General features: G+C 40.9%; 2 protein-coding genes and 2 long non-coding RNA genes across 4 annotated transcripts; 1 reads left to right on the forward strand and 3 right to left on the reverse strand.

Annotated features, from left to right (window-relative positions):
• Positions 1-13005: 13005 nt before the first annotated feature.
• Positions 13006-18908, reverse strand: LOC139041459 (uncharacterized). The gene is made up of 3 exons (XR_011496643.1): positions 18757-18908; positions 15474-15591; positions 13006-13964 (listed from the first exon to the last, which is right to left on the reverse strand). It is a non-coding gene; the product is annotated as an uncharacterized lncRNA (long non-coding RNA).
• Positions 18909-53146: 34238 nt separating this feature from the next.
• SYN2 (synapsin II) lies at positions 53147-227759 on the reverse strand. The gene is made up of 13 exons (XM_044754059.2): positions 227235-227759; positions 101673-101730; positions 100323-100414; positions 97925-98081; positions 92671-92760; positions 82449-82511; positions 81915-82057; positions 77848-77922; positions 77268-77370; positions 75776-75925; positions 60899-60959; positions 56621-56870; positions 53147-54057 (listed from the first exon to the last, which is right to left on the reverse strand). The coding sequence occupies exons 1-13, from the start codon at positions 227615-227617 to the stop codon at positions 53922-53924; spliced, it is 1761 nt and encodes a 586-aa protein (XP_044609994.1). The 5' UTR covers positions 227618-227759; the 3' UTR covers positions 53147-53921.
• On the forward strand, positions 84598-90836 carry TIMP4 (TIMP metallopeptidase inhibitor 4). Its single transcript, XM_014838390.3, has 5 exons — positions 84598-85016; positions 86179-86276; positions 86707-86821; positions 89448-89572; positions 90220-90836. Exons 1-5 carry the CDS (start codon positions 84878-84880, stop codon positions 90415-90417), a joined length of 675 nt encoding a protein of 224 aa, XP_014693876.1. The 5' UTR covers positions 84598-84877; the 3' UTR covers positions 90418-90836.
• Positions 227760-272278: 44519 nt separating the features above from the next.
• LOC139041450 (uncharacterized) lies at positions 272279-277198 on the reverse strand. Its single transcript, XR_011496622.1, has 3 exons — positions 276753-277198; positions 274726-274840; positions 272279-272676 (listed from the first exon to the last, which is right to left on the reverse strand). It is a non-coding gene; the product is annotated as an uncharacterized lncRNA (long non-coding RNA).
• Positions 277199-288358: the final 11160 nt, after the last annotated feature.

The following is a 288358-nucleotide window of genomic DNA, read 5'->3' on the forward strand; positions in this document are numbered from 1 at the left end:
TCTGATTGCTCCCATTTCAAACACAAACTGGATATTACAATCCATATCAGGACCTCCTTTTTTCCTTCAACAATATATCGTGGAGGCTTCCACAATTCCCCTTCCCTCCACCCCTCACCAACAACAAATTCTGTGAAGGAATTGAGTAGGAAAAATATTCCTTTCTTCCTCGATCTTCTTAATTTAACTAAGACTCAGTAACGTTTTAATGGAGCATCAAGTTTAAAATCCTGAACAATATGTGGATTTTCTTTTCCTTGATTTAGTGGACCATCCAATGGATCTTTCTTTTCCAACACTATGTCACTGCTCGAGAAGAGAAGCTTTACCTGAGAACTGGCTGTGGTTTCACACACACAAAAAGTGAAGATTTATAAATAAACTATTGATTCAGCAAAATTGCTTAATTTTCAGTTAGTTGTAGAACCATAAAGTATCGTTTCCTTAGATACCTAAGTACTATTTTATTGGGCAAATCCCTCTGAGATAAGTCAAACTGCACCCTAAGCGGATTATATTTTACAGTCACTCTCCAGTTTTATAACTGTTTGGAGTCACCCACAGTTTCCCTGTTTCATCATTGTAATTTGGGTTTGTCTGCATTTCTGTCAAAACACATTTTCTCCTGCTGAGGATATTAATGATAACCTAGCAAGGAAAACTAGGAAATAAGCACCTAGTATGATGACTGGCACCATAATAGGTATTGAACAGTGAAAATTAAGTTCTGTTTTCTGATTGAATTTCCTATTATGTCCATCCCTTTATCCTATGTTGTATTTGAATTGTCATTTAAAATGGTGACGTGTATTTGTATCATATCCATATGATGATCTCCGTTACTGGGTCTTCTTAAAGTTGTTCCATTTTTCTAGATCCATCTTGCAAAAAGATATGTGCGTCAGTGCAGATGAGATACAATTTTGCATATTATATAAAGAAATCTGATGTGGATAGTTTCTTCTAATAGCCTTTCCTGAGCAGCTACATCACATTTCCCCCTACGCTAATCCTTTAGGATCGTGTCTTTCCCCTTGATCACAAAACAAACTTATGTGCACAGAACTCACACCCAGGAGCCATTTCCACTTGAATTGGAAAGGATTAAGTACAGGTGGCTAGAATACTAATTCTAATCTTGGATTTTGCTTCTCTCATTCCAATTTGAATTTTTGTTTACATTCTAGTTAACAAGGTGGATTAAATTCATGGCTTTACCTTTGTTCTCCCTTGAAACATCATCAAAATGACAGAATAGGAATTTAAAATGGCATCAACACACTAGTACAAAGGGAATGGGAGAGGAGACAACAATGGCTGGAAGATTTCACAAATTTCTAAAAAATGGAAAGTAGAAGGACCAGTCATCACTGACTTAGTAGAGTGGAGAAAGCTAAAACCTAAGTCTACAGATAGCAGAAAGCAATGAGAAGAGAGTTAATTCATTCTTTAGAATCCTGGAAATTTCAGGAATTGGAGGCAACAGGTGAACCTTCAGATGGGGAGGACTGAAGACTGGTTGAAAGTCTGTATCAAGAACATTTAGTTCCCCATATGTACTCTATTACTCCTCCCAGCTAAGTGACTACTCCTGTCTTACCCTATACAGGGATGGAGATTTAGTCTTTGAAGAAATCAAGAGAGAGAGGGAGGCTCTGGGTGCAAGGACTATAGGTCTGATGGAGGATGTGGGTGAGCAGTGCGTGAAAGGACCTCCTTTGCTCTCCGGCATCTAAGCTTATATCTTCCTCTTCCCCCAACCAGCCCTTCAACTCCCTGCCCTTCCACCCACCCTCCAGCCCCCAATTTCCCCCAGGCAGAAGATTGGATAATTCTCCCTTGGAGAAACTACCTCAAGAGAAAAAAAAATCTATAGACACTGACAGCTAGGGGCATCTGAATGAAACAAATGGGCCCTAGTGAATCAAATCACAGTGAAGCCAACAGTCAATCAACCCTGCCCATGCTTCACTCTTAAATATAATCTGTCAAAGATCACTAAACATTTGAGGAGCACCTCCAACATGAAAGGCACACAAATATTCAAAAAGACAAAAACAAATAATCTGGGGGGAAAAATAACTCAGAGAAAAGAAACAGAAACAATGTAGGGAGTAGAAAACAGATTCAATAATATTCTGAGAGACAAAAGAGTATTTACTGCATCTTTGAAATAACAATCAGAAACAAGAAAGAGCTCTTGAAAATTTAAAACATGATAGCTAAAATTAAAAACAGTCGATATAAGAATTAGGAGATTCTAGGACAGAAGTAGAATTAAAAGACCAAGAGGTGAAAAACAAGAGAGAAAAGATAAGAAAATTAGAGGATCATGCCAGAGTTTGAAAAATAGGAATTCTAGAAAGAGAGAGTAGGAACAATAATGAATTATAAACCATTGGGAAAAAATAAAAAGAAAAATCCATGAGTGGTTCATACCAAGAATAGACAGATGATAGATTAGACAGAAAGATAGATAGATAAATGATAGACAGATAGAGGGTGGGTGTGTAGACAGAAGAACGGATGAATGGATGGATGGATAGATGGGAAGAGAGAGGAGGGCTCTTACCCTTCTTGAGTAGAATGCTGTGTGCTTACCGGTAAATACAAAGGAAGTGCAGGAATTATATCACCATTTGCAACCATCAAAGTAAAGATTGGTTCAGGCAAGAATCATCAATGGATGCAAAATCTAGGGGGAAATTTCAGCGATGAAGAGGATAGTAGCGTGGTCTTAAAGTGTCTTCCCATAGATTGCTTATTGCAAAGGAAAAAATAACTACCCAGTGGAGAAAAAATTGAATAACTCTTTGACTGGTTGACCTAAATTAACATCACAGTGAGGTGTGGATGGACAGTACGTGTCTCCAGAGGTGATGCCCTAAAAAGCACACAACATCACTTATGTTGTCTTCTGACCAGGAATGTATAACTTGCATCTAACTGCGATGAAACATCAGGAAACAAAATAAGGAGTATTCTATTTGAAATCAAAGGGAGACGGGCTTTATCTGGGGGGGGGGAAAAAAGCATCATAAAAGACAAAGATAGGCTGTGGAAATGTTCCAGATTAAAGGAGACTGAAGAGACATGACCACTAAATGTAATGCCTTATTCTAGACTGGATCCTGTACTGGAGGGAAAAAAATAATATAAAAAACATTTTTGGATCAACGGGCAAAATTGATCCATTGGAATATGGACAGTAGATTAAGGTATTGTATCAATGTTAAATTTATCAAAGTTGATAATGTATCTATAAATATAAGATAATATCTTTATTCTTATGAAATAGATATTCAAATATTTAAGGATAGAGGGCCATTATGTATAGAAATTAGTTTTAATGGTACAGAAAAAAATATTTTTAGTCATGTGTGTGTATGTGTGTGTGTGTGTAAAGGGGCAAAAGGTTAAGAATAGGAGAATCTTGGGGAAATTATATGATTACACTCATATAATCTGTTACAAATAAAAAGTTGTTAAAAATTGCCTCTCACTCACTTTTTCTCAGGAAGCTACTAGACGATGTATTCTAACAGAGAGGTGGAGTAAACCAATTATAAAGAAGACAGAAATCCAGGAAACTGGGGAACCAACATTGGAGAAAGGGAGGCCAACTCTCAGGATAGTGGGAAAGGCAAGGCTGGCAACTTTGCAGGAGGCCGAAAAGAAGAACGAACCCTAGCTGGAGTGGGAGGATGCAGCGATTCCAGAAAGATGTCTCCTCAAAACCCCAAAATGATAGCAGTAGATTACCTGATATGGCTGACTCTGTTGAAAGGCGTTTCACAGTTCCTGTGGAGAGGTTAGGGAGAATTAGTTGCAGTAAAAAAAAAAAAAAAAAAAAAAAGGCAATTATTGAGGGAAAAACAAACTTGTATAAGAAACGGAATCTAATGTAATATACTACTTGGCTCACTCATGAATAATATTTACACGGTAATAATAATGTAAACACAGAATGTTCATTTGTCCAAAAATTGTGATAGAACTATATTGAGAGAAAGGAGTGAAGGGAAGGAATGAAAGGGGGTGTGTAGGGGTGTCAGAGTGCTAAATTCACAGCTTCCACATTGCAAGTTAGATAATGCTCAAGGTGACTAACAAAGAGAAAGTAGCATAAGCAAATCATTCAGAAACGAGGAGGGAAATATTAGAAGGAACAGAGAAACAGCAGAAGAAAGAAGTGAAAGAGTCTGAGAAGTGACCGAGAAGAACTCATAGATGGTATGGTGTAGGGAAGTGAATTGTAGTTTTTCGTTTGTTTGTTTGTAATAAGCTTTTGAATTCTATTTGACTTATATACATGTATTGTTTGGATAAAGAAAAACATTTTAAAACTCAAAATTTCTGCTTACTATGATGATTAACAAAGTATTTATTTTGTATTTCCTTTTTTGATAGTACTAGGATATAGGTAAAGCAAAAGGGAACTGCCAATTAGAAAGGTTTACTCATTATATTCATGATAAAATTTAGTTTCTTATATTATTTTCTTAAAGCTGTGAGTGTGTGGGGGTATGTGTGTGATATGTGTTGGTTTTGAAAGGGAGAGGAAAAGGAAGAGTGAGTTTTGAATAATTCAGGTATTTGCAGAACTAAAGAAGGAAACTATCTTCATTACTTGCTTTATAATATGCTTATGCTCAAGAAAGTAATTATGACCCAAGTGGAATCTGATGCCTAAAAATAAGAAAAGGAGGCACGAAGAAAGGTGTTCTCATCAAATAGGTTGTTGTCTATAATTTTGGATACAGAACAGGATGGAAAGGGGGGCTATAGAAAAGATGTTTTACTTGATTTTTACAAATGTGGTAGAGTGCTAGACCTTATAATGTGGTACAGCTGGGGAATTAGTTCACGTGCAGGACAGGTGTAACAGAACAAGGCACGAGAGGAGTTCATACATGTTACATCCGTTTCAAGCTGAGAGTTCCCTGGGGAAGTGGGGACGCCAAGGAGAAGAGTGTGGGTGGTACACAATCGCTCAGTCTGGTTGGTGGAAATTTCAAGGCTAAGCAGAAATATGCTGAATTTTCTTTGGCAAAAAATATGTGTAAGAATACCAGTGATTTCTTAATCCAATTTTGCAAGTACAAACAATGCTGTGTATTATAAAAAGGGCTATTCAGATTTAGATTTCTTCATAGTTCCAATAAGGCAAAGATCAAATTTTTAATGTAAAAAAGAAAAAGACAGGCAGACAATGAGTGAGGAGGTTCTAAAAACTTTAGAGGCATTTTGATTGCTCTATATTTTATGGCATTTCAAACCATAATTCTTGCAAATGGAAGTCAATGTATAAAACTGAATTAAAATGTTATGGTTTTGGAGTTTTTTTACTCTCTCTGGTCAATCTCAAATAAAACGAAGCATATGCCTTTTCAAAGGCTGATGATGTCAACATTATTGATTGGAAATGCTTCTTGGTTATAATGCCAAATATCCCATCAAAACAAAAATTCTTAAGTCCATCATCTGGATGTTTCCAAATGTCTAGATATTCAGTGCTGTGTAGACAAAACATATAAATGGCATAACCCAAAACACACAGACAGCTCACGGAACTTTGCAGGTTGTGTCCAAATATTTGGGATGATGTGGCTAGATGTTCATTGCTCTTATCTCGGGCCTGAGGAAATGGGCTGTGCAAAGTGCGTGGCTTTGTTTCAATATGCCTTAAGCCAGCTTGCTGAAATGAGTTATGACTGCAACTTTTTGCTTTAATAATCACATGCATAAGTTTGAGTTTTGTTTAACATGTCAAGGAAAAAAAGATTTGTATCCTGGGATTTCCAAACTGAGATCAGGAATTCGTTAATTTGATTTTAGTGATCAACTTGGTCTCGAGTGGACAATCTGGTAGCTGCATTTTTAAACATAACAGAAAGCAGCCAATCAAGTGTGACCTAGTTGTCTTTTTTTAAAATTAAGGACAGTGCAAGAACGATACCCTGTAACACAGCGTTCTCCTGGAAAGATTCAAGAGTGAGGCGCATTCCCTCCACCAGAGGAACCTGCCCCTGAACTTACCGACTCCCCCACGTTTGGAACTTAGGAGAGGGGAGAGAATTTAACCAAATAAATTGTATTGTAAAAAGTAAGTAAAAAAGAAAGAAAGAAAGAAATGCTTCCCTTACCAATAAGTCCTAAAATTATTAATATCTATGTTTATATACATATATGAACCTAGAGCCAACAATAAAAAATCTGGTTCTCACAGTTCTAACACAAAAGTGAATAAACACCAAAACCAAATCCTCCTAAATGGTAAAGATGTAACTGAGATTCCTGCTTTTCTGAGTTTCTGAGGTCTTTAGCGAAAGAGATCCTTCTTCTTGGCTCAGTACTACCACCTTATCACACACGACCCTGCGGGAAGCTTACACATTCTCCCGTAACAGTATAGGATTCTCTTTCCAGAACTACCTATGTTTTGGTGCCATCAAATAATAGAATTGTAACATGGGAGGGCAGGTAACCCTCAGAGCGAATTCAGTTCAACTCTTTTGCCTTAGCCACGAAGGAACGAAGATATTAAGTAACTGATCCACGGCTCCAGAGCTAATGAGACAGAGCCCGGGAGTCCTGTCAACCGGTGCCGTGTTCTCGCATGTTTTCGCTCATTTGTGAGAGAGACTTGCAGTTCCTCCCTCATTTTCACTTGCCTCTCGAACTTTTCTTTCTCCTAGACATGCTCCAGTCTTGCTCTGATCTTTTCCTTGTTCTCCTCTTAAACTAATCCTCTAACTTCTAACTTTAAAATTTTTGAATCTTTGCTGGGATAGCATCTATAAACAACTTATTAACACATTTTCAAAAACATTGTGGCAAAACAATGCAAAGGAAAGAATACTAAATTTGGACTTAGGAAACCTGGGTTATAATCCTGAGTATGTCTTGAATTTTCTGTAACTTTGGGCAAGTCGCTTTGCCTCTCTCCTATGCAGTATTCTGATCTATAAAATAAAAGGGTTGGCCTGGATGATCTATAAGTTTTCTTTTATAGTTGTATGATTATTTTGCTTTTTAACAAATTGAACTGTGAAAACAAAAGGGAAAAACCCCTATTTTTCTTGATCTCTATAATTCCCTACCCACTGGAACAAATTGATATTCTTCACGTTGTGCCTCAGTCTTAGCTTCCCTTTTCCACCCAGCGAAATGGGAATTGTTTTTATGTAGTTCTCTTTATACACTGCTTACCACAGCACCATACAGACTTAAGGGCTTAATAAGTATTTTTCAATGTGATGATGACAACAACTGTAAAATATAATGCAAACGTAGACATTCCAATGCTTGACATTTAAGAAATCTTGATAGAAATCTCTGTTATTTCTATTTTACTCTTCCTTTCAAAGACGAAGAATAAAACATTGGTTTTGGCAGAAGAAAATTAATTAAATTCCTTTAGGGTCCATCCCTAGCAAAGTGTTAGTTAATGAAGTTTAGAGGGATCCTAGGAGAGGCATTTTCTTTCCTGGCCCCCAATAGCCAGGCTTTACTTAGTCCACTAAAAGTTGATTAAAAAAATAGTTGAAATACAGGATAAATAAGATTTTAGCCCTTGGGAAGACTGTGGTATTTCTTTTTTGTTAAAGTGTATTTAAAGGAAAAAAAAATCTTTTGGGGAGATGAAAGGAGGTAACTTGTTTATAAATAAGACTTACTTAGGTTTATGTTCTCTAGGATTTGCCATAATATGTGCCTGAGAAAAAGAATCTTCTACTATTGGAAAGGGTGCAGCGGGCCTTAAGTCTAAAATGAAAGTTGCGTAGTCAAAGGAAACTGCCCAATAGCAAATATGAGTCATCATTCCAAATGATAAGCAAAGGACAAAAATAAAATGGCTGAAAGCAGAAAAAAAGCAGAATTACTGGAAGCGGTATTGGATTACCCAGAATGTTAACTCAACTCCTCTTCTTAGAGAACTGGATTTGCCTTTTGGAGACATTCTGGTTATCAGGCACCTTAATAGCTAGCATGGCTGTGTGGCTTCAGTGGTTTATTAGCAAACACATCTTTTTTTACATGTTTGATTGCAGCCTGTGTTAGAGAGATGGTTTATTTGAACTCTTCTTCCTTAGAAAACAAATGCTTATTTTAAACTTTCTGCAGCTTTATACTGGTGCTAGGAACATGGGGTGGCTTTAAATATGCTATAGAAGAGATTCTTGCTTTATTTTGGCACGACACTTCCGGGAAAGAGCAATACAAGGAAAAATGGAGGGTGGGATCCCCTAAGCCAAGTGCAGTTAAAAATAGTAAACATTATCTGATCTTTGATTGTCACAACTCAAGGTGAGTGAGAAGGGAAAGTTCATTCATTAGGACAAAGACTTGACGCTGAGATATTTGGGTGTCTCACCGGAGAATAGAAGATGAGCTATCATTAAAAAGGCATAGAGGGAGCCCCACATCTTTATATTCCTGCCTTCAGGATGACTAGCGAAGCTCCTCATCAAGCGTGAGGCCAACTACGAATTAACGCCAGTGCTTGAGCTTCTTTTGGTAATTTAGAAGGATATATGTGACGTTCGTTGAAATGCTTTCAGTGAGGAGTTTACTTTCGGGGGTTCACCTCCACAATCCACGTGTACTCAGTCATACTAGAAACGCATAGTTCAAAAAAATTACTTCTGCCAAGTTGGCCTTCAGTAAAATAATGAGCTGATAATTCCATATTACTTCTACTCTTCATTTCTCTTCCACCTTCCCTAGCAATTTTTTTTTTTTTTTTTACCATATATCACTACTCACTAGCTTCTCCAACAGAACATAGAGGAAATTTTAAAAGACAGCACTCAAACAAGAATTTGAATCTTATGCAAAAGCAGTCGGTTTGGGAAAGTTTCCGTGAGGAAGAGGCTGAAACTTTATTTACCAGGAATTTAAGAATTATGTTTTAACTGGCCATTCTTTTGAAGTCTCCCAATGAGAATTTTTCAGAATTGACCACCTGAACAAACATCTAGGCAAGTCAGTAAATATGGATTATAAACTACTCAAAAGTAGGAAGTTTGTCATTTTAACTCTCTGACTATGGAGCCAAGCACCAAAACATTGCAAGTGCTTCCATCTAAGGAGACACTATCAAGGGACAAGGGCAGCTGTCTCAGGAGCGGGAAAGCAGGAAAGAAGAGGCAGAGCTCACTGTCCTTTCAGGGTCTATCTCAAAGGCCTTGCTACCCTAACGTCACCTTCCCAAAGACCTGTGTCTGATAGCTAAAATTTCACCATTAAACAGATGGCCGTGTGCATTGTAACCCACTACAAAGCAAATATTCCCCAAGAGATTAACACATATTAATAAACTGTTATCTTTCCATACTGCTACAGTATGGATTCTGTAGTCTGATTCTATTTTTAGCATGATAGCTGCCTGAAAGCAAATTTGAAGAGTGTGTAGGAGTGATGATGACACTAGTGGGGAGTGGGGTGTGGCGTGGTGTAGAGACAGAAGGAGGGACATAGTGCATGAACCAAGTAGAGAAAGTTATGCAAAGCAAGGGCACTGATGCAGGAATCGCTGGGTTAAGTACAATGGATGTCTCTTGTCTGCCTGGGAGCTGCATGAGGGTGCTGAGCAGCCAAAGCAAGGAGAAGGCGAGTGAGGCTCCTGAAATAAGTTTTATGTTCACAAATTGGTTTAGTTCTGGCCCTTGGCCACCTAGAGAGTAAAAGAGATGACAAAGGTTCTGGCTTGGGTCAACCCTGGAGAGAAGAGGACTGCAGAACTGGAGGAGGATTTTGGCCTACCATGGTGCGTGTGTGTGTGTGTGTGTGTGTGTGTGTGTGTTTCGAAATTGGGATGAGGAATTTGACAGCAGAGCAGAGACTTCTGGTATGAACATCACAGTGATTTTGGTAAGCAGATGGAAAAGTACAGTAAATGGAACTAAGAATCAGAACAGAAGGCTTGATTTGGGGGGTGGAGAGGTTTGGGTGGTGGGGATCTCCATGGCTGGTAAAACCATACTGATGTTTGCTCTTTCCTCTTGCTCTTTCTCTGGTGTTGTGCCTTCTTTGTCTTTTTCTCTCTTGTCATTTTGTGTTTGTCTCTCCTTTTTATTTGTTTGTTTCTTTTAATTGTGGTAAAACGATAAAACATGAAAGTTACCCTCTTTTAACCATTTCCACGTGCACAGTTCAGCAGTGTTAGGTATATTCACACTGATGTGCAGCCAATCTCCAGAATGTTTCCATCTTGCGAAACCGAAATTGCACCCATTCTTCTCAGCCCCTGGCAACCACCATTCTACTTTCTGTTTCTACAGATTTGACTACTCTAGGAACCTCATATAAATGGAATTTTAAGGTATTTGTTGTTTTGTAACTGGCTCATTTCATTTAACATAATGTCCATGTTACAGCATGTGTCAAAGATCTCATGCCTTTTTCAGGTTGAATAATATTCCACTGTATTGTGTAGACCACATTTGGCCTCTCCATTCACCCGTCGATCAACACCGGGGCGCTTCTACCTCTTAGTCACCGTGCATGCTTTCCACTTCTAGCAGTTCTTTCCCTCTTGCTTCATTGTATACATCAGGAAACTGAAGTATATTTTAAATTATTTATTTACTAAATAAATCAGGAGAAAGAGAGGAAGCATAGAACATGGAAATCAGGTTAACGGCTTGGTATACAGTTATTTGTGTGATCTGGGACAAGTTAATACTTCTGAGCCTCCGTTTGTACATCTGTGAAATGAGGGCTTTTGTCTAGGTGAATGTCCCTCTAAGCTCTGTGGTTTCTTGTTCTCTCTTCTTATGTCTAAATCAGGAAGGTTAAACTATCATCTCAAATCAAGTAGATTGTTGCTCACTTATATGAGACTATTTTGGATGTTTTTCCCTTTGAGTAAACGATACTTTAAGAGACAAGCCTCTACTTCTGAGCTTATTTTGTGAGTCTATTTATATTTTCAACTTGTACTGCCTTTGATGGAGACATCAAATATTTTTAATGCACCAGTATTCATTGAGCACTAATGGATGTCCAGAGTTATGTTAGTTATCACAGAGGATTTTAAAAAGAGCAGTCTAAGACAACGGTACTGCTCTTAAGAAGCTCAAAACCTAATCAGCTGTGTCCCAGGTTTACTGACTTTTAAAATTTCCTTTCAATTCATCCTAACTTATACTTGGATCTTATGTTTCTTACTACTTCTAAAATTGCTTAATCCTGTGATGTTTCTCTGGTTTTCCTTCCCCATTCGGAACATTACATCTTTTTTGTCTGGGTGACACTAACATGTCAGTCATACATAAGCTGAAGCCTTTGCAAGTACGGCACGGTACAGAGTGTTCTGTATTTCACCCATGAAGACGTGTCATGAAGAACTAGAAACAAAAGTGTTAAATTATTCAAAAAACTTGTTGAGTGTATGCAAGCAATCTTAAAGATTAAGACTCCTACTCTGGAAAGATGAAGGATTATAAGCAACACCATCGAAATCTAATAAACATTGATAGATTTTAGTGAACGGACACTGGAACTAGGGAGAATTCAATAAACTAAAAAGTGAACTCTGGACGAATTAAATAAGCCAAACTTGACACTTAAGAAATGTGCTGCTCTGAAGAAATAGTCTGGGCTCCTTGAACTCATCAAGCTCCCAGGAGAAGCACAGGCTGTAAGTATAGTTTTAAATAAGAGTTTCATAGATGAATATATTTGGCTTAAAGCAGAAACATGCAGCGAAAAGAGCCGCCTTCCGTGTGGTTTGGTAGCTGCTGTTACATGTGGCTACTTCAACTCCATGCAGTCCCTCTGGAGACAGAGGAGGCCATGTTAAAATTGTTCTTAGGGGCTGAACTGCGTGACCCTAAAAATTCATATGTTGAAGTCCTGACCCCCCAGTACCTTAGAATGTGACTATATTTGATGATAGAATCTTTACAGAAGTGATTAAGTTAAAATGAAGTCATCAGGGTGGTCCCTAATCCAATGCTACTGGCGTCCTTATCAGAAGGGGAAATTTGGACACAGATACGTACAGAAAGAAGATGGTGTGAAAACACAGGGAGAAGATGATCATTTGTAAGCCAAGGACAGAGCCTGGAACAGATCATTCTCTCATGGCGCTCAGAAGGAACCAATCCTGAGGACACTTGCATCTCAGACGTGCAGCCTCCACAACTCTGAGATGATCCATTTCTGTTTTGAAGCCACCTAGTCTGTGGTATTGTTAGAGCAGCCCCAGCAAACTAAGACAGTTGTAACATACATGTTTATTTTTTAACAAACATCTATACAGAGCTTACAATGTGCCAGGCACACTTCTAAGCACTTTACAAAGATTAATTTAATCCTCCTAGCAACCTTATGAGGTGGGGATTACTATTGCCCCCATTTTACAGATGGAGTAACTGAAGCACAAAGAGATCGCTAATCTGCCCACCGTCTCACGCTCGGTAAGTGAAGGAGCTGGGATCTGAACCCAGGCAGCCTGCCTCGGGTGCACGTGCTGAAACCCCACTCTGTGTGGCCTCTCTTCCTTTGTCTCCTGGGATTTAACCAGGGGTTCCAAGATAGAGGTTACGACTTGTCTCCACAGAGTTGTGTTTGTGTGCGTGCGTTTTAATCTAATACCACACCATCCCTCACTGCCAACTAGACAGAAATCACATTTCATAATGTTTTTCCAGATTTTTTAGCCTCACATCAAGGAAAACAATCCAGAGTTTCTAAAAAATATTTGCTGGTCCTTCATGAGAGGCAGACGACTAGACTCCCCAGGCTTGGGATGAACAATCCTTATTTCTTACCTAGCAACATTCCACAGACGTATGAGAGGAGTGATGTCTTCTCTGTTAGCAGGCAGATAACTTCTTCCAGTTATGGAAGAATTGCATGAAAGGTAGGGCTGTGCACTACGCAGCATGGAGGCAAAGGGCTTTTCTGTCTGTGTCTTTGGCTGTCAACGGACTGTCAACCAATGTGTGTGCAGATGCTTGGCTTCAATGTGTGAAAAAATTTTTTCTACAAAATCAACCTGAGAAGGCAAATTTAATTAATAAACATTCTAGAACGTGAGCTACTAAGGGAAAAAAAATCACCGTAGGGGAAGAGGGAACTCTTTATCCTTAGCCAGAAAACACAAGGGTTTTGAAGCTTGGTGTTGTCTTAGTGGCATTTTCCACAAGGAGCATCAGAAGCTGGACTGCAGTTCAGTGGGGAGAGTTCATTCTTTTCTGATTATTAAATGAAAGGAAAGTACACATGTCCGACCTGCTGAACACGCACTGTGCTGCACACCTTCCCACACCCTGCCCTTGAGAGTTTCGGGTTGAAAGACTTTGTTTGCAGTTGTTCATTGCTCAGAGTCTTGAGTGGAGGAGCCAGAAACACACCTCTGTACTCTTTCTCATTTCAGCTGACTCATACATAGCTTTTGTGGAGGTGACCATGAGAGGCCGAGGCAGGGCATGAGCCGCCAAGATGGTGCCAGCAAAAGTTTGGACTTTAATGAATCAACATACTTAGTGATTGAAACGATAAAGAGAGGGAAGGAGTTCTTATTCTACACAGATTTGGTAGCTTTTTCACTTCCCTCAAGAGTTGATCCTGGACCCCAAGTTATTATCAATGAACATCTTCATGGAAGATCCCTTTCCAATCATGACCAAGAAAACAAAGCCAAAGTACACTCGACAAAAAGGGGGCAGTGACCTATAACCTCTTCTAAACTGTTTCCTGTCACATCTAGTCAAAAGCTTGGCTTCTTGAAAATGATCTGTGTGGTTTTCTGTCTTGTTCTAATAGGAAACATTGACTTTTTTTTTTTCAAGTTATCTCTGGTATTTCCAAACAGGCCCCAGTCCCCAAATTTCCACTGCAAAGAAATCCTAAGCAAGCTTGTTGGCAAGTCTCCCCTGTTGTTCTGGGAGCCAGCTCTGCCCCAGGTGTTCCAATGTTGACACGCACTGCAGGCAGCTCACTTAGAACATCTGAGAACAAAAGGAGAAAAACATTATGAAATGTGATTTCTACCTGGGGTATGCCAGATAGGAAGGAAATCAATCCTTTGTAAGGAAGCAGGTCTCAGCCTGAATCTCAGTGCCCCAGTAAAGAATGCCAGGAGGTTGTTGCTGTTGGTGGTGGTGGGGTTAGTACGGAAGGAGGATCAAGAATTTCTAAATGAGATGGGCTGCCTCCAGAGAGGCAGTATGATGACAAAACAAATGCCCACGGTGCCACTGGTATCAGCACCTACCAAACCCGTGGTAGGGACGTGGTTCATCCTGGTGTGGTCCATTCACTTTAGGCAAACATAAGAAGCAAGGCCACATTCACCTACACCAAGCATGTGAGAACACTTTCATGAGAAGCCAGGGAACTGGGAAACATTTCTATAACTGAAACTTTTGTAGATCTGTGATACCTTTGAAGATGTTGCTAGAGAATGGAGTGATAGGTCACGTCAAGACTGGGTTTGGTTTCCTTTCTGGGTAGTCTTACCCAAATGGAAGGCTTTGGAGAACTCTAGTTCTTCATGTCATGCTGAAGGCCAGATGAAACATTGCAGCCCCCTGCTTCCCCAAACTGAAGTTCTTTATCACTCTCTTAAGGAGATACCATGACAACGTGGCAGGTAGCTTTATGCTCCTTCAGGTCCTTTTAACTTGAATAACAACATTGCTAGTTTATCATTTCCAGCTAAGTCAGGCCATACCTGCTATGCAAGATTTCTAAGCAAAATAATTTACTGCAAGAAACTGTCGATTGCCTGTCTGCTTTGCTAACTTTAAAGAGATTGACAAAGACCAGAGATATGAAAGGAAAATACTTGTGAAATAGAATCAGAGTCCCTGCTCCCACTACTTGGCACCACTCTTATCTTTCTAGAATAATTCTAAGACTCTTATTCAAGTTGAAAGCTCACCCTGATGACTTTCCATGATGAATATTTGTATAATTGGATGTTCATTTGTTACTCATTTAGTTAACCAATTTATTTTAGACAGAGCCTAAGTATATAGAAGTGAACCTATTTGCACATACTTTTTGATCAGAATGAGAGTTTCGTCCTACCACAAGGGAAGCTAAAATCCACACAAAGAAGCATATTTTGTGATGCACTTTACAAAAGGAATGTGCACATTTTCTTATAATTATTTTAGCACACTGAGTTAAAGCAGACCTTATGAAAAGGTCTTATCAGGTTATTCTTTTAAAAAAAATTAATATTGATGAGAGTGCCTAAATATTTTCTCACCCAAGCTAACTTGTGCTGGTTAAATTATGCTGATGGATTGCATAAACTAATTAGGAAGTGGGAATGCCAAAAACCCACTTGAGGTTGAAAGAGCAATGAAGTTAAAATAACTGTGGTCTCCAAAGTATTGAGTCAAGAAAATGCTCTGGATTCATGGGGGGATTTGGAGAGAAAGCAAAAGGAATTCAGTGGTTATGTGGTAAAGTAGCAAGATTTCTGAATCAATAGTCAAGAGACCTACCTTCAGATGTCAGCTTTTGTCACCATACTCTGGGGAATTCACTTCTCTGGGCTTCATCTGTAGAACGAGGTGTTTGAATTGGATGATCTCTAAAGTCCCTTCCAAGTCTACGATTAGTCTGTGAAATAGGTAACATTAGTTTAAAGTATGCTGGTTTTGATTAGTGATACAGTTTTTGTTTAAACATGATTTAATTAAATTAAAATTTGTGCTACATTAGCATGCTTGGGATTTTTTCTATGGTTGTTCTAATCCCTGCATTCAACTTGGTTAACCAGGCTATTGAAATAGTTTAAGACTTGGAGCCGGCCCGTGGCTGAGTGGTTAAGTTTGAGCGCTCTGCTGTGGCAGCCCAGGGTTTCGCCGGTTCAGATCCTGGGCACGGACATGGCACTGCTCGTCAGGCCATGCTGAGGCGGCATCCCACATGCCACAACTAGAAGGACCCGCAACTAAAAATATACAACTATGTACCAGGGGCTTTGGGGAGAAAAAGTAAAAATAAAATCTTTAAAATAAATAAATAAATAGTTTTAAGACTAGAAACTTCCAGGTAGAATTAATAGGGTAGGACTGTTAACTATGTCTCAATAAAATAAAATAATTAATGGGGTAGGGAGATTATCAGAGCAAGCTGTCAAAATAGTAGGATGGAGACATTAAATAAAAAAAAGTAGATGAAGATATATAATACTTGTCTCAGTTTTAGCAGCAAAAAATGAGAGCTAGGGAATTTGAAGAAGGCCACAGTAGAAAAATATATTATTATGAATATTCTTTTCTTTTGGAGCATAAACTTTGGTTTAAAAGAATATTGAAAACAAAAAGGAGGATCAAAGAGAATGTTTCTAATGTTGAAGAAATAAAATTTAAAAATCCTTGATACTTCATAGGCTGTAAACAAAACGTAAAACCTCTTCAATAAAGATGGATATCTGAGTCAATGTCATCCTATAACGTATCTTTAGAAGCCTAATTTGTATGACTCAAGTAGTAAACTTCAAAATCTGCCCTCAAAGAAGGAATGCTATAGAAAACAAGGAAATCAAGAAGTTGGAGCAGAACGGGGGCAAGATAGAGGTACTATGCTAACACACAAATGTGCACGTCATGGAACCATGAAGGACAAAACTAGCCGGGCTGCAGTCGGTCTAGAAACTCATTACTGCCTCACTGAAGGTGGGTTCCCTGGGAAATAGACTCCAAGAGAGAGTGTGCCTGGAGGAGGTTCGAAGGGAATTCTCTCAGGAGCAACACCTGCAAGGGGGTGAGGGAAGCAGGATGGGGCAGGAGGAGAAGTTGAGCTGTGATGCAATTGTAACAAAGGCTTCAGCCAATCCCATAGAATGTTCTGGACTGGGATGGCCTTTCAAAGTTGTCTCAAGTCCAGGCAAGAAGCCTAGGCCTTTGTACACTCACAGAAACTGGTCATTGGATGTGGGCTGCACCTGGGGAGGGAGCATAACCTTGGACGAAGCAGCTCCCTTTGGCTAGAGCAACGCCCAGAGGGAAACTCAGCTGTGAGCTTTAAGCAGCCAATACTGTCAGCTGCTGGCGGAAAGAGTAGCTTAGTCCTGACAGGGGGCGTTTGAGGTCTTGCACCACAGCAACCACTACTCTGCTTGATAGTATGAGAATTAACTATTCACTCTGTAAACAACTATAAAATAGTAACAAAATCTCAATAAACAAGAGCTCAGCTCCCAAGCAATCTCAGCTATTTGGAACATATCTGTGAGTAAAAAATGCCTTTGAGCAGGCAAAATAGATGTCCCCAAGTCTATGCAGCAAAGCTCGTGAACTTGATTCATAGGAGAGTCTCTGCACAAGAAACTTGGCAATATATCATCTATGCCCATGTCCAATGAGAAATAGCGAATTAAGAGAAGTATTAAAAAATTTCTTAATAATAGGAAATTGTGGCCACTAACAATGTATCTGTGAGGGAGGAGCCAAAGAAATTGACATGAGAGAGAGAAAAAAACTTAAAAGGGCACAGGAGTCTGGAACCATTTAACGTCATAGGGAAAATGTGTCCTAGCCTCTCACTGGGCCTCAGGGCATCATCACAGCCGACCACTGTGACCGATATTTGCAATGATTAGGTCTTCATGAAAATCGTATTCTATACATTTGTATATAAAGGAAAAACAAATTTCAGAATGATTTCCTTCCAGAATAGTTAATTGTTTAAAAGCTTCACTGTTTATTCATAGCTCTCCAGACTCCACCCCATTCTCTGAAGGATCTGCATAGCCAAGTTTTTACTATATGCAGGGACATGGAAATTAAAGGTTAATAGGCATGGCTTCAACAAAGGCTTTATTAGGCAGATGTTCACACCTCACGGTGTGTGGATCTATATCCTATTTCTTTCCTTCCTTAATCAGCTCCCCTAGGGAGTACACTTGATAAGCAAGAGGCTAGGTGCAGATTCTTTCAGGTGATTTAGACAATTCAATTGCAAGCAGTTTGGAGCATGCTCTTTGCCTCACCAGCCATGTCCCCCTTGCTAACGTAGCTTAGAAAACCTTTCTGCCAGCAGGTACAGTTCTGCTGCAAGTCATGCCTCCAGTCTCTTTCCTCCTGCTCTCAGAGGGAAAAGTGGATATAAAGAAGGCAAAGTCAAAGCAGATTCCTTACCAGCTTTCAGAAGCTGTGACTTCTATGGGAGTGAACAGTTGTTACCTTTCAACTGACTCAGCTAAGTATGAGAAAGTATTCCTGAAAATTTACCTAACTGCAAAGTCAATGGAAGTAAATTTTTTGTGAAACGCTGAATCATTCTGATGCATGTAGCCAGAAGATTATGCAATTTCTTTTTTATCACCGGAAGATGTTTAGTAATTGTGGGCACTCCTCCTATTTCAATAGCTTCAGAGAAGGATGTTGACACCTTAGATTAAGCCAGTGGATACATGCCACTTTTTTCCATTCATAAAGTCCAAGAACTAGGGATGTGCTGAAAACCTAAAAGTCATTAAAGGACTGGACTTCAATTTTTTTTTTTACCTTGAAATCTTTTTAACATTCCTTTAAGATCTTTATACCATGAAAACAATTAGGAATCCTCTAATTTTTTTTGTTGTATTAAAAACACAACATGAGATCTACCCTCTTGACAAATTTTTAAGTGTACATACAATACAGTATTGTTGACTATAGGTACAATGTGGCACAGCAGATCTCTGGAACTTTTTGCCCATTGATTAGTTCCCCTCCTCCAGCCCCCGGCAACCACAATTCCACTCTCTGATTCTATGAATCTGACTACTTTAGATACCTCATATCAGTGGAATCATGCAGTATTTGTCTTTCTGTGTCTGGCTTCTTTCACTTAGCATAATGTCCTCAAGTTTCATCCATGCTGTCGCATATTGCAGAATTTCTTTCATTTCTGAGACAGAATGATATTCCATTATATGTATATGCCACATTTTCTTTGTCCATTATTCATCTGTTGAAGAACATGTAGGTTGTTTCCATATCATGGCTATTATGAAGAGTGCAGCAATGAGCATGGAAGTGCTAATATCTCCAGGGAATCAATCTTCTAATCTTAAATGCATAAAAATTGTATTCATTCTCTGCCTGTCTCCTCCCCTCATGATTCTTTGTCCTCAGTAAAGTCCCCTGGCTTACATGGCATTTCTGACATACACATAGATTGCTGTGTTTTCATTGTGTGAAAAGCATAACACGTTACTCTACATCCTGGCATCTTCTCTGCTAACTAAATCCACCCCAGTTTTAAAAGAAACAGCTTTGCTTACATTGTATCTTCAACAACTAGGAGTGCTGTGGACACTTGAATAAACATTCACTAGCAAAAATAACGTCTCCTTTGCATACCTATTTGCTTTAAATTGCTTAACATCTCCTGTAGTGCTCTCACCAGGTACAACACAAGCCAATTCAAATCATAGGTTTTCATACCTAAGAAAGAGTTTCAGCTTCACATTTATCCTAATTGTTAATTTTTCACTCAGATAGAATATGCGGTATGTCATAAGCCTCGAAGCATAGGTCATCTATTAGAAAGTATACATGAAAATATGTAAGACCCACTCAGACTATTAATCATGTCCCTATGGTTAACAAAATCCAAACACACAACACAAACTGAGTGAGAAAATTGGCCATAATCTCAAAAGCAGACTCTTACACTTTTATAAAGAAAGACTTTCTTTCTTTTCTTTAAGAAATCATAAACAAAAATTAGTGTACCTGACCTTGAAAAGACGGTTGGGTGACTTAATTCCAACATCACCCAAGCAAACCGGAGCTTGTGATCTGCACGTCAGTGAGATAAGGCACTTTCGGAAAACACTTAGTGTTTCTGTGTTTACGTGGAAGGGAATCACAAAAGACAGCTATCACTAGAGGTAGCACTCCATTAGTGTTAATGATCAATTAAAGGCCCATTGTCAAGGGGTAATTTCTAGAATATGCATGGCCTGGAAGGAAGAATTGACCTTAAATTAAATTGGCAACATGACAAAGTATGTTTATTAAAGTGAGAAGTTAAAGTTTCTCCAAGCTATAGGTGATCTGATTCCGCCACTGGCAATTTCACTCATTCATTCATTCATTCATCCCTGCTTTGAGTGGGAAACAGCCATAAACTCCCATTGTTCCATGAGACTGAAAAACAGATTACAGTTCTGCTTCCAGCCATGTTGGAATAACTGGCACCCATCTTGCCCTCCCACTAAACAACTAGAAAACTGAACAAAATTTATGAAGCAACTGTTTTCAAACATTAGACAACAGAGAGCACAGGACTGAGATCTAAGAGAAGAGATGCAAAAGATGTAAGTCCTATGATTACCCAAGCTTTCTGCCAAGGCACTTTCTGGACTACAGTGTAGGGAAGGGGACCCCACGCAGAACATGTAGGTCTTGCTAAGTGAGGAGACACAGATAAGAGTTCTGGGAGGCTGAGGGGGCTGGAGTTTATGGGGTAGAGTAACAGTGAAAAAGGGACCCACATAGAGAAAAAACTGGAGGAGTTTACATGAATTCTCCTTTAATCTGTGCCTGAATACTAAGGTGAGCATGCAAAGAATGAGACTATACAAGGCAGGGCTAATAACAACTCTAACAATTGCTGGGGAAAACATAACTACCAAGGAGCTATAAGCTACACAATTTATAGAGCTCACACAATGCTAGGAGACATTAAAATATAGACCCTTTCAAACACCTGAGGCATTCAGCAGAGACTCTGGAAAGACCATGCCTGAGAAGTAGGGCTAAACTAGCCGTAGACTAAGGCTATTCTACAACTACATAACAAAGCCTAAAAACCAAGCCTTGAAAGGACCAAGCTCATCTCTAAGTATTTTAACTGTCTGCCAATAGCCCACAATACTCTTTGAAAGAAGATAAAATCCAAACAATCAACATGAAACATCACAATATCCAGTATTCAATGAAACAAAAATTGTTAGATTTGTGAAGAAGCAGGAAATGTGATCCATAGCCATAATAAAAATTAGCCAATAAAGACAGTCTTAAAATTATAGAGATGATGGAATTATCAGATAAGAACTCTAAAAGCTATCGTAAATATATTCAAGGGTTTGAAAAAAAACATGAACACGATGAGGAGTGAAATTAAAGATATGCAAAAGGACTGAAGGGACATTCTAGAGCTGAAGAATACAATATCTGAAATGAAAAATTCACTGGATGAGATAACAGAACTTTAGGAAATGCAAAAGAAGACCAGGAAAGTTGAAGCCATAGCTATAGAAACTATGTAGACTAAACATAGAAGAAAAAGATTGGGGAAAAAAATGGACAGAGACTTGACTTGTATGACAAGGTTAAGTGGCCTAACATGAATGTAATTAAAGTCCAAGAAGGAGGAGAGACAAAAAAAAAAAAAGAGTAAATAAAGGCCAAATTTCCCCCCAATAGAGAAAAATGAACAAACCTATGAACCCACAAATCGAAGAAGCTCAATGAATCCCAAGTAAAATAAATACAAAGGATTGCTGAAAACAAGTTGTAATGAGAAAATCTTAAAAGCAGCCGGAGAAAAAAAGACACATTATAATCCAGAGGAAATGAAGAATGACTTCTGACTTCTCTTCAGAAATTATGCAAGCCAGATAATTTCTAAATGATGAAAGAAAAAATATGTAATGAAAATATCCCTAAAAAATAAAGGTGAAATAATGACATTATCAGACAAACAAATCCGGGGAGAATTCACCAGCAGCAGACCAGCATTGCAAGAAATGCTAAAGGAAGTTACTTAAGATGCAGAAGAATGATATCAGAGGGAAATCTGGACCTACATAAAGAAATGATGAGTCTCAGACTTTATAAATGTGTGGATAAATATAAAAGATTTTTCCCTTTTTATTTCTTTAAAAGACAATTTACTGTTGAGAGCAAAAATAATAGCAATGTATTAAGTGTTTATAAAATGTATAGAATTTTAAAAGTTTACAGTAATAACACAAAAGCAGGAGAAAGGAATGGAATATCTTTTTTGCATTTTTTATTGTGGTAAAATATACATAACATAAAACTTACCTTTTGAACCATTTTAAGTGTACAATTCAATGGCATTTATTATATTCACAATGTCGTGCAATGATTACCACTATCTATTTCCAAAATATTTTCATCATCCCAAGCAGAAACTTCATACTCATTAAATAATAACTCCCCATCACCCAGCCCGTGGTTATCGCTATCCTACTTTAGGTCTCTTTGAATTAGCCTATTCCAGTTATTTCATATAAGTGGGATCATAAAATATTTGTCCTTTGGCTTAGTTCACAATGTTTTCAAGGTTTATCCATGTTGTAGCCTGTATCAGAGCTCCATTTCTTTCTATGGCTGAATGCTACTCCATTGTATGTATATACCACATTTTGTTTATCCATCCATCTGTTGATAGACACTTAAGTTGTTCCACCTTTTGGCTATTGTGAGTAATGCTGCTATGAACATTAGTGTTCAACTATCTGTTTGAGTTCCTGTTTTCAATCCTTTTGGGTATATATCTAGGAGCGGAATTGCTAGGTCATATGGTAATTCCAAGTTTAACTTTTTAAGGAACTACCAAACTGTTTCTGCAATGGCTGCACAATTCTACATTCCCACCAACTATATATGAGAGTTCCAATGTCTCTACATCCTCTCCAACATTTATTATTTTCTTATTTTTTTGTTGGATAATAGCCATCCTATTAGATGTGATTGGGGTTTTGTTTGCATTTCCTTAGTGACTAATGATGTTGAGCATCTTTTCATGTGTTTATTTGCCATTTGAATATTTTCTTTGGAGAAATGTCTATTCAAGTCCTTTGCTCATTTTTAAATTGTTTGTCTTAGTGTTGTTGGTCTTTTTGTTGTTGAGTTGTAGTTTTCTTTATATATTCTGAATATTAAACTCTTATCATATACATGATTTGCAAATATTTTCTCCCATTCTGTGTGTTGTTTTTCATCCTCTTGATAGTTTTCTTTGATGTACAAAAGTTTTTAATTTTACTGAAGTCCAGTTTATCTATTTTTTCTTTTGTTGCCTGTGCTTTTGGAGTGATATTTATGAAATCACTGCCAAATCAAAGTCATGAAGATTTGCTCTATATTTTCTTCTAAAATTTTCAAGAGTTTTAGCTCTTAAATTTAGATATGTTAAGGGTCCAACTTCATTTCTGTATGTGGATATCCAGTTTCGCCAGCACTATTTATTGAAAAGACTGTCCTTTTCCCATTGAACAGTCTTGGCACTCTTGTCAAAAATCAATTGACCATAGATGTGAGGGTTTATTTCTGGACTCTCAATTCTATTCCATTGGTCTACATGTCTATCCTTATGCCAGTATCACACCGTTTTGATTACTGAAGCTCTATAGTAAATTTTGGAATTGAGAAGTATGAATTCTCCAACTTAGTTCTTTTTCAAGATTGTTTTTGCTATTTGGGGTCCCTTGAAATTCTATATGAATTTTAGGATAAATTTTTCTGTTTCTGCAGAAAACACAGTTGGGATTTTGATAGAGAATACATTGAAACTATATATCACTTTGGGTAGTATTATCATCTTAACAAAATTAAGTCTTCTGATCCTCAAATATCAGATGTTCTTTTGTTTATTTAGAGCTTTAATTTCTTTAAGCAATATTTTGTAGTTTTAGTATACAAATTTTGTACTTGCTTTGTCAAATTTATGCCTAAGTATTTCATTATGTTTGATGTTATTAAAAATGGAATTGTCGGGGCTGGCCCGGTGGTGCAGTGGTTAAATTTGCACATTCTGCTGTGGCGGTCTGGGGTTCGCCGGGTCAGATCCCAGGTGCAGACATGGCACCACTTGACAGGCCATGCTGTGGCAGGCGTCCCACATATAAAGTAGAGGAAGATAGGCATGGATGTTAGCTCAGGGCCAGTCTTCCTCAGCAAAAAGAGGAGGATTGGCAGCAGTTAGCTCAGGGCTAATCTTCCTCAAAAACAAACAAAAAACAAACAAAAAGACTGCAAAAAAAAAAAAGGAATTGTTTTCTTAATTACCTTTTTGAATTGTTCATTGCTAGTATATAGAAATGCAATTGATTTTTGCATGTTGGTTTTTTTATCTTGCAACTTTGTTAAATTCATTTATTAGCTATAACAAGTTTTGGGGATTTTTGGGGAGGAGAAGATTCTTTAGGGTTTTCTACATATAAGATCATGTCATCTGCAAAAAAGAGTTCATTTTACTTCTTCCTTTCCAATTTATCTGTTTCATTCTTTCACTATTAAGTGTGATGTTAGCTGTGGGTTTTTCACATATGACCTTTATCATGTTGGGGGAGATACTTTATACCACTAGTTTTTTGAGTGTTTTTATCATAAAAGGGTGTTGGATTTTGTCAAATGCTTTTTCTTTGTCAATTGCAATAATCATATGGTCGTCCTTCCTTTCATTTTATTAACATGGTGTATTAGTATGTTGAAACTATTGAATACTTTTTTCCTCCTCTGAATGAGCCATATTTCTCTGTTTCTTTGTATGCTGTGTACTTTGTTGTTATTGCTGTTGAGACCTGGACATTCTGAATATTATAATGTAGTAACTCTGGAAATCAGATTCTTCCCTTTCTCAAGGATTGCTATTGATGGCTGGACTTGTCCATTTGTATGGTGACTTTGCCAAACTCTTTTTGCAAAGCCTGTATTCCTTGTTGTGTGTGGTCAATGAAGTTTCTGTTACCTCTGAAGTCAGCCTATGACCTGACAGAGTCTGATCCCCTCATAAAAGTGTTCTATCTCTTTAAATATTCTGATGGATGTGCTAGAAAAGCTACCACAGCCCAAGGGGACCAAAACAGAGGTGAGTGTCTGTGCTAGTCCCCCAGAGAAACACCAGACTGACCAAAATGCACAACCCAAATTTCAAACGTCAAGATCCTTACTGCCCACCCTGGCTCTAGCCAACCTCTGTAGGAATGCAGGCATCACCCCCACAGCAGCAGAGGAACTGAGGAACGGGACATGGTAACTGATTCGTGCATGCTGCTCTTTTACTAAGGTTCAGGAGTCTCTCCCCTCATCAAGTGCTATCCTGATTGCTATTAATGTCTGACTAGGTTGCAGAGCTCTGAAGTAGTTGATTCTGATATTTTTTTCCAGCTCAATGTTTGTTTCAGTGGAAGGACTGACTCCTGAAGCTTTCTACCACACCATTTTCCACAACCAGGAAGCATCTTGTCTTAAAATGCTTTCATTTTATGTGAAAAGCTATAATATTCTTTAGCTGTATATAAAGCTAGAAAATGATATAAAGACACATATTGTAAACCCAGAGTAAATGCAAAAAATAACACAGGGAGGATAACTAATATGCCAATCAATGATATAAAATAGCATTCTGAAAAATATTAAATTAATCCAAAGGAGGCAGGGAAAGAGCAATAATAATAATAATAATAATAAAGAACAGAGGGAACAAATAAAAAACAAGTAGCAAGACAATAGATCTGAATTCAACCATATCTACAATTACATTAAATGTAAATGATCTAAACACTCCAATTAAAGTGCAGAGATTTTTTAGCCTGGATTTAAAAAAAAGTCCCAGTTCTATGCTGTTTACAAAAAGTGAATTTTACATATAAAGAAACAGATTAGTTAAAAGTAAAAGGATAGTATCAAAATATATAAAGGACTCTTGCAACTCAGCATTAAAAAGATAAATAACCTAATTTAAAAATAGGCCAAGTATTTGAATAGACATTTCTCCAAAGAAGATATATAAATGATCAACAGGGACATGAAAAGATGTTTAGAATCATTAGGCATCATGGAAATGCAAGTAAAAACCACAATGAGATACCACTTCACACACACTAGGGTGGCTATAACCAAAATAATAGATAATAACAAGTGCTGACAGAAATGTGGGAAAAGTAAAACACTCATACACTGCTAAGTGAAATTAGCAGGGTCTCAGGTTAGACGATTGATATACAAAAATCATTTGTATTTCTATATACCAGCAAGGAGCAACTGGAAAGTAGAATTAAAGTACATTTATAATAACATCCCAAAACATAAATTACTCAGGGAAAAATTTGACAAAATATGTGCAAGACGTATACACTGAAAACTATAAAACATGGTTAAAATAAACAAAGAGAGAAACCATGTTCAGGGATTAAAAGACTCAATGCTTCTCAAATTGATCTATAGATTCAACATAATCCAAATCAAAGTCCTAGCAGGCTTTCTAAAGAAAGAGATTGACAAACTGAATCTAAAAATTATATGGAAACATAAAATACCTGCATTAACAAAAACAAATTCGAAAATCATATTACCTGACTTCAAGACTTAGTATAAAGCTATAATAATCAAGACAGTATGGTATTGGCATATGGACTGACCTATATATCAATGAAACAAAAGAGACTACTACTATATATATACAATTTTATGTATAACTGATTCTATATATTGAATTATATATATAATCGATTATATACAATATAATTATAATTAATATAATTTTACATATATAATTGACCTTCAACAAAAAAAATCCAAGGTAATTCAATGAAGATAGAAAAGTCTTCAACAAATGGTGTTAGCACAACTGAATATCTATATATAAAAAAAAATGAGCCTCAACCTTCATCTCACAAAGCTAGCTCAAAATGGATCATATATCTATATATAAAATAAAAAATTGTAAAGTCTAGAAAAAAACCCTTGGGAGAAAAATTTTCACAACCTTAGGATAAGCAAAGATTTCTTACATAAAATACAAAAAGAACTAACCGTAAAAGAAAAATAAAGATAACTTTGACTTTATCAAAATCATGATCTTCTCCTCTTAGAAGGATACCACTAAGAAAATGAAAAGACAAGCCACAGGCAGAAAATATTCATAATACATACATCTGACAAGAGAATTGCATCCAGAAAATATAAAGAACTCTTACATATTAATAAGAAGAAGACAAACAAACCAGTTAATTATTAAATGGACAAAAGGTTTGAATAGATACTTCACAAAAGAGGATGTACAAATGAGCAATAAGCACAGGAAAAGATGCTTAACATCATTAGTCATCGGGGAAACGCAACTTAAAACCACAATGAGATAACACTATACACCCTCTAGAATGGCTAAAATTAAAAAGACATACTATCAGGTTTCAGCAAGGAGAGGAACACCCTGGACTGCTCTCCATTGCTGGTGGAAGTCTAATAAGATTCCACCACTTTGGAAACTATTCGGCAGTCTCCTATAAACTTAATGGATTCTTGTCATCTGTTCCAGAAGTCCAGATACTCCTCAAGATTAAAACATATGCCCACACAAAGACTTGTAAATGGATGCTTACGGCCCTTTTATTTATAATAGCCCAAAACTGTAAACAATTCAAATGTCCATCAATAGATGAACGGAGAAACCAATTGTGGTATATTGGATTGCCAGGCAGCAACAGAAAGGAATGAAATACTGATATATGCAACATGGATGATTCTCAAAAACATTACGCTGAGCAAAAGAAGACAGACATAAAAGAGTACCTTCTTCCTGATTCCATTTAAATGAAATTCTAGAACAAGTAAAATTAATTTTTAGTGATAGAAATCAGATCAGTGGTTGCCTATAGCCCAGGTGTGGGTTGGTGATGAAGCACAGGAATTGACTGCAAAGGGCACAAGGGAACTTTTTGGGGTGGAAGAAATGTTCTGTACACTGATGGGTGGGTAGTTACATGGGTATATACATTTGTCAAAACTCATCAAACTATCACCTTTAAAAAATGAGTATATTTTACTGTGTGTAAATTGTACCTTAAGAAAGTTTATTTTTAAAAGTTTTTAAAAAGCAGATTATAGTAACATTCAGTTAACATTCAGATTGATTTAATGCAATACAACTTTCTACTAAAGGCCAAGGAGGGAATACAAAGTTGAATCAGACATGGCCTTGCCCCATATATCGTTCTTCAGACAGATAGGCATGTAAATAATTATGATACAAAACAAATTGTGATCACATCCTTTTATAATTTCATAGTACAGTACTTGAAAGGGACAAAAGCTTGCAGGAATAAGGTGAATTCAGCTGGTGGGGGCATGGATGCGGGCAGGACATTTACCTGCATAAAACCCTGTACAACAAAGCACTAAATATGTTAGCGTAGACCTTATTAATTGTAAATTTGTAACAATATGCAAAGTATATTTAATAAATTCTTGTTGAATAGGAAATTATGTAATTTAGGACTTTAGAGGCAAAGTATAACTAGTAAATAATGAAGAACCAATGGGCTTTGTATACTTTTTTCTTTATCACATTCTTTCATGGGGAGAAATTGGCATGATGGAACAAGAGCGGGCTTTGGAATCAAATCTAATAATAATAATAATGAACATTTATGAAGGTTTACCAGGTGCCTGGCCGTGTGCTAAGTTCTTTGCATGCCTGACTTTATTGAATCCCCACAATGAATCAACCTGTGAAGTAGGTACTATTATTATTATTACCCATATACAGATGAGGAAACTGAAGATTGGAAAGGTTAAGTAACTTTGCCCAAGTTTACAAGCTTATAATTGACAGAACCAGGAATTGAACCTGAGTCTATTGATCCTGGAGCTCTAACTCCCAACCACGATACGTTACTGCCTCAAATTCCAGTTTGGTACTTAGCTGTGTCTCCTTGGCAAGTGACATAAGATCTTTGAGCCTAAAATGTCTTGTCAATAGAATAAGAATAATTTATGGAGGGCTGTTGTAAAGATTAAATGAGATGATTTAAATTAAGTCACTTAGCACAGTATTTGGAAGGGATACAATAACTATTATCTTTTCTTTCCTGTTTACTTTAGACTTAATTTATAACATACATAATATAGGACTTTGTGAGGGTCAAATTAGAGAATTATGTAAAATAATAGAACGGTATATAAATTCTGACTATTACTATAAATGTACAGAGACATAAGTAGAAACTTAGCTGTGGCTTTTTAAAATTCAGCACGTAAAATTCAAACTCCTAACATTGCCCTAAAACGGCAGTTTCCAAACCTGGTCGCCCAGCAGGTCATTTCGAGAGTAGTTGTGCAAACCAGATTCCTTGATCACAGTCTATCTACAGAGACCTGCTGAATTTAAAGTCTCTGTGTCCCTGGAATCCAGATGATTCTAATGCACCACTAACTTTAGGGATGGCTGTCCTTATGAAAACCACTTCATGTTTATCATTCATTCAGTAAATAATGTATTTCAATTATGTCAAAGCACTGCGTGGGTCCTATGATCAACGATTTGTAGTTAGTTCTACCAATTATTCATAATTGAATGTCTCTGAAGTGTCTGATAGCATTTTCTTTAATGTCTTAAATGTTTTCTCTAAGATCTACTTTATATTTTTAATTTACCTAAAAAAGCAATTCTTAAATAAAATCCTTGTTTAAACTGAAATACATAGATTGAATTAAGGTAGTGAAATATACGTGAAACAAATCCATAAATTCCTCCCATGAAAAATTCTATGTAATGACAAAAATATATGTTTATAAAGAATAAATAGTAAGAAAACAAGAAAAAAGAGGGGCCGGCCCTGTGGCCCAGTGTTTAAGTTTGTGCACTTGGCTGCGGCAGCCCAGGATTTTGCTAGTTTGGGTCCTGGGCGTGGACATGGCACCACTCGTCAGGCCATGTTGAGGCAGCATCCCACATGCCACAACTAGAAGGACCCACAACTAAAAATACACAACTATGTACCGGGCGGGGGGGGGCTTTGGGAGAAAAAGGAAAAATAAAATCTTTAAAAAAAAGAAAAAGAAAAAAGAAACACTGGCAGACTAGACCCTTGTTGAATAAGTGAAAGATAGAAGATTTGACCAAATCTATGGAGAAAAAAATTCAGAGGACACTATAATCAAAGCATGTATAAGAGAAAATTGCTGAAAAACATAAGCAGTTCAGAGTGCTTCCAAGTACTGAATCAGGATTTTCAAGTTGCTGGAGAGGACCCTGGAGCACTCATCAGGGTTATTAATTGGGGAGGTGCATTTGGAGTCATTAGGCCAGTTGAACACTCCCCATTCCCACTTGTTCTCAGCAACGATCAGCAACAACTACATTCAGATCAAAGTGCTGAATGTGAGCACTGGAGTCATAAAAGCAGGCCAGTGTACCAGCAAAAGGCAGCCAAAAGAAGAGACAGGGAGGGGAGGCTCCACAGCCAAAAAGCAGAACAGGGTCACATCACATTTGGAAGAATGTCTGTCCTCCCTGATTTAGCATGTGAATTAGACAATGGCAAACAGAAAAGCATCCAAATAAAGAATTTCAAACACACGGTAAGCTTACAAAAAAGAATCACCAAATATTTGAAGAAAATCAACAGCATGATAATGGAAGCATCAAACTCAATAAAGACATAATTCCTGAGCTAACAGAAGGGCGGGAAAGAAATATAGTGACTTTCCATGGACCCTCTCTGCTTCAAACATGGAGAAATAACTGGAAAATATAAAACGCAAAACCCAAAAAAGGTCAATTGATTTTCAAAAAGGGTGCCAAAACAATTCGATGGAAGAAAGAACAGTCTTTTCAACAAATGTTGCTGGGACAGTTGGATATATAAATGCAAAAGAATGAAGGTGGACCTTTACCTCACACCATATACAAAATTAATTAAAAACAGATCAAAGCCCTAATTGTAAGAACTAAAACTATAAAAACTCTTAGAAAAAAAGTAGGCATAAATCTTTGTGGCACCTAAAGCACAAGCAATCATAGAAAAAAATAGATAAATTGGACTTCATAAAAATGAAAAACTTCTGTGCATCAAAGGACACTATCAAGAAAGTGAAAAGATAACCCACACACAGAATGGGAGAAAATTTTTGCATATCATATATCTGATAATGGTCTAGTGTCCAGAATATATAAAGAAGTCTTACGATTCAACAATAAAAAGACAAATAATCCAATTTAAAAATGGGCAAAGATCCTGAATAACATTTCTCCAAAGAAGACATAAAAATGGCCAAAAAGTATATGAAAAGATGCTGAACATCATTAGCCATCAGAGAAACAGAAATTTAAAACACAGTGAAATACTACCTCTCACTCACTAGAATGGCTATAGTCAAAAAGACAGATTGTTACAAGTGTTGACAAATATGTGAAGAAAGTGGAACCTTCATACACCACTGGTGGGAATGTAAAATGGTGCAACTTTTTTGGAAACAGTCTGGCAGTTCTTCAAAAGGTTAAACAAAGTTACCATATGACTCAGCAATTTGACTCATAAGTACACACCCAAGAGAATTTAAAACATATGCCCACACAAAAACTGGTACACAAATATTCATAATAACATTATTTATAATAGCCTAAAGGCAGAAACACTCAAATGTCCATCACTGAGGAATGGTGAAATAAAATGTGGTATATCCATGCAATGGAATATTATTCAGCAATTAAAAGGAATGAAGTTCTGACACATGCTTACAGGATGGATGAACCTTGGGGCTGGCCCTGTGGCCGAGTGGTTAAGTTCACGCGCTCTGTTTTGGCGGCCCAGGGTTTCACCAGTTCGAATCATGGGCGCGGGCACGGCACCACTCATCAAGCCATGCTGAGGTGGCATCCCACATGCCACGACTAGAAGGACTCACAACTAAAAATACACAGCTATGTACCAGGGGACTTGGGGACAAAAAGGAACAATAAAATCTTTAAAAATTTTTTTTTAAAAAGATGGATGAACCTTAAAAACATTATGCTAAGTGAAAGAAGTCAGTCACAAAAGACCACATCTTGTATGATTCCATTTATATGAAATGGCCAGCATAGGCAAATCTAGAGAGACAGACAGTAGGTTAGTGGTTGCCCAGGGCTGAGGGAGTAGTGGGGAGTGACTGCTAATGGCACATGGTTTCTTTTGGGGATGATGAGAATGTTTCAAACTTAGATGGCAGTGATGGTTGCACAAACTTGTAAATCTACTAAATAACACTGATTGGGCATCTCAAGTGCATGAATTGCATGATATGTGAATTACAGCTCTTATAATAAAGCTGTTAAAAAATTCATGTTGTAATCTCTAGAGTAACAATAAAGAAAGATCAAAATTGAATAAGTACAAGCTAAGAGAAGGGGTAAAATGAAATAATAAAAATTTCTTAATCGATCCGAAAGAAAACATAAAAGGAGTTATAAAAGGACAAGGGACATAATGGACAAACAGAAAAAAAAATAATTAGATAGTACATTTGAACCTAAATATACTGCAATTATGTTAACTGTAAATAGACTAACAACTCCATTTAAAAGACAGAAATTGTTTAAGTAAATTAAAAATAATCTAATCATAAGATGCCTATAAGATATCCACCTTCATTATAAGGACGTAGAAAGGTTGCAAGTAAGAGGGAAAAGAGAGGCCATGCTAACTGTTATGAGCTGAATTGTGTCCCCTCAAATTCATATGCTGAAGTCCTAACCCCTAGTACCTCAGAACATGATGTATTTGGAGATAGGACCTTATAAGAGATAATTAACTTAAAAATAAGGCTATTAGGCTGTAGGCCCTAATCTAATCTGGCTGGTGTCTTTATAAGGAAAGGAGATTAGGATTACAAGAGACACCAGGGATGTGCGTGAACAGAGAAAAGGTCACGTGAGGATACAGGAAGAAGGCAGTCATCTTCAAGCCAAGGAGAGAGGCCTCAGGAGAAACCAAACACAGCCACCTTGACCTTGGACTTCCAGCCTCCAGAACTGTGAGAAAATAAATTTCTGTTCTTTAAGTCCCTCAGTCTGTGGGACTTTGTTATGGCAGCCTTATCAAACTAATATGCTAACAATAACCAAAAATAGCTGTTGTAGCTATGATACTGCTAGACAAAGTAGAATTACCAATATTTGGAATGAAAAGAGACATAACTATAAGGTACTGCAGATATTAAAAAGATAAGATATCATGAAAAACTTTATGCCAACAAATTTGAAATTTTAAACAAAATGGACAAATTTCTAGAAAAACACATTCTACCAAAACTGACACAAGAAGACATAGAAAATGTGAATTGTCCTACATCTACTAAACTGAACTGTAATTTAAAACTTTCTCATGAAGAAAATTCCAGGCCCAAATGGCTTTATCAGTGAATTTTCAAATGTTTAAGGAAGAAATAACATTACTCTAATGAAAATCTTTTTCAGAGAAAAGTAAAAGAGGGATTATTTTACAACTCATTTTATGAGGCCATTATAATTGTGACACCAAAACTTGGTAAGGACATCATGAATAAGGAAAATTACAGATCAATCTCTCTTACTGATATAGAAAAAAAATCTAAACAAAATATTAGCAAGTCAAATACACTGATATACAGAAAGGACACATTATAACCAAGTCTGGTTTTTCCAGGAATACAAGGTTGATTTAAAATTTGAAAGTCAAAAGATGTAATTCACAAATTAACAGAATAAAGAAGAAACCATATATGATCTTTTTTCTTTTTTTCTCTTTCTTTCTTTTTTCTTTTTTTGGTGAGGAAGATTGGCCTTGAGCTAACATCTGTGCCAATATTCTTCTTTTTTATGTGAGATGCCACCACAGTGTGGCTTGACAAGTGGTGCTAGGGCCGCGCCCAGGATCCAAACCTGCAAACCCCAGGCCGCTGACACAGAGCATGCAAACTTAATCACTATGCCACTGGGCCCACATATGATCATCTTAATAGATAGAGAATAAGTATTTGATAAAATTCAACATGTGCTCTTGATTAAAAAAATTTTTTTAATAAACTAGGAATATAAGGGAACTTCTTTAATCTGATAAAGGGTATATTAAAAATTAACCAAATAACCAAAGAACAGGAAAAAACTCAGCAAATATATTTGATGGAGAAATATGGAAAGCTTTCCTCCTGAAATCAGGAACAAGACAAGAATATCTGCTATCATCACTTCAGTCAACATTATACAAGAGTCCTAGCCACGACAGTAAGGCCAGAAATAAAAAACATACAAAGATTGGAAAAGAAGAAGTAAAACTATCGTCATTCACAGATGGCACGATTGCATATATAGAATCCAAAAGAATCTACAAACCATTACAAATAATATGTGAATTTAGCCAGATTGCTAGACATTAGATCAATAGTCAAAAATATCAGTTATATTTCCATACACCAGAAATAAACAATTAGACAACACAAATTTTTAAATATTTTACATATGTTTATAAATATAATATATATTATATATATCTATAATAGAAAAAAATCAAATATCCAGGAAAAAAATCTAGCAAAACATGTGGAAGACTCTACACAGAAAACTATAAAACATTACAGGAATTAAAGAAGATCGAAACAGAAGGATATACTGTATTAGTGGATTGGTAGTCTCAACATGGTAAACACATTGGTTCTTCCCAAATTGATACAATGTTAATAAAAATTGCAGAAGCCTCTTTGTGGAAATTGACAAGCTGAAGAACAGTAAAGGTAAATTTGATGAAGACAAATCCTGGAAGGTAAAGCTACTTGATAACAAGGCTTACAATAAAGCTACAGTAATTCAGATAGTGTGCTATTTACAAAATAGCAAAAGGATTTTACAAAAGCATAGACCAATAAAACACAATAGAGAGTTCAGAAACAGACCTCCAGTGATGTACGACAAAGCTGTCACTGTAATTTAGTGGGTAATAGGTGGTCTTTTCAGTCAATGGTGCTGAATCAATTTGATATCTATATTTAATTTCAATTTAATATCAATTTGATATACTATATTTAAAAATAAATAAATCTTGACTTCTCTCTCCCACCATATACACTAATCAACTCCAGATGATTTGTAGATCTAAATACGAAAGGAAAAACAATAAAGCTTTTAAAAGATAACATAGGAGAATACATAACAATTTGTTAAACAGGAATGGAAAGCAATAACCACGAAGGAAAATATTGATAATTAGGACTTAATTGAAGTTAAGAACTCCTGTTCATCAAGCGGTAAGGAAAGTAAATTAGAGGCTAAAGAATTATAAAGGAAGATAGAAAATAGTCCTTCTTGACAGACAATATGAATGTCTACATACAAATTCTAAAACTTTCTAAACAGACAGCTAATGAGAGAATTCAGCAAAGTTCCTGAAGAAATCAACATTAAAAAAACACGCACACACAATAGCATTCTTTTCTTTTTGGTGAGGAAGATTGGCCCCGAGCTAACATCTGTGCCAATCTTTCTCTATTTTGTACGTGGGACTCCGCCACAGCATGGCTTGATGAGCGGTGTGTACGTCTGCACCTGGGACAGAGCCCACAAACCCCAGGCCGCCAAAGCAGAGAGTTCGAACTTAACCACTACGCCACCTGGCCAGCCCCCACAATAGCATTTTTATGCATCAGTAATAAATCAATTAGAAAATAGAATAAAGGATCACTATCATAATAGCAAAAGCTATAAGCTATCCAGGAATAAATCTAAGCAAGCTTATGCAAGATAATTATGTGAAAGTAACTTAAAAACGTTATTGAAGAACATGCAAGAAGTCCTAAATAAATGGAGAGATATATCACATTCATGGACTAAAAGACTCAGTTTATAAAAATGGCAATTCTCCTCCAAATTAATCTATATATTTAATACAATTTCAATCAAAACGTCAACAGGGTCAATTTGTCAACTTGATAAATTGTTGCTAAAATTTTATGGAAGGACAGAAGGTCAAAAATTACAGAGTCAATTTTGAAGAATGTGGTGAGGGGTTTTTCCTATTGGATATAAAGATTTATTAATTATGGGAAAATAGTGCAGTATTTGTGCAATGATAAATGAATAAATTAATTGAACAAATCAGAGAAACCAGAAACAGACCCAAGGATTGATGTATGATAGAAATGTCACTGCAAGTGGATGAGGACTCTTCAAGAAGTGATGCTGGGATCATTAGTTATCCATATGAAAAAAATGAAACTGTATTCCTACCTCACAAATACCAAAAACATCAATTTCAGGAACATCAAAGACCTAAATAAGAGTGGCAGATTTATAGGAGGAGATGCAGGAAAGTATCTTTATGACCTTGAGGTAAGGAAGGATTTTTCAATCAAGACACAAAAAGTACAAACCATAGAGAAAAATATTAATAATTTGAGTACATTAAAATGTAAAACTTTTGTGCTTCCTGTTTTCTAGGAATAAAAGGAAACTTCCTTAACTGATAAAGGATATTTACTATATTTAATCGTATTTAATAATTTACTATGACAAGCATTTCGTAAAAGTCAGAAACAAAACAAGGATGCTCCTTACTCATAATTGTCAACATTTTATTGGCGGTCCCAGTCAATGAAAACACAAAGCAGAGAAAGGTTTCAGCTATAAATATTAGAAAGGAATAGACAATATTTGCAAATTATGTGGCTGTTTACCTAGGAATTCCAAGACAATCAAGTAAGAAATTATTAGAATTTTCTAATTTCCAATCAATTAGAAAGTTAAATGGAAAAAATTTCCCTTCATAATAGCAACAACAACAAACATAACTGGAACAAATTGTCAAGAAATTAGCAAACTGTATGTGAAGAAAACTACAAAATGTTATTTAAGGAAGAAAAGAAGACCCAATTGTACTAATTAATTCATCAGCAAATATTTGTTGAACACTTGTTAAGTGTCAGGCACTTTCCTAGGTTTTGGGGCCATTTATAGCAGTAAAGAAAACAGACAAATGTACTTGTCCTCATTGCGTTCCATTCTAGCAAGGGGAGACGGACAATAAACAAAATAAATGAAATATAAAGTATGTTAGTGGAGACAAGTGCTATGGAGAAAAATAACGCAGGGGAGAAGAATAGGGAGCATTGGAGGGGATGCTATTTAAAATAGGGAGGTCAGTGTATGCTACAACAATGGGAAGTCATATTGTAGAGATGTCAATTCTCCTGGCAAATATATATGCAAATTCAATGCCTTTCCAATCACATATCAAAAGACTTTTTAATGGAACTTGACAATTTGGTCCTAAGTTTCATATGGAAGAGAAAAAGTGCAAGACAAAATAATCAAGATGACTTTGAAAAGAAAGAAAAGGCTTGGATTTTCCTAACACAATCAAAACATATTGTAAAGTTATAGTAATTAAAATTGTGTGATACTGGCTTACAAAAAGAAAAATAGACTAATGGAATAAAACAAAGAGTAAACAGAAATGTGGCATGTTAAATAAGGGGTGGAGTGGAGGGGAGACCCAATTTCCTGCCTTTTTTTTTTTTTTTTTGAGGAAGATTAGCCCTGAGCTAACTACTGCCAATCCTCCTCTTTTTGCTGAGGAAGACTGGCCCTGAGCTAACATCCATGCCCATCTTCCTCTACTTTATACATGGGATGCCTACCACAGCATGGCTTTTGCCAAGCAGTGCCATGTCCGCACCTGGGATCCAAACCGGGGAACCCCGGGCCGCCGAGAAGCAGAACATGCAAACTTAACCCCTGCGCCACTGGACCAGTCCCTGATTTCCTGCTTCTTAACTAAAGTCTCTAATATATGTAGTTTTCCATTAATTCTCTTGGATTTTCCCAAAAAGAGATAATTTTATCCCTCTTTTCCGATTCTTATGCTTCTAGTTGCTTTCCCTTATCTAACAGCATTGACTAACACCTCTAATATCAGGTTAAATAATAATGGTGATTGTGGTCACTCTTCTTAAATCTGACAGTGTTTCCCAATAAACAAGGCGCTGGTCTGGGGGCTAAGATATCTCTGTCTCTATTTGTATCTCTGTCTATCTCCATCTCCATCTCTATACCATATATAAAATTAAAAGCATAAAAGCAGATGTATGTAAATTCATGTTAAAGGAATATGATAATTTTTCTATTTTATGATTGTAGGAAAGTATCCATTGGTTCCTATTTTACTGTTTCTATCAGAAATGGGTTTTTAATCTTGTCAAATGCTTTGATCTATTAATATGATGACTTATTTATTTGACTCACTTATGATGAATTATGATTTCCTAATATTTAAACATTCTTGCATTCTGGAATGAGTCCTGCTTGATCATGATGTTTGTTCAATATGCTGTTGGGTCCTATTCCAAATATTCTATTTAACATTTTTGCATCAATGTTCATTAGTGAGATTGGTCCCCAGTTTTTTGTTGGTAAATTACGCTTTTTTGGTAAATCATATTTTTCTAGAACACCAAATCTCAAGTTCTTTCACTCTCATTCTCTCACAAATATACAGTGGAGCTGTCCAGAGGCTACAGTGTATGACATCACAACAAGTTGAATGCAGAAGTGGGTGAGAATCCACCTGTCTTCTATTGAGCCAGATATTAAAGAGGTCTGCAGAAATGTAAACAAGCCACTCTTCTCAGTAATTTTTTAAGGAAAATATAATTATTTTTCATAAAATTGTTATTTATGGTAACATGTAATAGGTTTATTATTATTTAAAAATTAATACATAAATATTGTTTAAATTCTCAAATTTAATATGTAACATAGTAAATATTAACAGATAGAACTCATGTAAGTGAAAGTTCTTTTGGGTCTTCAGTCATTTTCAGGAGCCCAAAATGTTTGAGAACTGCTATCCTACCAAATTATGTATTTCACTTAGGTTTTCCAATGTATTTGCATAGGGTTGTGGCTTTTTTTTTTTTTTTTAAAGATTTTATTTTTTTCCTTTTTTTCCCCAAAGCCCCCCAGTACATAGTTGTATATTCTTCGTTGTGGGTCCTTCTAGTTGTGGCATGTGGGACGCTGCCTCAGCGTGGTTTGATGAGCAGTGCCATGTCCGCGCCCAGGATTCGAACCAACGAAACACTGGACCGCCTGCAGCGGAGCGCGCGAACTTAACCACTCGGCCACGGGGCCAGCCCCTAGGGTTGTGGCTTTTAAAACAGTTACTTTCCCCCTGCCATTTCTCATTTTGTGTCTTTGGGCTTTCCCGCTCTTTTAAAAAATTGGGTTGGCTATTGGGTTTTTTTTTGTTCTTGTTAATTTTTTCAATGAAACAGCTTTTTGATTTATTAGTTTCAGTTTTAAATCTCATTAATTTCTGCTTTTATCCTTATCAATTTTTTCTTTTGCTTTCTTTCCATTTGTTATTTTTCTACTTTTTAGTTGCACATTTAATTAATTTTAATATTTATTAACATAGGTATTTAATACTATTAATTTTCTTTGAATGCTGCTAAGCTATATACCTGAGATTCTGACATGTCTGTTTTAAATATCAGAATTTTCTAGAAATTCTGTAATGTCATTGTGCACTTCCCCTTTGATCCTGGAGCGCTTTGATTATATATTTTAAACATCATAAATAACATGGGCTTTTATTTTTGTTTTTACTCTTCTGTGCCTCTTATGAAATATTGCAAAATTTGAAATAATAGAATTTGAAAGCATGAAGTTTTACCGTTTACCTGTTTGTACTTTGCAGCTTCGTGCACAGCTCCCTACCAGGTTTGTGACAGGCGAGTCTGGGGTGGATGCCCTCTGAAATTCCTTCCAATTCTAAGATTCAATTATTCTAAATGTGCATGTAAATTAGATTTAAAAATTATTTTTTTAATGGATGCTTCTCTTCTCAGAAAGATTTTACGACTCTCAGAAAGCAAGCCAATGTCCTCATTCTGTGCCGCACACCTAGACTGACTGCAGCCGAGGGGAAAACGTCGTAAAAAGAAGGAGGTGAATTCAGAATAAAGTGGAGGAGGCTAAATATAATCCCGGCCATTACCAACCAGGGGCCCTGCTTTCAGAGCCACCGCCCAGTGTCACTTCATCCCACTAAAGGCACTTCACACTGTGTTCTGTTAGGGGCAAAGATCCCACACACTGTTCATCTGCAGCAAGGGGAATTATGCAGCAAGGAGCCCAAGTGAGTCCTATTCATACACTGACGACACGAAACTACTTACGCGAGCACCTTGTTGCTACCCATTAAATAACAAACCATCTGTATTTGGAAGAATGCTACCACTGTCAGCATAATTCAGAAGCAGCAAAGTGGTTAACTAGTAGGTTTCATGTTGATGTATTTGTTTCATGATTCTGTTTGATTGCCTGAATTCTACGTTCTGAGACTTCGCCAGGTGTTTTCTCAGAAACACCATTGTCTCTGGCGCTGTCTGATTTACATGCTTCCAGCTGGCACCTTGCTGGCATTTAACCCATGGGCTGGTACACATCTACCAAAATTCAACTTTGGTTGTTTTGTTTTTTCCCAATTTGTCTTCCAGAAGCCACATTCTTACTCACAGTAGAGTGTAGAGTCTTATACTCACTTTAATACTGTATTTGAATACAGTATATTTTTAAATGAATCACTTTCTTGCAGATAGAGTTGTGCCTTCCTCTCCACCCTTGTACCTCACAGCTCTCAGGCCTTTGAGCGTTTGTTGGAAGGCAATAACACCTAACTCAGGAGTGAGAGTGGGAACTCTGGCTCAGCCCTGCCTGTGGTTCCACCAGAGGCTCTGGACAAGAAGTAGAAAGTTAAGCTTTCCAGTTGTGTTTATCTATGATTTAAAAAGATCTGTCACGTAGTACTTTTCATCAGTTCTTTTGGATGTGGAACCTGGCATGAAGAATTCCTCTTCCCACAATGTCATCTAAATGCTTATTGGTTTTTAAGAAGCTCCTTTTTCATGCAGGGAAAAATACATATGTTTTGTGATCCTAGAAGACCCTATCTATTAAAGTCTTAAATTTCATTATAAAAGAGAGAGACGTAGGAGTGATAGTGGCAAAATATGAAACACATCTTTTTAATATTCTCTCCCCTTAGTCTCTGTAATCTTTCATTAGATTGATCCTGTCACTTACGGTAATGTTTTAATTAAGATGATACTTCAAACAACCAGCGGCCCTGAGGCTTGAAGCAAATGTAAGGAATAAGATACTGCCGGAGAGCCCAATCTCATTCTCCGAGGTACACTCTGCAGAACTCCTGCACTCAGCTGGGGCCGTCAGCTCTCAACCAGAGCTTGACACGGAGCCTCTCCACTTGTTGCTCTCTGAGTACTTTGGCATACACGGCACATGTTACTATCTATGGAAGGTTCCTGATCTGTGCATCCCAGGTGGATGTCGATTTGAGCAGCTTGAGCACCCAGGATCTGAACTGGCGAACGCTGGGCCGCCGAGAAGCGGAATGTGCGAACTTAACCACTGCACCACCGGGCTGGCCCTAGAAACAATATTCACGGTTTATAGATTTTCTAGAGAATGCATAGATCTCCCTGCCTTTCAAGACTTACTCTCCATGTGTCCTAAAAACTCACAATCTTTAAATGGTCTCTAGGTTCTGCAAGGATTGCTTGAGCAGTACTCATTACTTTAAAAAACTGATTTTGGCGTTTGTATTTTGTCCTTAAATTCTAACTAAATTGCCGACAGCAGAATCCGACATTATAGAATAGGTTTGTATCTGATGTTCAACTTTCGCCTTCTGGTCAAGCTACTCGGCCCCTAAGAAGTTACAATAATAAATTATTCTCCTTTGAGTTCAAGTCAGGCAATATTGGGTTCCAAAAAGCCTGTGTCATTCCATGTTCCTTGTGGTAGTAATGGTACCCAAACCTCTTGCAATCGCGTTGTCAGAGATGGCTTCACGGATGAAATGTGAGCAGGGCTTGAAGAGTGAGAGTGTTTGGACACACAAAAGAGAAAGAGAGAGCAGAGGTGCCTAGGCAGGAAAGCACAAGTTCTATTTAGGGAACAGAGAGTGGATCCTTAGTCTGGAGTAGAGGACTTATGCTGTAGGAAGCTAAGGCCATGTACTGGGTTTTGTTTGACAGCCCTGATGATAAGCTGTAGTTTGGCCTTTCTGCTGTAGGCAGTTGGGAGCTATCCCGGCTGTGTGAGTCAGGGCTGTGCTTTGATGAAAGTGACTTTGGGCTTTATCTGGTCTACTTTTTCAGAGTAGATGAGGGAAGCAAGTCTGGGAGCAGTCAGAACATTACAAGGATACAAAATTAAGGGACTTGAATAAGGGTAATATTTGTTTTTGAAAATGATATTAAAGGGTCCAAAATGGCGATGTGGTTAATAAGAAGTTAGAAATCCAGGACTTTCTAGAATGCTCTCATTTCCATTCCTGTTACATTTTAGATGGTGCCCACAAGTTTCAGTAGATCTTGTAGAAGGCTTTGCTGCATTACACTATCACTCCACAGGAAGAGGATCTATAACCAAATTTTCAGATAAAAATCTAGAAAGTCTGTTGATTTCTATGTCAGTAGACAGCTACTTGAAAGAAAGGTTTATTTTCAAGTAGAGTGCTTGAAAGAATTTTATCAAATATTAAAAGCAACCTCATTTTTCAATAATAAGGTCAGACATTTCATAGTCCATGGCTTTTCTTGGAGAAACCAAACTCCAAGGTTTAAAAAGGAGGGAGGCCAAGAAGAATGCAACAAACTAACGGAAAGATTTTAAAGGAAACACCATTTCCTCTTCCCAGTTCAGACTTGCACCTCTTTCCATACTACCCTCACTCACTTGAATTAGTCTCCTGCAATGTTGCAATAGTTAGTTCAAAGACTAGCTTTTCCAGGAATCTTATCCACTGTAGGCAAAACTCTAGGGAAGGCCTAGTCTTGATACATTTTTGTCAATGTATATCAATCAGCTTTGCTGTAGAAACAAACAACTCCAAAACACCAATTGCTTATAACACAAACATGCCTTTATCATTCACATTAGATGCTGGCAGCTGCACACTGGCTGTGGGTCTGTTCCATGGGTCTTTCCATTCTGAGACCCAGTCTGGCTATTTTTGTGGCAGTGGAAGAACCAAATGAGTTGGCATTCACGGAGTAAATTCTGTTGGTTTCCATGCCATTGGCCAAAGCAGGTCACATAACCAAACCCCACGTCAGTGAGACAGAGAGACAAATCACTCGGCAACAAGTGGGGATGTATCATCAGCTTACAAGAAACGAGGAGAGTGAACAATTGGGAATAATACAAATGACTCACAAGCCTCCCTGTTGATGACATCCATTTATTCAGCAAGCTTTTAGAGTTATCTACAAATGGTCTACTTACCAAATGTAAAATTAATAAAAACCCCAAAATTTATATGGAACCACAAAGACTCTGAATAGTCAAAGCAATCTTGAGAGAGAAGAACAAAGCTGGAGGCATCATGCTCCTTGATTTTAAACTATATTATGAAGCTATAGTAATCAAAACAGTATAGTATTAGCATAAAAACAGACACATATATCAATGGAACAGAACAGACAGCCCAGGAAGAAACCCATGCATATATATGGTCACTTTACAACAAAGGAGCCAAGAATATACAATGGGGAAAGGACAGTCTTTTCAATAAATGATGTTGGGAAAACTGGACAGCCACATGCAAAAAGAGTTAACCCGGACCACTATCTTACATCATGCACAAAAACTACCTCAAAATGGATTAAAGACTTAAATGTAAGACCTGAAACCATAAAATTCCTAGAAGAAAACATAGGTGGTAAACTCCTGGACATTGATCTTGGTGATAATTTTTTGAATTTGACACCAAAAACCAAGGCAACAAAAGCAAAAATAAACAAGTGGGACTACATCAAATTAAAAAGCTTCTGCACAGGGGCTGACCTGGTGGCACAGTGGTTTTAAGTTCGCATGCTCCGCTTTGATGGAGCAGGTTCAGACCCTGGGTGTGGACCTACACACTGCTCTTCAGGCCATGCTTTGGTGGCGTCCCAACATACAAAATAGAGGAAGATTGGCACAGATGTTAGCTCAGGGAAAATCTTCCTCATCAAAAAAAAAAAAAAAAAAAAAAACATAAAAAAAACAACTTCTGCACAGCAAAGGAAACCGTCAACAAAATGAAAAGGCAACCTACTGAATGGGAGAAAATACTTGAAAAATCATATATCTGATAAGGAGTTAATAGCCAAAATATATAAAGAACTCATACAGCTCAAGAGTAAAAACCAAACAATCCAATTTAAAAATGGACAGAGAGGCCAGCCCCATGGCCGAGTGGTTAAGTTCGTGTGCTGCGCTTTGGCGGCCTGGGGTTTTGCCGGTTGGATCCTGGGTGCGGACAGGGCACCACTCATCAGGCCATGCTGAGATGGCGTACCACATGGCACAACCAGAGGCACTCACAGCTAGAATATACAACTATGTACTGGGGGGACTTTGGGGAGAAGAAGAAGAAGAAAAAAAAAAAAGAAGAAGAAGATTGGCAACAGATGCTAGCTCAGGTGCCAATCTTTAAAAAACAAAATAAAATAAAAATAAAAATGGGCAGAGGAGCTGAAAAGACATTTTTGCAAAGAAGACACACGGATGGCCAACAGATACATGAAAAGGTGCTTAACATCACTAATCATCAGGGAAATACAAATCAAAACCACAATGAGCTATCATCTCACACCTGTTAGAATGACTATTATCAAAAAGACAAGAAATTATAAGTGTTGGCGAGGAGGCGAAGCAAAGGGGAGCCTTGTGTGCCGTTGGTGGGAATGTAAATTGGTGCAGCCACTATGGAAAACAGTATGGAGGGTCATAAAAAACTAAAAATAGAGCTACCATATGATCCAGCAATTCCACTTCTGGGTATTTATCTGAAGAAAATGAAAACACTAACTCAAAAAGGTATATGCACCCTATGTTCATTGCAGCATTATTTACAATAGCTAAGATGTAGAAACAACCTAAGTGTCCATTGATAGATGAATGGATAAAGAAAATGTGGTATATATACACAATGGAATATTATTCAGCCATAAAAAAGAATGAAATTTTGCCATTTGTGGCAACATGAATGGACCTTAACAGCATTATACTAAGTGAACTAAGTCAGACAGAGAAAGACAAATACTATATGATCTCACTTATATGTGGAATCTAAAAAAACCCAAAAAACAAAAACCAAGCCCACAGATACAGAGAACAGATTGGTGGTTGCCAAAGGCAGGGGTGGGGTGAGGGGTAGACAAAATGGATGAAGGGGGTCAAAAGGTATAAACTTCTAGTTATAGAATAAATAAGTCATGGGGATGTAATGTACAGCATGGTGACTATAGTTAATAATACTGTATTGCATATCTGAAGGTTTCTAAGAGAGTAGATCTTAAGACTTCTCATCACAAGAAAAAAAATATGTAACTATGTGTGGTGAAGGATGCTAATGAGACATCGTGGTGATCATTTCACAATACATACAAATATTGAATCATTATGTTGTACACTTGAAACTAATACAATGTTATGTCAATTCACCTCAATAAAAAAATGCATTTTAAAAATGTAAAAAAAAAAAAGAAAGAAAAGAGACAAGAAAGCTAGTCTCTCCAGATATAATGATGTCCTTTGAAATGGCAGTCTTAGGGAAAAGAATCCTGTCAGGAATGTGCTCAGGCAATCCATGGACTTAGCTTAGTGGCCAAACTCTGGCTTCAGAAGTCTAAACATCAGACCTAAAGCCTTGATAAATCTCTGACCTACTCCTTTGAGACCAGTCATGGACCCATTTCTTTACCTTAGAACAGTAAAATAGATCCCAACAGAGTGAACTTGGAAGAGAAACTGAAATCTTTAAACCATTCAATAGGAGAGCTACTTCTAGAAATTTCCTAAGGAAAAGTCATGTTTCATTCAAACATACTCAGCCTACTAGGAAATTACAACCCTAAAAATAGGTACAAAGTTCAGTTCATGAGCCACTCTTAATGAAATCCTTATATCTGTAATTCTTTGGTCCCACTCTCAGTTGAGCTTTCTGCAAATCTAGGGTCCCTTTTGTCTGAGTTCATATGCTTCCTGTAGTCTGACCTGAGCATCTCTGTCCTAGCTCCTGAGAGACCAGTGTTTCTAGTTCACCGCCTTAACTACTGGTCTCAGGCTGACATCTCCATATACCTGAGAATCTTTTCTTTCACAGAGGCTTCACCTTCAACTCTGCCTTGCAGCATTTAGTCTCTTCTGGAGGAATTTGTGAGGTATCTCTTATTTTTACAACAATAATATTCTACACTAGAGTCACTCATGTAAAAAAAAGAGAGATGATTATTATACATGAAAGCCTAGGGAAATCAGCAACAGAAAGTGTCTAGAGATCAGAACAGTAGGTAATGATTACTCTCAGTATCCTTTTTCTAGCCCACCACTTGGTTGGACCCCCATATACTTTATTATTTAACTATTTGTAATGATGTGCTCACTATCTATGCTCCCCATCAAGCTGTAAGCTCCATGATGGCACAGCCTTTATCTGTTTTGTTCATTACTGTGCGCCCAGGACCTAGCAGAATACTAGGCACAGAGCAGGTGATCAGCATATATTTGTTGATTGATTGACCAATGTTAGACGGATTGCTTAATATCTTAGAGCTTTAGTTTTTTCATCGCTAAAACCAGCGGATAAACTAGATCATCCTCAAAGTCCTTACCAGATTAACTAGTTTGTATCATGATTTGTGAAGTATACTGATGTTTGCAAATTACTACGAAAGGCATTAAAAACATACGACAGATTTTCGGATGCACAGAGGGATGTATAGATAGGGGATAAAGCAAGTGTAATAAAATGTTAATTGTAGAATATAGATAGTATAAGGATATTCACTGTATACCTACTTCAACTTTCTGTGTATTTGAAAATTTTCATAACAAAATGTCGGGAAAAAATGTGGGGTTCAGAATAACCTAAAACATGGACTTTGCTAGAAAAAAAGCTGCAGAAAATAATTCAACATAAAAATCATTAACAAGAGTTTAAGATTATGAATAAAGAGACAAATTAGACATATTTTAATAAAGTTGTGTGAACTTGCAACAAATCTATGTAAGTAGTAGAGGCAATAACTGTACGATGAGAGTCCAGAGGAGAGAGGACAATCAGGGGGCCACTAAGGTGGGGAGAAAGTGCTTCATGGAGGAGCTGATATTTCAGCTGGGCCTTGAAGAATACATGCATGATTTGGACGAGTAATGAGGATAAGAAAAACAATTCTTTTTTTTTTTTATTGAGGTCATATTGGCTTATAAAGGAAAAGGAATTTTTAAGGAAAACTGAGGATAGCTGATAATGATAAAGTGAGCACATGTGCGGAGCAAGAATGAAAAAGCAAGGACGGTGAATTTTACATCAGCTTAGCTGCAACTAAATAGAGGGAAATATGGTTGAAAAGCAATAATGAGGATAAATAAGATTTATTGGGATTTTCCTTATATGTGTGAGGTACCTGCACACAGCACTTTCCATGCATTATCTCATTTAATCCTAACAACTGTATGGGGTTTTACTACTGCAACTGTTACTGGTGAGGAAACTGAGGTTTTAGAGAGGTTTAGTCATTTGCCCAAGGTCACTCAGCTAGCAAGTGGTAGACCAGAACTGAAACCAGGTTTGTCTGACCCCAAAGCCCAAATACCTAATCACTAGACATACTGCCTCCCTGGTAAATCGAGGCTAGACTCTAGGGGGCCTTAAATACCAAGATAAGGAGTTAGGACTCCATTCTCTGAGCCTGGAGATCCACTGAAAGATTTTGATGATGAGATATTTTAAAAGAAGTGTACCTCGCAGAAACAGGCAAGACATTGAAGCCAGGAAGCCCAATTAGAGGCTGTCACAATAAGAAGCGTTAATAAAGGCCCTAATCCACAATAATAGCTATGGGGACAAAATAAAGGAATAGCCTTTAAGAAGAAATAATCTAGTGACCTCTTCCTACCAATATTATAGTGAAATATATTGAAAAATTCACTGTTTAGGTTTTAGATATTCAAACCCAAAGTGTCTTTAGATCCCGAGTTATATTGTGTTAGCCCAGTGAAACTCCAAAGACAAATGAGCAGCCCAAATGTCATTTCAGTCCACTCGCCAAGCCCCTCAGGTCTCAAGGCTGGTTTGAGGGTCTTCAGAGTGTTGCTAGGTCAGGTTTGGCTGAACCACCTATGGGGCTCCTTGAGTTGAGTCTTGCAATTCTCTATCACTACCCATGAGCTCCAGAGTGGATCTAAGAAGTCCAAAGCTGTGTCATCCCATCAATAATCAGATACAGCTAATCTCCCTGCCCCAAGAACTGGATCTAGAACAACTAGGGTTTGTTAGGCGGTCACTGAACTTAACCTGATCTACTGGGATGGCTGTGGCTTTCTGCTGTAAATGCCTGGAGGAGTCAGCTGAAAAGCGGAGATTCTCATCAAAAGGGATGTATGTGGATATGGAGGTGGATGAAAATGACCAGAGGGGCAGTGTTCCCCGGGGGAGCATTCATTTACATGTAGGGTGGAGTCCCTGAAACAGGTCTCTGGTGTTCCCTCCTCCTCGCTCTCTCAGAATATTTCCCTAATAAAGGCTGGAGGGTATGGACCCGAAACAAGACAAGAAAAGACTCCTGAAAATATAGACTAGTGGACAAGCACAAATGTGTGTGTGTAACTATATCAATATCCAAGCAAGATAGAAAGCAAGTTCTCAAAGAGTGACAGGGTGTTTAATAAGAGGAGAGTACATGAGAGGAAATGAATAATTGCCATTATTTTCCCCACGTTAACAAGCAACAGGCTTTGAAGTCCAAGGAGATTTGTAGGAGGAAGAGTACCATTCAAGGGTGAGCCCAAAGCTCACACACTCAGAAGTCACCTGTAATGAGGGATAGCCTCATGGGGCTATTGTGAGAGTCTAACAAAATGATACATGAATCAGTGCTTTACAAACAGTGAAGTGCCTTTAAATTGCAAGGTGCTATATAAACTGTAAAATGCCATACAAATGTAAGGGATAATTATTATGATTATTTGAGGAGGAAAACATTATTCTGAATGTAGTCTGGGACTTGAGAATTAGACAGTAACAAGGTTATTTTTAACAAACAACAGAATTTGCCTGTTAACATGCATCTTCTCTCTTTCAAAATCAATAAACATTCATTTCAAAGAGAAACTATTCAAAACATATGAGACTCCTTTTCTGAGATTAATTTCCTTCAGAACCAGTTTATAAAACACATGAAATTATCTCATTTACAGTCACATTGTGTTTTGAACCTTACATATTATCTAGCTTCATCTTTAGGGTTGACTCCAAAAGAATTTTAAGTGGTTTTTAAAAAAAAATCTAAATTCACTCCCTAAAGCACTGATTCTTAATCTTTTTTGTTGTTGTTGAGGACCTGCCAAAATGCACAATACACAGAGCAGTTTGCATGGGAATTCCTAGATTCCCAGGTAAAAAAACTCCTGATCTTCCAAGAGTTACAAAAATTCAAATTTGAGGGCTACAGATCTGAGGCCAATTATTTTCTGAGCATAAGCAGCAGGCTTGTTGGAATAAATGTTTAGCTTCCCAAAGGAATTGTTTGAAGGAAACCTCACCACTGTAGGAATGATAATATGGTATGAGAGTTTAAAAATTGGTTCATTAGAGTTACATGGGGTTTGTGTTGTCATTTCTATAGCTGCAGTGGTTTTTGCTGTGTGTGTGTGTTCACTGCTAGTGGCATGCTTAGGTAGCAGCATTTGCCTCCCCAGGTATCTACCCTCAACTCAATTTAACCAACTCAACCTAAAAAGAGTCATAGTCCTAGGAAAAGGCATCAGTTGGGCTGAAATCGCCCTAGAGGCCCACCTGGTTACAAGAGATGAAGAAATGTATGATTGGCATTTGTTTAGTTGCTCCTGGAGGAGTCCTGGCCAAGGAGGGTTTGGGGCTTCCACTGGTTCTCTTTATGAGACAAAGAAAATTTCCTGTGATCCTCTCAGATGCCAATCACTGTTAGGAACAGACTTTAGATGAATTAGCTCATTTAATTCTTAAAACAACCTCCTCAAAAAGGTCGTATTGTTCTCATTTTATAGATGAGAAAATTGAGATACAGAAAAGCTAAACAACTTATAATCCAAGTCAATAAGCTAATAATTAACAAAGCAAAAATTTAAATGCCGATTTGACTTCAGAGCTCAGGTTCTTTCTGCTGCCCAACTCTCTCTTCCCATTGCTTCCCTAGCCTCTGTCAAATGCTCCCGTAAGCCTCTCCCTCCCTGGAGTGTCCCTGGAAATGAAACCCATTCACTTATCTCATGAAGGACAGTGTCCCAAATGGCCCATCAGACACCTAGGACTGAGACCCATTTGCTTCTATTACTAACTTCCTTCACGACCTCATCAAGCTCCTTAAGTCGGCTGGGGCTTGGTTTTCTCATCTGTAAAATGGGGGCTAGATGAGACTTCCAGCTGAAAAGTTCAGTGACTGAGTACCGTGAGCTCACACCATTCGTCCCAGCTGGAATGTCTCTCGATCTTGTGGGCTGCTCACAGCTCATCACTAGGGGCCGCCTTCTCTGACCATCCCAGCTAGAAGTATGGTCCACTCCAACACATACTGCTTTTTGTCCATTTTACACTTACTTGTTTCATCTTTTTCATTCTCCTTCCATATCTTATCTGAACTTATCTGAATTCCTCAAATACTTTTTAAAATCCTACACAGTATTCCAACGTATCAATAAACCAGAATTTATGTTTTAATTCCGATGTGAGACGATTGTTTCTATTTTTCAGTGCTGAGACCAATATTCTTTTACTTGCCGCCTTGTGTACACGTGCAAGAGATTGTCTAAAGCGAATGTTTAGAAATGGAATTGCTGAGTCATAGGGTTTGTGCATTGGATGTTGCCAAATTGTTCCCTGAAGTGGTAGTACCAACATGTGTTCCCACTTGCAGTGTGTAAGAGTTCCATTTCCCATATCCTCACCAATACTTATCAAACTTCATTTTTTGTCCAAACTAACATTTTGACTGCATTTATCTAATGGCACTTTCCTCTTTATATTTGTATATGTGCTACCTCCCCTATTGGGCTGTAAACTTTATGAGGGCAGAATCCTTGCTTAACTCACTTTTATATTCTTCCCACAAAATTTACTGAGCTTAGTAAGTGCACAATAAAGAGTTGTGAACAAATAAATGATGAGCAGAATTAATTCATCTTGACCCAAGGAGGTGGGAAGTTCCGTGAGGGCAGGGATGAGGCATTCTATCTCTATTAATCTAGAAAGAAGATTTGGGTAGGGAATCCCTATCAGCTGCAGAGATGATTGCACAGTGGTCACAACTCGCCTATTGACCAAGATCTATAGTGGACTGTCACCAACCTTTGAAGATCCCACCTTTAGATCATTTTTTATCACGGTAGTCATCAAATATTTACTGATTGTTGTGAGCGGCAAATTTCCCTGTCTCTGGGGCCATCTTTATTATCTACCAAGAGGGCTGTTTCTGAATGGAACTCCCCCATCTCCCACCCGACCCCATTACTAAAGGCTGGGTAGAATCTATGTGTCCTTTGGACTAGGGTGCTACATGACCTATGGTAAATGCCTCCCCTTTTTGTCACCCCAGCAGTTCCAGGCTGACTCATTTTCTAAATAAGCCACTTGTGGTTTTTGATCTGACATCACATGTGGAAGAATGAGTAATTTTTTAGAATCAGAATTATGTTTGATCAGAATAAGATACATTGTGTATGTTACTCATGGCTCTAGGACAAGGAGTCAACCCTGGTAACGAGTACTCTAACCTTCTCCCATCCCTCCTTTTGCTTGGGCCAAGGGATAGAGAGAAAGTGAAGGAAGGAGGTAAATAGAGGTGTGAAGCATTTTTGTGTACATCTCTTATGTTGTTATCACATTATGTACAATTTAATAAAATTATATCTTGTTGACTCTGCTAGACTAAATAAAAGTACTATAGCAAAGTAGTTAAGGCCTTGAGTTGTGCTGCAACACTGATTGTGTTCAAATCCCAGCTCGACTGCATGCCAGTGGGTGACTCTGAGAAAGTTACTGAATCTTGATGTGCTTCTACTTCCTCATTTGTAAAATAATAATAGTGCCTATAATATAGGGTTGTAAGGAACAAATGAATTAATATATGTTAAGTGCTTTGAATTGTCCGGGGAACTTAGTAAGCACTATGGAAGTGTTAATAAATATTTCTTTGAATCCATCATGTTTATGCTCATAGTAAATACTCAGTAAATGCTTTCTGATGAAATGAATGCAATCCATTAAATATACTTGGAATCAGGAGATGGAAGTGACTACAAGTGGTGGACTCTTGGTTGGAAATGGAAGAACCCTAAAGAGCTATTCCCTTGAGCATAAGTATCCCCGCCTCCCCTTTTGTTTGGTTTGTTAGTAGTTAGTTCCCTAGTTATGTGTGTTGTGGTGGGAGGAGGGCTGCCTGCCCCCCTCCCACCACCTCCCCCTCCCCCAGCCCCCAGTGTCACTCAATGGGAGGTTCAACTTCCTGTTTTTTAAGTCTAAGAAGTACAGTTCTAGATCCTTGAACCCTGAAAGCACGGAGAATTAGAAAGGAGACCCTGGTACCAGACAAATTCATTCTATGATCTCTCAGCATCTACTCCTTGTGAGGAGGGTTAGCAAGATAGTAGCATTTGGACGAGTGTTATTTTGTTGAATTAGTAGGAGAGGCATCATGTATAGGAAATTATTTAGATAAAATGTTAATATACTGATTTATTTTTATTAGTGCAGATGTATTTATCCTCACAGCATTTGTGGTCTTTGGAAATGTATTCTTCAGTACCACAGAGTCATGAAGAAACCAGAAGAAAATCCCTCGGAGCCCACCCTCAATCGCAGGCCTCTTCAGGATGCCTAAGGCCAAGCTCGAGAGACTCCACTCATCAGAACAGGTCGGTCTAGCCTCGTGCAGGCTTTAACTGAGGAGCCTGATGGATCAGACAAGTAGGTCTAACTTGGCTGCTACAGGAGCAAAGGTGCTATACTTATTAGAAAGGCTACAAATTCAGTAAAATTGTTAGAAATGCTGCATTACTGAAGGAAGTCCAGCTGTCCTGGAGGAAACAGATTTACCAGGGAGGCGTCAGGAGGCCCAGTATAAGTGGAATCTAAAGAAAAGCCATACTCTCAACCACTTGCAAACACAGCCATACATTCACAGTCTCACTTAACACACAAATACGTTCACATACACACTGACACAAACAGCTTCACCCTACTAGACTCTTCACTACCCTACACTCGCAAACACACACATATGCCTCACATACGCGTTCTCAGTCAAAAGAGTGGCCTCGGGGAGACCTCATGGCTGAATCAAATGCTGGTTAATGCTGCTGCTTTTATTACACCAAAGGTCTTATTTATTGGAAGATGAACACAAACTTGGCATACTGCTGTTACAGTGGCATGCATTCTCTACAGTGTGGCTTCAGAGCTCAAGATCACTGCAGCACGCACACAAGAACTGCTCCCGAGAGGAGGGAAAAGAGGGAAACTGCAGATCCTTGTTTTCTCCAGTATCAGCAGACTAAAGGTACTTCACCACGACAGCAGTTGAGGAAGCTCATGTGCTGGGCAGGTGTGTTTTAAACAGCTAAACAGGTGTGACAAGGGATCTAGCTGTGGGTAAGTTCCTAACACTTGGAGCCAAGAGTACTTCCGGGTAAGTATATGCTCCCTAAACAGGCAGCACTGACTAAGGGTGTGAGGGAGGGCGGCATGCTTAGGACTGCAGCTGAGATAGGTTAAGCTACCAGGAGTCCTCAATGAGGGGAATCCTGGCTTCACGAGGAAGAATAAGACATGATGGCTCTGTCACAATAAGGCCACTAAACTCACAGCGAACGAAGACCTCAGAGGAAGCTCTCATGACTACAGGAAAGCAGCTCTATCCTCTCTGATGTCAGGTGCCCCTTGCTGGTTGGGCACATGCCCTGAGACCTTCACATGGTCCTTTCTGAGCTGCAAAACATCACTTAGCACAACGGAGCAGAGGAAGGGGCCACACACGTCAAGGTCATGGGACATCACCACTAAGCGTGGCTGTCTGTTGCTGGCAAGTGTCTCAGCTCCCTTTCCTGGTTGGGCCGGGTGCCCTGGTGTATCTGGAGAGCTAATCTGAAAAGAGGCTGGCAAAGGACTTCCTCAAGCTCCGGATGGTCTCCGCTTTGGCTTCATCCTCATTGGCTGAAGACCGGAAGAAGGAGGACTCAGAGAAGCTGAAGGCATTTGTCAGGGACTGCGACTTGCTTCAAGATAAAAACCAGAGAGAACATGAGAGGGTGGTGTTCCCAGTGAGGCAGGGAAGGAGGGTGACATGAGAATACACAATCAGAATCCCCACTCCCACCCCAGGGAGACCAAGGTGACAGAGGAGAAAGCCAGCAGTGATGTCCTACCAGGACCTTGGGAGGTCCCTGTGCTATCTTTCCTCACCTTCAGTGCTGCTAAAAGAAGAAAGGATGGGGGCAGCGTGGGAGAGAGGGAGAAAGGAAAAAAGAGAGAAGAGAAAGAGGGAGAAGGGAAAGAGGAAGAAGGGGTGACTCAAAGGCTGTTTCTTTTATTTCATACTAAAGGGCCAGCAGGCTAAAGTTCAGAGAGCCCAACTTGGTAAGTACTAATCTAGGAATTTCACACTGTTCTCCTTTGATGAAATGTAGCAACCAGGGGCCCATGGGCTCTTGTACTCTCCTTTCCATCAACTGTCAAGTGGTGAAGCCAGCATCAGAAGACCTGGGTCAGTCTTGGTTCTGCCACTCACTCACTTTGACCTTTGGCAAGCCATGTGCCTCTCTGGGAATCAGTTTCTCACTGGTGATATGTAGATGTTTAGTAAAATGATCTCTAAGCCTTTTCAGTTCTTTCTATTCTCCTTTTTTTCCTGATTCCAAAGGAACCTTTTAGCTTGGCACAAGCTCTAGGGCTTCAATTTACCTGTTCTTAAAATGGGCACAATCACCATTGCCGTCTTCCTCAGAGGAGCCCTAATATGTCTGTGGGGTTCAGGATGTCCATGGGCAACAGAGATACCTATCAGGCCTACACAAGGTTATTAGGCAGTTTTCTAATCAAACAACCCAAATCACACACATTTTAGGGATCAATTTTTCCCATGAGAGACTAGTGATTCAGAGAGAAAAACTGTGAAGGCAAGAAGGTCAAGGGGAGGCCAAGCCCAGCACTCTAGAAGAGGATGGGAGGTCTGGCATCTCCAGTGGCCTGTCTTGTCTCCTTCTTGACTTCCACACTGTGTCTCTTTCCTGCTGGTTTCTGGCTCGAGACTCTTCTCCTGGTGTCTTAGAACTCCCAATCCTCCCTGAAAATCGGGGTGCAGCCCTGGAAACTCCCTTCTACAGGAACGTGAGCGGTTTCTCTCCTCCTGCAGTGACTGTGAACAGATGCCTTGCCTTTCATTAGGGCTGGGGATGAGACCCAACACGCTGGCCTCTGGGATGGGGGGAGTCCTCTGCATGTGCAAGCCAAGGGCATCAGGTACAAGCCTCCAGCTTGTCGTCAGGGGCTGGCTCTATTCAACAACTTCATCCCAGAGCAGTGACAACCCAAAGATCTGCCCTGAAACTGGGGTGAGAGTTGGCTAATGAGAAGGTAGGAGAGATTAAAAAGTCAGCACGCAGAAAACTGGGCTAAGTGGAGTTCATGGGCCAAGCGAGATGTGAAATGTGCCACTGAGCAGAGCTGGGGAGCAGGAGTGTGTGATGCCTCTCTTATGACCCAGGACTGGAGACCTAGGGAAAGTGATCATCTGGACCACCTGAACCTTAATCCTGGCTCTGCCACTAACTGGCAGAGTGGCTTTGAAAAAGAAAACTAATCGAATCTCTTTAAACAATGTTTTATCATCTATACAATGACTAGATCATCTCTAAGGGCTCATTTAAGCTCCAAAATACTACAGCCCCCTTTTCTTCCTCCCTGAAGATTCTCATCACATTACTCTGAGAAGCCCTGATGGGTCACTCCCATTCCCCCAAGGCTACAGCTGTCTTTGCTGACAGGGATGACAGAGGTCTGTCTGGGGACACTGAAGGCAATCAGAGGCACTCTGTTTCTGGGGGAGAGGGTGGAACTGACCACCATCCATACCAGGTGCTGTCCCCCCCCAAGTACAGCAACACTATTTTCTAGGGGCCCTCAGTTCTTTCCTCCGAAGCAGGATAGTGTGATGGGGGCTTCCAGAGTTACTGCTGGGAACGAGGGAACCCAAGAAGATGGAGTTCCTCAGCATCTCTATCTTGCCACTCCTCTGACGCCCACACCAGAAATGGACCTCCTTCTGACAAAGCTGAAGGTAAAAATGTTGAAATGGATTTAACTGCTTCCCCCTTTTCCTTCTGGGTAGGCTTGCTGATTGCACACTCTAAACCCTGAGTCAGAGGCAGGAAGAGGATTTAAAAAATAAAATTTTTTTAGAGAGAGAGACACACACAGAGAAAAGGAATGGAAAAAAGAGTAGGAGACAGGATTAAAAAAAACAACCTTAAGCTAGTACAAGAATAGGAGAAGGGGTAGTAACTCCGCCTTACCGCCACTCCCCAGGAAGAAAGGGGAGGGTTTGAGCTTCTAGCTAGACCTTAGACTTTCACTTCCCTCTTTCCTACCCTCTCCAATCAACCCCAACCATGCCCCCAACCAAAAAAAACCCACCAAAAATCAACCCTCCCCCAGAAAAACCCCACAAAAATATCTGTAGGAGGCGGCCAGATTGAAGGTGCTTTCTAGCAGCTCTGGAACTAAGGCCTGCGAGGAGGGGCAGGAAGAGGGGGGGGAAGGAGCTGCTGAGTTGTCTCTTACTTGAGCTGTGGGTGAGGCTGGGGCTTCTGTGGTGGAGCAGCCGGGGGTGGCTGGGCCTCTGCCAGGGAGCTGCTGCTGGAGGGTGCATCTCCGTGGGTGGTGGGGCCGCCCGGCCGCTCAGGAGCCGAGGAGGAGGAGGAAGAAGAGGAGGAGGAAGAGGAGGAAGGTGGCAGTGATGGTCCAGGGGGGAGCCGGCGTGGAGGCAGCACCTTGCCTGGGGGTTGCACTCCTTGGGGTTGCCCAGGGCCCCCTAGGTTCAGTACAAGAAAAACTTCATAATTTAACCATATCAAAGGGTTTCCTTATTAGAATCTACATCTCAAAGGGTGTGGTTAGTTAATTACTGAAATGATAAGCTCTATTACAAGCCACCGGAGGCTCTGAAGGGCTCCAGAGCAAGTCCTTGATTACCCTCATACAATGCCACTACTTGTTCCTCCTCAGAGACACAGCACCTCAGTCACAGCAGAAGTTAGGAGGACAGGAAAGAAAATATGGGATGAGTGGCTGTGATCATAGGCGAGCTCTCTTACAGAAGGCCCCCCAGACTAGAGGGACCTCCTCCCTCTTCCCCAGAGGTTCCTCAGGTACAGACCAATCTGCCCCATGGTTTACTAGGAAGTCTCAAGTTCCACACAACAGATGCAGTGCTGGGTGGTGGAAAGAGCACCGGTCTGGGAATCAGAAAACCCAAGACATAGTCTATCAGTGACTCCCTGAGCAAGTAAGCAAACTTTTCCAGGCCTTGGTCTTTCCAACTATAAAACTGTTAAAAAGTAAGTCCTAATCTTGTTATCTTTCAAGACAGTAGTATTTCAAAGAGGATAATGGATGAGAAAGTTACTCAAAAAGTATTCTGTGCTTTATGATCACTGATCATCACTGACTTAGACAGTTTTTATGGAGCTGGCCTTCATCCTGCTCCCAGCCTGCAGTGTCTGATTGCCAAACCCCAGGCCCCACCAGGGCTTCATTTTAGCATTAACTTAAGCCCATGACCAGGATGAATCTTTTGTTTCCAGGTACTCTTTTACCTCTGAGTATCATCCTCAGGGGCTTCAGTCCCTCTCAGGTGTGTGTGGTGAAATTCTCCAGAAATCTAAGCCCCATTCTCCCCTGGGGGTGTTGTGGGCACCATCTGGCAAACAGCCCCCTAAAAAGGACCAGGATACCCCTCTCCCAGCATAAGACAGAAAACCATCTGGTGGCCTGAAGAGAAAAAAGGGCATTCTTCCTCTGGTGGTTGATAGGCAGTAAGTGAGGTACCAGATTGCTCAGATTTTGCTGAGGGGGTTTCCTACACTCAGAAGTCAAAAAATGAGCCCATCAGCACATACTGACTAGTGGAAGTGAGGCATAATTGGCTTGGGAGATCCAATTTCTCAGTCTCAATCCCAGAGTCCACATCCATGGGCCTGCTGGAAGGAATGGGCTTATAGAAACTCAAGAGCAGTTAAGAGTTGTGTTGTAATTTAGTTATCTAAAAACACTAAAACATCTGTATCCTCTGGAGAGGCAGAATTGTAGTACGTACCACTGTGCCTCCATGACAGTCAGCCCATTTCCTCATTACATGGCAGGGGCTCCACTTTATCCTCAATTACCAATTAATACCAGGGTTAGTTACCCATAAATAAATACATAAATGAATAAATAAGTGGAATTTTGCACGTTTAAGAAGTTCCAAGTTCAAATCAGATAACTAGTGAAGACAATAGATTAGCAGATTATTTCATGTTAACCAGTTTTTGCCTTTTCCAAAGTTTGGCATCATTTATATTAGCATTTTCTTGTAAAGTACTGCAGGTTGATAGCTCAGCCTCTTGGACCAGAAACCTGAGTGCTTTCCCACCTGTACAGAGATGCTTGAATAGCCAGAAACTTTACAACTTAACACTGAAGACAGATATAACTTTTCCTTTATTGCACATTAAGCTGTACAAGAGAGTCACAAAAGAGAGGTACTTCAATCACACTTCCAGCATTGGCTGAGGTTCTCCCAGCTGGATTGGTACAAAAAAAGGGGACAACATCAGAAAAGAAATGGGTACAAAACACCTAAATGGCAATCCTATACTGTGACACAGATGTCCCTCAGGCCACAGAGTTGTCCCTTAGCATGCTGCCTGAGGGCACATGACAGTCAGGTTACGCTGTCTGCTTGCATTTGGCAGTGGGAGCCCTAATCAGTTTCTCTCCGACCTGAGAGACCTTGGCTGACACCATCCTGGAGCCTGACTGAATTCAAATGGCATCTTTGTTTTCGTGGCTCACAAATGTCACATGAAAAGCACCTGGATATTCACACTGATAACATGCAGAGAAGCAACACCACCATCAGCTCACCACTTGGACAAAAAAATTTTAAAAATAAATAAATAAAATGTATTCCTCCATTCTGGGAAATGTTGCTTTATTCCTTTCTATCATTTCATCAGATTGGGAGGTATTTAAGGACTTGATTCTTATGAAACCCATCTGGAAGTGCGTAAATGCATATATGTATATATTTACAACAGATTAACTACCATCATCCTCTAAGGGAGGGATTACAGACGAGAACACTCATACTCAATGCATTTCCCTGTAGCCTCAGACTTTGCCAGCAACCAACGGAGAAACCAGGACATGTAACCCTTGACATACATATCACATAACATACTACCAATACTTTATTCCTCAGACCTGGTAATCCAGAACAGTGACATGTAAGTATAGAAGTGAGAAGGAATGTAAAAGTAGAGCTAGAAGCATTTCTTCTAAAAGGCAAACTGCTGGCATGAACTCCCATGGACCACGGTGCTAGAGGAGGCCACTTGGTGCCCATTCCCAGCCTGGCCAGGAGATGGCAAGATGAGGCACCGGACCTGAGGCCTGGTTTAATTAACTGCCTCATCACCTGCCCAGAGCTGCTTGTCGGAGGAAAGAGGACAAACTGGTGAAGGTTCTTCAAGAGCCATGGCTGTGGAGCCTCTGCCCACAACTCACACAAGCTAAAATCTGAGACCGTTCCTCTCAGGAAAGATAAAGCTCTTCATTCTCAGGCTCTGGAGGGTCTAGTGACAGCTGAGAACTAAAACGGGAGTTCACCTCAGGGTTCTGTAGGCAGTGCACTCACTCCAGTGAAATGGGACATTTCTCATTTGGTCTCATGTTATGATGCCTCAGGAGAGGCCAAGAGCAGAATGGTCGACTCCTTCCCAGACTTTCAGTAGCTCCCTGCATTCTATGACCAAAATTGCTACAGAATCATCTCCGTACATAGGTCAAGCTTTGGGGAATACGAAGCAGCCTCAGTTCCACAGAAGCACACAGATGGCCAATTCAGAAACAGCAACGAAGGAGAAACAACTCAGGGGGACAGATCAGCACACAGGAAACACTCACAAGTTCACTTTGATATTGCACATCAGCGGCCCCATTATTTTGTCTAATCTCATAGCTAATTAGTTAATAATAAAAACAAGGGTGCACCGAGATGTAAAATACAGAACACATTCCTGGAAATAGATTGTTCTTTATATTTCATGTCATCACTAAAGACACAAGAGCTCTACAGGCACAGCCAGCCTATTCACATAAACTCAAACTGTACCAAATTTTAGCAAATGGAGAAAAAAGTGGATGCCTTCAGATTCAATGGATGAAGCTATGGAAATTAGACCTTGAAAATCTCTTAAACTTCTATCTATTTACCCTAGTCATGCAGAAAGGAAGCAGAAAGCACAGTTCATTGAAGATCCCAAGCACACTCATGGAGGTAAGCAGGGGGTGGGGGGCGGTTCAATCTGAGGAGGAGGAAGACAGGAGTTGGGTTGTGGTCTTTGTTTCTCCCCTGTCCACCCCCACCCCAGTCCTATTTCACCCCATATTATGTAATACTTTAAAAAATACTATCAAACCACCCAGAAGATAGAGTCACACTGGACTTGGGAGAGGCACAATTCTTTTGTACACTATTGACAAACAGCCCTGGAATCACAAGTTATACAGAGAAACATAAGTGAGCATTACAAGCACGAACAGGAACAGGTACACAACCACACAGAGGAGCTGACACTGCATAGGAAAAACACAGTCCAGTCAGCACTGAAAGAATGCAGAAACGGCACCAATGGGAGGGTCTGTTGCTCCCCTCCCCACTTTCCTTTCTTTCCTTGTTTATTTTTGGCTTAAAATTTCCGCTTTGAAAAATTAACTACCAATCACTTTAAGAAGCTGGGACTTGTTTTGGCCCTACTGCAATGCCATTACAGTCGAGAATATACTGTAAACAACCTTGGGGGGCTGGCCGCTGAGGTGGGGTCTTGCTGGAGTCCGGATCCTTAAGTGTTCCACTCTGGAAGACAAAAATGCAAAAGAGATAAAAACAAAACTCGGAGCAGATTCCAAAGAGAAACCCTGTGCCTCTGTGGCATGGCTGTAGTGGGATTCGGTGGGATCCGGTGGGATCTGGCCCAGAGGCTTCTACTATTCCCAGAAATGCCTCAAAGGGATTCTCAGCCTCTGGGGTGTTGCTAGGGCACAGGTGTAGGCAGCCTGGGGCTTAGAACCACTACCCTGATAGGCAGTGTCTCAGACCTCCTCAACCCCTTTTTTCATTTCACTCTCTTTTAGACTTACTCTTTCTAGAAGTTTTGAGTCTTCTAACAGCATCTGGTTTCTTCTCTGGGGGCCTGATGTCCAGCTCCCCCTTGTACTCACAGGCCTGGCTTCCTGAAGGAAGGATCAACACTAAACCCCAGAGAGCTGATTGGGCGTTAGGTGACTCCAGGGGCCATAAAGCCAGGGCGGCTGGACCAGGTGACTAGCCTAGACTTGGCTCACTTCTTGTGTGGAGGTAACTCTGAGGCTGACTCAAGGGTCAGATCCACTCTGGGCTGGGCGGGAACTCCCACAGGCAGGAACTTGAAGGAGGGGCAGTCGTTTGTTTCCCAGAATCCTCCTTACCCACAGGGAAGGAGTAAGATGTTAATGTTTGTAAAAGCACTCAAGGCCAAGCTGTTCTCCCCTCTCAAAGGGCATAATTACATTTTGCCCAACAACATGGCTCCACTCCCATGCTGCTTCTCCTCCCAGCTGTGATTCTGGTTATGCCCTGACAGGATCAAAGATCATGTGACTTCAGTTTGTCTAACATTTGTATTAAAGGCAGTGAGCATTTGGAGCTTGAATTCAGCACAGGGGAAATGCTCTATAAAGCCTAAGAGCTGCCAAGTGTGCCGATGGTGATGTCAAAGAGGGAGCTTCTGAAGGCAGGCTTCGAAATGGGCTAAGTACGTCTTCAGCATTCTCCCACTTCCTCTTTTAGTGCTCCTCTTCCCTTGTGACATGCCCCGCAGCCCTACTCCCACAATAAAACTGTTTCTCCTCCTGTTCCCCATTTCCCATGGGCCTCTGATTCTGGTCATCTGTCTCCTTTCCTGCCTCCTAAGGCTTGTTTTCAGCTCCACTACCAGGACAGCAGAAGTGTTACCCTTTCCAGGATCATGGCTTTTTTATAATGCAGAGCCTAAAAGTGTTCTAAGAGGGTTTCAGATAATAGGAGGCAGGGGGCCTCTGAAATGTCCTTAGTGCCACTACATCAGAGGTTGCCCATTCAATCTATAATCCCCAACCTCTCACAGATCACAGCAAGAACACCAACACTTCCTTTCCCCTTCTTCCAAGCACTCTCATGGGATACATGAGGCTTGGTCTGAGCCCTGGCACTGAAATATCCACACCCAATAAGGCAGCTAGAGGCCTTGCCATCCAGTCAGCCATCAAGACCTATCAGTTTTTCCCTCTTGGCATCTAAGATTCACCATCTTCTCTTGACCAACTCTGGTCAGGCCTATATCATTTCTTGCTTAGACTACTAGAATAGTCTCCCAGTTCTTTTTTTTTTCTTATTTTTTATTGAAGTATAGTTGCCATACAATGTAATGTTAGTTTCAGGTTAGAATCGTCCGACAATTCTTTAGTTTCTTCTCTTTCTAATCAATCTTCTCCATGGCTACCTATTATCCTCCTAAACTCCTTCCCTAATTGCTCTAAATAATTTATAACTAACACTATATGTGCCAGATAACACGATGGACACTTTTACGTAGTATTTCCCTTAAACTTCACAACAGCTCTATGAGGTAGATACTATTGTCAACATCTCTAATTTTTAGATAAGGAAACTAAGGCCCAACTAAGTCTGGTGATTTGCCCAAGGTCACATGGCAGCAGCTAACGCAGCTGGGATGTGAGCCCAGGTAGTATGATGCTCACCTTCTCTTCCTGTTGCCTACAGGATGACATCCACATTCTTCAGGCTGACATCAGAGACTTGCTTCAGCATGGCTGGGAATTGACCCTTCTAGCCTTATCTCCCCCTCATGTCCTATACACATCTGCTCCTTCCAGGCCTGACTCCTCACTGTTTCTTCTCTAGTCTAGGCCACTCCATTGTTTATGCTGAGTACCCTCCAGGAACACCTTCTCTCCTTTTTTACCAATCCAATCCAACACATCCTGGAGAGCAAGATCAAGTTCTAACCTATCCATGAAATCTCCTCTTCTGAGTGCTCCTTTTGATTGTGATCTCCTCTCTGAAATCATATAATAGCACTTAGCAGACTCATACTATTGAAGGGGAGCATTTGCAGCACTGTCTTGTTATCCCGAAGACTAGGATGACGCCTCTAAGAAGACTGCCAGATCCTTGAGGGCATGAACTATGTGTCTTCATCTTCTCATGAATTCCTAACAAATACAGTGCCCATTTTTTTCAAAGAAAAATTGGGATATATGGCCTGGTATAGGAACTATTTATTAAAAAGTTAAAATAGAATGAAGAATATTTTGGAAAATTCAAGACTTGTCATTTTACTAATATCATCAAGCACAGGGCTGAGCACCTAAGAGGTCCTTAATAAATGCTTGTTAAATAAATGAACATGCAACAACAATGAAAACTCAAAATGGAGTAGAGTATAAGTCTTTTGAGAGAAAAATGTCGTTAAACCATAGATGTTAAACCATGTTGTATTTGGTATCAACTCTGGTGAGCAGCACATGCCTGTATATCAGATGGAGAAGGTAAAGTCAAAATAAGCCTCAAAGAAGCCAAAATTGCTTCCATCAAGAATGACTAATCCCACCAAGTTAGGGGTACTGCCGGCTCAAGGGTTCTTTCCCATTGTCATTTTGTTCTTTCTCTTGATCTGACTGCCAACTGGAAAAGAAGTCTGAGGCCAGGATATAGCATTTAGTAATGGGCACACAGGACACACAGGGTGTCAGTTTGTAATGCTGCAGACAAACATTTGATGCAGCCGGAGGTACATCAGTGTCTCAACAAGAGGCAGTCATAGGTCCATTGCTCTTTTGGCTGATAAGCCTCAGGAGAGAGCACTGTGACCAGTTCTGGGCACCTCTTTTTTTCTTTCTTTTTTTTTTTTTTTGAGGAAGAACAGCCCTGAGCTAACTGCTGCCAATTCTACTTGAGTTCCTGACATGCTCAGACTGGGCTGGGCATTAACTCCAGCCCCCAACACACACGCATGCATGCAAACACACACACACAGCAACTTAGGTCTCCAATAGTGTCTTTAAGATTGGGCAGCAGAGTGACTGAGGAATCTGGGCTTTTGTGTTAGGAAGACTTCGGGTTAAATCTAAATCTGCCACTTACTAACTCTGTGACCTTGGGCAAGTTATTCACCCCTCTGCACCTGCCTTTCTTCAAAAGTTTTCCATGATATAAAGTAAGATTACCTATCTATCAATCAATCAATCAATCAAGTGGCTCCAGTAGGTGCTAAATAAGATACACCAGATGATGGTAATGGTGATATTCATAAGACCTTTTCCTAGGTCTCACTCCCCTGATAGAATGCGCCCTGCAATGTGTTCCCATTCCTGGGCTTCAGAGACCTTTATTCACTTGTGATGGCACAGCCTCCTCCGGGTTCCCTGACAAGCCATCAGTGTCATGGCCTCACAGCCTGAGAGGGACACTCAGAGGAAATTCATGTAGTTTGTGGAGCCAGGCTCTTGCCAGCCCCCTCCCCCAGGGCCTCACCCTATACCACTGACAGCTGCCAATGAATCACCTCAGACCCTGGTCTAAAACTAATGGCCAAGATGTCCTCCTCCCAGAAAATTGTTATTTTCAGAGACGGTTATAGAAGACCATAGAGCATAAGGGCTGAACCGGGGCCAATGGGCAAAAGCTCCAGAAAGGTAGACTTTCACTTATAGGAAAAACTTTCTATAGTACAAACAGTGGAAGAGGCTGTCTTGGGAGGTAAGTGTGTTCACGCAGAGGCTAGAGAATTACCTAACAAAGATACTATAGAGAATATTCTTTCACTAAACATGAGATAGATTAGATGAACACTCCAATTCCTTCCAACCCTGAGAATTTATGATTCCAGGAACAATTTTAAAAATCCCACAGATTAAGCTCTAACGATAGAACTCTAATGCAACATTCACAGCAGGAGCTGAGGGGTAATTATACCATGAAGGTTGGCCCTGGCTCTCCTCAGCCTCAGAAATATCCACGAGACACCCAAAGATGCACTGAGCCCAACGGTTCCCTTCCAAAAGCTTCAGGGGAAAGCTCTCAGAGGCAGCTGTTTAGGCTGGAGCCTGGGAACGTGCTTTGGCCACCCTTGTCTGGCGCCTAGAGAGCTTCTCCTGTCCTCGACTCCACCAAGGTTGTGGACTGAAGAATTCCCAGGGGCTAGGGGAGGCGGGAGGAGAGTCCCCTAGGACTGTCCCTTGCCAGGCTGAGACTCTCTGGCTCTGCCCACAAGTCTTCCGTCTGCTGGGGCTAAAGGCCTATTCCCTGTGGGGTCTGGCTATCATGGGATCTGTCTCCAGTCACCAAGAACCGCCTGGGATGCCGAATTCCACAGAAGTCTGGCCACTCTGGCGTCACTGCCAAAGTCTGGCTTGCAGCCAGCCCGCAGCAGGAACTCATGGCCAGACTGAGTTACAGAGTTTCCCTCAGAAAGCTAGGTTGACTCAAACAGGTAAGAATGTGCAGTCTAATGCTTGTGCCCAATTGCAAACAAAAAAGAAAGAGAATACACTGCCTTACAGCAGCACAAGAAAAATACCCCAAACAACTCTGGGCTTATAGAATGATAGCAAGCTCAGAGGGTGTCAGTTTGTAATGCTGCAGAGAAACATTTGATGCAGCCGGAGGTACATCAGTGTCTCAACAAGAGGCAGTCATAGGTCCACTGCTCTTTTGGCTGATAAGCCTCAGGAGAGAGCACTGTGACCAGTTCTGGGCACCTCTTTTTTTCTTTCTTTTTTTTTTTTTGAGGAAGATTAGCCCTGAGCTAACTGCTGCCAATCCTCCTCTTTTTGCTGAGGAAGACTGGCCCTCAGCTAATATCCATGCCCATCTTCCTCTACTTTATATGTGGGACACCTACCACAGCATGGCTTTTGCCAAGAGGTGCCATGTCTGCACCTGGGATCTGAACCAGTGAACCCTGGGCCGCCGAGAAGTGGAACGTGTGAACTTAACCGCTGCGCCACTGGGCCTGCCCCAACGTGGGCACCTCTTTTAAGAGGGACACTAGTGGGGCTGGCCCGGTGGCGCAGCGGTTAAGTTTGCACTTTCTACTTCCCCAGGGTTCGCCGATTCGGATCCTGGGTGCGGACACGACACCGCTTGGCAAGCCATGCTGTGGTAGGCGTCCCACATATAAAGTAGAGGAAGATGGGCATGGATGTTAGCTCAGGGCCAGTCTTCCTCAGCAACAAGAGGAGGATTGGCGGCAGATGTTAGCTCAGGGCAATTCTTCCTCAAAAAAAAAAAAAAAAAGGAGGGACACCAGTGAAATAAAATGGGCACATGTGGCAGATAGGATGGTGAGAAGTGTGGAAATGACATCTTTCCTCATGTGACTTTAGGCAAGTTACTTAATCTCTGAGTCTCAGTTTCCCTGAATGAGCCAATTGTAAGGATTAAATGAGGTAACTGTGGAAGCACCCAGGACAGAGTAGAAGATCAAAATTAGTCAAATGTAAATCTGATCAAGATCAAGGGCTAGCTTGGGTAGTAGTGAGCCTCCTGGCATTAGAAGTGTGTAAGCAGGGCCTGGACAAACTCTTGTCAGATACGCTATAGAGGGGGTTCAGGTAGTTGCAGGCATATGACTTCTACAGGCTCTTCTGGCTCTGGGTTTCCATTAATTCTTTCATGCATTTTTTTCAGTTCTTTATGTGTCTGAGAGATAAGACAAGCCCTTCTTAGCTGCAGAGTCTTGAGCCCAGCAAGACCTCAGGGCTCCTGGGCCTAAGGAGAGGTGTCCTGCAGGCACAGGCTTTGAGGAGCTTGGCAAGAACAATGTGCTGCTGCCCTTCATCAAAGCTGATTGGGCTGATATCCTGCTATGCTGAATCCACTGGGCTTTAGTGATCAGAGAAGGCAAAGGGGCAGGAGAGAGCTGGTGAAGCTCAGAGACTCCTCCAGGTTGGTAAGTTCAGCACTCAGTTGTCAGGAGGAGGAGAGCAAGAGCTTCCCTTACACAGGCTCACAGAGGCCCAGGTCTCTCCATTCTTACCATTCCCTATGCTCTGGTGGGAGCATTAAAAGGGCACAGTCCATGGTATTGTAGAGCATTCCCTGAACTGGGGACTAGAAGTTCCAGCTCTCCTGCTTATAAGCTGTGTGACCTTGGACAAGTCATTTGCATTCTCTTTGCTGATATATAAAACAGATAGAAATACCAGCTCAAACCAGCTCACATAAGAGTTGCAAGGCTCTAAATAATGGCTACACTTCGTAAACTATGAAGTGCTAAGCAAAGTAATAAGTGAGTATCATTACTATTATTTAAATAATAATAAATATCAATCCAAAGGAATGAAACTCTAACAGTAGGATTTCATGCATCAATGGAGAAGATATTGGTAGGTGGCTTCCCTGTTACCTGGTACATAGTAGTTCAGTGTGTGTGTGGGGGGGGTGGATTCTAGGTTAGGCTATATCATGCCCTCTGTATATCATTGACTTGTTCCAGGAAGGTCTCTGAAGATGCAGAAAAGTCACTTCAGAAACAGTAAATATTAGCTCTGGAGGTGACTAGAAAGGAAATCACTGATCTGGGAGAGTACCAAGGCCATGGATGAGGTTTGTAGGTTTTTTTCAAAGGCACTTTTAATTTGCCACACTGTGGCTTTCAGCAGACAAGCTAGGAGAGAGGAGCTCCTATCTGAGGTCCCAACAGGATGGAAAGCTGAGGAAGGAAAGACATTGAGTGACCCAATTCTTGAGAGTTGTTGGCCTGAGTCCAGCTACCCACACCAAAGAGGAAAGCCTGTGCTTGCTCAGCATATCTGAGACAGGAAATTAGGAAAGGGTCTCAGGGACTGGCCCCAGGAAAGAGGCCAGGCCCAGCTCCCTGCTGGACATGCCACAGGACTATTCTGATCAGCTCCCCCAGGCCCTGCTCCCCCGGTCTAGGACCCTGGGGGGATGAGGCAGCAGGAAGGAATGCGATCAGGAGGTTGTAGGTTCAGTCAGAGCAAAGGGGACAGCATGCTTTCAGGCACCTTGGGATCTTTCTGGGATCATCCCTGCAGTCACCAGTGCTGACCTTCCTTCCTCTGAAAGGTTATAAAAGGTGCCCCCAAATGAGCTCCTCCTCCTCCTTTCATGAAAGGAATTGCTGCTCTGAGGGCAGAGCTCATCTCCTGGATTGGAGCCCTCCCATAATCAGTGATTTCCTAAGGACAAAAGAAATGTCCCATGGGGGCAGTCCATGAGACCTATGGGGGCACTGAGGGGCAGGTCACACGAGGTCAGAATGTCACTTCAAGTGATTAAAGATGTCCCTTAAAAGTTAAAACAGCCTCAAAATAGTCAGTTTCCCTTAATAGTCTATTGGGGGATCTGGTCACTAGCGACTTTATCTGAACCTGCCTCAAATCTCACATTTTCAGCTTATAGTCACTGGGGAACAAACTCCCTAAAGCCAGTCCTGCTAATGAGAAGCAGGAAGGTCTTTCATTTGTCCTAAATTTACTTCTTCTAAGCTAAGTGAAGCCCTCAAAGTCCCATGTTTGGTGTCTGAGCTGTGTCCCCTCCCTAGCTGCGTGGCCCTTTAAGACTCCAGTGAAACCCCTTCTCAGTCTTGGTCTCCTTGCACTCAAGAGACCTCATCTTTTTCGGGCCTTTGTAGCTGGAAAGACCTGGCTGGAAATGTTTTGAGTATGTCTTTGGACCAGAGAGCCAATAAAAAAAGGACTGGCAGAATGTCCCACCAGAGGCCAGAGGTTATTAGGCCTCAGTCCTTCAGTTCAGAGCTCTCATCACTGCCTTTCCCAGGTCTGTGGCTAGCACACAGCCTGGATCACAACATCTCAGACCTGGAAGGAGATCTGAAGTTACCTGCTCCAACAGCCCTGGCCCCCAGCCCACCCTTTCACAATGTCTCTGACAAGTGGCTCATCCTGCTCCTGCCGGAGCATCAGCAATGATGTGGCAGCCACACACGACTTTCCAGGGCAGCCATTTCCTCTCTCAGCACAGAGAGCTTACTCTTGTCTTCCAGTCAGTTTGCCTTTGGCACCAGTGCTATCCCATGACAGCTTTCAGAGAGCGAAGATATTAAGTCATGGACTCCTTGAGACTATTGCTATTCAACTGCAGCTCCTTTTTTACTTACAGATTTGTCAAATGCCTTAACTTCCTAGTTTCTCTCCCTGAGCACACTCCAGTTAGAGTGAGAGTTTGTCCTTGTTACACTGTAACACTGAGACTGGAAGAAACATTGGAAGTGTGGTCTGAGCAGCTCAGGGAATGGGAAGAGGCTTGTGTTCCTCCTGGACACCATATGCTCTTTAATGTTTCCAAAGGCCAAGTCCTAGAATCACTCCTCATGAGTTAATTCACAAGCCAAATAGAAAGCCCATCATTGTCCAAAACCCCTGCATTAGCAATTCAGCCCTTGGCTCTGGAAGATTTTACAGGAAAATAAAAAGAGTGGAAGTAGCGTAATGGGAAATTAAAAAAAATTAGCTACATGAAGGAGAGCACCAGAATGCCAAATCTACTGGCATGACCTGAAAGCTTTGTCCAACTGAAGTTCTCGTCCTGGTTCCCGGGAGTCTCAGAGCAGCACACACCTCTCCAGCGCCCCAGGATTTAAGGTCCAGCTCAGATCCCAGACCCTAAGGGTCAGTGAATGTGAGGAAGGATGGGAGAGCAGGGCACACAGGGAGGAAGTTCCATAGGTATACAGCCTGGAGGCTTCGGCCATCACTGGCCACCAGGTGTCACTGCCCCCTTGAGAACAGTCTCTAAAGCACTTCAGAGCCCATAGAGTAGAGGGCCACTTGCCCTGGCCAACTGTCAGGGCAGCCCCAAAGCTGGCAGTCCAGCCAGGCAAGGGCCAAGCTGTCATCAGCCAGATAAGGCTTTTCCACTCACCTCCCTGCTATCAGTGACATAATCAGTGCCTCTTACATCCCTGCCCCTATTCCTTTGACCTGGGCATAGCAGCTAGCCTGGGCCCACTCCCACGACTTTGATCTTTGTTTTCTATAATTTAATCCATCTCAGGCTAGGGGGCTGGCTGACAACAAGGTAAGGTGTGCCCTCTGTTCACCTCCTCCCCATTCTCCTTTAGGTGCTCTTCTAGAATCAAAGAAATGAAAGCTCTAATGATGGAGCTGTAGCCAAGGAAAGAGAGGGAGAAGAGGGAAAGGTAGACAATTGGCTAGTCGTAAGTTTGTCCTGGTCTTGACCTAGGATACTGGGCAAGAAGCAGCTCCTAGGGTTTGTGACTCAGGCCAGAAGCTCTTTCAGCCTGAGCTGCCAGAGCCACAGAATAAAGAGGACAGCAAGAGGGGCTTGACTGTGAGGAATGGAACGTGATTGAGTGATGGCACCTAAGGACTCAGTTCACCGTGCCAAGTCCTGGCTAGAACCCACGTAATGTCCCTTAGTTTACATTCATTCCATTCACACACTAACAAAATTGTTCATAGGATCCTGACACCAACTCTGACATGCTGCTAAGGCTAGTAAAGACACTTATTCCAACTGAAAACTCATTCAGCAAATATGCATTGCAATGGCATATCAAGGGGAGGGTTGGGGGGTGGTTTGTCTGAGCAGGACGAGTATTTTATCACTGTCATTTGTATGGAATTGCTATCATATGGTGATAATAAAACGCAGATAGACTTAGTTTTGTTATTACTATTTAATTTTTCTACCAATGACTCACTGCACCTGGGCAGACTACTCCCACCTATCCCTCCCTAGTATACCCATGATGGATTCAATGGCTACTAGGTGCTAGCTACTCTGCGAGACCCTAGAGAGACAGCAGTGAACAAGTCCCTACTCTTGAGGAGCTTACATACTAGTGGAAGAGACAAAGAAATAAACAGGTGAGAATGATCTTAGCTGATAGCAAGTGCTATGCAGAAAATTAAAGAAGGGAGGGGTGACAGCCAGTGACTAGGTGGCAACTTTGGATTGGATGGTTGAGGAAATATCAGTTATACGGTAATGAAGGAGCCAGCCACGCAAAAACAAGGGGAAGAACATTTCAGAGAGAGGACACAGCTAATACAAAGCCCCTCACCAGTCTGGCTAGGGCACAGTGATCAAGAGCGAGGTTGGTACAAGGGCAAAGAGACAGGTAGGGGCCTTTGTGAATTGCTTGGGAAAAAATGGTAGGGGAGACAGATTTAAGGGGAAAAAACAAGAGTTCTGCTTTGGCCTTTTACATTAAGGTCACCTTTTAGACATGCGAATAAAGACAGCAAACAGGAGTTAGAAATGTGAATCTGGAGTTCAAGGAGTGGTGATGGCATGAGATAGATACAGGCTGGCAAGATCACCAAGGAATGTAAACACAGACCAAGTTCTGGGCACTGACATTTAGAGGTTTAGCAGAAGTGCAAGAGCCAGCAAAGGAGCTGAGAAAGAGAAGCCAATGATGTAGAATGAAAACTAGGCAAGGGTAGGGTCCCAGAGGCCTAGAAAAGAAAGTGTTTCGAGAAGGAGGGAGTCATCAACTGTGTCAAGGCTACTGAGAAGTCATGCAAGATAAAAAGAAAAGTCACTGGGCCTGGAGACATGGAGGCAACTTTAACAAAAGCAATTTCAGTGGGATGGTGGGGGTGGAATGTTGACAGGAGAGGGTAGGAAAAATATGATGTGATGAAGGGGAGATAGTAGATGAAACAACTCAAGAAGATTTACTGTGAAGGAGAGCAGAGAAATGGAGTAGTAGCTGGAAGAGAATACGGGGTTGAGGGAGATCTTTGTTTTTTATTTTTTTATCTTTAAGTGTTTTTTTTCCTCTTCTTCTTCTCCCCAAAGCCCCCGATATATAGTAGTATATTCTAGTTGAAGGTCCTTCTTGCTCTGCTATGTGGGATGCCACCTCAGCATGGCCTGATGAGCAGTGCTAGGTCTGCACCCAGGATCCGAACCGGTGAAACCCTGGGCCGCTGAAGTGGAGTGCGCGAACTTAACTGCTCGGTCACAGGGCCGGCCCCTGTTTTTTATTTTGTTTTTGAAATGGGAGATATTTGTGTGTGGATGTGATAATCTTCTGGGAAAGGAGAAATTGAAGATGGAAAAGAGCAGGGGTACGTGAAAGCAAAACGGAGGTGAGATCCAGATCACCAGTGGAGGGCGGGCCTTAGAAGTAGATTCATGTGGGTAAAGATGCAGGTAAGCTGGGAGATGTGACAGCGAGAATATGAAGGCAACCTGGTCTGACATCTCTATGGGCCTGGAGCCACAGGCTGAAATGAAACGACTGAAATGTCTCCTCAATCATAACCAATGGAAATGTGCTATTACCAATGAGAAATGGGAAGTGGAAATATGACCAGTACGGTCATGACTTCAAGCCCAAGTTGCAGTATTTTGCCAAGTGTGACAGAGTGTTGGATGTCTTCTGGTTTTTGGGTGGCCAGGGGTCAAGGCACAAGGCTCAGGAGGAAGCTAACAGAGGATACAGGAAGACACTATCTGACAAATGGTGACGACCTCTGTGAATTCAGTTATGATTTCAATTTGGAACATAAACCAAGTTTGGACAGAAACTATACCTCATTCATCAGTGTGGCCCTAAGTCTATTAACTAATTTTAAGCACATACTTTGGGCTAGAGCTGTACTAGTCAGTGGAAACACAGACGAATAAGGCACAACCCCTGCCCACAAGGGGCTGAAAATATTTGAGAAACATTTGCCAAATTAATTTAATTATAAATATAGTAAAGAATTTGGCCTTGCCCAAAGAGAGATCTGGCCTTTGCCCCTGCTCCTGGGTGGTAACCTCTAAACTCTTGGAATTTCCTGAGTGATAGGACTGTCTTTGTTATTCACGGTGGGGGCCCCTCAGACTACATCTGATAGTGTATGATAACCAGAAGACTTATGATGGGCCCCTCAGGCCACAAGGTATTAGCCTGATCTCCAGGGAGTGGGGAGTTGGAGACTGAGTTTAACCAGGTGATCAATCAATCAAGCATGCCTACTGTTAAAAAGGAACAGGGGCCGGCCTGGTGGCACAGCAGTTAAGTGCACACGTTCCACTTCAATGGCCCGGGGTTCACCGGTTCGATCCTGGGTGTGGACATGGCACTGTATGGCAAGCCATATAAAGTAGAGGAATATGGGCACGGGGTTAGCTCAGGGTCAGTCTTCCTCAGAAAAAAAGAGGACGATTGGCAGATGTTAGCTTAGGGCTAATCTTCCTCGGAAAAAAACAGAAAAGAAACAACAGACCCAAAATGGAGTCCCCTGTGCTAAGGCCCACATCAGCAAACCATGACTTACTACCTAACCTAACTCCAGTTTCAGCCTCTGCCAGGAATATAACCTTAACTGGTCAGTCTGGAATATCCTGGTCAGCAGCAGTGAGGCAATCTGTCTGACAGACCCTCCTTCACTGCCCAAAGAAAGATGAGGTAATTTGCGTTTCCCTTGTCCCTGTCCCCTTCTGTCTATAAAGCCTTTCATTCTGTGCAGCTCTTTGGAGCTCCTTTCTATTTGCTAGACAGGATGCTGCTAGATTCATAAATCATTGAATAAAGTCAATTAGATCTTTAAATTTACTCAGCTGAATTTTGTTTTTTAACACTATGCAATGAAACCTCAATAAGAACCCTGAACATCGAAGCTTGGGTGTGCTTCACTGACTGGCAATATTTCATTGTCACATACAGATGCCAAGAGGGTAACAGGTACTAAGGACAACAGACGCTTTATGTTTGGAACCCTTCCGGACTCTGCCTTACACATCTTCCTCCGGCTTACTTTTGCCCTGTATCCTTTCCTGAAATACATCTGTGAGTACAGCTTTCAGTAAGTTCTACGAGTCCTTTCAGAGAATTATCAAACCTGAGGGTGGTTTTGGGAACTCTGTGAACTTTCTGTTCATGTCAGGAGTGAGGACTGTGCCTTCAGATTTTGTAGTTGGGCTGACTCCAGGTTTCATGTGACCTCAGAATTGAAAGGGATCTAGAGATCATCTAACTCAACTCCATTCCACAGATGAGGAAACAGAAGTCTAGAGAAGGGAGGTGACTTACCCAAGGTCACATAATGTTATGGCAGAGGGGGACTAGCCCCTGAGAGTCCTGACTCCCAGCATGGTGTGCTTTCCACAATATCCTGTTGTAGCTTCAAATGTGAGGCTGAGCAGAGAAAAGCTTACCCTTGAGCCAGAAGGGCTTTGCAACAAGGGATTTTTGCAGGAGCCCTTAAATTTAGGGAAGGTCATTCCTTACTAGGTTTCCTGCCTTGACTCTGATAGACTTCTCTTTAAAATATTTAAGCTGCAATATTCAATGTTTACAAAGTAAAGAGCTTGTACTAAAGAAGAGCTAATGCTTTCTGTGGGGTAGAAATGATTATTTTGTGAATAATTCTTTGTCTTTCTTTGTTACAGAACTTTTTGTTTTGTTTTGTTTTGCTGAGGAAGATTTGCCCTGAGCTAACATCTGTTGCCAAGCCTCCTCTTTTTGCTTGAGGAAGATTGTCCCTGAGCTAACATCTGTGCCAGTCTTCCTCTATTTTGTATGTGGGTCACCTGCCATAGCATGGCCACCAATGAGTGATGTAGGTCTGCGCCTGGGAACCAAATCTGGGCCGCCGAAGCAGAGCATGCCGAACTTAACCACTAGGCCATGGGGCCAGCCCCACTTTTGTTACTGAAATTTCATGCATCAGATTATCATTTTTGTATAATCTAAATTTTATTGCTAGAAGAGATCTTAGTGATTTTTTTGGTTCAACCCTTCATCTTACACATGAAGATGCTGAGGCACAGAAAAAAGGAAGAAATCTACCCAAGGTCACTTGGTGAGTCAGTGGCAAGAACAAGGCTGAACTTGGGTCTCCTGACTCTCAACATAGCCTTCAGTCTCATTCAGAATGACTTTCCTATAGGAGGCCACGAGAGTGTTGCACGTATTTATAAAAGTACTTAAGGGACAGTCATAGAATCCCAGAGCAGCCTATTTTTGCTTATCTTGTCTGGGCAGCATCAGGCTCTCTCACTCTGTGATAAATTCTTTAAGCAGCTACCAGGTGTTCTCTGTATCTCTCAAGGTTAAAGGGAAGAAGGGGACTACTTGTCTCTCTTCCTTTAGAGCAGGAATGAGCAATAATCTGCCATCCCATCACTGAGAGAGACAGTGTGGACTAAAAGGCAAGACTAGGACCTAAACATCTTGATTCCAACCGATTCACAAAATCATAAAATCTACTGCAGGCCTGATATTTTTTTTAACCAGGAAAATCTTTTTATCATGTCTAGTTAAGTTCAATATTTAAATAATGGGCTTGTATCTCTAACAAGCAATTAAATTTTATTCTCATAATTACCCTACTGTAACTCTCTACTGTCTAACGTTCCTGAAGTACAGGAACAGATTCTTGCACTTGGTCAGAGGTCCAACTCAGCCCGAACAAGCTATCAGAGATGTGATACCACCAAAGATCTTGCCACTACATTACACAAAAGTTGAGTGGAGAGAAGAGTTTGGGGTTATTTTTGAAAAATGAAATATCTCCTAGATGGGACTAACCTCTGCTCCCCCCTAGAGCCACCACAGTCTAGAGTGGTGGGCTTGGGAATGGTTCTTGGCTCTCCTGTGTCTCCTCCCAGCTGCTTACCTGTGGCTGTTGGGTGGTTAACGGTCTCTGAGGAGACAGGACAGGGGTCCTAGACAGCAGCTGGTTCATCTTGCTGATGACTAGTTCAGTGATGAGTTGTTTGTCCTCCACCTGGTGTTCCCCAATCAGTGGCATGCTACAGTCCATGACCTGGTGGAAGATGTGGCCCAGGTTAGGAAGGGTCTGAAAACATTAAACGCCTAGCACAGTCTTTCAAAAAGACTTAAGCCAGCAGAGATACATTGGGAATGAAGCTGATGTTCTTATCTTCAGCTGGAAGCATGTTCCTTTGCAGAAATAGGACCTTTGCCCCTTCCTCCTACAAACCTTTGCTTGGGTCCTTCCTCCCAACCTTCACCCAGGCCAAGGCTCAGTGAGACTAAAAGACTGGTGACGGAAAGTAGTTGGGAGGTAGAGAGCAACGAGAGGGTACAGCTCCAGGGCTCAGAGTTTGTAGGTCGGGAAAGCAGGAACACATGAAGGTCATTCCCTTAACTCTCTGGTTAGGAGCAGGTAGTTTTCCTCTCTGTGACTTTTCACACACACAATCTCTATCTCCGCACATACTCTGCCCATTAAACAACTAGATTCCTGCCTTTGCTTATGACCTGGGATGCCTTCCTTTTTTTGCCATCAACCTGATTCTTCCTGTACCTCAAGGTCCAGATCAATGTCTTCCTCCTTTAGGAAGTGTCTGCCTGCCCAGGATCATAGACTCTGTAGTCCAACTCTCTCATTTATGGTTGAGAAAATTGAGGCCCATCCATGGAGAGGAGGTATGACCATTCAGAAGGTTACATGCCAAGCAGACCACAGAGTAGATTCCTAAGCCCACTCTGGGCTCCTGACACTAATCCTCTGAAAATACCAACTCCTGCAAAGAGCCTCTCCTGCTCCCAGGAAGATTGGGCAAGAATATGTGTGAAGAATTCATATTTGATTTTCCTTTTAATACAGGAAAAGGGAGTCACTTAAACTTATGTTAGAGCACCAGGCTGAGTAAAGTGTCTCCAAGGCTCACAGAGATGCTAAGAAGAATCTCCTGCATCCAGGAGACCTGAGTTCTAGCCCAGGTTGAGACACTGATTCACTCTGTGGCCTTGGGCACATGCTCATGGTGTTAGGCCTCCATATTCTCACCTGCAAAATAAGCAGATTGGGCCGAAGGATTCTCAAGGCCAGCTTTCTCAGATCAAGAATGGTAAAATCACTACAGTCTTTCTCGAGGAACAGCATTAGGCTAGGACCCCCAGGAACCCAGATCTGGCATCTTGTACCCTGCTGTGGGTCAGCCTAGCTGGTTGGAAACAACAGCTTCCATTGGCGGAGGTATTTTGCTACCCACTGATTGTGTCATCTGGGAACCTTCCCCTGGCCTGGGAGACTCTAAACTAAACACAGTCTGGTCTGCCCGTATGGTTCTTAAGCCAAGAGCTTGGCCTCTAATCTTGGGGGTTGACTCTTACCGAAATACTCCTTGGGCCAGACTTACCTCAAAAATGTAGTCTTTCCCATCTTTGCCATGTACGGCTTTGACAGCACAGATGTCCAGGCCACCAAATATCTCAGAGCAGGTGTCTACCCACAGCTTGTACCTAGAGGGGATGGGAAGGTGTCATGAGCCTGGGGCACTAGCTCACATCAAACCTGCTTGCTGGCTATGCTCTCTTTGCTGCCTCTACCTCTTCCATTCCCCCTCCCTAGCTCTCCTCCCTCCACTTGCATCAAGCACACCTCCTTATCTACAGTACCCCTCCACTTTGCTCTCCAGATCCTACCCATCTTTCCAGGCTTAGAGCAGGTCTCACCTACTCTAGGTGGCCTCCCTTTGCTATTTCAGCCCACAATAATTACTCCTTTCTTGGAGCTTCTATGGTATATCTAGTCTTTATCTCCATAATTTAGCATATAACCCAGTCCCGCCTGATCTTAACTGGCTGCTTGGGGCTCTGTGTTCTATCTGTCCTGTGTGATTAGAGGCTCCATTTGGGGAGTGCTCATTTTTTACACCTCTTCACCTATAGAAGCCTCTCTCTTGCTGGGCTGGGGACTGGATTCCTTCTCTCACTCACCTGTCTGACATGGCGATCTGCTCCAGCATTGCAGAGCCAGTATTTGTCTTCCAGTTCCCTGAGATTGACGTCCTCCTGCAACAAGGTCCCACCAGGAAAGGACAGGCAATGAGCCATACCAGCAAGAGGCGGGCATGCAACTTTACAGAATTTTAACTCACCTCAGCCCAGGGGCCAGTCTGCTGAGCCTAGAGCCTGGCTGCCTCTGCCAAACCTCCACCTGCAATCCTCTCCTCTTCTCTATAAGAGTTCAGCCCAGACTGCTCTGGCTCCATAGAGCCTTCCCTGATTTTTTCAACTAGATGAACACTTGCTCTCCTTAGAACCCTTATAGGACTTTGCCTGTAACTCACTTCAATCCTGCAACTATTTTTCACTTTAGTTATTTCAGCTAAGTCTTCTGTCTGTAAATCTGTAAAGCACTTGAGGATATATATTGCATCTTGTATTCCCAGAAGCCTACCCACTTAGTATCTGGGCTGACTTGGTATATACAAACTGAATTCTACTGATCCGGGGAACACACTAGGGTTCTTGTGACTATCTCCCAATGGCTTCCTCACTAGCTCACTTATTCATTCAACAGTCAATTTCTGAGGCCTATAGTACTAGCAGTATGACTCTGGACAAGTTAGTTACGCTCTTCAGGCTTAAGCTGCCTCATACATCAAATGGAGCTGATGGAATCAAGTCACCAACCTCTTCTCTGCCATACCCTCTACACCCTCCATCCATGAGCATGTGCTAAAGTCAACTAGTCTTGGACTAAATAGGAGGCAGATGACCTGGTTTCTGGTTCTGGATTTACTCTTGACTGGTTGGGTGAGCTTGGGCAAAACACTTCACTTCTCTGAACCTCTCTTATTCCTGTGTAACCACAGGGTTGTCATGAGGACCAAATTGATACAGTTTTAAATAAACTGTAAAACACCAAAAATATGTCTTTTTAATTATTAGTCTTCACTTAGACACAGTCAAGAGAAAGGGGATAGCCTAGGGGACAGAAAACCCCTGCTCACACCACTGATGAGCCCTTCAGTGCCATCCTTATTAATGACTACTGATTGGAGATTGGATATGCTTGTCTCCACTCAGCAGTTCCCAGGAGTAACCTCCCCAGAGATCTGATTTCAGACACTGAGAAACCTAGACATAAAGCTAGTTTTTCAGAGCCCTAAGGCCAGCCCAGTGAGTCAACAGCTGCGGTAATAACAACTCTGCACACTTGTACAGTACTGACTGCTTTCCAAGGTGCTTCCTCTCGAAAGCCCTCACCATAGCCTCATTGCAAACCCCCCACCATAGCCTTGTTGTAAACCCCCAGTTGTGAGTAGGCTGGGATTCTCGCCTCCGCTTCACAGACAAGGCAATTAAGATTCACAAGTTTAGATGACTTGTCCAAGAGTGTATATCTAGTCAAAGTAAATATGAGATAAAAATCCAGGACTCTTGGTTCCCTCATTGTGCTTATACTTTCTCCTAAACCCCACTACCTAGGTGAGAAAAAACAAACTAATAGCTGAGTGGCTTGCAAAATCCTAATAGAAATACAAAGACAGATCACAATAAAAATAACACCATGTTCCTAACACTGGTGGTTTACAAGTGTGTCCCTGTGACCAGGCTGGGCTCCTCAAGGGCAGGGATAGAGAGTCACTCACTTCCATGTCCCGAGCACAGGGTCATGGTACATAACGGGGTCTCAGAAACTCTGAGTGAGTAGTAATAATGTCCCTTACACTTCACATCTTTCTCTAACAATGGGATGCAGGGCACAGATCCATACAACGGGCTACCTAGGGGCACATGGGAGGAGAAGGGACACTGAGAAGGCACTCGGTGATAGCCTGACTGCCTCTCAGGACTTGTAGGTCATCTGGCCTCCACAGAGGGACACACATTATTCCCTACAGAGAGGGGAGCAGGAATAGCACCTTCTTTCCACCAAAAGTAGCTGTCTCTGGATTTCTAAGGTGAGAGAAGGGAGAGAAGGGAAGAATCTCAAACCTTATCTTGGCTATTGCCAGTTCACTTCCTTCTTCTGAGAGCAAGGGAATGGCCAAAAGTTTGGGGAAAAGGAGCTGGGAGGATTGAAACATTCCCCAAATAACCGACTGTTGCTTGCAAATAAAAAAGTAAGTAAATGTTTTCTAAAGCTGCTCTGGTCGCTCACCTTTCATCAATGCTTGGGGATTCTCTTTTCTGATGCTTTGCTTAAATTGTTTTTGGAAGCCCTAATCATTAAAAATGCGGTGTCGGGGCTGGCCCCGTGGCCGAGTGGTTAAGTTTGCGCGCTCTGCTGCAGGCGGCCCAGTGTTTCGTTGGTTCGAATCCTGGGCCCGGACACGGCACTGCTCATCAAACCACGCTGAGGCAGCGTCCCACATGCCACAACTAGAAGGACCCACAACGAAGAATATACAACTATGTACTGGGGGGCTTTGGGGAGAAAAAGGAAAAATAAAATCTTTAAAAAAAAAAAAAAATGCGGTGTTTCCTTTTAAGTATCAAGACACTCTTGTTTCACTGTCATAAATGTTTTGTGTTTATCTAGGGGATTTTAAAATCAAAGGATAAGAAATCTGTTTCCCTAGGTGCCTGAACATATCGAGTTTTCTGCTTCTTTTAGCTAGGTTTTGTAATGGTCTTTTAAACTATCCTGTCTTACATTGTGCCTAATTTAAAAGCAACTCTGAATTCCTTTCGGAAGCAGAAAGACTATAAATAAAAATATATAAAGTTTTTGAAAGTAGGAATCTAGTCAATAAAGGTAAAAAAGATTCTATGCCTCAATTCTCTACAAGGGCTCTTCCTTGAATACTTATTGGGTGCCTATGACGCGCCTGCTGCTGCACAAGGTAGTGGGGCTACAGAGATGGTTCCATCATTCTTGCCCAGAGAGCTCAAAGGAGAGAGATACGGATTCACATGTGCGAAAAGGGTGTGTGAATTGGAAGTGTGTGAAGGTTTTCAAGAAGGGAGTGTAGGAAGGGGGTCCTAATTAACTCCAGGGGTGGGGAGTATAAGCACTAAAATAGGGATGAGGGAAACAGATGGGTAAGGGAAAGGGCAGCTGCTCATCCCTGAAGTCTGCTGAAGTTATGAGTGGCAAAGGTCAAATTCGTATAATATAATGTCGCTTCTTTGTAAAGAAAGCACTACCTTAAAATTTTTAAGAAGTAGTAGGTTACTATTTCCAAAATTGGAATTGTAAGCCATCTGCATTCTTATGTATATTATGGTAGGTCAGGCAGTCCTGAAATCTTTCCTTTTTCTAAATTCTAATGGAGGAAACCTTTAACTTTCCATTCTGGCAAATGGACCCAGTTATGTGGAGAAGTCAGCTATTCTCATAACCACTAGGCTTTTAATGCTCTGTAGTGTTTTCAGTGCTATCTATTTACATCAGGAGTTTCTTGACTTTTTCTGTGCTCTGGCAGCCTGGTGATGCTTGTGGATTCTTTTTAATGTATAAAATATATAAGATGTGTAAATGTATAAAGTACATAGGACAACAAAGGAACTCAATTTGTTTAAAAGAATTATCAAAATAGTCATCAAAATATTAAACAAATCTGTGATTAGTAAAAAATATGTTTCTTTGTAAATAACAAATGAATTTACAGTTGTAAATGTAGCTGCAGGTCTAACAACTACCATGATTCTTAAGTAATGACAAAAGTAATTGGTATTTAGAGATATCTGTCATAACTGTAGTGTGATAACAAAAATCTCTATGATTACCTTTAGTGACAAGGTCAGATGTGCTTCTGTTAGTATTGTAGACTGTTGTCTCTGTTCATAACTGAGGAGAATGCCAAATTTCACTGAGAGGCTAGTGAAAATAAATATTAATTTTATTTTTCATCATAGTTCATGGACCCCTCCTCTGACTTGAAAGGAATCCAGGCTAATACTTCCTGGCTTGAATGGCACCCTCACTCTGTTCTTTGCCTTGTAGGCCAGATGAAGTTAAACTGAGAGTTGGCTGCTACCCGGAGGCTCCAATTCTCCACTGGGCTGAGGAGAAAGTAAAGAGTATCTGCTGGGACCCCACTCCCACTCACATGTAAGCCTTGTAGTTGTTGCCTATCTTCTGTACCCGGATGTCATACTTGGCGTCGATGAAAGGCTCTGCTGTGGCGTAGGTCTGGGTGAGGGCCACCACACTAGCAATGTCCTGGAAGTCATAGTGGTTTTCCACTTTGACCTAATTGGAACAAGGTAGAGGGAGAAAGGGAGATACACACATACACACACTGAGAGTCACATAAGCAGTGAGCCTCTAAACCCATCAAGGTATTTCCCATCCAGATGTAAACCTAGGTGCCACATCTCCCTAGGAGGCCCCTTCTATCTGGCTCCCTTTCCAGGGCTCAGGAGCCACACTTGCTGCAAAGGCCCAAAGGACCAAGCTGGTGGCCTGCACTCTGCTTTTAGAAAGAGGCCTGTTTAGGAAACACTCATGACTTCAGAGGGGCCAAATCATCTTCTCCTTGGAAAGAATTCATCAGTAACAGAGGGAGAACAGTCCATAAGCAGGCTCTCTGAAAAGTGCCCTTCTTGGCCTCAACCCCAAAGCACAGCAGGCCTGGCCTTACCTTGCCCATGCCGGAGTGAGCATGACCGATCTTCACCACCACAGGGAATGTGGGCAGTGTCAGCTGAAAGGAGAGGAGAAGGGAATGAATCAGTCAGAGTGAGCCTGTTTCCCTGTGAAATCTTACAAAGATTTTCCTTGGGAACACCCTAGAAAGGGCCCTTTAAAGAACTAGTCCCACCTACTGCTTTACAAATTAAAAAAACTGAGGCCCAAAGAATGACAGTGATTTGCCTAAGGTCACTGCATATTAGTGACAGAGCTTAAGAACCCTTCTCTCTTACTTGGTACTCTCTACGTCTTTAAAACTCCTTGCTTCAATCTTCTCTGCATTAGACAAACCCTGGGCAGGAATGGCCCTTGGCCAAAAAGAATTAAAAAAAAAAAAAAAAGCATCTTTGAAAGGGTGAATTTTAGTGTATGTAAATCGTACCTTAGTAAACCTGAATTCAAAAAGAAATGTATTTTTGGAATCCTAATGTCCCTTTTGTCATGTACCTCTTAGTACTCTCCCCTCCCCCTTCAAATGTCCAGCTTTTCTGTACTGAATCTGGCTTTTCTCCCCATCTTTCACACTCTCTTCATTATTTACCAACACCCAAACTCACCACGAAACACAGTTTAGTATGCTAAGGCCTGTTTCTGCCCAGCTTACGGTTTGGAAGAGAGCTGACATAAAAATGTAACATGTTTATCATTTGAAAGAAATCCTTAAGAGAGTAAACTCTACCTTGAAGTAGCCATATTTTAAAAGAGGAATACTAAAAACTTAAAAGAAGAACTACCCTCTAAAGGCAGAATGTCAAACTGTTACAAAGTGGTGACGTAAGAAGCAACACGGTGGAGGGGAAGGAACACTAGACGCGCATCCTAGTCCTCTCGGCCATCCACTTTCTGCAAGTGATTCTACCTCACTGAGCCTCAGTCTCCACATACGCCGAATGAGGAGACTGGACTGCACTGATGCTTTTCAACATTCTGTCCAAGAATACATCAGACTCTATCTTGGTCTGGGTGTTGTATGAACCACCAACCTGGACACCAAATCTCCTATTTCTCAGTCAGGCTCAGCTCTCTTTCAGTTTCCTTCTTTTCAAACATCACTACTACATCAAAATTAAAAGATGTCTTCTGAAGGAAATAATGTTGACTCTGATGAAAAGTCAGATCCCCAGGGGAATCCTAAGTATGACCAGATCCTCAGAGGACCTGACCTAGAATTTTGGCATTCCTGGCTGAGGCCAGTTGAGGCTGGGGCAAAGAGCGTCAAAGGTCCTTGGAAATCATGTAGTTCCACCTTATTTTGTGGAGAAAAAAGTGAGGCCCAGAGAGGAAAAGGTTGCAAAGCTACCTAGTGACAGAATCAGCACTCAGCTTCCTACCTTCGAGTCCAATACTGTGTGGGAACATCCTACAACAATAATTCCATGGATCTCTTTCTATTTGGAGCCTTGGAGTACTGTGCTCTGACAGAGGGGACAAGCTTCCAGCTGCAGTGACCCCATGAGGCTTGTTTCTTTGTTTTCTAAGTTGCCCCACCTTCTATTACAAGACATAGTCTCTCCAGTGAGTATTGACATGAGACAGGAAATCAGTGTTGCCTAAGGTTCTGGAGAGGGCCTTGAAGTCCCAAGTTTGCCCTAAGTGACGGGATACCCTGTGTTTTGAGTCCCCACCAAGAGCACTGTCCTCACCATCTGCAGAGTCCAAGGCTCTGGGTATGGGAAAGGGTTTCTAAAGCACTGGTTGCTTTCTGACATCGCTCCCCACCCCCCAGCTGACAGAGCCAAGACACACACACACACCCCAACTTTCTCTGTCCTATTCCATTACTGTTTGCTGTTGCTTTGGAGCCTCATAAATAGGGCATTGAAAACACTTCCTGAAGCTGAAAGAAGCCCTGAGTAGCTTGTCTCATTCCCAGTGTGCAGCTCAGCAAGGGGTCCGTCCTTCTCTGTCACTGTCTCTTTTGCCTGTTGTAATTCTGTCTGCCTCTCTCTGACTCTCCCTGTCTCACTCTTTGTGTTTGTGCCTCTCCTCACTCTTGTTCCTTCTGAAAAATCACATTCCCTCGGTCTTTCTGCCCTCATGCATTTGTCTTTGCTGTTGTTCTGTCGTGACACTTTCCCCTTTCCCAGTGCCTTCCCTCTACTTCTAGAAGGCTTAATTGCTCAGGCAAGGAAATAGGGGCTAGGGGCTTCTCTCCTGGCTTTCCTCTTCATCTCACTGAGCCTGCCGGCCAGGAGGGTAGCTGCTCGTGCAGCCTCGGGTGGCCTGCAGCCAAAGGAGGGCGGAGCCCATCTGGGCGGGATTGGCCCTAGGTCCACCTCATAAAGCCTGGGGCGAGGGGCGCGACGCGTTCTGAAAGAGCCCTGGAGGGGCTGTTTGGTCCAACAGATCCCATAGGCTCAGTCGGGGCTCTGCAGTGTCATGCCCCGGAGCCCCCGGACAGCGCCGAGCTGGGCGCTGTTGCTGCGGCTGTTGGCACTGCTGCGGCCGCCAGGGCTGGGCGAGGCGTGCAGCTGCGCCCCCGCGCACCCCCAGCGGCACGTCTGCCACTCGGCGCTTGGTGAGTCCGGAGGCCCGTGAGGTCCACAGCAGGGGGTGGCTGTGTAGGATTGGTATGGGGCTGAGCTGTAGACCTGGAGTCTGGAGGGATAGGGAGGAGCTCAAATCCCGCACCAGTTGCCTCCTGCTGGGGCTGATGGGTCGGGCAGGACAGGCGCAATAGCAACCTTGCAAGCGCAGAGCCCGGCTGACTTGGAAGGAAATGAAGACTGCGTAAGGGGCCTCCATAGCGACCCCTTCATCCCTGCCTACTGCAATTATGGAGTGTCACTGAAAAACAAGTCACTGGAACTACCCCGTGATTATTCTGAACTATTGGATGGCTGAAAGGGGGAGTGAGGGGCCAGGAGGTTGGGCTTTCATTACAAACATGCCTCTGTGTCTAAGCTTACAACTGAGGTTGCCACCACGCCCCTAGCCCAACACACGCTTTTTGCCCTTTCTCTTCCTTCTGCCTAGGATGCCCTTCCTCTACACCCTTAAATTCCTATTCATCCTTCAAGGTCTTACTCAGGTATCTCTTCTGAAGGCTCCCTGACTCTTTGGTGCTACCACAGCACCCTAACATCTTTGTGCTCCTACTATACTGTTGCTGTTGTTCTTTGCGTGTTCTCCACTAGATCAAGAATTCTGCAGGATGGGGGATCCTGTCTTAATTATGTTTACGGGCCTAGTACCTGGTATTAGGCCAGGCACAGAGGAAGAACTTCATAAACAGTTTTTGATTAATGCCCAAATGGCGAGAGATGAACTACCTCTGTGCAGGGTCGGGACATTTATTAATTCAACAAACATTTACTAACATCAACTCTGGGTAGGCTCTGTTTGAGGCCTCGGGCTACATCAGATGACCACACACTGACTGCCCTCAAGGGGCTCCTTCTCCCTCCTCTACCCTGATGCCCATCTCCACCCCACTGCACCCTGGGCTACAGAGAACTAGACTCTCAAAATTAGCAGGTAAAGCATAGAGACTATAGGACCTAACAGACGTAAGGAGTTTCCAGGTCTCCACTCTCACATACATCGTCCTCCTCACAACCCAATAAGACCTAAACCCAGAATTCCCCTACAAAATCATCCAGGGGTCCCAGGTCAGCCAGATCGCAGATGGACTGCTCCCACAGGTTGCTGAAAGTTCCCTCTTTTCTCTTCCTATGCAGCAATCCGGGCCAAAATCTCCAGTGAGAAGGTAGTTCCTGCCAGTGCAAATCCTGCTGACACTCAAAAAATGATCCGGTATGAAATCAAACAAATAAAGGTACATGGGGACAGGACAGGGCGTTTACCCCCTTGGGCTGTTGGGAGGAGTGGGGTCTGTGTTCTGGGAGGGGTGGGGCTGATAGGTCAGGCTATCCAGCTTAGTGATTTTGGGATATAGATGCTGAAGTGGAAGTGGATGACATGCTGGGACCACAGAATCCTAGTGACAGTGCAAGACAGGCCCTCAATGTCCATCTAGTCCTACAGCTGCCTGTGCATGGGGCTACAATAGGTACCTCCCCTCTCACTGGAATAAACCAAGGTTTAGATTTTTTTAAAGAGAGAAATGACCTAGTTGGGCCATCTGTGTGCTCCAAATCCTGAACTAGACTTTTACTTAATTTTTTTAGGTTGAGAAATAAGTTTTTCCTCTAAGATATAAAGTACACTCGCTGACCCAGTACTGCTTTTTGGTAATTGCCTTTCAGATGTTTAAAGGGTTTGAGAAAGTCAAGGATGTTCAGTATATCTATACACCTTTTGATTCCTCCCTGTGTGGTGTGAAACTAGAAGCCAACAGCCAGAAGCAGTATCTCTTGACTGGTAAGTTAAAGACCAGCAAGTGGCCCTAATAGTCTCTGTCCTAAGGCAGACAGCCAAGGAGAAGCCAAGGCTGTCCCTAAGTGGTAAGCTGAGCCAGGTGGCATTTTCTTGGGCATAAAGCAGAGCTGTGTGACTAAGAGGCAGCCTCTGATTTGGGAGGAGCCTTGGTAACCTCCCTTTCAATGTGAGTCCTCATTACAGTGATCTTGGCTGCTGCTTCGCTATTTTAAGGACAGGCTGCTCTCCCAGCCTAGGACAGCTGGTTCCATTTGCAAACAGTTTTAATTGGTATAAGATTTTTGGTATCTGGAGCCAAAATCTTCCCCTCTGAAAATGCCCTTTGTGGGTTCACTCCTGCCCTCTGTTCTGTGATGATCCTTCAGAGGCCTGAGGATGACAGATACTTGCACTCTTGCTCCAGGTCTGCTGGTCCTGGGTCCCAGACTCCTTCCTACTCTGGCCACCTTCTCAAATGGGATATAGCCTGTCCCTATCCCTCACCTAGCATAGGACCTTGAACTGGATGCAACACTACAGATGAGGTCTTAGTTTCACAGAGTAAAGGAGGATTGTAGTGTGCAACACCCCCACTCCCAACACACACATTATAGTTACTGTAGCCTATGACAGCATTAGTATTAGACAGCCACATTGGGTCACACTCTTGGCTCATAGTGAACCTGTGTGGCTAATTCTAGGGGGTACAGTAAAGCACAGGCCCTAACAGGAACTTTGAGTCTAACATGGTTCTGTCTCCATGAACTTGGGCCCAGGCAGGTCTCATTGATACTGAATTGATTGGGATAGAATAGCTGAAGAACCACACAAGAATATGACTGCATAGTAAACGAATGTAATACTAAATTATTTTGTAGTTCAGGAAAAGGAGGTATTTGTGTGGTTGTAAACAATTAGGGAAGCTTCATTGTGTAAGTGGGATCTAAATTGGTCCTAAAGGATGAAAAACATTTTTAAAAAAAGGCAAGGAAAAGAAAGACACAGCAGGTGGGGAGAACAGGACAAGGAATTCCACTATCTGTCCATCCACTCAGCGATGAATGACCATCTACTCACTGTGAGGCCCTGGCAGGAGAGTGGAGACTCAGTAAGAAGTCACAGTCCTCAAAGAGCTCACAGTCTAGACTTGGCTCTTGAGAAGTCACAGTCATTGGAAGCCACACTAGTAGAGGCTCCCCAGCTCTAAGGATATAGAATTGTGCTGATCTGGGAGACTCTAGATGGGAGAGGCAGAGGCAGGGCATGCCACTGAGTCCTCCTCATCCCAGGAGCAGCAGACAAGGCCACCTCCTTCCTAAGCACCTACCCTCTGAGTGCCTAGCCTTCTGCTAGGCACTGTGGTGCATCAGGGGAAGCAAGAGGCATGCTCTCTGCCCTCAAGGTCAAGTCTAACCGAGGGTAGGGATAAATGACAAAACACAAGTCTACTGAAAAGTCATCAGTGGCGCCTATGCTCTTTAGGAGAAGGCACAGGTTCTTTTGCCTAATGCTGAAAAGCCCTTTGTGACCAGAACACTGTTGACCTCTCCAGCTTTGTCTCCTGCCATTTGTCAGTGACAGTTCTCAGCCCCTTATTTCCTCCAGAACTGAACTAAACCATTTTCTGTTGCAGAAGGTGTTCTTCTGGGTTGCACCCCTCCACCTTTGCACAGGATAGTCCCACTGTCCAGAAGTCTTTCTCCCAACTTGTCCGGCAGGTGAACTCCTACCCATTCCTTCAAGGCCCAACATAAGCATCAGCTCCTCTTAGACAGCTTCCTTGCCTCCACCCCTTCCACAGACAGAGATAACTGTGCTTTCTTTTGTTCTTATACTGCATCTTGTATATAACCACAACAGTGTGATTTTGCCTACTTATCTGTCTGTCCTACTAGTTTTTAAGCTCCTTGGGGGCAGAGAGCCTGTCATATTTATTTCTGTATTCTGGGTATCAGGTCATAGGAGTTGCTCAGTGAGTAAATGATTAAGCAACTGAAATTCTAAGAGAGGTGTGGGCTAGTGTGGTCAGGGATGGCTTTGAGGATAAGGTGGTACTGAAGAGGGGCTTTGGAAGACAGGAAAGAGTTTATAAGAAAGGGAACTTTCCTGTGGGGAAGGAGAAGGAGTTATCAAGATAGGTATCAATGAGGCAGGAGACTGGCCCATGTAAGATATTGGGAAGGGTTGGGAAGGAAAACGGACCTATTATGTGTTGAACATCTTCTGTGGGCCCACAACTGTGCTGGGAACTTCACAGATATGCTCTCATTTAATCCTGACAAAACTTTATTACTCTCATCTTCCAACTGAGAAGTTACGTGACTCTCTTAAGGTCACACAGCTAGTAAATGATAGAAAAAAAGAGGGTTCCACCAAGAGTCTGATTTTAAAACCTGTGTTCTTCTCTCTGCACCATGCTAAAGGAAAAGGCCTTTACCCCACAACTCTCCCTTGTACTATGATATAAAGATTATAGAGGTTTTTCTGGTCCCTTCATTGAGCCTTATGTCACCACTTCCACCAAAACACCATTGAAGAGGTTGCAATTCTGTGCTATTCAAGGAACTGGGCTCCTGGAGCTCCACAAGTAGATTCTTCATGCTAGGTTCTCTTGCCTCTCCCCTTGAAGGTCAGGTCCTCAATGATGGGAAAGTCTTCATTCATCTGTGCAACTACATTGAGCCCTGGGAGAACTTGTCCTTTTTGCAGAGAGAAAGTCTGAATCATCACTACCTTCTGAACTGTGGCTGCCAAGTAAGAAAATGTCCATTTCCAAGGTCTTTTGGAGGTCAGAGAAGAGTCTTGAGCCTTGCAGCCTCATTGTTCATGTATTCCTTCATTCATGCATGCATTTATTCACTTACTATACAATACTTGAGATCTGCCAAGGATCTGGCACTGTATAAAGTTGAGGATAGGAAAGCAAGATGGTCCATAGTCCTTGATCTCAAAGTACTTACATTTTGGCTGGGAAGGTGGCCATCAAATAAAGCTGACTGAGATAAAATAGCTACCATTTAAGGAGAATCTATTCTTTGCCAAGCCCTGTAATGGTCAATTTATTTAAAATATTTAATTTAGCCTTTATAACAAATTTACGAAGAATTAAGATTTCTATTTTAAGGTGAAGAAATTAACGCTCTAGGAAGTGAAGTGAGTTGCTCAAGGTCAGTGGTGGAGTAAGGACCGGGTCTGTCTGACTCCAGAGATGCCATTAGAGAGGTAATACTGTATGTGGGGAGCACAGGGGAAGGAGAACTCAGGGGGAAGTTTGGAGACTAGGAAAGGCTCCAAAAGGCAGGGGTATTTGAGCTAGGCTGTAAGGATATGTAGGAGTCTGAAATGCAGTAATGGAAAAAGAACACTCTACTCACTTTGATGTTGTGTGGCTCTGACTCTAGATCACCACCTGCTACACACTGCCCTGTACGATCTCGGCCCGCAACGAGTGCCTCTGGACAGACTGGCTGTTGGAACGGAAGCTCTATGGGTACCAGGCCCAGCATTATGTCTGCCTGAAGCATGTTGATGGCACCTGCAGGTGGTACCAGGGCCGCCTGCCCCTCAGGAAGGAGTTTGTTGACATCATCCAGCCCTAGTAGGGACCAGTGACCACCACACTCCTTCAAGAGTCCTGAAGACCAAGCCAGTTCTCCTTCCCTGCAGACCTCTGGCTGTCACCATCTGCCTCATTGCTGCCACCCCATGGGAAGTACCAAGTAGACAGTCTGGCTAGCATTAGGGCAGGGATGGGGCATGTTACAGCTTGTGTCCAAGACCCCAGTCCAGAACCTGTCAAGGGCTAGGGAAAGAAGTATGACTTTTCTACCCTGGCCTCAGTCCTTCTCCCCTGCCTTCCAGATCCTTTAGTCTAGCTGGTACCTGTTACTGAAAGTTTTGATTCTGGCTTGGTTTGTCTTCCAAAGCCAGAACTATTCCCTTTTCTCCCAAGGAAAATTTGTTTTCTCCTACCTTAACTGATCTGCTAGGGGAGAAATGATAAATATTATACATATGAGATAGTATAGCGTTGTGATGTACGATACAGAAGGGGGGTTGACAGTATCATAAACAGGCTGATTGGAGGAATGACAAGAACAACATACTATGGCTGTGTATCCTCTACTCCTGTCTCAACTCATCCTAATCCTCTCAGACACTTTCATCTGTGAGAGTGACTTGGGGGAGTATGGAGTCACTCGGTGTGATACCTACAACGGCCTAAACTTCCTCCGCATGCTGTAATCCCCTCTATACCATTCCTGGAAGAGCATCTGGCCCAGTTAGCACACCTTTTTGGACAAGAACAGACTTAGGTATTGTATCTCCAGGTTAACTGTCCTTAATGCTGATGTCCATAAGACTTCTCTGCTTTTTATTTTAGAAAGTCTTTTTCTACTAGATTACTAATGTCTTCACTCCTACTTCAAAACTTTTTTTTAAGCCAAAAAAGCCTTTCTCTTGTAGAGCTGAAATTCCCCTTTAGCTTTTGACACCTCAGAGAGATCTTAGGATGTCTTCTCTTTAGGGCAAATTTCAGGATACAGGACAGGTGAGAAATAACACAAGGTCCTTTGGGGGAAAAGGATGGTACATGGAGAGAATATATTTTGCAATAGTTGCGGTTTTTTCTGTGGTCAGCCCTGCTAGATATTATAGCAGGAAAAAGCCATCTTTACTCCCTGTCCTCCCTTCAGCTCAGTCCCCTCACCACTGTGTCTTGGACTCCCTGAGAACTCCAAGCACAGACCTCTTAGGGTTCCTCAGCCTCTGCAAGGCTTCCTGGCTTGCCCTGAAAAGGAAAGCCCTGATGTTGGTCTCAAGGATTTATTAAGGACAAGGGCTTAACATTCCAGAGCCTCTCCCTGGGGGAAGCTCTGGCAAAGGTGAGGGAGGTAGTTTTTTTTTCAAGGCCCAAGGTTGTTATTCAGCTTCTATGTATGTTTGCTGAGAAGCAGGGCCATGCACAATATGCCAGAAGAAGTCTCTTGATTCACAGAAATGGTATAAATGGAGATCCCTTTTGGAGAAGGGAGTGGGAGGGGGAACAAACATGATCTCTGTGCCAGAGTACAACAGTTGGAATGCTATGGCAGAGTCTCCATTGGTGGGTCAAGCAGGATCACCAACTGACAACACAGGCCTGGAGCAGAGGATGTGGGGACAGAGAGGAAGAAACAGGTTGAGCTCGAGGTCTCCATGGAGGAAAAACGTTAGCAATAGCCTCAGTACCAACCAACCATGCCATCTCTCTGATCCTTCTGACATCCTAGGATAGCCTCAGAGAAGGCATATTATTAACCCAGTCTTACTGCAATCTTGAGGAAGCCAAGGGAATGGAATGGTCTGGTGACTAATAACAGGAACAACATGTTCCATCTGAGGAGCGCTTCACACTTTTCCAGAAGGCTGTTACTTAAAGAACCTCACTTGAATTTTTTAAGTACCATATTAGATATACTGGTCAGGCATAATTACGTACACCTGACTTTCCAGTTGGGAAACTGACACACAATGAGGGAATATAACTAGTCCAGTGACATGTGGCAGGGCCAGGGCTAGAATCCAAAGTCGTGGAATCTTCTGATTGTTGATCCATAGGTTTGTTACTTTCTCAGCTTGGTAAACTGCTCTTGTTTCTGCTCTTCCCTATTTTGTCTCCAGATTTTGGAGACAAGGGGCTATCAGCTAAAATCCAGCCACTCTGGCCCCACAAAGCAGATTTGCAGGTCAGCCCCAATAGATCTCTGGGGTTGAGATGCTGAGGCCTTCCTCAGAGCCCCATAGTCACCACGTAGCTAAGCTCAGAGTAGAAATAGCAGAGAGACTAAAGTCCACACTACATTACCTACCATCTCTTTGTGGTTGGGGTAGTATGTTTGCTCAATGAGTGGGAACTTTTCTCCTCCCAGTGTCTTGTAGATGGTCACCAGCTGGGCAAACTGCAAAAGAAAAGCAAATGTTTCAGCTTATCTAGACAACTTCTGGAACAAACAGACAAAACATCAAACTATCAAACAAATATTTGTGGAGCATTTGCTCTGTTGAGTGCTTTGTGCAAAGTGCTCTGAGAATATAAAAGAGGTGTACAATTCCTATTCTCAAGGAACATATGCTTTAGTTGGGGAAAGGAGAGAGAGTGAGCTAACATTCATTCAGTACCTACTCAATTTTAATGATATTTCATTCAATCCTCATATCAAATTAGTAATTAGGTACTTTATCATCTTCATTTTACACATGAGGCTTAGAGAGGATAGGAAAGTTGCCTAAAGTTGCAGAGCTGCAAAGAGATGAAGCTGGTATTGAAATTTGGGTCTCTAACCTTAAACACCTGCATCTCTAGAGATGGCAAGTGATGAAACTGAATAGGTACTATGTGCCCAAGTCTTGGAAGTTCAAAAACCAGGCAAAGGAATGGTAGCTTTTTCCTGTAGGCAGTATGGAGTCATCAGTTTGAGCAGGGGGCTCATGAATGAAGCTGTTCTTCAGGAAGATTTTGAAGGTCATGGTATGCAGGCTAGACAGACCCAATCTTTCTGAGACTTACTTCTTATCTAAGAACTGAACTCATCGGACCCTTCACCTATGAGAAACCAGAACAGCTCCATGAGGAAGAAGAGGTAAAGTACACATACTTACAGAGTCAGGGTTGAAAGGCCTTTGGCAAATATCTAGCACCTCCTGCCCCCCTCCTCCTTTTTAACTGAAGAAACTGAGGCCCAGAGAGGTCACACAGTAGTTGAGCCAGATTCATAGTCAAGCCCTTTTATTCCAAATCCATAATTCTTCCTACTCCTTCAAGTAACTGCCTTTCAGGCTCTGCAGAGACCATGCTCTTTCCACGTGAAACAAACAGAACTTTCCAGCTCAATCCATTCATGTACACACCCACACACCCACCTCCAGTGCACTGGCAGCAGGGGTAATCCAGCATCCTCCTGCTATTGCGACTGGGTTAGTTTATACTCTAAGCCACCAATATCTAGAACTGCTAGAAGGAAAAGTTGTCAGATCAAACCTGCCTTCCATTTATCAAAGAAAGGAAAGCTAGAACATTTTTCAAAAGCTCAGGCCCTATTCTCTATAAGGGATGTTGGCACATGAGCCAGTGGGAGGAGAGGGGGGTGTAGCAGTAAAAGCTCAGAACTGGATTGTTAGAAAAGTGGAGTCTTCTGAGGCTTGTTCTGCTTCTAACTTGCTAGGTGTCCTTGAGCAAAAGATTTATCCTCTCCAGGCCTCATTTGCTCCACATATAAAATGAGAGGGTTGAATTTGATTAGTTCCTCAAACTTTTTACCACAAAGAACATTTTTTATTATATTTCCTCCCAAATTCCATTATCAAACTGCAGTTTAAGTGATCATCTGTTGTGGTCCTTTTGTGAATAAAGATAGAATTGTGTTATTTTTGAAATGCTGGAAGACAGTGGAATTTCTGGGTCATTTCCCTTAGTGACACATGGTTGGTGATTGCAGATCTCTAATGCCTCCATCAGGACTGAGAGTATGATTCATGGCCTCCCAAGCCCCTAAGACTTTATTATTGAAAGAGACTTTAGAGAGCTCTAGACCAGACATCTCATGTTACAAATGAGGAGACTGAGGCTGGAGAAAGCGTAGGCTCCCGGATCATGCCTGGCGTTGGGGCTGCACTGGGACAGCACCTAGGTCTCTTCTTGCCCAGTGCATTCTCCGTTGCACCCTGCTGTCCTTACCATTCTCTGGTTCTTCAATTTGCTTTGACTATCAGGACCAACCCCTCAGACCTTCCCTGCCTTCTCTGGTTCTCTCCACCACCTCATCTGACCTTTAAGCCCAGTCTGCCCACCTCGGCCTGGCTGGATTCCTGCTCTGCCTTTGGATACCTGCCTGAGCTCCCAAAGCTCTCCAGCATCCCTGGGGAGCTGATGCCAGCTCTGCCTAACAACCTCTGTCCTGCTGCTGCCCACACCCTGGCATGGCACCAAGGCATGTGGGGCCCTATCTTCCCAGCATGTGGGAGAGTTACACAGACATCACACTGATGCCAAGAAGGCCCACGGCAGGCTCTCAGAGTCCCGGTACTGCCAAGACTAAAATGGCAGCCAGTTCCCAGGCACTAGTTGGGTCCCTGGGAGCTCACCCCACCCTCCTCCACCTTATCTCCAGCAGTCCCTGTCTGCTCAAGGTACTGGGCTTGGCATCTAACACCTGCCTCCTTTGAAACTTACATCAAGTCACAAGCACACAGTTACCAATTAAACAAATGTAATATCTGATAAGGGTTATTTCCTCCATGCATAGACAAAAGAATGGATTTGGGAGCTTGGGGTGGTATTGGCAATGAATAGGAAGATAATGTTCATTATAACCACTTATCCAGTGAATCAGGAAAGACTCGGAAGAAATGGGATTTCAAGATGAGTCTGAATTTAATATGTTATCCTTATCCCTCCTGGAAATAAAATGCTTTAATTCAACCCTAGTACATCTGTCTCTAAAAAACCCACAAAGACTAATAAGAATTTCAGATAAATTTACAGCAATATGGGATGGTGGCATTCTTGCTTTCTCTGGAATGCTGCTTTCATTGATAGGCCCATTTCAGCTTCCAAAATCCCAGTGTGCCTGCCCTGACCAATTTATGAGAGAGCGGACGTGCTCAGAGACACAGTGATATAAGGCAGAGCCTTTTCCAACTCAATTTGAGGCCTCTCCTCACACCAACGGCAGCCACAATAAAGAAATTTAGAAAATATGAACCAAAGTCATCATCTCAGAGGGACCCTCCCCTCAAAGTCACCAAATTTGTCTACTCCCAATAACAGGCAGAAAACAATATATAAAATGCCATGAGTGTGGCAGCTGCTTAGTGAAAATGAAAGGAGAACTTGGTGTCTGGCCAGGGAGCTCTGCTGTTCTCATGTGATGCCAAAGGCAATGTGCTGGGATTGTGAATGGGTGAGAAAGTGAACCCTCACCAGATCCCAGATCCCAGGAGAGGCAAAGACCTAAACACAAGCCCTCTGATTCTTCCCTCCCTGGCCTCCGGTACAGTTTTGAAACATAAAGCAGAGAACTAGTTTCTCTGAGATCTCAAATACTAGGGGAATGTAACAACCAGGCTGACAAACTGGTGGCAGGTACTCTATTATTCCTAGTTTTCAGACAAAGAAACCGGGGCACAGATAGGTTTAGTCAGAAGGCTAATTAGTGAAATCACCCAGAAAAACCTGATACTAGCAGAATCACCCTGTGTGGCCATGAGGGAGCCAAATTCTAACAGATATCGAAGGGGTAGAGGAGAAGGACTGGGGCATATGTACAACAGGGAAGGTCACGTGACTAAGGAGAAAGGGGAGGTCCCCAGAAAAGAAACTTGGTGAGGGCCTCATATACGCTCTTCTGCAATTAGCAACACACTCAAATCACACAAATCTTTTAGCCTTTTTCTGCAAAACCCTAGGATTTCAGATGCCTCAGCCCACACAGAGGGAAAGGCTGGACCAGCGGAGGTCAGGAACCCGGCCCTCCCTCCTTAACCACAGCCTCTCCCAGATTTCTAACTCCTCATTCACTGGTCTTTCTCTTACACTGTTAGGCCTCCCTGGCTTCCAAGGGAACAGGAAAAATTCGAGTTCAGGTGTGAAAAAAAGATCAAGAGCAGAGGCGATGGATCCATTTGGTTAAAAATACCCCCTCCAGCTCCCCGAGTGGTAGAGAAGCTGGGGGTCTGGGAACTTCACAATCAGCCACCAGTGCCATGACCATTGACAAGCCAGTGTATGATAGCTGAAATTTGAGTTTTGGAAAACAAGAAGAGGAGGATGTGATTAGGGGAAGGTGTTTACTTCTGAGAGGGCCAGCCTGGAGCAGCAGAGTTACAGGCACTGGGTCCCCTCAACTGTCAGAGGGGAGGCCAGAGTAGCCATCATAGGTCACTCTCCCTCCCAGCCCCACTCCTTCTCTCTCCTCAAGTTTCCACTGGACAGAAAAAAAGTGGGGGGAGGAGGCAGCCCCATGGCCAATTGGTTAAGTTCGCCCGCTGCACTTCAGCAGCCCAGGGTTTTGCCAGTTCGGATCCTGAGCGTGGACATGGCACTGCTCATTAGGCCACGTTGAGGCGGCATCCCACATACTACAACTAGAAGGACCCACAACTAAAATATACAACTATGTACTGGGGGGATTTGGGGAGAAAAAGCAGAAAAAAAAAAAAAAGAAGAAGAAGATTGGCAACAGTTGTTAGCTCAGGTGCCGATCTTAAAAAAAAAAAAGTTTCCACTGCCTCCCAGATTTCCAGGCTGGCCAAGGAAGAGAACCCAGACCAGCTTCTTCCTCATATAGTAACCCAATTTATGTGATCAGCACTGTGATCTAGAGAAATACTGGCTCTATAACTTAGATAAATTACATAACCCTTTCTGGGTTTCACTTCCCTGTAAAAAGTGATAATAATGATAATATCTTCTTTGTAAGGTTATTGTAAGGATTAAATGAAATAATGCAGCAAAATCTCAGAAGTTGGCACCATACAGTAAGTGGTTTTATACTCCTCACTTTCCTTCTTTAATTTTCACATCTCTACCATGAAGGGGTGAGATTTGACAATCTCTAAGAGCACTTCCAGCTCATGTAAGTTTCTCATTCATATGTTTGTAGATAAATGTCATTTTAAGGTTGTTGAACCACTTGGTACGACTCTGTAACTAACATCCCTCTGAGATAGACCATCCCCTTGGTCTCCACTGGCCTTGGGTCTCCCTCCCCTTAGGGTCTAACTTTCTAATAGTTAGACCCTTCATAGGTAAGAAACAGGTATTTTTCTTGTTGCGTCCTATGGCTGAGGGCAGAGCCTACAGACCAGTAAGGGCTTCTTCACAGAATCTTTGTGTGACTTTGTTGTGAGGCCAAAGGTCTACTCTGCAGCAAAGGTGGTCCAGCCCATGATGATAATGTTCTACTATGAAAGCCTACCCTACCCTATGTCCCAGCTAAAGCTCCTCCCATATCCTCTCAGCTGGTGCCTACTGCATCCTGATTAACAGTGGCCCTTCCCGGGGGAACGGGAGATACAGGATCTGGATCCCACCCTTTTACCTGGGGGGAAGGAGACCTCACTCACCACCCATGGCTTGTCACAGAAGTTGTAAATGGATTCCAGTGAGTTGATGCTGGGGAGGCCTGCGTACTGCATGCCAATAATCAAGTGTCGGAAGTCCTCATTCTCTGCCATGCCGAATGCATGCTGCCGGATGAGCACAAAGTCTGGCCGGAAGGACCTGGTAAGAAGTAGAGGCGAGTTTGCCAGTAACCAGCATCATCATACATCATCTTGTCTCCCATTCCAAAGCCAAAGACAGAGAAGCAGTCTTAGGGGCCACCTGGTCCAAGACCCTCATTTTATTATTATTATTCTTTTATGGACTAAGAAATGAGGCATTATGGCATATCTCAAAGGAGATTTGATGAACAGATTTCTGAAATTCCCTTATTCCTTTGGCTTAAGCACTACCTTTCTCTAAGTTACAAATGCCCTCAGGAGGGAAGAAACACTTTTAGACCCTCACACTGAAGTGAGCAAGAATTTTCCCTGTCCCTATGGGGCAGTACGAGAGCTGAAGCTCCTTGTGGCTCCAGAGTTGGTGCTGGGGTCCCAGTAGATTTAAAGACAATATACTTAGCTGACTTCATCACCTTGCCTTGGAGATGCCTGATTTCAGTGTCCTGTCCTGACTCCTTAAAGCTGCTCCTTAAAATAGGCACTGCCCTTATCAGGCCCCCAGGAGTGCAAGGGTCCAGGCTAGCTGAGAACAGATGCCAGACTTCCCAATGTTATTCTTCCAAAGCAGACGCTAGGGAGGGGTATAAATATTTTTCGCAGAACTGAGGTTGAGCAATGGCTACAGGAAGCACTGGGAGTACAGAATGTTCCTGTGCATGGGAAGGCTCCCCGCGTTTCACCCCTAGCCATCAAAGCTCCTCGCCACAGCTGCTTCATAGGCCCAGGACCTCTGTCTTCATGCCCTGACTCCAGAGGAACCCCACCTTCCCAGAGAATCAGTTCTGTAGCAGCATATTCCCTCAAGGCTCTAAGGCTCAGCAGTTTCACACCATGTGCAATGACCTACCTGGGTCTCTGCCGAGGCACCCATCCAATCCCCACCTATAGCTCCAGCCCCACCCAGGCTCAGAGATCAGTCTTTTAAAGTGGAGGTAAAAGGAGCCTTCCTCAGTCACTCAGGTGACTTAGTATCAAGTCAGTATGGCATGTGCTAGACCTGCTCTGACCTCCTTATGTCCATTCTGGGAAACTGGCTCCAGCTGTATGCCTGAGATCAAACCTTATATCCCAGTTATAGGAGTTGAGCTCTAGACTTGTGGCGAGCTCTTGAGTTCCTACACTGATACCTGGAGAGGCCTGCCTTATTCTTGCCAGATCCCTCCCAGGATCCTGCTGTGGACCTTTCTGTCACCACCTGCTTGTGTGCATGTACCCCTATGACTTACTTTACCTAAAGTTAAAGAAGCCCATAATTCTCTCTTGTAAGATCTCTCTGAGCTTACTCCCCACCTGGACAGACATCTTTTTTTGTCCTCTTCCTTAGTCTCCAGGATGGACAAGTTCAGATATCCTGTTGTTAGGTTTCAGGCACCTGAGTTTTGTCTTTCCTGTCACTGACCCAGTTCTTGTTGGACACTGGAGGTCTCAGTGTCAGGGTACTGCAGATTGAGGTAGGGAAGAGAGTGAAGTGAAGACTCTTCCTGGAGCAAGACTCTGATGTCTGAAAACCTGAAGCCACACTGAGCCCCTGGGAAGAATAACACTGTGGAAACCATTTTCCTCCATCTGGAATTCTCATCACCTCCCTCACAGAATTGTTATATTACATTTGGTCAGGTCTATGAGTCACCCAATACACCAGCTGGCATGTAAGTGCTCTGTAATTGCAAATTTCCTTTCACCCACAATGTCCCCTCCAACCCTAGGCTTTCCTATCAGACTTAGGAGTTTCCAGGAATGAAAAATATAGAAAGAACACAGGGCTGGGAGTTAAGAGAATTCACACAGAACACAGGCTCTGCTACCAACTTGCTGAATGAATCTAAGCAAATCAAGGTAAAATAGGAGGTTGAACTAGATCAGAGGTTTTCAAACTTTTTTCTAAAGCAATGGAATCCGTTTTCCAGGGGAAATATATGCAGAGATAAAGGCACAGAACTGCACTGGTCAAAGTGGGGCTGGAGTACCAGAACCCCTCTGACAGGGACCCAGTTACCTCTAAGTGAGTTCTGAGTCCATAAAGCTTTCTCTACCATTGGACTAAGAGCTCTCTGAGGGCAAGAGCTGATTTTCTCTGCCTTCCTCTACTGCTTCCACACAGCACACATCATTGGGTTCTGCACACTATACATAGCACTGCTATCCTACTCCAACACCTGATTTTGAAACCACCTCTGCAAGCTAGAGATGGTAATTCTGGAGACAGTGACAATGACCCTGAGGACAGAAGGGACCTTACCGGACAACCTTTGTGCCATTCCGGAGAACCTGCATATCCACAGCATAGGTCCCATCTGCATGGGCCACCAGGTTGAGCTCTGAAAATTCCGCCTGGAAAATAACAGTAGGGGATTAAGAGGGTAGATTTCATCTTGTGTTTTCTAGTACAATTAAAAAAATCAATAAAAATAACAGTAGGAGAATAAGCCCCCTGTCCTGACTTGGCCAAGTCCTCCACATAGCAGCAGCAGCAGCAGCAACTGCAGCCCCACCACCAAACATTTATTTACAGTTTTCAAAGCATTTTCACAAACTTATTGAGGCAGGAAGGACAGAGATAATTATCCTCATTTACCAAAGGAGCAATTAAGTGACTTTTCTGAATAAACAAAACTTATTGTTGGCAGAGACAGGAGCAAAACTTGGGTCTTTGGACTCCCAATCCAGCAGCCTTTGTGCTGCCTCTCTACAGGGCAGGAACGTGAACCAGGGCAAACATGATCTTATCAGTTTTAATATAAAAGCACTAGGTTTTAGTTTAGGCAACTGTGTTTTAGTTATGTTCTGCCTCCAACTAGCTGCACAAGACATTAGACAAGTTGCTTGTCCTCTCTGGAAGGACAGATTCTTCCACCTATAAAATGGGAATAATTTTTATCAAGCCTGCCTATCTAACAAGTTATTTTAAGAACTGAATGCAATAATGGATAGGAAAGTACTCTGTAAATCACACCACACTGTGTAAGGAATGGTGAGTAACTTCTATTATTACATAGAAAATACACGCATTGTTTAAAGTGGACATCCCCCTCTCCACCCAAACAGATCTAATCTCTATTTGTCAAGAAGCAAAGGATAAAGGAAAATAAAAAAGGAGTCTTTCAGGATTTGACTGCATTAAAACAAGGAGGTGTTCTTTTCTAAGTTCTCTCCAAAATGTAGCCTCAGGCCCAGAGCAGGCAACACTGGAGGCCACACACCTGAATGGCAGACATGTGCTTACTCAGGAATACCACATGTGACCAATAATACAGAGGTGCAGCCAGTGTCCTAGGAAAACATTCCTCTAAGGTCTTCTTCCTCAGCCTGAGAATCTTGTGCTGCAAGAGGGCACTAAGAGCCATACTGCTTGCCTCTCTACAGACAGCAGAAACATGAAAAGAAGTCAGGGAAATTGAAAGATGCAGCCTTCAGGACCATGTCTCATAGAGAGAAAAGTCCTAGGGAAAGGGGGGAGTTGAGGAGATGGAGAGCCTGGAACCCAGTGATGGATACTGTACTCTACTCAGTTGACCTAGGTGGTTCACACTGGGATGCCAAGAGGGAACAATGATGACGCAGATGCAGTTCTGGGCTTCGGGCTGATTACCTGTTCCACTTTGATATCATAATCTCCAAGGATTTTTTTGCCCCGAAAGCACTTGGTCCTGGAAAAAGGAAAAAACCCATATAAATTAGTTTTGTACTAGTGTTTGACGTCAGAAATTCACTATCACAAAGATGAGGACTGCAGCAGACAGAACCCTGGAATGAGAGTTAAGAGACCTGGGTTAGGGTTAGACCTTACCTCTGCTGTTGGATCACCATGAGACCGAGCCTCGAATAAACCACTTCCTCTCCCTAATGCTCAACTTACCAACCTATAAAACAATCCAAAGCATCTTTTCACTCTCAGGTTTTGTGATTTTATAACACCCCTGGTCTTTTGGCTACAAAAGTCTAGAAGTAGTAATTTCCGTAATGCTATTTCTGGTAAAGACTAGGTCAATCTTATGCATCTCTACAGTTTCCTTACCTTCCACCATCCTATGTTTCACTCTAATTTTCTAGTTGGTTTCCACTGTTGGAATTTTAGTTTTTAAAGAAACTGTTATCATTTCACCTCTTCATACCCATCCATCCAAAAAAGATGTGAGGCAATTAATAATTTAAAAAGCAAATACAACCAACAAAACAAGGATTAAATGACAATCAATGAATGAGAGAGAGAGTTAATTATACTGGGGAATGGGAAAACGTGAGGAAAGCTGCTACAATGGAACACAAAACCTATCCTTTATTTCTTAGCAGTCAAGAAAATGAGTCAAGGTGAGCTATACAGCACTTATTATTTTCCCATTTTGTCACGGATCTGGAGGACCCTCACATTTATGCATTAATGGCTTCACAGCCCCTCATAAGTGGACTTATACTTATATCCATTCCTACTTAACCTACCCTCTCCCCCATAAGATTTTCTTACCTGCCCATTTAGGCTGGTCCTCTATTTGTAAAAAGGGCCTTTCCACACTGTATCTGTTAGTTAGATCAGGCTTGCTTTTCCAGTGCTTGAAATTTCAAATTAGCATGTTTCACTGGAGGTTTTCAAGAAGTCCCTCCCCAAAATAAAGGAATAAACTAGCATTTATTGGGCATCATGTTCTAGGAACTGTGTGTGAATTGCTTTCAAGAACATCTCATTTAACTCTCATAACAACTTATGAGATAGGGAGAAAGGTCTCATTTTCAAGAGGGGGAAACCAATACTCAGAGGAGGAAAATGGCATATACAATCATACAGTAACTTAGTGACAGAGCCAGTATTCACACCCAAGTCTGACTCCAATGCCCTTGGAGTCTGAGGGCATAGCACAGTCTCCCTCTGCTGATTCTCTTCATCCTCACTTCCCCACCATTATAAAAACTGACTTGTCATGTGTGCTGCATTGCATGTTTTTTTCCCCTCATTTTCCTTCCCCTGCTGAAAAGGGACTTGACGCTGTGAGCACTAGTCCCACTACAAATACTTCCTACCCTGCTTCCTGTGAACCACCCAGGATGAGGCCAGGCTATTTCCTTTCCTCTCTAGGTTCTGGAACAGTTTGTTCTAGGAAGCTGTCATTTATCCTACCCAAGTCTCTGGCCACCCTCAAATTGCTCCTCAGAGGCACTCAGCCATCCTAGAGCTGGATCACTGAAGTCCATCCCCCCACCTCTGCCCCAATTCCTTACTAAGCTTCATCAGCTTGGTCCCAGGTTCCTGTTCAACATTCATAGCTCAGCAAGCCCCTCCAGCAAGGAGCCTATAGCATATCCCAACCCTCTGGCTACTGTTCTGTCTTATTTATGGGTTTAAATAATAGTCTATGCATGGCAGTACACTGCTCTGCAGATCTTGGACTCTGTAGGTCTTTGTCCACGACTATAAAAAGGAGGAACTAGAGTAAATGACCAATGAGGTTCCTTTCTTGCATTGGTGAGGTGCATCTACCTTGTTATCAGCAATGCTTTTCCAATGCTTCCTCCCATCTTCCTGTCTCAAAATAGCTCTCCTTCTGTGAGGTAAGTCTCAGAGACATGAAAAACAACCTCTCATTCTGTATGATGCCTGACATTTTCCAAGTACATTCCTTGCCTTATCTGTTCCTTACAACACTGTGAAGCAGCCAGGACAGACAGTGCTGTCCATTTGACTGATGGGGAAATTGATATGTCTAAATCACAGAAAAGTTCAAAAGAGTTAAGCTTAGAACTAAGAGTTTACATCTAGGTGCTTACATAACGTCAAGTTTTAAAATTCACTCATATATTTTGTGGGTTTTGAATACTGATATTAAAGTATATTTATAAATTCTGGCTGGCTTTATCTGCCACTTCCTGTACCTGCCCATTGACCAAGTTGGCTAATGATACTGTTTTCATGCCTTCTCCCCACCCCCACCTCTCCAATTATCTTAATGCCTTTTCCTTAAGGTAATTTGGTCTGTTGGAAATCTTAGTCCATGTTTACTCGCTCTAGGCCACTGACCTCTCTTAGATGAGCCACAATCTCATAGAAAAGGAGCCGAGATGGCAGGCAGGCAGATGGGGCAGAGCATTCTGGAGAATGAACACATTCTCCCAGCTCCTGGCCCTTGGACATTTTGGTTGCAGGTATTTCCATGAAAAATTTTGTAACATACAAGCAAGTGACAGAAACACTCTTTGATAGTAAGAGAGCACTATTAGGAATCAGTGTGCTAGAATCCAGAATATGGGCTCTGGAATCATAGTCTGGGTGTATATCCTAGCTGTACCCTTTCCCGGCTGTATGACCTTATGTAAGTAAGTGGCTTACATTTTAAAAAAATTAGTATGTCCTATGGTTAAATCAATCAATCAATCTACCTTCAAAAGCATATAAAAGGATAAAATGAAAAATAAAAGTTTCTCCTTTCCCATTCCTCTCTCCTTACACATACTCCCCATCATCAGTTACAAGCATCTCTATCCAGTGTGGGGAAAATGTGTGGATGTATCTACATTCATATAAGCTTCAACATATATATACACAGCACCATGCTATATAAACTCTTTTTTTTTCTGTTTATTCTTTTTTTTGGTGGTTTTTTTTTATTGTGGTTATAACAGTTTATAAGATTATGAACTTTCAGTTGTACCTTATTATTTGTCAGACACAATATAAATGTGCCCCTTCACCCCTTGTGCCCACTCCGCACTCCCCTTCCCCCTGGTAATCTAACTAAACTGTTCTCTTTGTCTATAAGTTTGTTTATGTTCCACAAATAAGTGAAATCATATAGTGTTTGTCTTTCTCTGTCTGGCTTATTTCATTTAACATAATACCCTCAAGGTCCATCCATGGGGTTGCAAATGGGACAGTTTTGTCTTTTTTTATGGCTGAGTAGTATTCCATTGTATATACATACCACATCTTCTTTATCTAATCATCAGTCGATGGGCACTTGGGTTGCTTCCACATCTTGGCTATTGTGAATAATGCTGCAATGAACATAGGGGTGCATAAGTCTCTTTGTATTGTTGATTTCAAGTTCTTTGGATAAACACCCAGTAGTGGGATAGCTGGGTCATATGGTATTTCTATTTTCAATTTTTTGAGAAATCTCCATACTGTTTTCCATAGCGGCTGCACCAGTTTGCATTCCCACCAGCTGTGTATGAGGGTCCCCTTTTCTCCATAACCTCTCCAACATTTGCTATTTTTTTGTCTTGGTGATTATAGCCATGCTAACAGGCATGAAGTGATATCTAAGTTTAGTTTTGATTTGCATTTCCCTGATGATTAGTGATCTTGAGCATCTTTTCATGTGCCTATTGGCCCTCTGTATATCTTCTTTGGAAAAAATGTCTGTTCATATTCTCTGCCCATTTTTTGTTTGGGTTGTTTGTTTTTTCGTATTTCAGTTGTATGAGTTCTTTATCTATTATGGAGATTAACCCCTTGTCGGATATATGATTTGCAAATATTTTCTCCCAGTTGGAGAGTTGCTTTTTCATTTTGATCCTGGTTTCCTTTGCCTTCCAGAAGCTCTTTAGTCTGATGAAGTCCCATTTATTTTTTCTTTTGTTTCCCTTGTCCGAGTAGACATGGTATTTGAAAAGATCCTTTTAAGGCTGATGTGAAAGAGTGTACTGCATATATTTTCTTCCAGAAGTTTTATGGTTTCAGGTCTTATCTTCAAGTCTTTGGTCCATTTCGAGTCTATTTTTTTGTATGGAGGAAGATAGTAGTCTACTTTCATTCTTTTGCATGTGGCTGTCTAGTTCTCCCAGGATTATTTACCGAAGAGGCTTTCCTTTCTCCATTGTATGTTCTTGGCTCCTTTGTTGAAGATTAGCTGTCTACAGATGTGTGGTTTTATTTCTGGGCTTTCTATTCTATTCCATTGATCTGTGTGTCTGTTTTTGTACCAGTACCATGCTGTTTTGATTACTACAGCTTTGTAATATATTTTGAAGTCAGGGATTGAGATGCCACCAGCTTTATTCTTGTTTCTCAGGATTGCTTTGACTATTCAGTGTCTTTCGTTACTCCATATGAATTTTAAGATTCTTTATTCTATTTCTGTGAAGAATATCATTGGGATTCTGATTGGGATTGCGATGAATCTGTAGATAGCTTCGGGTAGTATGGACATTTTAACTATGTTTATTCTTCCAATCCATGTTCATGGAATATCTTTCCATTTCTTTATGTCATTATCGATTTCTTTCAGGAACGTCTTATACTTTTCCAAAACTCTTCTTTTTTGCACCTTGATTTTTTTTTTTGCTTTTAAAAACATATCTTAGTGATACCCTGTCAGTAGATACTGATGGACCTCTTCCTTTTTAATAGTTGCATGAAATTCCATTTGATGGTCATTCGGTAATTTAACCAATATTTATTGGTGAGCATTTAGATTTCCAGTTTTGGGGTTGTTTTTGCTATTACAAACAGTGCTATAATGGCTTACACTTAAGACTATATTCATAGGACAAATAATTTTTTTCCAACTTTACTGAGGTATAATTGACAAATAAAGTTGTATACATTTAAAGTGTACAACATGATGATTTGATACACATATACTTTAGGAAATGATTACCACAATCAGATTAACACTTTCGTCACCTCACATAGTTACTATTTTTTGCGTGTGTGGAAAGAATGCTTAAGATCTACTCTCTTTGCAAATTTCAAGTATACAATACAGTATTATTAACTATAGATACCATGTTGTACATTAGAAGGATACATAACTTATCTCAGAATTGCTGGTGCAAGGAATAGACAGAGTTAGTTCTACTGATATTGCCATACTGCCCCCAACCAAGAAAAAGATTATACCATTTTCCCCAGTGTCTGAAAGTTTTGGGAAATTACTTCACCTCCCCTACCATCCCCACCACAGTCCGTTCCATAAGCTGGCCATAGAGAAGGTGCTCCGTAAGGACTTTCTGACGGCAGTCTTGTCAAATCAATCCAAATTCATTCCCTTGTGTTCAATCCTAAACAGAACTCAAAATGTACATCCTTGAAGCACGGACTAAAAATATCTATGGTGCCTGTGTTGTCAATTTCCCCCTATTGTAACATTTTCTTAATAAGCCTAGCAGCTGAGGATCTATGTGAGTTTAATGGCTTGCAGCTTCCTTCATGGACAAGGCAATGAACCATCTTCTGTTATTGCTAAAATGAGTAGAGGCTTCTAGATATATAACTCTTCTTACTCAAGGCAGTGAATACCTCATTAACTCCCATCCACCTGCCAACTAGGGCTTGTGAGGCTGAAGAGCATGATTTCACAGGCTTCTCTAAGGCCCCCTCAAAACTTGGCCCAAGCTAGGCAAGCCCAGCTTAAATATCCCTTCTTTTATGCTTAGGATAATGGAGAAAGGTCTAGAAATAGGAGCCAAGTGAGCTGAATTCAGGCTGAGTTCTACTACTTCTCAGCTGCCTGACTTTGGGTAAGTAACTGCCTCTCTGAGCCTCAGTTTCCTCATGTATAAAATAGGGATAATAATAATTTTAACAATAACAGCAAACATTCACTATGAACTAACCACTATTCTAAGTATTTTATGTACTTTACCTCGTTTAATCATACCTGACTCACAGTTTGTTATGAAGACTTAATGAAACCAGATGAGAATAATTGACATGAAAGCATTTGGAAACCCTGAAATGCTATGCAAATATGAAGTACTATTAGCAAAATGCAACAAACATTTATGTACTGAGTATTATTGCTGTTTTACTATTACCACAGCCAACACGGCTTCTTCCTCTTCTGAACTTTCATCACATTTATTATCTGCTCATGATATTTGGCTCATAGCATCATGATCTGATACCATCTTCCAAACTCAGTTGTCTAACAGTCTGTGATACCCTTCTCCCACCCTCAGCCTCAGACCACTAGATTATATAATAATGCTTCAGAGCAAAGACCATCCCATACGTGAGCCCTGGAGTCTCCAGAACATTTTGGATTTTAAATATTATGTCCTGTTGGCGGGTTATATGCTCTGAGTTGAAGCCTGTGCAAATATAATCATTGTATCTATAAATTTCCAACTCCTTCACCAAGCTGTGTACTTAGGAGGTTCACAATCAGAGCTTGTTTATTGACTGGAGGTGTTAGGAGTGGTGGTTTAGGCTGGACAAATACAGAAAACCAGAAGAAGCCACCCTCAAAACTGAGTGGACTGAGCCTGTCTTTGCTGGCCCAGCCATCTTCTCCTCTCTTCTCACATATGTGCATCCCAGGGTGTCATGTTCTTTCTTCCCTATCCTATACTTCCCCACATGAAAATCTGTTCTCAATCTCCAACCACATTGGAACATATATACAGGACATACAAACAGCCTAAAGTGTCAATCCTCTCTAAGTGACTGAGGTTTGCACAAGGATCAAAACTTCCAGCTAGAAGATGAAAGTACTAGGAATGCCTTCACAGACTCCAGAAGGCATTTAGGGAGGAGGCTTTCTTGGAGCTCTGGAACTAGTCCAACACGGTCTAGACATTTATTGTTAACAAGGTGCTTAGTTTCTGGCTCTCACTGTCTCTAATTCAGGACTTCTTTCAGCCAAGCATCTCAAGCCTTTAAGAAGTTGGAAAATATACTAGAAATAGTAGAGGACTTCTATCTCCCATCCTACACTCAAAAGGTAAAAATCAGGCCTGCTGGTCTTGGAGAGAGTTTGTGAGCGCCTGCCGCCACCCCCTGGCAAGATGTATACTGCACACACGCTGTAGTCCCAGCTCAACCAACAATTTAGCCAGATGAATAGCCACCGACTCCACAGGTCCAGGGATATCCCTTCAGGTGTTTATTTGCTGCTCTGACAATCATGCCCGAAATTAATTGTTTCTTGTAAAAAGTGTACTTCCACACTCCAAGCTAGGCAGTTGGCTTTCTGCAACCTATAGACAGAAAGGCTGTGGTTTTTCAATAAATTCAGCAACAGTTCACTGAGCATGCAGTGGTAGGTGCTGGAAATGTAAAAATGCATTAGCAGTTGCCAAGTAGAGAAAGCACAGTCTAGAAAAGGAGACCAATATCCATATGGATAATTGCTACAGTCCTTTTCCACTCTTAAGATTTATTTATTTATTTATTTATTGCTGAGGAAGATTCACCCTGAGCTAACGTCTGCTGCCAATCCTCTTCTTTTTTTGCTTGAGGAAAGCTAGCCGTGAGCTAATGTCCATGCCAATCCTCCTCTATTTTTTGTATGTGGGACACCTCCACAGTGTGGCTGGTGAATGGAGTAGGTCTACGCCTGGGATCCAAACCTGTGAACCCAGGCCACCAAAGTGGAGTGTGCAGAAATTTAACCACTCAGCCATGGGGCGAGGCCCTCTTAAGATTTCTAACTAGTATTTACATTCCCACCTTTCCATCTTTTCCTTTAAAACATATTCAGAGCACACAACTAAAACAACAACAACACAAGTTTCATACAGCTCGGAAAGACGTGCAGTAAAAAGTAAGTTTCCTCTCCCTTCAAGAAGCTCACAGGTTAGTGGAGAGCAGAAGCATAACTAAAAGATTGCAATACACAGCATAAGCTGTAGCAGGAGTCTGAACAAGACACTGTGGGAATCCAAAGGAGGGAGCAGTTCTCTCTACTTGAAGTCTGGGAAGGCTCCAAAGACAGAGCTGAGTCTTAAAGAATGAGTAGGAATTGCCACGTAAAAAGGAAGCAGAATTGAAAGGTGACTGCAAAGGCACAGAGGCTGTGTGAGCACACAGCACTGCAGCAGGCCAGCTGACTGGAGGGAAGGGCACAGTGGACTGAGCAGTGACAGCTGAGGCTCCCGAGAAAGGGAAAGGACAGACTGGCAAAGAGCTTCAAATGTCAGGCTGAGTAGTTGGGACTTAACGGCTAACCTCCAAAAGATTTTTTAAAACATTTTTTATTATGGAAAATGCTATCCTCAATAGTTAACATTTTGCCAATCTTTTCATCTATCATCCTCACTGTTACTGAGACTACTGTTTGAGTATTTTAAAGCAAATCCCAAACATCATGTCATTTCTTCTGTAAAATTTTAAGTATTATCTCTAACTGGCAATGACTTAAAAAATTTTTTTTATTGTGGCAAAATATATATAACAAAATTTGCCATTTTTACCATTTTTAAGCATACAATACAGTGGCATTAAGTACATTCACAGTGTTATGCAACCATCATCACTATTTTTCATCATCCCAAACAGAAACTCTGTAACCATTAAGCAATCACAGCCCATTCTTCCCTCCTCCTAGTCCCTGGTAATTTCTAATCTACTTTCTCTCTATGAATTGCCTATCGTAGGGTAATAACTCAATTATTACTTAATAATTAATAATAATTTTTAACATCTTTACTGAGTCTATATTCAGGTTTTACCAACTGTCTCCAAAAATACTGTAAAGATTTTAAGCAGAAAGGTGACATGGTCAGATGTGCCTACAATCTGAGAGACCACTTCATCTGGAATGCGAAAGAGACCGGAGGGAGCAAACCAAGGCTAAAGATCATTTGGGAAGCTGGTGCAGTAACTAGACTTCAGGACTTGCTGTTTTACTGGTACATGACAAACCAACAGCTATTGCATAGCACTCACCTGGCAACTCAACTGATGATCTGACTGATTAGGCCTAGCTGGAAAATGACAGTGATATTAAAAAATAGGATTTAATAAAGTGATAAAAAGTGGTATAGGACTCTGACTATAGACGTTCTGGAACAGAGACATAAATGAGACCTAAAATACTCAGGTAGGGCCTATATTGGTAAAAGGGTTCTTAACTCCAGTTGGACTTGTTACCTAATTCATGAACCACAGACTTTCTTTCAGTACATGGAGAAATTTCTGTTATGGATAATTGGTTTAGGAATAAGAAACAAAGAACAGGAAGAAGTGAGCACATTTCTGGATAAAGGCAATGTTCTGTAGCTGGTCCTTGTTATTATTAATTCAGTGATTAAGTTGTTAAATCAAATGCTCTGCAATTAAGGCACTTCTTAGATAGAAAGCAAGCTGCATGGTGTCTTAGTTAACATTCATATAAATGATCTGGAAAAGAGTGCTTGGGGAAACTGCCAAGTTTGCAGATGGCATTCAGCTCTTCCAGGGATTAAAATGCCAAGCTGATTAGGGATAAACTGAAAGAAGATTGGATGTGGGCAGAAAAGTGGCAGAGGAGTTTTAATGTGACTAAATGTAAGAAAACATATTCAGGATAAATAATCTTATCAGAGGATCATGAGTGTTCAACTACCATCCAGTAAAAGGAATCTGAAATGACAGAAAATTATTTCCTTAAGACGTCAGTCCTGTGAGATGTCACAGACAAAACACAAAAAGATCGCGAGAGTGAAAGGTGAAAAAACAGTGGTTATCATCAGAAAGTTTATTGGAAACCCAACATGTAGGGTTTCTTACACTCTGACCTCATCTTGAACAAGCCATTTGCACTTTCATATTTGTGTTACAGCATATAAGGTCCACTTACCTAAACACAAATGACATGATGAAACGGCCTGAGAAAAACAGAATAAAATGGAAAGGCTCTGGTTTTAGGAACAGTTGAAAGAATGTGCCTTCTTCAGTCTGTAAAGGTAAAGATCCAAAGCGGGGGGCCTGCCCAGTGATGCAGCAGTTAAGTGTGCACCTTCTGCCTAGGCGGCCTGGGGTTCGCCAGTTCGGATCCCAGGTGCGGACATGGCACCACTTGGCAAGCCATGCTATGGTAGGCGTCCCACATATAAAAAGTAGAGGAAAATAGGCACGGATGTTAGCTCAGGGCCATTTTCCTCAGCAAAAGAGGAGGATCAGCAGAGATGTTAGCTCAGGCTTAATCTTCCTTAAAAAAAAGATCCAAAGGGGACAGAAGACTGTGAAGGAGAAGGGAAAAAAACACTGAGTGACTAGACACAATGTCATTCATCCCAGATAACCCAAATTAATCACAATATTTCATGCCTTACAGGAATGTCATCTCAATGTTACTGGTTTTGTAGGAAAATGAGGCTCAGATAAATTAAGTGACTTGCTTAAAGGCAGCAGTTAGCAAAATTAAATTTTGGTGCTTCTGATGATCAAGTTTAGAGATTGCACACTTCTTTAGATAAGGACTGTGCTAATTCATTTTTGTACTCTCAATGCCTGTCCTACTGTTTGGCACACAGTAGATGCTAGAGAAATGTTTATGGAGTTATTGAATTGAATATAGCTAGACATTTAGAGGTTAATATCAGAGAGGGCAACCATGCTCAATTTGACACAGAGTCCTGGGCTTGAAGATCTCTGAGGATACCTACTTAGTCTTTCTCTGGAGTTTATAAAATTCCCTCAAGCGGTCTGCAGGAAGGCTTCAATAGCCTTAGGTGGGAGATGAGACCCCTTAAGAAAAACAGCAATCTCAAAGCTCTGAAAATGACTAATTTCTGAGTAAACACCACAGCTGTGACTTCAGTTGGGAACAGCAAATCACTTTTTCTGAGCAGATTTTCTGAAGATCCCTATTTTGGGGAATAATTAAATGATGCAGCATCACAAGACAACAAGATTATCAAATACAGAAAAAAAAAAAAGAATCCTGTAACTCAGGAGAACACACAATGGGAAGATTAGATGCATTTGTCTGTAATTACAGTGGAGCTGCAGAACAGAATGCTTTAGAGTCATGGGACAGATTCTCTTTCCATGACTGGCTTATAAAATTAAATCAGCCTGATCTGATATTGGAGCAAAGTGGGTCAGTTACAAAGTTTGCTTTGGAGAAACATCAAGCAAATACAATTTTCAAAAGATATAGATCTATTTTATGCCAGATAAATAGGGTTCCTGGCATTGACAAATCTCCAGGTTTGACTCCAGTGTAGGGTCACAAATCATACTCACAATCACCACTACCATCAAAGCTGCATGTTTCCATCTGCAGTAGTCTAGATACAAGGAAACATCCTTTATGATCCATCCTTCTACTGCAAACTTATCTCCCACTATTTCCCTCCTGTAAGACTGCTGCAGAGTCTTTGGGTAAATTAGAAAAAGGTACCCCTTGCTCTGGGTGGACACACCCCTGTACCAGGATACTTGGCTTGGTGAGCAGAATGTGGGGCTACATTTCATCCTCTACTTGTCTTGCCCTTGTGCAGTGAACAACCTGCACAAGAAAATACAGGAGCCCCACCCTACTACCAGTCAGACACTGAATGGTACTACTCTATCAATCTACCATTCAGACACTGTTTCCCAAATACCTCTTGTCAAACTATCACTTCTGTGCCTTGGTCCACTTAGAAATCACCTCTTTCTCACAAGAGCCAACATACGGAAGCAACCTAAATGTCTGACAATGGACAAATGGATAAAGAAAATGTGACATATACATACGATGGAATATCAGACACCCTAAAAGAGAAGGAAATCCTGCCATTTGCAACAACATGGATGAACCTGGAGGACATTTTGCTAAGTGAACTAAGCCAGACACAGAAAGACAAATACTGCATGATCTCACTTACAAGTAGAATCTAAAATAGTCAAATTCACAGAAGCAGAGGTAGAATGGTGGTTGCCACGGGTTGTAGGGAGGAAGAAATGAGATGTTGGTCAAAGGGTACAAAGTTTTAGTTATGCAAGATGAATGAGTTCTGGAGATCTAATGCATAGCATAGTGAAGACAGTTAACAATACTGTATTACATACTTGAAATTTGCTAAGTCTTCTTACTACGCACACACACAAAAATGGTAATTTCAAAGGGCTTTCATGCATCTATTGAGAAGATATTGTTTTTCTTGTTACATTTGCTGGTGTGGTGAATTACAGTGACTGATATTCAAATGTTATATGAAACGAGTTCCTGGGATGAACCCCACTGGGTCATAATGCATGATCCTTCTTATATATCATGAGATTCAGTTTTAAAATGCTGTTAAGAATTGGTGCATGTACACTTACTGGGGATTTGGGTTTGTGGTTTTCTTTCCTTGTTGTGACTTTGTCTGGTTTGGTGTCAGAGTAATAATGCTGGCTTTACGTAATGAGTTGGGAAGTAAGAGTTTTTTGTTTGTTTTTTGTTTTTGAGGAAGCTTAGCCCTGAGCTAACATCTGCTGCCAATCCTCCTCTTTTTGCTGAGGAAGACTGGCCCTGAGCTACCATGTATGCCCATTTTCCTCTGCTTTATATGTGGGATGCTACCACACATGGCTTGCCAAGCGGTACCATGTCCACACCCGGGAACCAAACCTGCAAACCCCAGGACGCCAAAGCAGAACGTGCACACTTAACCTCCGTGCCACTGGGCCGGCCCCAGAAGTGAGTTTTTGTGGAAGAGTTTATTTCTACCATAAATGTTTGGGAAAATTCACCTGTGAAGCAATCATAGATTTTCTACTTTTCTTCCAGCCTTTGGATCCAGGAATAAATCTTACTTTATCATATAATGTTTGTTTTAATACTTAATTGGATTCTATTAATTAATGTGTTACACAGAACTATTTCATCTAGATTTGTAAGTGGAATGGGACAAAAATCATTTTCTCATTGGTTTTATCCAAATTATTGTCAAGCCTCAAGAAAACTGGATGGAGAGTCTTCCATTTTCTTTTCTGGTACAAATTTTATGAATTATCTTAGCATGTATCTTAAAGCTTATTAAGACCATGTGAAAAGTAACATTAAGAAAAAAAAGGAAATCCCCCATCTCCTCATTCTTCAAGGTCAATAACAAGTTCTGCCTCCCTTATGAGATCTTCCTTGTCCTCCCCGCCTGCAGTGGTTTCTCCTCCTTCTGAAAGCTTAGTCTGAAACCCATTCACTCATCACTTTAAATGAGAAACAGCTTAGTATCATCCACTTATTTGTTATTTATGTGTGCCTCCTCATTCCTATTGCATCAGAAGCCCCGTGAGGGTGTGTACTGTGTCTTATACTTCCTTCCTATTCCCGACCACTCACACTCATACTCACCACTGCCTTAAACAAACCACACCTGGGACAGTGCTTTTATGTGTCAACTCAGATATTTGGCTAAACATTATTCTGGGTGTGTCTGTGAAGGTGTTTCTGGATGAAATTAACATTTGAATCAGGACTGAGTAAAGCAGATTGCCCTCCCCAGTGTGAGTGGGCTTTATCCAATCCATTGAAGGCGTGAAGAGTACAAAAGGTGGAGTAAGGAAGAATTCACCCTCTCTCTGCCTGACTGTCTTTGAGCTGGGACATCAGTCTTCTGCCTTTGGGCTCAGGCTGAAACTTACACCACCAGCTCTCCTGGTCCTCAGGCCTTCAGAGTTGGACTGAAACTATACCATCAGCTCTCCTGGGCCTCTAGTTTGCCAACAGATCTTGGGACTTGCCAGCCTCCATAGCTGTGTGAGCCAATTCTTTATAATAAATCTCTCTCTCTCTTTATATAGATAGATAGAGAGAGATAGAGAAATAGAGATATAGATATACAGATATAATCATTTCAAGCTGCTATAACAAAATACCATAGATTGGGTGCTTAAACAACAGACATTTATTTCTCATAGTCTTACTGTGTTTTCACATGGTGGGGAGAGAGAGAGCTCTAGTCTCTCTTCCTCTTCTTATAAGGACACTAATCCCATCATGGGAACCCCACTCTCATGACCTTATCAAAATCTAATTACCTCCCAAAGGCCCCACCTCCAAATACCATCACATTGGGTGTTAAAGCTTCAATATATGAATTGGAGGTGGGGGTGCGGCAAACATTCAGCCCATACCACCACCCTTAATAAAGACCTATTGCTTGATTCCTGGCAGAGGACACATACCCACCTGGGACTTGAGGGAATGAGGAACCACAATACATAAAACAGTACCATACAAGACTACACAATACTGTACGTTCATCAAATGCCAAAAACAAATAGCCATTTATACCTTTCAGCTGGAGTATACACTCTGTGAAACAAAAGAAAGAGTTCTTTCCCCACCATGTTACACAGAAACAAGTTATTCAAGCCAACTCAGAATTTTTGCATCTTAATCAATTGCTGAGTGGCATGGTACAGAGGAAAGAGCATGGATTTTAGAACCAGACTAACCTGGGTTTAAATCTCAGGTTTTCAACTTACCACTTGAACTTGGGCTCTTTACTTCTCTGTATCTTCATCTATAAGATAAAGATAATACCTATTTCTAAAGCTTGTTAGATTTAAATGACCCTGCCTTTAACGCATCCTCAAATATGCTAAACTTACCATCTCTTTTGGGCTTTTGCACTTGCTGCCAGATCTATCCTTCCCCCAGATCTTTGCATGTTCTGCTTCTCACCACTTGAGCCTCAGCTCACACATTACCTCCTCAGTGATGTTTTTCTAACTACCTGAGCTAAGGTAGTCCCCTCCCCTCCCAGTCATTCTCTCTATATTATTTTCATAGACATTATTTTAAAATTTCCTTGACTTTTCATTTCTTTTCTATCTCCCCAACCAAAATATAAGTTCCATGAAAGTAGGGACCTTGCTGTCATAACTGCTGTATCAATACCATCCCCAGCTCTACTATAACGCCTAGCACATGTTAGACACCCAATGATATTTGTAGAATGAATAAATGAGTATGTAAACTATGTAGCACAGCACCCATCCACACATTTTAGGACTCGTTCTTCCTCCTTTTTATGTAAAAATCACTGGGCTAAACAATGTGTCTGTGTTGAGTCTTTTGAAATAGCATTTCAACAAGATGGATTTATTGTTTGAATGCTGATCAAGCATTTATATAAACAGAAATATAGTCATTTACTCCAATGTGTGATGAGACCATCCTCCATTTCAATGTTCTATTCTAGGTACAATCAAGATACCAGTTATTGAAGTGTTTATAGACTTCACTCTCACATGAGAGGTTAATAACATAATATTCCCTCAGCCTTCTGAGAGGGAAAATTTTGCTTAGGTACCTTTTATCCACGAGGAAACAGAGATCCAGAGAGAGGAAATACTTGATTAGTTCAAAGTCAAACACCTAGTGAGAGGCAGACCACATTCCCTTTCCATCCCACCTTGCTGCCTTCTTAGAGCAAGAAAGGCAACTCTCCCCAAAATCAAAGAACACTGGAATCCAACAGATAGAGATTCCTAAATGATATTATAGGATGTGGAAACTGAGGACTTGATTTCCATTCAAAGTGCTTGTGAGATCAAGAATGATAAAGAATATAAACAGGGGCTGGCCCCGCGGCGGAGTGGTTAAGTTCGCGCGCTCCGCTGCAAGCAGCCCAGTGTTTCGTTGGTTCAAATCCTGGGCGCGGACATGGCACTGCTCATCAGACCAAGCTGAGACAGCGTCCCACATGCCACAACTAGAAGGACCCACAACGAAGAATATACAACTATGTACCGGCGGGGGGGGGAGGGGGGTGCCTTTGGGGAGAAAAATTAAAAAAATTTTTTTAAAAAAAGAATATAAACAGCTAAACATTATCGAAGCATAAGAAAGCTTTATTTACTTTTATCACTTTACTGATGCATTGATTCTGTTTGTAACACTACATCACCAGGGCACAATTCATACAGCAAATTGCTAGAAGAAAATAAGAAAAGAGCTCTCCCCTCATTCTGCTCTCATTAGAAACAAAGACTTGATCCTCTTTTCCTAGTCCAAGTACAAACTGCTATGGCTGGTATTATCAACCTACTCACCACCATGGCTGAGGAGAAATATCCTTGTACCTCAAGGCAACAACACTTTGGATTTCCAAATCCAAACCCAGGTGGCACATTCCATTCTCAATTTTCCAACTGGCACAAATTCAGGAGGAGAGATTATTCACCAGAATAGGCACCAATGAGTGAATTTTGGCAGGCCAGGAGAAGAACTGGCACTGTTCTGAAGAGACATGCCACCGGCTCCCAGATGCACCTGAGTTTAGCAAGATGTAACCATACATGTTCTGAATGGAGAAATGGATCTTAGATGCTATCTTCTCATTTCTATAGTTGAAGAAACTGAGGCTAAAAAGGGAAAAATGGCCCAAGGTCATGCAGTGGGAACCCTGTGGGAACACTGATCTCTTCTCTTTCCAATGCTCCTTTCATTACATCAAGTTTAGTCCAGAATGGCTCTGGACAGCAGCTCATGCCTTAGTATAGAAGTGCAAAGATATATGGTGCTATTCTGGTTCTCTTCTCTTCAATGAAGTTGTCTATCCTTTTAGGCACCTCTAATGATCCACTGAAATGCCCCTCACATTCAACAAGCCCAAAAGAGTAGTTTTAAAAACCAATCCAGGGGCTGGCCTGGTGGCACAGCAGTTAAGTTCTCACGTTCTGCTTCGGTGGCCCGGGGTTCGCCAGTTCGGATCCTGGGTGCGGACATGGCACTGCTTGGCAAGCCAAGCTGTGGCAGGTGTCCCACATATAAAGTAGAGGAAGATGGGCACGGATGTTAGCTCAGGGCCAGTCTTCCTCAGCAAAAAGAGGAGGACTGGCAGCAGATGTTAGCTCAGGGCTAATCTTCCTCAAAAAACAAAACAAAAAACAATCCAAACTGATCTGCCTGAAAACCCAGTTCATTTTATCCTTAGTGTTTGGGTTTGGATTCCATCCTCTGAAAGGAGTCTGTTACTCAGTGCTGTCATAAAGAAATATATTCCATAAACCTTTAAAAATATTCTCATCATTTACTCATTCAACATAGATTCATTACATGAGGCACCTACTATTCATCCAATAATATGCAAAGCACTGGGTGTAGGGTAGGGAAAGGAAAGACTATAGATCCCTCACAGTTCTGGCACAAAGAAGAATAAAAATAAATCAGTGTTAACAGAAGTACAGTAGATTATTTACGTCAGAGTCCAAGCACCAGAATTATATGAACTATTATAAAATTAATAATAGCTAATATTTATTAAGTATGTAGTAAGCACTAGTTACTGTGCTGACTTTACACACCTTATTCAATTAATTCTCACATCAATCATATAAGGCAGGTAGCATTATCTCTTAATCTTACAGATAAGATAACTAAGGCACAGAGAGATTAACTTGTTCAAGGTGCTACGCTTCTGAGTGGTGGATTCAGGATTTGAGACAATGCAAACTGACTCCAGAGCAGATATTATTAACCACTTCACACTACTTCTAAAATACGGAATTACTGAAAAAGAATTTTTAAAGAAGATTCATTTTTTAAATCTCACAATTTACTAATAACTTTCTAAAATATTCACTTTTATGTGTGCTTTTTTATTTTACTTTTTAGATCAAATAAAATTTCATACTAAAAAACAATTGAGCATAACAATTTCTATTACTACTTTAAAATGGCTTCCTAGGAAGTATGACTTTTGTAATAAAAATATAGCTTTAAAATGAATATTTACACAAGACAGTAAAGACAACCAACATCTTTAGATACAATTTGGTACCTTTCTGACTAATAGTCAACCATTATAAATATTAATCTTTTTTTCCCCATACTGGCTTTCAAAGGAAAAATCTTTTCTTCACCAGGCTCCTAAATAACTCACAAACTCTTGAAATTAAAGCTTTAATTTCTTTTTAGCTAAGACACATATACTTTAAAAAATTCTTTCTTTTATCACACTTTACATGACAAAAGAGCTCTTTGAAGTTCCTTATATTCAACGGGGATTTGTCCCTTGATGGACAGAGATTCAGTTTTGCAAGATGAAAAGAAAGAGTTCTAGAGATTGGCTGTACAACATTGTGAACGTACTTATTAACACTATTGAAGTGTACACTTCAAAATGGATAGATGGTAAATTTTAGCACAATTAAAAATAAAAATTCCTTGTGCTCTTTCAGAGTTAGGATATTTAAACTTCAAAGATATTGCTAACTTAGAACAGATATGGTCCCAGACATTCTACATACATGATTTCTGTTTGTGCTATAGTACAGAGAAAGGAGTGATAAATTCTGATTATAGGGTAAACGGGAGAAATTTTGTGTAGCTTAGGAATCCATCTGAATTGCATTTTATTTATATGTAAATGAGATTTAGCCATAAGGTTTCTAAAGGCATTTTTAGGCTCTGACAGTATGGGACTTAAACAGTAGGATTTCAGTATGAGATGTGGAAAGGGCATTTCAAGTAAAGAAGTGGCTTCAACAAAAGTACTGCAGCATGAAAGTGGAATTCACAAAGCCCTGTTAAGTGATGGTGCGGTTACAGTAGAATATAGGATATGCATATGGCAGAGAGGAAGTGACAGGGCAATGGGGATAAGGCTGACAGGTAGGATGGAGCCAGTTCCTTGCTTCCTGGCTTGCCAATGACTAGAAGAAGGGCCTCTGAGGACCTGTGAAAGTTTCATCCCTTGACAGTAGTCTCTTCAAGGGAGATTTCTACTTGAATGCTGTTTATTTCCCAGGTTCCAGATTCTACACTTTGGGGACTTTCCTAAAATAAAGCTGAGATCCTGAGGTCAAGAGTAGCTTCCCTCTTTGTGTCAATAATTCTGGTATGTGACTATGTTTGCTTGAGTGGTTTAAAAACTTAACAGTCTATCTCTATCATTCACGTGTAGGGAATTTAAAACTAGGTCATGAAATCCCACCTCCCACTCCAATGCAAGAACTTAGAATATTCATAACAAAGGGTCATCAGAAAAATTACTATTTGTCAGGGTTTTTTTGTTTTTTTCATTTTCAGATAGGTGACTCTTAAAATGGGCTGAAAATTGCCATCCCGAAGTTTGCTGTTTGGTTTCGGCTCTGCTCACATAAAACCAGTCTGCTCCTTTCTCGTACATGTCTATCCTGTGGGAGACACTGAACAGGCCCCCTTGAGACCTCACTTCTTCAGGCTACACTGCCTCTGTTCTCTTGAACAGTCTCAGCCTGAAGGCTCCTCTTTGAAAATACTTTGTTTATCTTATTAGGACATGATGACTAGAACTTGATGAAATTCTTCTGGATTGGTCATATCAACCCCGAGTAAAGCAGCAAGAATTGGAAGTTGGACAAACCTGAGATTTTAGTTAGTGTTGCTTTCTCTTGGCAAACTACCACTTAGGGAAAACATGACCTTGGAGAAATGCAAGTCTGTTTATTTCTTTAAAATTATAAATTTTAATCAGACACAGTGGTATCCTTCTAAATTTCTGCCATCACTTTATAGCATGCCTTACTATGGAAAAAATAAACTTAACTAATTAAAATCCTCAAATAGCTATACACATTTCTCCAAATTTAAGCTCATTATTTGTCTAAAATGAAGAAAGATTTCAAGAACTATTTAAAGAATGATATAACAATACCTGTTTATCCACCACCCAGCTTAGTCAAATCTTGATATTTTTGTATATTTTCTTCAGATTAAAAAAATATATAACATCAATATACACTGCTCCCCAACCCCATTCCTCCACCTCTTCTCCCCAGGAATAATTATTCTGAATTAATACTTATTACTTTTATATACATATTTATGTAGTTTTTACTGGTGTATGTATCCATAAACTATATATAGGACTCTTGCTTGTTTGGGGGCTTTATATAAGTGGTATTATTCTATATCTATCTGCCTGTTAGCTGCCTTTTTCCACTCAATGTTTAAATTCTGATGTGTATTCATGGTAATACATAAAACCCTGGCTCATTTATTTTCATTGTTTGAATACATCACAATTTATTTACCTTTTCTCCCAATAATGGATACTTAGGTTATTCTCAATGTTTTTTATTACACAATATGCAGAGTTAATCTTTCTTGCATGGGACCCCTTGAGGAAGTCTTTTCCCTTTAAATTGGCTGGTAATTACACATTTTATTTCTATTCTTTGTGTGGTTACCTTTTTTTAAACATATATGCTTTACTTGTCAAGTATAAATTCAGTCAGTAGCTCTACTGTCCTCCTAAATTTTAGTATGCTTTAAGGCTGGTCACTCCCCTTTTCTCTTTACTCCCCAGCCAGGTCACATATTATTATTGCCCAATATTTTAATTTTGCCTTGTTTTTATCTCCCTAAATTAGTCATTATTTTTATTGTTATTCTGTAGTCAAGTTTTTTGTTTTTATTTTTTAAGATTTACTCATGTTTACCATTCTCTGCTAATGCTTTTTTTCATGTCACTACTTGCTTTTGCATTTAATTTCCTGCTTCCTGAAGAACATCTATTAGCAGTCCTTTCAGAAATAATCTCTGAAATGTAAACTTGATGCCTTACCTGTTTAAAATTGTCTCTATTTTACCCTCACTCTTAAATGAAAGTTTAACTAGGTGGAAAATTCTAGACTGAGTGGGGTTTCCTTTCCTCTCATCTTTTGAGGACATTATTCTTTTGTTTACTTCGCCACTGTTCTCAGTTTGCGATTTCTTGTAGGATATCTCTTTTATATTTGGGTACTCCTAAGATCTACTTTTTGTCTTCACTGGTATGCAGTTTCACTACGATATGTCTACAAGTAGCTTTATTTTAATTTATCCTTTGGAACTCAATGTGCTTCCTAAATGACGTTTTTCATCAATTTTGGAAAAATTTCCATCATTACCTCTGAATACCTCTTTTCCATTCTTTCCATTCCCTCCTTTTAGAACTATTATTGAACATATATTGGATCTTCTCATTCTGTCCTTCTTGTCTCTTAACGCTGCTTTCATACTTTTCTCCTCTTTTTCTCTTTGAGAGGCATCATGGGCAATTTCTGCCTTGCCTTTCAGTTTGCCAATTTTCTCTTCAGAAGTGTCTGTTTAAACAGTCCATTATGATTTTAATTTCAATGACTATGTTTTTTAGTTCTGGAAATTCTATTTGTTATATCTGCCCTACATTATTCATAGTATCTGATTCTATCCTCATGTTTTTAATTCTTTTTTGTCCTTAATCATTTGAAATATATTAATTTTATAGATGTTTTCATCATCCTATAGTTATAGATCTTTTATCATCTTAAGAGGGTTTGTGTTTTCTTCCACTAGGCACCCCAGGGTAGCAGAGGCTGAGCATCCTTTTTATGTTAGCAACTTGTAGGAACTTAGACTATACAGGTAGTATAAATCCAAACTCTACACCCAATTGAAGATAGATGTATGATTTTGAATTCTCAGAGACATTTCTTCTATCCAGAGCATAGGCTGAGATAGACAACTTTCTTGTGTCCATGTATTAATAAGAAGATTTTTTTCTATCTACCATTTTACTTAAGGTCCCAGTCTCACTTGTGGGTATCAGCTTTAATGCCTGTCTTGGGAAGACTCAAGTCTTCATCTCCTGGTCCTGTGTGGGTATTAAAATCCAAGTCCCAAGGTTACAAACACATATCCCAAGAGGCCTGATACAACATCATCTTATAGACTTACTACTCAGTGTGTCTTCATTTTCAGCCTCTGGGAAGTCTCTTACTTTCTTGAAAACTCAGTTATGTATCTTAAAGAATGTTGTTATTTTCTATCAAAGCTGTTAGGAGTTTAGTGGTAGAGGATATTCAGGTTATTGAGTTAAAATCACTGCTGGAAACAAAAGTAAGATTGTTCTTTTTTTTCTGAGCTTCAGATAAGAAGCTAAAGCATACTTCAATTCAGCAAACATTTATTGGTCACTTACTGTGATGATTAAATTTTACGTGTTAACTTGGCTAGGCTATGGTGCCTTGCTATTTGATCAAACATTAGTCTTGATGTTGCTGTGAAGGTATTTTGTAGATGTGATTAATATCCACAATCATTTGACTTTAAGTAAGGGAGATTATCCTTGATAATGTGTGTGGGCCTTATCCAATCAGTTGAAGGCCTTAAAAGCAAAAACTGAGGTCTCCTAGAAAAGAAGGAATCCTCTCTCAAGACTAACGTAGAAATCCTGCCTGAGTTTCAAGCCTACTGCCTACAGATTTCAGACTCAAGGCTATAATATCATCTCTTGCCCAAGTTCCTAGACTGTGGCCTGCCCTAAAGATTTTGTATTTGCCAGCCCCAGAAATCATGTCAGCCAATTCCTTAAAATAAATCTATATATCTCCTATTGGTTCTGTTTCTCTGGAGAACCCTAACTGATATACTTACTATGAATGATGCCCTGTGAGGGACAAAAAGATCAGTAAGATCAGATCCCTTTCCCTGCCCTCACAGAACTTATAGTCTAATGGTAGACAAATAGTTACCAAAGATATAGACTATAACTCAAATCATGATACTAGTATAAAAAGTTATTTATTCATCTATCCCACAAATATTTATTAAGCATCTACTATTAGTAAGATACTGCTAGATGTTAGCAATAGAAAATATAAGGCATAGATAGATTCCTTGGAACACTGTTTAGTGTGGGAGACAGATATAAAGAGATAAAATATAATGTGTAAGTACAAAGACAGAGATAAATATATTCTATCATGGGAGTAGCCTAACTCAGTTCGGAGGGCTCAGGGAAGCCATCCTGGAAGAAGTGATGCCTGAGCTCACCCTAAATTTAAATAAGATTTAGCCAGGCAAAAGTGAAGTAAAAATTAGGACAGGGAATTCTGGGCAAATGGACAGCATAAGCAAAGGCATGGAAGTAAGAAACAACATGGTATGTGCAAAGTTGCTGTGCATAAAGTATGAGACAGGGAATGATGGGTGATGAGGTTAAAAAGTTATAGTACTACAACAGAGGGAGATTGCATAAGGTTGGAAATTAATAAAGGCTTCTTGAAGAAGGTGGCATTTAAGCTTATCTGGAAAGCTGAGTAATATTTTAATAGGTGAAGATGAAGAAGAAGGGGAGAAAACACAGTACTCTGGGAGAAAACAAAGGATGAATAAAAGGGACACTGGGAAATAAGAATACGGAGGCAGGTTATGGCCAGACCACAGAGAGCTTTGAATGATTGATTACTCCCAGAGCAGAGGCTTAGATGTATTCCCTCAGGTAGTGGCTAGAGGCCTGTGAAAAACAGAAGCTAATGAGGAAATTGCAGTTATAAACACCTACCACCTCCAAGGGCTTGGAAGGCCCTGAAAGACACACCTGGTCATGGCATTCGACTGCCTCTGAAAGATGCAGCCAGACTAGCCAAGGGACAGGAAACATCTGTGCCACCATGACCTGCCTGAATCCGCTCTCTCCCTATCCTTCTTGGCACTACAGAAACTCGGAACAGAACAAAGGCTAAGGCAAGCCCCAGCCTGGGTTCTAGAGAAAAACAATAACAAGAGGGGGGGCAACCTGATTTACTAGCAGGAAAGAAAAGGTAGACCCTGTCAGATCTCATCAAGGAGAATAAAAGAGCCATTGTTACTGTTTTCTCCCCTTGGAAAATGAGGCTCTAAACAGTAAACTGTGGTTAAAAGAGCACTGACCTGGAAAGGAAACCTGGGTTCTAGTCCAGATCTTGTCACTAGCTTGCTGTGTGGAGTAGGCAAGTTGTTTCACTTCTCTAGGTCTCTATTTCCTCATTTGCATTATGAGGGAGTTTAACTAGACTAGCGGTTCTCAAACCATGTTCTGTGGAGCCCCAGACTATCTCTGGGAAACCCTAACCTCATTTCAACCAAAGCAGCTCCATTTTTACCAGTTTTACATAGAGAGTTCTGCCTAAAGCTTTGTTTGAAAAAAAATTCAGCTACTTTAAAAAATGTGTAGATTTCTGGTCTTGAATCTCTAAGATCCTTTCTAACTTCAATGGTCTATGACTGTGGTTTCATGATAAGTTGCTGCTAGGGAGCTCCCACCTTAAGGTCAACTGGGGCTGGGACTGCATAAGAAATTCATGGTGAAGGGAAGGCCCAGAGAGAGCGCAAAAAGGCAGGTATGAAGGCGAGACGGAGAGGAAATGAACCTGGGAGAAACATCAGGAATCAAGTAGTAGGCAGTTAAAGAGCCAAGCCTAATCGACTCCACAGGCTTTCCCAACAAAGGTAAAATCAGACAACCTGAAAAGTGATTGAAGAAAGGATTTCTGGAAAGAACTGTGAACTATGGTCTAAAATTCTGGCTACTTGTTTTCCTGCAAATAATTAAAACCACAAATAACAAGGGTTGCCTATATATGCCACAGCATTGCTCTGTAACAAAAACTATCGTTTGAGAGAAAAATCACTGTTGGGGGCGGGGGGAAGCTGGCGAGGTACACAGGAAAAGCTTACCTATTTGTTCCATTATTAAAAATTTATCATATTTCTGCTAGGAGCCAGAAACTGTGCTAGGTTTCTGGGTTTACAGAAATGAATAAAACACTATCTTTGTCCTCAAGCAGTACAAAATTTAGGAGCCAGACACCTAAGTAAAACGGGATGGGAAGCTAAGTTCAAAAGTGCTGACTGTGGTCAAGATAGGAAGACCTGGGAATTCTCGTTTCCAACTTACTCCAGGAAAGCTGACTCCTGCCTGGGGAAGATGCCACTAACTTCCGGGCAGGCAGTTCTTTCCTTTCCCAGAAGGGCAATAAGCAGAAAACATACAGACACAGGGGAGAGGATTTAAAACTTGACAACTCTAACTGCAACCTCAAGGCAAAATTTTTTAGCAGGTTATATAACAGATTCTGGTACTACCCACTCATAACATCCAAAGTGCTACTGGTTCCAGTTTCTGATGTGATTTGGGAGGGTGGGCTGGGAAATAGTCCTCTGTCTCCTAGGGCCTTTATAAACAATGAATGATGAGATCTTATATGAGCCATCACTGAGTGGTACAAAACCCAGAGCAGTATATCTGAAGTAATTTCCAGCATTTCTTTGTAGATTTTGAGACCAAATTTAAACAAAACAGGATATTCCGTTTCCTAATGATTGCACCTTGCTAAGGTATAATTTAGGGACTAAATGTGTCTAACTCAACATTGAATCCAAAGCACCTAGCAGAGTTGTCACTCAATGAATATATACTGAATGACTCAGTAGTCACTACTGGAAGAAACTGCTTTGTACTTTTCTCTTGGAACAAAAACTGGATACAATCATCCTGTGTTTGAAAGTTTTTGTGAGCAAGGAGAAGTCACAGTGATGGTTTATCTTAAGTGAGTCTTTTTACATAGCCATGAAGGTGGGGAAAGGGCAGGTGGTTTTAACTAACTGCACTGATTTTATGTAACTTCCTTCTAATATATTTACTCTATAGAAAATTCCTGGGTGACACTGAAACTGCAATGACCTTTGCTTTCCCCTGAGGTTAAACTCTAATCAAGAATGCCCTAGACTCCAGAGTTTGTAGTAACATTCAAAAGCAAAAGGGGAAATTTCTAAATTGTCAGGAACTCCTCTGAGAATCTTCATTGTGGAGGAGGACAGCTGTCATTTAATGCCTCCTCCCCTCTTTCTCCACAAAACAAGTAAAGCTCACTCTGGATCCCAAGTCCCGCAAGACTAGAAAAGGGTTGTGAGGATGTTGACTACTAAGGTCAAACCTAAGGCAATTCTGGCCACTCTTAGGAAATAGCTCTCTAGCAAAAATTCATTTGCACCAGATCAGTGCCCAATCACAAACCCAAGGTGAAAGCACAGCCACTATCCTTTCAGGTCATCTTTCTCTCCCTCTGCGTTCCTAGCTACCTTTTCCCTTTTCCCTCTCCTAATTGTGTCCCCATTCTTTTCCCCTCTTAACTCAACATGTCTCTGACCATACTCTCCTTTTCCATTCTGGAAATCAAAAATACAGCATCCTCACAAAAATCCCTAGTTTCAAGCTCAGAAATCTGATTTAGGAGGAGTTTTTCATTTCTTTTCCCCAGGAGTTCAGGAAGATTCACAATTTTTGCTGTCGGGGGCTATGAGTTCATTATTGCTAGTCTTTGATTTATCTAGGCTACCTCTCCAAAAAGAGCTGACATGTAGCTCCACAAATCAGCTAATAAGCTAAGTCTATCTCTTCTGGGCTATCATTAACCCTCCGATCCTGACTCAATGACTCACTCAGGGCCCTGACACTCTTGGCTGAGAAATACATAGTTAAAAGCATGCACTCCCCTCAAAGTGAAATAACAATCTCAATTCAATTAATTCTTTAAAAAATTATTGAATATTTATTTTATGTTAGGAGGTACTATACTACGAGATGGTCATACAGAAACGTGCAAGTCCAGACTCTGCTTTGAGGAAGCCAACAAGTACCCAATTCATCAAATGTAGACAGAATGTCTACTATGTACTATTTACTGTATTAAGTGCTAGAGGAAAAACGAGCAGTACACTGGAAAGCAAAATAACACTCCCAAAACATAATCTCTCACCCTAATGTAAAATTAGGGAGACAAACATCAAAGACCCTCGGCCAGAAGCCCTTGGGATTTAAATTCCTATATAAATTGGAACTCTAGGTCCCTTGCACACCTTTTCCTAGGAACTAGTTGTTTAAGAAGGATCTCAGAAGGTTATTAAAAATGCAGAATGAATAAAGGATTAAAGACGTCTTCAACACCGGGGATTCCTGAACCCTGGAAGGTTTCATCTCACATATGGCACAAAAATTCATGTTTTTCACAGCTGATTTTCTTGGAGAGCTTTTTGTAGGTAAAGTAGAAAAACAATCTGAGGATACAAAGGTTGAAACTGTTCTTATGCTGCTCCTGGGAACTGGCTGTGGGGTCTCTTCCCCCCAAAGTTGATTTTACTTCCAGGGCTAGGTTTTAAAGTAGGTAGCTGTCCCTATAGCAGTATTCAAGGGGTGAAATACGTCCTTACCTTCCGAAACTCCATCACACATTCTTTTAAGTCCTAAAGAGCAGCAGTGTGATAAATTGGAACCAGGCATTCCTCGGTCCAAATTCTGGCTGTACCATTTATCAACTGTTTGATCTTGCACAAATCAGTTACCTGACTGAGTCTACTCTAGAATGCAAGGCTCTTGCCTCGCAACTGACTCTTCTTTCTGTAAAAATGCCTTTGTTCAGATGAAAATTAGACGATTCTTTGGAAAGATAAGGGTGAAATCTTTTCCGAACAATAAAATATTTCTAACAGAAACAAGTTTCTTGGGGGCATATGTAGAAGAGAGACTGTGGGTGACAACATAGAAAGAGTCACAGGCTAACATAGGAGTTGGGGTTAATAGAAAGTTGTCATGCAGTGTGGAGCCTGGTGAGTGAACTCCTGCTACAATCATCTTGCCCAGTATTTGCCTTTATCTCACATTATGCCCATCTTATGAAGCTGAAATGAAGGTGGGTAGGAGAGGGAGCTCGAAGAGGAACTAGTACGTTTCCAAATTTGGTTTCCTTCTCTCTCTCAACATTATATTATGGAGAATTTCAAATATAGAGAAAAGCTGAGAGTTGAAAGAATTTTACAAAGAAACTACCATCTAGATTCTAGATTCCAGATTCTACCATTAACATTATACTATACTTTCTTTATGAAATATCTGCCCAACTCTCTATATCTCTATCCATGCATTAATCCATCTTATTTTTTTGATCAATGTCAAAGTAAATTGTAAACATCAGTACACCTCCCCCTAAATACTTTAGCATGTATATCATCAACTAAATTTAATATTTGATTCTCTTCTTTCTTTTGATATAAAATTTACATACAATGAAATGCCCAAATATTAAGTGCATTTGCTGAGTTTTGACAAGAGCACATCCTTATGTAACCCAAACCTCTGTAGGCATACAGAACACTACCGTCACTTCAGAAAATTCCCTCATATCCCTTTCCTATCAATCCCCGACTCCAACATTCCCAGAGGCCATCGTTGATATAATTTTTTCCATAATAGATTAGTTTTGCCTCTTCTAAAACTTCATACAAATGAAATTATTCAGTAAGTCTTCTTTTCACCCAGCATAATCTTTTAAAGATTATTCATGTTGCTCTATGCATCAATAATTTGTGCCTTTTTCTTGCTGAGTAGTATTCCAGTATATGAATATAGGAGTTTATTTAGTCTCCATGGATGTTTCCAATTTGGAGTATTATGAATAAAGATGCTACGAACATTCTTTTATGAGTTTTTTGTGAACATATGTTGGCTCCATTTTTAATTTTACTGCATGCATACTGACCCTAAGCACAGAATTCTTAAGTTCATAAGAAAGTCTTCTCAAGTCCCTAAGAAAACTACTGTGGTCTAAGTTCTACTGATACAGGAAAAATCTGAAGGAATTAGAGTTCAATCAAAAGAGTGCTGGACTTCTAGTGAGAAGACCTCAGCCCCAACTGAAGTTGTGTGTTACTAAAAGAATAAAATTAGACGTTAAAGCACTTTGAAAATTTTAAAGTGAAAACAAAAGAAATATGTCAGCCTATGTTTCTCATACTAGAGTAATGTGTACTCCCAGTGAAGTGAAATAGTATGATGCAATAGGTAATATTTTTTAAAAAGTGAGGAGAGGAGCAAGTCACAGATGATATGATCTTATACACAGGAAACTAAAGAATCCACACAAAAAAAATTAGAGCTAATAAATGAATTCAGCAAATTTGAGGAATATAAGATCAACATGCAAAAAATCAGCTGTATTTCTACACACTAGCAACGAATGATCTGAAAAGGACATTAAGAAAATCCCATTTATAAAAGCATCAAGAAGAATAAAACATTAGGAATAAATTTAAGCAAGGAGTTGCAAGACTTGTACACTGAAAACTACAAAACATTGCTAAAAGAAATTAAAGATGACCTAAATAACCAGAAAGACATAATATTGTTACGATGGTAACACTCTCCAAAGTGCTCCACAGATTCGACAAAACCCCTACCAAAAACCTACCAGCCTTTTTACAGAAATGGAAAAGCTGATCCAAATATTCAAAAATATGGAATTTCAAGGGGAAGCAAATAGCTAAAACAATATTGAAAAAGAAGAACAAGGTTGGAGGACTTACACTCTAACTTAGTACAAAGCCACAGCAATCAAGACAGTGTGGTACTGGTATCAGGAAAGACATATAGATCAATGGAATAGTAATGAGAATCCATAAGCAAACCCATGTATCTATGGCTAATTGATTTTAGATAATAGTGCCAAGACTAGTCAATGAGGAAAGAATAGTCTTTTCAATAAATGGTGCTGGGACAACTCGATATCCACATGCAAAAGTGTGAAGTTGGACCCTTACTTCACACTATATACAAAAATTAACTCAAAATTAATCATAGTCTTAAGTGTAAAATATAAAACTATAAGACTGTTGAAACATAGGAATAAATCTTCCTGACCCTGGTTTAGGCAATAGTTTTTTAGATATATACCAAAAGCACAAGTAACCAAAGAAAAAATAAACTGGACTTCATCAAGAACTTTTGTGCATCAAAGGACACCAGCAAGGAGGTAAAAAGACAACCCAAAGAACAGGAGAAAATAATTGCAAATCATATACCTGATAAGGATCTAGTATCCAGATTATATAAAGAATTCTTACAACTCAACAACAAAAAGACAAACAACCCAATTTAAAAAATGGACAAAGGATTTGAATACACGTTTCTCCAAAGAACATCTACAAATGGCCAACCAGCATATGAAAAGATCCTCAACATTATTAGCCATTAGGGGAATGCAAATCAAAACCACAATGAGATATCACTTCACACCCACTAAGGTGGCCATAATAAAAAAGACGGACAATAACAAGTGCTGACAAGCTTGTAGAGAAATGGAAACTCTCATACATTGCTGGTGGGAATGTAAATTGGTGCAGCACTGTGGAAAACAGTTTGGCAGTTCTCCAAAAGTAAACATAGAGTTATCATATGACTCAGTAATTGCACTCCTTGGTATATACCCAAAAGAACTGAAAACAAGTGTTCAAAAAATCTTTTACCTGAATGTTCATAGCAGCACTATTTCCAATAGGGAAAAGATGGAAGCAGCTCAATGCCCATCAACTGACGAATGGATAAACAAAATGTGGTATATCCATACAATGTAATATTATTCAGCCATACAAAGGAATGAAGTACTGATACATGCTATTAGTCCACATGGATGAACCTTGAAAACATGCTAAGTGAAAGAAGTCAGACACAAAAGATCACATTGCATAATTTCATTTATATTAAATATCCAGAATAAGCAAATTCATAGAAACACAAAGCAGACTAGTGGTTCTCAGGGCTAGGAGATGGGGAAATGAGGAGCAAATGCTTAATGGGTACATGGTTTCCTTTGGTGGTGACGAAAATGTTCTGGATTCGACAGTGGTGATGGTTGCACAACACTGTAAATGTACTAAATGCCACCATATTGTATACTACAGAATGGTTAAAACGGTGAACTTTTTGTTGTGTGCATTGTACCTCTATTCTAAAAAAAGAGGAGTGGTAAATACAGCCTGTCTTCCTGAAGTATCATTTTTACTTAAAGATTTTTTCCTCTTACTTTTTTTCAAAGGTTTTTACATTAAACAATTACAATATTATGGAGTAGAGTGCAAATTTTACATACATTTAAAAATCAAAAGACTTCAAAATATTTCAAGTTAAGACCAGCAGCTATTTGGGTTACATATGTACTCTCTTCTCCATAGGAATACTTTGGTGGAAAAAATACTGCAAGAAGATATCAATGCACAGAACCAGGATGCTCATCTGGGCCACAATCATTTCTAGAGAGTAGAACAGAGAGGAGGCAGAAATACTTTTTAACGATAATAGACTAAGATCACCACCACTGAATTTATAACTTGCATGAAGCCCTCTGCACAAGAAAACCCTGTCACTCAGGAGAACAGGCACTAAACACCCCCTTGACAGTTCCTCCATTCATTTAAGGTCCAACTCAAATCTTATCTACTCTACAAAGCCTTCCTTCATCATTACAGCCCATCATGATCATTCCTTTCAGGACTACCATAGAACTTAATGTTTTTACCACAGGTATATTCCATATGCTACTTGATATGACTTAACTCTTAAAGTATTTGTTTTTTCAAAAAGTGTATTAAGATATCCATGGAGGCACCTGAGGCATAGTGGAGTACGCTTTCACTTGGAGGCATAAGAAATGGGTTCATGTTTTAGTCTGCCATTCACTAGTGGTATGTTATGACCCTAGCTGGACACATTTCTCCTCTTCTGGTTTTAGAGTCCTCACCTACAAAATCTACATAGTAATTAACAAGGACTATAGAGGTCACTGTGATAACCAGAGAATTAAGTAGAACATTTTGCAAACTGCCAAATACTATACAAAGGTGAAAGATTCTTAGTATTTATATTTTAATGGGTTAACAGCCCTGTAACTTTACTGTGAAAATTTTGAAAGCACAGCCTATGTTTATGTCCTCCATAGCTACAAGCTGTGTCTGAGCACAGGATAGCCATTCACAAATAGTGAAATGAATTAAAATCAAGCCTAAGAACCCCATGTCACAATTTTCAGTTGACAGAGGCAGTTAAACAATGCTGAATAAAGGAATAAAATGAATTAACTGAATCTCACTGTGAAGCTGCCAGGAATGCCCTCAAAGAGAATAGAGCTGACCTAAGAAGTAGAATGGAGAGGGGGATGGCAGATAGTCAACCTGCAGCATGGTATTTTACTTGCACACAGGTACTGTGCCCGACCTCTCTTCTCATCTAGACTCAAAGCACCTCTGGCAAGGTTCTCCTTAAGTTACACCACTCTCACGTTTTTCAGCGTTAAACATTGCTCCTCCTCTGAGCAGAGATTCTAAGGAGACAAACTGTACCAACAATCCCTCAGGAGTCTCATCAAGGAGTTTCTCCTAATGTGCTAAGTACTTTGTGCAAATTGCCCTCCCAGAAGCCTACCTAACACAACAATGATGCCACGCCCCAGATTCCGTTTCACTTTATCAGACACCAAAATTCCTTTTCCTAGACACTTAATGCATGGGAATGCCAAAATGACACATCACTGTACACTGGTCAAGGATTCTCTGATTCTTCAAGATGGAACAGCAGTCAATAACCCCAGAGATGAATGGCTCAATGCAGTGAACTGAAGGCTAAGGAGTTTCAGATTTCTCTTCCTTAAAAAACACCCTACTGGGGCTGGCCCCGTGGCCAAGTGGTTAAGTTCGCACACTCCATTGCAGGAGGCCCAGTGTTTCGTTGGTTCGAATCCTGGGCACGGACATGGCACTGCTCATCAAACTACTCTGAGGCGGCGTCCCACATGCCACAACTAGAAGGACCCACAATGAAGAATATACAACTATGTACCGGCGGGCTTTGGGGAGAAAAAGGAAAAAAATAAAATCTTTAAAAAAAAACACAAAACACCCTACTAACTAGAACCATTTGGTAGGCTGGTAGAGTGGGCAATATATTGACACTAAAATTAAATTCAAAGCTTTTAAGTCAGAAGTCCCATTTAAGATAAAGAAGAGGAAGATCTAAAAAGGAAAACCTGCTGAAAGATGAAGATCACCTTCTCTGAGCCATCCTATAGAAGACTGCTTAGGAATTGTCAGTTCTTTAAAAGTTCATTTAGGATGGTCCTAGGACTTGAAGGGGATCTGGATGGGATGATGATAATAACAACAATGGTAACTAACATTTATTGAGTGTCACAATGTGCCAGACAGAATGCTAAGTATTACAGACCACAACTCTATTTAGGTAAGTATTATAATTATTGCCGTCTTAAAAACAAATAAACAGATGTTTCATCAAAATAACTTGCCTTTGGTTACTCAGCTAGTAAATGATAGGTGCCAGTATGCAAATTCATATCTGAATTTCTCCCAGGCTTAACTCCTTAATCTGTATACTCTATTGCCTCTTACAGAAAGCCTGGACAAGCAGAGTTCCCTCTTCTCATCCTGTATCTACCCCAAACCCAGGAGAGGAGCTGTCTGTATAGTTGGCTCCTATTCTCTTCCTTAAATAGGAAAAAACTAGTATCAAGAAAAAAATCAAGGAAATTTGGCAGTGAAGAGTGTGTTGGGGAAAGAAGGAAGGAAAGAAGATGAAAAGAGAACTGAGCACTTAGTAAATGTCAGGCATTTCACATACTTCTTTTTTATATTAAAGCAAAAACATCTATACTGGTTTTCTGATACTACCTAATTATTGTAAACCTTTCAAATAAAAAAAGAAAGTAAAAAACTTTCTCAATCTCACTTCCCAAAGGTAAAGTCTAACTGATTTGATGAAATAATATAATAATACAATAAACACTCATATTTTGATTTACGTAATCTTCATAATTCTGAAGACAGGTGGTATTCTTTTAGAGATCACATAACAAGCTGAGAGAGATTAAATACTTTGTCCTGGATGATATAGCACAAAACCAGGAAGTCTAGTGACTTCAGAGTCCAGGTACTTTTCACTACTGAGCTTTTGGCAGCTACGTCTTCTTGTGTGTTCCTTTCTGTTTCTTGCCTTACACCTCTCCATGTCCCCAGACCCCCAATCCTGTTCCTATCCTCAGTCCAATATATTCCAATTTTCTATAAAATACTCCCATAAAATGATTTCTGATAATGGCACTTTCTGGTAAGCGAAAGGAAGAACGAAAAAGTCTTCAACACATAAAGAAATAGGTATTTAGGGAGGGAATTAAAGGCTTTAAACGGGCATAATGCACAAAACCTCATGAAGTCTTTATGGCTATATATTTTTTTAATTGGACAGTCCAATATTAGGAATAGGTATTTCAGTTTTCTCCATACAATCTCCCTCCCCAAACTTTCCATCTATTTACTCCCTCTCTCTCTTAAGTAGATGGTCAGGAAAACCTCTAAGAAAACTGGTTTCTAAATTGATTACATCTAAAAAACCAAACAACCAAAACAAACAGAAAAACAAGCCAAAAAAACAGACACTAAATAATTTATAAGTATCCTCACTTGGAACACGCATTCCTAAGTATAGACGTTAGACAAGAAGATAGCTGAATTAGTTCACAACAGAGTGATGACCAAATAACAGCTTTTATTCCTGAAGTGAAAGGGGGAGAGAAGTCTTTTCGTTTTTGCCCTGCGCTAACATCTGTTGCCAATCTTCCTCTTTTTGTATCTGAGCTGCCGCAACAGCATAGCTGCTAACAGGCCAGTGTCTACACCCAAGAACCGAACCTGAACCGCTGAAGCAGAGCATGCCAAACTTAACCACTAGGCCATCGGGGCTGGCCAAGAAGCCTTTTCTTAAAAGAGGGACTCTATACAAAAAGAATGGAACTGGAGCTGGAAAAAGCTAACTATCTTGGAACATTCTTTAAACAAAAAACCAGTATATGCTTTAAGTCAAAGCCCTCTTCCCACCTCTATCCCCAAATTGAAGCCCAGTCAAAGTTAAAAGTATGGTCATCTTTAGTAAAAAAGGGCTTATGACTTACAGTAGCTGGGTAATTTTATCTGTTGTTAATATCTGCATTATGGTGAGAAAAGTTCAGAAGTGAGAGACAAGACATCTGGATTACTTTCATCCAAGCTCCGTCACCGACTCACTATCTTGGACAAGTCTCTTCAATCCCCCAGGGCCTCAGATTCTCCAGTTGTAATATGGTAGTTCAATCAGATGATGTCTAAAGCTACCTCTAATGCTTATAATGCTCCTAAGAGTTGGGCTCAGTTTCTTAGATTAGAAAAAAATCAGCCTTTCTCAAACTCTGCTCTACAAGATTTACTGGGTGTTCTGCACCAGGGCTTCGATAGTCAAATGATTTTAGGGAATGTTGGGTTAAAACCCATCCTGCACTGAAATGTCAGAGATGCTCAATAAGCCATATTGTTCCTCCTTACATGGTATTCTTTAAAATACAGTACTGTATTCTAGAAGCCTCCACATGAGTCATCTCAGATGGAAATGACCTCTCTGAATGACCATTAGCAACTAAGCTAAGCAGAGAATTATATTACCCAGCCTGATTACAGTGACATCATTACACAGATAAAGTCCCTGATGGGATAAGTATCTGCTAATCTATTTTTTTGAGCAGATAGTCAATAAGGTCTGAGCAAATATCATTAAATTTCAACAACACTACCCATCACTCAAAACTACAGGTTAAAAAGCTACTCAAGCAGGAAGGAATACATTAACATTAGACAGTCCCAGGATAACAGACTTTCAATTCCAAAGATAAATTTGTCTTAGAAGCTATTTTGGCATCGATCTGGGTGCCAGGAGGAAATGGTTAATCTCTCTGATGCCTAACTTCAAGTATTTTTTCCTTTAGTTGGAATACTTCCCCTGGGTATCTGGAATCAAAATGTATACGGCACATGGTTATGTGAAACAGTATGTTTAAACAGTTGAATACTACATGAAATAGTAGCATTGGACATTGGAATGTCAAAGATTATCTAATCCAACTTGTCTTCACCCTTAAAACATATACATACAAGCACACACTTCTCCCTCTGGCTAGTCAGTGGCAGGGTCAAGATCTGAATCTAACTTTTATCTCCTATTCCAGTGCTCATTTCTTTATACCAGGAAAAAATATAGAAGATATTTATGTTAATAAGCAATCTGTGAAATTTTGCTTTTAAAGCAGATTTAAAAAACACTAGAAGATTCTATCTGTACTTTTTATTAAAACTACAAAGAAATTGCAAACTGAATTACATATGATTTTAGAAAAATATATCATGCTATATAATGACTAGAATAGTGGCCATAATCATGAATTATATAACTAGTTATTCATTCTTTCATTTATTCAACTAAATATGTGCTAAAACTATACTATAAATAATACACTATACTAGATACTAGGGATTTAAACATGAATAAGATTGTAATCCTCATACATAACTTCTAACACATTTTTAGTCACTGATAATGCAAATATCAGTATTTACTAAGTGTTATTATGTGCTAGGCATTAACCTGCCCTCAAGACTCTTAGGATCTAGTGAATGAGACAACATTTACATACAAATGAGGGAGGCAGAATTCTAAGATGGCCCCAGATTTTCCACCCTAATTCCAGGATTGCTGAGTCCAATGGATTTTCCTCCCATGAATAGGTTATTATATGGCATAGTTGACTTTAATAAGGGCATATTATCCAGATGGGCCTAACCTAATCATGAAAGCCCTTTAAAAGAGGAAAGTTTTCTCCAGCTGGTGGCAGAAGAGGAAGTCAGAGATCTGAAGCATGACAAAAATTTGATGTACTGCTGGTTTGAAGGTTGGGAAGGCCACATGTTAAGGCATGCAGGCAGCCTCTTGGAGCTGAGAGCGGCCCCTGGCTGACAACTAACAAGGAAACAGGGATCTCAGTCCTATAACTACAAGGAACTGAATTCTGCCAACAAGAAGAATGAAATTAGAAGCAGACATCCCCTCTGCATCTCCAGACGAGAACTCAGCCCAGCCGACACCTTCATTTTGACCTTATGATACCCTAAGCAGAGAACCCAGCCACACTATGTCAGACTACTGACTTACAGAACAGTGAGCTAATAAATGGGTGTTGTTACACAGCAACAGAAAACTATACAACAAACCATTACTACAGGAATTGTTCGAGTTCATAGTGTCTACTAAAGTAGCAAAGTAGATCTGGACTAACACACAGTCTGTTTTCAAGCCAGGCTAGAAAGGTTTTCCTTATACAACAGAGTCCACACGTTCTCCAGAAATCTTGAGAGAAAATTTTCAAGTGAGGCTATGTGAATTCTGCAGTGAAGGGTCTTTGAGAATATTATGGATTGTTTCACTGGAAGCTTCTGATGCTTTCCTTCTTTATAAAGCACCAGAGTTGCCCAAGAGCAAGGCTATTTTCTGATGTCAGGTTCTCTTTCCTTTCCTAGGGCTACCAGGACAAAACCCCTAGAAGGCATGGAGCTTCTCTTTTTCTCTTTCCCTTCTATTCTATCATTTAAACATCTGTTAGATGTCCATTATGTGCCAAATATCACACATAGATAAAAGACTATAGTGACTCAGAGGAGGTGAAAATTACTTCTGGCTATGAGGGGGTAGGGTATATTTGGAAAAGCCAAAAATTACTTTACCAGGCTTTTGGATACGCAAAGAGGTCTAAGTTAAAGGGTCAAGGAGCCGGCCCTGTGGCTGAGTGGTTAAGTTCGCGTGCTCTGCTTCGGTGGCTCGGGGTTTCGCTAGTTCGGATCCTGGATGCGGACATGTCACTGCTTGTCAGGCCATGCTGAGGCGGCGTCCCACATAACACAACCAGAGGCACTCACAACTAGAATATACAACTATATACTGGGGGGCTTTGGGGAGAAGAAGAAAAAAAAAAGATTGGCAAAAGTCGTGAGCTCAGGTGCCAACCATAAAAAAAAAAACCAAAAACTTTAAAAGGTCAACAAGGCTTAAGGAAGGGTTCTGCTCCAGAATTCCAAAATCTCTATTCCTCTCACTCCAGTGACTGGATGCAAAGCCCTTGTCTAACACTGCAGTTGCTGCATGAGTTGGCATTCTTCTAATTTAAACTTGATAAACAGATGAAATCAGATTGCTCATACAATCCAATTATGTTGTCAAAGACACAAGCAGTTCCCTTTCAATTCATGGCAGGGACTGCAAATGTTAAAAATGGATGAGTTTCATAGGGATGATCAAGGCTTCACAAACAGTGACTACATGTATTGTGCTCACTTAGTGCTAGTAATGCTCAAAATCAAGAAAAGATTTAAAAGTAGAATCATTTAAACTCTATCTTTATAACACCACCATCTCTTCCTTCTTAGTTGTTTTGTTTTATTTTAAGTTCTATTGCGTGGTTTTGAAAAGTGTTTCACAGGTGTTTAAGAAAGATGTATATTCTCAAGTTGTTGGGTGCAGGATCTGTAATTGTATCTGTTAGAACATGCATATTAACTATGCTGTTCAAATGTTCTATATCTTTACCGCTTTTTTGATGCGTGACTTTCAAATAATTAAGAAAATGTACTGAAATCTCTTAGCAAATATATTGCATTTGTAAATTTCTTCCTCTGGTTCTATCAACTTTGCTTTATATATTTTGAGGTTATCTTAGAATTATTAAAGCTTCTAAGTGAGTTGAACCTTTTCCCCTTAAAATATATCTTGTCTGATATTAATATGGCTACCCTAGCATTCTTCTTTTCTTTCTAAACAGCTTTGTTGAGGTATTATTGCTACCCTAGTCTTCTTATGTTTAGTGTTTGCTAGTATATCTTTTTTGATATTTTCGCTTTCATGACCTTATGTTTTGGATTTATTTCTTGTAAAAATCATATAGTTGAATTATTTTTAAATCCTATTTAATAATCTCTCTCTTTTAACTGGTAAATTTTGGCCATTCACATTATTGGGATTACTATTACGCTGCAACTTAATTGTACTTTTCATTTTCCCTGTACATCTTTTTTCTCTTTTCCTACACACTTTTTGTTTTTTTTAAGATTGTCACTTGAGCTAACATCTGTTGCCAATCTTCTTTTTTGTCTTCTTCTTCTTCTTCTCCCCAAAGCGCCCAGTACCTAGTTGTATATTGTAGTTGTGAGTGCCTCTCCTGGTGCTATGTGGGATGCCACCTCAGCATGGCTTGATGAGCAGTGCCATGTCTGTGCCCACGATCCGAACCAGTGAAACCCTGGGCTGCCAAAGTGGAGCGTGCAGACCTAACCACTAGGCCACAGGGCTGGCCCCTCCTACAGGCTTCTTTTTGAATTTATTAATTTTCTGAGTCCTGTGCTAATGTGGAAGTTAGACACCTGCTATTTCTCTTGGCAGTTATTCTTCAAATTATATTGTTGACTTTAACTACATTTGAGGTTAAGTGATGTCATAATCCCCATCCTAAATGATTCAAGGACCTTGGAAGAGTGCTTCTCAATCTTTAATGTACATATGAATCACCTGGGAGTGTGTTAAAATGCAGATTCCAAGTCAGCAAGTGTGAGATGAGCATGGCATGCTGCATTTCCAAGCTCCCAAGTGATGTGATGCAAATGTTTTCAGCTTCTTTGCCTCTTTTCAGGGATATTCTATGCTTGCATAAGTAAACTATAATTTCTCCTCTTTTTATGCAAATACCAACACACTGTATACGTTTTTGTACTTCATCTCTTTTTTAATTTAAAAAGATATTTTGGAAATTGTCCCATATCAGTAAACAAAGAGCTTCCTCATCTTCTTCATTTCTTTTTTTGGGGAAGACCAGCCCTGAGCCAACATGCCACCAATCCTCCTCCCCTTGTTGAGGAAGACCAGCCCTAAGCCAACACCCATGACCATCTTCCTCTCCTTTATATGTGGGATGCCTACCACAGCACGGCCCAATAGGTGGTGCGCAGGTCCACACTTGGGATCCAAATTGGCGAACCCTGAGCTGCCGAAGTAGAATGTATGAACTTAACTGCTGCACCACTGGGCCAGCCCTTCGCTTTTTTTTTTTTTTTTTTTGCTTGCTTGAGGAAGACTGTCGCTGAGCTAAGATCTGTGCCAATGTTCTTCTATTTTGTATGTGGGACGCTGGCTTGATGAGCAGTGTGTAGGTCTGTGCCCAGGATCCAAACTGGCAAACCCCAGGCTGCCAAGGCAGAGCATGTGAACTTAACCACTATGCAACCAGGCCAGCTCCCTTCCTCATCTTCTTTATGGCTTTGTTTTATTCTATTTTATGAGCTATCTGAAATCTCACCTCTTCCCTCAATGCTCTTTACTCCTTCAGGACTATCTCCTTACCAGACTTCTTTCCCATCTCTATCATTGTAGTTCAGTGTGACCTCTGCTTCTGCCTAGCTTCTAGCGTTGCTCTCACTCCATCTTTGGAGTTTAACTTACATAAACATCTCACTCTAGCCTCCACTTCAAGTTCTCACGATATCAAGTTAAGCATAAATCGATCTGAGTTCCACGACTTGCTCACTGAAAGAAATCTCAGAGACAACAACTCTCAGCCATCTACTAAGGAATAAGAACCAAGCCAAGGAATATGACCTGACTGTATCACATTATTTCCAAGACTTTGCATTAAGATATAGTAAAGCAAGGGTTCAGGGCCTAATCTGGAAAAGAAATGGAGATTGAGGGGCTAAAACTCAGGAATGAATGACAGAAATAAATATCAATTTGTGTTGGGGGTAGTCAGAAAAGGTGAGAATAAGATTTACTGCTATTCTTTTTTTCTATTTTTTAATGAACAGTGCCCAAAATTGGATAATAATAATCCTTGGTTCATGACACACTGTCATCATTTATCCACACATTCACTCTATTATTCTGATATCCTTGACTCATTGTAAACACCGCAAAGTGCCCATGGGGTTTCTAGATCCTTGTGAAAATCACAATGAACAATACCACCATCTCTGAATAATATCTACTACTCTTAATAGACTTAAGAATGGTAAATGAGTTAGCAATGATAAGCTTTAAACACAACTGGAACTGTGGCTGCGAATTTGGCTGATGTTAGTATTTCTGAAACAAAACCATTGCTCTACCTGGTCAGAAAGTTCCTTCCTGCACAATTTTCATGTACTGAAATTCTGCCCTAACCTTCAAGGTTAAAATAAAATCCCATGTTCTCCTCCAGAAAGCTTTCCCTGATTATCCAATCATACACAATTTCTCATTTCTCCTTTACCTCTTACCACCTGCATCATTCATTGCATAACTCTGATCACATTCTGCCTTGAAGAATTCTATCTTAACAACTAGTTGCTAAGCTAGATTGCAGAGACTATGTCTGAGTCATCTCTGTTATCCCCCAGGCACTTAGACATTGCTGTTGATTAAGAGTCTTCACAGTAATGGTGCCAATGTCCTAAAAGGATTTAATGTATCTCCACAGAGACACTGTCCTAATAACACCCTCAATTCAGTCCCACTTCCTCTATAAGGGATATTTACACCATACTCTACTATGCTTAAGGACTGCATAAGTAACTTAGCTGCATTCGCTTCTCAGATCTCTGTACTGTTTCCTCATTTCCTTCTTTTTTAAAAGTTAAGATATAATTCACATACCATAAAATTCAGCCTTTTAAAGTATGTGCATACATTGTATGGATATACCACATTTTATTTATACATCATTAGTAGACATTTGGGTTTGTTCCACCTTTTGGCTAATATGAATAATGCTACTATGGGCACTTTTCATGTACAATTTTTTGTGTGGATATATATCTTCAGTTCTCTTGAATTTATACTGAAGGCTGGGATTTCTGGTTCACACTGTAACTCTATGTTTAATCTTCTGAGGAAATGAAAGATTTTTTCCAAAGCAGCTGCAACATTTTACAGTCCCAGCAGCAGTGTTATGAGGGTTCCCATTTCTCCAATTTCTCGTCAACAATTGTTATTGTCCATCTTTTTTATTATAACAATCCTAGGGAGTATAAAATGCATATCTGAGTGGTTTAAGTTCCACACACTCTGCTTCGGCAGCCTGGGTTCTCAGGTTCAGATTCAGGGCGCGGACCTACTCCACTCATCATGCTGTGATGGTGGTATCAGCCATGCTGTGGAGGCATCCCACATACAAAGTGGAACAGGAATGGCATGGATGTTAACACAGGGCTCATCGTCCTCAAGCAAAACAGAGCAAGATTGGCAATGGATGTTAGCTCAGAGGAAATCTTCCTCTCCAACAAAAAAAGACATCTCACGGTGGTTTTGATTTGCATTTCCCTGGTGGTTAATGATGTTGAGTATCTTTTCATCTGCTTCTTGGCCATTTGTATGTTGTTTAGAGAAATGTCTATTTAAATTCTTTGATCATTTCTTCATTGGGCTGTCTTTTCATTTTTGAGTTATGAGTTCTTTATATATTCTGTTTGCTAGACCCTTATCAGATAAATGATTTGCAAATATTTTCTCTCATTCTGTGGGTTGTCTTTTCACTTTATTGATAGTGTCCTAAGACGCACAAACATTTTAATTTTGATGAAATTTAATTTGTAATTTTTTTTCTTTTATTACTTGTGCTTTTGGTGTCATACCTAAGAAACCACTGTCTAATCCAAGGTCACAAAGACTAACACTTACAGTTTCTTCTAAGCACCATATAATTTTAGCTCTTATACTTAAGTCTATGATCCATTTTGAGTTAGTTTTTGATTTAGTGTGAGGTAGGGGTCCAATCTAATTCTTTTGTATGTGGATACTCAGCTGCTCTAGCACCATTTATTGAAAAGACTCTTCTTTCCCCCATTGAATTGTCTTGGCATTCTCGTTGAAAATCAACTGACCACAGACGAACAGGTTCATTTCTGGACAATCAATTCCATTTCATTGATCTATATGACTATTCTACACCAGTAACACACTGTTTTGATTACAGTAACTTTGCAATCAAGCTTTGTAGCAACTTTTGAAATCGGGAATTGTGAGTCCTCCAACTGTCCTTTTTAAGATATTTTTAGCTATTCTGGGTCTCTTGAATTTCCATATCATTTTAAAATCAGCTTGTTAATTTCTGGAGGGAAAAAGCCACATGGAATTTAGACATGGAGTGCATTGAATCTGCATATTAATTTGGAGAATAATGCCATCTTAACAATGCCTTCCAATCTATTAACATGGAAAGTATTTCCATTTATTTAGATCTTTAATTTCTTTCAACAATGTTTTATAGTTTTCAATGTATAAGTCTTGCACTTTTGCTAAATTTATTACTAAGGATTTAATTCCTTTTGATTACAAATGGAATTGTTCTCTAAAGTTTATTTTCAGATTATTCATTGTTGGTGTATAGAAATACAACTGAATTTTTCCTTTGCAACCTGGATGCCTTTCTTTTTCTCGCCTAATTGCCCTAGCTACAATCTCCAGTAAAATGCTGAGTATAAATGGTGAGAGTGGACATCCTTGTCATGTTCCAGATCTTAGAGGGAAAGCTTCCATTCTTTCACCATTAGTATGATGTTAGCTGTGGATTTTTTTTATAGATGGCCTTTATCAGATTGAAGAAGTTCCCTTTGATTCCTAGGTTGTTGAGTGTTTTTATCATGAGAAGGTGTTGGATTTTGTCAAATGCTTTTCTGTGTCTATTGAGGTGACCATGTGGGTTTTTTCCTTTATTCTATTAAAATGGTGTATTACATTGACTGACTTTCTTTTTTTAAATTTTTTTTAGATTTTTTTCCTTTTTCTCTCCAAAGCCCCCTGGTACATAGTTGTATATTCTTAGTTGTGGGTCCTTCTAGTTGTGGCATGTGGGATGCCGCCTCAGCGTGGCTCGATGAGCGGTGCCATGCCCGTGCCCAGGATTCGAACCAACGAGACACCGAGCCGCCTGCAGCAGAGCGCACAAACTTAACCACTCGGCCACGGGGCCAGCCCCCTATAACCCTTTTTATATGATACTGAATTCGATTTGTCGTTATTTTGTTGAGGATGTTGCGTATATGTTCATAAGAGATATTGGCCTGTAGTTTTCTTTTCTTGTGCTATCTGGTTTTGGTATCAGGATAATGCCAGACTCTTAGAATGAGTTATAACATGCTGCCTTCTATTTTTTGGACGAATTTGTGAAGGATATTAATTCTTCCTTAAATACTAGAAAACACCAGTGAAGCCATCTCATCCTGGGCTTTTCTTTGTGGGATTTTAAAAGATCACTCTTAATTCAACTTGTTTAATTTTATGAGTTTCTAGATTTTCCATTTCTTTTTATGTCAGTTTCAGCACTCTGTGTCTTTCTAGAACTTTGTTCATTTTAACTAGGTGATCTAGTTTATTGGCATACAAGAGTTCATAGTGTTTCCCTTATACAACCCTTTTTATTTCTCTAAGTAACAGTAACATCCTCACTTTCATTCTTGATTTTTGTAACTCGAGCCTTCTTTTTTTCTTGCTCTAGCTAAAGATTTGTCAATTTTGCTGATCTTTTCAAAGAATCAACTTTGGTTTCACTGATTTTTCTCTATTGTTTTTCTATTCTATACTTCATTTCTTTCCACTCTAATCTCTACCTTCTTCCTTCTGCTTGCTTTGGATTTAGTTTCCTCTCTTTTCCAGTTTTTTAAGGTCAAGGTTTATGTTATTGATTTAAAATCATTCCTCTTTTTTAATATAGGCATGTACAGCTACAAATTTCCCTCTAAGCACTGTTTTAACCACATCCCATAAATTTTGTTATGCTGTGTTTTTGTTTTAATCTCAAAGTACTTTCTAATTTCCCCTGTGATTTCTGCTTTAACTCATTGGTTGTTAAGAATGTGTTGTTTAATGTCCACACATTTGTGAATTTATTACATTTCCTTCTGTCAAAATTTCTAATTTCATTTCATTGCAGTTGGAGAACATCTTTGTATAATTTAAATCCTTTAAAATGTACTGAGACATGCTTTATGAATTGACATAAGGTCTATCTTGAAGAATGTTCCATGTGCATTTGAGAAGAATGGGCACTTTACTAGTGTTGGGTGAAGTGTTCTACAGATGTCTGTTAGGTTTAGTTGGTTTCTCGTGTTGTTCAAGCCCTCTATTTCCTTATTGATCTTCTGTTTAGGTGACGTATCCATTACTGAAAATGAAATCCTGAAGTCTTCAACTATTACTAAGGAGTTGTCAATTTCTCCCGTCAATTCTGTCAGTTTCTTTTTTTCTTGAGGCTCTGTATATGCAGGTGCATATATATTTATAATTGCTATATCTTCTTGAAATATTGACCTTCTATCAATATATAATGCCCTTCTTTGTCTCTAGCAACAATTTTTACCTAAAGGCTACTTTGTCTGATATCCGTATGGCCACTCCAGTTCTCTTTTTGTTACTATTTGCATGGTATACGTTTTTCATGCTTTAACTTTTAAACTATTTGTGACTTCAAATCTTAAGTGTATCCCTTGGGTACAGCATACAGGTGGATCATGGTGGCTTTTTTTTTTAACCCATTCTGCCATTATCTGCCTTTTGATAGGAGTGTTTAATCTACTGTCACATAATGCAATTATTGTTAAAGTACGATTTACATCTGCCATTTTATTACTTCTTTTCTATATATCTTTTGTATTTTTTGTTCCTTTATTCCTCCATTATTGTATTCTTCTATGCTGAATAGTATGTTCTACTATACTATTTTAATACCCTTCTCATTTTTTCACTTTTTTAAAAAAAATTATTTTCTTAGTGGTTGCCCAAGGGGTTACAATTAACATCTTAACTTGTAACAATCTTGTTTGGATTAATACCAACTTAATTATAACTTAAATACAGAAACTTTGCTCCTATATAGCTCCATTCCATTCCTCCAATCCTTTGTGCTGTTATTATCTTATGAATTACATCTTTATGCAGTCCATGCATCACTTAACGATGGGGATACATTCAGAGAAATGTGTTGTTAGGCAATTGAGTCGTTGTGTGAACATTATAGAGCGTACAAAAGAAGAACAAAATCTGCTGCCCCAAAATGTGTCTCTTTAACATGAGGATTCTTTTAGGATGACTATTTTTAACAAACAAAAGACTCAGTTTTTCCTGTCACCGCCTCTTTAACTGCCTAAAAGAATTCAGATTAAAAAAACCTGTCTCAGGAAGCAAGCTATCACCTTAGCATAATATGAACTAAGCAGTAGACAGGGAGAAACATAGAAAAAAACATTTTTGGGGCTCCCCTCTGTGTTCTGTTTCTGTGTGGCCAAAAAGACATTTGTTTTTCAAATGTTTGCTCCTTTTCACCTACCTGTGAATTGCCTTCCTTCCGTTTGAAGTCTCTGACTCTCTCCATCCCCAAGATCTTCTTTTGTTTTTAGCTGAGGATGGTTTGTGTTTTTATGTTTTGGGGGGGGGGGGTTTGTGAGAAAGATTGTTCCTGAGCTAACATCTGTTGCCAATCCTCCTCTATTTTGTATGTGGGACGCTACCACAGTATGGCTTGATGAGTGGTGTGTAGGGTCACTGCCTGGGATCTGAACCCGCAAACTGTGGACTACTGAAGCAAAGCACACAAACTTAACCACTACGCCACCAGGCCAGTCCCGGAGGATGGTATTTAAGGTGAGGGCTTCAGTCATCATGGTGAGTTACTCAGTTTTCCTGGGTTTCTCCCACGTATACATGTTGTTAAATTTTTGTTTGTTCTTCTCTTGTTATTCTGTATCATGTCAATTTAATTCTTAGACTGGCCAAAAGAACCTAGAAGGATAGAGGAAAATTTCTCCTTCCCCTACAGTTCTTATGCAAACCTAGATGGTATAGCCTACTACACGCCTAGGCTATATGCTACTTACGGGACCACCGTCGTATACACAGTCTGTCATTGACCCAAACATCGTTATGCTGTACATTACACACCCATCAACAGAGATTTATAACTATTGCTAACAATGAACACTCCCATTTTTTATCTGGAAATATCTTAGTTTCTCCTTCATTTTTGAAGGACAATGTTGTTAGATATAGAATTCTTGGTTGATAGTCTTTTTCTTTCAGCATTTTGAATGTGCCATCCCATCACCCTCCTTTCATGTCTGATGAAAAATAAGTTGTTAATCCTTTCAAGGATCCCTTATACATGATGAGTCACTTCCCTTTTGCTGCTTTCAACACTATCTTTTGGTTCAGCTTTTGACAATGATTATGATATGCCTAGAGGTGGACCTCTTTCGAGTTTATCCTACTCAGAGTTTCCTGAGCTTCTTGGATATATAAATTCATGTATTTCATCAAATTTGGGAAGTTTCCTGCCATTATTTCTTCAAATATTATTTCTACTACTTTCTCTGTCTAATTTGGGGATTCCCATTATATTTATGTTGGTATGCTTGATGGTACTCCACAGGTCTCTGAGGCTCCGTTCATTTTTTTTCTTCCTTTTTTATTTCTGATCCCCAGATTGTATAATCTCAATTGACTGATCTTTAGGTTCATTAATTTTCTTTTGCCTGCTTAGATCTGATATTGAAACTCTCTAGTGAACTTTTCATTTCAGTTACTGTACTTTTAAACTACAAAATTTCCATGTATGTATGTATGTATATATATATATATATATATATATATATATATACATACATGGAAATATATATACTTTTTTATTGTTATTCTCTATTGGAAAGACATTATCCTCATGTTTTCCTTTAATTCTTTATACATGGTTTCCTTTAGTTATTTGAACATATTTAAAATAGAGGACTAAAGTGTTTGTCTATTAAATGTCCCACAACTGGGGTTCCTCAAGGATAGTTTCTATTGAGTATTTCTATTCCCCCTGTGTATGAGATATACTTTTCTGTTTATCTGCATGTCTTGCAAATTTTCTTTTTGAAAAGTAGACATTTTCAAAATATAATGTGGCAACTCTAGAAATCAGAATCTCTCATGCCCCAGGGTTTGTTGTGGATATTGTTGTTGTTGTTGCTGCTGCTGCTGCTGCTGCTGTTTGTCTGTTTAGTGACTTTGATAAACAAAATCTGTATTCTTTGTTGTATGTGGCCAGTGAAGTCTCTGCTTGGTTAGCTTAGTGGTCTCCTAAGGATTGGACAGAGATTTCCTTAAATGCCTGGAACTGATAAGTCTCCTACTCTTTGCTGAGGGGGTCTGTGTGTTTTGGGGCAGGACTTTGATACTCAGCCAGGCAATTTACAATTCTGCTCTAGCCTACACATCCTGCTTGTACCAAGCCTCAAGTCAGCCAGAGGTGAGAGATTAGGACCTTCTCAAGTCTTCCTTGTAAATGCACATAGCCCTGCACATGTGCATGGCCTTCTAGATTCCCAGAAATATGCCAGAGCTTTCTGAAGTCTTCTATGGAGCTCTCCTTCTCCAACTTTTCCTTTTAAGTTTCTACCACCTTGGGAAGCCATGTTGTTAAATAATTGCCACTGATTGTTTTTAACAAACACCCTCAGAGAAAAGGCTTTTCTCACTGGGCAAGTTTCCAATCAGGTCAATAAAGACAAGCCTCGCAAATGGAGTCTTCCAGGGAACCATCAGACAAGTTAAATAATAGCAATTCTTTGGGAATGGGGCCTTGAAGGAGTGCCACCCTCTTTCTGCCCCACCAGTGGCTGCCAGTCTGCTGGTTTTAATGGTGATTGTGGGCTCTTCGTTTTCAAGGCTACAGTGGAGCCAGGCAGTGAAGAGGGGAAAAAACAATTTAAAATACCACAAAGCTTTCTGTTCTTATTAAGATTAGGCCATTTTACTTAAATAAATGCTCTCCAGATTGCTGTAGGCCTTTAGTTAATCTCCACAGTTCTGACAAAGTTGATTCTGACAATTTTTATCAATACTCTCATTACTTGTATGGAGAAGATTGCCAGAGGTCCTTACTCTATCACTCTCCCTGATGTAACTCTTCATTTCCTTCTTTTATTATTTTTTATTTTAAAGATTGGCACCTGAGCTAACAACTGTTGCCAATCTTCTTTTTTTCCCCCCCTGCTTTTCTACCCCAATCTCCCCAGTAGATAGTTGAATATTTTAGCTGTGGGTCCTTCTATTTGTGGCATGTAGGACGCCACCTCAACATGGCCTGAGGAGTGGTGCCATGTCCGCACCCAGGATCTGAACCGGTGAAACCCTGGGCCGCCAAAGGCGGAGCACGCGAACTTAACCACTCGGCCATGGGGCCGGCCCCCATTTCCTTCTTGACTTAAGCAATTTTTCTTAACTTGATCCACTTTTCATTTTCGTTTATTCCTGCCTCCTCAAAGTCTCTATCTTCTGGTCCACAATTTCTTTCCTCTTGGATCTAGAGGCACTGTGCACTTTTATGAGACATTTCTATATCATTCTTTGATATGTTTTTATACCTGTGATCATGTTCTCTCCCAAAATACGCTCTCCCTATTATGGCAAACTCCAATTCATTCTTTATGATCTAGTTCAAATATCAGCTCTTCTGTTAGGTCTCCTCCCTCCATCTACCTGTGAGCCAAATCAATCACTCCCACATCTTCTCCTATAGACCTCTCTACATGCATCCATTATAGCCAGCATATATGTATGTGGACGCATATATATGTATATGACATGAAAGTGGAGATGCCATGCAGATAATTGAAACTCAAAGGAAAGGTCTTACTAGAAATAAAAACTTGGAAGTTATAAGATTAAGATGGCATGAAGTCTAGGGCAATGGTTGAGATCACCTAAGAGAAGAATTTACAGAGAGAGAAGAAACAAGGTTCAGTTATGAGCCCTGAGAAATACCAACATTTAGGGATCAGGTAGAGGGGAATTAATTAGGAAAGGGCACTAAAAAAGAGCAGCCATTAAGATAGGGGAAAGAAGGAGGGTATGGTCAGTTGTTCTGAATGCTGCTGAAAGAGTAAATTCAATGAAGATAGAGAAATGCCAGATGAATTGTCCAATGAGTGTCCAATTTGTCCAATTTGGTAATGGTCCGTTGCAAAAAGCCATTTCAGTACAATTGAGGGGATGATGCAGAAGCCAGACCGCACTGAATTGAAGACTAAATGGAAGATGAGAAAGAAAAGACATCATGTATATACAATTCTTTCTTGAAATGTTTTCTTCCCTTGGCTTCAATGACATTCTGTTTTCCTGGTTCTCCAACCTATCTGGCTGCCTTTTCTAAGTTGACTTTGTTGGGTTATCCTTTACACACCTTAAATATTGAAGTTCTTCTGAATTTAGGTCATCTAATTCTGCTCTTTCTCTCTCTTCCACCTAAGGACTTCAGTTACCACATGTAAGCCAGTAACTCCCAGATTTTACACTGTATCTTTGTCTCAGATCTCTCCTCTGAGCTCTAGACTTCTATATTCAATTCAAAATCTCAAAGTTAAATTCAAAATTCCCCTTCCACCGTTTTTCTTCCAATGTTCCAGATTCTCTGTAATTATATCATTATCTTCTCAGTTGTTCAAGATAGACACCAGGGAGTCATGCTTTATTTTTTTCTCCCCTTGTGTACCAAAACCAATCCAATAGCAAGTCCTATCCATTCTACCTTAAAATATGTCTAATTTATCAACTGTCTACGGGCCAAGCATCCGAAGGCTGCTTATCTACATTATCTTTCTCATTAAGGCTCACAAGTACCCAATAGGATAGGTATTAATCCTCATCTTGAAATTGAAGCTCAGAGAGTTTAAGTAACTTACTGGAGTAACACAAAAAGTAAATGGCAGAGAGGGTGAGATTTAATACTAAATATGCCTGACCTGACACTGCTTCTGACTCCCTTTCTTAACATCTCTGAGACCAAGTCTCCTCAGAAGTAAAATGAACCTAATATTTCCTATCTTTAGGCTGTTATGAAAATTTTAAAATAAACTATAAGGTACATATTCGCAGTAGAGGGTATGAATTCAATAAATGTTAAATTCCTTATATTCTTTCATTCTTTCCTCTATAGTGTTTCCTGGGCCAGCCCAGTGATATTAGGATCACAGAGATGAACAAAGATTGCTTCTTTCCTTCAAGAAGCAAATAATTTAAGGAGACAAAATGGCCACGCATGAAACAATGAGACAATAATACAAGACAGTACAGAATTAAGCATTCAATTGCATGGCAGAGGCTCCTTTAATATAATTTCATAGAAAGGAGAAAGGGCAGTTGGAGGATGGGAAATGGGAGTGGGTTCCTGAAAAGGACCTATTAGAACAGTTAGGATATATAGTAAGGATATCAGCAAAGAGAGACAGGGCATTCAGAAGAAAAGATACTGATGTGGAAAGAAGAATAACATGCTCAGAGTCAGTGATGAGAGCAACCTGATTTCAGCAAAAGGTGTTCATTCTTTCTCACATCAAAGTATTTTTGCTACTAAGTTTCCTTGTTACAATTTAACTTCCACTGGGAGTAAAGGAAAATTTGAGCCCATGATTAAGACCAAATTTCCTGGCAGGCAGAGCCATCATTAAACTGTCTACCCGTATTCCCATGGAAGGGGAACAAGCCAAGATTCTGACCCATGAGATAAAAATACCTCAGATGCTGGGGTGTGCTTTGAGAATAATACCACACTGTCAAATGGGTCTAATGACATCAGTCACCTTTTCCTAGCTTGCATCTCTCAGTCGCAGCTACCCCTGACAAACGTCACCATTACTATATCCAAAGTTTCCTTTGATAAAAACCCACAGAGACCACCAATACGCCCACTAAGCCTGGGACTTGGATTAAGTAGTTTTTATTCTCCAGAACCTATTCAATAAGCCAATTTGGCTTCTATGACAAAGAAATGTGACCCATAATTTTCTCTATCATTCAGCAGAGCTTCTGGACAATGACATCACAGAGTATTAGAAATGGAAAGAAACTTAAAGATTACTTTGGTCCTATTTTTACTAATAAGGACACAGAGACCCAAAGGGGGAAGTGATAAATTCAAGTCAAGGAGAGGAAGGGTTATCAGGGTGGCCAACAGACTCTGGAGGAGAGTCACATAGGGCCCATAGTGAGAATAGTAATGGAAAGTAGGGAAAAAGGAAAAATTTCATAGAGCTATTTTCAGAGCTCCAATGGTTCTTTGGTATTGATCAAGAAACCTAAAAGATCATTCTAAGGTCACCTCAAACTATGGCCCAACAGTCCCTTCCCCCATTTCCTAAATGTTCCGGGTGGTCAATCGATAAACATTTATTGTGTAGCAACTCTGTAAAACATTTAGAAACAACAGCAGGTGTAGAATGCAATGATCTATGAAATATAGTCCCTTACCCCAAAAGCCTACAGTCTGGCTGAGGACATAAGAAATAATACATGAGAAATGAAATAATGTGAGTGGTCAAGGGATTTCAAGTAAGTGGTATAGCTAAATAAGTGTTCTGAATTCAGGGAGCTTGGAAAGAGCTCAATAGGTAGAAGTATAGTGAGAAGGCTTCACGGGGGAACTAGGACATGACTAGGATAAAAATTTGGCTAGAAGAGAAGATGGTAGAGACCCTTCAAGCCTGACTGGAGCTGAGGACTTAAACTTGTAGAAGTCATCATTGATGAAGAGGAGATATACTCAGAGGAATTACAACAAAAGATCAGATTGGAAGCAGTAGCAAGTACTAAAAGAACAGTTAACCTCAGTTTCAAGATTCAGTTCTGTCACCTACTTGTTATGTGGCCTTAAGGAAATTATGTAACCTCTATAGAAATTAGAATAACAATACCTTCAACACAGGGTTATCACAAGAATTATAAAATAAACACGGATAAGCACCTGGAATAGCACCAGGGATATGGTAGGTGGACAATAAGCTGTTGGGTATTTTTGTTGTTGCTAATTTTGTTTGGTTTTTGTTTGAAAGTAAGTGTGTGAAGGGAAGTGCTGGGTCAAGAAGACGCTAGAGATGCGAGGATGAAGTGAGTTAAGTCCAGGACATGAACAGAGTAAGAAACAGGAGAACTGGAAACGAATTTTCCACTCATGAAGTGGTGGAAATCAGATGAGAAAGAGGATTGGTTTAGACCTGTCATTCTCAAACAGTGGTCCAGCTCTAACTGGTGATATGAGAATCACCTGGAAAGTTTAATAAAACAAAAATCTATGATCCCAACACTGAGGGTCTACTTAAAGAGATCTGAGGTAGAAATTGGGAATCTTTATTTTTTAAAAAAAGTTCTGAATGGATTTCTGATGCACATGAAGCCTAACAATTTCTAGACTTGATAACACTTAAGCTCCCTTCCAAACCTAGGAATCTCTAATTCCAAGCAAGCAGTGAATTCTGAAGGCCTGAACTACTATCCTGAAAATCCAGGCATTCAAAGAATCAGGAAATTGAGGCCTAGCCAGCCACACTATACGATCTTTTGGAAACTATATGATCGTGTCACTCTTTGGATAAAAAAAATTAGTCTTCAAGTCAAGCTCTGCCTGCCTTTCAAGGATCTTTACAACTCAGGCCCAGCGTACCTTTTTTAAGTCGTCCTTTGCCAACTCCACCCCATGCAGCAAGTCATACCATGTTCAAAAGCATGCATTTCATGCTTCTGCATTTTTACGTATGTTATTCTCTCTGCCGGGAATAATCAGTCTCCTACCCCACCCCAACTAGAGTCCTTTGTCTATCTGCAGAAATTTTACTCACCCTTCAAAGCCACTCAGACACGACCCTTCCAGATGTAATTACTTACTTCTTCCTCTGTGGTCTTCACCTCTCCCTCTATAAGCCTTTCTCTCACTTACCATGGTTAGTTGCTCTCATATCTGTAGTCCCAGCTAGAATGAGCTCTTGGAAAGCAGTGACTGTGTCTTAACCACCTCTTGAAGAAAGAAGAGCACATAGTTTTTTCTATATTTGGATCCAAACCCTAAATATCTTTAGAAATTGTGTTTTAAAACAGTGAGGAAAGTTTGAACATTGGTGCTCTGTTTAACAGTGTAGGAGTTCATGTATTTTTTCACTGTTTCCTCATAGGTAATCCTAAGGAGTTCAAATTCCAAGAAGTTTCTGATATATGATCTTAGACACGTAAGAAGACTTAAAGATAGCGTATTTGTTAAAAAATAATGACTTATCTGTAGCAATTTGCCTTAATTACCTGTTATGGTGACATCTCCCTCCATTGATAGTTGACACCTATTCTGTACAATTATTTTGTAACTTGGCCAGAGTAGCTCTGAAGCTCAAATCCAGAAGTTTTTTATTAGAAGGCTCAGTGTTCATTTTGCTATACCACAGGTGCCTCACAACGTCCAAGCAAGGCTTTAAAGTAAAGACTTCTACATAGACTCCTGCTTTACATTTATTTGATGGTCAAATTCTCTATTTCCATAAACAGGTAGCAGAGATGTTGAGCAAGGCGCAAGATATAGAGCCTAGACCACTGTTAAGTTCCTACTAAGTCTTGAGGTTTTGTTATTCTGACAGAAGAAAATACCTAGTATAAATAATATCCATAATCCAATTTAAACACAAAAAAATTTTCCCCAAATTAAGTATAGAATAAGAACCCTGTGACAAATCAAAAGACCTGACTTACAGGTCCTAGCTTTTTGGCTTGTATTGGAAGTGATCTCTAATAAGTCATTTTCCCTTATTTTAAAATAAGGATGATATCACTTGAGCTGTGAGGATCAAAACAGACCTTGAATATGAAAGCTCTTTGAAAGGAATAAAGCATTTCCTCAAGAAGAAGAAAGAAGCAAGGAAAATAACATACATTAAGTATTTATTATGTACCAAGTGCTATGCTGGGCACTTACAAATATAAATATATCACCTGAATTAATTTTCACAATAACCCTAAAAGGATGTAGGGATCATTTATGAATAAAGTCATGAAAGTTCAGAGAATTTAGATATCTTGCCAAGGCCTCATGATTCATAAATAGAACCCAAGTTGTTTTTCTTTCCACTTTTTATGTAGATAGATAGATAGACAGATGATAGATAACGTTTTTACTCCAAAGCCCAATCTTTTTCCTATTACATCATGCTACCTCTCAAAAAGTCTATAACAATCATACTTCTTCTCCATAACCCCACAGTTGAAATAATCAAATTTGCCCATAGAGGTCACAGCAAACAGTTTGGGAAACACTGACATTAAAAGCTCACTTAGCCTATAAACTCTCAAAATGTTTCTGAGAAAAAAATTAGGGCAAGGTTGTTGTCTTCTCCTAGCCACAAGCTCCTTAAATTGGAATAATGTGTTAAAAAACACATATCTCCACAGAATATGCATAGAGACTTCCTGCAGTACCAATTTTATACAATGATTTTTGGGGGATAGGTGGGTATTTTTAAAAATCCTACTTTTTCTGAGTATGCACTTATAATAAATTCAATATAAAAATATAAACTTAAATGAAAGTCCTCTTCAATCTCCCCTCTGAAAATAAACAGTTGTGTTTATCTTTATTCCAGAATTAACTCTTCCATCTACCAAGATTATGAGGGGAAGAGAAAGAGGAAATAAACTTTGAATCTTCCCGAAAGAAAATTTAAAGCATGATGTTAATATTTAAAGAAATAAAAATGCATTGTGGAATAGAATTTTTTAAGTTTATATGAGTTTGTCTTACTATAATGTTTTAAATGTATCTATCACTCAACCCGAAGTACACTGTTTAGTGCTACGCTGTTCCCCTCTCCCATGAAACCTTGGGGTTCACCTTCCTTTGTCATTTGGGATATCTGTGAGGAAAAGTCAGAAAAGCACTACCTAGCCAGTCTGCCAGCGATGCAAACAGATAAAACACCATGACTTCAATTAGGCCAAGGTACAATAGGCAGTAAAGCTTCAATTATCAGGGTCTTGGCCGGGAACAACCTGCTATCCCTGCCATCATCCCAGATGACTTTCTGTCCAGGAGCTCCTAGCTCCATTCCCTTACTTCTGACTTGCCAAGTCTCAGTTCACAGCTGAGGATCCTGAGGTACAGAGAAGTACACTAGCTCAAGCTCTTATTTGCAAGAAAGCGGCAGAGCCAGGACTTGAACTTGGGTCTTCAGGCTCTTAATTCAGTATTCTTTCTACTGCATTGTGTCATCTCTCTTTTTGGGCTGCTCTAACTTACATGAAGTCAGTATTTGTACTTGGTGTTTCCATGGAACCTTGGGTATGTCCTGTTTTATTTACATGGTCATAAAGTCTACCTCTAACCAGGCAAGTCCTACCTGGCTATTCAAAGACAAACTAGAGTTTCCTCATAGTCCTTCATAAACAACAACACGTTTGCAGGAAAATAGCTTAAGCTTTCTGATGGCCACAGCCAGAGACTTTCTCTCTTCATCAGCTCTGGGTATAGATCTCTTAGGGGGTGTTGATTTTATAACTGGTAAGGACCAAGGGGCCCATCAAAAGAAAAACAAAGTTTAGAATTAAATTTGTGAGAGGTGTCAAGATGGCAGCATAGGCGGACTCTGAATTCACCTCCTCCCATGGACACAATTTACAACTACTCTGGGAACAACTACCCAAGAGAGAGAACTGAAAATTGGATAAAAACAACCCCCACAACAAGGGACAGTGCTGACTGAGGTAGAAGAGGCAGAAATTCCTTTCTGGAGAGAAAAAAAGCCACCTTCGCAAGTTGCAGCACTTCATGGCCAGCTGGGAGCAATCGTAAGGCACATAACCCTCCCTAGAGGAGTGGAGGAGCTAAGCAGGGGAGTGTTACTGCTATAAGCATCCTTTGGACTCAGCACAACCAAGACGAGTCTCATACATCTGGCATTGCTGGCTACTAACAATGGGGAATACCCCCAGAAAAGCTATAGGTCACAAGGGGAAAAAAATTAATTCTTAAAGGGTCTATGCACAAATTCACCTGTGTCAGAAAGAAACCCAAAATCACCAGAAAGAAAGATGCACAGTCCTTTGGTGAAAAGAACTCATCTGCTAGGCTCTGGCTGCATCTCAGTGAGAGGTGAGACCTCTCCAGGGACTGAGACATTGGCAGCAGCCATTACTATGACCTAGTGCAGGTGTGCTGACACAAACACTGGCAGACAACATTGGAGTTCTTCCCCTGACCTGTTAGCCCAGGGTCTGCCCCACCCACTAGAGGACCTATTTAATCCAGCTCAGCCAGGGCAAGCAGCCTGCCCTAGGGACTGGCCCCACCCAACAGCAAGCCCTCAGGCAACTTGTGGGCCTGCATAGGCTGGGTTCCTGGATACTTTGCAGCCAGGCGAGTGGGTCTGCCTCTGTGGGACAGGGTGTGCATGAGGAGTGGGTGGAGTGTGTGGGACAGAGGTGGAGTGTGTGGAGGCTCTGCAGTGAGGTAACAGGGTCCACTTCAGGAGGTTGGGATGCACAGGCAGGGCAAGACTGTGTTGACATTGTGTGTGGCCCTGTGGGCAGTGGAGACTTAGCTGCAGAAGACTTGTGCTTCTCAAACAGCCACACAGGGGATCAGCCTCACCTTCCAAAGCCTAAAATAACTGGGTGCTTCTGTGCCTGGGGCCACCCCACTCAGCTGTAGTCCTGAGACTGCTGACAACAACCTTGCAGGCTGGAGGTCATAGCAATTTTAAGCCCCTGAGCCTAGCAACCAGCCATGCTGGGGGCCTACTCACTTAAGAGAAAAACTACAACAGGAATGTGCTATTAGACCTTGCAGCCAACCATGCTGGGGCTTCCCAGGCTGATAAAGTGACTGAAGGGTCCACAGCAGCCACACGCAGCTGAGAATTACAACCAGCTGGCCAGGGGGACAGCCTAGCCTCCTTGGGCACTTGCAGTGAAATCAACCCTGTGACAACAAAAGGACACATGTAGCCCACACAGGGGTCACTCCTGAAACATTCTGAACTGGTGATGAGAGGGAAGCACACTGCTGGGCCTCATAAGGCATATCTTACATAAGGCCACCTCTCCAAGATCAGAAGATGTAGCTGACCCATCTAATACATAGATATAAGCACAGAGAAAGAAGCAAAATGAGGAGGCAAAGGAATACATTCCAAGTAAGATAACAGGACAAAACCCCAGAAAAAGAACTAAATGAAACAGAAATAAACAGTGTACCTAAAAAAGAGTTCAAACAAAAAGTCATAAGGATGCTCACTGATCTTGGGAGAAGAATGGATGAACTCAGTGAAAACACCAACAAAGAATTAGAAAATATAAAAAAGAACCAATCAGAAATGAAGAATACAATACTGGAAATGAAAAATACACTAGAGGGACTCAATAGCAGAATAGATGACACAGAAGAATGGATCAGCAAGCTGGACAAAAGACTAGAGGAAATCACCCAAGCTGAACAGATGAAAGAAAAAAGAATGAGAACAGTCTGGGGGAACTCTGGGACAATATCAAGCACACTAACATTTGTATATAGGTACCCTGGAAGGAAAAGAGAGAGAAAACAGGGCAAAGGACCCATCTGAAGAAATAATAGCTGAAAACTTTCCTAACCTAAGGAAGAAAACAGACATTCAAGTAAAAGAAGCACAGAGAGCATGAAACAAGACAAATCCAAAGAGGCCCACACCAAGACACATTATAATTAAAATGTCAAAAATTAAAGACAGAGAGAATCCTAAAAGCTGCAAGAGAAAGGCAACAAACTACATACAAAGGAAACCCCATAAGGATATCAGCTGACTTCTCAGAAGGAACCTTACAGGCTAGAGGGAGTGGCACGATATAAAGTGCTGAAAGAAAAAAACCTACAGCTAAGAATACTCCACCTGGTAAGGTTATCATTCAGAATGAAAGGAGAGATAAAGAGATTCCCAGACACGCAAAAATTAAAGGAGTTTATCACCAAGAAACCAGTTTTCCAAGAAATGCTACAGGAACTTATTTAAGTGGGAAAGAAAAGACTACAAATAAGAATAAGAAAATCATATTTTTTAAAAGGCAATAAAACAATCACTGGTAAAGGCAAAAATACAGTAAAGTAGCAGATCAACCACCCATGAAGATAATATGAAGGTCAAAAGACAAAAGTACTAAAATTACCTATTTCAATGATAAGAGTGTAACAGACACACACACATAAAAAAAAAGAGGTTACATATGACAACAAAAACAGAAAATGTGAGAGGAGGGGAATAAAAGAGAAGAGCTTTTAGAAAGAAGTCAAATTAAAGAGACCATCAACTTAAAATAGATTGCTATATACATAGGATATTATATATGAACCTCATGGTAATCACAAACCAGAAATCTATACTAAACACAAAAAAATCAAGAGAAAGGAACCCAAACATAATACTAAAGAAAGCCATCAAACCACAAGGGAAGAGAGCAAGAGAACAAGAAAGGAACACAGAAGAACTGCTAAAACACCCAGAAAAATGGTAACAAAATGGCAATAAGTACATACTTATAAATAGCTACTTTAAATGTCAATGGAATAAACGCTCCAATCAAAAGGCACAGGGTGGCCGACTGGATAAAAACACAAGACCCATACATATGCTGCATACAAGAGACACACTTCAGACCTAAAGATACTCACAAACTGAAAGTGAAGGGATGCAAAAAGATACTCCATGCAAATGGCAATGAAAAGAAAGCTGGGGTAGCAATACTTATATCAGACAAAATAGACATTAAAGCAAAAACTGTAACAAGGAGACAAAGAACAGCACTACATAATGATAAGGGAACAATCCAGCAAAAGGATGTAACACTCATAAATATCTATGCACCCAACATAGGAGGATTTAAATATGTAAAGCAATTATGAACAGACATAAAAGGAGAAACAGACAGTAACACCATAATAGTAGGGGACTTTAACTCTCCACTTACACCAATGGACAGACCACCCAAACAGAAGATCAATAAGGAAACACTGGCCTTAAATGACACATTAGACCAGATGGACTTAGTAGATATATAGAAAACATTCCATCCAAAAACCACAGAATACACATACTTTTCAAATGCTCATGGAACATTCTCCAGGACTGACCACATATTAGGCCACAAAACAAGCCTCAATAAATTTAAGAAGACTGAAATAATACCAAGCATCTTTTCTGACCACAAAGGTATGAAACTAGAAATCAACTAGAGGAAGAAAATCAGAAAAGCCACAATTATGTGGAGATTAAACAAAATGCTACTGAACAATTGGGTTAATGAAGAAGTCAAAGTAGAAATTAAAAAATACCTGGAGACAAATGAAAATGAAAATCCGACATGCCAAAATTTATGGGATACAGCAAAAGCAGTTGTAAGAGGGAAGTTTATAGCAATAGAGGCCTACCTCAACAAACAAGAAAAATCTCAAACAATCCAACAGTGCACCTAAAGGAACTGGAAAAAGAAGAACAAACAAAGCCCAAAATCAGTAGAAGGGAGGAAATAATAAAAATCAGAGAAGAAATAAATGAAACAGACACTACAATAAAAACAGAAAAAAATAAATGAAACCAAGAGCAGGTTCTTTGAAAATATAAACAAAATTGACAAACTTTTAGCTAGACTCACCAAGAAAAAAAGAGAGAAGCCTAAAATAAATAAAACCAGAAATGAAAGTGGAGAAATTACAATGGACACCTCAGAAATATGAAAGATTATAAGAGAATACTATGAAAAGCTATACACCAACAAATTGGATACTCTTCAGAAATGGATAAATTCTTAGAATCATACAACCTTTCCAAAACTGAATCAAGAAGAAATAGAGAATTTGAACAGACCAATCACCAGTAAGAAGATCAAAACAGCAATCAAAAACTTCACCCAAAATAAAGTCCAGGACCAGATGGCTTTCCTGGTGAATTCTACCAAATATTCAAAGAAGACCTAATACTTATCCTTCTCAAACTTTTCCAAAAAACTGAAGAGGAGGGGAAGCTTGCTAACTCATTCTACGAAGCCAACATTGCCCTGATACGAAAACCAGACAAGGACAACAAAAAAAAAGAAAATTACAGGCCAAAATCACTGATGAACATTGATGCCAAAATCCTCAACAAAATACTAGCAAATTGAATACAACAATACATTAAAAAGATCATACACCATGATCAAGTGGGATTTATTCCAGGGAGGCAGAGATGGTTCAACACCCGCAAATCAATCAATGTGATACACGACATTAACAAAATGAGATATAAAAATCACATGATCATCTCAATAGATGCAGAGAAAGCATTTGACAAGATATAGCATCCATTTATGATAAAAACTCTGAATAAAATAGGTATAGAAGGAAAGTACCTCAACATAATAAAGGCCATATATGACAAATCCACAAACATCAGTGGGGAAAAACTGAAAGCCATCCCTCTAAGAACACAAACCAAATAAGGATGCCCACTTTCACCACTCTTATTTAACATACTATTAGAAATCCTAGCCAGAGAAATCAGGCAAGAAAAAGAAATAAAAGGGACCCAAATTGGAAAAGAAGAAGTGAAACTCTCACTATTTGCAGATGACATGATTTTATACACAGGAAACCCTAAAGAATCCACTAAAAAACTTTTAGAAATAATAAATGAATACAGTCAAGTCATAGGACACAAAATCAACACACAAAAATCAGTTGTGTTTCTATACACTAACAATGAAGTAGCAAAAAGAGAAATTAAGAATATAATCCCACTTACAAATGCAACAACAGGAATAAAACACCTAGGAATAAACTTAACCAAAGAGGTGAAAGATCTGTACACTGAAAACTAGAAAACATCGTTGAAAGAAATTGAAGAAGACACAAAGAAATGGAAAGATACTCCGTGCTCTTGGATTGGAAGAATGAACATAGTTAAAATGTCCATACTTCCTAAAGCAATCTATAGATTCAGTGCAATCTCTATCAAAGTTCCAACAACATTTTCCACAGAAATAGAACAAAGAATCCTACAATTTATATGGAACAACAAAAGACCCCGAATAGCCAAAGGAATCCTGAGGAAAAAGAACAAAGCTGGAGGTATCACACTCCCTGATTTCAAAATATACTACAAAGCCATAGTAACCAAAACAGCATGATACTGGCACAAAAACAGACACATTGATCAATGGAACAGAATCGAGAGCCCGGAAATAAACCCACACATATATGGACAGCTAATTTTCGATAAGGGAACCAAGAGCATACAACGGAGAAAGGAGTCTCTTTAATAAATGTGTTGGGAAAACTGGACAGCGACATGCAAAAGAATGAAAGTAAACCATCATCCTACACCGTGCACAAAAATTAACTTAAGATGGATTAAGGACTTGAATGTAAGACCTGAAATCATGAAAATTCTAGAAGAAAACCTAGGCAGTATGTTCTTCGACATCAGTCTTAGCAGCATATTTTCAAGTACCATATCTGACTGGGTAAGGGAAACAACAGAAAAAATAAACAAATGGGACTACAACAAACTAAAATCTTCTGCACAGCGCAGGAAACCATCAACAAAATGAAAAGACGACCTAATAGTTGGGAGAAAATATATGCAAACCATATATCTGAGAAGAGGTTAATATCCAAAAGATATAAAGAACTCATATATCTCAATGACAAAAAAACTAACAAATCAATTAAAAAATGGGCAAAAGATCTGAACAGACATTTCTCCAAATAAGATATACAAATGGTCAACAGGCAGACAAAAAGATGTTCAACATATTACTATCAGGGAAACACAAATCAAAACTACACTGAGATATTACCTCACTCCTGTCAGAATGGCTACAATTAACAAGACAGGAAACAAGTGTGGGAGAAGATGTGAAGAGAAGGGAACCCTCATACACTGCTGGTGGGAGTGAAAACTGGTGCAGCCACTATAGAAAACAGTATGGAGATTCCTCAAAAAATTAAGAATAGAATTACCATACCATCCAGATATTCCACTGCTGGGTATTTATCCAAAGAATGTGAAAACATGAATGTGTAAATATATGTGCACCCCTATGTTCACTGCAGCATTATTCACAATAGCCAAGACTTGGAAGCAACCTAAGTGCCCATCAAGGGACAAATGGGTAAAGAAGATGTGGTATACACACACAATGGAATACCACTCGGCCGTAAGAAACTATGAAATCTGGCCATTTGTGACAACATGGACGGACCTTGAGGGTATTGTGCTAAGCAAAATAAGTCAGAGGGAGAAAGCCAAATAATACCATATGATCTCACTGACAAGCAGAAGATAAAAACAACAACAAACAATCACAGAGAGACAGAGATTGGATCAGTGGTTACCAGAGGGGAAGAAGGGAGGGAGGAGGGCAATAGGGGTGATTAGTCACATGTGTGTGGTGACGGATTGTAATTAGTCTTTGGATGGTGAACATGATGTAATCTACACAGTAATTGAAATATAAGGAGGTAAACCTGAAATTTATATAATGTTAAAACAAATGTTACCACAATAAAAAAAAAAGAATTAAATTTGTTAGTCTTAATGATATGTGTCCCCTGGGGCCAGACCAGTGGTGTAGTGGTTAAGTTTGCATGCACTGCTTCAGATGCCCAGGGTTTGCAGGTTCAGATCCCGGGCGTGGACCTAGCACAGCTCGTCAAGCCACACTGTGGCAGCATCCCACATAAAATAGAGGAAGACTGGCACAAATGTTAGTTCAGGGCCAATCTTCCTCACAAAAAAAGAAAGAGATAGGTGTCTGCTGGAAGCCAAGTCAGACATCCAGGCAGAAATTTTCTTAAAATGCTTTTAGTCTATATCCTGGTAATCAGTCTATAGTGCTTTCAGGGCTACCCAGTGCTTACTGAAGTCTCATATCTAACCACGGCACATTATAGATAAGAAAACCAGGCACCAGAAGGGACTGCCTAGAATTATACATCTCATAAAGAGCAAAGGCAAGACTAAAGCCCAGGATTCTTAAATCCAGCCCAGGACTTTCCCCCTGCACTCCACTCACTCTTAGGTAACAGGCAACTGCTAGGATACCTTGTCTACCTTTCTGCATTGTCTACTGCTCCCCAACTACCCTCCCTGACTTCCCTAGAAACCTAATGCCCTTAGGCTCCCTAGAGGCTGCTACAACATAACCCACCCAGGGCTGCTCTAAAATTAATTATTCCTTCTAGATTGTCATCTGATCTACCGTCCTGGAGAAAAGAACCTGATTAACTAATCTCCATATGGATTTAATGGATTACACTTTCCAGAGGCATCTGCAGAGTATAAGAGGATATCAATTAACAAAAAGAGATTAAAACTCTCTAATATTCTCAAGGGCTCCTCAGAGAAAAATGGATCAGTCTGAATAACATCAAGAGATATAATGAGGAAAATTAGAAATAGATATTATAGGAAAGCAGCTTTCACCTCAACATTTTAAAGAACATTCAAAGTGTTCAAATGGATTATCTCAAGAGTCAGCAATAAACTGATCAATGAATAGTTTTAATTAAAACCTGTATGACTACCTAAGAGGGATGCCTTAAATAGAATTTCTGAATTATATGGTAGGGAGAGACATGTCTGGACAAAGGACTGTCCTAGCATTCTCTTCTCCCCATCCCAACCCATGAAAAACATTACATGGCCTCTAAGCTTTGGTCATTTTCTACTTGGTAGAGTATTGGCAGCATATGGGGGTAAATTTAGATGTCATGGTAATTCTGCTAGGTAGATGGAGGAGTTAGATCTTCCTCAACCCAAGTGGCTCCTGTTTCCAGACAGATTAAAACTAGCAGATGGTTGAGCTATGCACCAGCCTCACCAGAGACCACTGGGTGGAAAGGATGATGAAGGGCCTTCTTCAGTGGGAGCAGCAGCCCATACATAGGCTCCTTATGCTCAGAATCACTACAATCCAGAGTTAGAAGCTAGAGGGACCCAGGAGTTTCAGGAACATTCAAGCACTTCTAGTATTTTCGGAGCGTTTTCCTAAACGTGAAGGTTTTCCAAGACTAAGGGAGAACTGTGGAGGAAGGAACAAACATTTCTCTCATCCTTAGCTCTCCCCTTGAGGTTTCCTATCCCTCACTGCTCCAGTTCCCCCATCCTAGGGTAAGATTTGTTAGCACCAATGCCAAGAGTGGTGGAACTCAGTCACCGGCATTTTAGGTAAAAAAAAAATAGAGATTTGTACAAAAGACATAATTATGAACAATAGGAATGGTTATACATCCTAGATAAGTAGGTTTTTATCTTAACATCATCAAGAGCTTTTTAATAATCAAAGTAATCCAATGGACTCTCTCAAGTGGCAGAACCTTTGAGACCAAAAAGTTCAAGTCCTTTGTAAACAGATAAGAAAAATTAAGGAGACAAGTGAAGAGTGACAGCACTAAGTCAAAACTTAGGTCTGCTGACTTCTAATTCAGTACCATTCTCCTGTACAATAAAGGACTAACACATGCGGGAAAAACCCTACAAAATAACATATATCATAGGACTATAAAAGTCCTAAAATTGGATAGTAGCAATAGATGTATCTCCTCTAAAACCTCTCATATAGGTTTTTATCCAACTTATTTGCAAATGCTTTGTAGTAACAAGGTAATATTTACTTCCTAAATTAGCCGATTTCACCTTCTGACAGCACATTAGAAAGGTCTTCTTAATACTATACTTTGCAGAAAAAACTTAACATAGCAGGCTTGAGACTGCTATCCTTAGAAAGGCCTACTTGCAAGGTTGGCCCTTGGCTAATATCTAGGAACTTGGATTTCAGGAGGGTACCACCATTCCCAGACTTGTAAGAATGGCCTTCTGTACCTCAATTGTTTGTACAAACAATGTGGTTGAGGCTGAACACTTGCTTTCCTTCTAGGGATCTGGAATTATGGTATGTACTAGGCAGAAAGTGCCTACATGACCAGCCCCCAGTAAAAACTTTAGGCACTGAGTCTTTTAAGAACTTCCTTGGTAGACAACATTTCACACTTGTTGTCACAACTTGCTGCTGAAGGAATTAAGTATATCCTCTGTGACTCCACCAAAGAGGACTCTTAGAAGCTTGCACATGGGTTCCTCTAGACTTCACCCCATGGGCTTCTTTTGCTTTGTATACTTTCATTGCAATAAATCTTAGCTGTGAGTATGACTATATACTGAGTCCTGAGAATCCTTCTAGCTGGCCAATCATCAAACCTGGGGATGATCTTCAGAACCCCTGAGCCACATAGTGAGCCTTATTCTGCCTTCCTTAGTTTCTGCCCATTGGTCCTTCAGTTCTATGCCTTAGAACAAATGCCAAAGTTAATGACAAACCAATAAGCATACAAAGAAAGAACAATGTGGGTTTTAGGAAAGTTCACTAGAGGAAATAATATTTAAGTTGGGCCTTGAAGAAACAGTGGCATATAGATAGATGTGAAAAGAGATTATAAATCAACCCATTTACATAGTCAGGCAAGCAGTTCAAACATAGGAAAAGGCTAGGGATTGGCAGGAGAGGAGCACATGTGGTGGCAAAAGGATGGATTAGATGGCTCCTGAGAAAAATACTCCTGAGATTTTGATTCTCTAATTTTCAACCACTGTTGGAAATCATCAACTCAATTATAGAACCTTTCCCAATTCCAGAAATGTACAGAACACATCCTTTGGGTCTATTATAAAGCACTGATCACTATCTGCATTGTCTTCTAAGTATTCTTTCATAACATTTGCAATTTGCATTGGTAACAAACAAACAAAAAAGGGAAATGAAAGGAACTAAAAGCTCAAATATCTGAAATGAACAACCAAATAATATGCACTAAAATAAGGAATTCCAAAAAAGCAAATCATCTTTCAACTACCTTTTTATCGTAGAAATGCAAAATATCTGGAACAATAGCTCATTCCCTCAGAAACCAAAAGAAGGTAATATTACATATTCTATTTTCCTTTCAAGCAGCTCTTTTTGTAATTTGATATTATGGACATACTTATAGCACTGAATTAGAAAAGACAATTGTATGTGCATAAATAAAAGGCAGCTTTTCACTTCTTTATTCAATGAGTATTTATCAAGCATTTATATGCCAAGCACTAACCAGCTAACAGTGCAGATTAACCTTTGACTAAACTGTGCTGTTTGCTCTCTAAAAATGCTCTAAGTCTAAATTCCAGATGTGATAAATTCTTTCATCAGTGAAAATACATTAATAGATGATGCTATTTACTTTCTTCATACTACTTAACAATTAAATTATCTTCCCTCTAAGGTGTCAGTCTTCAAATTCTTACGGTTGAACACTTTTCCTCCATCACAATTAGGGACAGCAAATACTCTAAAAAGTTCTATGCAAATTTTGATTGAAATCTGTGGTCAGGGTTAGAGTTATTCTTACAGGAATTTTCCTGGGTCTGAATTCATCTTAGCTGAGACACCGGCATCATGCTCAATGCTTAATCTTACCTACTAAACTAACTAGCTCTGCAGAATAGTTTATGAAGGAGACACTAGCAAGATTGTCCCACTTGCAATCCTGCAGTAAGTAGCAAAATTAATCAGAAAAAAGTCAGAGAGGAGATTGTAACTCTACTTCCAGTACCTCTCCCTCTGTCAAATTCTATTCCACTGGTCAACAGCTGGTTCAGCCTTCCCTCAACACCCCTTCCTCCTCTGTCTTACCATCCATTTAAAACCACACAATTTCCCAGGTCAAAGTTAACTTTGACCAATCTTGTTCCTCCAAACCATCTGTCACTACACAGGCAGCTGACATGTTGTAATCTTAGCATCCGTGGGCTATAAGGGTAACCCCAGTTTGTTTCCAGAGCAGTGTAATGGGAGATTCAGGGCTTTGTAATGACACAGACACAGGTTCAAAACACAGCTCTACTACTAAGCAGCCATGTGATGTAAGACAAGGTACTTAACTTTTCTTAGCGTTGGCAGAAAATAATACCTACCTCATAGGACTGTTGTGAAGATTAATTAATACAGGTAAAACACTTGGCATAGAGTCTGGCACCTAGTGATGATAGATTTTAAAAGGTAACTATTATTAGCATTATTCCTTTGGATTATTTTTCTCTTCATTCTCACTTCCCACAGTGATCATGTTACCATAATAAAAAATTGGTACACACAGTCTGATAAAAAAAAAAGTTATTACTTTCAGGTTCAAAAAGCAACCCGGGAAATATATTTTACATGGCAAAACACTGAATTTTGCCTAACATCGTCATGGCTCATGGGGGCAGGGAGAGTATATGAAATCAGCACTGAGAAAATTCAAGAACAATGGTAACGCAACTGCACTTAGTCCAGGCACTCATCACCTCACAGTGGAATTGCCTCATTAGCCTCCTGACTAGCCTGCTTTTTCCCACCTCTAAACGCAGCAAAGCATAATGCGAAAAGCATGAACTTTGGAGTGACTCAGACATGCCTTCCAGTCCGGGCTCTACAACTAACTAGCTATGTGACTTGAGCTTGTCACTCTACCCATCTGTGCCTCAATATCTTCAACTATAAAATGGGGATAATAATAGTACCTACTTCACAGGATTGTAATTTTTAATATATGTTCTAAAGTGTTTAGAACAGTGCCCGGCAAATAGTAACTACTCAAGGAATGTTGACTATTAATATTACCAGCTATGTCCTCTTTAAAGACAGTAACGAACTCGTTTTAAAAATCTCACATGTAATCTAGTTTTGTAAACAACAGGCATTACACATGCTTTTCTTAATAAATAAATAATTTTTAAAAGCATTTATGTACTTCTAACGAGATTTCAGAAATGGAAAGCATAAATCACTGGCCAAATACAGGAGAAAACATTACCTCAGCAGTTCTTCATATACAGGAATTTGTTATCAGAGAAAAGAGAAATAATAGAATACTTTTCAAATGATGACCCAGGGGATTTAATTTTTTAATTTAAAGAAAACTGCAAGGCTACGAAAAAAAGGAACTCAGCAGCATCCACAGATAAATATGGACTGCAGGTTACTTCACTCTTCTACTATAATGGCAGGGCATCCTTCCTTGCTACCTGTGCTAGGTAGGTAAAAACCCATAGATCATATCAATTCATATATCAATTGTACCCAAAGTAATTTTCCTCCAAATAGAATAATGGATTTCTCATTATATTATCTAAGCATTTAATGTAAAAGCTTTTTCCTGTGATCTCAATTCTACTTCTTTGGAGAAGATGAAGCTCTACGTTGTGAAAACAACATGTGTGACAACTTTAGGCTAATTAATGATACACAGAAAGCCAATGGACTAAAAATAAGACCTGGGCTTTACTTATTTTTTCTTTTTTTTTTTCATTTTTATTTTTGTTTTTATAGCAGTAACATTAGATTATAACATTATAACTTTCAGATGCATATCATAATATATTTCGAATTCTGTGTAGATTACATCATGTTCACCACCCAAAGACTAATTATAATCCATCACCACATACATGAGCCTAATTACCCCTTTCCCCCTTCTCCCTCCCTCCTTCCCCTCTGGTAACCACCAATCCAATCTCTGTTTCTATGTGTTTCTTCGTCATTATTTTTATCTTCTACTTATGAGTGAGATCATAAGGTATTTGACTTTCTCCCTCTGACTTATTTCACTTAGCATAAGACCCTCAAGGTCCATCCATGTTGTCACAAATAGCTGGATTTCATCCTTTCTTATGGCTGAGTAGTATTCTAGTGTGTATATATACCACATCTTTTTTATCCATTCGTCCCTTAATGGGCACCTATGTGGCTTCCAAGTCTTGGCTATTGTGCATAACGCTGCAATGAACATAGGGGTGTGTGTATCTTTATGCATTTGTGTTTTCAAGTTCTTTGGATAAATATCCAGCAGTGGAATAGCTGGATTATATGGCAGATCTATTCTTAATTTTCTGAGGAAACTCCATACTGTTTTCCATAGTGGCTGCACCAGTTTACACTCCCACCAGCGGTGTACGAGGGTTCCCTTCTCTCCACATCCTCTCCAACACCTGTTGTTTCCTGTCTTGTTAATTGTAGCCATTCTGATGGGAGTGAGGTGATATCTCATAGTTTTGATTTGCATTTCCCTGATAGTTAATGATGTTGAACATGTTTTCATGTACCTGTTGGCCATCCGTATATCTTCCTAGGAGAATCTCTGTTCAGATCTTTGGCCCATTTTTTAATTGGGTTGTTGGTTTCTTTGTTGTCAAGATGTATATCTTTGTATATTTTGGATATTAACCCCTTATTGTATATATGGTTTGCAAATATCTTCTCCCAATTGTTAGGTTTTCTTTTCATTTTGTTGATGGTTTCCTGTGCTGTGCAGAAGCTTTTAAGTTTGTTGTAGTCCCATTTGTTTATTTTTTCTGTTGTTTCTCTTGCCCAGTCAGACATGGTACTTGAAAATGTGCTGCTAAGACCGATGTCGAAGAACATACTGCCTAGGTTTTCTTCTAGAATTTTCATGGTTTCAGGTCTTTAATACATCTTGAGTTGATTTTTGTGCACGGTGTAAGATGATAGTCTACTTTCATTCTTTTGCATGTCGCTGTCCAGTTTTCCCAACACATTTATTGAAGAGACTCCTTTCTCCATTGTATGCTCTTGGGTCCCTTATCGAAAATTAGCTGTCCATATATGTGTGGGTTTATTTCTGGGGTCTCGGTTCTGTTCCATTGATCAATGTGTCTGTTTTTGTGCCAGTATCATGCTGTTTTGGTTACTATGGCTTTGTAGTATATTTTGAAATCAGGGAGTGTGATACCTCCAGCTTTGTTCTTTTTCCTCAGGATTCCTTTGGCTATTCGGGGTCTTTTGTTGTTCCATATAAATTGTAGGATTCTTTGTTCTATTTCTGTGGAAAATGTTGTTGGAACTTTGATAGAGATTGCACTGAATCTATAGATTGCTTTAGGAAGTATGGACATTTTAACTATGTTCATTCTTCCAATCCAAGAGCACGGAGTATCTTTCCATTTCTTTGTGTCTTCTTCAATTTCTTTCAACGATGTTTTCTAGTTTTCAGTGTACAGATCTTTCACCTCTTTGGTTAAGTTTATTCCTAGGTGTTTTATTCCTGTTGTTGCATTTGTAAGTGGGATTATATTCTTAATTTCTCTTTTTGCTACTTCATTGTTAGTGTATAGACACACAACTGATTTTTGTATGTTGATTTTATATCCCGCAACTTGACTGTATTCATTTATTATTTCTAAAAGTTTTTTAGTGGATTCTTTAGGGTTTCCTGTGTATAAAATCATGTCATCTGCAAATAGCGAGAGTTTCACTTCTTCTTTTCCAATTTGGGTCCCTTTTATTTCTTTTTCTTGCCTGATTGCTCTCGCTAGGACTTCCAACACTATGTTAAATAAGAGTGGTGAAAGTGGGCATCCTTGTCTGGTTCCTGTTCTTAGAGGGATGGCTTTCAGTTTTTCTCCATTGAGATTGATATTAGCTGTGGGTTTGTTATATATGGTCTTTATTATGTTGAGGTATTTTCCTTCTCTGCCCATTTTATTTAAAGTTTTTATCATAAATGGATGCTGTATCTTGTCAAATGCTTTCTCTACATCCATTGAGATGATCATGTGATTTTTATTTCTCATTTTGTTAATGTGGTGTATCACACTGATTGATTTGTGGGTGTTGAACCATCCCTGCACCCCTGGAATAAAACCCACTTGATCATGGTGTATGATCTTTTTAATGTACTGTTGTATTCAATTTGCTAGTATTTTGTTGAGGATTTTGGCATCAATGTTCATCAGTGATATTGGCCTGTAATTTTCTTTTTTTGTGTTGTCCTTGTCTGGTTTTGGTATAAGGATAATGCTGGCTTTGTAGAATGACCTAGGAAGCCTCCCCTCCTCTTCAATTTTTTGGAACAGTTTGAGAAGGATAGGTATTAAGTCTTCTTTGAACATTTGGTAGAATTCACCAGGGAAGCCATCTGGTCCTGGACTTTTATTTTTTGGGAGGTTTTTGATTACTGTTTCAATCTCCTTACTGGTGACTGATCTATTCAAATTCTCTATTTCTTCTTGATCCAGTTTTGAAAGCTTGTATGATTCTAAGAAGTTATTCATTTCTGAAGATTATCCAATTTGTTGACATATAGCTTTTCATAGTATTCTCTTATAATCTTTTGTATTTCTGAGTTAAGACCTTGGCTTTAATCTGAGCTCATTGAGTGTATCTATAAGAACTTCGGCAAGTCACTTCATCAGTCTCTGCCTCAGGTTCCTCATTTATCAAATTGAGAAAGGACTATCTGATCTTCACATTTTTGTAAGGTGAATGGAATAATTAATGATATATTTAGTAAGCTATGACTATTCAACAGGTGCACAAAAATATAATTAATTTAAAATTAGCAAATCTGGGAAAGAAAGCGACATCTTAAAGTTCTTTTGATAACAAGAAAGAAATCCACTACAAATTACTTAACAAAAAAAGAGAATTTACTGTAAGGATGTAGAGACATCTCAGAGAACTCAAGAGCTGAGCCTTTTAAGGAACTAGAATCAGAAACTGCAGTCATCAGGAACCAAAGTTTCTCTCTCTCTCATCATTGCTTTTTCTCTGCTTCAAATTAGTGTCTCTTGGGCCCATTTCCAGATTCCACGGATTAACCTGACTTGGTCCTGTAGTCCACTCTTGGTCCAATCAACTGAGTCTGGAACAGGAAGAGTTCTCAGAAAAAGGAGAGCATCATGAACTGAACAAACAACTCAAATTTACCTACTACAGGTAAATTAGAAATATTTTTAATATTAAACCCTAAGGGCAAGAACCTATACACATTTTTCTTCCAGGTCACATGGTGTGGCCAAAATGGGTGGGAGCAGGGGAAATGTAAGTATGTTTAAAGGCAAGTTGTTTACATAATTGACTTAAGCATAACGTAACTCTCTTACATCTTGAGAGCTAGAAGAGATGAATCCAGCTTTAAAGCTTAGGACTCTGAGTGCTAAGCAATTCCCAGACTTGTCTCACTCAACTACATGCCCTCCTTTCAACACACACTAAATATATTCCATCTTACTGAATAGGTTATATTCCCCAAACATGTCACATGTTTTCATGTCCCTACCCCTCTGCACATGCTGCTTCCCTCTACTTATTCATTCAACATATATTAGTTGAGCACCCACACCCCACACATTATTCTAAGCACTACATAAGGCTTCACAGGGTTTATATTCTAGTAGAGAAAGAAAAAGCATAAATAAGTATACAAAGAAATAATTACTGATATTGATAAGCACTATGAAGGAAATAAGCTTTGCCAACCACAGATGGTATGAGATTACTTTCAGAGAGAATGAAAAAGGAGGACAAAATGATGAGGAACTCAGTACTTTAATTTAACAAAGTCAGGAGAGTGTCTTTCTTCCTACCTCACTGGCCCTCCTTCTCAGTCCCCTTTGTTCCTCCCCTTCCTTTATCTAGCCCCTAAATTTAGAGTTCCTTGCAGCCTGGTCATTAGTAAGAAAGTATATTCAGAGGAATCCTACTCCCAGTCCTGTCCTGTACACCTTGTTCTCCAATGACCACATCTCCCATAGTTAATAATTTTTATTAATTTTCATTTACCCTTCCAGTGTTTCTTTTCTTTTTCTTTTCTTTTTTTTTAGGAAGATTAGCCCTGAGCTAACTACTGCCAATCCTCTTCTTTTTGCTCAGGAAGACTGGCCCTGAGCTAACATTCATGCCCATCTTCCTCTACTTTATACGTGGGATGCCTACAACAGCATGGGTTTTGCCAAGCGGTGCCATGTCCGCACCCAGGATCTGAACCGGCGAACACTGGGCCGCTGAGAAGTGGAACGTTGGAACATAACCACTGCACCACCAGGCCGGCCCCCCTTCCAATATTTCTTTCTGAAAATACAAACAAATGAATACATACTTCTGTATGTAGTATGACAGGAATTCATACTTCTCCTGTTTCTTAAATAAAAGCACACTATCCATACTCTTCTATACTTTTTTTTTTTTTTACTTATTATACCTGAAAGATAAGTCCTCATTCCTTTTTACGGTTGTATAACATATCACTGGGTGGTTGTATCATAATAATGGACATCTGAGGTTTTTTCCAATCTGTCAGTGATATAAGTAATATGGATTTGGATATTAATGCCCAACTGAGAGCCAGAAATGAAACCTCAGGCCTGCACAAGGCAGACACTGAAACTAAGACTCCTGTATAAAGCCAGGCCACAGAACAAATATAATAATAATAGTGACTAATTTGAATGTAAAAACAAGTGAAGTATAAAAACTAGACAACAACAAAACATAAGATGGAAAAGAATAATCAGATTAAGACTGTGGAATTGTTCTAGAAGAGAATAAACAAATTGAGTTTAGACTTTAAGTCAACTGCAACTTTACAACTTTAAGAGTAATCACTAAAGGAACACAAACAGAAGTATAACTTCCAAACTAATGGAGAGGGAAAAGCAGGGAGAAAAAAACCCTGCAATCTAGTAGGAGGTGGGAAAGAAGAAGAAAATGATGAATAGTAAAAGCAGAGTAATGAGCATAATACAAACAGTAAATACTAACCCAACATATCGGTAATTGTAATAAACGTAAAATTTCAATAAAACAAAAATTGTTAGATTGATTTTTAAATCTATTTATATGCTATTTACAAGAGACATAGCTAAAATATATAAACGTGAAAAGTTGAAAGTAAAGGGATGGAAAAAAATATATCACACTAACTATCACACAAAACTATATATCAGACATAACAGAACTAAAGGCAAAAAGCATTGATGGAGGGAAAAGAGGCTTACTAAGTATAATTAATAGCAGCAATCTAGCAAGAGGATATAACTACTTGGAAACAAGTATGGCCCTAATTTACAGCTTCCAAATATATGAAGCAAAAGTTGACAGAATTGCAAGGAGAAACTGACAAATCTATACTTGAAGTGATAGATTTTAACAAACCTCTCTAGATAACTGATAAATCAAGAATAAAATTATTAGGTCCATGAATATTTGTATAATAATCAGCAAGCTTGATCCAAGAAACAGTTTAGATTCCAACAATAAAAGAACACATATTCTTAAGCACGCATGGAGCATTTATAAAAAGTGATTTATCTAAGGCTTTAAGCCTCAACAAATTTCAATGCTCTTCCTGTTCCCTCTGCTCAGTTGACTGGACCAGGGGTGGACTATAGAACCAAGTCAGCATTATTTATAATAGCCAAAAACCCAAACGTCCATCAACCAATGAAAATGTCCATCCACTTGGGAAAACAACTGGGCATTTCCTCAAAAGGTTAAACATATAGTTACCATATGAGGCAGAAATTCCATGCCTAGGTATATACCCAAGAGAATTTAAAACATATGTTCACACAACAACTTGTACATGAATGTTCATAGCAGCATTATTCATAATAGCCAAGAGTGGAAAGAACCCAACGTCCATCAACTGATGACTGGATAAACAAAATATGGCATATCCATACAACACAAAAATTGATTCAGCAACAAAATGGAATGAAGTACTGATACACTAAAACACAGATGAACTTTGAAAACATTACTCTAACTGAAAGAAGCCAGTAAAAAGAGCCCACATACTGTATAATTCCACTAACGTAAAGAAAGCAGATTAATGGTGGATGATGGCTGAGGTCAGGGGAAATGGAGTGTGACTGCTAACGGGTACAGAGTTTCTTTTGGGGGTGATGAAAATGTTCTAAAATTGACTGTGGTGATGGTTGCACAACTCTGGATATACTAGAAATCACTGAATTGCACCCTTTAAATGGGAAAAATTTTAAGAGAAAAAATAATATCACTGAAAGAAAACTCAATAGGAAGGTTGCAAGAAAAATTGAGGAAATCTTCCTAAAAACACAGAAAAAACTCAGAGATGGAAAACAGAAGAGAAAAAAAATTAAGAAAATTAGCTAATCAGTTCAAAAATTTCAACATCCAAATAACAGTAGCTCCAGAAAGAGAGACCAGAAAAATATGAGGTGGAAATTAACAATGGAAGAATTCATGAAAGCGTCCCAGAATTGAAGGACTTGTTTTCCCAAATGAAAGGGCTTTACAGAGCTTAGCACAATAAATGAAAACAGATTCTCACCAAGGTTCAATATTATAAATTTCAGAAGAGCAAGCCAAAGAGAAAATTCTAAAAGCTGGTGGGAACAGACCACATACAAAAGATCAGTTATCAAACTGGCTTTGAACTTCCCAGGAACAATATTGGAATCCAGCAGATAACTGAGCAATGTCTTCAACATTCTAAAGGGAAACGACTTCCAACCTAAAACTCTAAAGCCAGCAAACTGTCAATTAAGTGCAAGAGTAGTATTAAAATATTTTCAGACATGAAAGGTAGAACTTTAAATGTTTCTGTAAAAAGAGAAAGAGATCAAGTACATACCAAATACCTTATTACATTTGAGTTCATTCAAATTTTAATTTAAAAAATTTAAAGAAAGCTTGAGAGATGAAAACCTGAAGACAGATTGAGCTTGAGAAGTTTTTCTAGGAAAGGAACAAGGAAATTGGGTAGGTAACTATAGAGGAGTACGGGAGTCAAGGAAGCTCTTTTTAAAAAATTAATTAAGATAACTGATTCTAGAGCTTATAATATTCTGATGGGAATGATTTAGTAGAGAGGGAAAAACTAATGCTACTTGGAATGCCCCCTCCATCAGTTCTGTCAGGCCTCATTTACAGCAGCATAAAGCTTCCTAAGGAGCTAAGTCAATACCCACTAAACCTTTGACAATTTTCTGAACGCCATCAGCACCAATTGCAATCAGATCCTTAGGCTGGACCTATGTGACTGCATATAAACCCTGCTGCTACAGAGTGGCAAAGACCAGGAAGTGAATCTATCTTGGATGTAATACTGCTGATAGTGCTTAAAGGGCTAAGAGAGGAGGCAATCATTTCAGAAGTATTATCCAGGAGAAATTATAGATTCTCTCAGTGCTCTGGGCTCAAGCTATGAATGTGGTTGTGATTCTTGATATTTTTATCACACATCAGGAGCTCCAAGCAAAGCCATATAAGCTCTTGAATGTTAGCTCTGGAAAGGATCACAGCAATCACCTTGTCCACCTCCTCAGTGTGAAGATGAACAATTTAAAGATCTGGGATGTATAGTGATTTTTCTTAAGGTTAAAAGAAGGCCAGAAATTCTGTGTAAAATGATTTGGGATCAATAATGTTAGGATCAGATTTTTTAAAAATCAACAACTTTTATTGTTTCAAAATAAAAAATAAAAATCAGAGGCAGAGCTAGAACCAGAACTTAGAACCTCAAGTTCAATTCTCTTACATTTCTTCCCGCCGTGCCTTTCATCAATGATAACACATTTGTACACTTGCTATCTCCTCCCTGAATGCCTGACAATCCTATATTACTGTATCATCGTATACTGCAGAGGTTACACTAACTCAATTGATAAATGGGCCAAACAAAACACAAATGATTTTGGTACAAGCACAGCCACTTATTTGCCAAGACCCTACAGAAAGCCCCAAGATATGTATGTGCAAACAGCTCACAATGCCTGTAGCGTAGAAAAGTCTGCGCTACTGAGTGTTACATGAAATAAATGGACCTTCTCATCTTTTAATAAAAATGATGGTCTGATCTCAACTTGAAAATATCAATAACAATGACTCCACATACAGGAACAAGTGCCTAGGAAAATGTCGAATTCAAAAAAAATTACTAAGATCCCAACAGGTATTCAGCCCTATATAAGATGCTGTGCAAGATATAAGAGACTAAGGACAATTTCTGTTGTCGGAGAAGTTTCATATAGTTAGTGGGATGAGACTGACATACTTACACTATCAGGAAATGGCCTTAAAAATTACATACAATAATTCTTTCATTTTGCAAGGGGGGAAACTGAGGCTAGGAAAAGCAAATGGCTAGTGACTCAGCTCACATGAGAACTCAAGTGTGCTGACTTCCTTTTTACTGTTCTTACCACACCAGCTATAACAACATGTTGATGAGTAATTTTAATGTTTAAATCTTTTCACAAAGGATTTAAGAGTGTTTCCCAAACACACATACAATAGAGAAGAATAAAATATAAACTGACAGTTTTAAGGCAAGGAAAATAGTAACAGCAAAAAATAATGAAGCCAGAAGGAAGAACAGTACAGATATATGTTTCACAAGGTTCTATACACAGTCGCTAGTGATGAACAATAAATTTGGCACTCAGTTTCTGTACAAGAAAACAATGAGGGAAAACCAATCATACTTGTACTATCATTAAACGATAACAAACCTTTCTCTGTTTAATTTTCTTTACTCCTTTGTCAAAGATCACATGACTATATTTGTGCAGGTCAGTTTCTGAGCTCTCTATTCCATTCCATTGATCTATCTGTCTGTTCTTTCACCAGTACCACACTGGCTTGATTACTGTAGCTTTTATAATAAGTCTTGCAATCAGGTAATGTGAATATTCCAACCTTGTTCTTCCTCACATTGTGTTGGCTATTCCAGATCTTTTGTCTTTCCATATAAACTTTAGAATCAATTTGTTGGTATCAGCATGCTGAAGTTATGGCAATAGAAACTTCTCAGACAGAAATGCAAACTAGTTTGCTGGCATTTTTACTGGGATTCCATTGAACCTATAGATCAAGTTGGAAAGAATATCCTAACGATATTGAGTCTTCCAATCCATGAACTTGGAATATCGCTCCATTTATTTAGATCTCCTCTGATTTCTTTCATCGGAGTTTTGTAGTTTTCTACATATATTTCCTGTACATATTTTGTTAGAGTTATACCTAGATATTCCTTTTATTTAGATTTTAGATTTTCTTTTATTTAGATTTACACCTAAACATTTTTTTTGTAGTGCTATTGTCAATGATAGTGTTTTGTGAATTTCAAATTCTAATTGTTCATTGATGGTACATAGGAAAACAACTGATTTTTTGTATATTAACCTTGATCCTACAACCTTGCTCTACTTGCTTATTGGTTCCAGGAGGTTTTTTTGCTAACTCCTAGGAATTTTCTACATAGACAATCATGTCAGCTGTGAACAAAGACAGTTTTATTTCTTCTTTCTTGATCTATATACCTTTTATTTCCTTTTCTTGTCTTATTGCACTAGCTAGGTCATCTAGTACAATGCTGAATAAGAGTGGTGAGAGAGGTCATCTCTTCCTTATTCCCAATCTTGGGGGAAAGCATACAGTTTCTCATCATTGAGTACGATGTTAGCTGTAGGTTTTTTGTAAAATGTTCTTTATCAAGTTGAGGAAATTTGCCTCTATTCCTAGTTTGCTGAGAGCATTTATCATGAACGGTGTTGTATTTTCTCAAAGGCTTTTTCAGCATCAATTTTATTGCTATTATTATTATTCAAACATCTCTTCTGCTTTCTCTTTATTCTCCTTCTGATATTCTAATTACATACAAGTTAAACCTGTTGAAATAGCCCCACAACTCTTGGATGTTCTGTTTTTTTTTTATCTCCTTCTTTTCTTTGCATTTCTATCTGAGAAGTTTCTATTGACATATCTTCAAGCACACAGATACTGTTCTTGGCTATGTCCAGTCTACTAATTAGCCCATAAAGGCATTCTTTATTTCTGTTACAGTGTTATTTCTAGAATTTTTCAATTTTTTGTACAGTTTTCATCTCTCAGCTTACATTATCCATTTGTTCTTTCATGTTGTGTACTTTTTCCATAACAGTTCTTAACATATTAATCAATTATTTTAAATTTCCTGTCTGATAATTACAAAATCTGTGTCATATCTGGGTCTGGTTCTGATGCTTGCTTTGTCTCTTCAGACTGTGTTTTTTTAATTCCTTTTAGCATGCATCGTAATTTTTTGTTGAAAGCTAAACCTGATTTATCAAGAATCAGAAATGGGGTAAATAGACCTTCAGTGTGACGTTTTATGCTAACCTGGCTAGGAGTCTGGCTGTGTATAACATCTGCTCTAGCAGTAGGTGCCAGAGCCTTCAATTTACTCTAGTGCCGCTGTTGTGTCTCCCCTGTTGTCTTTGGGCTTCCCTGAGAATTCCTCTTCATACAGAGTCTGTGTGCTACAGCTCTTTCAGCTGTATTCCAGTTATTGTATTGAAGCCCTATTGGTGTGGTGGTAGGATGTGGGGCGAAAGGAAGCATTCTATAATCTTATGATTAAATCTCAGGCTTTTAGTGGGCCTGTGTCTTAGGCTGTGACCTTCACATGCATTTCTCAGCTTCTTTCCTCTTTTTTCACTTAGGTGAAACAGTAAGGCTAGAGGGGATTGGAGTCAGAGAAATGTCCTTTCCAAAGGTAGGATAAGGCTCTAGTACAGTCTTTTCTCCTGGAGAGTAGACCTTAGTTACGGAGAAGGCTCTAGATATATTTTCATAGGTTACTCTTCTCTTTCTGCCAGAATCAAGATGGGATCTTTCTTTGCTCTTCACAGTGAGAACCTGGTGGAGTTCCTGGATGTAATACCCGTGAAAGTGCAAGGCTTCTCTAAGACTGTGGCTGCAGGAGTTTCTCACTCTCAAGCTAGTCCATATTCAACATCCAGCAATTCATTAAAATTATTATTTAAGTGTTCCTACCAGTTCAGGACTCCAGCAGCTTCTGTTCCAGCTAAGCAGATCTCAGCTGTGACATTTTGGATTCGCTTGTCTCTCCATATTTTGGGGTAGCAATGTCAATTCTCTGATAAGAAAACTTACTTATTATCAGTTTCTTACTGTCCAAGAAAAATTGCTGATTTTCATTTTGTTCAGCTCTTTCTTGTATAGGGATAGGAGTGATGACTTCTAAGCTATTTACATGTCAGAGCTGATACCTGCTGCTTGCATTTTCATGCTTATGGTTTAATCAATTCCTCTCTTGAGGAATCACCTCGGCAACATATTACCTGTGATGCACGTAATCAGTGAGGTAGATTTAGATATGCCTCAGTGGTGAAATCCAGCTCTTGGTCAAACACTAAGGCACCCTTATCCAAACAAGTGGCAATGTGGGGCTCAGTGCTATCATTAGAAGATGGTTTTATAAGATGAGAAAGTAGTTGGAACCAACAAGGAACCGGAATGACAAGGGACTTTCAGGACATGGCGGGGGAGGGGCTGGAGAATGACAAAGGTGAGGGCTCCTCTTAGAAGCCATTCTCAGCACTGTTACGACACTCCAACAGAATCTTTCGACTAGGTCAGGGAAAGCAAAATTATCAAACAGATCTCCAGCACCCAGGCTCCTTTCTGGGTTTTTCTCTGCCCATGCCTCTCTCCTTGTTTCAAGGCTAACTTTGTATTCCCTTCCCCAGTGCTTTTATCTTGACTAATTCACTAGGTCCACTTTGACATGCCAGAGCCTGATTGTTATCGGAAGGGCTAATACTAGAATAAGCAGAAACAACAGAGGCAAAATGTCCACCATTGCAAGGCACGGTTTGCTTCAGGACAGAGTTTCCTGCCACTGGCATATTTAAACAGAGAGGGAACAACTGCTTGTCAGAAAAAGAAGTAAATTACTGTTATCTTATACACAGACATACAAAGGCTAATGACTGGAATAACTGACATTCATTCTGGGAAAAAAAAATCTGAGTCTTGATTCCTTTCTTAGTTCTATATATATATATATACACACACAGAGCATAGCAGCATTTAATGTCTTTGATAACGCAGCTGGGAATCATTCAGAAATCATTTACTATCATTAAAGGGATCATTAATTTGTTGGAAAGAAAATATATTTATGCTGTCAAGATCTCCAACTTACATCAGAAATCTATTGTTTCAAAAACAGGCAAATGGTCTACCAAATCAACCTCCAGATGGCCTATTGATATCTACATGTCCTTATAAACATTATGGATAAGAAATTCAAACAAGTAAAGAAATAACTAGGAAAACTGAAAAAAAGGATAAGGATCAAATTCTAGGCATGTGCCCTTGTTAAACAATGCAGAAATTCTGATTCAGAGGGGTTGGGGTGGGACCCATGGAGTATGCTTTTAAAGTAAGCATCCTAGGTGATTTTGACCAGGTAGTCAGAGGACCACAATTTGAGAAACTCTGCTCTCAAATGACCAAAATAAAGAATATGTTTCAAGTATACTTACAAAATTATTTTTTAATTTTAACGCTTTTAAAATTATAGAACCAACTCAATCTACATGCTTATTTTAAGTATTTTCATCATATTTTTTCAAAAAATTTTCCCTGATTGACTCATAGTAACAATAAAAACATGTCAAGGGAGTTGGAGAGGTTGTGGAGAAAAAGGAACCCTCACACACTCTTGGTGGGAGTGCAAACTGGTGCAGCCACTATGGAAAACAGTATGGAGATTTCTCAAAAAGTTAAAAATAGAAATACCTTATGACCCATCCATCCCACTACTGGGTATCTATCGTAAGAACCTGAAATCAGCAATTCCAAAAGTCCCATGCACCCCTATGTTCATCACAGCACTATTTACACAAGACGTGGAACCAACCTAAGTGCCCATCAACAAATGATTGGATAAAGAAGATATGGTGTGTATATATATATATATATATATATATATATATATATATACACAATGGAATACTACTAAGCCATAAAAAAGGACAAAATCGTCCCATTCACAACAACATGGATGGACCTTGAGGGTATTATGTTAAGTGAAATAAGCCAGACAAAGAAAGACAAACTCTGTATGACTCCACTCATAGGTGGAAGTTAACATATAGACAAGGAGATCTGATCGGCGGTTGTCAGGGGAAAGGGGGAGGTGGGGGGAGGGCACAAAGGGTGAAGCGGTGTACCTACAACATGATAACAATAATGTACAACAGAAATTTCACAAAGTTGTAAACTATCATAATCTTAAAAAAAAAACAAAAAACAAAAAAACATGTCAAGGGAGTGGGAAAGCAGAATGACAGAGTAAAGGAGGTCAGTTCCCTGTAAATTAAGAGTACAAACAAAGTTATCAATGGATAAAATGCTAAGAGAAACACATCTAGGTCAAAATTAAAACTATAAATATATATATATAAAACTATAAATATAAATAGAAACCAACTTTCTAAAATCAAGCTGCAGCCAAAGAAATCACAGTTTGAATTTTAGTCAACCTACAGTCATGTTTACATGGTTAAATCCAAGTTTATACAGTGTTCAGGGCTAAAATCAACGCCACATAAAACAATGAAAATAAAATCCATTCCTGTACCCCATATTTCTACATGTCTACGATTATTCTCGTACTGCTCAGCTGCTGTTCTATATTTGAAACTCATTTCAAATATCTTTGTTCATGTTTCACCAGAAAAAAAGAATTCCCCTAAAAAAAGGAGATTTAAAGGTATCATTGTATTTTCATATCTGATGCTGTCTTCTTAGAGCTATCAATTTTTTTTTCTGTTAAAATAAGTAATACAACTAGTCTTTCTATGTAGTAGACAAGCTGGGGAAAGAGAATTTAATATACATGTTTCCACAGAATTTTTAATATACACAAAGCACAGAACTTTTCAGAAGGGTGACTAACTAAAGTGCAGATACTACAGACACGGAATTTAGAGAGAAATTAGTGTCCCACCCACACTTCTACTTGCCAACATCAGTCAGGGAGGAAAGCAGGAGGAGTCTGTAATTTGGAACCGGATCAGGTTTGGGCTTGAACTTCTACTCTGCTACTTATTACCATGAGCAAGCTGTTTAGCCTCTTCGAGACTTGGTAAAACAAAGATAGTTAGTTTTGAATATTAAGGTAATGCGAATGACCTAGCACAGAGCCTAGCACAGAGTAGTCAAAAAATTTCTTAATATACAAAGCTCTCTTCTTTTCTCCTCTCTGCTCACTAATCTTCTTGTTCATTAGTTTCAGACTACAGAAGACATTGTTTTCTTTAACCTTTACGTTGTAAAATAAAACAAAGATACAGAAAGCCACATCACAAAATGTATTGCTTAATGAGTTATTATAAAGCAAACACCCATGTATCCACCATCCAGGTTAAGAAACAGAATTTTGCCTGCCACCCTAGCAGCTTCCCCAGTACCCTATGCCAACCCTATCCTCCTCCCTTCCCCTAAAAGTAACCTCTATCCTGACTTTTACAGTAATCACTTCCTTGTGTTGGCACCCAAGTGTACATTCTTAGACACTAAAGTTTAGAGTTGCCACTTAAAAAAAAACTGTATGTGTCTTCTAAATCCGTTTTAATCCACAGGTTTCCCTCTTCATCTGTTTCCTTTCCTTATGGCTAATCTGTTGAAGAACATGGGGCATTTGACCCATATGTAGAATTTTCCACAAGGAAGATCAACAAGTTCCCTTGGCCTTTGTGTTTCCTACAAATTGGCAGCTGGATCCAGAGGCTTGATCAGACTCATGTTAGATCCCTTTATGTTCTTTTATCAGGAGCTCATAATGTCTGCTTGTCTCTCTTTCTGGATTGTTAACAGCTGTTGATGTTCAATGTCTAGATGCATTTATTCACTAGGAATTGCAAAATGGTAATACTCTAATTTAGCCACTTTCATGCAACAATTTACTTACTTCTATGTACCAGCAACCAATAAATAGAAAATAAAATTCAAAGAGTAATATCACTTATAATAGTATCAAAAGAACCACCAAATACCCAGGGATAAAGGCAACAAAATATGTGAAAGACTTCCACACTGAAAAACTACAAAATGAAATTGAGAGAAGTTACAGAAGCATCAAATAAACGGTGGGATACAGCATGTTTATGAACTAGAAGGTTCATAATTACAAAGATGTCATTTCTCCCAAAATTGATCCACCGAGTCAACACAATCACAAAATCCCAGCAGATCTCTTCTGTGTGCATGGAAAGCCATTCTTTTTATGGATTTCTTTTTTCCTTTCAGTTTATTCTCCTTTCTAATTTCATTAAATGGACACAGTTCATTTGTTTTAGAGTTTTCTTATCTAATGTATGTATTTAAAACAAATTTTCTTCAAAACTCCATCTATGCTTTATTCCTCAAATATTGCTATGTAATGTTTTCATTGTTATTCAGTTTTAGGTATTTTAAATTTGCATTAATTATTTAGCAGTGTGTTTATAAATTTTCAAAATACACAGAGAATTTAAAAAATTTGTCTCTTTGTATTAACTTCTAATTTCATCGTGTTGTAGTCAAAGATCGTTCTTTATAATACCTATTCTTGAAATTTGTGGATGTGTTCCGTATGACTTGTTCATATTAATTTTTATAAATGTTCCATGTATATTTGAGAAAAATGTGTATTCTTAAATTGTTAAATATAAAAATCTATATATCCAAAATACCAAACATCAAGCATTTTAATTTTTAAGTCTACCTTCTTGACCTATCAATACTAAACTTACCAACAGTAATACAAGATGCTAGAAAACGGAAGCAATAATTTTCTAAGTTTTGGAGAAAAATTATTTTCAGCCTAGAATTCTATATTCTACTAAACTGTAAACCAAATGAATGAATAGAATAACAACATTTTTGAACATGCAGTTTCTCAGAAGATTCATCTCTTAGGCACCCTTTCTTGAAAACCTCCTGGAAGATAAACTCCAGTATGAGCATATGAGAGAGTAGAATAAAGCCAAAAGGAAAAAGTGGGATCCATGAAACAGTAGCTACTCCCCAGAAGAGTAGTAAAAAAAAAAAAACAGTTCCAGGATACAATAGGCCTAGATAGCAAATAGTACAGACTGAAACAGAATAGAGGTTCTGGGAGGGAGATCTCCAGACAGGGGATGGAAGAGGGGAGCATTGGTAGATTTTTCAGATAGTGTTAGTAATTGATTGTGTTAGACACATCTCTGGCCCCTCCTCAGATTCTCTTGGCTTTACTTGCTCTATCTGCAGCTGCCACCACAGTGATTCTGTGTGGGCTCATATAGTTCCACCTCCGGAGGCCAAGAAGCTATATACCCTGAGTCTCTGGATCCTCCCACAACTTCCAGATCCAGATGAAGTGTCACACTACAGAAGGTAAGATCTTGCGTCCCACAAAATTGCCAAAAACACATCTGATGATGCAACCAGGAAAGGTAGGGAGGGAGGTTATTCTTCATGGGGCAAATTTTAACCAATGGGAGATAGAAAATAGAGGGAAGTCAACAGATAAAATCCCTTTCCCTCTTTCCAATGGACTAATTTAACAATTTTCAGTACAGCCTGTATGGAAATGTCCTGAGCGGTGAGTAGTTGAACCTGCCAAACAACCAGCTGTTACCCTCTTCATGGCTTGTTAAGCAGCAGCCGGTGCAGAGACGCATCACCTTGCATTTGCTTCCCATTCTTCCTGCTTCACTTCTCTTTACCCTTATTCTTGTTGCCCTGGGATTGCACCTCCCAATAAATGATTAGCACTTAATGCTTGCCTCAAGCTCTGTTTTCCAAGGAACATGGACCAAGTCACAGGTGTATGATGGATTCTGACAAAGAGCAGAAACATTTTTTTTTGCTGAGGAAGATTCACCTTGAGCTAACATCTTTGCCAATCTTTACTTTTTAGTATGTGGTCCACTAGCACAGCACAGCCACTAACAGAGCAGTGTAGGTCTACACCTGGGAACCGAATCCAGGCTGCTGAAGCAGAGTACACTGAACTTAATCACTAGGCCACTGGGGCTGGCCCAGTACTAAAATTTTTAATTTAGATTTGTAAAAATTATTCAAGGAAAAACATCAGAATACTATTAACTCCAGGAAAAAAAGAGCTGTCTAAGGTAAGCACAACACATCATCTAGCTCTACAGAAAACAATATTTACATAATTATAATAATGTAAACACCAGTCACTAATATAAAGTACAAATTGTGGAGTAATTAAACGTGATGGATGGAGAGTAGAGGGGGAGTGTGAGAGCCAAGTTTACCTCTACCAGATAATGAGAAAGAAGGATCACTCAATCAGAATCCTATTCCTAGCTCTAAGGTAATTCAGTGTGTGATCTTGTACAACTTGTCTAATTTACCTTTGTCTCAGTCTCTTCACTTGTCAAATGGAAATAATACCTGCCATGCCTTTTGAAGCAGGTTGTTATAAAGGCAAAATGAAACAATGTGCATGGAAGTATGCTGAATAACAGAAAGGTCATCTTTCAGAAGTGGCATGGGAACCAGCAGCAAGTTCAAAGTACCATCCTAGGGTCAAAGGAAGAGAAGTGGGATGTGCATTCAAATCCCCTAAGCTCCCACTCTTTGAAAGCTAAACTGCAGAGGCAAAGCTAAGAACTTCAAGAATCGTATGATCCTTTGGCATTAAAAAAAAATTTTATTTTCCCTAGGAAGCAGGAAGATATAACCAGGCCTGGCTCCTATGGGTAATCTTGATTAAAACAACCTCCTAACTTGTTTCCCTGCCTCTAATCTCTCTTCCCATCAATCTGCCTAGCTAGCTTAACATTCCTAACCTAACTCTTCATCATCTTATCCACAGATCAGGGAACTACAACAGCTCCAGATCCCTCAATTTAGGTTGTAGCTCCTCTCCACAAACTTGTATCAATTTCTCTGGTCCACTCAGATTTTCATTTTTCTTGCCCTCTTCCAACAGTAAACTTTATTTTTTTTTTCTTAGAAGTATAACCAACAATTAACTCTTAACATTTGTTTAAATTCTACCCCATTTTTACAAATCTTGACTCCCTCAGACACTGCCTAAATTCTGGGAAGAGCAAATATATCTTTTACTCCTCCTAAGCACTAAGCACAGTTCTAATCAGGTGGTAGGTATAAAACAACAGAAATGAATAGAACAGAAGTTACTTAACCTTTTAAGCTTCCAGTTTCTCTTCCCTAAAACATGGATAAGACCTTACAGAGATACTGTGAGACTTTTTAAAATGATATATATGAGAGAGTCTAGCACAACGTTTAGCATGTAGCTAGCATTCAATAAATGTTTGCTGAATCTAAATATTTAAATGTGGATAACACCCATCACATATGATTGGTGGGAGGATTAAATATGTGTCAACATACTTTAAAATGCAAACAGTTTTCAAAGGTGAAGAATTATTATCATTAAAAAGCACAACATAAAGAAACAGAATAGAAGAGGAAACTCTCAAGAAACTAACTCAGAAACAGTAGCCCACGTGGGAAATATATGGGATTTAAGATTTCTGGCCTATGAAAAGCTTCCTTCTTGGGGAAGCTAAATGAATATGTGAGAAAGTTTTTGCCTCAAGAGGTGAGATCCTAATACCTCAGGCACACACAAGGCCTTGAAGCAGATGCTATTTAAGATTCAAAGGACATCCTTTGCAACTGACCCATTTAAGGACTATTCCCTCTGGTCCAGAGAAGATCTTTGGTAAGCCACGTCCAAGTGGGCTAATGCAGGAACAAGCCTGAGAGTTCAGTTTCAGAGCCCCAAGATCCACTTCAGGCTGGAGAGTAGCTCAGAACTAAAAGTACTCCATAAAATAAAGAACGTAAACCATAGGATCTCTTAAGACATTTCAGTTCTGACATCTGGGGATTCATTTGTATAGTCATGTGCTGCTTAATAACAGGGTCACATTCTGACAAATGCATCATGAGGAGATTTTGTCATTGTGTAAACATCACAGAGTGTACTTAGCCAAACCTAGATGGTATAACCTACTACACACCTAGGCTATATGTTACTAATATTATGGGACCACTGTCTAATATGTGAAACATCATTATGTGGCACATAACTCTACTAAGAAAATTTATTGGAACAGCAGCAATTTGATTCATAGACCATCACTACCCAAACTAGAAGAGCAGCAGTAGCTCTGGAAGAGAAATTATCACTCCTTGTTCCCCTGGCAGAGATGTAGAAAAATGTAGCAATTCAGTTCTCAACACAATACCCTCTGCTTATGTTCTAATTATAAAAAAGAATATTTTCCACTGAAAGCCACCAAGAGAACCTACAAAAACTGACACTATATCCTCTTGCCATGATCCTATTAGGTCATCTTAAATCCTTGTTCATCCAGAAAGGTATAATTTTTGCTAAAAATAATATGCAGGATTTATTACTTTTTTTATCTTCGTAATCTGGACTGTTTTTATTGAGAGGACTCAAAGAATGAAAGACAGGTATGTCCTTCGTCACACACTAAGCATTGGCCTGAGCGTCAAAAGACTTTGATTCTTGTCCAGACTTTTCTAATGACTTGCTGTACTCCCTTTGACAAGGCACTTATCCTTTTGCTATTCTCCTTCTAGGTCTGTTTTTTCTCTACATTTAAAATGAAGTTTGATCAGATGATCCCAGAGATCTTTCCAAGTCTACAAACCTACGAAAGCATTCCAAACTGGAGCCATCATTGTCAAGGAATCTACACTAAATGAAGAGAGTAATTTAAGGATCTGCTAACATTTTAAGATTCTTGCAGAGAATTACAATATTGACAGCCTAAGAACTGCTAAGATTGGTTTGTGCTGTGCAGATCTAGGGCTTGCCTGGAGCTCTCCAGGGTACTGATTCCATCCATCTCTGGCTGGTATTTGCCCTTCCACTCCTCTTGATGCAAGCATGTTTCTAAATCTAGCAACCACCCAGGCAGAGGTGTGGCACAAACATATGCATTGCCCAATGGATATACATATAAACAAAAAAGAACAATGTCATAACAGAAAACATCACAGGACTGCAAAAGAAATGAGTTCCAAACCATAGTTTTCATTCAACACATACTAGCCACTTTACAGGAAGTACTGTACCATTTTCCTATACAACCCCCAAGCCATCTACAGCACTCCAGTCCTAGACTAGAACCCAGGTCTCTCAATCTTCAATCTAATGTTCTTTCCACAATTCCACTGTTTCTCCTTTGAGCCCCAATGTTAAATCTCCCAAAGTTATGCTAAAAGAGCAAGAATTCAGACTGTCTTACTTATCGTATACCTAGCACAATGGCCTGACATACCCTAAGTTTTCAATAAATTTTTGTTAAATGATGATAAAAATGAGACCATGAGAATTTCTAAACTTCAAGTGCCTCCAGTTTCACCATGTCTCATTTGCATATTCATAAAACCCTGAGAATTCCATCTTATACAGAACTCAAAAGACTGACACACAAGCTGTTCCAGGGCTTAGGTCTGCATGTGACTGCAAAATTAATAAACCAGCTGATATAATGACTAAAAGTAAACACTACTGCAGTGACTGCTGCAATTCCAGTATAGTGATTATGAACAGGGGTATGGAATTGGACAAACTTGGATTTGAACCCCAGCTATAACTTACTAGATGCATAATTTGGCATATTACTTACCTTACCTAAGCCTCACTTAACTGTAAAATGGGGAAATAAAGTATATACCCTCATAAGACTGCTGAGAAAATTAAATGAAACATTATATTAAACTAGTATATTTTAGTATAATTTAGTTTAATATAATTAAACCAAAATATATTAGTTTATATATAATATATAATAATATATATAAAGAACTAGTAAATATTACTAAGTAGGCACTCCTTAGATTGTCTCATTTATTGTGTAACTGGCACAATGCCTGGCCAGTGCTCAATAAATGTTAGCTATCACCATCATCTTTACAATAAATTACTGAACTCCATAACTAAAATGAAGACTTTATATTTATCACACAGTAAACATTGGCCTGAGAGTCAAAAAACATCAATGTTTGTCCAGACTTTTCTAATGACTTGCTGTACTCCCTTTGACAAAAGAATGCAAAGAATTTTGTAGGTAATAATGAAATCTCATACTATCCCCTTGAGAAAGTAAAACACAGCAAACATTGGTTGCCTCATTTTAAAAAGGCTCAGAGATGCTAAATCTTTCACTTGGAGTCACAGAAAACGCTCAATCCACTAGGGACAAAAAATGGGCATTCTGCCTTTAAGTCAGAAGCAAAAGGTTGAAATATACCAAGTATGTAACCTGTAGAGGGTCTCACAATCAGGTACCAAGGAAACTAAAGTACTCTCACATCCAGTTACTTGCTAAGTTATTGAACTACCTTAAATCTGAATGGCTCAGAGCAAAAAGCATGTTAATAGCTCTCTTCAAATTAAAGAGAACATTCACATTATGCCTCCTAAATACCTACAACAACCAAATGAGAAAGGCATCAGAACCTTTGCTACTGTTTTACAAATGAAAGCAATCTGCATCTTAACAAATTCTCCAGATGATTCTGATGCACACTAAAGTTTGAGAACCACTGTCCCAGTCCCCGCCAATCTTCTTTTGCCTCTCTATTCAACTTAGATTCCATGACCTAGTATTTCAATAACCTAAATTTCCTTTCCTTTTCATCCTATCCACCTGGTAAAACCTCAAAAACCCTTGATAAGCTCAATTATCCACCGTCTCTAAATGTTTCTCCAAGTTGCTGAGGAATGCCAGAAAAAAAATAAAACACAATAGGGAAGACTGGCACCTCAACAAAGCCTTCAACTATCAATAAATCATGTGTTTGTCTGGTCAAAAGGCAATGGTGATTTCAAACCTTATTCAAACCCTTTAAATAGCATCCCTTCCTTCTTCCTTCCTCATTCTCAGTAGATGACCTAGCCTCCTACTTAACAGAGAAAATAGAATCCGCCAGATGGACACATCCTCAACTTCCCACCATCCAATCTACACAACTTTCTGTATCTTCACCCATATTCTCCTCCATCCTTTCTGTTAAATAAATCAGGTGGACCTCCTCTTTTCTAAGACCAAAACCACTTGTAAGCTGGACCTCATTTCCCCTTTCTCTTCTTCTTTTTTTTTTTTTTTTCTTTGAGGAAGATTAGCCCTGAGCTAACATCTGCCGCCAATCCTCCTCTTTTTGCTGAGGAAGAGTGACCCTGAGCTAACATTCATGCCCATCTTCCTTTACTTTATATGTGGGAAGCCTGCCACAGCAGAACAGGAGCACTTAACCGCTGTGCCACTGGGCCAGTCCCTCCCCTTTCTCTTAAAGGAAACTCAGACTATCAATTCTTCTCTCTATATATCACTTAGCTTTTCTTTAAGTTAATTATGGCACATAATTGGTACGTTGGTATATACAATGAAATATCACGAAGTCATGAAACAAAGAATAAGGTAGTTCTTTCTGTCCTCATATGGAACAGTCATGGAATACAACATACCTTCCTGAAGTTCAAACCCACATAACCAACTGCCCACAGTCATCCTCGACTTGAATGCCTCATAGGCATTTCAATCACAATGTGTCTAAAGTAACACTCGTCATCTCACCCTAAAATCTGTTCCTTCAGGCTCCCCCAGTGTTCCTCATCTCAGTAAACAGCACCCCCATCTACCCAGGTGCCCAATAAGAAACCTAGGTGACATACTTTGCTATCTCCCTCTCATCTAATCAATCATCAAGTCCTGACAATCTTATCTGTAAAATGCTTCTTATATTATTCTACCTCTCTCCATCTCTACTGCCACTATCTTTGTCCAAACCACCATCAGCTCTCACCTGGGCTTCCGCAACAGCCTTCTAATGGTTTCCCAGCATCCACATTTCCCCTCCTCCAGTCCAGTCTCCACTAGATTGCAGCCAGAGCAGTCGTTTCAAAATGAACATCTAATCACGGCTCTCCTCTGTCAAAACTCTTATAGCTTCTTATTTCTATTAGAATAAAGTACAAAATCCTTAGCCAAGCTTATAAGCCCCTGCATGATCTAACCTCTGTTTACTCCAGTCTCATTTCACATCACTCTCCCCCTCTCTACCTTCCAGTCACACGGGGATGTGTTTCTTCAGTCTGACTATGCTCTTTCCCTTTCACAGATGTTCCTTCCCCTGGAATGTTATTTTCCTTATTTGCTCCTATTCATTCATTCAAGTTTAAATGTAATGTCCTCCGTGAAACTTTTCCCACTCCTCAGATTTGGTCAAGCCAATTTTAATTCCCCCTTCTCCCAATTTACCATTCATTCATTCATTTATTCATTCAACAAATAGTGATTAAGCACCTAAACTGTATCAATTGCTATCCTAAGTGCAGAGAATACAGCTGTGAAGAACAATGACAGCCTCTTTCCTGATTAAATTTGTATACTAGTGGAAAATATAATCATTAAACAAATTTAATTACAATTGTAATAAATACTATTGAGGAGAAGCACAGGGTGCTTTGAAAATTAATGTCTGGTAAATGGGGGAAGGAATTCAAATCCAGGGCTTCTGACTCCAAATTCTATGCTTCTTTCCCACTACACAATGCTATAAATTCAAGCTTCATTTTTATTTCTAAGCATAAGTGATTTTAACTTTCTTCTTCTTAACTCCAACAGATTCAAGTTCTATATAGTTGTCTCCTGTGCTTCTGGGAGGCAGTCCTGAGCTCCCCACCACTCAATATGGCAGCACCTGAACTCCATAGGGCCCACAAATCAGCTCACCATGAACACTGTCCTAGGAGACTCTACTGGGGTAGGGACTGTGGGGGGGGGGTAAATGACAAATGAAAACAAGTTACAGTATAGTGCAGGGCCATGTGCAGAGGACTATGGGAACACAAAAGACAGAAAGATTAACTTTGTCTGGGGCAATAACATATGTGAAAGTACTCTGTAAAATGTAAAATATTACTCAAATGATTGTTATTAGTAATATTAATAGTGGTGGTGGTCTCTCTAAGCAATGGAATCCTCCAAGACTCCAAAGAAAAAATCCAAATAGAAAAACAGTATAGCCATTTACTTATTTAACCCAGAAGAAAAACTGAAATATATTTCTCCTCATTCATTCTTAGCATCTCATTTTAACTGACTTTACACTTTACAAACAAAATTCTTATTTGCAGCAAAGGGCAAATTAATTTCTGTATTTTTATCCACTCTTGTATTGCACCAGAAAAATCTTAGAAGTCTGACAGTTCTGATTTATTATGACATCTCAGTCATTAAGCAGTTGCTGAAATTGAAAAAAAAACCCACTAAAACACTAAATGCAGTAAACTCTCTTTAAATTTCATTTTTAGCACAGATTTTGTCACACCACAGGTACAGCCCCCTGGTGGTGGTATAATGAAATGACACTGTATTGAAAGGGGACTATGACTAGATTACTAAACATGTAGAGAGCCCAGGCTGGGAACCCCTGCACCACATAATCTTTAAGGTATACAACCAGATTTTTAATGATTCTGGCTCTGCCACTTCTTAGCTGCATGACCTGGGGTACATTTCTTAACCTCTGTAATCTTCAATCTCCTCATTCATAAAATAGGAATGATAATTGTACCTATCTCACAGGATAATTATGGAAATTAAATAAAAAGTGTAAAGAGATTAGCACAGTGCATAGCACTCAATTCGTACTCAATAAATACTTGCCATATAACTCTTACTATCTCTTTCAGCTCAAAACTCCTATGAGTTCTATAAACCCAACGCCACAGAGCACAATAAAATATAGAAAACCTATATTATAGGTATTGCTCTTATTCCCCAATAGCAGGAATGTGCTGTAGTTCACAAGAAGAACCACGACCAGGTAGACTTATAGCTAAAAGGGATGCCAACTGCTCATCTAGAAATCTCAGTGCCATTACACATTTCTATAAAACTAGATAATCACGATCCAAGATAAAAGGACTCCTCCTATTTTGAGGGATTCTAATGTTTAACGAAATGTTTTCATCAGATTCCAAATATCTCGTACCAATTCCTCCAGTTCTTGCCTGTAAAAGAATGGAAAACAGTTGCTCAGAATTATTTTGACCAGAGAGCAAAATAATTTTAGACAGTTACTAAGTTTTCAGTCATATTTCTGGAACCCTTTACTTTTCCACAAGGATCTTATTTCAGATCTTTCAATATCCTAATTACTCATGCAGTGGGAAAGACAAAATGAAATACAATATGCCACCAAGAGTGCAAATAAGTTTGACTTACAGGAGAATTCCCATTCTCTTTTGCCTTTACTCACACTGTTCATGTTCATGCCTTAGCTCTCCTCCCCTCATCTGAATCCTACCTATACTTTCAGGTCCAAATTATACTTCTCTTCTGGCTCTCTGATTTCATTCTATCATTTGACTTTGTGAGTTTAACACAGTTATCAGCATTGCATTCTAAGAAAGGAAACTAAAACTCAGAGGCTAAAAGATTTGGCCAAGTTTACAGATCTGGTAACTGACAGTGCTATGATTTTATAAAGCCATTGAAACATCAGTGATCAGATTTAACTATAGGGAAACACAATGACAATTTAGTAGCACCAAGAACCTCTAGGCCACCAATTTGGATTATTTTCATGAAAAAAAAATCCAGTTTATTTCAAACAGATATCAAGATAGAATTAAATATACCTCTTAATGAACCCAGTGTACTCATTTTAAAGATAATAAAGGCTCAGAAAAGCTTGTTTAAAGTTACTCTTTCAGTTAGAACTCTCACATTTACAAGGGTAAACTACACAAAAAAATAATTTACTAGTTAACACACTTGAAAAGTCCAGGTCTGAGTTGAACAGATCTTAGGAGTCAAAGGACCTGGTTGCTCTTCATCTCTGTTTTGGCTTAACTCCCAGGCAGAACTTCTGAGGACTCCAATCTTACATCCTCCCAAGTTCACGTCCAGTATAAAAGGATTACATATCTTCTCTAAAACACTGATCAAAAGTCAGAGTCATCGATCCAAACTGAGATTGGTGCCCATTCGTAAATCAATCTCCATGATCAGAAGAAGGTAATACTTTAATCAGCAAGGCATGAATCACAGGCCCATCCTTGGAGTCAGGGGTGAAGTGGGCTCTGCCCAAGGCACAAGGCCTGAGTTCTGGGGAGGAGATGACTCCCCAGAGGAAAATCTGGGCACTGGTACTAAAAGAAGGAGAAATGGACACTGGGAGGCAAAAACAACAAAAGTCCGCTATAATGATGGAACTAAATAGAATCATATCTGAGACCAGAACTTGTATTGTGACTCCCAATTCAGTGTTCTATCAGACTATGCTACTCCCCTGGAAGAAGAAACTATAAAAGAGGATCTCAATCGGTTCTACGCCTTGAATTATCTGCAGCTTAAAGTGTTTTACTTTGCTTCTTTTTTTGTTTTTTTTTCTTCAAAGATTTTATTTTTCCTTTTTCTCCCCAGAGCCCTCAGGTAGATAGTTGTATATTTTCAGTTGTGGGTACTTCTAGTTGTGGCATTTGGGATGCCGCCTCTGCACGGCTTGATGAGCAGTGCCATGTCCGCGCCCAGGATCCAAACCGGCGAAACCCCAGGCAGCCAAAGTGGAGCGCATGAACTTAACCACTCAGCCACGGGGTCAGACCCTGCTTTGCTTCTTAAAAGCTATTTTCATGAAAAGACAGCTTCACAAAACTCTCCAGGAAATAATTCTGCTCCATATGGAGAGTTTCAGCATCACTTTCCAAGATGACCTCGGCCTTATGATCTACTTTCCATCTATAATCAGCAGGACCAGCCATATAAAATAGAGGGTAACCTATAAGGTCAAATATTAGGGGAATCAAAAAGCTCCCAACACAGACCTCTACCTCACTACTTGTTAATATTTTTAAAAACTCTACCACCAAATTGAACTGGATTTGGAAGGCCTAGCAGGCTGCCTGTTTTCCTGGAAAAATATAGACATCCTAGGAGGAAAAACACATTTAATTTACTCACTCGACCAACACTTAGTGAATGTGAAGCAAAAAAGCTAGGCATTTGGGGCATAAGAATGAGCAAGAAAAACCATTCCTTTCCAGGTGTTTGCAGTTTGGGTGGCAGGCATGTAACATGACTTTAACACACTGTGAAAGTGCTATGACAAATGTCTTATAAAGTGATTTGGACCACAGCACAGCAACACTTCAGAATAGAATTAAGTGAGAGTCAGAGGACAACAAGGCCTAAAGAGGGTATGGGGTACATCACAAGGGATGATAACGATGTCACTGAAAAGGAAAACAGGAAGAAATCAAAAGTGAACTTTACCTTCCAAAGGTTGGCATTGGAACGTAGAAAGCAGGGAAGAGGGAGATGAGGAAAACAGAAATTCAACTAACAATTAATTAGCAGATGTTATGAGTAAGGATTCCTAGTAGGTAATATGGAAGATATAAAAATGAACAAGACAAGGCGCCACCCCATGGCCAAGTGGTTAAGTTTGCGTGCTCCGCTTCAGTGGCCCAGGGTTTCCCCAGTTCGGACCCTGGGCGTGGACACAGCATCATTCATCAGGCCATGCTGAGGCGGCATCCCACATGCCACAACTAGAAGGACCCACAACTAAAATATACAACTATGTACTGGGGGGATTCGGAAAGAAAAAGCAAGAAAAAAAAAAAAGAAGATTGGCAACAGTTGTTAGTGCAGGCACCAATCTTTAAAAAAAAAAAGAACAAGACAAGATTCTCATCCTCAAGAAGCTTACAATATACCTGGGCAAATAAGACACAGGCAGAAATCACATAATAAAAGATAGACTGTGGTAAGTGTAATAAAACTGAAACAGATAAACTGCTATGGAGTTTCAGAAGAAAAGGAGATAAAGTGATAGAGACAAAGAGAACATTAGGTAAAGAGGAATCCAGGAAAGTTTTATGAAGGAGGTGTGACTATGTAGGGGGTGAGGAATAGGTAAGGATGTTGGGGGATACAGATGCTGAAAGTCAATCCCAGAAGAAAGGTCACATGAGATGCCTGGCCCTCTTTTGACTAAGCCACCTTTCACATCTTTAACCAATCTAGTAGAGATGGACTGCCGCAATTCAGTGCCCAGTCCCTCGGGGGGCCATAAAAGAAATTCCTCAGGCAATCAAGAGAAGAAGAAGGTATAGAGCTGAAAACAGAATGACAGAATATTCTTAAAACACGAGCTTTCTATTTTCTCTCTCTAAGCCTTATTTTTCTGACCTGTAAAATATGGATAAATAATTCCTACCCACATAAAGTTGTTGGGAGATAAAGTAAAATAACATATTGAAGTGCCTAGAACACACCTGGTATGTAAAAGAACTTTTAGTAAGTAATTTTTTTTTTGCTCTTTTGTATTAGCTTTGTAAGGCTGCCATAACAAATTACCACAAATTTAGTGGTTTAAAACAAGTAAAGTTTATTCTCTCTCAGTTTTAGAGGCTAGAAGTTTGAAATCAAGGTGTTGGCAGGGCTGTGTTCCCTCTGAAGGCTGTAGAGGACCACTGGTTCCTTGCTTCTTCCAGCTTCTAGTTGCTATCAGCAAGGCTTGCCGTTCCCTGGCATGCAGATACATAACTCCAATCTTTACCTCCATTTTCACATGGCCTTCTTTTCTCCATTTGTCTCTGAGCCCTCTCTTCTTATAAGGACACCAGCCATTGGATTTAGAGCCCACCCTAAATCCAGGATGATTTAATCTCAAGATCCTTAACTAATCACATCTGCAAAGACTCTACTGCCAAAAAAGGTCACATTCTGAGGTGCCAGGTGAACATGAATTTTGGGTGGACACTATTCAATCCACTACACCTTCCTTCTTCAGACCCATTTGAGTCTGAAACATTTGCAACATCTTTTATAACTGTCTAGTTCACAGTTATCTTTTCATTGCACTCCCAGCATATTTCCGTGGTATTGAATAACAATATCTACAAATTCCTTCAGGAAAACTGGGATTTTAAGGCAAGTCAGCATTTTCAACAGACCCAGAAACTGGGCCCCAGTTCTGTCTCTACCAGTTAGCAACTGTGAGTTCTTCGGCAAATTATATCAACTATTTAAGATTCAATTTATTCATCTTTAAATGGGAATATCATAAAATTTGGGGAGAATTAAGTAAAATAATAAACGTGAAAGCATTTTGTGAACTCTAAAGTAATATACAAATGCTAGTTATTATTTACAAAACTTTCGATGTTTAATTATTTAACAAAATGTACTGAAATGTGCCAACCACCATCTTAAATACCATGAGGAGAAGAGAAGGAAACAAGATCCATGGCTTCAAAGGGCCCACAGCCCAACAACACCAATATACAAATAAAGATTACGAAATTATTTACCACTAAATTATTTAGAAATTACTATATATGTTTGATAGAGCAGAGAAGACAGTGATCAACGCTAGCTTGAAGGAGGAAAAAATTGAGCTAAGTCTTATAGGACAGGTAGGTTTTAGCTGGAGAAGAAAGGAATGAATGCTGGGGAGGAAGATTAGACATTAAGGCTAGATGTAACAAATTTCAAAACTAGATACTGTGCCTAGACTTGATGCAGAGTGTCATGATGAAAGCAGAGTTTTAGGGGAAAAAAGCCTGCAGCATTTACAGTCTAGATTGGCAGGGGAGAGACCAAAGGCAAGGACACCAACTAAAAGGCTATGGCCCTAATCCAGAACGTGTTCATCTTCATTCGCTGCTAAAATCGTGACTGGCAGCAAGATCTGTAATTTCTGGAAGGATGCTTACTTCTTGGGCAACAATTCTAAGTTTTCCCCAGGATTCTGTCTTGTGCTGACCTCACTACATCAATCACTGGACTGTACAGAAGCTTCCATTTCACATTTCTCATAATCTCAGGGCAGAAAAGAAGTGTGGAGGACACAGACCCAATTCAATCCAATGTAAAAATCCTCTCTAAAGTTACAGCCTCTGCTTAAACACTTCAGCCAAAGAAATACCCATTTCACCAAAGCCACCATCCCTGTAAACAAGTGAGGTCAAATACATCAGTTTCTTGCAGAAACACTTGGTCTGCCTGAGTCCTGGGCAGCTTTTCATCTGGGAACGTTGGAGTTCACCACTGCTAGAATGGAAAGAGGAATAACATGATCCTGCAGCTTTTGACAGAGATTCAAACCATACCCAGTAGTGGCTGGCTGCAGGGAGGCAGGTCTGAGTCAGTCTGTCAGGCGATGAAATCCTCACTCCATCTGCTCTGAACGAGTCGTCTGCCAAGTTTGATGCCTGGACACATAAGCTCCCACTCCTACACCCACCACTTTCTCCTCTGAGAAGGAGAAACAAAATCTGTTTCAAAGCTTCATCTTTTCTCCTCTTCCCAAAGCCCAGCTCTAAGAAATTGCCTTTCAGTTATAGATTATGGAAGAGAATAGAGAAGCAGATATTCCTCTAAAAACCCCAAATGGGCAAGATGACTATAATATGACATAGATTAAGCAAATGCTGCCTGGCTCCTCCATTGTTAACACATTAGTTCCTTGCTGGGAGTTGATGCTCTTCTTCTATTCCTCCATCTTTCTTTCCTTCATCTTTTCTTTTTTGAATGAAATATTGGATACATATTTTAAAATTTGATGCAGCTAGAAGTTATAAAGCCTACTAATAAAAAGAACACTCATGAACCTACCACTCATTTTAAGTAATGGAACTTGCCAACACCATTAAAGCTCTCTAGCACACCCTCCTGCCACACTCTGGCTTCCATCAGAAATAATCGTTATGCAGAACTTTGTGTTTATCACTCTTCTCTCCTACTCACCAGAACTGGATTAACTTGCTAATCCAAAGACCTGCTACCTCCTACTTTTCGACTCCAAAGTCTACTTTCACTGCCTTTTCTGTCTGCAGCTACACACTTGCCAGTCCATCCAAATTCCAGTCATCTTTGGGAATTTGAATCCCCATAAAATCCTAATTCATGACAATCTAACAGGTGAACACCAAAGGAGTCTCTCTTCCTCAAACATGAGCACAAATCTCTCAAATCATCAATTTATGTTCCAAACTGGCATACTTTATACCTAATCACTCCACACTTTATCATTATTAACTAAGTATACAATGAGTATTCCAAGCTCCCCCAACACCAAAGCCCACCTGGTTAATGTGGGCATTGCTCGAGGCCCAGAACCTCACTGTACAGCTTGCATGTCATCCACACTAGACCCTTAACTACTTAAGGGCAGGAAACATGTCTTCCTTAAGCCTGAGGCTTAAAGATGTTTTTGATTTAGGGGTTAAGCCCTGATTCTATCTGATCTCAAAAAAGGGTGGTCATACAACTAAAAAATTTGAATTTCTTTCTCTCTATCCCCAACTCCTCATCTGATATAAGCTCTCTAGTCTATGATTATACCCACAACAGGGCCACTTCTGTTAGGAAATGCATAAAGCTAGCTTTACAGCTCATGACATTACTTCAAATAATTCATTGCTTTATTTGGCTCTGTCTTACTTCTTTTCCTTGAAGCATCAATCCCTATTTAAGACAGGATAAGTACTGAACAACCAAAAAAAAAGCAAAAACAAAAAACTTTGCCTCTCTGTTTTCTCATCTGCAAAATAGGGACACCTCTACCTAGTATACAGTGGAAGATTAAATGACTTCTACCTAGCACAAAGGTAGAAGTTTAAATAAGATAGCATATGTAAGGCTTTTAGCATGGTGGTGGCACATAGCAGAGTGAAATAATATGAGTCACCTTTCATTTCTCTCTGCATAATGTCAGAAGATCCACTAAACACACTTTGTAAAAAGCCCCAGCTATGAACAAAATGCTAGCAAACCAAATCTAGCAATATATAAAATGGATTACATACCATGGCTAAGTGAGACTTATCTCAGGAATGCAAGGTTGGTTCAACATATGAATATCAATGTAATACATCATATTAATAGAACAAAGGACAAAAACCACATGATCATCTCAATAGACACAAGAAAAGCATCTGACAAAATGCAACACCCTTTCATCATAAAAACACTCAGCAACCTAGAAATCAAAGGGAATTTCCTCAACCTGATAAAAGGCATCTATGGAAACAGCCACAGTTAACAATACACTAATGGTGAAAGTCTGAAAGCTTTCCCCAATGATCAGGAATAAGACAAAGATGTCTGCTCTCTCCACTTTTACTCAACATTGTACTAGAGATTCTAGCTAGGACACTTAGGCAAGAAAAAGAAATAAAAGGCATCCTGATTGGAAAGAAAGATATAAAATTAATTGTGTTTGCAGAAGACATGATCTTGTATATAAAACATTCTAAGGAATATACACATACTATTAGAGCCAATAAATGAGTTCAGCAAGGCTGCAGGATATACAATCCATATACAAAAATCAGTTGTATTTCTGTATACTAGTAATGAATAATTCAAAAACTGATAAAACAATTCCATTTACAATAGCACCAAAAAGACTAAAATTATTGGTAATAAATGTTTAAAAGGAAGTACAAGACATGTACAGTGAAAATTACAAAACATTATTGAAAGAAATTAAAGATCAAAACAAATGGAAGACTTCATTGGAAGACTTAATAGAGGCCAACAATCTTCCAATTAATCTATAGATTCAACACAATCCCTATCAAAATGCCAGCTGCCTTTTTTACAGAAATTGACAAACCAATCCCAAAACCCATAAGGAAAGTCAAGGGACCCCAGAACAGCCAAAAATCTTGGAAAAGAACGAAGTTGGAGGACTCACGCTTTCAAGTCAAAACTTACTACAAAGCTACAGTAATGAAGACACTGTGGTACTGGCCACTGGAATCCATTGTATCAATGGAATAGAACTGAGAATCCAAAAATGAACCCATAATTCCTTGGTGAACTGATTTTCAACAAGGGTGCCAAGAAAATTCAACGAGGAAGGAAGAGTCTTTTCAACAAATGGTGCTAGGAAAAAAATAGATATCCGCATGTATAAGAATGAAGCTGGACTCCTACCTTAAGCCATATACAAAAATTAATGCAAAATGGATCAAAGACCTAAATGTAAGAGATAAAACTCTTAGAAGAAAACATAGGTGTAAATCTTCGTGACCTTTAATTAGGCAATGGTTTCCTAGATATGTACCAAAAGCACAAGCAACAAAAGAAAAAACAGATCAACGACTTCATCAAAATTAAAAACTCCTGTGCTTCAAAAAACACTATCAAAAGTGAAAAGACAATCCACTAAATGGGGGAAAATATTTGCAAATCATATCTCTGGTAAGGTACTTATATCTAGAACATACAAAGAACTCTTATAACTCAACAACCAAAAAGACCCAATTAACTCAATTAAAAATGAGAAAGGAGGGGCCGGCCCCGTGGCCAAGTGGTTAAGTTCACGCGCTTCACTGCAGGCGGCCCAGTGTTTCGTTGGTTCGGGTCCTGGGTGCGGACATGGCACAGCTCGTCGAGGCACGCTGAGGCAGCGTCCCACGTGCCACAACTGGAAGGACCCACAACTAAGAACATACAACTATGTACCGGGGGGCTTTGGGGAGAAAAAGGAAAACATAAAATCTTTAAAAAAAAAAAAAAAAGGGAAAGGATTTGAAGACATTTCTCCAAAGAAGATATACAAATAGTTAATAAGTACATGAAAAGATGCTCACTACTATTTTATTTTATTTATTTATTTATTTTGCTGAGGAAGATTCACCCTGAGCTAACATCTGTGCCAAGCTTCCTCCATTTTGTTTGCGTGTTACAGCCACAAAAGTGGAAATAATCCAAATGTCCATCAACTGATGAACGGATAAATATAATGTGGTACATCCATACAATGGAATATTGTATAAAACGGAATAAAGGAATAAAATTCCATAAAAAGGAACTAAGTATTAATACATGCTACAAGGTAGATAAAAACCTTGAAAACATTATGCTAAGTGAAAGAAGCCAGACACAGAAAAAGAAAAGGCCACACATTGTATAATTACATTCATATGAAATGTCTAGAATAGGCAAATCCATAAAGACAAAAAGTAGGTAAGTAGTTGCCTGGGGCTGGGGAAAGGAGGCATGGGGTATGACTGCTAACGGGCACAGGGTTTCTTTTTGGAGGGATGAAGATGTTCTAGAATTAGATAGTGGTGATGGTTATACAATCTTGTGAATATACTAAAACCAATTAATTATACACTTTAAAAAGGTGAATTTTATGGTATGCAAATTGTATGTCAAATGAAAAAAAGCCCCAGCTACATATTTTTTTTAAGAATACTTTTTTTGTTTTGGTGAGGAAGATTGGCCCTGAGCTAACATCTGTTGCCAATCTTCCTCTTTTTTTTTTCCTCCCCAAAGCCCCCGTATATAGATGTACATCCTAGTTGTAAGTCCATCTAGTTCTCCTATGTGGGATGCCGCCACGGCATGGCTTGCTGAGCATTGTGTAGGTCCACACCCAGGATCTGAACCTGTGAACCCTGGGCTGCCAAACCAGAGTGCATGAACTTAACCACTATGCCACCGGGCTGGCCCCCCAGCTACATATTATATCAGTCTCTTGCTCCCTACTCTGCCACACACCTGGAAATTATCTAAACTCACCACTGGTGACAGCATAATCTGTTTCATTCCCAAAGTGAGGAAAGTACTAAAATTGCTTATAACTCTTTACTCTGTATACTTTAGAAAGGTTACTCTTCTGATTAAGTGTTTGTTCTCCAAAATCTTTTTTCTGACCTTGATGCCTAAACTTTTTTTGTAGCTTTCCCATTTTTTCCTAAACTTTTTTCCATTGAGCTACAAAATTGCTACACTCTAATAGCAAAATTATTTTGCTTTCAGAGTCATGAAGTGGAAAAAACATGGGTTTTGAATTCAGAGAAAGATTCAAATCCTCACTTACCACTTTCTAGCTGTATGTAACTTTGGGGACTTACTTAACCATCTGGCCATATGTAAAATGGTGATAACACCTCTTTGAAAGTGTAAGGATTCAATGAGATAATGTATGTAAAGTGCCTGGTCACAGTAACTTTTCAATCAATATCAGTTCACTCCTTCTCAATGTTTTGTAAAATGGATGACGCTGGCATTGGCCCCAACTGTGCCCCAATCTGAAACCTGTCCTCAAACAGGACAGGAACCCATAGGATCTAGGGACATCTCAAGGTCACAAATGAGAAAAAGGAGGCAAATGAGCGAGACATCCTTCATATGTGTTTTGTTGGGAACCTGATTCCCAACCTAATACAATTCACATGCTCATTACATCAGGCTCTGAGGCTCTCTAGGCAGGAAGACAGGTGTTTGACAGGAGAATGAAAAGGGACACTGCTCCAATTACCACAGATGGGATGGCATTACAAATAAACATATGTTTCTGGGGAGAGAATGAGGAGATCCATTATGGAGAAGAGCTGGGAAGCCTGAGCCACAAAGCTGACTCTAATTTTTCAGAGAGAAGGTAAAATTACTATCTTGCCGCTTCCACCTCTGATGATGAGTTTAAATGGTAAGAACACCACTGAGTTTATCACAGTGTGGAGACTTGCTGTCCATCAGCAGAGCCTCCCCAACTCCCCTATCCTTCTGTTTTACACAAGCACTACACATATATCCAATACTCTGAGCCAATTAAGAAGAAATTAGTGTAGACCCCAGGTCACCAAGGCTCTCTTTAATCAAAATCACTTCTGAGTGTGTGAGCATCACCATTGCCATAGCTACCATCCAAACACTGCTTTGTAGATCAGGGGTCCTGAGTCTAGAGGAGCCCAAAATTTATTAAGCAGTGCTAATTCAAATGATATTTACAATTCTTCACTAGTCCTCAAATGTCCAAGTCCCTTTACAAAGGGGCCCGCTGACCCGCCCAACCTCATCTCCTAGCATTTCTCATTCTTCCCCTTTCCAACATACACAATACCTACATCAAGAACACAATATTTCCAAAATAGCAATGTCTTTTCACACTTTCTTGCCTCATTCCTCTACCTGAAATGCCTATTCCACTCAATCTCTTAAGCCACCTAGTGAACTTCTACTCTTCAAGTCCAGCCCAGATGCCTCCTCTTTGGTTAGTCCTTTCCCAACCTCCTGCCTTAGACAAAATTAACTATATCCCCTCCATTCCCTCTAGTGGTCAGAGGATAGCATGAAGCGTTTGTTTATATAAAGGAAATGTTAAGGGTGAAAATTTTGCTCATTTCACTTTTTGCCACTAATAATCCTCATAAAGTTTTCACAAAGTGATACTTTCACTCAGTAGAGATCATCTAGTCTAGTGGATTTCAAGTATATGTCATATAATCCTTTGCTTTAACTAAAATCTCAGGAAGAAGCTCAATACATATATAACAAATAAACCCAGAGCTTCTCTGTCTGTAATAGTATACAGAAAATCCAAAGTATCTCCTACTTGGGTCTTTTCACAGTAGGCCCTGAGGATGGCCCATGGAACCACTAACCCCTTCTTTTTATAAATTAGAAAACCTGGGTCAAAAGAAGGGCAATGTGATATTCAAGAGTATACAATTTAGTAGCAGGGCCAGGATCTAGGTCTCCTGACTTCTAGCTCTTTCTATTATTACATGGCATTCCTGCCTTCCTACTCTTGGGGGGGAAAGTTACATGAAGAAAACTGGTGAGGGAAGGAAACAAGAGGCTTAGCTGGCCTTAAAAATTCTACGGGAGCTTCTTCCGTCAGCCTGCCAGCCAGAGCAGAGGATGTGCCAGTATAATATCTACCTTGAGGCAGTCTTAATGACCGGCTGCTAAGAGCTTCTATGGGGAGGCAAAGAGGGCACAAAGTAGGGGGAGGTGCATGGTTGGGAGGCTGCTGTTTGCAGTGCCAGTTTAGTACTAAGTCTCAGAAGGGGGCCACCTATATAATAGGCTTTCAGGGTCATCAAGAGCCCCTCTATCCACCAAAAAAAAACCCAAAAAACAAAAACATCTCACAGACAAACTGCAGTTTCTATGTGATGCAATTGGTTTGGATTCAAGCAGACCTAGGTTGGATTCTGACTAGCAAATAATAGCTGCCTGACTAACCTGTCTCAGCTTTCTGGCCTATAAAATCAATGCAATGACACTGATCTTACAGTTTACATGAGCATTATCTTGATTAAACGAGACAATGTAAGTAAAAGCACTTAAGCAATCTCTGGTATATAGCAGGCATTCAATAACCAGATGTCTCTTTCTTCCTTTATGTTAGATATAGCCCTCTCTGATTTTCTTACAATATAAAAGTCTTTGATATTTAAAATACTGCAATACTGAGTTATTACAGACTGAATGTTTGTGCGCCCCCCCCCCCAAATCCATATGTTGAAGCCCTTCATCACATTTCCAATGTGATGGTCTTTGGGGGTGGGTCCTTTGACAGGTAATTAGGTTTAGAAGAGGTCATAAGGATGAAGCCCCTATGATGGGAATGGTACCCTCATAAGAGGCTGAAGAAACCAGAGCTCTCTTTCTTGTCATGTGAGGATACAGCAGGAAGGCAGCATCTACAAGCCAGGAAGAGGACTTTCACTAGTATTTGATCATGCTGGAACCCTGATCTTGGACTTCCAGCCTCCAGATTTGTGTGAAATAAATATCTGTTGTTTAAGTCACCCAGCCTATGGTATTTGTTACAGCAGCCTGAGCTGACTAAGACACAAGTGTTGGTAAGGAATTTTTATATACACTGCTAGTAGGAGTATAAACTAGTAAACACGGTAAAACTCTATAAAACTGTTTGGTAGTGTCTACTAAAGCTGAACATACATATGCCCTATAACCCAGAAAACTGCACTCTTGAGTAGGAAACACGAGCTTATATTCAACAAAAGACATGTACAAGAATTGTTCATATCAGCATTATTCATAACAGCCCCAAACTGAGAACAGCTTAAGTATCCATCAACAGTAGAACGGGTAAATAAATTGTGATATATTCATACAATGGAATACAAATGAGCCATGAAAAAGAATGCTTCATACAAGAAAACAGATGAATCTCAGGAACAAAACGCCAAACAAAAGAAACCAGATATAAAAGAGTTGTATGCATGATTCTATTTATATAAAGCTCAAAACCAGACAAAATGAATACGGTGAAGGAAGTCAAAATAGTGGTTACATGTTGGGGGAGAATAAGTAAAGACTGAAAGGGGTATTACAGAAGCTTAGCAGTTATGTTGTATATCTTCTGTCATACTTCATACTTTGTAAAAACTCATTGAACTATATACACATTATTTGTGCACTTTTATATTTCAATTTTTTAAAGTTTACAGGGAAAATAAACCCCTGGGAAGATAACAAATTGAAGTCACAAGGTCTCAGTACTCCTGTAGCCTAGGACTAAACCCTCTGACACCTTTGTATCCTCTCTCTTTCTGCTCCACTGCCATGGTCCTATTACAAGCCTCCAGAATCTCATAGATGGACAACCAAAACATGCTCCTAAATTGGTCTTCAGGCCTGCACAAGTTCCTCCTCCTCCTCATCTTCTACAGTCTCCAGATAAACCTTCCTAAGCATGGCACTGATTGAGTCACTCCCCTGCTCCAGAACCTTCACTATTCCCCACTGACTACAAGATAAAGTAAAAATCTCTGAGCTTTGCCTTCAAGGTTCTCCTTATAGAATCCCAATCTACTACTCCAGGATCAGCTCATGATTCCTCCTTATCTTAATTCACTGCTTCCATCAAACCACTTACTGCCTCTGCACATGGCCCAAAGTTTGCCACGTTCTATTGTTTTGTTTTGGGTTTTTTGAGGAAGATCAGCCCTGAGCTAACATCGGTGCCCATCTTCCTTTACTTTATAGGTGGGACGCGTATCACAGCATGGCTTGACAAGCGGTGCACAGGTCCGCACCTGGGATCCGAACCAGTGAACCCCAGGCCACCAAAGCAGAATGTGCAAACTTAACAGCTGTGCCACCAGGCTGGTCCCTCTATTGTTTTGTCTTCCTCTTTTTGCAGTGCTTGATTCTCCTCTAGGAAAAGGACTTGGGCAGAAAGAAACTAATCATTTGGTAAAACGATGAAAAGCTTAACAAAGTCTATTCACTCCCCAAAGCTACTTCTCCATCCTTCCTCACTATTTCCTTAAGGGGAAAATAATACTTTAGAAACTTCAATTTCACCTTCAAATGATAAAAGATTGGCTGAAAAATATAAAGAATAAATCTAGCTCCCGGCAAAAAATAAAAGCAATCTTATCCCTCTATTTCTTCGTTTCCTACATGATGGTTATGGTGATTACCTTTTATTTGCATAGCAGTGTAGAGTTGACAAAGCACTTGCATAAACTATTTTATTTCAATAAAGTCTCACAATAACCCTGGAAAGTAGGCATTCTCATCCTCGTTTACATATAAGGACATCAAGGCTTAGGTGATCACTAAGATTACTTTACAGTTCTCATATTCCTGTGATTCTCTGCAACAGATGAGGTTTATTTCTGACAACTTCCTACTACTCTTCTGACCATCTCTCTCACCCCATCTCCACTCCTTCACCACCAGGTATCTACTCTATATCCCATCCTTACAGAGTGTTGCTCTCATACTGTGGTTGTAATCTCCAGTGTGTTGCCTGAGACCACCATACTCATCCTCCTATAGGTAGTCATAAATTCCTAGGGGTCTCCAAGATTAGAAAGTCTTTAAGATACAAAGAATGGATCTTAAATGGTGAAAATTTAGGCAACATAAGAAGATGTGAGAATGATATTTAGAGAAGGAGACTATCCAGTGCCTCCAAGAAATTCATATTTCTTCAAAAAAATTTTTTGAGGCCTACTATACGTCAGGCTGCTAAATGCTAAAGCAAAGAATAAAACATGGGCCTTGCCCAGAGGAACTCAGCCTAGTGTAGACCCCACAGGTGTCAGTCCTACACATAGTACAGACTCTAGCTCAAAGAATCTGATTTTTGACTCCACAATCATAGGAGTTTCTTGCCAAGTTAAAGCAAATCCCCAAGAAGACATTCTAGCCACTGCCATCCATTCCTCTTCATTGACAATGAATGTGCCACTCAAAATCAAACCACCAAGTAAGCAAATCAACAAGTAAACTGTCACAAAACCAGAGCAATCATTTCACATAACGCATTTATCAACAAACATTAGGGAAAACATTCAAGCTTACCCGTACTCATAGAAATACATGTTAAAGTAGTCAAATACTGATTTTACACATGTTAACACTAAAAAAGATAATACTGTGTGCTGGAAAGTGAGGTGAAAATGGTTGATAGACTGCAAACTGGAAATCTTTTATAAGAAGTAATACAGCAACATCTATCAAAAGCCACACACATCATCATAATCTTTGATCAAGTAGTTACTTCCGAAAATTGAGAATGCTTATGGCCTTTCTATGTAACAATGGTGAAAAACTGGAAGTCAACACAGTTCTCGAATAGAAACATAACTGAACAAATCATGATACAACAGCTATGAAAAATATATAATTATTAAAACTACAGAACAACATGTAAAAATTATTTATAAGTAGAAAAAACAAAACATGAAATTACAGCTAGACGACAATCACAATTATGTAAAAATATGTTCACATATGGACAAATACTAGAAGAGAATATGGAAAATGTAAAAGCAACTACTCTATTGCTATGGTGAAACGAGAGAAATATGTTCTATTTAGAACTTCCTTTACTCATGTTGATATAACAATAAATCATACTTAATTACATTGCTTGTCTAACTGACTATCTTCCCAAATAAACTATAAGCTTTGTGAAGACAGGACAATGTCTCTTGTGCTCTGCATTCATGGAATAATTCATGAAAGAATGAAATACTTGAGAAACCTCAAAATAAAGATTTCCAGAAGGGGAGTGGAGGTGGATCATTACGGACAATCAAAATACTGATCTCTATATGCCTATTTTTAAGCTCTAACTATGAGAAAAAACAAATCAACCCACTGAAGAATCTCTAGGAAGTCTTTCTTCCCTCAACGCCACTGCCCAGGTCTTTGCTGCTAAAGGGTCTGGAAAAAAGCACAAGGTTCCAGGAGGTAGGCACAGCAGCAGAGTACTCCCAGGGTTTTCAGGGAACATGTGGAGTCAGAAGGGACAAGAGCTTCATATCTTTCACCAACCCCAAAACTCACTGCCCTTTGACTCCAAGAACCTCGCCCAGAACAACAGATGGAATTAAGGGCACTGCGGATGGAGGGCAGGTGTGGCGAGAGAGACTGACTATGTGAAAAAAAAAAGGCAGAAAAAAGTATATCAGCAGGGAACAGTCTCTTTAGTAGGAACTTAAGTCTGATGCCATCCTAAGCTCCAGCTAAGAAATAAATTTCCAGATACAAAGGAAAATAAGGAGCTATAAAAGAAATTGAGCTCTGGAGTGAAAATCCCCTTTCCTGACAACTTAAAATCAGTCTGAAATACACCAGAGGCACCAGAAGGACTCTAAGTCATAGAAGTATTATAAGCATTAACAAAAACACACAGGGAAAGGAGACAATCTTTAAGTTATTTTTCAACCAACCTACGCAGCACCTGTCACAGACCATACAGGCTCTTTCCAGCTTAAACAATTTTTCATCCATCCTTGGTGCTTTTAGACAAAAACATCATAATTGACTAATGCAGGGCTCAGAAAGGAGTTTAGCTGCACGGAGAAAAGGCACAATGAGTAAGAAGAAAAGGGTACAGAGAAAGAAGAATCTAGATTCGAGATGCAGCTCTACCTATTTCATGCTGTAACTTTAAGTAAATCACAATCTCTCTGAGCCTTGGTTTCCTAATCAAAACAGGAAATTATATGAACTTACCTCACAAGGTTAAGGTAACAATTAAATGAGATGATACATGCACATCAAAATATATAATAAATTATAAAGTTTTATTTAAATATATGACCTTATTACAGAAGCACAAATGCTTCAATTTCCTTCCTGGATCAAGTTGAGTGCATTTTTCAACTAAAGCTGACTGCGTAAGTCATCTGGAGGCTACAGGAAAATCATTCTCATCCCACTTTGCCGAGTCAACTGATAGTTTACTCTTTCAAAGAGTAGACTTCTCATGAGGGCAACTGGCAATAAAGAATGATTTTCCTTTCCCCCAATCTTAGTTCTGAAATTTCACTATTCATTACTTAGGGCTAGAGAAGTTTTTCTATTTTCCAGCTCCTTCCATGAAAACAGAAAAACCTATGAAAAGAGATTGCCAATAACCATTACCAACTCATAGTTGAGCAAAGACTAATTTAGCCTGATGAAAATTAAAGGCTAGGAAATTGGGATGTCAACAACAATTTGACCTACGATTCCCAAGAATCTCCTCTTTTCAAGGAGGTATCCACCACTATTGTCTCTAACCACCACAATTTCCCCCAAATACCAACACTTCAGCATCTAAAAATTTCCCAGACTAATTTTGCACTGAAAAATAAGGACTCATGTCTAATTTTGTTTCATAAAATATGTTCACCTCTGGAATGCGTCCCAGGTCATAGGACTTATGTCCACAGACACAGTGTGAAAAGCATCAGTGGGAAGAGAAAGCACAGGAAAGTAAAAAAAACAAAATTCACCACCTCCACAGTTCTGACTATAGCCCTGAGACTAGCGCAAACTTACTTTCTCCCCTAAATTCTTACTCCTGATAATTAGAAAAACTACCAATGACGATACTTAAGAGGAAATTAAGTGGGGAATTCTGCCTCATATCTACATTCAGTCTCACCTGCTACTACAGTTTCAGTCCATATATATTTAAATTTGTTGTGTGTGTTACAGTTTGCAATCTGACCTCACAACAATCCTATAAAGAAAGTAGGGCAGATATTATTACTCTAATTTCAAGGATGAAGAAACTGAGATTCAGAAAAGAATAGCAACTTTCTGGCCTAAATTAAACCAAGACCTCTGACTCTAAATCCCTTATGCTTTTCAGAACACCATGATGATTCTTGAGGTCTTTTGGCCCCATTCTCTCCAGAGAAGATAAATCCCAGTCCCAATCTTCCTGTCACCACCTTCCATGGCACTATTCACTGGCTCTTTGTGTCAGAATCTAGCAGTTTCTGCAAGAGAATCCCAAGGTAGCACTAAAGGGAAATCATTAAGCTAAATATAGTTGGAAAACAAAGAAGTTTGTTAAACGGCTGGAAGAACTGATATTCCTGCCCACTTAATACAAGTTTCCAACTAGATTAGCTAACTACCCAGCTCTATAGCACGTGCAAACTCAGTCTAGGAAGACTGTTGAAAAATAGACAAGACCCAAAGCCAAAGACCTAGGTTCTAGTCCTGACTCTTACTTCTTGGCTATGTGACGTTGGGTAACCTCCTTATCTTAATTCCTTCATATGTAAAATGAGAATAACACTAATTACTGCCTCACAAATACTACTGAGTGGAGGATTAAATGAGACAGTGGATGTGACAGTGCTCAAAGTATAAAGTTTCTACAAATAAGCCAACTGAAAAATATCTTTCCCGGAGACTGTTTCAAAACACTAGTAATCAGTGTTTTCTCAACTATGCGCAAAAAACTACTCCAACCAAAGTGAAGGAATATTCATCTAGGTTTGTCCTATTTTTCCAAATTATTTTTAGTGTCATGGAAACCTGTCTACACATGATTTTACTTGACTTGAAGATTCTTATAAATATTCATATGGTAAGCTGTTGTCTTAAAGCTGCTATGAAAATCTGCTTGTCATAGTGGAACATTTATTGAACATCTCGCATGTCCCAGTCACTGTGTTAGACATTTTCAGAGTTTATTTCAATTGGTTCTCATAAGAATTCTTTGTGATGTATTTTATCTCCTCCTTATAGATGAAGAAACTGAAGTTCAGAGAGAACAAGAAATTGCCAAAGGTCAAATATGTGCCTGCGTCACTGAGGAGAAGGAACACCAAGGAGTGGCAAGGGGAAATTTGGAACACTGTTGTCTAGTAGTTACAGAACATGGTGGTGAAGACCACAGACTTGGAGTTGGACCACCTGGGTTCAAATCCCGGGTTCACCATGAGCTTTAATTTCCTCCTTTGTAAAATTAAGTTAATGATAGTAATTTATTTCATAACCTAGTAAATGAGTCAATATATCTACTTAGAATAGTCCCCTGCCTATCATGTGGTATACCCAATACATTAGGAATTATTATCATCATTTCCACCATCCTGCTAATCCAAACTTCTCACCTTCTTCCCTCCCCTGAAACTTGTAGGCTAACTAGCCTAAATCTCTCCTACACACCTTACTCATTACTGTTGTTATGCTGTTGCTCTTTCTCTTCCTTTTAATGGAAATGTCTCTCTCCTTCCCCACTAATCTAAATCCCACTCAGCCTTCAAAGTCTAGCTCAGATCTAACTCTCTGTGAAACATTTTCTTTCCCGGCCCATAGCGAGTTCTTCTTTCTCTGAACAACTCTTCATACTGTCAAACAATCTAACTTTTAGAAATCACATGATTTCTAAGGGCCTCTGAAGATAGATGATTTAGTCCAAATTCTTAATTTTTTAAATAGAAATTGAGGCTTAAAGAGTTAAACTGCCTATGGTGACACAAAAAGTTAGTTGGCAAAGTAGAGACTTGAATCCAGATATTTTAAATGTTTGCAATTCTCTTTCTAATATACTATCCTAATTTTGTCTTGCTTGAGATTCTGTATAAGTTCTCAAAACTGAAAGCATATATTCTATAATTATCTGATTCCAAGTATTTCACTGGTTTTGTAGCCTTCATGGCAACAAATACACTGGAGTTAGCAGATGTTTGCTGATTTATTAGCATATCAATCTTTCATTGGTGATGTCAGTAAACACAGGACTCTACAGAACTTAAGTTCTCACTATGAGCTATTCACCAGTGGGTGATAGGGACTGAAGAGGGAACTATATCCATATGTATCCCTAGAGTGGAATCACAGGGTCCAAAAAAGAAAAGACTCACTCTCTATCACTGGAACCTGGAAGTATAAGAGAAACACAGTCTCCAGCTGGGTTACTATGATTAATATTAGGGCCCTCCAAAGATTCAAGTCCACGATACATAAAGGGGACCTCAATTTCCTCCTACAAAGGCCAAGCCTCTTTTTTTGCACGATTAAATCAGGCTGAAGTTATTGCATAAATTTGTTAGGTCCCTTGAATGGAGAAATGGATAAGAGGTAGATATCCTGGAAAGGGATTATAAGCTGTGCTTGGGAGGATTGGAATGGAAGAATGGTCCTAGACAGAAGGAAGAAAAGAAAGAACAGACTCTAAAATTTGAGAAAGGCTCAAGTAAACAAAGACATCTTAGTGCCTAGGCTGAGAAAAGGGAAGAAGTAGAGAGCACAAGAGATGTTCCCCACAAAGAAAGAGCAAGCAGGGAGTGTTCATGCACATCAGAAAAGAGTGAGAGAGAGGAAGAGTAGGTACGTCATCAGTCTCATGTAAGGAGGGCGTGGGACAGTCTAATCTAGTAAGAATAATTAATGCTTTTATAGCACTTTACAGTTTATAAAAAGATTATTACATATACCACTTCTTCTTGAATAGTCACTTTGGTTAATGTAGCTGCTGTTTGTTCATATTTACAGGGAGCTGAAGAGTTGCCTTTGCTCGTCATTTGTATTTTCATCATTTTTTTCAAAAGTAATTGATTGGCCCCAAAAATAATTACTGAAAACCTTCTTTGTCATACCAAATGCTAGGGATACGGAAATTAGTTATAGTCATTGTCCTCAAGGGGATCTCATCATTGAAGGTGTGGAGATGGAAAGACAAATAAAACCTGATTATAATACAACAAGCTAATTGCAATGAGAGGTAAGCAAGTGTAATATGGTTTCTAACACAAATTGAAAGAATTTAAGAAGGGAGTAAGTCTCATTCTAACTCTAGAAGACTCAACAACTGAACTGAGTCTTGAAGATATCCAGAACTGTCCAGGCAAACACACAGGAGAAGAGAAATCTTTCAGGTAGTAGTAGATAGACATAGGGGCATGGCACATTCAGTTAAACCTCAGTAGTCTGTCATGGCTATATCAAAGTGGGTGAGGAATCAAAGAAAGGGAGGACTGAAGAGGTAGGCAGAGTCAGATCGTGAAGAGCTTACTGTGTACTTTCTTTCAACACCTTTCAGTCACAGTGCAGTTTAGTCCTCCTAAACCATCCTTTGGATAACCCAAAGGAATTTTTTCACTAAAGAGAAAGAAACAAGCAGCTTGCATGGCCCAAGACTGGAGTTTCACCCTGAGGGAAAAGTTCTCTGGATACGGCAAGAAAGCAGGATTAAGTTTAGAAAAATGGGCTCCTTGAGAGCCAAGAGTCAAGATAGGCTAGGGAAGAGAAAGTCAGTCCTCAATTTTATTCCATTTGCCCCTGCTCTGTTCAGAGCTGCCATGGACCAGGCAATACTTTTCAGTATTGTGGGCTGCTATGGCTCTCATTCAGCACTAAATCTCTAACGATTATGATTTGGACTGGTTGAAAATTAGCAATTAAGTTACTTTGTATTTCACAGAGCACAAGTGAGAGCAAAACTGTTCTGAAGCTATATTTCAATGAATAAGGATGATTTTCAACATAACAACAAATACCTCTAATCCTAGAATACTTCTCTCTCTCCACTGTTCCCTTCTATCCCTTTCCTCATCCTGTGGATCTCTCTCTCCTCAACTCAATTTGGCAAAGATTTACTGAACTCAAACTATGTTTCAGATACTCTGCTGAATGATACAGATACAAAAACGAAAAAAACACTAAGCCTGTCCACAAAGAACTCACTATCACATAACGGATCATTTTGTTGAAGTCCAGTGATAAAGATATCCACAGGACTGAAAGAGGGCATGGAGGCGACATAGACGCCTAATATAATCTAGAGGGTAAGAGAAGGATTTCTGGAAAAGGAAATATTCATTTCAGTCTCAAAAGATAAATATGAGTTTAGTCAAGAAAAGGAAGAAAAGAGGAGGAGAGGCAACTACAGTAGGAGTAGACAGCATAAACGAAGACTAGAAGGAAGAATGCCACAATGTGTGAATGGAACCGCAAACAGTTCAGTACTGCTGGAAACTGAAGTTTAGGGATGGAAATGGTTAGGAGGCTGGAGAAGTAAACAGGGGTCAAATCACAGGAGGGCCATGAACTTTATTTACAAGACACGGGAAGACACTGAAAGGCTTTAAGCAAAAGAGTGAAAAGGTCAAATTTGCATTTTAAATAGTTCATTCAAGCTATTAAGTGGAAAGCATAATGAGACTTGCAGATGTTCTAGGTGAAAGCTAATGAGAACTTGAAACAGGCAACCATTTAGTGTCCTCTGTTGAGACAGAGAATATGAGAAGAGCTGGAATAGGAAGGAAAGATAAGGAATTCAATACTGGAACAAATGACCTTAAGTTACCTTTAACCACCCAGATGGAGATATCCAGCAGGCAACTGAACATATGTCTGAAGATCAGGACAAAATTTTGGGCTAAAGGTAAAGATTTGGGAACTGATTGCATTTAGGAGGTAACTGACATCTTGAGAATGGATGGACCAGGGAGAATGTGTAGAGGGAAAAAAGAAGTGGGAAGAAAATGGAGCCCTGAGGAACACTTACATTTAATGAGGTAAGCAAAGGAAAAGAACAAGAAGAGTGAGAAGGAACTTTAAAAAGGCAGGTAAGAAGAAAACAAAGAACGCAGTGTTCAGAAGCCAAGGGACCTCCAAATGGAAGCTAAACATGTCAACCAATCACTGCAGGTGTATACCACCACCTTCCTTTGGATTTAGCAATGAGGTAACCTAGCAAGAACAATTTCAGTGTTACGGAGAAGGTGGAAGCCCAATGTCATGCAGGAGGGCAAATATGGGATAAGGAAGTGGAAACAAGAGTGAGATTTCTCCATCATGTCTGGAAGGGTGATTAAGAGGGTAAGGAGTAGTTTTGCTTCTTTATTTACAAGGATGAAGCAACCGTTAGAAGAAGCAATCAGTAGAAAATAAGAGTATTGAACAGAAGGAAAAAGAAGGGATGAAATTTAGAGCAAGGTTATGGAGAAGGCAGGAGGGGAGGGGTCTTTTTTAAACAACAGTACCCTCATCCTCTGAGAACAGAATAAAGAAAATGAGTATTGAGGTAAGAGAGAGAAGCAGAACAAGAGCATTCCAAAGGCAACTGTGTAATAATAGCACAGAATCCTGAAAGTCAAGTATGTGTTCAGGGAGAGGGTAATCCAGAGTGCAAAAAAGTTTAGGATTGAGAGAGCAGTGAGAAATGAGTCTAAAAAGATAAGCTGGAGCAGGTTGTGAATAAGCCTAATGAGCAACAGTGTCTTAGAGAAGAATGTTAAGAAGGAAATTAACTCAATAAGATCTGCGAATGCTTTTGTTTTGTTTAAGAATACTCTGGAGGCCAGCCCCATGGCCAAGTGGTTAAGTTTGCATGCGCCGCTTCTGTGGCCCAGGGTTTCGCAGGTTCAGATCCTGGGTGTGGACTGAGCACAGCTCATCAAGCCATGCTGAGGCAGTGTCCCACATAGTAGAACTAGAAGGGCCTACGACCAGAATATATAGCTATGGACTGGGGGACTTTGGGGAGAATAAGAAAGAAAAAAAAAAAAGATTGCCAACAGTTGTAGCTCAGGGCCAATCTTTAAAAAAAAAAAAAAAGAATACTCTGAAAGCAACGTGAAAGATGGATTGGATAGGATAGGGGAAAAGAACACCACGTTAAAAGGCACCACTTTTTAAAGCCATTCTGTATATATTTCTCACTTCCTTCACTTCCCTCTGCAACCACCCTTTCTTAATTAGTCACAAGTGAAGCTGAAGTAGAGCTTTTGCAGAATTCACTTCACTTCTTAAATAAAGATTTATGTGGTCCTGTCCCTAACTGTTAAACATAGCTGAGTCAAATGGGTAATGTTTCTCTCTTATTAAAAAGAACAAAAAACCCTCTAAATTATATTGCCTTTTAAAAACTATCAAAGAAAGCCTTCAATAATTTTGTCTTTGAGCCAGTAGCCCTCAATTAAAAAAAAATAATCATAGGGGCTGGCCCCATGGCCAAGTGGTTAAGTTCGCACACTCCACTTCAGTGGTCCAAAGTTTTGCCAGTTTGGATCCTGGGCACGGACCTAGTACCACTCATCGAGCCATGCTGAGACAGTGTCCCACACAGCACAACCAGAAGGACCTAGAATATACAACTATGTACCGGGGGGACTTTGGGGAGAAGAAGAAGAAAAAAAAAGACTGGCAATAGATGTTAGCTCAGGTGCCAATCTTTAAAATAATAATAATAATAATAATAATCCCCATCCCTGAAGTCTGAAAAATAGACAATGACCTGCACAAAAAAATTTGGATAACTCAAAAAAGGGACCAAGATAGGTGGGGTACCTGTAGTTGGAAACAGGGAAGGATGCAATAATCACTAGTATGGCTCTTTACCCTTTACAAAGTGCTTTTGCAGCACCTTATTTTATTCAATTCTCACAACAATGCTATGAGATATACATACTGTTATCTCCATTTTACAGATAAGGAAACTAATATTCGTCTGTGTTATTCCAGAACCTAGAACAGTGTCTGGTATATAGTAGGTCTCCAATGAAAACATATCAAAAGGCAGGAGTGGGAGGCTCAGAGAAGTTATGTAACTCTGGTAGGGTCATACAGTTAATGGTGGAGCCAGATCTCAACCCTAGGTCTTCTGACCCTTAATCCTATATTCTTCACATTGTTTCATGCTGGTGAAAAGGAGAAAAGGGTGGAATGATTGAATATAATCATAATCTGCTTTACAACGCTACATGAACTGATAAAAATTTCAGAAATGCCTGCTGTCAAGCAACAAACACCAAGGCCAGTCTACTTCCTCCTGTTCTTAGTCATGCTGCTTGAGCATCCTTAGAGTTCAGGGATCTGTGGTATTTGTTCACTTTATTCTCTCCCCAGGTCACCTGCCCTATTCTAAGCTGCCTTCTCCTGCTGTTCTGAAGCAGGGTCTGCAGAGTAGAAAAGCCTTCTATATCATCCTCTCCTCTCTCTAAAGGGCTTGGTGTAGGCTTCTGGTACTCAATTGCATCTATGCGGGAAGCTAAAACAAAGGATGACAATGCTACCCAATGAGTCTGCAGAGGTCCCACTCACAAGATTTAGAGGGGCGCACATAGTGTGAGTGCCATTAAACATATAAAAAACAGGATGTAACTCTCCATCCTGAGGCATTTAACCCTGCCTTCACTCTATGTAATCGATCTGATCCCGAAAAAGCTGTGTGTATATAAAATGTTTGTAAATTTTTGTAATTTCAGAAGCAGCGGGGCCCTTGCTATTTAAGTGAATTACGTGGTAAATCCTTTTGCAAAAGAAACAACCTTTTTTGTAAGAAAAAATAATCTCCTAATTTTTCTGCTTGGTAAATTTATCTTTTTTTTGTAGAACCCAATCTATCAATCTAGGTTCAAATCCTGATACTTCCATTTAATAGCTATTAATACTGGACAAGTGACTACTTTTATAAGTCTGTTTATTCATCTATGAAATGGATGTTCTATTTACTGCTCAGGATCACTGTGAAGATAAAATGAGATAATGGGTACGAATATGTTGTGTAAACTCTACAGCACAGTGCACATGACAGGGATCAAGAAATAAATGCTATTAGCCAACACTTAAACACACGTCTACAAAAGTTCTTAGATCTATTAAGGAGAGAGGAACTCAACCACAAGTCCCCAGTTCCCATCATTGAGAAGGAAACACACACAGCAGCCATTACAGGATGAGCTCCCTTTTTCAGGATACCACAAGGTAGCAATACGGTAAGAAAGAGGGACTGAATGGAGAGTACTCGATGATGAACTTTTCATCCAAGGTCATGTTTAGTCATTTATTAACCTATGCCTCTTCTTCCAAAGATTTACAAGCATTACTACACAGAATAAACTAGAGAGCTAAAGTTTCTGAAAGAAAATGGCACAAAAATTGTAACATGGAATAATGCAGTGCTGTAAAGGACCTTAGCGAATGTCTGTTTCAGTCCTCTCATTTGACAGATTCTAGAAAATCAAAATCCAAAGAGGCAAAGTGGTTTACCCAAGAATACACGGAGGCACACTTTTATGGTACAAACGTTTCTAACCACAACGTCTTCATTCCTCAAGACAGTCCACCTCTGTTCCCATAGCACCCTTTACATACTAATTACTGTACTATACTAAATTCCTGCTTAAATGTCTGTCCTCTCCCCTATTGGACTAGAAGATCCCAGCAGACAAGGATACGCAACTTATCCTTATATTCCCAGCACCTGGCTCATGTTAGATGCTCAGCTGCATGGAACATATCCCAATTAAAATTGTTTTGTATATTTTAGGGAAAGGTATCCAATTTTGGAAAACGCGCTATTTAGGCCTCCATTACTTTTTGCTTAGCAACATATTGAAAAGGCAAATCTAACTATAGATCTGAACTTGGGTTCAGAAAGACAGTAAGTAATCTTAGGTAGACAAGGACAGTAAGATAAAAATGGGTCCCTGAAAGGAAGATCATCATTATAGCAAAGTCTTACTAACTTTATTATATTGTTAGATTTTGATGACTAAGTCTCTGCCTCCTTTAACCATTTTACAATGACTTTAGCTGAAACAACAATAACACAAATAAGACAGTGAAATTGGTGGTATGGATACAATGTGATATGTTTCTATGGTTCTTTTTCAAGCAGTTACTAACAATTTCACAATGAAGCTTTACAAGAAGTACACACAACATTATGTTTTAAAAGAAAAAGGATTAAATTTGAGGGATATACTCAAAGAGTGACTTAAGAGTAGAAAGAAATTTGAGCTGGAGTCAGAAGATGTGAGTTCTGGTCTCCATTCTCTAACTTTTTATTTGACCTTGGCAAATCATTCCATTTCTCTGGGCTAGATGATCATTCAGGTTCCTTCAAGTTCAAATGCTATAATTATAAAATCGAAAGTCCCTATCAATCCTTGAGAGAGTCAGGGATGGAGAAAGACAAAAGGTAGAAAGGTAGAAAGATTGATGGTAAAATAGAGGGATACTGTGGTACTGTGGTATAGTGGGGGAAAAAAACCTCGGTAGAGAGACTAAAGTTTACATTCTAGCTCTGATTCTGCCATTAACTAGTTGAATAACCTTGGACATGTCACTTTCCCTCTTTAAATCAAGATTCCCCCATATATAAAGTAACTGAGATGATCTTCTGGGCCTAATAACCCAGAATTCTAAGCGATAGGCTACTGTTGCTATAAACAATGGAATTCTATGGAATCAGTATGTTTATGTTAGTCAGAAACAGGATGTATAGATAAAATATTTAGCAGAGAGAAGCCTCAAACCTCACTTGAGCTTCCCCCTCCCAAGTTTCAATTAAAATTTTCTAGAGCCGCTCACAAGCACTGGACCAGACGACTTACTTTGAATTCCCCTATTCTTAATGAAATGCCTAAAGGATGACCAGAAAAGAATGGGAACAGGTGCTGCCTAGATAATACATCAATCCAATCTCTTCATTGTCTCCCTCTTTTCTACGAGTGTACTTTCCTTATACTATCCACTGTCTGGACTTGGCCAAACCTATCTCTTTTGATTCAAATTCTTCAAGGCTCAGTTCAAATCTCACCACTTCCATGAAGCACTCATTTCCCACTCTAGCCCACATCCATCTCTCACTCTCTTAAACTTCTATAGTAAACTTCCATAGAAGTAAGTTTACTTCTACAGAAGTAAACTTCTACATTGCTTTGGCAGAGATTAAATGATATTCGTAAAGAGTTTAGCACAATATCTGGCATATAGCAGTTGCTCAATATATTACAGCAGTGAGTGTTGTTACCAAACCTTTACCACTAATCACATACCCTTTAGTTCAGTGCATCTTAAATTTAAGGTGCATGTGAATCACCCAGATATCTTATTCAAATGCAAATTATGATTCAGCAGGCGTGAGGTGGGACCCGATAATCTGTAGTTCAAAAAGCTCCTGGTTAATGCCAGTGCTGTTGATTCAAGGGCCATACTTTGAATACAAGGAGTAGTTTTTAGTCAACTTTTTAAAAAAGTGATTTATCTTATCTATCCACCTGGTTAGAAAGATCTTAGAAGACAGATACTATGTCTCATTTTTCTTAGCATATATATCCTATATATGAGAAGGTGCTCAATAAACATCTGTGGATTTATCATATCTGCAGTCTCTAGATAATCTAGATAATCTCTCAAACACCTGGGCTAAACTGATTTTCAAATTAAACACTGAGACACACTAGGATGAAAAATCTCACTTGGTCACTGGAATTGGAATCACTGGAACAGAAGCAGGAGAGAATCTGAGTGTAAAATACAGAAAAAAACAACATATACAAGTGGATGCGTGTCCCTTGTTTAAGCACAAAGATCATTAAAGTGCAGTCTTAACTGCACTTCAAATTTAGGTACGAACCTTAAAAGAAGACATGCATTTCAGGCAATATATATATATATATATTTTAAAACTAATAATAATTACTAATAAGGCATATAGTGAGCTTGATTTCATTTATTTAGGGAAGCAGATACGTTTTTCAATAATCTTTTAGTGTGCAATTAATCCAAAGGTGAAGCAACCAACGAAAACACATTTCAAGCAAAAGAAAGAGAGAGTGAAACACCCTCCAGTTTTCCCATCAACCTGGTCAGTGGTAAGGTCCCCAATTTCCATCGCCCACAATTACACTGATAGAAATTCAAAGGACTCTGTTGTGTATTAAGGCTCCTCTGAGAGGCTGCTTATTTTAAGCCATTCTTTCAAATCTCCAATTACTTAAATGCTTGTCAAAACTCTCTTTTTTTTAAGCATTCTGTAATTCAGATGGGACCAATATTCTTAAATTCTACTGGGAGACTACACTCTGATTTCCTATTCAAGGACCAGGAAAATAATATTGGGCATATATGACATCTGCTCACTGAATACTATTATGGGTAGCTTAAACAGTGAGACAAATTTACTAAAATCAGCCTTTAGAGCAAAAAGCATCCTTTTAAGTCCCTGTGCTTGTCACAAGCGGGCACCTGCTCCTTAACTCAGAGACTGTTCAATAAAACCACTCATCAATATTTAACTGAGATGCTTTTAACAAATTTAGACACGTTAGAAGAAGACAAACTCTGGAATTCTGAGAACTGCTATTAAGCACAGAAACACAGAAGCACAGAACTGCTGTCAAGCGCTAGACTCAAACTGGGTTTATGAGTTTTAATAAATCAATGTTATTACTTCAGAGAAAATCGGACAACAGTTGGGAGTCAGCCCATAGGACAGCGGCTTCTATTACTTCCATCAAAAGTCTAGTCTCCAGGGCAAGGCAAATTCTCCAGTTCATGCCAGGCAGGCAGTCTTGCTGGAGAATAGTACTATCCAGGAAGAGTTTCAAATCTCAAGCCACTGAAGCAGTTAGCACTAAACACAAATCTACAGCAGCCTCATCCTACCCATACAGATGAGTATCTTTCTACCTGCAAGTACCTAACTTGTAATTAGGTTTTACCAAAATAAATGCCTTCAACAGGGTGGGAGATTAGGACAAAGTGCAAGAGGGTCAGATTCTTACATAAAAAATGAATCACCAATGTTCTCATTTCTCGCCTCTTCTTCCTGGCTTTTCTTCAAGACTCATCTTTTGTGAAGCTTTCTCCAATAACTCTGGCTCTCACTGATCACTCCATTTACTGAATGCCTGAAACACTAGTCTCGTCTAACAATTCCAGATTCCTTTTTGTTAAGTGTTTCATGTTTCCATTTTATCTCCCAAATTTGAGTGTGAGTTCTCTGTAAGGCCCCTACACCACCTAGCCCTTAGAGGGAGCCAATTATTAATACTGCTATTACTAACATAATAATAGTGAGGCAACATAACATAGTGAGGTGGCAACAGAGGAGTTAAAGGGGCCTAAGTTCGAATCCCGGACCTACCATTTGCTGGCTGTATGACTGCAAACACATTACTAACTTTTTGTAAGCCTCAGTTTCATGGTAAGAATTCAATGAGATACATATTAGAGCACCTAGTACAGGGTTTGGCATATAATGGATGCTCAATAAAGCTTAGTTACCTTCCCTTCCCACTTCATACCTTCCCACTTGTTAACTTGAACTGAGTTATTGTCCTAGGGGGCTGCCAAGGAACCGTCATATACTCATACCTATCCCATCACACTCTTGCTTGTGCTTTTGTCATTTCCTAACAAAAGTCCCTGCAGATTTTTCTACTCCATTGTCATGAGAAAAGCTAACTACACAAGTCACCCAAATAACTACTCAGAATGGTCATATTAGGGGCCAGCAGGAGGGCATCTCCACATCTGCATCTCACTTTCATCACACGCATGCCAGCACTCCCTCCCTCGGGGTCTCCCAGTGAGAAAATGATAGACAAAAGCAGTGAAGCAGCCAAAAGAGGAAATGGCGATGAACAGCTCTGCGGTCCCTCTGTGCCTTCCTCTTGGGAGGAAACACTCAGGTCCAGTCTTCAACTTCAACTCTTGTGAGAAGGAAACAAACAGACAAACCCTTGCTGTATTCCAGAAGAAAGAGGAACCGAGCTTCCTCACCTCTTCATTTCTTCAAGCCCTTCACCTGTCAACTCCACCCCAACCATCCCCTGGGTCAACTTTCTTCTACATAAAACAGAACCTCTTTAAACTGATTTGTCTAAACGGACCTCATGCATGCTTTCACCAACTGGAGGTAACATCTTCCCCCAGCCTTCAGCACTCTAAGTTGGAACATCCTTCAAAAATAATAATAACTCTTGAAGTTCCCCACCTACTGCATTAAGGTGGATATCTTTTTGTGTCCCTTTAATGTTCCAGAATATTTTACCTCGGTCATCACCTTTCCAGCTGAAAAAGCCCACCATCACTTCCTCCCCCAACCCACATACCAAAAAAACAAATAAAAAAATCCACAAATGCTTCCCCCCCCACCTCTAGAAGTACAAATACAAAAATGTTATTAAACAGACTTCACCGCGCTCCACAGCAACAAGCCCGTGTACCCTGGGCTCCCGCATCTGCGATGCGACCAACCTTGATGTCAATACTGAGATCAGCCTTCGTCCGGCGAGGTGAGAAAACACCCGCTCCCCGTCTCCCCTCCAAAATACCCATTTCCATTCCGAATTCACCCGTGCCTCATAAACGAGAACCGTTGTTATTGGCCTTAAATGTCCCTTAGGCGACCTGGGACCGTTTTCACCCCAGCTTTGACGTGTCTAGACTGAAAAGTCGGTCCCCTCCGTCCCCCCCTCAAAAAAAAGAGCCCTCGATCTCTTAAGCCTCTGCCCCGTGGCATGAAGCAGTTTCTTCTCTGACGTGTCTTTGGGGATCTGAGACAACTGAAGAGAGATTTCACCTCCGGAGTCACCTCTCCGGGCCGGCCACTTGCACCCCCGGCCCCACCACGCGCCCACGCTCGTCCCCAGCTGCCGGCTGCGGCACCGCGCACACCCGCCTCTTCGTCGCGGGCAGCGTGTCCGCGCGGCCTCCCGCAGCCCGGCAGGCCCCGGGAGCCCGAGCGGCGGCGGCGGCCGCGCACCTACCAGTCGGTGTGCGGCTCGTCGACGACCAGCAGCACCTTGGCCTTCCTGGCGGCGGCGGGCGCGGGCGCGGGCGCGTCCACCAGGCCGGCCGAGGCGGCCGTCTGCTTCACGGCTTGGGACAGCGAGCTGAAGAAGCTGCTGCCCACCGACGGCGCCGCGGCCGGCTGCGGCGCGGGCTGCGGCGCGGGCGCCGGGGCCGGCGGCTGCCTCCGCTCGGGGCCGGGCGAGGCGGCTGGGGGCGCCGACGAGGCCGAGGCCGCGCCCGGGCCGGGGGGCGGCGGCGGCTGCTGGGGCTCGGGCCGCTGCAGGTCGGTCATGTAGCCATTGGGCAGGTTGGCGATGAAGCTGCTGTCCGACAGCCGGCGCCGCAGGAAGTTCATCATCTGGCTTGAGGGGCTGGGGGCGCGCGAGGCGGCCGGGCCGGGGGCGCGGAGGGAGAGGCTGAGGCGCGGCGGCTGCGGGCTGAGGTGACCAAGCTCCGGCCGCGGCTCGCGAGCCCAGCAGACAGCCGCGGCGGACTGGGCCGGGCGGGCCCGGCTGCGCGGGGCTCGGCGCCAGGGAGCGGGCGGGGCCGGGGCGGGGCCACGGGTAGTCCCGCCCCAGCCGCAGAGCGGGCGCCGCCCCCGACTGGCCGCCTGCGCGCGGGGCACCCAGCGGCGGGCCTCCGGGGTCTGGGGACCTGGGGGCGGAGGAGAGCCCGGCCTCCTGCCGCCTGAGCGTGGCTATATGGGGCTGGCGTGGGAGTTAGTGCTGCTCCTCGAGAATAGGAAAAAGCGAGCCGAGAGTCCCTACCACCTTTTGGGTTGGGGAGGAAAGAACCATGTCCCACCCGAGAAGGAGGCGAAGGAAATCGTCCTCACTCCTTTTGGAGGGAAGAGAGGTGTCAGCCCCCCTACCCTGAGGTGAGAAAGGAGCCGTTCCCGTCGCGCGCGTGCGCGCGCACACACGCACACACACACACTCACACTCACGCTTTAGTGAGAAAGAAGAACCACCTCCTTTCGCAAAGCTGGGAGAAAGGTGCCATCTCCCCAGACCCCGGGTGAGGGAGGAAGGAATAATCTGCCCCCGCTAACACACACACCCTATGGTAAGACCAACAAGAACTACCCTTTCCTCAATGCTGCGGGAGAAAGACCGCCCTCACCCCGAGGTGAGGAAGAGAAGACTAGTGGGGAAGCACAGGGTCATCTCTACTTTGGGGAGGAGGGAAGAAACATCCACTCTACCCTGTCTTGGAAGGCGGTGCAGGGCGCATTTTTGGCTCCTGCACTATAGGGATGGCTCAACTAAGAGCACTACTTCTCTCCCCTCCTCCTCGACCAGACAGGGAAAACGATGTGTAAGACTGGAGACCTCCCTGCAGGACACCCAAGTGGGATTTCTAAGGCTCCCTCATCCCTTCTGTGTTTGCCCCTCTGAGCAGCGTTGGTGCATCCTATGTAATACCAAGGTCATCTCTTCAAGGTGTTTCTTTCTGTTTTTTTCAGTTCATTGATTGGCCAGATCTGCCCCGACCTCCATGAAGACTTCTCTGATTACCACCCTCCCATGTGCACTCCCTAAATCTTATGTGACCTCTGGACCTTTGTTTTCACCTCTCATGACATATCCTTAATCCCTGTGTTGTACTGGAGCAGGATGCAGCAGATACACTTTGCAGGCAGACCACCCTGGGTGATGTATGACCTTGGGCAAATTAGCCCTCTGAGCTTCTTTTCCTCAGCTGATAAAAGGAGCTAAACAACCCTTTTCAAAGTTGTTAGAGTAAATGAGATACTGTAGGTAAAGCACCTGGCACACAGTAGGTATTCTAGTAGTGGTGGCTGGTTTCTTATTTTTATCTGAACTAGTTCTCAGTTAATATTGGGCTGAATGGAATCCATGAGTGGCTTGTCAATAATATTGGCAGGCAGTTCTTGCTTCCTACATTCCAGCTGGCACTCACCTTGGGGCTTGGAGATGCACAATCCAGCTCTGAGCCAGATACCCAGTGATGTCTGAGAGGTCTTCAGCCAACTATAATAATACAGCGGTCTTCCTAACTCCCATATGCCAAGCAGTGGTAAGAGCTGGATAGACTGATATGAATGGAAAGTGGCCCCTGTCTGTGAGAAGTTCACAATCTACGTGGGCAAGAGGAGAGAGTGGGGAGGATAGACACAGGAACATTTAACCACGATAAGATATGAAAAATGCTAAATACAGTTGGGCATGGTGGTTTAGGAACAACGAGGAGTGAGAGATTCTGTCTGTGAGGCTTAGGGATGGCTTCTCAGAGAAGTTGACATTTGAGATGAGTCTTGAGGCAGCTATAAAAGTTTACCAGCAGAGAAGTGGGGAAAGCACTCAGGCAAAGAAGGCCTGGAGGAATGCTAGTTGATGACTCCTCCATTCCTGGAGCCTTCCCCCAATCCTCCAGGGTGGGTTAAGTGTTTCATTGCCTGTGGTTGGCTTTGTCATAGCCCCTGAGGAAATTACAATAAAATATTCTGGTAACTAGAATGTAAGCTTTTCAAGGGTAACGTTATATCTTAGCCATCTTTGGACCCCAACACCAAGTGCAGTACCTAGCACAGAGTAAGGACTCAGCTGTTTGACAATTGAACTATACTGTTACCCAACCCCATTCTTATATCTATTGAAGAATAAAAGTAAGTCACTAATAACTAAATAAATTTAATTTAATGTATTGCCCTTGCTATAAGTATTTTTTAGAGAATCAGAGGAATCTTTTTCCAAAGGCAGGAATCTCTAATAATGGGATTTCAGATACTGTATCTTGTCGGTTTTTTTGGATGATTGCATTATCTCTCTTTGTATTTCAACAAGGAATTCCCCCTAACCATTAAGCTTGTAGTGTATGTATAATATTTAAAAATCAACCAATTCACAAACATGTTCTGAGTACCTAATACCTGCAAGGCATTATGCTGGGCACTGGAGGGTAAAGAAGATTTAAGAATTAATAAAACCCAAGTTCTGCCCTTAAGAAGACAACTCATAAACATGTGAACACTTCACTAGCAATAGAAGAGCACTCTGTGAGTGACAAGAAAGTGGAGCAGGCAGTGAGCATCAAAGGAGCCAGAAAAGAAAAGATCTCTGGGATTAGAAGAAGATTGCACAGGGGAAGTAGGGCTCAGACCTTGTAAAACGGGTGGAATTCAGATAACCAGGACAGGGTAGAAAGGCAGCTGCGACAGAGAGGATAGCAAGAGCAAATCAGGGAAGCTGGACTGGATAAGTCAGAAGAATGTATAAATCTACTCCTTGAAGGCAAAGACCTTAGCTGTGTTATCACTATATTCCTTGAGCCTTAGAATAGCACCTGGCAGATAGTATGCAATCAAATATTTGTAAGAGAGGCTGTAGTTGTGTGTATGTTTATGTTGCTAGTGCCTATCCAGTTTTCTTTTTAGATGGCAAGCCCCTCAAGGTGAGTGATCTCATCTTCTGCTTCTCTCAGAATTATCTACAAAGCCTTATATAACATCCAACACACAGTTGGTGTCCCAATCTTGGGTGCTAGGTCAGAATGTTCCCAGAGAATTGCTTAGCTATAGATTCCTTCATTAATACAATGGAGACCCACAAGACCATTGAAAATTATTTATCAAATATTCCATTAATTTATTAAATTGTTCTCTGGTAGGTTCTAGTAAGAATATTACTCTTATAGAAGAACAGACTATTTTCTTATAATTGGGCATGGGCGGTCATTAATCTGTTGTATATGATCAGAAGATTTTCATTAGCTGGCACAACTGTAAATCACATCTGCTTAAACCAATATTCTCCATGATCCTCTGACTCCTTGCCAAGAAGTGTCTCTGCAGCATGCAAAGATACTTTATTATAAATGGGCTTGGGTTTTTAATGAGCTGTAATGAAAATCTTTCCCTTATCCTTACTTGTGGATCCCAGTTCCAGATGCAGGGAAAATATAGCACTATTCGTTTATCTTATGTCCTGCCTTTTCTCTGGAATTGAAGGGAGAGTAGGATTTGGAAGTGCTACAAAACGCAAAATTCTGGTGCAGTTAGGGTCTTTTCTACGTATCTCCTGCTGAGACCAAGCAGCCGTTCTCCATCTCCAAGTGGAAGGCATTTCTCCCACAGTAGTCAGTGAGGGAGTCTCCTCTTCAGTGGAGGAGACTAAGCCAACTGTTAGAATCTCAGAGGTCTCTTCCAGTTCTAGAAGCCCAGGACTCTTTGAGGTCCTTGTTTGTGTAATCTTTATCTTCCCACTGAATTGTAAACACAAGTAAACATCTGGCAACTGCACATGAAAGAATCTTGCTAAAATCAGGAACCAATGTAAATGCTTTAGCACCTCTTTAATCTCTCTCTTCCCCTGAGCAGCAATGTCGAGGAGAAAGCTCACAACAGAGAAAGGCAGGGTATGAGACTGAGGAGCAATTGAAGTGCCTTCCGCAGGCAGAGCTCAAAAACATAGCTTAAAGGAAAACCTGGCATGTGAGCCACCTGGCAAAAGCTTGTTGTCTCGGTGTCCTTCCAAACAAGGAAGTTTGCTGGAACATGCCACCCTTGGCCCTTGCTCACATCTTAAGATCAGAGACCCCATTCAGACTCAACTGCCCTAAAGAGGAATAGAAAAAAATTGAGATTCTTGAACCGTGGCTTCTAGTCCTGGCTCTATCGCTAGTTGGCTTTGCAGTTGTCAACAACTTGCTCAGCTCTCTGGGCCTCTTACGTAAACAGGGAGTGATGGGTCTGCCTTGGGCCTCTCATGAGATAATATGGGAACATTTTGAAAGTGGCAAAGCTTTACCAGAAGAGGCATCGTTATTGCCTTGCATACTATCTTGTTACCTGTCGTTTGGAGAGCCTGGTCGAATTGAGAGTTTGTCATCTCCACTCACATGGGCCTTCCCGACACTCAGCCCTTCCTCCTCCACTTCTGTACAGAGGACAGCTATGTCCCCAACTTTGAATTCTCCAAAGGTGACCACGTCGGCTGAACCAGTTTGCTATAATTAGGAATCACACAAATATAAATTCAATTCCTAAATCTGCCTCATGGTAACTGTGTAACTTTGAACAAATCACTTTCAGCCTCAGTTTCCTCATCTGTAAAAGAATGGTGATAATTATCATGACAACCTTGAAGGACTATTGTGAGGACTAGATAAAATCAAACATATGAGACTTTTATAAGCTGTAAAGCGCTATGCAAATGTTAGCTCTTAATATTTCTAACACCAGGGGAATCACAGAACTTGCCAGCACCACAACTAATATACAGAAAAGGACTCTCCCACACATACTTATCCCAGCTCCCCACACATACACACCCAAGAGAATTCATGGAAGGCAGGAGGTCGACCCTCTGCAGCTTCCCCTGGGCTTAGTCAGACCTGCTAAAATAAATGCAACAACCACTTCAGCTAATGGCTTCTACCTTCCTGGGTGACCTTGAACAAGGCACTTAACTTCTCTCTCTAGGCTTCCATTTCCTGGCCTGGGAAATGAGGGAGAGGGAGCAGAGCTGAGTGATCCCCGAGGTCTAGTGTTGTGAGATTATCTGGGTGGAGCCCAACAGGGAGAAATAAGCACCTGATGTCACCAGGCTGAGTCAAGGAATACAGGGGCCGAGTCTGGGGAGCAAACACTGAGCACTGACAGATGGTTTTAGGGAGAGAGAGAGAGAAGCAGAGGCACCCAGGAGAAACACAGGTGGCATGAATTCTTATTCCAGGTCTGCTCCTGACTTAAGGGAGTCAGAGATGGTCCCATTGCCAAGTCTTCATTTCTGACAGTATTGGGGACACAATAATAACTACAACTGATTGGATGCTCACCACGTGCCAGAAACCGCCCAAGTGTTATCTCTTTTAATCTCCCACACGGGAAACGTTAAATCTCCCCTTTTTACCAGTGAAGCAGTTAGACTTCAGAGAGGTTACACCAACTAACATGAGATCTTAGAACTAAAGTTGCAGAGCTGGGAAGCAGGTCTAGTTGCCTGCACAGCCCATGAGATTCCCTATTAGGATATACTGGCAGGCCCCTTAGAAAGGTCCCACCTATCAGCAGCTTGCCTAGTAAACACATTTAACAGAAGCCATAGAAGAAATAATGTGCCCTCCTGGACTCTCCTCATAAGCTTCCTTGCCATCTCCCTTTGCCCAGAGTCCTGCAGACATAGAAAGCTTGGTGCAGCAAGAATCCTGGGTAAACATTCCTGCCCAAGGAACAAGCTAGCCTCAAGCAAGAAGAATCTAGCTGATGAGACACCCCTCCCCCATACACCCCAATCCTACTCCCACCCAGCTTGGACCACAGCTCCCCACAGAGCAGCTCTGGCCTCTTGTGGGATGCGGGTGTATCGGCTGTTGCCATGGTGATAGAGGAACATTTCTGTCATGCACACAGGAGCAGCGCAGAGTGGGTTTCCTCCGCCCGGGGAAACTCAGAGGATTCATCAGAGGATGTTTTCTAACAGCATCCACACTGCTTCATGGATAAGAGAAAGAGCATCTCTTCTACTTAGCATTTGACTCACCCCAGGGACAGGGCTGAGCTTTCTGTACCAAGTCGATGCAGAAGGCAATCCCCTCCCTCTACCTCTGGTACAGTTCATCTTCAGAGGCACCTTCTAGGTGGTAAAAGAGATACTTACAAAATGCTAGTGAATGGCGGGTGTGTTTACAGAAACATTTGCAGTCCGTGACTCCCCAGTCCAACTTGGCTACTCCTAGACTGTGGACCAATTAGATCTTTAGCATCAAAGCCATGTGAGTTTATCCTCTGCCTCAGCCACTGACTAGCAAGGTGATCTCATGCAATTTCTTTAATGAGACTCAGTTTATTTATCTGTAAAGTGGGATTCATTACTCTTTGCAAAGTTGTTGAAGAAAATTAAATGAGATCATGTGTCAATAGTGCCCAATACAGTATCGGGCACGTAGTAGTTACATGTTCATGATAGCAATTATTTTAAAGAAAGAAATGTAATGAAACAGATGTTCTGATTTGGAGATAGATAAATATTTGAATCCTTGGCTCACCACTTAATGGCTTAAGAACTGTGTAATATTCTGAAGTCAATTTTATTTTTGACTCTCAATTTCCTCATATGTAAAATGAAGAGGTCACGACGAGATTCATAGACTCAGGACCTATGAGACTCTATGTGAAGGCTTTATTTAGAAGGTATGCTTATAATTTCTCTACTGGGAGCCTGAGGATTTGGGCTAAAAAGAAATGAAGAAGACATCTTCTTTACTGGTGAAACGGCATATGGCATCAGTGGCATTACTCCTTAATGTAAGTACCTGTACATTGAGAAGAACCTTTCCCCCACCGCCACCCCTGATACCACATTGTATGAGTTCCTGCATGGCTGTCCCCAGGGAAAGATTCCTTAGTGCCAGGGCCAGCTCTGAGCAGATGGCCCCATTTCTTCTTCTCTTAAAAACAGCCAGCTCCAGGGATCAGAGAAAAACAGAGTCATAGTCCCAGGTTGAACACTTGACTGTTGTATTAATGAGTGTGATTCAACCTGAGAGCCCGTCAGCACTCTCTCTCCATCCCCTCCCCTTCACCCTGCACATCTGTAGGACTCCACCACAGCTAGAGGCCCTCAGGAGGGCTGAAGACACCTAGCTAGCTTGCTTGTCCCCTGTTCCTAATCAGGAGTGAGTCAGTATTCCTAGTTCTTGGTTTTTATCTTCTCCCTATACTGTCAGTATCAAGAGAATGTCTTTTCTCATCTCCAAAATAGCATCTGGTCCCTTTGAAGCAGGCTAGCAGTAGGCTCTCTGCCAGCGCCTTTAATTCTTGGAAGATGGAAGGCATCCCCCAACCAATTATCTAAAAGTCCCCTTGCCTGATGATTCAGCCAACCCCTCCATCATGAGCCAGTCCTGGGTATCCTAAAGTCACCTTGAATAGATCAATAGTAATGATCACTTCACACATTGCCTTGAATTCTTACAGCAACTCTACAAGGTAGGAATCATACCCTCATTTAAACAAATAAGGAAGCAGAGGCTCAAAAAAGGGAAGAGAATTCCCCAAGGTCACACAGCCTGTCACAGAGAAGCTGAGATTCAAACTGTAATTCCCAACTTTAGGAGGAAGGGTTGAATGCTCACTTGCCCACTTGCTTTTCCTACAGGCCATAGTGAACACTTTGGAAAGTGCTGGGGATTAGAGACCATGGCAGCCAAGGGCTCCAGAAAATCAGCCCCTGTGTCATCTCTAGTGTGCCTCCAAGCCTTTACCCAAGCTATTCCCTCTGCTGGCAATGCCCTTCTGTATCCCTTGGAGCACGGTGCTGTAGAACCACCACAGGCTTTGTGGTAGACAGAGCTGTTTTGGAATCCTGATTGTAGCACTTGCAGCATTATGATCTCAGACAATTTATCTAATCTCCCTGAGATTTTCTTCCTCTGTAAAGTAGGGCTATTTCATAATGTTGTCACGAAGATTCAAGCTTAAAGGGCCTAGCATGGTGCCTGGCAGTTAGCAAGTGCTCATGATTATAACCAGTCCTTCCAAACACATCTCAGGCACCACTGCCTCTGTGAAGCCCTCCCTGACTGTGCCTCTGTGCCCTAACATTCATTCATTTTTTTCCTTTCTCCATCCAACAAATATTTAAAATACATAAATAACTCAGTGATAGTACTCAGCACGCAATATTGTAATTATTGAGTCATGCTCTCCTTCCCTCATTAGACTGGGATCTTTCTGAGGGCAGAGATTTCTACTGAGTCATCTCTGAATCCTGAATGCCTAGTCCAGGGCCTGGTGAGAGGAAGGAAGAGAGGAAGGAAAATGAAAGAATAGAAGGAAAGACAGAAGGAAAAGGAAACAAGTCATAAGACTGCTTATGAAAACCTGCTCCCCAAAATACCATGCCTCAGTATCCAGGCAGACAGACAAAGCACCTGGTCCTTCCCCAGCCTCGTCTGCAAATGCCTCCCAATTCCACCACTAACAGCAGCCAACCACAGGACTAGAATATCAATGACCACCTGAATAGGAAGCCTCAGATGAGCCCTGCATTGAGAGTGGAGAAGGCAAGTGGTGAGCGGTAAGGCGCCTCTGCAGAAAGGAAAATTCCGTCTTTGCCGCCGTTGGGGATAGACAGCCGTCCCAGGCCTGGAAACAGCGTGTGCGGGCTGTTGACTGAGCTCCGCCCACCTCCAGCATCTGCGGCTGCAGCCCCGGCAACAGCTCTGCCTGGCAGGTGATGAAGGCAGCTACCGACTCAGTAGGAAGGCAGGAGACTAGCCCAGGTGGAGGGGCCTGAGCCCCAGAGCTCATAAGAGCTCGAGCTTGGAGCCCCATGCCTTGTGCAAAAGTATCCAGGAGGAGGGAAGAGGGTCTTCTTTGTCCCTGCTCCCCAGGCAGTGTCCTTGCCCACCACCAAATCCTCTGAGGGACTTTTTAAAAATTCCATTCTTATCCCACTGTCGTTCCTCCACAGAGGGTAAAGCCCCTTGGTAGCCAGGCATTCACGATTCTCCACACTACCTTGCTAGCTCATCTCCTAGCCTTTCTTGAACTGCTCTGCAGCCATACTTCACTTTTTTCTTTTCCCCAAACAAGGCATGCTCTGTCATACCTCTGTGCCTTTGCTGATGCTGTTCCCTCTTCCAGAAGTACACCCTGCCCGTGCTTTGCTGTATGAGAGTCAGTTTCCCAGAAGCAGATCCTGAGACGAGGATTTGAGTGCAAATAATTTGCTTAAGAGGTGATCCCAGGAAGCACCATTGAGGAAGTGGACAAGTGAGACTGGGAAGGGAAGGAAGCCGAAGGTGCATTAGTGAGCAGGTTACCACTTTGGGCAGCTGGGGCCCTTTCCCACTGAGCAATGCCGGTAGATATTGTAGGACACATCTTGGAACCGTCCCACTCAATGGCTGGGAAAGCTAGAACATTCACCCACCAAATCTCATTCAAGAATGGCTGAGTACTGCTCCTGGGAACATAAACTCACCTGGTAGCCTGCCCTGCACAAAAGCCAGGCCCATCCGACCACCAGAGCTAGCTCTCAAGTGGAGAGTTATAGGGTACTAGTACTCTCTGATACCCTTGCCAGACTAGCTAACAACTCCTTGTCTTTCAAGGCCCAACTCAAAAGACAATACTTCTAATCCCAAATAAATTTCATATCCCCTTCCTTTGAATTCCCAGGGCATGTTAAACACACCTCTATTGAATGTTCTTTCTTATTCATTATGATGACTTTCTGCCTATCTTCCCCCACTGTACTGTGGGCTCACCTAGAGCAGGAATTGTGACTTTATCCATTTCTATGTCCTCAACTCCGAGCACAGAATGGCACGTAGATAGCAGGTGCTCATTAAATATTAGTGATGGCAGAGAAGGCTAATGAACATTGGTGAATTCCAATACCAGTCCAAGATTCCATTTTTCTGGGAGGATACCTGACAGCCTATTGCCTTTCTTGATTTGAGGAGAAAATCATGTCACATCTTTAGAAAGTATAATCCTGAATGCTACCTCAATTCCTCAAGGTGATCGATTGTCAGCATGCCCAAGGTAAGTCTATCCAAACAGTCTCAGATTGAAGCAACATAAGCTTTACTTTGCCATCTGCCCTGATGTGGACGGACACCTCACAGTGGATGAAAAGGCATTGGATTTACACAAATTTGTAGTGTATAACAAACGTAACATCGTCAGCCTGTTTTAGGATCCGTGGCACCCATCCTAGAGTAGCTTAGCTGTATGGCTAGGGCATCCCTTCGCCAGAACCCTCAGAAGTCGTCTCAGTCTCAAGGGGACTGGGTCTTACCTGCAAGCTGGCGGCAGGAACTGGAACCCAAGTCAAATCAGATGTGAAGTTTCCCCAGATAGCCTGAGACAATACTGCGAGAGTGGAGATTTAAAATTGTTGCCAAAACAGCATCCACTTAGGAAATATGAGGAGAGGGAAAAAACATGGATTAGCAATAAAAAAGATAGACTATCCATCAGTAAACTTAACAAGATGCATGCAAATTCTATTTGAAAACAAAATTAACATTACTAAGGGACACCAAAGAACGCTTAAAAAAAGAAAGGTGTGTCATTTTCTTGGGTAGGAGCACTCAACATCATAAAGATGTCATTTCTCCCTAAATTAATCTGTAAATTTAAGGCAATTCCAATAGAAAAAATACCAACAGATTTTGGGGGAGAACTACGCAAACTGACTTTGACATTCATATGGAAAAATAAACAATGGTTAGCTCGGAGGATTCTGAGAAGGAAGAGTGGAAAGGGAAGGACTGGCTCTCCCAGGTGTGAAAACATGGTATTCGGCTGCAGTAATTTAAAAAGCGTGGTACATCCAGAGACAGACAGATCAATAAATAGAAAGCTCAGAAATAAACCTAAATACACCTAGAAATCTAGTCTAGAATAAATGTGGCCCTTCAAATCATTGAGGAACGGGATGATTCAATAAACGTTGTTGGAATAACTGGATAGTTATCACAGGAAAAACTTAAATTGGATCCATATCTCACACAGTACAGCAGAAAAATTTCAGATGGATGAAAACCAAAACAGTAATAGAAGAAAATGTAGGGAATTTTGTTTATGATCTTGGAATAAGGAATAGCTGTCTAAGAATGACATGTCCCAGTCATAAAATTAAAAAATTGACAAATTTGACTGCCATAATGTTTCTCATGGAAAAAACCCTCTCATATTCAAAAGGCAAAAGACAAACTGGGAAAAATACTGGCAATTCATACCACAGGGGTAGGACTTAATATATTAAAATCTTCTATGTATCAATAAGGAAAAAAATAACAGTTCTATAGCAAAATAGGTAATAGACATGAAAGAAAGAAAATACAAATGACTTCTAAACTCATGCATAGTAAGAGAACTGGGTGACAGGGAAATGCCTGTATGCTCTTTTGTATCCTAAATTTTGCACCATGTGCCTATATCACCTAGTTAAAAAACAAAACAAAACGAAACAAAACCTAAGCTCAAAAAGAAAACCAAAAAGAATTACTTTTTTAATATTAATCAATAAGACCCTGGGTACTAGTTGAAAGGACAGCTGTGGGCGTCGAAGGCATACATGAAAAAACAGGTAATAAAGTCAGTAACTGAGAGAGGGGATGGGATGGGGAAGTACAGTGCGGTGATCAATCACACAGGCTTTACTGTACAAGTCCCCGACCTACTTTGTTCTAGGGGTGTGACTTTGGCAATTGACTTCATTCCATGGCCTTCAATTTTCTCCTTCTGTAAAATGGGAACAATCACAGTCATTACCTTATAGGGTTTTTCTGAGTTTCAAAGAGGTGATGCACGAAAAATGCTTAGGATAATGTCTGGCATATAGTAAATGCGTGAATGTCACCTTGCGCATGCTCGAAAGACAGTGAGCATGACAGGTTAGTGGCTGTGCAGGGTGGATACAGAGTCCTAGACCTCTGACCTTTCCAACCTGACTCCTGTCAAGCTGTGTCTGGACTTCCTACTGGAGTCACATAGTCATCTCCTTTTATCTCAGAAGATCCACAAGAAACACATACTCCAAATCCTCTTTTGCAGTTATTCTCTTTATTTCTGAAAGCTTCTGATACCTAGGAATTACAGATTTCTGTTGACTTATAAAGGGCTCTCAAGCCTTGAAGTCTCCTGGAAAATTCCATTATGGCTCCAAATACACTAATCTATAACTGTGGCTCAATTCGGCTCATGGTAAGAGTTCAGTGTGTGCATTTCGCACTGTGCTGTGGCTATTCCACCTCAGGACGTTTCAGTAAGACTATCCCACCCACTCATTGTATTCCTGCCAGACCTTAAAAGCAAGCTATAAATGGTAGCTGATACCCTAGGCAATCCTGCAAGGCCAGTGGCTCCCCACCGCTATCTGATCCCAACCTACCCCAATCAATCTGTCTTCCAGGTCTGAACTCCTGGCTCCATTCCCGGACTTTGATCCCTGCCTCTGGCCCCTTCTAGATTTTTTGCATCTGGTACTTCTTTGGCCTTTGGATCTCAGGGATCCTGAATAATTGTTGATTTGCATAACCGTTATTGTAGTAAAGGACTGTACCTTTGTTTTCCCATTAAGGGGGACTCAGATAAGGCTGGCCCACGACAAAATTGGGAAGATTCAAGTTTGCCTCTACTGCCTTCCCAGTCCCAATTCGGGACCCCTGGCCCAGACTTGATGCTGCTGTTCTCCCCTGGGCACTATCTATAACGCTTTACTCTGCGTTTCAATCATCAATAGCCTCAAGACACCAGCTGATAAGTTTTAAGAATGATTGCCACCGCCCCCTTTTACCATGGATTTTCTAAGGAGTTCTGAAAACCTCCAATGCCTCCAAGACCCTATGGAAATTTTTGTTTTTTTGTATTATCTGTCTAGCATCCTCTTCCCCAACCTCTTCTTGGGCACTTTCTCCTATACTCCATCCACATGGCTGCCATGTTTTCACATGACTCACTCTCTTGACTCCAGTCAATTGGTTCACCTGACCCACGTCAAGCCAATCAGAGTCTTTCTCTGGGAGTTTTTTTTTTTTTTAACTAGATTAAAAATAATGACTAGTCTCTATGGTGTAGGAACTGTAAGGTGAAATGCAAGAGTTATTCAAAGCCCTTTTTACCACCTCTGTCAGTTCAAGTCTGAAAAGCATATACCAAGGTGAGATTGGACATGGGAGAGATTTCTTAGGGAAGCACCTGTGAAGGATAAAGGGGAGGGAGCAGGCATAGGGCAGGGAGAGCTTCAGACGGAAGCACACTTCTAAGAAAGTTTGGGCCAGGCCTATGGGGATTCGCCAAGCCAAAGACATCCATCAGAGGAATGGACCCCCACCTGCTCAGTTATTGGCTAGAAACAGTCTGGGGGAAGCGTGGCTTCAGCAATGCTACTGTGGATCTAGGGCAGAGCAGCTAGGCCTTTCAGTCCACTCTGCTCCCCACAGCAGGCTCTCTTGAAGGAGTTTGTTAGTCCAGTCCTCTGAGAAGCAGACGCTAAAACAGGATTAAGTGTGCAAGGATTTTGTTAGGCAAATCACCAGTGAGAGGAAACGGGAAGGGAACCAGGCAAGGCTTCAAGAATCATCAGACTGCAGTGTAGGTCTGACTCCAGGTGAAAGAGGAAGAAGGGAGCATCCCAGACTACCATGCAGTCCAAAGATTTGACAGGCTGTGAGTCCTCAAGCCCAAGTCGATCATCAAGGGGCTCTGGTCTTCTAGGAATGGGCCTGCCTTAGTGTCCCTAACACACTCAGTCCCTAGCAGGGAGCAGGTCATGGAAAGCACAGCCTCAGGGCAGACATAGGCAATGAATTTCAGCAGCTGGGACCCTTGGTCAGTGAAGCTTTCTGTAGCTGCAGGTCTGTCAGGCCCGTTCTCATGGCCACCTCAAGGAGATCTGAGTGGTGCATTTACAGAGCCTCCAATACCACCATACAGAGAGAATGCTGGTTGGCAGTAAGAATGACACCAAAATACTGAGAAAAAGGATACAGAGCAAATCCTGGCCCTAAGCCCCTGTTGCCACTTCTTCCTGAAATGCAGATTCCTCTCCTTTTCACATAATCTGGCTGTTCAAATTTTTCTTGGTGAGCCAATCAATTCCTCTTCTTGCTTACAGTAGGTTGAGTTGGGTTTCTGTCACTTGCAACCAAAAGAATCCTAGTTAATACAGACCTAAAGAAAGCAAACTTGAATGGTGACATTTCAGCATTGTGACATTTGGTCAGGGAATTCAAATCAAGCCAATTCTCAGGGCCTAGGTATGAGGAATGCACAGACCAACGAGACTGCTGTGGGTACTCCCTATAACAATTGTCAACTTGAATTGAATTTGATGGATAAATGGCTGCTTCTTTACTATATTATGAATTCTTTAAGAGCAGGAACCATGTATTATATCTCTGATATCTCTAGCGTGTGTACTGCTGCCTAGCACATGAGGCTTAATAAATAGTTGTTGAATGAATGAGAGACAGTCTCTGCCTTCAATAAGCTCCCAGTCTAGTAGCAGAAACAGACAAATTAAAACCCCAGTACAGTAAGTGCTATAATAGAATTATATATATTCAAGTTGCTTTGGAATGAAAGAGGAAGGAGCATTCAATTCTGCCTCAAGGGATCAGGAAATATTTTACAGCTGAGCTGAACTTTAAGGGATAAATAAGACAACACCAACAAAAGAAGGAAGAAAGTTCTTGCCAGGCAGTGGAAAGAGCATCTACAAAGGTATCATGATATAAATGTATGAGAAAGCTTCAGAAACAGCAAATAGAGTTTAACTAGATTATGAGCTCCTGTGTCTTATAAACTGAGGCTTTTTTTGAGGGGTATCCAGCACTCAGCAATGGCCTGGAGCATAGTAAGTACTTAATGTGTTTTTTCTTTTTAGGTTTTTTTCCTCAGCTTTATTAAGATATAATTGACATATAACATCATGTAGTTTAAGGTGAATAATGCGTTGATTTGATATACATATATATTGCAACATGATTGGTTAGCTAACACCTGCATCGCATCACATAATTACCATTTCCTTTCTTGTGGTGAGAACATTTAAGATCTACTCTCTTAGCAACTTCCAAGTATATAATACAGTATTATTAATTATAGTCACTATGCTACATGATGCTTTTTTTTGTAGAATTTCAAAGTGGCTGAAGCATGATGTTGCATGAAGACAGGCGGAAGGTCTGTAAACAAGTTGGAACCAGGTGGTAATAACTAATAATAAAATAAAATAATAATAATATATAGTAACAACAATAGCTAACGTTAATTATGTGCTTGATGTATACCAGACCCATGCTGAAAACTTCATGTGTGATCTCATGTAATCCTTTCAACAACCCTATGAAATAGGCACTATCATAATCCTTTTTGTTACAGCTGAAAACACTGATGCTCAGAAAGTAGAGCAACTTCACTAGGGTCGAACAGGGAGGAGAGGGCCGAGCTGGGGTTGAAACCCAGGTCTGGCTAATTCCAAAGGCAGGGAGCTTCACCACAACACTGCCTCCCTTGCTAAGTGTTAACCTGATTCTGAGGCAACGGGGAGCCACTGGAGCCGTTTAAGATCTACATGACACCCTCGAGCTACACTGCATCAATGACCCCTTTCTCCTCTTCTCTGGTATGCAGAGTCTCAGAAGTGAGCTGAGGTATGGCCAGAGTGACGTGACAACATTGGATAGGAGAGGCCAAATCAAAATTAGGAATGAGATTTGGGTAGATGCCAGCAAGTGGTCTGAAAAGGTGCTCTCAACCCAAGTATTGAGGATCTGCACTGTGCCAGGCCTGGTGTTTGGCACTTCCGTTGCATCCTCTTGTCCCATCCCCCTGTGCACAGGCCCACTGTGTGCATGAGGATTCTGAAGCTCGGAGAAGTGTAAGGTCTTGCTTAAGGTCACTTAGCTAGTTAGTAGCAAAGCAAGGATTCTAACCCGGGTATTTCTGACTCTTAAACCCATGTTCTTTTCACACCAGGAGACTGCTTTTCTCCAGTTTTTATTTTAACCAACTCATTCTTCTTTCCTATCCTGGCTGTGTAACCACAGGGGCAGCTGTCTTCAGTTCTGGAGGGATTGTGCCAAAACCTTGGGTTCACCATCTACACAAATGCCTGCCAGTGGTCAGGGCTCTGCCTGTTGGTCAGACTTTTGTGTTTGATCAGCTATGTCAATAGGTCTGTCTCTGGTCCCCAAGCTGAGTCACAATCTAAGGTAAGATGCCTTCATGAGATTAACTGGGGAAATTCCCAAACATTTACATCTTTTCCTAGGTTCCTCAGGGGAATCACCCTCTTCCTAGTCTGTGTCGTTGATGAAAAAGCGTTCGTTGTCTCTGTTTTAAAATCTGCAGTTCTGTTTAAATGTGTTCCTTAAATTTATGCTCTGATAAACTTGGATCTATAACTGGAAGCTCTCTGGCTGAAAAGAAAAATTTTGGTAACAATTTCTAAACTAGCTGTCAGAAAATGGTAATTGGAGAAAAAATGAGTTTGAGGCATCAGTGCAATCATGCCATTACATAAACTGTTTCTTTCTCCTTCTATTTCACCCGGAGGTGAGAAAGGATCCTTCTAGGAAAAGGAGCATGGCAGAAACTTCTCTGGCCGAACAAAAATGCTAACAAGGACAACTGAGGTTGTTCCACTAATGTTCGCCAACAAGGAGAGGAATATGAAACAGAGAAGCCACTGGGAATTGAGAAGTCTCTGGAAGGAGGCTTAGTGTCAACCTTGTTTGAAGCATGTTCAGCATGGATAAGCTTTAGGAGGATTTAATGCTAGGAGAGATTCAGAGTGTTTCAAAAATATCATCTACCCAGCAGCCAAATCAATTCTCAGTTCTGGCCCTTCCTGCCTTGCCCTACCTGACAGCAACTCTCCTTAAAAGCTAAGCACAGTAGTGAGGATGGAGCAACTTGCTCAGGGTCACAGAGCCAAGAAGTGTGAAGTTCAGGGCTCTTTCTCCAAGCTCTTTGTGGCTATGCTCCACATCTATATTATATTTGTAGGTGATCTTAGAGAGAGAAATCAGGTCTGCCTATTGTTGTCTTTATCCTTATTCACAACAAAAACTTGTCATTAACTGTTAGAGTTCCTTGTTAGTCTAGATCAGTTCTTCAGCAAAGTAGAGAGATTTGTCATTCAAGTCCTCAGATCCCCCATTTTTCACCTTTTTCCTTATTCCTCTTACTCTTGCCCTAAGACTCATGTCAGTCTGCTCCCGTTCTCCCTCTTGGTTCCTGCTCTCCAGTTAAAACCTGCTGTCAGAAAACGGTGCACATATCCACTTTGGAATGCTTGAGCAACTGCATTGCAACAAGGATATAAGAATAGCCTGAGTTAAAGGAATTAATATTTAATGCTAGAACCTCAGAGACCATCTAGTTGGGCGCATGTTTGGGGGAGGCATATCTTAGGGAAAACAAAGTCTTCCAGGGCTCTCAAAGTCATAGCAGTAGGGAACCACCTATATGCATTCAAATTAGATCCATTTCACCAACTGTATAGATTTGGGCCAGTTTCAGCGAAAGACAGCATTGTGCGTCAGAAATCACAGTGGACCAGGAATCATCTGATCTTTGTTTTCCTCATATGTAAGCACTAGAGATTGTATTTTATAATCTTTTGTTTAACATTCCAGAATTCAAGGGTAAATTTTCGAGGGCCATAGCTCTGCAAGCAGTCAGCCCTACTTTAGGGTGTCATCCCTGTCTGGTGTCATTCCCATCTGGGAAAAGTTGGCAAGTCACTGAACCTCACTAAGCCTTTTTTCCCCCATCTATATATTGGGAATTAGAAGTACCTAGCAGCCCTGGTGGTCTAGTGATTAAGGTTCATGCTTTCATCACTGCGGCCCAGGTTGGTTTCCCAGTCAGGGAACCACACCATCCATCTGTCAGTTGTCATACTGTGGCAGCCATATGTTGCTGTGATGCTGAAAGCTATCCCTCCGGGATTTCAAATACCAGCAGGGTCACCCATGGTGGACAGGTTTCAGTGGAGTTTCCAGACTAAGACAGACTAGGAAGAAGGACCGGCTACCCACTTCCGAAAAAGTTGGCCATGAAAACCCTATGAATACGGCAGAGCATTGTCTGCTAGAGCAGCAGAAGGTGAGAGGATGGTGCAAAAAAGACTGAGCAGGGTTCTGGTCTGCGCTACACAAGGTCGCTAGGAGTCGAAATTGACTCAACAGCACTAACAACAACAACAAGGTACCTACCTCAGAGACCTGTGATCAAGAAGTTGTGTGGTGCATGAAAGGGCTCAATAACTATCAGTCATTATCTTCATGCTTCCCGTTAAAAGGTGATCAGTTCCTCCACCAGCAGCCTGTCACCTGATAGTTGGATACTCTTTCAACAAAGTTTGAGGAAGAACCTTCCTTTGCTTTTACTGAATTCTCGAAGCTAACTTCAGAGAGAAATTTATGTCCAAGACAATTGGAAGTCTATTGAGAAGAAGGAAAATGATTTCTTTCTTAAACAAATGAAGCTTTAATATTCTAATTTTTCACCTTAGCATTTATGAGTCACTGAAATTAATTGGGTTTGGTATTGAAAGAAGCACATTATCCTCCTTATGTTTTCATAATCAGCTCCCTGGGAAGTATTTTTAAAGAGAAATCAGTATGTCACACCTGGTCAGCATTATAACACGATTAGTTCTTAAATTAACAAAGAGGAAAAAAAATATCACATTTTGTTAAGTCTTCTTGGAAATAAAGTTAGATTCTAGCAGCTCAACAGTTTGTAACAATTCAACATGGATCATACCCAAGAAACTATTCAATGGAAAAGTGTGTATTTTATTCAACAAAAGTCAAAATTTTGTCATATTTTAAAATACCTTATTTACCTGAGCTCCTTATTGTATCGTTGATTTCTTTTCCATCCTCTCTTTTTAATGCACAGTAAATTCAGCATCTTTATAAGAAATATAGGTCAGCAAAAAGAAAAGAAAATCCCCTAAATTCTGCCATCTAGTTACCCAAACCAGAAACCTAGAATTCATCCTTGGTTTCTCCTCACATCAAAAGAATTGCCTAATCTTGTCAATTCTATCTCCTTAACGGCTCTGGAATCTGGAATCTCTCCAACCCACTGCCACTAACCCAGGTCAAGCTCTCATTCTGTCTGACCTAGATCTGTGCTACTCCAAATGTGATCCATGGAACAGCAGCATTGGCATCACCTGAAAACTTGTTAAAAATGCAGAATCGCAGGCCCCAGACCTACTGAATCAAGATCTGCATTTTAGCCAGATTCCTGGGTGATTCATATGTATGTTAAAGTTTGAAGAGCATGCACTAGACCAGTTCAGGAGTGGGGCCCCAGATTCTGCATTTCTAACAAGCTCCCAGGTGACGCCCCATGTGGTTCTTCCACAGACACACTTTGAGTGGCTCCTTATTTGTTTCCTTGTCCCCAGCTTAGGTTTCTTCCAATCCAATCCACATTTAGCCAAGAAAAGAATTTTGCCAAAGTGTATTTGGTAATGTCATTTCCCTGCTTAAAACCCTTCAGTGGTCTCTGGAGTGGACATTTGTCTTAGTACTAGTAATAATTATAGCAGTAATGGTTGTCGTTGGGTTTTCATTGTTTTGGAGGGGCAGTTTGGCTGATCCCCTTCCTAGTTTGAGAAATCCTCCACTATCTAACTCTACATAGAAGGTAAAGGTAGCCTTCCAGTGTAGAAGCTGAAAAGCCCAGAAATGCCCTCTTTCTCAGAGCTTCTGGCAACCAGAAGCTGGGCACGTGACCTTCGTTTGGCCAAGCTGATGCACCTTCTTGGGATTTTGAATCTGGAGGTGGTGATGAAAAGAAACAAACCCAGAGGAACGGCCCCAACACCCACTTTCTAGGGATGGAAGTGGCAGAGGTGTCCAGGGCTGGAGGTGTAGGCCATGCGAACTGGGATGTCCAGTGTTCAGCACTGAGAGTGGCAGGGTCCCCAACAGTCTGCTTCTGAGGTGACCTTTGCCTGTGATTCTGGCTGTATAATTTCCTTCTATTCCTACCCATTTTCCAATCCTGGATCCCTAGCCTTCTGGCAATTCAGTGAGCTATCCAATGTCCTTTCAATTAATTCCTTTTTTGCTTATATACTCCACAGTTGGTTTCTGTTGTTTGCAACTAAGACTCCTGACTGGTAAGGGTAACCAGCCTTGAAAATCAAGTCTAATCTCTTTAACTCTTTGTTTTGTATTAGTTAAGGTAATGGTATCTCTGAAACACATCAACTCTCAAATCTCAGAAGCTTAACACGAGAGAAGATTATTTCTTGTGTATATGTACTCCAACAGATGTGATCCTGATTTCCAGGCGGTTGTTCTTTAAGAAACCAAAGTCTTTCTACCTTGAGGCTCTGCCATCTTCAGCGTGGCTTCCAAGATGCTAGTCTGCATCAGACTGGTGAAAGGAGGAAGAATGTGGCACTGTTTATCTGTGACTACAGTTAGGTATAAGAGCAGGTTGGACAAGCCCTTGGCGCTGGTGGCTGAGTGGAGAAGGGTATCAGAACACAGGGAAAGAGGTCTGGAAGCATATGGCAGAAATCTAGCTATATCTGTCAAGGATTCTTTAGGTTACAAATAACAAATCCTCCTCCAAGACATCTTAAGCCAGCTAAAAGATAGGAAAGAAATTGATTATAAGAAAAGAGCAGGATGCAATGAACACCTATTGTCTTTATTGCCCTATATCCAGCCCCCTGCCTATGATGGGGGTTTCTTTGAGGAGCCACCTTTCCCCATTCTCAGTCCATGTTATTTGAGTGGAACTGACACCATCCCTTGGAACCATGTCTGGCCAATTAGGCATTCCATCTCCTTGAACACAGTGATAGCCTCAGAGTTGGTCATATGGCCCAAGGTAGCCAATGGCTCAATGGTGAGACCTTTCTTGAAACTTTCGGGAAAGAGACACTCTCAGCTGATGAAAGTGTAAGAATATATGCCTGGGGCTTCCGGCAGCCGTCTTGCTACTATGGAAAGAGCCTGCCTGAAGCTGACACCAAGACATAAGGAAGCAGATCCGAGGAATAGAGACAGTTTCCCAACAGAATTAAGCACTGGATCAGATATGCCTGAAGCCAGTGTTATTTTTAGAGCCAATGGATTCTCTTTCATTTAAGCCAGTAGGGGTCAAATTTCTATCATTTACTTCCTAAAGTCCTGACTAACACAGGCAAGAAGTCTAACTGGGGAATCCAGGGACTCAGTCTCTTTCTCACTTTCTGTTTCTCCAAAGGCTCATTCATCTCTGTTTCTTTCTCTGTGGCTGCCTCATTCTTTTCTTTCTACAGAATTTCTGCCTTTGTGTGTATCTAACCATTAATGACCAGCCCATAGCTCCCCAGTTTACATGTCTTCATTTTGAGTGACAAGTGGAGACTTTCATGCATCTCAAATCTAATCCCAAATTTCTGGGAGAGAGAATCTGAGTGATGCAGCCTGGGTCAGCTGTTCAATCCTGATCCAATCATCTAAGGCTTAGGGGGCTTTGGCAATTTACATAACTTTCTTGAACCTCAGTTTCCTCATCGGTACAGTGAAGATAATAGTAGTACCTGCCTCATAAGTTTATCAGGTGGACTAAATGAGATCATACATGTAAAGTTCTAAGCATAGCACCTGGTGTATAGTAAATATACAGTAAATGTGAGCCACGAAAGTGATATTTGATTGGGAATGATGATGCTCCTCCTCTGTCCTTGGTCTCCCTAGATTCTGCCTGAATTCAGGTGGTGTTGAGGCTGCAGGGGGCAGTGGGCACCTGAGCTGTGGATAAGAGGAGGTTTAGAGGCAGGAGGCCACACAGGTGAATACAGGATTCCACCCAGGAGGCAGCCCCTAAGTGTGCTGAGAGAGTGACAAAGAATGCTTAAAACCCGGCCAAAACACTCCTCCCTCCGGTTAAGGAAGGCTCATCGAAATGAGCTCTTCTCTCCTAAACTGATGTTGCTGCCTTCAGAGAAATTCTCAGTCAGCTCAGCCCTATCCCTGGTTCTCCTTAGAGCTTGTCTACACTGACAAGCAGAGTGAAGAATTCAGAAAGACTCATGATGGCAGGGTTTGAAGCATTGATCTCATTGAATCCTCACAACAACCCCCTGAGACGGGTATTACTATTATTCCTTCTTCATAAATGAGAACACAGAGTCTCAAAGGGGTTAGGTAGCTTGGCCGAGGTCTTGGAACAAATAAGTGGCAAAGCCACAGTATGAACCCAGATCTCTTGGATTCCAATCCCCCGTTCTTTCTATTGGGCCATGCCTGATTCTGCCGTCTCAAGATTCACCAATCTATCCCACCGGCTAAACAAAATCCGTTACTTTTGTGACCTTAGCCATTAGTCTCACTTCTCAAACAACTGGTATAAGCCACAGGTCACCTGATGGAGCAGAGGGGAATTGAACATAGGAGGTAAGTTCTAGAAAGTAGGCAGGGGCTAGATTTTGGGAGTTGGCCTTTAGGGTGTGGTCAGAGGGAGCTACTCAAGACTCTTCAGTGCTTAGAGGGAAGTCATGCTAAAAGACATCTCTCTGCCATTCTCATACTGCTATGGACTGGATTATGTGCCCCACAAAATTCATTTGTTGAATCTCTAACCCCCAATGTATAGATGGGGCCTTTGGGAGATGATTAGGGTTAGATGAGGTCATAAATATGGGGCCCTCATGATGGGATTAGTGCCCTTATAAGAAGAGGTGCCAGAGAGCTTGCTCTCTCTGCACCATGTGAGGACACAGAGGGAAGGCCAGGAAGAGAGCCCTCACCAGAACCCAACCATGCTAGTGCCCTGATCTTGGACTTCTAGCCTTCAGACCTATGGGAAAATAAATTTCAATTGTTTAAGCCACCCAGTCTATGGTATTTTGTTATGGCAGCCTGAGCTAAGACAAATTTTGACTTGTGATAGTTAATTTGATATGTCAACTTGACTAGGCCATGAGGTACCCATGTGTTTGGTTAAACATTATTTCTGGGTGTGTCTGTGAGGGCGCTTCTGGATGAGACTAACATTGGAATGGGCAGACTGAGTAAAGCAGATTGTCCTCCCCAGTGTGGATAGGCCTCTTTCATTCCATGGAAGGCCTACATAGAGCAAAAGTTTCAATAAAGAATAATACCTTCCCTCTGCCTGACTGTCTTCAAGCTGGGAGATTGGTCTTCTCCTGCCCCTGGAGTCAAACATGAACTGGAACTCATACCATCAGCTCTGCCAGTTCTTAGATCTTCAGACTCAGGTTGGAACTGTACCATTGGCTCTCCTGGGTCTCCAGCTGGCCAACTGCAAATGTTGGACTTCTAGCCTCCAGAACTGTGAGAAACAAATTTCTGTTATCTAAGCCACCTAGCCTATGGTATTTTGTTATGGCGACCCAAGCTGACTAAGACACATACCCAAGTCCAGACTACATTTGGAGGTTCATTTTCACCACTCTTACTTAAATATGTGTTCAGGGAGGGGCAGGGAGATGAGACACTTCCTAGTTGCGTCTCTAGGGATGGGCCGCATCCCTCTATCCCATCTCCATCACGGTGGGCAGGAAAGGCATAATTCAACCCCCAAGGGTCTTCAAGTTTCGTGGCCTGAAGCCCCAAAGGACCATCCAAACTACCCCATGGAGGGCTGGGGAGGAACCAATTACTGGGACGGGATACAGGGTCTCTTCCCTTTCTCTCCATTCACTTTGTCACTGTCTTAGTCTAATCCTTCTTCAATGTCTGTCCAGGATTCTTGTAACAGCCTCCTGGTTGGTCTGTGTGCCACCTATCTCTTCTCTCCCGACCACCCTTCACCGTGCAGCTGGAGAAATCTTACCTGGTCTTGTCCCCTCATTTCTCTGCTAAGAACATGGGCTTCAGAGCCAGACTGCCTGGATTGCCTTCTCTGTTCTGCTATTACTAGCTGTGTTGCTTTAGCAAGTTACTCGGTTTCATCATCTGTAAAATTGGCATTGTGGTGGGTTGAATGGTGGCCCTCCCAAAAAATATGTCCACATCCTAGTCCCCAGAACCTGTGAATATAATATTGTTTGAAAAAGAAATGTCTTCATAGATGTAATTAAGTTAAGGATCTCGGAGTGAGGTCATCCTGGATTACCTAGTGGCTCCTAAATCCAATGACAAGTGTCAAAAACCAATTCACCATAAAAATAAGGGTTTATTTCAGGATCCCCGGTTCTATTCCATTGATCTATATGTCTGTCCTTATGATGATCACTTTTTAATTTAAATATAACTTACATACCATAGAATTCACCCTTTTAAAGTGTATAATCCAGTAATTTTTAGTATACTCACAAAATTATGCAACCATCACAACTGTCTGATTCCAGAACATTTTTATCATCCGTAAATCCCTTTTTGATCCTTTCTTTCAATACAGTAGCTTTGGGTGACGGATGAGCTTTAGTTCCCAGTTTTGTTTTGCCCCTGTAGCTGGGTGACCACCTCATCCTTGTTTGTCTGGGAACTTCCTGGTTTTAAAACTGAAAGTCCCACATCCCAGAACCCCCTTAGTTCTGGGCAAACTGGGACAGGTGTTCACTTTGCCTGTAGGATATGCTGTCAATGCCCTGCCCACGTTCCTTACCACTTGGTTTGTACCAGCTGCCTTTCCGCGGCCAGTTCCTGTATCTCTTTGTCTAAAGGCTTTCTCTAAGCCATGGAGGCCTGCTCTTCTCAGAGCAGCGGGATGGAGCTAAATCCTGCCCTACGGGAGCCCCCCGATGGCAACTGGAATACCAATACCCCAGGTCTGTCACCTCGCAAGCGGGGAACTCTGAAGCTGAGAGTTTACACTGGCGCCTATAGTTTCCCCAGCAAGAGAAGCCCCAACCACCCATGCAAGTGAGAGCCTGTTTGATAAGGTGCCCTTTATTGCCTGCCTTCCCTTGTTTGTCCCACTTCCCCACTCTCGAATCTTTATCTGCTCCTGGTCAAATCCAAACTAAGACAGCTCCCGTTCCCAAATCTTTGAAGCAGACAACTAATGCTTTCTCCAATGTATGGAAAGTGTTGTGCAAATGGAACTTCCGATCTCTTCCTCCAACCAGATTGCGGCCCATAAAGCCCCCCAGATAGAAATCCTGGGACTGCCATCACTTTGCTGGACATATCTTGATACCCCCACCCCCAACACACGCACTCCCTCACCCAGAGCGTACCCCACCTTCAGTCTTTAAGCTCCTCCTTGAGCCCAGGGAAGGCCTACTTCAAAGCAGGAAACTTTCTGGTCGTCGCTGACTGGGCTCCGTCTGATGGCACAGAAGCAGATGAGCACTTTTTATTCCTGTTTAGTGTCAACGTCAGGTCCTCTCGGCAGGCGGGATCATGCCCCTGCCTATCAGTGGTGAGGGCTGTCTGGGCATCTGAGAAAAATGGATCACAAGCCAACTGCAGGATAAATGCAGAGCAGAGGAAAGCCAAATTATGAATGTAGGAAGCTGGAGCAATGGGATCTGATCCAAGCCACACCAAGAGGACCCCTCCCCACCAGCTGCCCCAAAATCTGTTCCCACAGGCCTGACTTGTGCATGAGATCCCACCAGTAGGGAGTTGTACCAGATTGTATTTTCCAAAGACAGCAGCACAATACATGTCCATCCCACGTGTTCTTCTCATAATGTGACATTGATGTTCCTCCACTGAGAATTGGGGTCCATGTTACCTCCCCTTGAAACTGAGTGGACCTTTGATACTGCCTCAGCCAATGAGACAAGGAAGACACAACACTGTGTGAACTCCAAGAGTAGGTCATAAAAGGCAATGTGAGTTCTGTCTGGCTCTCTTTTGGGATACTTGCCCTGGGAACCCAGTTACCATGTTGAGAGGAAGTTCAGGCCACATGGAGAAGCCATGAGTGAGTGTTCTAGCTGACATCAGCCACCAGACATGTAAGTGAATGAATCTTCAGATGATTCCTACCCCCAATCTTTGAGTCTTGCACCTAAGGACCAAGACATCGTGGAGCAGAGTCAAGATTTCTCTTCTCTGCCCCGTCTAAGTTCCTGACTCACAGAAATTGTGAGAGATAATAAATTATTATAGTTGTATCAAGCCACTAAGTTTTAGGGTAATTTGTTATGTAGCAACAGACTACAAATGCAGGAGTGAATCCCTCAGCTGCACTAGAGAGCAGCCACTCTAAGTACAAACACGTCCAGATGGAAAAACAGATGAAACTGGGTATAGTCATTCACACTTTAGTATGAATCACTCATACTTGGCACCACTTCCCCATCCCTACTAGAAGAGAGATAAGATTGAAAGTCTTAGGAAATGGGAGATAGCATTAGGATGTAGGAAAATGAAGGGGCAGAAATGGATATGGGCGTTTTGTAGGGAAAGATCTGGACTTAAAGTCAGACAGGCCAGGGTTGGGTTCTAGTCCTAACCATGCCCCTTTCTGATAGAATTTCCTTAGATGTATACAACAGGCTCTGCCACTAATTAGCTATGTGACTATGAACACAGACTTAGTTTCCTCATTTATAAAGTACTCACAATAATACCTAGCTATCTTCTGAGATTGCTGGGAAAAGCAAATAAGACAATTGTTATGATTGTAAATGGCCATGTAACTTAAGAAAGTTGTAGGATGTGGTGGACCAAGTAGGACTCAGCAGATCTGGGTTCTAGTCCAGGTTTGCCAGTACCTTACTCTGCAACCCTTGGCAAAGTCACTCCCATCTCTGTTGTAGCCCCCAGAAAACTCATGCAAATGTAAACCTCATCTCTAGACCCATGCATCCCTGGTGCAAGGCCTTCAATCATCAGTGCCAGGGAGGGTTTCAAAGTCTCAAAGTCACTAGTCCAGGTAACAAGGTAAGATCAAGGTCAAGTTCAAAGCAGGGTCAAGCTGGCAAGATGAGAAGCCAGTTATCAGACAGAGTTAAGAGGGTCCCAGGTAAGTTCCATTTTCTAAATATACCTTTTCAACTATGAGAACAAGACCGGGGAGGCAGCTCATAACTGGTAATGGGACCGCCCATTGCCTGTGGAAGGTATCACTTAACGAGCCTCGACTCTGGAGCTCAGACACCTGAGTCCCAAACCCCAGCCCTACCACCGCTCAGCTGCAGCAGTCTTGGCCGTGTTAGCTAACCTTCCTATGCCTCAGTTTCACCATCTGTAAAGCAGAGGTGATGATTACAGCACCTTGGTGAGAGGTTCTTGAGAAGGTTACACGGGCGCGTGCGGTAACAGCCCTTTCACATCTAGGAAGCTGTCCCTAAGTGAAGCAATTCTGGCTGATGTTTCCCAAAGGGAGGAAAATGATGGGTATAGAGACAATTTCAGGAGGTAAATTCACAGATCCTTCAACACAAAATCACACGACTCCCGGGCCGGCCCCGTGGCGCAGCAGTTAAGTTCGCACATTCCACTTCTTAGCGACCCGGGGTTCACCCGCCCAGATCCCGGGTGCAGACATGGCACCGCTTGGCAAGCCATGCTGTGGCAGGTGTCCCACATATAAAGTAGAGGAGGATGGGCATGGATGTTAGCTCAGGGCCAGTCTTCCTCAGGAAAAAGAGGAGGATTAGCAGCAGATGTTAGCTCAGGGCTAATCCCCCCCCCCCAAAAAATCACACTACTGCCCACCCTCACTAAAAATCACTTTTCAGTGCTCTTCTGATCCTTCTTACTACACCAAGGACAGAGGGTCAGCTTGAGGCCAGCAAGGCTCTGAGGCCTCTCGAGCACTTGCCAACTTGCTGAGCCCCGTCTAACACGAAGCCCACGGCCTGGAGCTCACAGCCTTTCCAGGAAACAGTGTCTGGCTACAATTTAATCACATTTTGCTTTTGTTATCTATCTTTTTTATAGTTACTTTTTTTTGCAAGTGATTCTGGTTTTACATTTATGGTGGTGGTAAAATTTTCTTTTGAAGTGTATTTTTTAAGTAAATCTGTTTTTTACTATTAAATATATAACAGTATATATGGTTCTTGGATATGGAAAAAGTCATGACGGTGGTACTTAGATGATCGAAGTTTGCGAAACATGTTATTAGGCTGCAAAGGGCAGACATGGCAATTCCTGGATCTCCTGATAATTAGTCCCAAGTGCGTCCCCACAGTCCCCTGTTCTATTTCCCAGGACGCCAAGGAATCATGGTGCTCTCTTGTCCTTTCAAACGATGCCAGAATGTAAAGTGATACAAACTTTGCATAATTTTGCAAGTACATTCTCTATAAATCAGCAATTCCATTTCTAGGAATTTAATAAAATAACCAGAGGTGTCCTCAAAGATACACAGTTGAGAATATTTGTGGCCACGTTATTTATGGTGGGGAAAATTGGAAACCATCTAAAGGGCCAAAAATAGGGGACCAGTTTAGCAGATTATAGTATATTCGAAAAATGGACTGACCTCAAAACAGTGATATGACACTCTGTACAAAGTAGTTCTTTAAGGACTTTAGATATGTTAACTCACATAATCCTCACAACAATCCTACAAGGTAGATGTTATTATTATTAGCCCCGTTTTACAGGTGAGGAAACTGAAGCACAGAGAGGTTAATTATCTTGCCAAGGTCACACAGCTGGTAAGTTGTATAGCTGACATTTGCACCCAGGCCATCTAGGTCCAGAGTCCACGTTCTTAACCACTCCTCTCATTGAAGCTGATGTTGTAGATTAAAATTTATTGACATGGGAAGGTAGTGTTCCCAATGTATTGCTAAGTGAAAAAGCAGGCAGGAAGAAAGGAAGATCTGGAAAAGCATTCACCATCTGTCAAAAGAGGTTATTTCTGGTTGGTGGGATAATATTATTTTTGTTGTTTTCTTCTTATATATGTTTTCCAGGTTTTCTGTTCTGAGTGCTTATTATCTTTATAATAGAAATGAAACTTATGAAAAGATGACTTTTCTCCTTAGTCCTCCCATTCCTTGCTGCCTCTAAAGACAATTAGTTTTTCATGATGATAATAAAATTAATGATGATAATAATAGCCAACATTTAACGAGCTTTTTGTATGCTAAAGAACTGACAAGCGTGATTCCATTTAAGCACTGGCCACTCCAGAAAGGACCACTCACATATGGTCTACATTATCAATGGGGCTGTGAACGATGCTGCTTGGAGCCGTGCAACAAGCCACCTGTCAACACCCTGCAGGGTACATAGTCTGATCATCTCCATTTTATAGAAGAGAAAACTGAGGCACAAAAAGGCTAATTAACTTGCCCCACCTCACCCAGCTCGTGAGTGAACCAGTATTGAAACCCAGGCTGTCTGACTTGAGGGTCTGTTCTCTTATTTTTAATTGCAGAGGGGAGCTGCATGAGGCATGACAAAGAAGACAAAGTAAGCTCTGGACACCTAGACAAAGACCACAGAAACAACAGAGGTGTTGTGGCAACATGAGAAGAGCACTGGCCTGAGAGGCAGGACATCCACGTTCTGGTCCCTGCTCTGTCCCCACCTAGCTATGTGACCTTATGAAAGTTCCTCTTTTTTTTCCCTCTGGGCTCAGCTCCCCTATCTGTCAAATGAAGGAACTGGACAAGATGATCTTTAAGATCTCTCACAGCTCTGAGAGTCTACACTTACAGATGGCATCCCAACATGGGCCCAGAATCATGCCCTCCCACTCAGCATGGACCGCCCTCCCGCCTGCTCGCTCAAGGCAGTGTCTCTCCAGCTGACCTACTTTGTGTGGGGAGGGGAGGAGGGCAGAGAGGAGCTCTAAGCAGGGAGCGAACAACCAAAGGTTCGCCCGCCCTCCCAAGAGATTCGGGCCCCTCTGCAGAGTGCTAACAGTTGGGACGGTGCCCCCCACCCCACCTGCTTCTGAGGCCTCTCCTGCCTGCTCCGCAGAATGCAGCAGGCTTAAAATATCTGCCAGGGCGGCGGGGCTGTGTTGATGCATTGCTTTTAGTTCTTAATCATGTTGCTGATTCACCAGGGTATTTCTCTGACTTTCCAAACATGTTTTTTTAAAGTCATTCTTGCAGGATCTTCAGGATGTTTTATTAAACAAAAAAGCAAGGTGCAAAACAGTGTGTATAGGGTGAGAAAAATAATTTAAATATACATTTGTGTTTGTTTGTGGAGAGAGAAAGAATGAATAACTCCGAGAGGAGATATGAGAGACTGGTAAACATTTGTCTCCCAGGAGGGAGATGGGGTGGCGGTGCGGTGGGGGTGGGGCAGAGGTAGGAGGGAGACCCTGTGCCTTTTGAATGTGCATGTGTTACTACCTAGGCAATTTTTAAAACTCAACAAAAAACATTCTTCCTCCATCTCAACACCATATAATGCCAACTCTTCTTTCTCCAAGATATTCCTGGCTGTATTAATTTGCTAGGCTGCCATAACCAAGTACCACTGACTCTGTGCCTTAAATAACAGAAATTTCTTTTCTGACAAATCTGGAGGCTGGGAGTCCGAGATCAAGGTGTGGGCAGGCTTGGTTTCTTCGGAGGCCTCTCCACCTGGCTTATAGATGGCCGTCTTCTCTCTGTGTCCTCATGTGGTCTTCCCTCTGTCAATATCTGTGTCCTCATCTCCTCTTCTTAGAAGGACGTCAATCGTATTGGATTAGGGCCCACCCTAATGACTTCATTTTGTCTTAATTACCTCTTTAAAGATCCTATCTCCAAATACAGTCACATTCTGAGATACTGGGTGTTAGGACTTCAACAAAGGAATTTTGGAGGACAAAGTTCAGCCCACAGCACTGCCCTACACAGACGAATTCACCCCTTCAGACCAGTGGCCTTCTGAGGAACACGTATAAGCTCTTATACGCATTCCACTTAATCGAGCGTCTCTTGTGAGGGAAGCATTGTTTTAGGGTTGAGAGTAATAGTCAATTGAGTTAGTTTTGATTCTGGGCAGAAGGTAGATAGGGAGATGAGAAAGAGTGCTAGACTGAAAATCAGAGACCCGATGTCAGATCCTGGCTCCTCCAGATCCTGGCTAACCATCCACCGTTTTATCACGTGTAAAGTGCAAGTCATAATACAGACCTCAAAGGGCTGTTGGGAGGATTAAAGGGGAAAAGGCATGTAACATGCCTGGTTGATAGTAAGCATTCGGTACATAGCGTTTACCATTCATCTCATCTCCCACCTGGCCTGTGGGTTCAGAGAGCAGGGCCCACGGTGTTTTCATCTTTCTGGCCCTGGAGTGCAGCGGTGAACAGCAGGGCACAGCTGGGCAGCTTTGCTGGAGCAGGAGCCCAGACTGATCTGTGAGTCCATGTGGATACACCCCAGAGGGACTTTCCGAGATATCGTAGGGGCCACCTTTAAAAGCAGCTTTCTAAAATGAAAAAAAGATATGAGTACGAGTGTTCACATGACCTCCTGGGGAACCACAGGCCAGTGAAGCCAGGGATGTTTGAGCTATATTTAGAACTTCTGTCTTTTATGCCACACAGATCATCCCGGGACAACTGGAATGACATCAGATTCGTAGTGGACATCTGCTGTTTTGATCTGCCGCGCATTGATCTTCTGATAACAGAATTCCACTTTTCCTTTGGGGAACCACCCTAACCCCTTCCCAGCCCGCGTGGTTTAGATGGGCAGACCACATCTCCAGCTCACGGAACAAGCACATGGCTTGCTTAATTGTGGGTGGCCAGAGATTAGCATATGATTCCAGCTGGGAAAATCAGCAATTCCTGGGAGTTTTACTGGCACCATCAGGAAAGAAGTGCCCTCTTTTCACCAGGGTTGCTAAACTGGAACTTTTAGTGGCCATTTTGCCACCGTGAGGGAAAGCCTGCCTGAGATTCTGGTTACATTGCTTGAGCACTTGGATCGAGCCTTGCCTGAAGCCAGCCAGAACTAGCCCTGAACATCTCAGGTATGTGAGCCAATAAACTCCTTATTTCTTAAATTGGTTTGAGTTGGATTTCTGTCACTCACCAACCAAATGAATAGCACATTCAGGATTAGTTCTCAACGGCTTGTCTCCACTTGCAACTCTAATCCTCTCTTTGTAGGCCTAGAACCATTCACTACTAAAAATCAATTCTTCTAACAACCTGCCTGAGTACGGCTGTTTGGAGTTTACAAATCTCTTTCAAAAACCTGGGGTTACATGTGTGAAAATAGATACTGGAGAAGAAGAGGAGGTGTGAGGAGAGCTGGCGGGTAATTCCACCTGCCAGGCGTATCCGAAGGCTGATTCTGGCCCAACTAGGACACTTCACTACCAGGGGGCTGATTTTGTGGTCTAGGCCAGTGGGATGCTGGTGCTGGCTTGTACCATCCAACAAGAGGATTTGTTCAATATCTGGGAATTTTGCAGTTGGTTGTTAAACCGTTGGTAGCTTGAAATCAGCCATGACGAGAGTATTTATACCATGGATATCACCAAATACCACAAATCAAGGGTTTTTTCCCCTTGGAGGGTCCATTTCCTAGCAAACCAACAGTCCCAAAATGACCAGCAAGAGCGACTGGTAAACAACCACCACCGACATCTGTATTCCACTTCACAGCACTTTCTCACCTATAATCTTGTCCTGTGCTTCCAGCTGTGCTGTAAAGTAGAAATTATCATTCACTTCCTCCCAGTGAGGAATCCAAGGCCTGGAAAATGTCTTCGTTGTGGTCAGGAGGCAGAGCTAAGAAATAAACTCAGGTCTTTAGACCCCTGCCTAGCATTGTTTCCCTGACACCCCAGTGGGAAGTGACTGAAATATCAAAACAGAGTCTAAACAAACAATTTGGTCACTGAGTATGGAAAAGCTGTTTCTATAAAAAGAGCTTTTTAACAAAGTCTTTCTGAACAGAGGTGGCCAATTAGGAAGGCAGTTGCCCAAGGGATTAGCAGTAATACTACATATTCGATCTGCTGAGAAAACACAGCTTCGCTTCTAATAAATTATATACCTCACAAATTCTATTTGTATAGAATTTTTTGGTTTATAAAGCCCCTTCAAGTATGTTGCCTCTGTAAATCAATTCCTTTAAAATGCTCAGAAACTTACGCCCTGTGTGGCAGACTGATTAACCCAAAACCCACCACCAGCACTCTTTTTCCTTTAACTACCTCCATTAAAAAAGTCTGGAAAAGCTAAATATTTACTTTTTCAGCCTCCCCTAAAGACCTACGGACATGTGATTTAGTTCTGGTTCTTGAGACTTAAGCAGAAGTCTGTGTTCCTGATAAAAAGTACTGCCTTTTCCCTCTTCATCCTGCCTTAAACGAGGACATGATACCTGGTGCTGCAGCAGCCATTTTGTAACCAAGAGGTGATAAGACAAAAAGCTAAGTATAGCAGAGCAGAAAGAGAGCAAAAGTATGGGGTACCTGATGGCATTATTGAGTCTACTCCAGGTTGCTTCCTCTAAATCTTTTGTTATGTGAGAAAAATAAACTACTCATTGGGGTATTCTGTTACCTGGAGTGGAAACACTCCTAATATAACTAGAAAGTCTACTTCTAGGAACTTATCCTAAAGATCATCTATAATAGAGAAAAACTGCAGTCTAAATATCCAACAATAGGAGGTTGATGAAATAGATTGTGGGGTGGCCATATAATGCATACTATTCTCTTACTGAAAATTGTATTGCAGATAAGGGATTCTTAAGCTTGTATTCTTAAAAAGTGCCCTTAAATTACATACAGACGTTTTTGTGTGGGTGCGTATGTGCATTTTTTGGGTATATAATTCTTATCAGGTTCTCAAAGGTTTCAAAAGAGTTCAGACTATTACACTATTACCATTATTACAACTTAACATCCATAGAAAGATGGTCACAATATATTGGGGAAACAGAAATTTATAAAACAGTATTACAATATTTTTCCATATTGGAAAAAATACAAATATTTTATAAATGTATGTATGTGTGATAACTAAAATTTACAGAATACATACTTAGGTATCCAAAAAAGAGCTTAATTTCTTTAAACTGAACTGATCTTAGGCTACTATCCCACATTCCTACTGATTGTAGAAAACTTAATCTCGAAATTCACAATAACTCAGACACTCCCTGATGTCAGGTGATCGGTTCAAGGTCCTCCCCATTTCCTGCTCCTTCTCTGCGTCTCTAGTTCTTCTGTGGACAGATGCCTCTCCCTGGAATCCTCTACTCTTCCCTGGCCGCTGCAGTTATCTTATTTGGTTCCCATCAGCAGCCTCTGGCATCTGCTGCTAACGTCTGTGTCCCGTACTGGCTGTCGGTTGAGAAGGCTGTGCACTCCTGATCTACCTTGCCCCGCTTTATTCTCAGTCCGCCTGGTACCATCACAGGAGTCCATGGCGGGGATTCTTAGCTGCTTCCCAGCATCTGAAAGGATGCCCTCAGCCCTGCCACTCCCACCCAAGCAATGGCTGCTTTGCCCCTCGGTTTACCAGGTTTGACAGGGAGCCACTTTAACAAACTTAGATGCTGGGAAGAGAGGTTCAAGTGCCTTCTGGTTTCGTATTCTTGCTAAACCTATTTAGGATTCCTAATGCCCAGGCCCAGTCTCAAGTGTGGGGCCGAGCTCAAGCCTCTTCTCGGAACCCAGGTAATCCGTCAGCTCTGGCCTCAGCCCGCCAATGCTCCCTTTTCTCTCCAGATATTCCAACTCTTATGTCTTTTTTTTGGACCTTCTTCATTCTGCGGTTTATCATCCAAACACTGTGCTCTGAGGCTGCCAGGTTTGCTCTTTTATATACAAAGTCAGGCTGTTGCAAATTTGGAGATGAACATTTATCTTTTAAAAAAATCCTGGCTTTTGTGAATCGAAAGTACTTGACTTCCAAACTTTTGTCCCTGCTCGAGGTTTTCAAGTCACCTGAGGAGTAGCCAAGAATTTGGTTTTTTGTTTTTCTAGACTATTGTCCCTCATGGGTAAGGCCTGGAAAATGCCCAAATGGTGGACCTAAAACACAAAAGGTACAAGGAGCATGTGTTAGGAGAAAACAACCTCTTAATAACTCAAAATATTTTCCTGTTGCGTATGCATTGGTAAAGATCTGAAAAGATGCACCGTGGGGTGTTATCAGGCATCATCTCTGGATGATGGGATAGCTATGGTGGAAATTACAGAAAACCAAACTAACAGTGACTTAAAATAACAAGGGTATCCTCTTCTCACAAAATAAGAAGTCTGGAGGTAGGCGGCTGCTGGCGCTGGCTCGGCAACACAGCGTCGTCAGGGCAGCATCTGTGCAGTTCTCTTGGCCTTTCCCTGTGGTCTCAAGATGGTTGCAACGCCACCCGTTACATCCCACATTCAAGGGAGAAGGGATGGCACGAGCCCCATCTGCTCATTCAAGCCAGAAAAGCAAAAGCCTCACACTTTCATCTCATTGGCCAGAACTGGGTCACACGGCTGCCCCAGCTTCCACCGAGGCTGGGAGAACCAGCAGACAGCTTGGCACCAGGTTAGCCAGCCACGGGTGCCCACCACGAAGGATATTTACATTCCTTTTTCTTCCTGCTTCTCTGTGTCTTGCAATTTTTCCACAAGTGACAAATATTATGTTTATAATAAGTGCTATATTTAATGAAATACAAATAACGCTCAGGAATCAAATCCACTGCTTTATCTGATCCTCCCCACAACTTGTCCTGGATAATCTTACCCTTGTGTTAAGAGAAAGTAAAGCTCAGAAGTAAAAGGACATATGGCAAACTGTTGACAACACTGAACGAAGAAAACGGGTCTCCGGACTCCAAATCCTCTGATTTTTCTACTGCACCAACTTGCTGTTAAAGATCAGGAAGCTTATATAGGAAACTTCATAGTTATGTTCAGAGAGCCCGGTGGAGGTTAATTAAGCACAGGCACAAAAGGCCTACTTCCCACGTTTCAAGCAACCCTGAGTCAGGTTCCCACTAAGCCTGTCCCGTCTGTCCATGCCTCTCTACCTCCCTCCTGCCTCCTCATTCCCCTGCCCTCCGTCCTCACACTCTCTGCCCAGCTTCTCCCACCTGCCACCCCCAGCAAAGTGTCACTTCGTGGAGAGAGCTCCAACCTTGCTTCAGCTACACCTGATTCCAATTTCTGATCCCACCACTTACTACCTATGGTTCCTTGAACAGGATGCTTAACTCTCTGGGCCTCAAATTCTTCACTTATTAAATGAAAACAGTATTACTTATCTCATAAAACTAGTTTAGTAATTTTACAAAGCAGCATGAGTGGTAGCTTCTCATGAGATATCTGATGCTTAGTATGTGCTCAATTAATCATAGTAACAGTAATTGTTGTCATAGTACAGAAGCTCAACAACTTTTAAAGCCTCAGCCTATACCCTTGCATTTTTTTTAATTAAGGTTATGAAAGTTAACATCCTTGTGAAATTACAGTTGTACATCATTATTAGTCATGTTGTAGGTACACCACTTCACCCCTAGTACCCTCCCCCCAACCCCTTTCCCCTGGCAACCACCGATCAGTTCTCTTTGTCCATATGTTAACTACCACCTATGAGTGGAGTCATACAGAGTTCGTCTTTCTCTGTCTGGCTTATTTCACTCAACATAATACCCTCAAGGTCTATCCATGTTGTTGCGAATGGGACGACTTTGTCCTTTTTTATGGCTGAGTAGTATTCCATTGTATATATATACCACATCTTCTTTATCCAATCATCAGTTGCTGGGCACTTAGGTTGGTTCCATGACTTGGCTATTGTGAATAATGCTGCGATGAACATAGGGGTACATGGAACTTTTGGAATTGCTGATTTCAGGTTCTTGGGATAGATACCCAGTAGTGGGATGGCTGGGTCATAAGGTATTTCTATTCTTAACTTTTTGAGGAATCTCCATACTGCTTTCCATAGTGGCTGCACCAGTTTGCATTCCCACCAACAGTGTATGAGGGTTCCCTTTTCTCCAGAGCCTCTCCAACATTTGTCACTCTTGGTTTTGGATATTTTTGCCATTCTAACAGGTGTAAGGTGATATCTTAGTGTAGTTTTGATTTGCATTTCCCTGATGATTAGTGATGAGGAGCATCTTTTCATGTGTCTATTGGCCATCCGGATATCTTCTTTGGAGAAATGTCTGTTCATGTCCCCTGCCCATTTTGTAATTGGGTTGTTTGATTTTTTATTGTTGAGTTGTGTGAGTTCTTTGTATATTATGGCGATTAACCCTTTGTCGGATAAATAACTTGTGAATATTTTTTCCCAATTAGTGGGCTGTTTTTTTGTTTCAATCCTGTTTTCCCTTGCCTTGAAGAAGCTGTTTAGTCTGATGAAGTCCCATTTATTTATTCTTTCTATTGTATCCCTCAGGTGAGGGGTTATGGTGTCCGAAAAGATTCTTTTGAAGCTGATGTCAAAGAGTGTACTGCCGATATTCTCTTCTAGAAGCCTTATTGTTTCAGGCCTAATCTTTAGGTCTTTGATCCATTTTGAGTTTATTTTACTAAATGGTGAAAAAGAATGGTTGATTTTCATTCTTTTACACCTGGCTGTCCAGTTTTCCCAGCACCATTTGTTGAAGAGACTTTCTTTCCTCCATTGTATGCTCTCAGCTCCTTTGTCAAAGATTAGTGTCCATATATACCCTTGCATTTTTATGAACTAAGGCAAGCATGTGCCAGAGCAGAAGGTCGTCAGCTCTGCTCTCTCAACAGAGCCGTCACTTGTGCAGTGTCACTATGCATTTAAAGCAAGTGGATTTAGGCGCAGACTTTGAGAACCCAATCAGGTTGCTAAGTAGAGGACTTTCTCAATAGAGTATAGTTTTGAGCACAGGTGGTTGAAATCATAGCTCTGGCACTTACTAGCTGTGACCTCGGTCAAGTTACCTGAAGTCTCTGTGCCACAGTTCGCTCATTCAGAAAACGGGGATGATAATTTACCTTACAGGGTTGTTGTGAGAATTCGATCAGTTAATTTATGTAAAGCACCTGGAATAGCGCCTGACACGTTGAACGTGTTACATAACTCTTCGCTATTATTTTCTCCCCCTCCCCCTCCTCCTCCCCCTCCTTCTCCCCAAAGCCCCCCCAGCACCTGGTTGTATATTCTAGTGCAGGTCCCTCTGGTTGTGCTATGTGGGATGCTTCCCCAGTGTGGCCTGCCCTTCACTACCCAATCCTTCCCTCACGTTCCTGGGGTACAGGTCCTCGTGTCCTCCTTGTCCATGCTTGCCACCTTTAATCTTTCCTTCTCCTTCTGCATCTCTTTCCCTCTGCCACAAGCCTGGAGCTGAGGACTGACTGTAACACCAGCTGTATCAGAGACCCAACTCCAATGGCTTAAACACATTTTTATTTTCTCTTCTCTTTCTCTTACGTAAGAAAAGTCTGGAAGTAGGTAGTTCTGGGCAGGTGTGAGAGCTCTGTCATCAAGCAGTGTTGCTTAGCTAATGGCTTCCATCCTCAAAATCACCTCATGGTGACAAGAATGACTGCAGTTCCAGTCATCACATCTACGTGTAGGAAGGGGCGAGTTCACAGAGGTGACTCAGCACGGTCAGTGTCCTTGCAGGAGCTTTCCTGGAAGCTCCTCCCAAGTACTGCACGGGAGCATAGAGCATTTGGCCATCTTACCTTCTGGGGAGACTGAGAAATATAGTTTTTCATGTGAGCACACTGTCACTCCCAACAGAGTCCTGTGTCAGAAGCCAAACTCTGCAAACTAAATAAAACGGAGCAGAAAGATGAGTTTATTGTGAAGGTTTCAACCTGCCAGGAAACTCCAGGCTACAGGAGCAACGAGTTCTGAGTTGCTCACAGACTAAGGATTTTTGTTGGGTAAATATGGAAGTTATTTGGCTTCTTCAGCTGATTGGCTGCCTGTGGTCTTCTTTCTTACTTTGAGTCAGGTTAGCAGAGTCAAGCAAGAAAGGAAGTCTAGAGATGGCACGAACAGACTTGGTGTTTGGGGATGGGCTGGTGTCCTCTGCTGATTTCTGAGAAGAGCTATAAATTCCTATAGTGTTAGGTTTGATTTCCTTTATGCGCCCATGTTGACCATCTCCATTTTGTCCTTGACATAAGTGCCTCCATTTTAGTTTTGTTCTACACCTATTGTGATGGAAAACGGTAAGTGGGTAAGCGGCTAGCTCTCGAAACTATACTATCTTCAGGAAGAAGAAAAGGAGAGTGGCCATTGGGTAGGCAGTTAGGTGCCCCTACTACTCCATCCTAGGATTCCTTCAGCACAGAGCACTGTGAGTGCTTGGGAAGGACTCTCCGATGGACCGTTTAGGTAGATGATGAGATATCTAAGAAGCATGGTCCAATAATGATGGGTCCCTAACTCATCTTTTAGGGAGGAGGGTTCAGATTAACCCAGGCCTTTTGTTTTGCTGAATAGAGATGTAAGTTTGAATCCAGAGCTGTTTTGCTTGGACAACAGAGAGATGAAATACTGCCAAGAGGAGTCCTATTTGTTTTCATCCTTAACACCAAACATTCAGCCTTTTCTCTAAATACCCTTTTAACAAATATTAGAAGAATGAGGATTTGAAAGGATGCCAAATTATTCGCCTGCCTGGGACAGACATTTCTGTGCTCACCGGTATCTGGTCCTCCTTTGCCTCTTTCTGAGCACATAGGAGGAGTAGCTACCCAGCCCCCTTGCAACTCTGCGGGGCTATGTGACTAGCTCTGGTCAGCAGGCTGTAAGCAGAGGCCACATATGTCACTTCCAGGCCTAAGCATGCAAGAGCAGATGTGAGTTCTCATTGCTTGTCTCTTCCCCCCACCATGATGAATACAGAGGTCTTGTGTTGAGGTGGTGGAGGTACAAAACTGAAGCGGCCTGGCCCACTGAGTGTCAGCACATGGAGGACCCTGCCCCAGGGGTTGGAGGGGCTCTCAGCAGATTGTGACCAATCAAGAAATAAATTTTTGGGGCTGGCCCCATGGCTGAGTGGTTTAAGTTCTGCACACTCCACTTCAGCGGCCTGGGTTCATGGGTTCAGATCCTGGACACAGACCTACTCCACTTACCAGCCATGCTGTGGAGGTGTCCCACATACAAAAAAAATAGAGGAGGACTGGCACAGATGTTAGCTCAGGGCTAATCTTCCTCAGAAAAAAAAAAGAAGGAAGTTTTTCATAATAATTCAAAAGTAAAACAACCCAAGGTCTATCAACTGATGAATGGATAAATAAAATGTGGTATATCCATACAATCGAATATTATTCAGCCATAAAAAAGGAAACTACTGATACATGCTACAACATGGAAGAAACTTGAAAACATTATCCTCAGTGAAAGAAGCCAGACACAGAAGGCCACATATTGTTTGATTCCGTTTATACGCAGTGTCCAGAATAGACAAATCCACAGAGGCAGAAAATAGATTACTGGTTGCCTAGGGCTGGGTTGAGAAAAGGAATAAGGAGAAACTATTAATAGGCAGAGAGTGTCTTTTTTGAAGTGATGAAAATGTTCTAAAATTAGATAGTGGTGATAGTTGCACAACTCTGTGAGTAGACAAAAGCCATTAATTGTACACTTTCAATTGGTAAATTTTATAATGTGAATTTTATCTCAATACTGCTATTAAAAAAATACATTTTTGTTAAGTTCAATCACTGAGATTTCAGGCCTAATCTGTTACTACTAAAGCATAATCTGGTCCATCCTCGATAAAACACTGCCCAAGGTGCCCACATGTCTATGGTCAGCCTCAGCTATGATACAGCATGAATAAGGTACCATGGGAGCATAGAGCAGGGGTTAACTACCTCCGCCTGGGGAGCCGTGGAGGAATTCCCAGCCAAGGTGCTGGGACTTGAGCCAGTCAGAGGCATTTTGACCAGAGGGCTGGAGTGGGAATGCTGTATTTTAGGTCACTCCGACACCAGGGCAGAGGCTGGATGCACTAGGTAAAACCCTGGGTCAGAAGCTGGGAGCTTGAGTCTGTTGGTCCCACAGACACACCCTGCTGCCAGACCTCCCACATGCCGGCCCCTCTGCCTGGTACACCCTCCCCTCACCTCTTCACCTGGTAAGTCCTTCTCATCCTTCAAGCCTCAGCCTCGAAGTCACTTCCTCCAGGAAGCCTGCCCCAGCTGCACAGACTAGGCTAGGGTCCCTATGTTGTGCTTTTGGAGTATGCCATCCTTCTAGCACTTGTCTTGTGATTAATTACATCTTATGTCATGACTTGCATGTGGTCTGTCTCCCTCACTGAGCTCTAAGCTCCAATGAGCCACGCTTGTCTTGTTCACGGTTGCACCCTCACTGCCCAGCACAGTGTCTGACCCACACTCGGTGCTCAGTAAATATTTGGGGACTAAACCAGGTGGGCGGGAACCTGAATTGGTAGATGAATCTAGAATTCTATTAGCTGGCTTGAAGGCGAGATTTCTTTTGAAGGGAAAGAAAAGCATGACCTGAACTTCCATGAGAACAGGGAGTGGCGAGAGTCCAGGCTTTGGTGTCAGCCTGGCTCAGTCATGCCCCAGCTGTGTGACCTAGAGCAAGTCACTTTCCTTCTCTGAAAGTCAGTTTCTTTCTCTGTAAAATGGAGACAATAATATTTATCTCATTCAATCAGAGCGTGCACAAAACAGCTAGCATTCAGTCACACAAACGCTTGATAAATGACAATAACAAAAAAAATAGAGCTTTATTTTCTCAATCCTGACAATAATCCTTTGAGGATTATAACTCAGCGTGTCCCAAACTTGCGCAGTTATAGGAATCTCCTGGGAGAAACGCGGTATAAATATAGATTCACAAACTCTCGTCCTGGACGTTCTCATTCAGTGGGACTGGGGTGAGGCCTGACGACTGTATTTTCATCGGGCATTCCAGGCGACTCTCATGAGGAGGTAAGTGAGAAACACATCAGGTGTTATCATTACCCCGACTTTACTGATAAGGAGAGCGAGTCTTAGACCAGGGCTTCTCCCGTGCGCTCTAATGTGCAGGAGAGTCACCCGGGGATTCTGATTCGGTAGGTCTAGGGTGGGGCCCGAGGTCCAGGAGCTCTAGCAAGCTCCCAGGTGATATTGATGTAGTTGGTCTGAGGACCACACGGAGTGGAAGGGGCGGGGCTGGCCTGGAGAGTCAGCTCACTGGTCCTCAGATAGCGATACATTGGTGTCAGCTTAAAATGCTGATGCCTGGGTCCTGCTCCTGCAGATTCTGATGTAATTAGTGGGGGGTGTGGCCTGGGTATTGGAATTTTTAAAACCTTCCCAGATGATTCTACCACATAGCAAAGTTTGAGAACCACTGGTTTAGGTAAAAGTCATATAGTTTGAATTCATAGCTAATAAATGGCCAAGCCAGGATGTGACCCCAGGGCCAAGTATCGTGTGGGAGAGTCTACAAAATGGTAACTGATATTAATATTATTATTATAAAGATATTATCATTATTTGAGGGGGGACCCCAGAAATAAGGCACATAGAAGTAACATAAGGCTGGAGTCAAAATCTAGAGTTTGCAAGCACGAAGTGGGCCAGGCCACCACATCGGCAGGGGCTAGTCTGGGAGAGAGCCCTGCTTATTCCCCCAGCTGTGGGTAGACAATGGCGGACAAACATGGGTGCGTGCCTCGCTCTCTCTCCCTGGCAACCCTCCAAATGGCATGAGCAGCTGCTGAGGCCTGAACTCACCTGGCACCCACACTTACAGCTTTTTGAAGATGGAGACAAAAGCCAGGCTGCCCTGCCCTTGAGATCAGAGAGGTACGATTGGACAATGTTGAGAAAACTGTAGCAGCCCCTAACTCAATTTCTTACCCATTATCCTGGCGAAATGTCTCCAGGGAACAGACGTCCATGGCCTGATTAACTAGAATGCCAGACCACCGGAGACAAACATTCCAACCACAAAATTCATTTGGAAGACTCAAAACAGAAAATGCTGTCAAAGAAGACTGGCTGTAATTTCAGAAGCCATAAGAGGCACCACTTGACATGAATAATAAAAATAAAAGCTGTCATTCACCGAGGGACTGCTGTTGCTCGTCGCTGTTCTCAGTTCTCTCCACGCATGATCTCCCTTCATCCTGGAGTAGGTACTTTTGGCCCCTCTGAATAGGCCAGGGGATGCACGTTCAGAAGTCCCCAGGTCACACACATCTCTTCAGTGGCAGAGGTGGGGTCTGAACCCCTCCCTAGCTCTTAACCACTTTGTGTTCTCCTTCTCACTCTGGTAGCTGAGCCTCGTATATCATTGCCTGCTTTGGCCTTTAAACAAAGAAATATTCTTCCTCTGACTATGCAGTGTAATAATTATCCCAGATGAGCCGAGGGGAGACGGAGCCCAGCTTCTCTGTACCCACATCCATCTCTCCAAGTGCCTGCTCTCCAGCGAGTAAACAGACTGACTTTGGGATGGCTGCAGGGCCCCAAAGAGAGAAACAAATGAGGTACTCAGCTTTGAAGGGTGCCAGCACCAGAGAAAGAGAGGTTGTTTGAGCAGCTTGTCTCTGGTTTTTCATCAGAGCTTTCTGCTGTTTTAATTTGCCCCAGGGATCTGGAAAGACAAGCCTTCTATTCCAAAGGCTTCGTGCAGAAACAACTACAGGTGTGGTCATTTAATTTCCTATCTTAAAAAAAGACCAGGTGACATTGTGAACCAGCTGGCAGACATTTGTTCTAAAGAGCAGGATTGTGACTAGCTCCTATTTTGTCCCTCCACCACAGGGCATACCAGTGTTCTGTGTCCTCTACCAAGGATCCAGCATTCTCTCCCTCTGCGTCTGATCCCTGAAGCCTGAAAACCCTTTCACAGGAGGACAAAAGCTTTCCTTCCCTAATTAGAGACAGGGCTTAAAGGCAGATAGCCTCCGGAGGGAGAAAGGCAAGGTGAAGTCTTTCCATCCTATCAGCCAGCAAAGACCTAGAATCATCTTGACCTGATTCTGTCCTTTAGCAACTCACAACTAGGAATGTCTTCCTGAGGGCAACCGTAAGCAAAAAGCTGGGAGCAGTCTTCGATTTTAAGCTTTTGGCTAGCTAACGAATTAGCGAGCAAAGAATTTGAATTGCCTTTTTGTTTAATCTGCAAGCTAATGAGGAAATCTCTTCCCTCAAGTTCAGAGCTAGCTAACTAGTTAGGGAAGAACTGAACTCCAAGGTGGATTGCAAGCTCTTTTGTTGGCTTGAATCCATCTGGCTTTGGAGACTGTTTAGCTAGCAAGCAAACAAGCAAATCGTTTGGGAGACCATCTTGGTTTTTTATCATTTTGGCTACAAAACCCAGACGTTAATCTGTTCCCAATTCTTTCCTTAGCTATCAAGTGTAACCTTTGTTTCTCACCAGGCTTGGGTTGCAAATTGGTCACATACTAGGCATAATTATAGTTAATCTTGATAGAGTGCTTACTATTTGCCGGACACGGTTTTAAGGGTTTTATATGTATGAACTCATTTGCTCCTTGCAATAGTTCTATGAAGTAGGTACTATTTTCATTCCAATTTGCATATGCAGAAACTGAGAGACATTAGGTAACTTCAAGGATACAGACAATAAGAGGCCAAGTCAGGATTTGAACCCAAGAAATCTGACTCCAGAGGCCACATTGTTTTTAAATTTTAATTGTAAACATTTTATAAAAGGATAATAGACATACAGAAAAACGTACGTCATAAATGTACAGCTCAAGAAATTTTCATGAAATGAAATTAACCCAGATCAAGAAACAGAACGTGATCAGACCCCAGAAGTGCCCTCCTGCTCAGTTCTAGTCCCTACTTCTGTAACTGAGCAAGGGCTCATTCTGCTCACTGCGACTTTAAAGCCAATTGATTGCAAGACGAGTTGGTGGTTGAGAAAAGGATTTATTCAATTAGCCAGCAAAATCGGAAGATGGCCGACTCATGTCCCAAAGACCATCTTAAACAAGCACACAATCTTAAGGCAGTTATGTAGGACTAGTGGGCTATGAAGGAGGGGCTCAGGAACGTTGACCATCTGGCATTGGTGACGGGAGACGCCATACCAGGTCTTTCAGTTGTCATCCATCATGGATGCCAACATAGATGTTCTTCTCTGAGGAGGTCGTCATGTTCCTAAGAACAAAGTTATCATCTATCACTATGGGGAGGTACGTGTATCAGCCAGGATTATTTCCCAAAGCGCAGCTATTTATCTCCTAGGCTACATGCAGGGTCAAACATATACAGTTTGGGTGAGTTAGTCAGAGCGTATTCTAAGTTAGAACATGGCTTCCCTCATGTCAACCTTGCTTTAGGCCAGTATCATCCCCATCTCAGGATAACCACTATCCTGATTTCCTACTGTCTAAGATCCTACGATCTTTGCCCCTTTTTTAACTTCATATAAATCTAATCATATAATATGTATGCACCCTGCAGTGTCTAGCTTCTTTCATTCCTCCTAATGTTCGAGACTCATCCATGTAGTTGCCTCTCTATCCCATTCTGTTGGTCTATCTATCCTTGGGCCAATACCACACTCTTAATTACCACAGCTTTATGTACCATCTTCATATCGGATAGTACTAACATAGAGCTATAGTAATTAAGACAGCTTTGTTCTTCTTCAGGATCACTTCGGCTGTTCTTAGCTCTTTGCCAAGCTCATCAATCTCCACCAAAATACCTGTTGGGATTTGTTTAACTGGGATTGCATTAAAATTATGAATAAATGTGGTGAGAATTATTATCTTTACAATAGTGAGTCTACCAGATGAAATGTCCCTTCATTTTTTTATATCTCTAATCTCTCTCAATAATGTTTTATAGGATTTTGGTTTTGTTTTTTAGGTCTTATACATTTTTTTTCTTTTGCTGAGGAAGATTCACCCTGAGGTAACATCCCCTGCCAATCTTCATCTTTTTATATGTGAGCCACCATCACAGCATGGCCACTGACAGATGAATGGTGTAGGTCTGCACCCAGGAACCAAACCTGGGCCACCAAAGCAGAGTACACTGAACTTAACCACTAGACCACTGGGGCTGACCCTTATACATCTTTCATTCAGTTTATTCCTAGATATTTGATGTCTTTTATGCCATTATAAATCGATTTTTTAAATTTCATTTTTATTTGTTTGTTTCTAGTATTTAGAAATAAAACGATTTTTTGTATACTAACCTTGTATCCAGTGACCTTCCTAAATTCACTTATTAATTTAACCATTTTTGTGTAGATTCTTTTGGATTTTTTACATGCGCAATCATATCTACAAATGATGACGTATTTGTTGCTTCTTTTCCAATAACTATGCCTGTTATTAATCTTTCCCGCTTCAGAGCTCATTTCTTAACTACTATGCTACAATCCAAATTGCTGTACAGAACACCAGAGCTCTCTGTAAAACCCATTTCCCTCCTAAGTCCAACATTCCTGGGAGCCCACAGCAGGTTTTTTTTTTTAGGAAGATTAGCCCTGAGCCAACATCTGCTGCCAATCTTCCTCTTTTTGCTGAGGAAGACTGGCCCTAAGCTGACATCTGTGCCCATCTTCCTCTACTTTGTATGTGGGACACCTACCACAGCATGGCTTGACAAGTGGTGCCATGTCTGCACCCAGGATCCAAACCGGTGAACCCTGGGCCCCTGAAGCAGAACGTGTGAACTTAACTGCTATGCCACCGGGCCGGCCCCACCACAGCAGGTATTCTTTACATGTGCTCATTGATCAAGTTAGGAATGCCTTCTGCCCCAAAGAACAGAAAACCCGACCTTTGTGGAAGAAACAAATAAGAGGAGGTTTTTGTTGTTGTTTTGTTTTGCCTAATGGAGATCCTAAATAAATGGCTGCTGCAGCTCCAGCCATCACATCCACTTTCAAGGCAGGAAGAAAAAGGAAGGAGGTGAGGGCCTCCATATTTATACCCTGAGTACTTTCTCAGAAGTCCCAGAGCAGATTGCCCCTTAGGACACATGGACCAGAACTAAGCCATGTGGTCATTGCTAATTTCCAGGGAGCCTGGGAAAGTGGGATATAGAATTATTATAACTGGCTTAGACAAGATCCATAATCTGGGCCAGACACATTACCTCTTTGAACAAAATGATAGTTCACTTAGCAAAGAAGAAGGCATGGTATCGGGTGGGCAGCTAGTGGTGTCTGCCATAACTCAAACTTACCTCCACCATGACAGGCTTCTGCCTGCTCTCTCTTGCACCAGCTGGGTATTCCTGTGTCCCCTCTGGACAATAGCACCTTCTGCCACAGCTGAAGCCTCCAGGTGGTCAAGCTGCCCTGTGACGTAGCAGCCAAGTGAGGTGAATGCTTCTCACCTCCTTTCATGCCACCCTCTGTTAGAACTGTCACACAGTAGGGCTGCTCGTACTCAAACATTATAGAATTTTTAATAAAACAGATCATTTACAATCCTCTTCTTTGCAAAGACCTCAACACAAGTGTCCAGAGCTGAGCCCAGAACCAAGTGAGAACCAGGACACTGTGCACATGGCCCCAGCGAAGACCAGAATTTGCTAGTGAGTCAAGCTTGTTATACTAGGTACCCACACTCCTCTTTCCCAGGAGACACTGGTGTTCTAGTGAGCCAAGATTCTGATGTGAATCCCTGCTCAGACTCCAGCTGGGACCCTGGCAATACACATGAGTAAGCAAAAAACTAGGAAACCATTTTGGCTTCAGAGCACTTTTGAACTGGGATAACAATTTTGAATTTTTTAGCTAGCCGGCAAGTCTAGAAATGTGGGGTCTAGACCCAATCCTGGCACTAATTGGCTGCTTAATCTTAGGGAATTTCACTCCCTTCTCTGGGCTTCAGTTTCCCTACCTGAAAAGATAAGAGAGTTTGACCAGATGCCTTCTCACATTCAACCCAGCTCAACTCTTTTTAGAGCCCACCCCTATGAGAGTGTGCTAAGGGAATGCCCCAGGGGCCCTCAGTGTTCGTCAGCTTAGATGCTGAGTACCTGAGGAGGAGGTCTTAATGTTAGCACCATATTAAAGATGACGAAACTGTGAGTCACAAAGATAAGGCAACTTGCTCAAGATGGCACAGCTAATAAGCAGTGGATCAGGATTTGAACCCACTTCTATCTGACTCCATCCTGGGCTCTGGACCACCATGACATGCGACCTCTATCAGCTCCCTGGGAATGGAGCCTGTGCAGCTGCTGTGCAAAGCCTCAGCTGCAGAGAAGAGAGTCTTGCTTCTGGGTGGAGTGGGAAGGGCTCCCAGGTGAGGGGCAGGGCTGTCATCCACCTTCTCACCGTCCCTGTGCATTGTCTGCCCACATGACTACAATTCTCTGCAAAGCCCTTAGCTTTTCTCTACCATAGACTTCTTATTTTATTATTTCAATATAAATGATTTACTGGGAATTGTTATTCCTCAGACTGCTGAGCCTGCCGTAGAAATCAGATTGCCCTAATCTATAGCTAAGCTGAAACATATCCTTAGCTATAAGGATTCAGAACCGAGATAGCAGGCAGGCCATCACACTTGCCATCTGTATCATTTACTCAGCAGTGCATCTCAGGACCTGCCACATGGGAGGCCTGTAAACACATCCACATGTGTGACTTCTCTTCCCATAGTCTCCACGGGAGGTTACATACACATGCCAAAAATTCCACCTAGGAAACTTTTGTGAGAACTTATGTTGTATTTGTTGAGCTGCCTCAGTTTTCCCAAAAGAATCAACCTTTGGGAGGACAAAAGGCAAAAAAACAAATGGGAGTATTCAGTTTATTGACAATTTTCTGAGGCAAAGGCAGCCAGGATTCCAAACTCCTGAGCTCTCCACCATCACTTCCCACGGCAGGTTCCTGAGGGAGATTTGCAGAAATCTAAGCAATACCCACGCCTCCTATCCTAATAAGCTTGGTGGTCCATAGAGGAGCAGAAAGGACTCCTTTTGCCCCCTGGGCCTGAAGCTCTTAGCCAGTGCTTCTTAAAGTCTCTGGTGAAGTACCATTCCTTTTTCCAATCTGTCATGGACCAATAATTCTATAAAACACAATAAAAGTGAATTACTAGGGAAAAAAATAAGAAGAAAGACATACAAAATAAAAGCCTGAGTGTTTTATTATTAGATTCAATAGATTCAATATAGATTCAACTAGATTCAATAAAATTACTCTGTCAAATTGCCCTAAAAATTTCTAAACACTTACTCTCAATTTCAGTTCTTACCTTGTCCAGATGAGTTTCAAACAGCTTACAGATCAGCACTGGTCCCTGCACCACGATTGAGTAGCACTTTGCCAGAAAAAAACAAAGGGGCAACTATGTGGCATATGTGCCACCAGTCTCCTATCCCACAACCACAGCAGACACTGCTAACTGATCACAACACTCATGCCTGAGCACAACTCCGGATTCCTTCTCAGCACATTCATGCACTCCCAGAGTCAGATTGCATACGCAAAACGAAAACTATTTGCTATCCCTGGTTCCCCTTTCCAGTCCCACCTACTGATCCTGCCTCTCTGACTATGCAGACCTTCTGTCCTGAGCCATCCGCTCCACCCCTCCTTTCCACTCCCTCCAACATGGATAGGTCTTCCCCGTTGGAGGGGCCAGAGCCTGCCTGTGGGGGAGGCAGCCCCAGCACTGGATTCCTTGGAGGGAAGAAAGAGAAGCACAATCCTGAAATTTCAAGGAAAGAAAAGACCGAGAGAATTTCCCCCAACCCCCCGCAAACCAGTTCTATTTACGATCTCTTTACACGCCCTCGCCCCAAACAGTATGGCCTAATCATGTGCTTTGAATCTTTCACTAGAGAGACCATCTGCGGAGCACCTGCATTGTATCAGATCTTATTTTACGTGATTAGTTTTGCTGTCTCAGTTGATCATATAACACCACCATGAAATAGCCATTATTATATCCCCATTTTAACAGAGGATGAGACTCAGAGAGAGAAAGTCATAAAGCTTGGATTCAAACGGAGGTCAGTTGCCTTCCAAGGTCTGTGCGTTGATTCGTTTTATCTTCAATCTCCGTCCAGACCCAGTTTTGGAGTTGGGGAAGACAAGCTTGAGCTCCCTCTAGAGGTGACATTATGCAATCCACAGTCTTCTCCAAGTGGTACTACCAGACAGGAGTGGCAGCACTTCCCCTCCTCACCCCTAGATGGCAGTGGAGGGCAGACCAAGGCTCAGCCCCAAATGCAGCCTTTTTTTTTTTTTTGAGGAAGATTAGCCCTGAGCTAACATCTGCTGCCTATCCTCCTCTTTTTGCTGAGGAAGACTGTCCCTGGGCTAACATCCGTGCCCATCCTCCTCCGCTTTATATGTGGGACACCCGCCACAGCATGACTTGCCAAGTGGTGCCATGTCTGCACCCGGGATTCGAGCCAGCGAACCCCGGGCTGCCGAAGTGGAACGTGGGCACTTAATCACTGAGCCACCGGGCCGGCCCCCTCAGCCTTTTATCTTAAAGATCGTATATTGATGCGCATGGAGGAATTACAGTGTCTGCTCCTACAGCCCTTAGGTATTGCTAGGGCAGTTAATTGGACATTATTCATTTGCTTCTCTGGGTCCTGGAATCTTGACATTTTAAAGTGGGAGGCTACAGAGTGTCCACCCAAAAAACTGAAAGAATGAGTCAGTATTTTATCAAAAGCATTGGCTGGAGAATTCACCCATCTGGCCTCAGCAATCTGGCCTCCTAGACAACGGTGGAAATAAATAAAGGCAAATAAGAAAATGAGAATAACAACTGCTACTGTTTATTGAGCTCCATATGCCATGCGCTGTGATAAGCATGTATATGTTCCTAAATATATATGTATATATATTCCTAAAATCCAAACAACATTCCTTTGCATTTCCTCAGTAAAGGGGAAATTTTTCTACTTTGGGAGAGCAGTTTTTCACAAGACCCTAGAGTTGTTTGGTATAGAGGCAGATGAATCAGGTGGGCGATGGAACTGAATCAGGGCTGTATTTGATCCAAAACGAAATGATGACGATAGAGTAATAAGATCAATTTCCTATGCGTCCCAGAAACCAGCTCTGAAGACTGCTAAAGAGGCGGCCGTGGAAGATTTTGAACGCTGGCAGCCTCCCAAAAGATTATTTGTAGTCAAGGTGACTTTTTTTCCCTTTCCAAAGAAGCAGCATTTATTTGTTTTCTGAATTGCAAAGTCCATTTATTTTTCCTGTAGAAAGTGGAAAGTAGAAAAGATTAAAAACAAAAACATAAATTATTTGTAATTTCCTGTGATTGTTTTTGTTGTTTCCAATGTTGTTGCTATTAAAATTATGCTGCAATGAATATTCCTGTATATATTTTTTGTACATTTCTGATTATTTCCTTACTATAAATTTCTAGATATGGAATTTCTGGTGGATCAAAGAGTATGCATATTTTTAGAACTTTCAAAATTCATTGCCAAGTTGGTAAGTGGAAAATGTTATCTTATTTTAAGGTGACTGTTTTGATCATTAATAAGATGGAAATTTTTTATAGATTTGTTATTGTGTTTGTTCTTTTGTGGGTTGCCTATCCATGACTTTTGCTTATTTTCATATTGCTGCATTTATCTTTGTTTTTCTTGTAAGAAATGCTTGTAAAGTGAGGCAGCCAGCCCTTTGTATGTCATGTACTTCACTTTCCCTAATTTGTCACTTGCCTTTCAATCTTTAGTGATTTTTTTGGTTACATTTTTTATTTTCATGTAGTCAGAATATGGATCTTTTTCTATACAGTATCTGTCTTTGCATATAGATTTAAAAGCCTTTCACATATGGAGATAAATATTCGTTAAGGCGACTTCTTTGCGTGTTTTTGGGTTTACAAACACTGGTATGTTGTTTTGAAGTCTCAGCACTTTATAGTCACGCTTTTTAATTTATTCTTTCAGTCATTTTTTTTCAACCAACATCTGATGAGCACTTCTATTTGCCGGGCTCGAAGCCCACAGTCGGGTGTGCAGTGATGAATATTTTAAGAGCTCAGAGATCACCCTGACCGCACTCTACTTCGGCCAAAGCCAAACCTGGAAACCCAGGAAGCAGCAGCAGCAGAACGAAGAAGCAAATGGTGGGCGCTCCCCTCAGTCTCCTCTCCTCGACCTCAGGGTGTGCCTTAGATGCCAGTGCTTCCTGGAGTTCTGGTCTAGGTCTTCTTTCCTCTCACTCCTTCAGGGTCCCTGAGTGATCACCTCCAGTGCCTGTAGGGGTGAGGACCCCCATAGCACCCTCCTGAGCTCCAGCTACATGTGCTACCTTCATCAACACCCGTGGGCCCCACCAGCACCTCCAACTCCACACATCCCACATGGAGCTCATCATCTTCCCCACAAACCTCACTGCCCTTGCTGAGCTCAGGAAATGGCCACACTATCTACCCAAGGGTCAAGCCAGCAGCCTGGGGTCACCCGTCATTCCTACCCTCTCTATTGCCTCTGGTATCTAACCAATCACCAAATCTTGACAATTCTGCCACCTAACATATTTCATCTCCATCTCCTTCTTTCCAAACCCATCACCAGGACCTTACTCTGGGCCCCCTCATCTTGCACCTAGATTACTGCCCCAGCCTCCTAACTAAACTCCACACTTCCTGTCTGGTCCCCTTCCAATCCACCTTCCACAGAGCAGCCAGTGATCATTCTAAAGGGCAACGAAGTCCACGTCATGTCCCTCCTTCAGTTGATCCTCACTGCCCTAAGGATAATGTCCATGCTCCTTAGCCTGCCCTATAAGACCTCTTGTGATGTGGCCCCTGCCAATCTCTCTAAACTCATCTGTCATATTCCTCGCCCATCCCTCCCTCCAACCACATAAACTTCTGCCAGATCCCTGAATGCACCAAGCTTTCTCTTGCCTCCAGGGCTTTTCAAACGCTCTTTCTTTTGCTTGAAACTTTTTTCTCCCACAGCTTCACCTGGCTAACTCCAATTTTTCCACAGGGCTCAGCTTAGATATCACCTTCTCCAGGAAGCCTATGTGAAATCCACCCCCACTACCAACGACTTGATGAAGTATCCCTCCTCTCTGCTCCCACAGTCCTCCTCCTTATTTATCTTAAACACTGTACCACAACTGCTTGTTTACTTGCTTATCTTCCTCTTTGGACTGTGGCATAGCTGCATGGGTTATACATTTCACCGCTCAAAAGATACAATGATGTAAAGAGTGCCCCTTGAAGTTATGCAGTGTACACCCTATACAACTGTATCTGGAAGCCCTACCTGTGACCCCCTTGAGGAGCAGGAGGACTATATCCTGTTCACCCTCATATTAACACATGTGCTCAGGAAATAATTGTTGAATTGATAGACAGATAGATGGATGCTGAATGGGTTGATAGATGGATACAGAACTTGCTCCTTGGTCTCCAAGTCTGCTGGCCAGTGAAAGTCCACATCATTCTTTATCTTTGTCATCTCCCATCTGCTCTGCTCGCCTCTAAGCAGTTCACAGTCTCAGCGGCCTTCCAAGCAAGTACCTTATTTATGGGGGTTAGTCCTTCTATTGCTTAAAATCAAGACTCATTTCTCTTCAGTTGCTGCCCCAACTCCTAAGCGTCTGCTGAAGGTTTAATCAGGAGTGACTGATGACCTAGGATTACGTGGGTTTTTGTCTTTGGCATTATGAAAAGTTAACCAGACTCTCTGCTGTGAAGGGCATAGAAGATTTAAAGAGAAAACAACTCAAATCTTCCTTCCTTTCCCTACCTCCTCTTTTTTCCACTGTTTAAAGAGAAATTGCCTTTGGAAAATTACAGAGTTTTTCCCCCTACATCCTAAAGAAGAAAAAAAAAAAGAGTTTATGAGAATTATAACCAAGGGACTGTGCCTAGGAAACACTTGAAGATAAACTATGCAGATATGCCAAGTGAAATAAGCCAAACTCAAAAGGCCAAGTATCATTTAATTCCATTTATACAACATTCTTGCAAAGGCAAAACTCTAAGGTCAGAAAATAGATTTGTAGTTGCCAGGGGTTAAGGGGTCAGGAAATTTGGGTGGGGACAGAACGGTTCTCTATCTTGATTATAGTGTTAGTTACACAACTGTATACATTTGTCAAAACTTGCAGAACTGGGGCCGGCCCCGTGGCCAAGTGGTTGAGATCCTGCGCTCCGCTTCAGAGGCCCAGGGTTCCACCAATTCTGATCCAGGGCACAGACATGGCACCGCTCATCAGGCCATGTTGAGGCAGCGTCCCATATGCCACAACTAGAAGGACCCACAACTAAAAATACACAACTATGTACCAGGGGATTTTGGGGAGAAAAAGGAAAAATAAAATCTTTAAAAAAAAAACTTGCAGAACTGTACACTAGCAAGGGAGAATTTTACTATATGTAAACTATACTTTAATTTTTAAAAGTGAAAAAAGCTATACCATGCAGAAATCATTAACAGTAATGTAAATCTGAAGGATGCAGAAGGTAACGTATGGCAATTCCACTTCTGTTTGTTTCTATTCATTTTCTACCTCTGGAAATTCATGGAGAATGTGATTTTTTCTCACCCTCCCCTTTCTCAAACTAAAACAGAATTGGGTATTCTACTCAATACCAAATTGTGACGCTACTTCCCAGCAGATGAATCCTGGACAAAGTGCTCAACCTCACTGGTCCTCGGTTTCTGGGTTTCCTTTTCTACAGACTGGGGATAATCATACCCATCTCTCGGGGGTGTTTTGTGAGTGCTAAAAAGATAATGTAAGTGAAGGCAGGTATAGTCCTGGGAAAACCCATAGTAGGTAGAGCGCCATTTTATTCATCTATCCATCCATCCATCCATCCATCCATCCCATCCATCTATCCATCCATCCATCCATCTATCCATCCATCCATCCATCCATCCATCCATCCATCTATCCATCCATCCATCCATCCTCTACTGATCACTTAGAGATTAAAAGGGAAGAAGGACCAGTCAATGAACTTTGTTAAGGGTCTACTGTACTGTGGCAAACACTTTCATTTAAAGTTTCTCATTTAATCCTGCTAACTCCATGAAGAAACTCGGATTCAGAAATATCAGTTTGCACAGCCAAGAAAAGGAGTTAACAGGGTACAAATTTTTATGAGTTCACCCACGCTTTCTCCAGGTGTCAGAAATTCTGATTTTCGAATGATTATCTCTTTTGGCCCTCACAACAACCCTATGAGGCACACAGTCTTATCCCCATTTTATAGTTGTGGAAACTGAAGTGTTGTCCCTTGCACAAGGACACACAAAGCTAGTAAGTGCCTTACTCCTACAGCTCCAGTCCAGCTCTTGTCACTGCTAACTGGTCCAAGTCAAGTTCCCGAGTATGGCATGCACCTTCTTTCACCAAGCGAAGACCCAGACTGTGTGTGCTGCAGTGCCTGGCAAGTGCACACAGGAGGAAAAGCTATCACCGTCCTGAGCGGTAGGAGACGCCTGGGGTTTAAAAGCATCCCGGTAGATAAAGAATGTGCATAGTATGGGCTTTTCCATTATTCAGAGTGTGGACCTTGAGCCTGTTACTTTCACCTTCTGAACCCGTTTCCTCCTCTGTTAAATGGAGTTCGTTATGCATGTCAGTTGGAGCTGTGGTGGGGATTTAACGAAATTTCTGTGCAAAAGCACCAAGCACGAGGATGGTCCATAGTAGATGCTCAATAAAATGTAACCTTTCAGGGGCCTGCCCAGTGTGCAGTGGTTAAAGTTTGCATGTTCCGCTTTGGCAGCTTGGGGTTCACCAGTTGGGACTTATGTACCACTTGTCAAGCCATGCTGTGGTAGGCGTCCTACATATAAAGTAGAGGAAGATGGGCACGGATGTGAGCTCAGGGCCAGTCTTCCTCGGCAAAAAGTGGAGGATTGGTGGCAGATGTTAGCCTAGGGCTAATCATCCTCAAAAAAAAAAAACGTAACCTTTTTCTCCCTTCCTTTTCACAGTCCCTGCCCTCTCAAGGTTCAATCCACCTGTGAGCAGGGGGTCATGATATTTATGGCTTGTTTAGGTGCAATGGGGTGCTCAAATCAGAAGCACCCACTGAGGTAATTGGAATGGAACACCTGCCTATGTCGGGTCAAAGGCTTGGGACAAGAAATCTAAGGAGACAGTTTATGGGGTTACATGTTACATGTGGATGTTGAGTGTTTAGATCAAGACTCCTACCCTCCATGTCAGAAGGATTAGGAGTGTCCTTGGAGGTAGAAAAGGGAGTTGTTGGTGAAGTTACCTTGTGCCCCGGGCAATGCAGCTGGACAGCGACTGAGCCAGGTCTATGGGGCAAAGGTGGGCGTTACTCCCACAGGATGCTACTAGGTGCTGTTGAATGAGGTCCTCACTCCTCAACCAGGAAGACTGAGTCCTTAAGCCCGCGGCTGGGAAGTCCACAGACACTGACTCATTTCCCAAATGCTCCTGGTTGCAGGTGAGGGACAGTATTCACACAGGTAAAAACTGGATGGTGAGCAGAAGCTGGCTCAGCTCCTGTCCATGTGGTCCTTTCAGGTTCAAATCCACAACCTCTCTACCTGTCATGCCCTCTCTGTCTCGCTGTCTCTCCCCTCTAGCATAGAAAATCATCCTGTAGTTCTGAGGACAAGAGGCCTTAATCTGAGTCCTCAAATTTTTTTCCCAAATCTATTGAATAGGCCCTGAGTTCTTTTCATTCCCTTGAAAGTCTAGCCTTTGGGAACTCAGAAGCCAGAAACAATGCCCTTTCCTCTGCCACTGCGTTCCTTCCCTGGGATAATTTGCCTCAGAATAATCTAGCCCAGGGGTTCTCAAAGTAACTAGTAGCGACCACATCACCTGGAAACATTACAAGTTCAAGTTCTCAGGCCCCACCTCAGACCTACTGAGTTGGAAATTCTGGGAGTGGGGCTTGGCAATCTGTTTTAACTAGGCCTCCAGGGGACTCAGACACAAGATACAGTTTGATAACTATTGCTTAATTGACGGCTGAATGGTGAGGTGAGGTGGATTGGGAAAGGGTGGAGGAGGAATTGGAAATACTAAGGGGACGCACAGCAGTTACTATTTTAGATGTATTCTCCTCTTATCACAGCGACTCACGATTGTAGCTGATATATTTGACTACCCATGATGCACCACGCCCTAAACCAGGCACCTGACCTGCCTTGCTCACAACCACTGGTGAGGCAGGCACTATCCTAATTCCCATTTTCCGGGTGAGGAAACTGAGGAGGGGATTAGGAATTTGCCTTTGGTTATGCAGGAAGTAGTAAGGTCAAGGTTGGGAATATCGTAAATCTGTTTAAGAGCTCCATGTTAGCACTAATTTAAAAAAATCAGGTTACAAAATAGTCAACAGTATGAAAAGTAGCATTCAAAATTACTTTTAGTTTCTTCTTTCTGTTTGTCTTCATTTTCCACGTCTCTCCAGACACATGTTTTGCTTTTTAATCAGAAAAAATAAGTTGCTATTTTTAAAAAACAATCTGTAGGGGCTGGCCCCGTGGCCGAGCGGTTAAGTTCACGCGCTCCGCTGCAGGCGGCCCAGTGTTTCGTTAGTTCGAGTCCTGGGCGCGGACATGGCACTGCTCATCAGACCACGCTGAGGCAGCGTCCCACATGCCACAACTAGAAGAACCCACAACGAAGAATACACAACTATGTACCGGGGGGCTTTGGGGAGAAAAAGGAAAAAATAAAATCTTTAAAAAAAAAAAAAACAAAAAAAAACCAGTCTGTACACTATGGTCCCATATTGGTAACGTAAAACATATCATTCTGTATAAATGCACATATATATTTTACATAGATATATTAGATATATCAATAGTTATTTATCCACAGGAGAAAAGACTAGAAGGCTCAGCATCAAAATGTTAGCAATGATTATCTCTGTGTGGTAGGGAGGCAAATAATTGTAATTTTCTTCTCTTTGCTGCTCAGTACTCTTGTATAATAAACATAAATTACTCTTGTAATCAGGAAAAAAATTATTTAAAAAATCCAAGGCTTTCTGACTCCAACACCAGGATTCTCTCACAGCAAACTGTCAGTGCTTTCTTTTAAAGCCCTTTTTTCTAGCTTTTCCCAATAAACCAGTCTTGTTTTTTGTCCCGTGTTGTGACTAACCGCTCATCCTGCTCCACATCATCCGAGAAGGAATCAGCAAGGAGCCTCCTGCAAAGCCGCCAGATGATGTCTCTGATTCCGAGTTTGCCTGCCATCCTGTTGTTCTAAATAAAGACTAGGAGCACACTTTGCCTTTCACTAGATAATAGTTGAGCTCTAGCTAATTATGGTGCGCTCCTCTCTGGATTTTTGACTATAAGTACATGAGAGGCAGTGTTCCCTCCTGGCTCCTTAAAGGATTATGGAATCATAAGATTATGGAATCATCTGGGGCCAGCGTGGCCGAGTGATTGAGTTCCCGCCTCTGCTTGGGAGGCCCAGGGTTTCACTGGTTCGGATTCTGGGCACGGACATGACACTGCTTATCAGGCCATGCTGAAGCGGCGTCCCACATGCCACAGCTAGAAGGACCCACAGCTAGAATACACAAGTACGTACTGAGAGGCTTTGGGGAGAAGAAGGAAAAATTTAAAAATTGTAAAAAGATTATGTAATCATCTAGATTCGAACTCTGGCTCTTTCCATTTCTTACCAACTCTGTTGACCTTGGGCAATATACTTAACTCCAGGGCTGGCCCTGTGGCCAAGTTGTTAAGTTCGCGCCCTCTGATTCAGGGGCCCAGGGTTTCACCAGTTCGAATCCTGGGCTCAGACATGGCACCACTCGACAAGCCGTGCTGAGGCGGCATCCCACATGCCACAACTAGAGGGACTCACAACTAAAAATACACAACTATGTACCAGGGGGCTTTGGGGAGAAAAGGAAACATAAAATCTTTAAAAAAAAAAAAGAAATGCTTAACTCCTCTGGGCTTTAGTTTCCTTCTCTCTAAAGTTAGAGAAAGTAATGAATGCCTTTCAAGGTTGTTATGAGGAATCAACAAGAAAATATATGTGAAATTTCCTAAAGTGCCTGGCACATAGTGGCTCTCAACCTTGTTTTCCTTCTTTCTTGAAGATTCATAGTTGGATCTCTAGTTACTAACAGTGGGCTGGTTACTTAGCCTTTTTCAGCCTCAGTTTCCTTATCTGTTAATGAGGATAAGATTTACTTTCACCTTTATCCTGAGGCAGTGAACACAGACATGAGCTGCCCAGATGCCCCTTAAAGGAAAGACTCGTTGCCCCAGCTGTCAGCTCCAACAAGCGTGGCTTCAGGGCATGACCTCTTCCTCAGACTGGCCCAGTGGATCTCCAAGGACACCCCACTTCAGCCCACTGCAGTGTAGCCCTAATGGGGCTGGCCAAGGCTTTATGATGCCTGCATTACAGTTTGACTTCTCCCTCTGCCAGTCCATCTTCCTCCCTTTCCTGCCACAGCTAGTGTTCCCTAATAAATACACTGCATGCCGAACCCCATCTCAGTGACTGCTTGCAGAGAACCCAATATGGGACAGTTGGTATCAGGAGGAGTCTCAGAAAGCAGGCAATAGATGAGGGTTTGGAGCTAAATCCCTTGCCAGTGAAGACTCCATCACCAATGGAGGTGGAGCACATGCAGCCCCTAGCACAAGGAGCTGATGGTCAAGTTGTTAGAACTTTCACCTGTGGTAAAGTGAGATGGCACGTGCTGGTGGAAGGGAAGTACAAGCCGGTGTGATGTACCAGGTGTTTGAGAGTACGGGCAAGTAGTAGCTATGAGGACGAGGGGATTGGGTGGAGTATTAGTTCCCTAGGGCTGTCTTAACAAATTACCACAAACTTGACAGTTTAAAACAACTGAAACATATTCTCCCACAGTTCTGGAGGCCAGAAGTCCAAAATCAAAGTGTCAGCAGGGTTGGTCCCTCTGGAGGCTCTGAGAGAGGATCTGTTCCATGGCTCTTTCCTCGTGCCTGCCAGCAACACTTGGGGCTCTGTAACTCCAACCTCTACCTCCATCTTCGCATGGCCTTCTTCTGTCTGTGCCTCTGTGTCTCAAATCTCTCCTTTCTCTTATAAGGACATCAGCCCTTGGGTTTAGGGCACACCCTAAATCCAGGATCATCTCATCTCGAGATCCTTAGTTACATCTGCAAACACTCTATTTCTGGGTAAGGCCACATTCTAAGGTTTGGGGTAGACATATCTTTTGGGGACCACAATTCAACCCACTACAGATAATTATCCCATGACACCATGGATGCCTTAGATAAACATCATGAAAAGCTGCTGGATTGATAAGCAGATGAAAGCCATGTGTGAAAGCCAAAGACCTCCTGACAGCTTACAGAAAGGCTCTCATCTCCCGCAGAAGGAGGACGAGAACCCAAGCCCAGGCCCAGACCTAATAGGTAGAGTGGCCAAGCTCCAGAGAAGACTGACTGCTCAATCAAGGGAGCTCTGTCACGCCACAGTTAGGGCCCTGGTTGGAAAAAAAGGGACCCTGACACTCGAGAAGGGGACATCTGGTCTAGACTTCCTCTAGAGGCTCTGAGCCAGCATAGGTAGCCTGCCCCTTCTTATTAAGACCCAGAACTCCTCTTCCTTGCTTGAAAACAATGGAGAGGTTTCTCCTCAACAAGATAACAGTTTCCTTCCCCAACTGGGGATCTTCCCCCACCTGCTGTCCTGGCGACCAGGCCCATAGCTAGGTGACATGCTAGGCCTGGTAAGGAAGGGAAGGGACTGCACCCCCAAAGAGCTGTGAGACCAAGCAAACGTGTGTCTGTAGAAGCTACGGGAGCACATGTAGGACTGGATTCTGAGGATGCTTGAGCAAAGAGGCTGAGGATCAAGAACATAAGATTGGATCGTGGAGAGCTG

This window comes from Equus asinus, chromosome 21 (genome assembly GCF_041296235.1).
Source record: "Equus asinus isolate D_3611 breed Donkey chromosome 21, EquAss-T2T_v2, whole genome shotgun sequence".
Lineage (NCBI taxonomy): Eukaryota > Metazoa > Chordata > Mammalia > Perissodactyla > Equidae > Equus > Equus asinus.

Bases quoted from the DNA above. Each gene is read 5' to 3' on its own strand.
- SYN2 (XM_044754059.2), bottom strand. From the start codon at position 227,617: ATGATGAACTTCCTGCGGCGCCGGCTGTCGGACAGCAGCTTCATCGCC. The intron at 82,058-82,448 runs GTAAGGCCAGGC...TGTTCCAATTAG, and splicing joins CTCACTCCGGCATGGGCAAG to GTCAAAGTGGAAAACCACTA. The intron at 60,960-75,775 runs GTAAGCAGCTGG...TTTGTCTTCCAG, and splicing joins TAACCACCCAACAGCCACAG to AGTGGAACACTTAAGGATCC.
- TIMP4 (XM_014838390.3), top strand. From the start codon at position 84,878: ATGCCCCGGAGCCCCCGGACAGCGCCGAGCTGGGCGCTGTTGCTGCGG. The intron at 85,017-86,178 runs GTGAGTCCGGAG...CTTCCTATGCAG, and splicing joins CGTCTGCCACTCGGCGCTTG to CAATCCGGGCCAAAATCTCC. The intron at 86,822-89,447 runs GTAAGTTAAAGA...CTCCCCTTGAAG, and splicing joins GAAGCAGTATCTCTTGACTG to GTCAGGTCCTCAATGATGGG.